The sequence below is a fragment of the Ascidiella aspersa genome, chromosome 6, assembly GCF_963924565.1.
Source record: "Ascidiella aspersa chromosome 6, kaAscAspe10.2, whole genome shotgun sequence".
Lineage (NCBI taxonomy): Eukaryota > Metazoa > Chordata > Ascidiacea > Phlebobranchia > Ascidiidae > Ascidiella > Ascidiella aspersa.
This window is the reverse complement of record NC_139452.1, coordinates 17,775,590-18,063,947: the sequence shown is the minus strand read 5'-3', so window position 1 is coordinate 18,063,947 and position 288,358 is coordinate 17,775,590. Positions and strand designations below refer to the sequence as shown.

The 288,358-nt window shown below is 36.2% G+C and overlaps 13 protein-coding genes, 1 non-coding gene and 1 pseudogene across 15 annotated transcripts; 9 read left to right on the top strand and 6 right to left on the bottom strand.

The window, feature by feature from the left end:
* The first annotated feature begins 1,329 nt into the window (after positions 1 to 1,329).
* Positions 1,330 to 12,624, top strand: LOC146140584 (protein FAM177A-like). The gene is made up of 5 exons (XM_083391931.1): positions 1,330 to 1,481; positions 8,601 to 8,693; positions 10,672 to 10,738; positions 11,555 to 11,717; positions 11,910 to 12,624. Exons 1-5 carry the CDS (start codon positions 1,380 to 1,382, stop codon positions 11,917 to 11,919), a joined length of 435 nt encoding a protein of 144 aa, XP_083248057.1. The 5' UTR covers positions 1,330 to 1,379; the 3' UTR covers positions 11,920 to 12,624.
* A 9,836-nt stretch (positions 12,625 to 22,460) lies between these two features.
* On the top strand, positions 22,461 to 24,837 carry LOC146140583 (uncharacterized; annotated as a pseudogene).
* A 27,055-nt stretch (positions 24,838 to 51,892) lies between these two features.
* On the top strand, positions 51,893 to 87,033 carry LOC146140582 (uncharacterized). Of its 2 annotated transcripts, none has more exons than XM_083391187.1 (23): positions 51,893 to 52,005; positions 52,882 to 52,916; positions 55,227 to 55,296; positions 57,892 to 58,006; positions 58,331 to 58,541; positions 60,740 to 60,918; positions 66,750 to 66,841; positions 67,096 to 67,246; positions 68,017 to 68,193; positions 68,459 to 68,497; positions 68,754 to 68,843; positions 69,340 to 69,494; positions 70,278 to 70,359; positions 76,103 to 76,221; positions 81,137 to 81,221; positions 81,346 to 81,452; positions 81,700 to 81,809; positions 83,042 to 83,200; positions 83,278 to 83,380; positions 83,530 to 83,632; positions 83,755 to 83,868; positions 84,101 to 84,265; positions 86,098 to 87,033. In XM_083391187.1, the coding sequence occupies exons 1-23, from the start codon at positions 51,947 to 51,949 to the stop codon at positions 86,194 to 86,196; spliced, it is 2,619 nt and encodes an 872-aa protein (XP_083247313.1). In that variant the 5' UTR covers positions 51,893 to 51,946; the 3' UTR covers positions 86,197 to 87,033. The 2 variants fall into 2 exon arrangements, with proteins under 2 accessions (XP_083247313.1, XP_083247312.1); XM_083391186.1 differs by having other exon boundaries at positions 60,734 to 60,918.
* A 4,395-nt stretch (positions 87,034 to 91,428) lies between these two features.
* LOC146140581 (uncharacterized) lies at positions 91,429 to 136,841 on the top strand. The gene is made up of 46 exons (XM_083392658.1): positions 91,429 to 91,629; positions 92,576 to 92,743; positions 94,214 to 94,316; positions 96,981 to 97,171; positions 97,468 to 97,590; positions 98,012 to 98,140; positions 98,340 to 98,471; positions 98,780 to 98,902; positions 99,077 to 99,199; positions 99,477 to 99,602; positions 100,080 to 100,202; positions 101,388 to 101,516; positions 103,214 to 103,351; positions 103,642 to 103,751; positions 103,862 to 104,036; positions 104,441 to 104,554; positions 105,095 to 105,223; positions 107,588 to 107,781; positions 110,064 to 110,199; positions 110,303 to 110,490; positions 110,669 to 110,813; positions 111,659 to 111,805; positions 111,876 to 111,978; positions 112,484 to 112,635; positions 119,761 to 119,874; positions 120,022 to 120,125; positions 120,231 to 120,420; positions 120,653 to 120,777; positions 122,373 to 122,529; positions 122,709 to 122,923; positions 122,990 to 123,159; positions 124,565 to 124,728; positions 124,878 to 125,080; positions 125,269 to 125,435; positions 125,589 to 125,764; positions 126,638 to 126,752; positions 126,911 to 127,021; positions 128,154 to 128,239; positions 128,421 to 128,563; positions 129,178 to 129,325; positions 129,517 to 129,702; positions 129,960 to 130,085; positions 132,496 to 132,651; positions 134,103 to 134,247; positions 135,412 to 135,582; positions 135,986 to 136,841. The coding sequence occupies exons 1-45, from the start codon at positions 91,515 to 91,517 to the stop codon at positions 135,575 to 135,577; spliced, it is 6,483 nt and encodes a 2,160-aa protein (XP_083248784.1). The 5' UTR covers positions 91,429 to 91,514; the 3' UTR covers positions 135,578 to 135,582; positions 135,986 to 136,841.
* A 3,276-nt stretch (positions 136,842 to 140,117) lies between these two features.
* Positions 140,118 to 156,130, bottom strand: LOC146140580 (uncharacterized). The gene is made up of 6 exons (XM_083392166.1): positions 156,020 to 156,130; positions 155,795 to 155,876; positions 142,814 to 142,955; positions 142,410 to 142,572; positions 141,044 to 141,177; positions 140,118 to 140,638 (listed from the first exon to the last, which is right to left on the bottom strand). Exons 1-6 carry the CDS (start codon positions 156,082 to 156,084, stop codon positions 140,586 to 140,588), a joined length of 639 nt encoding a protein of 212 aa, XP_083248292.1. The 5' UTR covers positions 156,085 to 156,130; the 3' UTR covers positions 140,118 to 140,585.
* A 3,261-nt stretch (positions 156,131 to 159,391) lies between these two features.
* Positions 159,392 to 167,089, top strand: LOC146140579 (sperm-associated microtubule inner protein 10-like). Its single transcript, XM_083392315.1, has 3 exons — positions 159,392 to 159,529; positions 166,503 to 166,623; positions 166,807 to 167,089. The coding sequence occupies exons 1-3, from the start codon at positions 159,489 to 159,491 to the stop codon at positions 167,014 to 167,016; spliced, it is 372 nt and encodes a 123-aa protein (XP_083248441.1). The 5' UTR covers positions 159,392 to 159,488; the 3' UTR covers positions 167,017 to 167,089.
* Positions 167,090 to 171,797: 4,708 nt separating this feature from the next.
* On the bottom strand, positions 171,798 to 173,228 carry LOC146140578 (uncharacterized). The gene has a single exon (XM_083392657.1). The coding sequence runs from the start codon at positions 173,226 to 173,228 to the stop codon at positions 171,798 to 171,800; it is 1,431 nt and encodes a 476-aa protein (XP_083248783.1).
* Positions 173,229 to 173,352: 124 nt separating this feature from the next.
* On the bottom strand, positions 173,353 to 177,706 carry LOC146140577 (uncharacterized). Its single transcript, XM_083392656.1, has 3 exons — positions 175,040 to 177,706; positions 173,508 to 174,941; positions 173,353 to 173,448 (listed from the first exon to the last, which is right to left on the bottom strand). The coding sequence occupies exons 1-3, from the start codon at positions 177,704 to 177,706 to the stop codon at positions 173,353 to 173,355; spliced, it is 4,197 nt and encodes a 1,398-aa protein (XP_083248782.1).
* Positions 177,707 to 202,032: 24,326 nt separating this feature from the next.
* On the top strand, positions 202,033 to 211,501 carry LOC146140576 (uncharacterized). Its single transcript, XM_083392655.1, has 7 exons — positions 202,033 to 202,442; positions 202,788 to 202,907; positions 203,248 to 203,311; positions 204,051 to 204,183; positions 204,412 to 204,781; positions 205,185 to 205,538; positions 209,995 to 211,501. Exons 1-7 carry the CDS (start codon positions 202,033 to 202,035, stop codon positions 211,499 to 211,501), a joined length of 2,958 nt encoding a protein of 985 aa, XP_083248781.1.
* Positions 211,502 to 212,885: 1,384 nt separating this feature from the next.
* LOC146140571 (AP-1 complex subunit beta-1-like) lies at positions 212,886 to 282,955 on the bottom strand. Its single transcript, XM_083392926.1, has 23 exons — positions 282,813 to 282,955; positions 281,869 to 282,004; positions 281,592 to 281,705; positions 281,356 to 281,487; positions 280,309 to 280,505; positions 278,361 to 278,427; positions 277,714 to 277,868; positions 277,361 to 277,481; positions 274,047 to 274,142; positions 273,476 to 273,591; positions 268,019 to 268,184; positions 266,105 to 266,203; positions 263,159 to 263,236; positions 260,152 to 260,345; positions 256,376 to 256,436; positions 255,943 to 256,074; positions 255,618 to 255,758; positions 250,615 to 250,760; positions 217,061 to 217,187; positions 216,752 to 216,836; positions 215,574 to 215,672; positions 215,174 to 215,334; positions 212,886 to 213,584 (listed from the first exon to the last, which is right to left on the bottom strand). Exons 1-23 carry the CDS (start codon positions 282,953 to 282,955, stop codon positions 213,510 to 213,512), a joined length of 2,841 nt encoding a protein of 946 aa, XP_083249052.1. The 3' UTR covers positions 212,886 to 213,509.
* Positions 218,464 to 225,878, top strand: LOC146140575 (uncharacterized). The gene is made up of 13 exons (XM_083392927.1): positions 218,464 to 218,665; positions 219,102 to 219,241; positions 219,375 to 219,558; positions 219,690 to 219,844; positions 220,655 to 220,805; positions 221,410 to 221,561; positions 221,685 to 221,835; positions 221,918 to 222,066; positions 222,146 to 222,287; positions 222,663 to 222,694; positions 222,767 to 222,874; positions 222,974 to 223,169; positions 225,232 to 225,878. The coding sequence occupies exons 1-13, from the start codon at positions 218,602 to 218,604 to the stop codon at positions 225,315 to 225,317; spliced, it is 1,710 nt and encodes a 569-aa protein (XP_083249053.1). The 5' UTR covers positions 218,464 to 218,601; the 3' UTR covers positions 225,318 to 225,878.
* On the top strand, positions 230,052 to 236,728 carry LOC146140574 (uncharacterized). Its single transcript, XM_083392928.1, has 9 exons — positions 230,052 to 230,296; positions 232,445 to 232,587; positions 232,661 to 232,841; positions 233,201 to 233,358; positions 233,651 to 233,807; positions 234,640 to 234,671; positions 234,824 to 234,928; positions 235,263 to 235,422; positions 235,965 to 236,728. The coding sequence occupies exons 1-9, from the start codon at positions 230,224 to 230,226 to the stop codon at positions 236,048 to 236,050; spliced, it is 1,095 nt and encodes a 364-aa protein (XP_083249054.1). The 5' UTR covers positions 230,052 to 230,223; the 3' UTR covers positions 236,051 to 236,728.
* LOC146140573 (uncharacterized) lies at positions 239,529 to 249,968 on the top strand. The gene is made up of 14 exons (XM_083391533.1): positions 239,529 to 239,623; positions 239,748 to 239,899; positions 241,635 to 241,821; positions 241,973 to 242,148; positions 243,242 to 243,410; positions 243,526 to 243,557; positions 243,633 to 243,737; positions 243,865 to 244,019; positions 244,196 to 244,247; positions 246,744 to 246,915; positions 247,018 to 247,049; positions 247,127 to 247,231; positions 247,831 to 247,999; positions 248,970 to 249,968. Exons 1-14 carry the CDS (start codon positions 239,563 to 239,565, stop codon positions 249,053 to 249,055), a joined length of 1,653 nt encoding a protein of 550 aa, XP_083247659.1. The 5' UTR covers positions 239,529 to 239,562; the 3' UTR covers positions 249,056 to 249,968.
* Trnaa-ggc (transfer RNA alanine (anticodon GGC)) lies at positions 258,106 to 258,180 on the bottom strand. Its single transcript has one exon. It is a non-coding gene; the product is annotated as a tRNA-Ala (tRNA).
* Positions 282,956 to 283,241: 286 nt separating the features above from the next.
* LOC146140570 (U5 small nuclear ribonucleoprotein 40 kDa protein-like) lies at positions 283,242 to 284,573 on the bottom strand. The gene has a single exon (XM_083392929.1). The coding sequence runs from the start codon at positions 284,289 to 284,291 to the stop codon at positions 283,257 to 283,259; it is 1,035 nt and encodes a 344-aa protein (XP_083249055.1). The 5' UTR covers positions 284,292 to 284,573; the 3' UTR covers positions 283,242 to 283,256.
* Between the last annotated feature and the right edge of the window lie 3,785 nt (positions 284,574 to 288,358).

The following is a 288,358-nucleotide window of genomic DNA, read 5'->3' as shown; positions in this document are numbered from 1 at the left end:
CTAGGTTTATAGGGTTAATAGGCTTATACAGAGAATTTGCAGTGAGAAAAATATTGTTACACCTTCTAAATATAGCGGCCCTGAGTATTTCTTCCCCTCCAAAAGTCACAGCCCTGTTGGAGGTTAAGAACCATTGGGTTTGTCAAAAACTCTTTAATGCAAACTGATTGAGCCTAATGAAGTGGAACGCTGCTGTTTTGTTAGTTCATTGTTGAGTCTTCAGTCCTCACCGACAATATACTTTTTACTGTGACTAAAGATGCTTTTTAAAATAAACCACAAGTTTTTACGGATTTTATGTTAGAAGTTTTATTTTGAAAGGTTTAATAATTATTTTTTTAATAATATAAAATATATTCCTGGAAGGATTAAACAGCCTTTTACAGTTTGTTCTTTTTGTAATTTTTTATATCATTTCAAGGCTGCTTGTATTTTTTTCAACTTCAATAGGAATTTAATCTTCCGTTAAAAAAATGTGAAAGTGATAATCTATGATCAAAAATGTTTTGTTCCTATTGCTGAAGTGAAACTTTTATGATTCTTGTTTAAATATAGCCATGAAGTGCAATAAACTGTTTGTTGTAGGTTTCAGGTTTGTTTATGCTAACATGTTTATGCTATTAATCCATACAAATGGTCTAGCCTTAGACCAGTGCTCAGGTGTAGCTTTAGAAACTCTCCCTAATATTTAAAGCTTTTTAAAATCCCATGTTTGTTTAATCATCGGCAGTCTGGCGCTCTTTCACAAATGTACAGAAAAAAAGGTACATTTTGGAGACCGTACCCTTTTACATTTGTGAAAGAGTGCCCAAGAATAGTTTTTAAACTTTATACCTTCACTATTTGTAATTGTATGGATTAATCTTTGGCGGCTGGCAGTAAAAACGCTGTTTTTTACAACTGGACTGCTTTAACAGATTGCATTTTTAAATCAGTCCTACTCAAACTCAAACTGGTTTTATAAAACATTCAGAATTAATCTACTAAATGAGGCAATAGTATATTTTATAGCAACATCTTGTTGTTATTTACGAGTTTTGATTTACGGTGCAAGAGAAATGACTTTAAATTGCATTCTTGTTTTAAAATGTAGTCTTCGAGAATTTTACTTTTTGGTACAAAATATATATCATAGCTCAGCAAATTAATTTGCAATTATATATCTTAACTAGGTTATCTTTGACAGCCCGTTGTTAAGAAATGCAGTCAGGGTCTTTACACTCATAACATTGACAGCAATACTCTTTTTGCAATTGTTGCTCATTATTTTTTCCTTTATTTGGTAAGCGTTGTATATATCTTGCATACTATTCATAATTTTTTAGTTTTTGCAGCCATTAAAATTATTGAAACTATTAAGTATATTAAGGCCTTTTCTTATGAACACTCAAAGTGAAATATTTGCCTCAAATAATCAGGATACCAGTGTGCCATGTCCTCATGGAGATCATTTCAAAATTGACAAGAATGGAAAAGTTAAGGTAAAAACTGTCTGAAATTGTTAATCACTTAGTTTGTTTATCTATATAATAAATAAAATATATATATACTTCATTTAAAATCCATGATAAATTCTGGCATTATTTCCACTGTCTTGATGAAATTGTTAGCCCTGCTCCTAATAACTGTCACAAAGATGGTTCTGAAATCAATCTAGGTTGCTAAATATCTTGTTCATAAAATTAAAAATTTACACACTTTATGAGGAGCACAGTACTTATTCTGATCTCCCAGCTTCATGCCATGTAAACTTGCCTTTTCCAGTAAAAGTTTAGACTAAAATCTCTACCCCTTGCATGTGATTTGAAACTTACTGCAATACTGTCATAAAGATGTTTAGCTAATTCTGTTTGTGTTAGGACTGTGATGTGATTGATAAACTTTGCCCGGGAAAGGCCATTTCCAGGCTGGCAGAATCTTGCTAGCCTTCTGGTGACAAGCATTTTTGGCGAAAATTCTTCGACTTTTGGACGCGTCCTTAAACTTTAATGATGTGTTCGCCTGAGGAATCTATGAACCTTGCCATGTTTTGGCGATAAACAAGGCTCTTATTAAGTAAATTAGACAACAAAACGTAGCGCAGCAGGCGCAAAAATATTTGTGACATCAAGTCATTAACAAGTACACAAGGGACATGTGAAGGTACAACCTGGGGCCTGGGGATGTACGTACATGTTTGCTTTTCTTGCTTTAAAAGTGTTACATAGACAGCTGTTTTCACGTAAACCTGTGTGAAAACGTGCTGCTCAAAACCAGATTGAAAAGCACAAAAAAATATTCTTTCGATAAATTTCCAATTTATATTGCTTGAAATAATGATATTTTTAATAAAATTTAATAGAAATGGTCACAGTCACAGTGCAACATGCCCCATAGTATGCATATTACCTTTGGGATAGATTTGCTGAAAAAAAAAGACACAGAAACCTAGCAAAACCAGGCTAAAGTTTGCGCGAAGCGCGAACATTTTTTGCATTTGCGTAACAGATATGACATCATAAGACAGCGATTTTAATGACGTCATCAATAATAAAAAAATCATCAGAAACATCCAATTAACGTCCAGCAAAAGCAAACTTTTAGACGCAAAACACACCGTCTAACGTGCGTCGCAGACACTCCTGCCAGGTGTCAGCTGCGAAACCGTTTAGTGTGCAATCGTTAACTTCAGGAAAAAAAAAAAAAAAGTCCGTGAAATATATGTGATCGATTTTGGTTGTTTTTGGGGAAAAAGGCATTTTTAAAAATTTCTTGCAAATTTTTATTACATTGCCGAAAATAAAAATAAAAGAAATGTTAAAAAATATATGTCCAATATTTTTGAATACGTTTTCAGTTTGTCCGCGACGCACTTGGCAGCCTTTCATGCGCAACGTTAGAAAAACGCTAATCTAGTTCAATAGACAGCATCAAAACGTAAAAAAAACATTTGCAAAAATTTTTCGCCCTTACGTAGTTAAAATAGTCAAAAAGTATTTAAAAAGGACTTGTGTATAGTTTGTCGAAGAGGCAGCGAGCCCGACAGAGACCGCTTAATTGATTGTTATTAATTGTCAAACACACACTTGTTGATCAGCCAACCCGAACGAATAACGAAAGGCGAAAGAGAAAAAAATATCCTGCGTTCACGGTCGACCAAGCAAGAAACGAAAAAAGCGTTTTGCGTTTGATTTTGGTTTTGCATAAGCAAGACGTGTCACCCAATTACACTGAGAAAAAACACGCAGTTTCGGACGGTGAGGTAAGCCCTGACAAAAACAAACAAAAAACGTTAATGTCACTTCCAAAAAGGGGGGGTGGGTCCGAACCTAAAAATAAATTTTTTGAAAAAAAAAAATAATTTGAATTTTTTTACTTAAATTTTTTTTGCACCAATTTCTTCGGTTTTCTGGCTGATTCTTCGGCCGACATAGTCGCCAAGTCGCCAGCATTCTGCCATACTGGCAATTCCTATTCCATATCAGGTGACCTGCCGACACCCTTTCCATCAGAGATTGTATATCGCTTTGGCTATTGAGCCTAATCCAATTTTCTTGGCAGCACACTAAAATTGCTTAATTTAACCTTTTTTGAATTGTGTCAAAAAGCCTTTTTATCGCTATATCTGAAACACATTTACTAATTATTATCAAATATCTCAAAAACTCTAGGCCTATTTTAAACAACAGAAAGCATTTTCAGGCAAAGGAACCTGTGAAACTAAAAACGATCTAAACCTTGGTGCTAGAACATTGTAACACAATACACAGTTTTTCAGTCACGGGTTTTCGTTACATAAAATATGCGAGACGTGTTTAGCCAAGGTTGTGTGTTTAGTAACTCCATTTAAAAAAACACACAACGTTGCAATCAGGAAGAAGGTTATACAATGCTGGTAACATGTGATTAAATGGTCAGAAAGTGTTCGCTCCTTTCCTTTAGTAACCTATTTCAGACACAAAACTGCTTTTAATACGTTCATTTTTCATTTGTACACTGTTTTACTCAAATGCAAAAATTAATGGGAATTTACGGAGATCAAGAATTAGATCTTTAGATATGTCACATAATAATTAAACACGCCGTTCCATTAATGCCCCTTCCACACAGGCTGTGGGGTGTTACTCTGTTTGTGGATTGTGGGAAAGCATGAGGTTAACCTTTTGTTTTAGACACACGATATGACATTATTTGAAACACATCACATAATTTGAAATTTTTATTTAGTGACACGCAGTGCAAACGTTTAGGCATAAGCAAATTTATGTTTGCTTTATTTATGCCTCTTCTAAGTTCTTACACGCTATCCAAACCATGTCAAATCAACATAAAAAAGTTGCTTTTTTGACATGGCCTTCTCAGATTCTAACAAAAATTAGAATATGTAAAGGACCATTATTTGAAGGCGTGTGCCAAATTTTATTCTATTCTGTTGTGTATTTTCAAGGGGTGCTGTTTCTGTATAAAAACAGCCATCTTTAAATATACAAAAGCTAGATTAACATGTCATGTATCATTAGAAAGGTAATTTTGTGCCTTAAAGCAGTATTTCTTAATCAGGTGAATGGTTCTCCCAAAAGGGGTGGATAAGGGTGAACCGTAATAAATGGATGATAGCTTGCGAGCAGGGCAGATATTCCGGGTGTTCAACCTGCTTCAATGTATATAGACGAGATAGTTTTATCATATCATGAGACAAGGGTAAATTAGATCTGGAGATAGATGCTAGGGGTGAACAAAACCAAAATAGTTTAAGAAGCACTCAGGGGCGTATCCAGAATTCCAACAAGGGGGGGTCCCGAATTTTCAACTTAGGGAATGCCCCGTTTTTCCTGACGTTAATGACGTCATAAATAATGAAAAAAATCATCAGAAGCAGCCAATTAACGTCCATCAAAAGCAAAAACTTAGACGCAAAACGCACACGTGCGTCGACACACTCCTGCAAAAACGTCACTTCAATAGTTTTGAGTGCAGACCTGTCAAGCGAAGCGAGCGCGAATTTTGGGGGGATAACAGCATTTCTTGCAAGTTTTTATTACATTGCCGAAAATAAAAATAAAATGTTGAAAAAATATATGTTCAATATTTTTGAATACGTTTTCCGTTTGTCCGCGACGCACTTGGCAGCCTTCCATGGCGCAACGGTAGAGAAGCGCTGATCTAGTTGAAAAGACAGCATCAAAACGTAAAAAACGGACGTAGAAAGAACAGTCGCGCATAGCGCTAAAATTTTTCGCACTTGCGTAGTTAAAATAGTCAAAAAGTATTTAAAATGGACTCGTCTATAGTTTGTCGAAGAGGCAACGGGCCCAATAAATTACAGAGACCGTTGATTGATTGTTATTAATTGTCGAACACACACTTGCTGATCAGCCAACCCGAACGAATAACGAAAGGCGAAAGACAAAAAAATATCCTGCGTTTACCGTCGAACAAACAAGAAACGAAAAAGGCGTTTTGCGTTTGATTTTGGTTTCGCATTAGTAAGACGCGTGACCCAATTGCAGCTTCGAATGGTGAGTTAAATCCTGACAAAAACGAACAAAAAACGATAATGTCACTTACGAAAAGGGGGTGGGGGGTCCAAACCCCCTTTTTTCGACTTTTTTTAGTGTAAAGAGTTTTATTTGTTTGTTAACTGACAGAAAAGGGGAGGGTGTTCTTTACTTTTTTAAATTATGGATATTTATCTATAACATAAATTGTCACTTTCTGAGCCATTTTTTCAGTGGACCCAACTAAATTGCAAGTACGAAACAAAATTTAACTCCACATTTCTGTAGTCAATTTGTTTTTTGCTTCACATATTCAATACATGTAATGCATTTTGTTGTTCTTTGCTGGTTAATTGATAAATTCTTCCAGTGGCTGTTGCTTGATGAAATTAATTTAAATGTTGTCACGAAGAACCAAAAGTTCATCTTTGTTTGTTGGATATTTGAAAGATATGGAAGTTTCGTCTGGATGTAGAAAAGTAACCATCACATTCTTTAGATTGTTCCAAAATGCAGGAAAGCCACCAATGGTTGTTTTATTTGCAAGTAAAAACTACCCTTAGCTCATTCCAGTGTAATAGTTGTTTGTGGAATGTCACAAACCAGGACCTTTTGATAACCTAAAGATGCAGAAAAGTCAGACACCTTGATGTTAGGCTGACAAAATTCCTCTGGAATAAAGCAGTGGTACTTTTGGGTTCCACAAATTGTAATAGCAGATTTAAATCTCTTCTTAAGCAATGCATATTCTTTTTCGACTTTTTTTCCAATACAATTGAAAAGCTAATACTACTTATATTCTATGTGGCCCAAATATGCAGTTCTCTTGGGGTTTGTATACAATGTTTTTCAACTTTTTGCAGACTTGGCCGAGCAGTCAATCTTTTTACAATTCCACCCAACCCGTCACAAGGTCCTTTGCCTAGGAAGTTGCAAAAATGATATTCATAATATAAATTAAAGTCTTGTTTGTGACACATTAGATTTAGAAAGTTTTTCTGTTTCTATGTTGTCCAATGTCCAGTAGCACTATCTGTAAAGTACAAAAGTACACTACTTTTTTTAACAATGTCAACTTTATTTTTAGAAAGTCTAAGCCAGGGTCGGCGGGGCCATAACCGAACTCAAAAGGGTCTCTGCGGGCCTCACAAAATGTTAACTAAGCATGGTGTTATTAAAATGTTAGAACAACTGTGAATCAGGTGGCCCTTGGATGCGTGTTTAAATACATTTCATGAAGTAAAACATAGGTACTGAAGGTATACCCTTGCAAAATAGTAATCATGTGGGCTACATGAGACATTAATACCATTTATTTATTTTTTTGCTTACACACTTCCATGAAGAAACGTGTGCAAGTACGAAAATTTTGCACACTTGCCCCCCAAAAAAGTAAAAAATGTCTACAACGCTACCAAACTGCATTTTGCAAGCGATTTTAAATATGAAATTATTTTTACAACATTTTGACTTTTTATGCCAAGTTAAAAAAACTTGCCCTAATTATATTCTCCCATAAATAATTTAATTAAATTAATTTATTATAGTTTTGTTGGATTATTGTAGAACGCATTGGAATTTTACTATGAACATCCCTAGGTATAGGATAATAGAAGAGTTCGGACCCCCCCCCCCCCCTTTTTGTAAGTGACATTTCGTTCGTTTTTGTCAGAGTTCACCTCGACTTCCGAAGATGTGTGTTTTTTTAATTTAATTGGCCAATGCGAAACCAAAAATCAAACGCAAACGCCGGTTTTCGTTTCTTGTTTGGTCGACCGTAAACGCAGTATTTTTTTTCTGCGTCGCGGACAAATGGAAAACATATTTAAAAATATTGGACATATATTGTTTAACATATTTAGTATTTTCGGCAATGTAATAAAAACTTGCAAGAAATTTAAACGAAATGCTGTTATACCAAAACAAATCGCGCTCACTGCGCTCTCCAGGTGTGCCCTGACTTCAAAAATATTAACAAACACTCAACTAGTTTATGGTGCAAAATACATCCGAGGCCCACCTGATTCACAGTTGTTCTAACATTTAAATAACACAATTCTTAATTAACACTTTGTGCGGCCCGCAAATACTTTTCTGAGTTTGGTTTTGGCCCTCGACTAGAAAAAGGTTGCCGACGCCTGGTGTAAGACGTGCTTGTATTTTAGCTGACTTGGCACACAGCTCGGCGGAGATGTCATGCTAATCGAATAACACCCGGGAAAAATAGATGGATCTACCAAAATCAATCACTTATATTTTGCGGTCTCGTTTTCGTTTTTCGCCTGAAGTTAACGATTGTATACTAAGCGGTTTCGCTGCTGGCGCCTGGCAGGAGTGTAGATGACGCATGTGTTCGCTTTGCATCAAAAGGTTTGCTTTTGCTGGACGTTAATTAGCTGTTTTCTGATGATTTTTTTTTGACTTATGACTTCAGACGAAAAAACGGGGAATTCCCTAAGTTGAAAATTCGCCCCCCCCCCTTTTTTTTTGGATTTCTGGATACACCCTGACTTCAGCACAACTATACAGGGATGCTACAACATAATTTTTAACATATTTACTGATTGACATGCCAAAGCTTGATGAATAAATTTGGTTTGATCACTCTAATTGTGGTAGAGATTATCATTATTGTACAATCCACACACCAAAACAACGTGGGTGGATAATATTCAACTTTTTACTATTTCACAGTTACGATTCACAGTGTGCAGCCTTATTGGTTGACAAAAATGAGTTCAAAATCCCTGTGTTATACCAGAAAGTTTTCCTAACCTCTACGTCAGGGTTTCCAAACCTTTTTCACACCGTGGCCCCCTTTGACAATTTTGAGAAATCAATGCCCCCCTATTATTTTTAACCTTTTGAATATACAATAACGGACAGTTATAATGATAAAATGATTTAAACACGATAGTACATTAATTAGTTATTAAATATTCAGTTAATGTAATGGTTGAGCTTGTTTTTGCTCTGACATGTCTTAGTTGCTGGTTTAGTGGGGGAAAGAGCCAACCGCATATCATATTGAATATCCAAGACACTGCACTGCCTTGTCTTCAGAAGTAACATTGTTAAAAACGTACTTAAACAGTTTACTGACCTAAATATACATATTTGTAGAAACCACTAAGGTTGATTCACTGCAGTGATGGGATTATTGAGGAATACAGTACAGATGAAGAAGATGAACCACCTCCCCCTCCTGTTGATGTGGTAAGATATTCAAATATTTAAGAATTTATGTGCCAATACATTCTGATTAACCCAATTGCAAATAATTTTATTACTCACAACTATCCAAATAAACTTTTTCTTGAATAGAGATAGACCAATATATTTTAGTTTATCAATATATCGGTGTCAGTAAATTAGGATTAACAGTTTTGCTGATAATAATTTACTGTAAAATATTATATTGCATTTTTTTAACACACTAATTTGTCATTTACTTGATTTTAAAGGCTGAACAATTTAATGTAGTGATTGGTTTGTTGGGTTAAGCATCATTCAAACTTAATATGTCATCATATAAAAAAAAATTGTTATCTGTTTAAAAAGTGATTTTTAATAATTTTGGGGCCTGTTCTACAAGAAAACGGACCTGTTTTACAAGAAAACTGGTGATTGTTTTCGCACGTCGCAATTCAAGTTAAGTAGACAAAATAAAAGTATGGCATTCGCAGGGACAGATACAGGGGGTACCAGTCCATCCTCTTACCTCTATACTACATTTTTGTCTGTATAACTACATAAAAAGCAAAAACTACTTAAACAAAGTTTTACTATTTTTGTATTTCAGTTTTAAGCAAATCTATTCATTCCAAAGGCGTTATACATGCTATGACATGTTGTGACATGTCGTAGGGCCATTTTTATTTTGACCTAAAAAAAAAACTTTCGACTTTATTGCTTATTTGTAGAGGCCACAGTTCTTCCTTGAATTCGTGGACAGATGAGGATATTTTTTTGAAAATTTTTGCCAATTAACCAAGTAAACACATTTTTTGCACTTTGCGCAATTAAACTGGTTTAGAGCTACATGTTTCCACACAAGTTTGCTTAAAAACAGCCTATCTATGTCAGAGTAAGAAAAGCAGATATGTACAACTGAAGATTGTACTTTTGCATCCCCCTTCCGTATTTGTTGATTTCACAAAAAGTTTTGCTTCTTTGGCACAACTTTGAAATTACTATTTTCTTTGACAATTGATATGTTTTTTGCCTAAGTATGACAAGTTTTGTACACTCATTAGGTAGCACTGCATTTAACTGTAGGGACGCGACGAAAAAAAACGAAGAATTAGTGTCAAAAATGCTTATTAACAGAAGGCTGGCAAGATTTTTGCCAGTCTAATTCAAAAAAATTCTAAAAAGTTTAAAGTGGTCTTATATAAAATATGAAGATCTTTTTTAGCAGTAATTTGTTTCATATATGTACGGGAGATGAAATACCCGGCTTTACCCAAGTTAAAAATATAGTATTTTCCAGTTTAGTTTGACTGGTAAGGGACTACTGGTGATGTACTGGCAATGTACTGGCAATTTAAACCAATTAGGCTACAATTGCAATGCAAATTCTGAATATTGTGTGTTTAAACAAATGAGACAATCTATCCTTCTGTGTGTTAATCTTACAAGAACATGGCTTTGAAATTATGAGTGTACAAAACTTGTAAATTATATCTATCAAGAGCAATCATTTGACATATTTAACGCCCATTGTCCCACAGCATTGTAAGACTTATTAAAGCAACTGTGCAGTCGACAATTGACATGGCCTGTATTTTAAAGATCGTAATGATACGAAACAACAGGAATAGTTACGTAAGAATAAGAATGGGCTTTCGGGGAATTTTCTTTTATGTAAACAAAACCAGATAAACAGAATACAAAGCTTATAACCCAAGGTTTTGTGAAAAAAACGGAAGCTACTCGCATACCACCTGAAAATCCTTCGCATACCACAAGTAGTATGCGTACCACACATTGGGAACCCCTATCCCAAACAAATTTTTCTAAACAATTAGGTAACATTTATGTTTATTATCCATCTTTCTTATTTTATGAACAACAAATTTATTTCAAACATGCATTTGCTTTGAAAATAGTCTGGAACATGCCTAAAAAGTACACAGAACCATCGTTTGTATGTTTGAGTTGCATAGTTAAAATCATGTTTACTTTTTTGCAGACTAAGCTCACTTGGCCTGGTTACTTTTGGTACTTGACTGTTCGTGGAGCATTGGGTGGCCTCACAGGTATATTTTTTTGACCAATGTTTACTTAAAGGGCATTGCTGTTTGAAAAGTGATGACTGATGATATATTTGATATTGTCTATATATTTAGCTAAAATCATGCCTGTTAATTTGAGTAGCATAATGTCAAATTAAGTGACTTGGCTTAATTTTAAAAACAGGCCAACTTAAAAGATATTAATATATTGTACAAGGGTCTTCGAGGCCCTACAAAAACACAAATTTAAAAAATTTAAAATTGTTATTTTTAGTACTAATTTAGCTTGATAATGAATCCCAAAACCAATCGACATCATCTTGATTAAGACGAAGATGATGTCGATTTACTTGTCTGCTCTGAAATTCATTATCAAGTTACATTACAGATCTGTATATAGTGTACCCAACTATTTGTGTACAATTAAAAACCATTATATCAAATGACATTTTCCCACATGTTTTAAGTTGATTGTGTTGTTCCAGTTCCAATTATAGTTACATTTAAGTAAAATACTTAACGAAAATGCCAGTCGGGGTGCCGAAATATCTATTTATTATTTTTGAAGGGTGTCGTCAGCCATAAAAGGTTGAGAATCACTGCCTTACAGTTATCTGACCCTTTATGAGAAAAGTTTGGTCACCCCTGGACTACAGGACCACTTAGTGATAAAGAAATACATAATTTGAGGCAATTTAAGGCCTAAATTAGTTTATTAAGTTTTAACACATTGGGTCTGGGTGTATTATTTTTGTTCACAATTTTAGAAAATGTTATAAAAGTCGTTTTTGTTCCATAATCCATTGTATTCTCCAATTGCTTTAACTAAAACTTGTTTAGTATGTGATTACCTTGGTGAAAAACTGGCTTACGTCTTCGGAATAACAACACCAAAGTACCAATATGCTATTGATGAACTTGAACGAATGCAAGCCGAGGAGAAAGAAGATGAGATAATGGAGACCGAGGAAAGAGCGGCAGAAAATGAACTGTTTGAAAATAGGTAGAGTATATTATCACAATATTTCACTCGACAAAACCGAGTATAAACAGAAAATTCGCCAATTTAACAGGGGATTCATCATATAAAGATATTTTGAGACAATTATAAAATTTTTTGTTAGTCTTCCGGCGTTTTCATGCAAAGTAACGTTTACCTTTTTATAAATCGTTTCCTGTGGCTGTTTTTCTGCAGCAATCAATAGCGGCCATGTGGATACCACACAAGTCAACTAGCGCTCCACGAGACTTAATCACCGTTGACATATTTGCCTTTTTTTTGCCTTTTTTTTGTACAAATTTTGAACCATTTTAAATATTTAAATCTTGTTTAAAACCCATGTCACTTTCGTTCGGTCAAAAGTCGTATTTTAAAACGATTTACGAACAACCTCAACTTAAAAGTCATTTAGCATATCCGAAATAAAAATCAATGGTTACCTCAAGCCGTTTTGCTTTGATCCTATGCAATAGCATAAGAAAAGTAAAAGTAAAGCCTTAATTTTATAAATTCCATTTCATTAGAAACCCCTAATGTTTTTTTATCAACCATCGAAAGGGGAACTAAGGTACCTGGACTTTAATGTGTTTAAAAATTGTCATAAGTACCAATATTAATTAACAAAAAATGTCATTTTCTCTTTTTTATGCCTTTTTTATTTACTTCTAAATTATTACTGCAAATGTAAGTGAGAACAAATATCGTAGTTATAAAAGTAGTCTTATACTTAATAACTTCGTATAGGCCTTTTAAATGTATGCTTCACGTAATCAACGTGGTGGCTCTTGGCTGTATTTTTTATTGACAACCCACCCTTTATCTTATCTTTTATTTGTAATTTCATTCTCCTCTCGTATAGGTTGTTTATTGTTGTTGATATTACTGTTGAAAATATATATTTGTCACTGTTCTTGACATGGTATTTACGACTTCTCCTTAAATCGCGAATCAATAGAAATGCTCGCTGTTTTTCAAGATTTTCCTTTTATTTGTATCTCCTTACTGGTACCTGGTAAAGTCGGTGATTTATAAGTGTTAAAAGCGTGCGAATGTTACACATTTTTATTATGAAGCTGTAAACATTGTATCGTATATGCAAATATTATTATTATTATTCAAGAGAGTAGCGATACATCCAAAAATTTGCTTGCTCCACCACCATGTTTTTAGAGGGCTAAAGGAGGTGCACCTTGACCTACAAAAGTATGCAATAATAATGGACCAGTATGGCAATATGAGGCGACTAGGTCGGCCGAAGAATCAGCTAGAAAACCGAAACAATTCCTATAAAAAAGATATACTTTACAGAAAAACTTCGTGGTTGTTTTCACACTTTTTCAACCTCGTATATTTTTAAAGACATGAATACGTAGTAATATTGCGCTCTACAGCTGGCGGCCAATGTTGGTTTTGTGCTATTCGAAAACAATTTAGGGAACGTTTTTGTAGAAAAGGACAGTGCTAGGCATATAAATTGCTTTTTATTTGAAAAAGTACAGATGTTTTCTAGCGTTATTGTGTGCGCAACTGATTTTGATCTTCATGTTTGCACACTAGTTATCTCAAAACAGCTTATTTATGTAAAAAATTGAGAAAACCTGGCATGTGTATTGTGTACCCGCAGGTTGTACTTTCGTACCCCCCTTAAGTATTTGTTAACTCTAGAACAGTTGTGGACAACCTTTTTCTAGTCGCTGACCAAAACTAAATTTAGAAAGGTTCCTTCGGGCCGTTAATTTTTAACTGTGCAGATCAGTGGTCGGCAAACTTTTTTGTCCCGGCCCAAAGCATTCTTTTTCGGAGCTATTAAAGGCCCGCTACGTAAAACCACTACGAAAACAGTGGCGGATATAATATTTGTTTTAAAGGTGAAATATTACAGGGCGCCTTGATGCCCAAAACACTGCCGTACCATACTATAAAACAAACAATATACGCGCAAAGCGCAAAATGTTTTGCGTTTACATATAATTGAAGTTGGCAAAAAATATAGTTCGACGGGACCACATTTGGCAAGTGGGTCTAAACCACGCTGAGACAATATAGAAATTCTTTGCCACTCGACTTTTAAAATAAAGTGCAAGGAATGTACGATTGTACTGCTATCACGCGGTCCAAAACTATATGATAACACTAAGCTATTCAAGAGAAACTCGCGGCCCACTAAAACTCGCGGCTTAGTATAACGACCGCAGCGACTACATTTTGGTTAGCTGGAAATCTTTTACTTGAATTTGGCGTCTTAGAAACGTCTCAAAGACGTTTTTAGAAATACGAGAAAACTTTAAACGTTGTATGGTCGCTTATCCAGATGTTATAAAGTTTTATAACAATCGGATTTGTAGAAAAGGTTGCTTAAACCAGGGGTCGGCAACCTTTTTGGCACTGCGGACCGGTTTAAAACTAAACTTTTGTCGCGGACCGACCTTAAAAAACAACAAATGTTTAGGAAAGGAAATTTAATACAACTTTCAATGCGAACTTTATGCTTGTTTTGCCGCAAAGAGATGCTCCCATCTAGTAATTATTGAACTTACTGAAACCCGCAGGCGGCATCCGGTCAGCCAAACAATTCAATTGAACCCAGCCCACGGCTTATTTTAATAAAACTTTTAGGCCTTTACGTTTTTTCTTAAGTTACACTTGTATACCACTATTACCAATTCCTATATTCTTCCCAGCTTGTCAAAATAAGAATATTTAAAGCATTCTTTCAAAATAAGTCACACTTTTGTATAACATATAATAATGTATGATTCCATTTCTGACCAGGCCCTTCACGCCACTTTCAATAGTTAGCCTAAGTAGGCCTAATATACAAACGAAAAAAATGGCTACGTGAAAAAGTAGAATGACTTTCTTGACAACAAAAATCATTTTTTATCGTTGTTGATGTCAGAAAAATCATTAGGCTTTTTGGCTTTTTCGTCATTTTTATAGAGTCCAAAACTATAGAGGCTAAAACTAATTAATAAACATAGGGGAAAGCGGTGCAAAACGGACCCCTCACCTTTCTCGTTAACGAAAATTGCCAGCGTCAATATTTGTTTTCTGAACAGTGACTATCGTCCAGAAGACGTTTGTCGACAAAAATCAGACTGATTCGATTTCGCACAAACCAGGGAGGGGAGAAAATGTGTTTGGGGGATATTGGTATAAGGATTATATTTTATAAGTGTGGTCCGTTTTGCCCGTTTAAAAATCGACAACAAAAGTTAATTTATTCAGAAGGTATGCTTCTTTCAGTTGTTTTTTTTAGCATAGGAGTAACTTTCAGTTGATACCCTATTCATCGGAAAATATTTTGTGAAACTCGTAATATAGCATTTATCCCTTAAGGCAGTGGTTCCCAAACTGTGGTACGCGAGAGTCTTTCAGGTGGTACGCGACTAACTTCAGCATACGTATAAATTTCGAAAACGTTCAACTTTTTAAACTTTCAGATTGGGTAATTTGCCGTGCTGCGTTTTAGTTACCTTTAACTTGAGGTTTCGCACGTTTATGACGTAACACTTATCTTGTTCAAGATAATAAAACGCTAATTGTTAGCTGGTTTATTATATATGTAGTAATAAACTAATAGTGAGCGATGTAGTTGTAGTATGTATCGACCAGCTGGTGAAGAAAAAACAACTATCGCATTGAACCTTGGGTTTTGTTTAATTTATGGCTTCTTTGTCTTCCTGGTATGGCGTTTGGTAAAGTTTAATTCTGCTTACTTATTTTGTATAATATGCTAAAATAGTTAAAGCAGCGGTTCGCGGTTCTTAACCGGGGGATGGGCGCGCCCCCCTAGGGGTGCGCCCAGGAATTCTAAGGGGGGCGCGAGCTCGACTTTATATATTTTTAATTTTTGCAGTGATTTTAATGGTTTCGTTTGGGTTAGGCATAATTCCTACATACAAACTCTGTTTTTTGCCAACTTTAACATTAAAACTGCAAAAATTTTCGCGCTGCGCGCGAATCTTATAGTTCCCTTTTAGAAAATCCATGGTATCACCGTCCTATTAAATTAACTTATAGATAAACGATAAAAGCTATCGCCCTTTCGGACTATTTTTCATCCATATTTTATATATGATAACAGGCTATAGCAACAGGGGGAGTCGAACTTTTTTTGCGCGAAACTATATTGTTTTTGCAATATTGCCGTTGTATTGTGTGTCGTTACATCTTTTGAAACACGATAACGCAATGTTTAAAGTTGCGCTTGACATTTTTTGCGCTCGACATAATAACTCTTACAACTGTGGAGTAAATGCCCTCGCAACACGTTTGTCAAAATCAGCTCGATAAAATCAATGTGTCGAGCTCGCGCAATTTGTTGCGTGCCCAATGCGAAACGCCTCTTCGGTTGCAGTTTAGCCAATTCGACCAACTAAAACTCAAAATTTTTCGCGCTTCGCGCGACCAACAATCCCTTCCTTCACTATTTTCCTGTTTTCTCAGTGATATTTAATTGCAAAATGTCGAAATATTAGGGGGGCGCAAGGCATGAGAAAATTGCCAAAGGGGGGCGCGGCTGAAAAAAGGTTAAGAACCACTGAGTTAAAGTTTGAGATATTCTGGTAAGGTGTAACTTAGGTGGTACATCAACACTGTACAAAAGCTCAAAATGGTTCGCGAGAAAAAAAGTTTGGGAATCACTGCCTTAAGGGGTCCGTTTTGCCCCGCCTTCCCCTATGGTTTTTAGAAACCTTTCCTGCCTAAATATCAAAATAGTAAATTATTTCATCATGGGACATAGGCTATAGTTTATAAACATGTCTTGCATGAAGTTGCACTTTAAGGTGAGTACGCTTAAAATTAAAACACATGACATTTTAGCCAATTTTTGATATATTGTAATTAAGTACTAGAAGTTAGATTTTGTAACAAAAATATGCATTTTGGATTTAATTATTTTTTTACTTTTTATCAGGTTTTTACGTACAGTTCGTGTTTAAACAAAATTTTAATCTGACAACCCTGCTACGGACCGGTAACTAACTCCTCGCGGACCGGCTTTTGCCAACCACTGGTTTAAACCATTAAAAAACGTATATTTTCAAACAAGTAAAATATAGCTAGGCCTATCCATTTTGGATCGAAAACCGTTTATAATCGTGAGTAAACGACCTCTATGAAACGCAGCGACTACATTTTGGTTAGCTGGAAATCTTTTACTTGAATTTGGCGTCTTAGAAACGTCTCAAAGACGTTTTTAGAAATACGAGAAAACTTTAAACGTTGTATGGTCGCTTATCTAGATGTTATAAAGTTTTATAACAATCGGATTTGGAGAAAAGGTTGCTTAAACCAGGGGTCGGCAACCTTTTTGGCACTGCGGACCGGTTTAAAACTAAACTTTTGTCGCGGACCGACCTTAAAAAACAACAAATGTTTAGGAAAGGAAATTTAATACAACTTTCAATGCGAACTTTATGCTTGTTTTGCCGCAAAGAGATGCTCCCATCTAGGAATTATTGAACTTACTGAAACCCGCAGGCGGCATCCGGTCAGCCAAACAATTCAATTCAACCCAGCCCACGGCTCATTTTAATAAAACTTTTAGGCCTTTACGTTTTTTCTTAAGTAACACTTGTATACCACTATTACCAATTCCTATATTCTTCCCAGCTTGTCAAAATAAGAATATTTAAAGCATTCTTTCAAAATAAGTCACACTTTTGTATAACATATAATAATGTATGATTCCATTTCTGACCAGGCCCTTCACGCCACTTTCAATAGTTAGCCTAAGTAGGCCTAATATACAAACGAAAAAAATGGCTACGTGAAAAAGTGGAATGACTTTCTTGACAACAAAAATCATTTTTTATCGTTGTTGATGTCAGAAAAATCATTAGGCTTTTTGGCTTTTTCGTCATTTTTATAGAGTCCAAAACTATAGAGGCTAAAACTAATTAATAAACATAGGGGAAAGCGGTGCAAAACGGACCCCTCACCTTTCTCGTTAACGAAAATTGCCAGCGTCAATATTTGTTTTCTGAACAGTGACTATCGTCCAGAAGACGTTTGTCGACAAAAATCAGACTGATTCGATTTCACACAAACCAGGGAGGGGAGAAAATGTGTTTGGGGGATATTGGTATAAGGATTATATTTTATAAGTGTGGTCCGTTTTGCCCCGCAAGGGGTCCGTTTTGCCCCGTTTAAAAATCGACAACAAAAGTTAATTTATTCAGAAGGTATGCTTCTTTCAGTTGTTTTTTTTTAGCATAGGAGTAACTTTCAGTAAGACCTTTCAGTTGATATCCTATTCATCGGAAAATATTTTGTGAAACTCGTAATATAGCATTTATCCCTTAAGGGGTCCGTTTTGCCCCGCCTTCCCCTATGGTTTTTAGAAACCTTTCCTGCCTAAATATCAAAATAGTAAATTATTTCATTATGGGACATAGGCTATAGTTTATAAACATGTCTTGCATGAAGTTGCACTTTAAGGTGAGTACGCTTAAAATTAAAACACATGACATTTTAGCCAATTTTTGATATATTGTAATTAAGTACTAGAAGTTAGATTTTGTAACAAAAATATGCATTTTGGATTTAATTATTTTTTTACTTTTTATCAGGTTTTTACGTACAGTTCGTGTTTAAACAAAATTTTAATCTGACAACCCTGCTACGGACCGGTAACTAACTCCTCGCGGACCGGCTTTTGCCAACCACTGGTTTAAACCATTAAAAATCGTATATTTTCAAACAAGTAAAATATAGCTAGGCCTATCCATTTTGGATCGAAAACCGTTTATAATCGTGTAAACGACCTCTATGAAACTTAGCGGAAATAAAGGTTTCTTCTTTTGCGTTTACAAAAACGTTGTTTAAACGTCATGAACACAAACGTTTCATAACGCTTTATGTACAACGACTACAACATTTTAAACCCAAACCGTACTTAAATTTTGTCTTTTTGTGTCGATGTATGCACGATGTTCGATGGGGCTGCAGCCATGCTTGCCTGATAAGAGAGATCGCATCAGAGTGCGCGAGGCCAATTATATTGTTTCATCCACATAGAAATGCTTGCTAGCTAAAACTTATTACTCGTGGTTCATAGTGAATTACATGATATAGTTGAAACGATCAACATCATGAAGGCACATGCAGTTAACTCCCGGCGGTTTGATCAGCTATGTTAGGACATGAAAACAGAGCACCAATGCATTATTTTTCACACATAAGTAAGATGGCTCTCAAGAGGATAATCATGGAACAGAGTACTTGAATTGCGTGAACCACTGCACATTCAGATCGCATTTAGATCTTGCTAACAAATTTAAAAATAATCAGATCTTTCTGATGAAAAATGATTGAGTTGTAAAACTTGCCCACTTGTGTGACATAATTATATAATCTGCTAACGAACTAAATGTTTCACTTAAGGGAAAAAATGACAACTGTTCAGTATTAAAGTTGACAGATAAATTGGCATCATCTAAAGCAGTGGTTCCCAAATTTTTTTGCCTCGCGGCACACTACAAATATCTTAAATAAAAATATCTTTAAAACATATTTTCGAAATTACAAAAAGTTTCGCGGCACACTTGGCAATCTCTCGAGGCACACTAGTGTGCCGCGGCACACAGTTTGGGAATCACTGCTAAAGACTAACTTAAATTATGAGAGAAACGCGTAAACAAAGGGGTATTTGAAATGCTTACTTTAGCAGAGATTTTGAAAGAAAACGAACCTGAGCAAGCATTTTCCGACCTTATGCAGTCACTTGCGTGTTATATTATTAGAGTTAAAGCGCTATTTTACAAGGGCTAAAGACCCTAGGACTGCAAATAATTGACCCGTAGGCTAATCTATTTATTTTCGAAACAAGTGAATCGACCTTACCTGTGCAACAAGATGACCAATGGCTGGACATGGCAAATAATGGTTGCCTAAAATGTACTTTTCATGCAACTACTCTAGCAATTTTTGGGTGAATATCTTGCCATAAAAGCCTTCAAAACTGTAAGCCTACTGTTATTTCCGACATCTTTGTTAGCCTATATTTGTTTCTGGATTTTTGGGGATAGCAGCAATAAAGACGAAATCGCGAAACAGATTGGAAGTAAGAGACACATTTGTTGGGGCGGCACCATACAGAAATTATAAATAGTTCGCGTTACCTTTCTCGTATTTTTGCTGACTGGTTAACTGTAACGCTACAATAAACGAGATTAAAACAGCACATTAATCGTGCAGCAAGGCCAGCAATATGCTGACAGTTTTGAATAACACACAGAGACTGGCGTAACCACCGGCCAGACAGTTCGGACTGAATAGCAGAAGTTTGACCCGATCATATGGTGCAAACTGTTACAAATGCAACAAAGTAAGTAACCAAAAAGCAATGTTGTGTGCTACCAAACTGCATCCAACGTAAAAATAATCCCGTTTGAAAATGAAAATTGCTTTCTGTTAACATTTTGCGTGATTAGGCCTATATAGGTACATAAAAACAATTCATTATGATGTGGGCTCTTTATCATTATTGCATATTACCATTGTAACATAAATTTGTTTGTCTCGTTGTCGTGAATAGACCATGACTTTAAATGTGGCAATTGTTAATTTGCTGTGATCGAAGAACATGTAACTTGCGACCGACCGGTGAAACACATGGCGTCGGTCGACAATCGACCGGAAAACAAACTTTGCCATTTATTAGAGGAGACGAGAAGACGTTGTTTATTTTAATTTTAAAACGTTTAATAAGCGGTCAGAGTTGAGCCTTAAAATCTTATTTTTAAACCATTAAAAAATGTTTAATTGAATATCAATTGGTCGATTATAACAAAACTGTAAGTCCGAAAATGCCAAATATAGTTTTGTTTTGATTTTTGCACTAATTATGTCGTATCTATATAGCTTTTTTAGTTCACGAATTATCAATTTCTTAAAGGTGTAGCAGAATCACTTGTTTTTTCAAATGTTTCTTAAATGTGTTACTGTATGTGTCCATTTACGATAGTTTTAGGACTTTTTTGTTAGTTTTTTTTATAAAGTTACGACCGTTTTATGAAATATTCAAATTAACAACTTAAGACGAGCTTAGCAGCGTTGTTAAAAAATTTATGGCACCTACAATAACCACGATAATGTACGAAGTCTACTGGGATTTTGTCTGGTTAAACAAAATTAAACAATCCAACATAGGCTACTGTGGGCTCTTTATTACAAAAGCACATTACGTTGCAACATGTTAAACCGCTAGCCTCGTGTTATAGTCCATGATTATGGAAGATAAATGTGGTAATCAGCATATACCCCAAAAATAAAGTTACGGATAAAGCAGAATCTTCGTAAGAGGCATAAATAATGCAAACTTTTTTTAAATGGCATAACATTTTACTTATGCCTAAACGTTTGCACTGCGTGTCACTAAATTGAAATTTCAAACCATGTGATGTGTTTCAAATTATGTCATATCGTGTGTCTAAAATCGGTTAACTTAATGCTTTCCCATTATCAGCCTGTGTGAAAGCAACAATAATGAAATGGCGTGTTTAAATAGGTAACTGATCTACGTGGCTCTAAAAATATAATTCTTTGTATCCGTTCTTGGTGGTAAAACAGTATAAAAATGAAAAATTAACTTATAACCTAAAACGAAGTGTGTCTGAAATTTAAATTCGTTGAAAGTTATTTTGCTTGTTGTTGACTGGCGAATGTACTTAAAGGTGTTTAAATAAAAGTAAACCATCAAGATAAGTTTATTTAAGTATCTGTATTTGTATACGGCAGATGTATGTAAATTGTGGCTGTAAATGCAGTGAACTGTTAATGCCTGAAACTGTCGATAACTTGGTACGATATGTTGCCTTTTTACTAATTCTTCGTTACCACATAAGTGACTTAGTTAAACTGAATTCGTGATTTATTTCCAGTTTGGAGTATTGTTGACCAAATCGTTGATACTGTTTCGTTGTTTTCCTTCCACGTTTTTGGTGAGTTGAATTGTGTATTGGGACGTCATAGTGTTGGATTGTGCTAATGACAATTATGTTTTAACAGCTTGCTGCGCTGCCACTGTGGGCTATACCAGTGGTTCTCAACATTTTTTAGCTTACGGACCGGTAAAATTTCAAAACAAATTTTGCGGACCGGTGGACCTTCAAAAATCAAAATCAATCCAAAATGCAAATATGACAAAAGTATGCAACTTGAAAGCAACGAACAAAGCAAAGAATGGAAACTTAAATTCAATAAGCATTTCGCTGCTGTCTCTTTGATATCATACGTGGTATACGTGGTTCTATTAAAGTTTTTCACATACAACTGGTCCTAAAATTTAAGATTTAAATGATCTGTAGCCTACTTTTAAACAGTTGGGCACAACACTTTAAGCATTGTACGTACGATAAAGTTCTAAGTAGACCATTAACTCTATGTTACGCCACAATGTTGCAAATTACGAAGCTGGCGAAGTTCTAAATTTGATGGACAAGCCTTCAGCATCTTGCATTTTGTAGTTGAGATTTAAGATTGTAATATATTTGGCGGACCGGCAGGAAAGTTGACCGGCGGTTAAGAACCACTGGGCTATACGGTCACAGTTTTAAAAATGTTCTTGATTGGTTCACTCAAAATAAAGTAATTCGTTAGAGGTTTTACATTTTCTGTGGATACTTCGATCAAGATCGGTGTTACACCTTGAAATCAGAGGCAGTGTGTGACGTAACTAGGAACCTAGCCACCTCCAAAATAGGCCGCGTTACATCGTTTTAAAACCTTATATTCATCATGTCTATCGACAAGACATCAATCGTTGCCGCAATGAAGGCAGTGCAAACCAGCTACTTGCGTGCCGAAAATTTGATGATTAAACCTGAGGGCGCTATTCCACTCCGTGGGTTTCTTCCAAAACTGAACTCGGAATTTGAAGTTTTCATGATTCTATGCGATGACATGTCAGAAAGAATTTGATCAAAGGGTAAAGAAATGGTTTGTCAGTCTTAAATACGCCCATTCTTTGCCACGTGCTTAAAACTTGTCTGTACCTGAAGATCAGATCTCTGTTCACTCATGCCGAATTTCCACCTCGAGCTCGATAAAAAGTGAGATACGTCGTAGTCGAGTAAAGTTAAAGCTTGCACGGCTGGCTAATGATCAGGAGACAGCAAACTTACGCCAAGCTGAGGACACAGTTGAGAGGCTGCGACGTGATGCAGCTGAAAAGGCTAGACATCTTAGAGCAAAGGCTCGACGTGCTGCAGAGGAAGCAGCTACGAAGGGCTCAACGTGCTGCAGAAGAAGCTCAACGTGCTGCAGAGGAAGCAGCCGCGAAAGCTCAACGTGATGCGGAAGAAGAAGTTACCAGACTGCAGCGCGAAGCAGAAGAAGAAGTGCGACGTCTAAAAGAGGAAGCTTGTCGAAACGCCAATGAAAAGCAACGACAACTCGAGATGGCTGAGGCTGAAGCGGACGCCTGGGACGAGGAGTCTTCATATTGTACCCCACCGCCGCCGGATGCCTTCCATGCTCACCGCGCGCAGATAAAGTTTTGGGAACCACAGGTCAGTAAACCGTTGATAGAACGTCTACCAACTGTCACTAACACCACAGTGACCCCACTTGTAAGTGGTTACGATTCATGGCCTCCCAAACTTTCTCCAACACTTTCTAAACCAGTTGTTCAAAAAAATAGAAACATAATACCACGACCAACAGAATATGACGTCCCGGAAATAGGTGAATGTTTTCTGCCTAGACCTGTTGTAAAGAAATTCGACGGTGATCCGATTAACTACTGGTTGTTTGTTCTCCAGTTTGATTTATATATTGCTAAAAAGGCACAAAGCGGTGACATGCGTTTATTGTTTCTGCTTCATCACTGCGAACCGCATATTTGCGAGAGGTTGGATCGCTTTAATGCTAAGTAACCTGCAGAGGGATACAGGCTTGCATGGCAAACTTTGTATGAACTTTATGGCCAGCCGCATGTAATAGCATAGCGTTGCGAACGACTATTAAGGGATACTCCAGCGATTGAGGCAAAGGAACCTGATGGTTTGATGCAACTATCGGTTCTCTTGGACAAGTGCTGCACCTCTTTTCACGATATAAAGTAGGCCTATGCGTCTTGTGTGGACTCAATGGATGTAATGCTAACCGTGACAAGAAAGCTTCCTGTGTCCCTCCTCGAGAAATTGATAATCAGCTCAACCGAGATAGAAGAGAATTAAGGAAAAAGAGCAAACTTTGCGGCCTTAGCCGAATTTGTTGAAAAAGAAAGCAAACAGGCGAACTCAATATTTGGAAAGGCGGTTTTTCCATCCAAAGAAGATAGCAAGCCTACTACTCGCCGAGTATAGGTGACGACTCACAACACGGTAACTTCTGTTTCTACTTCCGCTAGATGCGCATTATGTTCGGATGCTCATGACCTTGAAAATTGCTCCGACTTCAAGAAAATTACCTACGTAGAGCGTCGTGGTCTTGTGAGAACCAAGGGCTTGTGTTTCAGGTGTCTCAAAAGTGGCCATGTAGCCAACGAGTGCAATGCTGAAGGCAGATGCAGGGTAAAAGACTGCTCAGCAACACTTCACCACTCTCTTTTACACAACCCGAACTACCGTCCAAGAATTACTGCTAATTCTGACAGGAGAATGGCGTGCGCCGAGATACAGAATATAGCGCGAGCATAAACGCCTCTAATGTCCTCCTGAATGTCATCCCTGTCGTTGATGGGGACACAGCAATCAACACCTACGCGTTTTTGGACCAAGGATCCACAACTATGTTTACTGATGAGGAGGTTGAGAATCTTGGAACGGCACTCTCTACTGAAGACAGAAGAACGCGTCGTTTAATGAAAGATTCTGTGGAATTTGTAGATCGGCACTATCAGTTGCCACTACCCTGGCGGCATGATCATCGAATCATGCCCGACAATCTGAAAATGGCAAAGAAGCGACTTGGCTGCCTCGAACGCTGTCTGACTAAAGATAACTCAATGAGAAGAAAATACGCTGAGCAGATGCAGGCTGCCATCGACAAGGGTTATGCTGAAGAGGTGCCAGAAGATAAATCGTCCGCAAAGATTCGCGTCTTGTACATTCCCCACCATGGCGTTCTGAATCCAAACAAGCCAGGAAAATTACGTAACGTTATTGAATGAGCCGCTCAGTATCGCGATGTGTCGCTAAATCAATCGTTGATGCAGGTCCCCGTTCTAGTGAATAGCCTAATCGGCGTGTTGCTCCGCTTTAGTAAGGAACCAATTGCCCTAGTGGCTGATGTTGAAGCTATGTTTTACCAAGTTGGTGTTGCTCCGCGCGATCACAACTGCTTACGCTTTTTATGGTGGCCCGAAGGGGATTTGTCCCTTGAGCCAACGCCCCACAGAATAAAGGTACACCTCTTTGGTGCAACTTCTTCTCCCAAGAAGAAATAAAAATAAATTTTTACGTGGATGATTGCCTTACATCCGTTTCTGATGTTGAAATGTCTCTTATGGCAGGATTGCGGTCCTTGCTAGCTAAAGCCGGATTTCGTTTAACTAAATGGTTATCCAATAACAAGGAAATATTGGACAGTCTGCCAGAGAATGAACTGTCCAAGCCTCTAAGAACACACACTCTTGATGGAATGCAAGAACGGATTTTGGATATAATTGGAACGTACACACTGACGAGTTTAAGTTCACGGTCTCTCTACCGATGAAACCACGCACCCGCCGTGAAATGCTCTTGACTTTGAATTCACTGTTCGACTCACCCGGTTTTGTTATTCCAGTTGTGTTGGACGCACGCCTGATTTACAAAAACCTGTGTCGGCAAGAAATCGAATGGGACGAGGAGATGCCCGCTAAGGATCTACTGAAATGGGGAAGTGGTTAGTTGGTCTGATTAACTTGCATGACGTTTCCATTCCTCGTTCTTTCCACTTGCATGCTTGCGACAACATACAGAGGAGCCAGCATCACATGTTCGCCGACGCATCAAAGGGAGCATACGGTGCTGTGTGTTACTTGCGTTCGGTCAGTGAGGATAACCAAGTAACGTGCAGCCTGATGATGAGCAAATCGAGATTGGTACCGCAGGAAGAGATTATACCCAGATTGGAACTTATGGCTGCCGTAGCAGCGGTAAAATTGGATCAGACTGTAAGAAAAGAACTTGCCTTAGATCTGCGTCCATCAATATTTTGGACCGATTCATCTGTGATGTTTCAAAGTATACAAAACGACAAGCGTCTATTTCTACTATTTGTGTCGCGCCGCCTCGCCTTCGAAAAATGCATGTGTACACGCAATTGGAAGCATGTACCAACCAAACTAAATCCCGCTGACTTGGCGTCGCGAAGCGCAACCGCCGACGTACTCGCTCATTCGGATTTGTGGTTCTCTGCACCGGCATTTCTTAAAGAAGGGCCCGGTAAATGGCCGAAGTTGTTTGAGACCAGCCATTTAAATGTCGACGTAGCCGTATTTGAAAAGAAACCTGCTGGAGTATTTACTGTCGTGGCGGACTCCCCAACAGACCTGCTGTTGGAAAGATTTTCGTCGCTGTATAAGTTAAAGTGCACAGTGTGATGGATGCTACGTTACAAGTCCTATATATTGGCAAGGGCCCGGAAGATTGCTTATAACGCGCCGTGTTCGTCATTGACGGTTGATGAGCTAAAAAGTGCGGAAATTGAGTTGGTTAAGTATGAGCAACGGAGTCATTTTGCCCAATGGATGATTGGTATTTCAAGAAAAACTCACAAGGATACCAAAGTCGTCACCGATGTTCCGACTGGATCCAATTATGGCGGATGGGGTTCTCCGAGTCGGGGGCCGTCTAGAGAAGGCACCAATTGCATATGAAGCACGCCCCGGCCATACTACCTGTACCTCATAATTCGTTACTGCTAAAAATTTCGTTACATACTACCTGTACCTCATAATTCGTTACCTGTACCTCATAAATTCGTGACTGATATGATCATATTTCACTTCCACGAGAGATCAGGTCACTCCGGATTGAATCACACGCTCAACTTGCTAAATCAGCGTTTTCGGATTGTGAAGGGCACTGTTGCGGTTTGTCGCGTCCTAAATGTTTTTGAAGTGTCGGCGCCTTCATGCTAAGCCTGCAGGGCCTTCTGCTCGTCTGAAGGTGAGTTTACACCCTTTCGCCCACGCCCCCCCCCGTCCAATACCTTTCAGACACGTCCAATACCTTTCAGATTTGGAAGCGTTGGGCGCGCGAATATTTGCGCACCATTATTGCCCGTCAAAAATGGCATCGTGAGAACAAGAACATGAGGGCTGACGATATCGTCCTCTTGGTCGACAACGCAACTCCGAGGTCGTCGTGGTCGATTGGCAGTGTCGTCGCCGTCCATCTTGATGAGCATGGAGTCGTACGAAACGTCCTAGTTCGATCGAAGGGGAGCGAATTACGGACGCCAATTCATAAATTGTGCCTCGTCGTTCCCGCTGACACCGGGGCGCCTGATGAACCAGTGGCACCCCAAACGAGCAAACATGACAATTAGTCGCGTCGACCGGCGCATTTGGCGAGCGCGTCAAAATTTGCGTATTGAAAATTGAAAGTGAACCCGTGCGACTTGTCAATTTTTGGGGGAGTGTAATAATTTCTCTACGCTCTCCTACCGTTAAAATAATACATTTGATACGGTTGGCTTGGTTGCGCATCATGATATTCCTCATGATTTTGTTCAGTCACTTTGTTGCAAGCTGTTTCAGTTAAATTCGTTGAAAGGTATTTTGCTTGTTGTTGTCTGGTGAATGTACTTAAAGGTGTTTAAGTTAAAGCAAACTATCAAGATAAGTTTATTAAAGTAACTGTATTTGTATACTGCTGATGTACTATAAGTAAATTGTGGTTGTAAATGCAGTGAACTGTTAATGCCTGAAACTGTCGATAACTCGGTAAGATGTTTTGCATTTTTACTAATTCTTGGTTACCACGTAAGTGACTTAGTTAAACTGATTTCGTTATTTATTTCCAGTTTGGAGCAGTGGCGCAGCTAGCCGAAAATTGGGGGGGGGGGGGGGAGTTTGAACTTGAGGGATAAATCGACTTTATATAAACCATAAACAATTAACTACTTACAATTAACAAATTAGTAATGACACTACGATTAAAGTCCATTTGTCGCTTCCCGCCAGCAAGGCTCGTTCATTGATCCTTTCACGGTGACAATGATGAAGCACACATAAATCTGATAGACGATCGGAAGTCATCGCTGAACGTATACCATGTTTTAACGCGTTTCATACACGAAAAAGACCGCTCAGCCTTAACGGTTGTTGCAGGTAATGTCATGATAATTTGAATTGCGGTGCTAACGCTTGGGTAATCTTGAGCGCTCAAAAGAAGCTCCTGTAGGCATTCTTCTTTGACTTTAGGGCCCAAAGAAGATCTCCATAGGCTTACTTCGTTATCAAGGTTATCCAAAGAGTACAAGCGCTCAATCTCATCTATTTTTATTGGATTATTAGGAGGGAGGATTGACAGCAAAGCGAAAAACTGTGGGTTGTCATTGAATCGTTCCCTGAGAGAGCAGATCAGACCATCGATGTATGGGAGATATACTGAACGATGAAAATACTGTAAAGCCGATTCAGCACAGACGTTATCACGATAAACCTGTACCTCTTATACTCTGGACATTGTCAGCTCTTTTATGCCAGCTACTTCGCAAGCTTAACTATAAATGTTCGACAAATGTTAAAGTCCATGCGTTCTTCTCCGAGAACGCCCTAAAGAGAAAAAATGAGGCTCTTCACAGATGGTACACTGACTCCGACAGTCTAAAGCTTACGCGCTAATGGTTCTATTAGTGCCGAAAATCGACCAATCAAACACACGGCCAAATTAACCCTGGACTTCTCTTAAACAGATTATAAAAGGCCTTTGCCCTTGTTTTACTGCTTGCCTCTCTCATCAAAAAAACAAGTGCATCAAGTATACTGTAGCGTCTACTTCTGCGTCCAGGCCTACGCAGACGCCCAAACGGGTACTTCAGGTTTGACGATTCAAAAACGCGCCCTCCTACACAGTTCTCTCCCCCAAAGACTCCACAAAAGCATCTAACCAAAACTTTATTATTGACACGCTTTAAAGGCTTGAAATGGCAGGACGAGCAATTATGTAGGCGAGTGAGCGGTTTTCTAAAATCAACGAGTAGGCAAATTATATATACATATTTCAACACAAAACAACAAATAGCACAAATCTCACCGAAACGTTTGTGCCTGGGTCTTCAATTAGATATGTGTCGGTACGAAGCCAAACTGTAATAATAACATGGTATTTAGGTTAGTTCTTGTTGGCACAATGAAAACAATTGCCGTAACAATGAACAATAATGACAATTCTTACAATTACTTCACACTGAGTTATGGTTACATGTACACTTACAACAGTCAACACAACACTTACCAAAATATCAGCTTGCGTTCAAATACACAGAAAATGTAACTTCACACAGTTAGGTCAAATTTAGGTTTTAAATTACTTCTGCAAAGGCATTAACAATAAAACATTAGCAGCTTCTCAGCAGACAAAACGGCTACGTTTCCAACAAAAAACGAGGCGACATCGTGACCGCATGAGGCGGTGTTTTTACCATTTAAATTACACGGAAAGGAGAACAGTTTACAAAAATGTAGATTTGCGATGTAACATTCTCCCCCCTAAATGTACGACACAGGACAGTACATTTCAATTGACATCGAAAAAACGGCGCAAATCAACGTAAGGTCGAAAGACCGAAGCCTCTCTGTATGTACATTCGCAGTCGCGATAGTCACGCATGTATTTAAGCAAGCGTGAACCAGCAGAGCGTTCGTTTCCATATCATCCTTCTTTTGTGCACCACACTCCGATCTAGTAATCGACGACTAGTTGTCGGAGCGTGTAGGATGCACGCCGGTGCGCGCCTCTACGATGAGGCATAATTTTGCAATCGGTCGCTCTACGACACTCGATTGCGTTTTTAGATCCACATGTCGGACAACTCCATGTTTGTCCGGATAGGTTTTGATCACACGACCCATGTCCCAGCCACGGCGGGGCATGGATTCGTTTACGATGAGAACGATATCTCCTTCTTCGAGGTTTTTTCTTTTGTCAGGCCACTTCTGTCGGAGAGCGATGGTGGGCAGGTACTCTTTCGTCCACCTCCTCCAAAATTCGTCTGCTAGAAACTGAACTTGTCGCCAGCGACGTCGATTGTAGTTATCCTTTTCATCAAACTGCCCAGGTGACATTATAGGACTGGGCCTTTGCAGTAGAATGTGATTTGGTGTCAGCGGTTCTACGTTGCTGGGGGTAAACGTGACAGGTGTCAGTGGTCGCGAGTTGAGGATATTCTCAACTTCTATCATCAGCGTGTGAAGGGTGTCCTCGCTAATGCTCGGTGCTTTATGCAACATTCCGCTCAAAATCTTTTTAATTGAACGGATCATCCTTTCCCATATTCCGCCCATATGGCTGGCTGCAGGCGGATTGAACGACCACTTGATTCCTTGTTGCTGAAGGTGCGTTTTCAGCCCCTTTTCATCTATTCGTTCCAGTAGTTTGCGCAAAACACGTTCAGCGCCAACGAAATTGGTTCCATTGTCGCTGTATATCTCAATTGGCTTTCCTCGTCTTGCAATGAATCTTCGTAAGGCATTAATAAATGCGTTAGTTGATAAATCCTCAGCGATTTCAATGTGCACTGCGCGCATAGTCATACAAGTGAAAATGCAGCCGTATCTTTTCACATCGCTGCGGCCACGTTTTACAATAAACGGGCCAAAATAATCAATTCCAGTGTGCGCAAACGGTGGTTCGCTGTTCTTCAAACGAGCCACGGGTAGATCTGCCATCAGTTGCTGGCCACGCGGCGCATTGCGCTTGCGACATAGTATGCAATGGGCCAGAGTGCTCCGAACTGCGGCACCGCCTTTAATAATCCAATAATTTTGGGGAATTGACGTCCAGGTGTGCGCAGTTCCGGAATGACCTGCTTCTTTGTGATAATAGGTTATTATCAGCTTCGTAAGGCGATGGTAGCTGGGCAGAATAATCGGATGCTTGGGCTCAAATGGTATAGGTGCATTGTCCAATCTTCCTCCAAGTCTTATGACACCATTCATTAGTAGGGGATTCAGTTTATTTAAACACTTCGTTTGGTCGCACTTCTTAAGACAACGACGAGTCTGCCTATCAGCGTTTGAATTTGACTCTGATAGTGCCTTGAATGCAGCTGGAAAAGCGGAGCGTTGAACAAACTTCACAATTTCCAACTCTGCTTCATTAATCTCTTGAACTGTAAGTCTTCCTTGTGAAACTCCTCCTTTCTTGAAACGTAGGAAACGTTTGTAGCGCAACAGCCACGCTACTGTCCTTTTTAGGCGATTCAGAGATGAATATCTTTGAACAAAGGTTTCCAATGGGCTTATAGAGCTGCAACAAGTCGCCATTGACGTTTTTGCTTCTATGGGCTTGAATTCGTCCGGTATCTTTTCTTCTGAGCTGGAAGTGCATGGCCAAAACTCTTTGCTTTTCCATAAATATGCTGGACCTTTTAGCCATGTACTGGATCCTAGCAACCTCTTCACGCAGAGCCCACGTGATGCTTCATCAGCAGGGTTTAGCTTAGTCCTCACGTGCCTCCACTGAAATGGAGTAGTTTGCTGGTGAATTTTTGACAATCGATTCGACACAAAAGTTGAAAATCGCTTTCGCTCATTGCGAATGTTGAATAAAACAGCGTTTGAGTCTGTCCAGAAAACAGATTCACACTCAGAGACATCCAAATTGTTTCTTAACCACTTGTCAGCCTTGATTGCAAGAACAGCTGCAACAAGTTCCAACCTTGGAATGCTTTCACTCTTTGGTGGCGTGACCTTGGCTTTTCCACACAGAAATGAACAATAAACATCATGAGCATCATTTTCTTGACGAAGATAAGCAACAAAACCATAGCCGTTAACAGATGCGTCGCAGAAGTAATGTATTTGACGGTTTATCACTTTGCCGAAGTTGGGTGGAGTAAAGCACCTTGGCAATGTCAGGTGTTTTAGCTCTGGAAGTTGACAACACCATTCCTTCCACTTTACTAAGAGAGGCGTTGGGATTGCATCATCCCAGCCTAGTTTCATCTGAATGACCTCTTGCTGGATTTTCTTGGCGACAAGAATAACAGGTGCTGCAAAACCAAGTGGGTCATACAGCGAATTGATGACTGATAGCATTTTCCTTCTGGTAAGCGTAGTTTCCTCTTTAGTTTCCTTTGTACGAAATCCAAATGTGTCTCGAAAATCATCCCAGAACACACCAAGCACACGCTCTTGAATTCCCTCCTGTGGAAATATTTCCTTCATTGACTTTGCCCTTTCTGTTTCAGGTATGGCATCCAAAACTGCTTGACTGTTTAAAATCCTCTTTGTTAGATGGAACCCATCTTTTTGTAACAACTGACTCAGTTGGGATATAGTGCTTATGGCTTCCTTTTCTGTGGAAGCAGATGCTAAACAATCATCTACGTAGAAATTGTTTTTCACTATGTCAGACACATGCTTGTCGAACTCGTGTCCGAACATGTCGGCTGTGTGCTTCATGCAAAATGTGGCACAGCATGGAGACGATGTGGCTCCGAAAATATGAACTAACATTTGGTGAACAGTGGGTCTTCTTTCCATGTTGCCTTCTGGCCACCATAAAAACCTAAGCGAATTGGCATCGCTCTCTTTGACTCGAACTTGGTGGAACATCGCTTCCACATCACCGACAATCGCAATCGGATTTTGGCGGAATCGGGTCAAAACACTGATCAAACTATTAACGAGATCAGGGCCTTGCATGAGGGCATCGTTTAAAGACAGGCCCTTGTACTTCGCCGCGCAGTCAAATACAATTCTGACTTTGCCCGGCTTCTGTGGATGGTAAACTGGGTGGTGAGGAAGAGACCACTCCTGTCCTGTGACAGGCTCGTGGGACGGCACTTCGCGGGCATAGCCCTTTTCAATGTACTCTTGGATTTTATCCACATAGTTATTGCGAAGCGCTTCGTCTCTTTGCAGGCGCTTCTTTAAATACTGCAGTCTTCTTTCTGCCATAATAAAATTGCTCTCTAGTTCCTTCATGCCTGGCCTCCATGGTAGAGGAAGGTAGTAGTGTCCATTGACATGCTGGACTTCTTCCTTCATCAACTTTAAAACTTCTCTGTCCTCCTTGGAAGTTGGGATTTCTAGTTCTCCAGGTTCCTTTTAAAAATCTTGATACCACGATCTTTGTATTTGGTGATCAAGCTCCACTGTCTGAATTCGGTTTGCTTTAATGTATCCCTTGTCTGGAGAAGGACCGATCAGAGACCAACCTAGAGGTGTTCGAGCAGCAAATGGCTCCTTCTTTCTTCCAGTTCTAATTTCTAAGGTTCGGTGAGCATATGGCGTATCGGTGCCAATTAACAACATTATTTCCTGGCTATCAACTCTTGGCATATCCAGTCCCTTTAAATGAGGTAAATGCTGTAATTGCTCTTCAGTAGGATAGGTGTATGGACAAACTGGAATATGGTCCACTGACATTGCGTCTTCTATATCAATGACTTCCTTTCCATCCATGGACACAACTTGTAAATCAACTCCAATTCCTTCTAGTATATTTGGTCTTCTGCCAAGTGTAAACATTTGTACTCGTTTTTGTTTTCCAGATAAGCCAAGCGTCTCTATCAGTTTGGTATGGCAAAACGTTGAATCTGAACCAATATCAAGGAAAGCATAGGACTCCACTTCCTTGCCATTGGCGAGAAACCTGACAGGGACAACACTCATATAGGCGCTGTGTCCGTCCTTTACTCTGTTACAACTCACTTTGGATGTCGAAGGCACATCATTTTCAGGTGGGTGCCTTTCTCTTGCTTCAGGACTTCTTGAGACAGGAATGCTTTTCGGAGGCAAATGCAGCAGTGCATGATGCCTTCTTCCACAGCCTTGAACAGTACATGTAACAGCTTCTCTACAGAGTCTTGCAATGTGCCCACTCTGTAAACAATTAAAGCACAGATTCTTTTCACGTAGCCAGCCGGCTCTTTCCGCAACTGTCTTTGCCTTTAAACATGGACAATTCACAAATAAATGTCCTTGACTGCAAAACAAGCATCTTGGTACTGGCCTAACAAAAACGGGCTGGGTTGGCGCTCTGTTCACCTTTGTCACAACGGTGTGAACAGAGCTCTTTTTCGTTTTTCTCGGATTCTTCTTCAACAAATTCCACCAGATGCTGGAAATTTGCTTCTTTACCAGACTCCCTGAGAATGGTAGCCACACGTCGCTTCCACAGATTCTGTGAACTGTAGGGTAGTTTGAGTACTAACTCTACTATCAGTAGTATTTAGGTCACTGAAATTTCCTAAACCTTTCAAAATTAAAAGGCATTTTCGCAATGAAGTAGCAAAATGCTGCAAGCCATCTGAATCATAAGGTTTAAGGTTAGGTCCGCTGGTAAGTTGGCGAACAAACGCCCTCGAAACAATATAAGGTTTACCAAAATTATCATATAATATGGATCGAGCCTCATTGTATCCATCACTTGGGGGTAAAACTGTACAATGCCCTATAAGAGAATATGCTTTTCCTTTACAATGGCCAGATAATTTAATTTCACCTGGTCAGATGGTGCCTTCTTCTCTATCATTGTTTCAAAACTTCTGATGAATGGCCAATATTCCATTGGTTCTCCATTAAACTTTACAGCATCCGTTTTGGGGGTGTACATTGCTTCTCCAACTGCAGTCATAATTCCACGAACTACAGCATTACTCTCCCTTTGTGTCACTTCCTCCTTAGCTGGGGGATCATAACCATGTTTGTGCTCCTGTGTAACGGTAGACTGAGGCAGAACCAGTTTAAATGGAGAACGGACTTCCTCTTCAGAAACGATTTTATTAGGTGGTTCTAAAACAGGAAGATCACAAGTATTAACATGTGTTACAACATGATCTTCTACAGACAGCCTTGACGCTCACAGAAAAACTTGCCATCAGCGCCTAAAATCGAGGCACTCCTTCGCTGCCCAGGCAAAGACGATGCTACAAGTCGTCAGAGATGTCATGTCCAAGGACACCTGGGTAAAGAACCGGTGGACGGAGAGGTGGTCAGCAGCACCACAAACAAGATTGCATCGCTACATAGACAGCCCTTATGAAGTAACAGGCCTGGACCTTCCACGGCGACAGTGGGTTAATCTTAACCGCCTCCGCACTGGAGTCGACTGTTTCGGAGCGTCTATGCTGAAGTGGGGCTTGACAGACAATCCGGCTTGCATATGTGGCGCCCAACACCAAACTGCGGACCACATCGTGGAGGAATGCACCACCTACCGTCCACCCCATGGGGAATAGGGTGGAGTGAAAAATCATTTTTCTTCCAAATCAAAATTGAGGGGGTCTAAAATGCTGACAAAACATCTAAAACCGTCAAAAAATTTGGATTTGGGAAATTACCAATGCCACATTTCTTCATCATTTCAAAAATTTTTTAGATAAAAAATAAAAAATTTTGAAATTTTTGACAAAATTTAGTTTTTTGTAAATTTCATGGATTTCTGCTCCTTTTAGAAGAAAAAATTATATTATATTGAATAGAAACATGTATGTCCTGCATCTTTTGAGCCGCCAACCAACTCTCTAGCACATCAAATAAAATAGTTATGGCTGATTTGGCTATTTTGACCCCTGCGTGACCTTTGGGGGGAGGTAGCCAAGTCGGTTAAGGAGGTAATTTTCCAAATCCAATTTTTTTAACAGTTTTAGATGTTTTGTCAGCATTTTAGACCTCAAATTTGATTTGGAAGAAAAATGATTATTCACTCCACCCTAATGGGGAACGAGGCCTCGGAGACCTCGACAATATGACACTCTGGAATGGCTCTCGTCAACAGAGCTTCGTGTTTGACACACGAAAGAAAAAGAAAGTCTCTTTTTTCACCCTCTCCCATTTGGACCCTCATAAAAATGTAAAAAGGATTCGTTTAACTTTGGAGATAAAGCATATTGGTACACTAACCGGGACAACACTGATTTTAAAGGTTAAAATTGGGATCATGTTAATAACTGTGGTTTTTCCGAGGAGAGAGAGACCCCTTGCAGACCAGATATTTGATACTATTTGAATTTTTTTCAGAAGTGGTTTGAAGTTTTTTTCAATTAGATCGGCGTCGTTACTCGGGCCAGTGGGAATTTCAACGCCTAAGTATTTGATAGTGCCTGATGGCCATAGAAGACCGCTTTGTTCCATGGGTCTGTGACTGTTTTTACGATTAGTCCCGATGAAAAACGCATTTGATTTGGACATATTTACTTTGCAGCCTAACATTTCGCCGAATTCTTCGATTATCCTAAAGACTTCTGTAAAATCCCGATCACTACCCGATAGAAATACTGTGGTGTCGTCAGCAAATAGGGACACTTTAAATTCCTTGCCATTTATCGTGATGCCGTTGTAAAGGCCCTGTCTTAAAGCAGCGGCAATTAAGGCATCCAATGCACAGAACAAATAAAGTTGGAGAGAGAGGATCTCCCTGGCGTACGCCACGTTCAACGTTCAACGAGTGATAGAAAGTTGTTATTGACAATTACGCACGACGGATTTTGATAAAAACATTCGATTAAATTAATATCTCATGACCGAACCCGAAAGCAGCTAAAGCTATGAATATATGAAGGCCCAATTTACCGTGTCAAAGGCCTTGAACATATCTAAGGACATTATCTCGCCAGGTATATTGTAATAGTCGGCGCAGTCGATGATATCGAAAAAAAGACGAATATTAGTGCCCATATATCGTTTCGGAATAAAACCATTTTGCGCAGGCGAGATAATGTCGTTTAGTACACTTCGGACTCGGGTGTTAACTATTTTTGATGCAATTTTGTAGTCTATATTTAATAGCGCTATTGGTCTAAAATTTCCCGGTTCAAGATGGTCTTTATTAGCTTTTGGAGGTAAAGTTACTACTGCTTCTGACTGCGAAGGTGACAGTCTACCCGTATTTACAGTGTGTTGCCAAGCTGCCATAGAGGCATTTGATATTGTCCCAAAATGTTATATAGAGCTGAGCTCTGCTGGAAAACCGTCTAGCCCAGGGGATTTATTTTTACCCATGTTGCAGAAGCAGTGAAGAATTCCGCTTCTGTTGTTTCCGCTTCTAATATTTTTGATTGTTCTGCCTTAATTTTTGGGAGATCTAGTGTTTTTAATTTTGAAGCGATTGAGGTTTTGTTTATTAAATTTCCGTTTTGTTTATAGAGTTGCTTGTAAAATCCGACGAGGTCGTCCAAAATGTGGTTTTGGTCAGTTTAAAGCGGTTGGTGCTTTATTGCGTAGCTGCGACATAATTAAGTTAAGGTAAAGAGGTAGCACACGCACAAACACGCGTTTATAAATGTACAATTGCGAAATAGGAAAAAGGGCGATCTGCACGCTTCGATGAACGTGGATGCACAACGGTAGGTTCGCTACAGAAGCCCCCTCCAAAAGCGGGCATGTGTGAAGTTGCGTAGGTTGTAGTGAAGTTCGTCGGGTTGCTTCGTTAGTCACTTTTGAGAACAGTGGCCATGGTCAAGCGACTACATGCACGTGGGCGAGTTCAATTCGCTCTCAAGTACGCCACGTCGGTGACGGTGAAATATTGCGGGTTGCATCAACGGCAAAAATAGAACGAGAAAACGTCTTTAGTAGAGCGGGCATCGAGAAAACGTCTTTAGTAGAGCGGGCATCTACTCTCGTGAAACAGGTGTTTCTGTTCGCCCGAGAAAACGTGTTTATAAACAAAAAGTCGCGCTTTTTGAGTTCCTACCGGGAACGGGTAGAAATTTGAAGAAATGAACGCTGCCTCTTGACTGTCCAGCAACCTCTTGATTGTCCAGCGCAGATGCCGAAAGCAAGCGCTCTTTGATTGCGTTGTGTTGAGCCGAGTAGCCAAAATCCTAGCTGTGTTGCCCAGAACGTGGGAAAGCATGGTAAAACAGGCGAAATGCATTCAACTACCTTTGCATAGACTCCGGTTGTTCAATTTCTTCTTTTGACCTTCAAAAAACGTTTTGAAGACTCGGGGTACCAATAAAGCGGTTGGTGCTTTATTGCGTAGATGCGACATGGTTAAGTCAAGGTAAAGGGGTAGCACAAGCACAAATACGCGTTTATAAATGTACAATTGCGAAATAGGGAAAAAGGCGATCTGCACGCTTCGATGAACGTGAATGCACATCGGTAGGTTTGCTACAAGTTATCATTTTATTGTCGACCAACAGTCTGTTAATACCCTTCTTTTCGCAATATCTTTTTTCTAAGTTTAGAAAGTATTTTGTATTTTTCTCGCCCTCCTCGGCCCAACGAGCCGTACTTCGCGTTACGGCGCTTTTGGTTTGGCGCAGCATTAGTTGGTCAAGTTCCGTTTTAAGTTTGGACAATTCTTCGTGCAAGGGGCCTAATTCTGTTTTAGATTTTTTTTAAATAGCGTCTTGCGTCTCCCCAATCAATTTTTCCAAATCGTTTTGCTTAATATTTTACCTTCGTTTTAGTTCGGCCTTATAGTTATCTTATAGTTTCTCCCCGAACCACTGCTTTCAAGGCGTCCCATATAACGTAAGGATCGGTTTCGTCTATATGGTTTTCTGCTTTATAATAAGTGATTACCTTTCTTATTCTTTCCTTATAATGCTGATCATTTAATAGTGATGTATTTAATTTCCAGTAGCCTCTGCCGCGTGGTGCTGGATTAATGTCAGTTTCTAGAGTTACCATATTGTGGTCGGCTATTATGCTGGGAACTACGTCTACACTTGTAACATTTTCGACGAGAGTTCTGCCAATTAAAAAAAATCTAAACGCGATGATGCCGCTGGTGGTTTTTGAATTCTTGAGAACTTTTTAACAGTTGGAAATTTGTGGCGAAAAATGTCTGTAAGTTTGTAATATGTCATGTATTGCAACAGACTTTCTCTTGCTTTTCGATTACGATGTTTTTTACTTCCGTTTTGGTCTAGGACATTGTCCAAAACTAGATTAAAGTCACCTCCCATGATTATCGGGGCATCGGAAAAGCACAGCGAATAAATTGGCAAAAAAATCTGGATCGTCCTTATTTGGCGCGTAAACGTTAACAATTACTATTGGGGTTGCATTTATTGTAATATTAACCATTAAGTATCGACCTTCTTGGTCTACCTGTGTGCCAGAGATGGTATAAGACATTTTTTTGTCAATTAGTATGGCCACCCCTCTACTGCTTTAGGTGCCGTGCGCCCAAAAAGCTTCCCCTCCCCATTCCATTCCCCATAACTTTTCGTGCTTAGCACTACTGTGGGTTTCCTGCAAAAAGGCAACGTGACACTTTTTACGACGTAAAAAATTAAAATCGACTTTCTTTTCATCGCAATGTTTAAACCTCGGACGTTGTGTGAAACAATATTTAAAGACATAAAAATAGTATTTAAACGCGTTCAACACCAATATCAATGTCCCACTCGTACTCCGTGCCACAATAACATCTAAACGCTATATTTTGGACCCATAAGACAGGAATGCTTCTTCCCGCAACTACAGTTAACTATCTTATACTTGCAATGGGTATTACTGCACACTTTACACATCGTTACCTTAGGTAGCGGGTTTATAGTAAAACAATTACAGACAACAGAGTACCTCTGGCATTGTATGCACTCATGCACATCTTCCTTCGTCTTGTATTCTGGCTGGAGCTCCTCGCAGCACGGCATCCGTCTCAAGATCCCTTCGCATGAAGGACGTTGACATGTTTCTTTACCCTCTTCTACCAGAAATAACTCGTCCGTGCAGCACTTCATTGCTACGGAATACTTGAGGGCTCAGGTACCTCAGGGGGTGGTGGGGTTAGCAATGTGCTAACCCCGCCCCCCTTTGGTTTGGGCTCATCATTGCCCCGTGTAGTTTGTTTTATTTAGATTTATTGCATAACGGAAAAGAAAAGGCGAGTGAAGATGGTGAAATATAGACCAGTTTGTGTAACAGTATGGAAGTTAGGAGGGACCTGCCCTTCACTCCCCCTACAAGGAGGAGTATGCATGCGGCAGGTCTTTCGTTTTGAGAGGAACGCTATGATACTCCCCTATCCCAGGATGTGCGTATTGGCTTTAGGATGTGAGGATTCGAGGCTTGTTAAAGCCTAACATTTAGGTGGGGGTGGTATAGAAGCCTTAAAACAGGCTCTATGTACATGAATTAAAAAATTTCAAAAACAAAATGGCGGATAAAAAAACAAAATGGCGGTGAAAAAACAAAAGTGGCGTCCTACGGGGCACAAATGGTTCAGGGCTACGTTTCCCATTTCGAAAGATAACTGAGTGTTAAAAGCGAGAGAATTAAAAAAGAAAAAGGCAGACATAAACAATAACAAGCCAAGAGATTTAAAATTTAAGGAGGTAGGAAAGGATACCTAAGGTTTTGGGTTGACATGGGGTTTGGACAATTTAGTTTGGTGGGAGAGGGGGGTCAGTTGGTCATTAAAGGAGGGAGGTTAGCTTTACGAACAGGTCAATGTGGGGAGAGGAGGGTCTGGCCTGTTCAATTTGGCACCGGGATCGAATAAAGTTATTAAAGAATAGTATTAGGCTTTGGGGTGGGGTGGGTTGCGGGTCTGGGGTGATTATTTTTCTAATTCGGGTTTTCCAGATGGTGTGGTGTAGGATTGTATTTAGGAGGGTGATGAGGTCGTTGTTGGGGAGTGGGGAGTGGGGTGGGGTGACAAAATAAATATGGGAATGGTAGTCAAAAAAGGTAGTGGGTTGGGAGGTAAAATTAAAATAAAGGTTTTTGACGTGGGTGAGGAGGGGTTGAATTTGGGTGCAGTTGTGGAAGAGGTGGGCATCGGACTCATATCTTGTGTGGCAAAGGGGGCAGTTGGGGCCGAGGGAAAGTATATTGGGGGTGGTGTGGGATTTTACCGGTATTGCGTTGCGGGCGAGTTTGTAGTTGAAGGTCCGGAGGTAGGTGGGGAGCATGGGGTGGTGAACTTGGGTCCAATTGGGGGGGGGGGTTGTAGTTGGGGTTGGGATTAGAGTATTGCTGGGGGATGGTGAGGCGGAGGTAGAGGGGTTTTATTTTGGGGCACGTGAGTTCGCTCAATATCGGATTATATTTATTTATTAGAGTCCAAATTTGTTGATAATATGGTGAGGGAAACATAGTGTGTGGCAGATTATTATTTTTTTTTCGTATTTCTTTGATAGAGGAATTCCGAGGTTGTATTCTATAATTTGATTTTGGGTATCAGCGGGGGAATCAAGGGTGCGGTGGTTGAGGTAGGGGCCTATTATGCGGGTAAGGAAGAGGTCGAGGTAGAGGGGGATGTTGGCGACCGAGTAGCCCCCGTGGGGGCGACTGGCCGCCAGGGTGTAGAGGGGAATGGGGGGTTGCGGGGGCCGATGAAATACTGTGATAATTTGGAATTAATTTTATTTTTTATAAGGTTTGGGGCTGGGTAAACGGATGCCAGTTGAGTAAAATTGGGGAGAAGGATGGTCTTAGAGAGAATGGATTTGGAGTCAAAGGTTAGAAACGGATGTGTAATTTGTGAGATCTTGTTTTTAAAGTTTGTGTATGAAGATTGCCAAGCTTGAGTAATTTGGGTGGGGTCTCCGATGGGTATATTTAGGGGGGATATGGATAGGGTGTTCCAATCGATTTGAGGTATATATAAATTTGGCCAAGGTGTCGAATAGCGGGGGGAGGGAGTGGGGGTGGGCAAGGGTGAGGGTAACATCGTCCGCGTACGCGACGAGTTTGGGTGGGGTGCGGGTAGGGGCGGGGGAGGGGGAAATGGAGGGGTTGTCCTGGATGTTTTTGAAGAGGGGGTCGAGGGCGTTCAGGAAAAGGGTGAGACTCAGCGGGTCGCCTTGCCTCACACCTCTTCTGATCGCCACGGGGTTAGTGGGGAAGCCATTTATTAAAATGGCGGAGGTAGCTGAAGTTTGGGTGGTTTGGATGTAATTTATGAAGGGTGGGGGCAAGTTGCGGGTGGTGAGGATGTGGGTGAGCCAGGGGTGGGTGATTGAATCGAAGGCTTTTTTAAAATCAAGGGATATAAAATAGGAGGGGGGATGTTCTGGGTGGCATGGTGGTAGAGGTCACGGATGAGGGTTGATGCAGTTGATGTATTTTTCCCGGGTTGTGCGTGTTGTAAGGGTGAGAGAAAGTGTTTTAAATGCGGTTTAATACGTTGGTTTAAAATTTTGTTTAGGATTTTGAGATTTGTGTTTAGAAGAGAAATGGGACGATAGTTGGCAAGGGTGTTGGCAGCGGGGGTTTTGGGGATGAGGGTTATGGCTCCGTGGGTAAAGTCGGCGGGGAGGGTTGGGGCGAGGTAAGCATGGTTGAGGGCGGGGGTGAGATAGGGCCCGATGAGCTCCCAGCATTCAGTGTAAAACTCAATGCTGAGGCCATCGGGCCCGGGGGTTTTACCGGTGGGGAAGGTTTTAATGATGTTTCTAATTTCGTGTCGGGCAAATGGTTGGGTGAGTGATTGGTGGAGTTGGTCGGGAATTGGGGTGTGATTGTGGATGAAGGGGTCGTATTGGGTCTGGGGGATTGGGGGGGAGTCGTACAAGTTTTAGTAAAAGTTTTCCGCTAGGTGGCAGAGTTCTGAGGGGGTGGTATGTGGGAGGTGAAATTCGTCCAGTAATTCTTTAATATGGGTTTGTTTCCTTTGTGGCAATACTCGGGTGTAAAGGGCTTTATTAGATATATTTTTATTTTCTATATTATCATCCTTTGCCTTTAGAAGTTCTTGTTTTGATTTTTCCAGGTAGTATTGGTTGAGTTCACGTTTTAATTTTTGGAAAGTAGCAAAGGTTTGGGGGTAGTTAAGGGGACTCATTTGTTCCCGTAATTTGGCAAGGGTCGAATGTTTCTGGGCTATTTCCCGGGATTTTTCTACGTTAAGTTTTTTAGCTATTTCTTTATGGAGGTGAGCGATTTGGGTTTTGACTAGAATCCAAAAATTAAGCGGGTCATAGTCCTGTTGTATTGATTTAAGCCGGTTTAATTTAATAAAAAGTGGTATTTGGAAGTCGGGGTGGGTAAGGGTGCGGATGTCGTTTTTCCAGAGGCCGTAGCCTCTGGGGGGAGAAATGGGGATGTGAAGGGTGAGGGTAACTAGGTCGTGGTCTGAAAAGGGGGTTGGGGTGAAGGTGTGATTAACGGGGGTAATATTGGGGGTAACATAAAAACGGTCAAGGCGGGATTGGGAGTTATGGGTGCGGAGGGAGAAAGTTTTGGCGTAAGGGTTAAGGGTACGGAAGGTGTCGGTGAGGGTAAGGGTATCTAACAGGGTAATTAAGGGTTTGTTGGGGTGACGGGATGGTTCTTGGGGATATTTATCAAGGTGGGGCTGGAGAACGCAATTAAAGTCTCCAGCCAGGATGGTGGGGTGGGGGGAGGTTACGTAAGGGTAAAGGTTGTCGAAAAATTTGTTGTTGGCTAAGTAGTTGGTTTTACCGGACGGGGCATATATATTGGTTAAATGAATGGTATGGGTTAAGAGTATTAATATTGCAGGAAATAATTTTGCCGGTGAGATCTGAGAAAATGTCTAAAGGGGTAAGTGGGGACGCAGGAAATAAAATGGCGACCCCCCCCCCCCCCCGGAGGAAGACCCTTCGGAGGGACAAGAATTAAAACAACCTACACCCGGAGCCCACTCGGCAGCCCAGGTTGACTCAACCTGGGGTGTCGAGTGGGTCTCCTGCAAAACTAAAATATTAACACTTAAAGTTTTTAAATAATTGAAGACAGCATTACGTTTAGTTGCATTGCTTAAGCCATTTACATTAAAAGTTGCGATTTTTAAATGTGACGCCATTTTGTTTATTGATAAAGGGTTTTAAAGTTTTAACATTTTTTTTAAAGGATGGGTTTACGAAAAATTGGGGGGGCAACTAAGGTTGAGTGTTAGGGAATCGTCCCCACACTCTGAGCATACAAGGTTGCGGTCAATGGAATAGCCATTGCAGGCCGGACACACCAAGTCAGTGTAGGGAATTTTGTGGGATGTGCCGCAAGTGTCGGACGGCGAGACCCCTAAGGGTCTCTTGGTGCGCCAACAGGTTGAGTACCTTTGCCCGGTTCCAAGTCCGGGTCCGGTGTGTTGTGGTGTTGTTTATCCTCCTTCTGCTCCTCTTCATGTTGCTCCTAATGCTGCTCCTCATGCACCTCCTCCTTGTGGCCATGCTCCTCCTCCGGCTACTCTCCATGTACATGCTCCTGCTCTGACTCTTCCGATGCTTTTGTGTGTGAGCTGTCCGTACTGGACACTGCTGATGTAGAGCTGATGCCTGCTGATGGTAGGTCCGCGTGTCGGATGTTCCGTAGGGGTCTCCTTCCACCTGGGGTACTGCAGTCTGCTGGCAGTATATGGGGCAGGTCCTCTGGTCTCCCAAGGGGAGAGGAACCGATCTCTACATGGCTTGCGACATCCTGGTTTATAAAGGTTGCAAGTGTTACATTATTCCTATCTGGTTTGTAAGCGTTGCTTATGGCTTTGCGTAAACTTTCAAGTCTTTCTCGCTCTTCATTATCTTTGTTTTTCTTTTCGAGTTTTCCACAATTTGCAATGAGGTGACCTGATTTTTTACAATATTTACATGTTTCAGGTTGGTTCGGGTAGAAAACTCCAATAATGTGGGGGCCCATCTTAATATCCTTTGGGATTGGCTTTTTTTCCACAGTGGCACGATCTAGGTCTAAGGTTAGTTTGCCGTCTGTTATACGGCGTGAGTCACGTAAGTCTTTGACCGACTTGCAAGGTGGTACGTTGGCCGAAAAAAAATCTTTTACAGTGTTTTGGGCGGTTTGGCACATAACATACCTTGACCCGTATCAGCGATGGCTGATATGGTTCAGCTTCCTTAACAACACGAAGGGTTTTAAGCTTCGTTGCCAAGCTTGTAGCTTGTTCAACGTGGTGGCAACATAGTATTGTCCTACCATTCGGTTTTTGTATGAAACTTTCAAGGATATCCTTGTAGTCGAACTGTATTTGCTCGAAGAGTTCATAAATCTGAGGCCTTGTCTGGGGTGGGGAGAAATGGACCTCCACCTCTCCCGTCCGGTCGACAATAAGCCGGTTAAGATCAAAGTCTTTGCAGACGTTTTTTATCCATTCACGCCCGGCTTCAACCATATTGAGAATGGTGACCCGAGGCGGGTGGAAAAAGAAATAAACAAGTGTACCTTTTTGCAGGGCGGGTCAGAGATGAAATAAATCCATAGGATTGAAGATTCGACGAAAATAATCCAAAGTTTTCTGAGCTCTGAATAAATAAGTCTGTACTCTTGTAGACACGCACAACTGAAAAGACCTCGAACAGCAGCAACAAAAACGTATACTGAAAACTGTCTTTACACTATAAGCGTTCGAGTTCAGCCAGATGCTAAGCCTCGCGGCCTCAACTCCTTTAACACGTTTAAAAATACTACTTGACAGTTGACGGGAGGTTCTACAGTGCTTTCGACGACGAAGAGTGTGCTGCAGCACTTCATTGCTACGGAATACTTGTTGGAACAACTCCAGCAAACGAAAGTTTTCGATTGAGCCGAAACCAAAACTTCAGCTTGGCAGCCAGGGCATGTCAGTGAGATTCTGGTCGCACATAGGCTTATAGATTTGCTGCTAGGAAGCTCGTCCGGGCTTCGTTGCAGTCTTTTCCTTGGCCAGTTGTTGATAAGCTTCGGTGTGCTTGACTTGATGTTGGCGTTGGATTCAGTGTTGAAGTCCGGCGAGTTCTTATCAGCATCGTTTAGAATGCTGCTTACGGCTGAATTTGGATCGTTATCAGCGTTGTTAGCGCCAACGCTAGATTGGGGTGCAACTGCCTTATCGTTTGTCTGTCCGTGTACTTTGTCTTGCTTGGGCTCTTCTTGTCTTTTCACTAGCCGAGGAAAATCTTTTTGACGTTTGGGACAATTTGCTTGTTTGTGACATTTCTCGTCACAATACTTGCAAGTAAACACTTGCCCATGATATGTTACGTAAAATTCACAGTCCGCCATCCTAATATAACTTGGTAAAGGGTTTTCTTCGAAGTCCGTTGAATTCATTGTCAAGATTCTCATTTCGGTTAGCAACCCAACCTTGTCCTTCCTGTGTGTCACCTTTTCAACTTTTCCAATTTTGCCGATATTTCCTCAGCTATATAAGTTCACTGGGGAAAGGAAATGGCACCCAGCCAACTGCAATGTTAATCTTTTCATTTTCGTATAGTTTAACAAATTTCACTGATTCTGCTGTGCAAAGCTTCGTGTAAAGTTCCAAGACATTTTGTCTATTGGTGCAAGTTATGTCGACGTTTTGGCCTCGCATTTCTGCAATCTCAACCAATTTCTTCAGCGGAAAATCCATACGTTTTATAAGATTCAGAATTTCGTCTTTTTTCAATTGATTAACTGTCCTCATAAAGGCAATTCGGCCTCTTAAAGCTGGCCGCATTTTTATTCACTGCCTGAGCGTAAATTGCTCTGCTTGTCATTTTTCGCTCTGCACTCCACGAGCGCCAGACTGGGAATATGTATGCATTACTTATGAAAGTTAAAAATATTATACACTATGAATTGCCTCCAGTGGCGTATACAGGGGGCGGGAGTTCTTACCCCCTTTTTTGTAAGTGATATTATCGTTTTTTGGTCGTTTTTGTCATGGTTTAACAAACTGTTCGAAGCGGCGTGCCTTTTAAGTAATTGGGTCACGCGTCTTAATCTAATGCGAAACCAAAATCGAGCGCAAAACGCTGTTTTTCGTCTTTAGTTTGGTCGACCGTAAACGCTGGATAGTTTTTCTCTTTCGTTATTTGTTTAGGACGTTTAGGTTGACTGTCTAATAATTAAGTGTCAATCAAGCGTTATTGGGCGAGCGACTAACGTGTAACGTCTGGTGTGGAGTTCGCAATTGCCCTAAATGCGTTAAGTTGCAAAAGTAATATTACGTTGTAAAACGTGCTGGCCGTCTACAAAATGCGCTATAGGGTTACTTAAGGTCAACTTTAGGCCAATATTCAGCGAGGTTATGCAGTTATGCACAGTGTAATTGTCAAGAATTCGTTATGTCAATAGTAACTTTGTATTCTTTGCAGTACATTATTTGACTGCATAACAGATCATGTTAGTCAAAAAAGAAGCACTAAAACCCAACAATGCTTTAAAAAACAGGACCGAATTGCTTAAAACTTCTGTGTGCAGTGTTTTATTGTACCCACTATTGGCAAAAATATAAGTTTTGGCAACAACCTGGACGGTTGACATAATACAGTTTACAGAACTGCTTCAAAATGACAGTTGTTAAGAATGTTAAACATATGGGAGATGTTTTTATTATAATGTACACATGTTAGCAAATTGTTTGGGCGATTTATTGCTGTGATTGTAGGCCCTGTGGGGTAGATTAAGATTAATCCCTTCCCCAAACAAAACCAAGGTTATATAATTTAATAAAAATATACTAGGATTCGATATTCTGGATTCGTTATTCTAGATTCGAAACCTATTATTCTAGAATACCTTGGGATTCTACTTTGAACATCCCTAATGACAGCACATTAGCGAAATAATCCTATAATTTATTCAAAAAATAGTCTAAAATAGGGAAATTCCCGTTATCAAAAGTATTATTTTTATTAGGTTTATTTTAAGAGCACTTAATATTTTTTAGTAGCACTGAACTGAACCTTTATCTAACCAGAAAAAAACATTAAAATTTTCCAAATTATTTGTTTTGTTTGGAAATCATACATATTCTTGTGTAACAAAGTCGGGCGCTGGTCTACAATCCTTCACAACGCACATTATTTGGCTTCACAACGCACATTATTTTGGATCAAGTATTATTATTAAATACTGATATATTAATAATGGCGCTCTTTCACTATTGTACGTAAAAATTAATAAAAAATTTTTTTTCTTCAAATGCCGCATACCACAACACATTGTTTGGGTTAGGGTGCGGGTTAGCGTTTGGTTGAGGGTGGGTCAAGTTATTATTAATAATAAACAGAATATTACTTGACCCACCCTCACCCAAACGCTAACCCGCACCCTAACCCAAACAATATGCGTTGTGGTATCCGGTATTATTATTATTATTTTTTTTGCATAACTTTTCAGGTACAGTAGTGAAAGAGCGCCTTAATAATTGACCCACCAACGCCCAAACGCTGACCCTAACCCCAATATTATGCGTTGATTTAATAACTGTTTGACCGCCGTGTTAGAATTCTAGACCAGCGTTCCCAAATACATGTGGTTTTCACCAGAAGCTATTAGACCAGATGATTGGAAAGCCCTGCGGAGAGATTTTAGCTGTCATTAATTAAATTGGTTCATTTCATTACAAAAGGTGTAAGTTACCTCTTTTAGAAACGTAAATATTATTTCTTTAAACCTGTAAGTTTGCGTTTGATTGTTAGTTATCAGTTGGTTGAAGTTTCAGGTTTTATTTGTCTCCCCATCCACGCTTAATACAATGCACATGCAAACAGAAAAGTAAATAATGTTACCGGATTTGGGGAAGGATCAGCCTTGAACCACAAGTGGTTATAAAAAGAGACCGACCCTCTCAATTTTAGCAATATATAAGTTTGAATTGGCGAAGAAAAAAAGTTGTGAGGAAAAAATCATATCAACACGATTACGACTTTTGCAAAAAAACAAGTAAATTAAACACAGCTACGCACATAGCAATAAATAATACATACATGTCATAAACTGAAAATATATTATTTAAAAAACACAAAAAAAAACATCAGTTTAAATGAGGCGTTGTGAAATTACCGAAATAACCATGCGTTGACATACCTTTTGCATTTAAAAATCTCTAAAAAACAGTTTTTCTATTATACTAAATAAATGCCATGTTTTCTTCCTACATTTACATTTATAAATAAGGCCGAGGGAGTTAAATCATAAAGAAAAAGCATTTTTTTAAATTCTATAAACACGCGAAAAATAGTTAAGGTGTAGGGGTGGGCAATTATTTTTGGCCGCGAACTGCATGAGAAACTTACAATTTAGTGGCCGACCGGCTCAAAAATAGGATCTGAAATACACGCAATATGACGTCTTACTAAAACAAATATGCTTACGTAGCCTACTTGTTTTTACGTTTGGAGTTGTGCGAAAATGTGCATTTTAAGTCAAATTTAAAGAAGGCCACAAGTAGGGATGTTCAAAGTAGAATCCCAAGGTATTCTAGAATAATAGGTTTCAAATCTAGAATAACGAATCACGAAAAGGCCAACTTACCACACGCGTTTGTGCAATTAGGCGCAACAATCCGCGGTAAAACATTAAATTATATCGGTTCCAATTACCCGAAATAAATGGCAGAATTGGATTCGAATCCCATCTGGATTCGAATCCAAGGATTCGATATTCTACTTTGAGCATCCCTAGCCACAAGACGTTGCGCAAGGCGCGAAAAAATTGTGATTATGTTTGTTTGAAAATGCAAACTGTAATTTAGATTTAGAGGAGCATGACACATTGGGCACAAACAAAAAAATGTACATTTCTTGATATATTGGCGTTTATCAAGTTGTGGGGCGCGTTGACTCAAAAGCTTTTAAAATACATAAAAATTTGGGTACACTATGCACGATCTGTAATGTAGCTTGATAATAAATTGCAAAGCCAAATGGGTCGAGTAGATCGACAGCATCTTGATTAAGACGTTTCGATATGAGCTTGTATCATCTTCAGTTGATGTGACTGGGAAGCACATTAAAGATCACTTATAAGAGATGGAAGACACACACAAACATATGTGTTTAATAACATCTGTGATCTAGCCCCTCGGAAGTTGCTTTATGACCAACGATTACGGCTTCCGTATCAATAGTACACCGAAAAGCCATCGCAGACTCGCCGAATATGTCGATCTATGATGCAAGCAGAGCAAGCCAGAAAAACAACTGTCCTGCAGTGAGGTTCGAACTCACGACCTCCGGTCAAGCCGGGACCGTCGCTCTACCAACTGAGCTATGCAGGCTCAGAGAGGAGCGAGTCGAGAAACAACCATGCGCCAATACTTGCACATTTTGTTAGTACAAGCAACTTCACACTGGGGGATCATCAGTCCGTATCAATCAATGAAAGACACACACAAACATATGTGTTTAATAACATCTGTGATCTAGCCCCTCGGAAGTTGCTTTATGACCAACGATTACGGCTTCCGTATCAATAGTACACCGAAAAGCCATCGCAGACTCGCCGAATCTGTCGATCTATGATGCAAGCAGAGCAAGCCAGAAAAACAACTGGCCTGCAGTGAGGTTCGAACTCACGACCTCCGGTCAAGCCGGGACCGTCGCTCTACCAACTGAGCTATGCAGGCTCAGAGAGGAGCGAGTCGAGAAACAACCATGCGCCAATACTTGCACATTTTGTTAGTACAAGCAACTTCACACTGGGGGATCATCAGTCCGTATCAATCAATGAAAGACACACACAAACATATGTGTTTAATAACATCTGTGATCTAGCCCCTCGGAAGTTGCTTTATGACCAACGATTACGGCTTCCGTATCAATAGTACACCGAAAAGCCATCGCAGACTCGCCGAATCCTGTTTAACACCTGAAAGGTGCTAAATAATGGCCCAACTTTCGAAACTCAGACTGATAACAATTGCGTCCCTTCTTTTATAAGTGATGCTTAATGTGCTTCTCAGTCATATTAACTGAAGATGATACAAGCTTGTATCAAAACGTCTTAATCAAGATGCTGTCGATCTACTCGACCTATTTGGCTTTGCAATTTATTATCAAGCTACATAAAAATTTTGTACAAAAAACGTACAATGTTTTGTCTTTTTTTCAAAGCTTTAAGTTACCGTGTTACTTGCGGTACAACGGCCATATTGCAAAGAAGATATAAATCAAGAGAAACACACAACATATGGCAATAACTAAGTTAGGTTAACAAAATGTAAATCGGCATATTTCAGAGCTTAGAAAACAGTTCATATTTTAAAGACGGAATACATTCAACGCGCAAAAAATATATAAATATTAGATTAATTTTGTTGAACTTTCGGTGGAGAGAGTGTCACAGTGCAGATGACGCTATTTGTCTGTAAATTTACCAAAGCATTGCGTGGAACATATGGACAAAGACAAAAGAGATTCACATGAAAGCGAAAACAATTTCCGTTTTAGTATTTAAAACAGGCTAAAAACGAATTTAGGGGGGCGGGGGTCTTGACTATAGATCCGTCCCTTCTTGACTAGATCCGTCAACTTGCCCTTGTTTTCGCTTTGCCTATATATTTTAACGTAAATAAGCCGCAGGCAGTATTAAATTGCTTGGCCGGCCGTATTTTGCCCAGGTCTGGTGTAGAAGATCTTGTTTGTAACTAAGTACAACAAAACATCAATGGTGTCATATAAAATATTTGACAACTATCCTGCATGCCACTTGCTATATGCTAAAAATGTTTGTAAGGAAACCATATTTTTATGTTGATATTTATGAACTTGCTACCAGGCATAATATTATTTGAAAATACCACCTCTGGTAATTATAATTGATATCCAAGTTTTCGGTGACCTATTCAAGTAGCCGTCTTCAGGGTGAATGACATGGACTGTTCATAATGCAATGCATGACAAAAACATTTAGGAAAAAAGAAAATAAAAAGCACAGAAGCAACAACACACTAACAAATAACTGTAGCCTCTTATTTTTAAGTTTGTTTCTGTCTGTTTTGATGATCATGGTAATACCCTTCTGATGAATATTTCCTGTTTAACAAAGGTGCAGACTTGAATGCTAAACATTAACTTTACTGAAATCTAGATATGCTTACGCAGAAAATGAGGAAACACATACAAATATTTGCTTCTAAAAACTTGGCATGTTGACAAATGTTGTTAATGGTCTTTCATCCAGGACCTTTTTCCTTTGTTTATGTCATGCATTATTACAAGCAATCAAAGTAATAGACCCTGAAGAAGGCAACCTAAATATGTCCCCGCAACATTGGATAACAATAATAATTGCATCAGGAGATTTTTGGAAGAGAATCGTCGTTATGTTTTAGGGTTCTTGCAAATTGAATGCAAACAGCCATTACTCTAATTTTTACTTTTTGCAATATCTTGTTTTTACAATTATGCATATTTAAAAAAATTGTTTTGCTAGTAATTGAGTTTTTGTTTGGAAAAGGTACCTTTTTATTTGATAATTTGATATAATGGATTTTGGGTCCAGTCATGTGTATGCTGGAGGTTCAGAGAATACCTACTATTCAAGGTATATAAAAATAATTTTTGTTAAACTACTAATAATACAGAATGTCAAATATGCCATTATTTATATATATTTACTTGCAACTTTTTGCTAAAATTGCTTTGAGCACAATTTTTCTACTTATACCAGGATGATGAAATGTCTTGAAGGTAGGTCAAGATTGACTTTATTAACCTATAGTAACAGATTTAGAGCAGGTTGTCATGTGGGATTTGTTGGAATTCCACTGGCAGCCTTTGACTCCTGTGTAACATATTGCAGAGTAACACTGTAAAGACAAAATATATACCCTATAAAGCATTTTTTACAGTTGGTAAACTTCTCGTATTAAATTTGTGTTAGTAAATCATCATTGAACCTTCTAGAGTGCAACTCCTCTATGGATATTTATTTTGTCCACTATCAACATGCTTTAAAACACCATTAACTTGCAACTAGTCATAAAACTATGATGGATCAGTGTAGTGTCATTTAGACCCAGGTTAAATTACCCTTTTCTTAAAAAAATAAAGTTATTATTGTGGCATAAAATAATGTTTACTTGTTTTAACTGCAAACAATTGGTTTGCATGTTAGCTAGTCACCTGTTGTACTGTCTGTATTAAGATGGAACAAATTGAATAGACAGTTTTCAGTTAAGACTTAAGTAACCTAAACCTTCTAACCATATCATGAAATGCGAATTGTGCCGTAAATCGTTATGTGGAATTAGAGATGACAACCATGTTATATATTTTTTAATTTGTACCATGACTTTTTCTGGTTATCTAAATGTGTAATATGAATTGCCCTGGTTTTAGTGCATTTAATAGAAGACAAAGTAAAAGATACTGGATAAATGACATCTTTTCCAATTTACAATGCTGTGTTACTTTACAGTGTACCTAAAAAACAAGATGAAAATCAAGGCAAAGGTAAATACTTTCTGTCCTGTGTATTTATTATTTCCCTCTATTTATAATACAACATTTGCTTTTTATTAAGGATGTATTTTTCTATTTGCTTAGTATTTATAACAACTCTAAATGTGGGACTTATTGTTTGTAGGGATGCTTAGAATAGAATTTTGAATCGTTTAGGTTCAAATCCAGATAATTGAAAATCCAAATATTTGTTAATATCAGGTAGAAACACCAAAATATCTTTAAAATGCATTGCTCCGTTGTGGAAGCTTGCTCATGAGATTGGTATGCTTGGATAATTGTCTATCGCTGAAGTGAAACATTTATAGTGCTTGTTACAAGACCGGTTATTCACTAGTTACTACTCAAGAGGCCAATATTCAGTGTTTTCACCCAGCATAATTGTTTTGAAGATAAATAGATTTATATATAAGGGAATATTAAGTCTTTTCCAAATGGCAATGCTTGATTTTTCAAATCCTAATCGGGCTACTTTAAAGATGGTTAAGAGCTGCGGGTTAGAACTCAATCTTTGACTTTAGAAAATTCTGCAAAATCATGTATCATACTTTTGACTTGCGTTTGCTTTTATCGGTAATCTGCTTTGGTACAATATTTATAAATAGTTTAGTCTTTAAAACAAATTTGAATATTCAATATACAGTTTTCATATGTTTAGCGGATTTTCTTCTTTTAAAACTTTTCAAAAGCTGCTCATTTTTTTCAACTTAGTCTGAGTTTCATTTGGAGACCAAGACAGCGTTGGTATTTACCAGTTACCTGCTTCATTTTTAAACCAAAGCTTTCCTATTACTCTTTAGAATGATTTTCTATTCCTCTTTACAAATTTGTCTACTTCTGGGCAGTGGCGCAGGGCATGGCCCCTCAGGCCCCCTGGCTACGCCTATGCTTCTGTGGCAGCAATATTGCTTGTAAACTGGTCTTTGGTCACACAGAGCAAGCAGGAGCAGATTAACGATTGTCCTTTGTTAGTGGGCATTTAAACTTTTCAAGATAGCTTCATAAGGTTTCTTCATACCATGACATTATAAGTAGGGGGAATATTTTTTGTTTTTTTGGTCAAAAAAGTCAAAATTTACACTTTGGGTCAAAATTATTTCAATTTAAAATCGATTGAAAATGTGCATAAATGGTTTACAAAATTAAACAAAAAACTATAGTTAGCTTTTTGAAATTGCCGTTCAGTTGAACATTGAGGTTTGAATTATATTCAACAACATTTTAACTGTGTTATATCTTCATTATGAGCTATACGATAGACACAAGCCGTCAGAAATAACCACCCAGGACTAGTTTATTGCATTAGCTTCAGCTCGAACTTTGTTTTTGCTTTATATAGTTATGTTTCTCTCATTTGGACAAATGTAATTAACAGTATTTGTTGTATTTTTTCACTTGTTATTTGCAATTATTCCATTTCCTATTTCAATAAAATGCTGGGTTAGTTTTGAGCAATTATTTTTTTTATAGATTATTATGTGTGCTAAACTTTCATGAGAGAATACCCTGGTATGCATGGTAACTTTGCACTAAATAACACACACCTAGCAGTTAAGTAAGACTTCTTTGAATTGTTGCATGAGTGGTTTAAATTAGATATAGATTGATATATCGGTTCACCGATAACTTTGGGGACAATATCATGTTCCTACTGCTATGTAGATATCAGTTTTTCCGTATATTACAGCTTTTCCTTAAAGCAAACAAATTTTATTTTTGGAACTTGCAAACTTGTCCCTTTTTATTCTCATGGCTCACTGATTTACCGCAGAGTTTGGTTTGTAATGTTCAACATCATACAAATTTGATATGCAAAATTGTATCATTAAATATGTATACATGAACAGAATGTTATTTGCATTTTACTTTTAATTATTTTAAATTATGTCCATATTCCAGGTTTATAAAAAATTGGTACTGGTATTGGATATTCGTTTATAAAAAGTTTAGGTATATCCCATCATAGGACTAGTAACATTATTTCCCTGATGTTGCCTTTGGCCATTTGGTACAATAAAAATGACTGTTAAATAAGGTTTGGCAGTGCCGCACATAATCCTTTTTTAGACTTGCATAATAAAACCTTATTTTTAACTTGCTTGAACTACTTTTAACATTGTATAATAAATTGGTTCCGTTGTAAAATATATAAATGATTTTTCATTCGCATTAAGAATTAGCCTAAAGAATTTTAATGTGAAAATTGTCCTACAAACCTTTAAAGTGTGTCTACTTTTTTATTAGACTGAATTGTGATCATCAATATATTTATTAACACTAAATATATACATTTTACCATAGATCAACAAAGTAAGGAAAACATTCTGTATGATCCAATATATGAGTCAGTAGAGCATGCTCTTCAAACAAGGTAATATGGTAGATCTGAATGTTTTTTTTAAGTATATACAGAAGTATTGTTTTGAGTATTACATACATGCTGTAAAGTTAAAATTAGTAAAAACTAATGCAGGCTAATGTTATTGCTACTTAGTACTTGTTTCATACCCCAACAACGTTTTATATTATTTAATTAATGATTATGATTAGGTGAAAAGTACTGCAATAAATTAAACACCTGATATAAGTAAAATGATGGCATATTAATGCCAGCATTATATTTTTTTTAAGGATTGGTATTGAAATTCATAGATGTACGAGTCATAAAGCCACCTTTAAAGACCATAATATTCGACTTTGAACAACCCCACTAATTAATAAACTTTTTGTTGTTGTATAACCTTTGTTTTTCATTTTTAATGGCATGTCTTAAAAATTATTTTTCCTTAGATTTGACTCAATTTTACAAAACAAAGTGCATTGTTGCTTCATGATTGTTAACATGGCATTCACAAAAAATCCACAGATATATTTTCTAAAAAAAGACCCAATGGTTACGATTTGGTTGCGATTGGTTAAACTAACGGTTATATTTATTTCAAATGCTCATAACTAGGGGGGTTTAAAGTAGAATATCGAATCCTTTTCTGTCGTTTATTTCGGGTAATTGGAACAGATATAATTTAATGTTTTACCGCCGATTGTTGCGCCTAATTGTACAAATGCGTGTGGTAAGTCGGCCTGTCGCTGCGGTGACCACTTTATAGTGCTTACTTTAAATGTAATCTGGTAGTGCAGTGTCAGCGTTTTTTCGGGCGACCAATTACTTCGCGTCTGGCGATAGTGTTCGTCTAATACTTAAGTGTCAATCAAGCGTTATTGGGCGAGCGACTAACGTGTAATGTTAGGTGCGGAGTTCGCAATTTCCCTAAATGCGTTGAGTTGCAAAAGTAACATTACATTGTAAAACGTGCGGGCCATCCACAAAATGCGCTATAGGGTTACGTAAGTCAATTTTAGGCCAATATTCAGCAAGGTTATGCAGTTATGCAGAGCATAATTGTCAAGTATTCGTTATGTTAATAGTAACTTTGTATTCTTTGCAGTACTTTATTTGACTGCATAACAGTTCATGTTAGTCAAAAAAGAAGCACTAAGACCCAACAATGCTTTAAAAAACAGGACCGAATTGCTAAACAATTCTGTGTGCAGTGTTGCATTGTACTTACTATTGGCAAAAATATAAGTTTTGGCAACAACCTGGACAGTTGACATATTACAGTTTTACAGAACAGAACAGTTAAAGAATGTTAAACATATGGGAGATGTTTTTGACAAAGAAGGGTATAGAGCAGGGGCATGATCCATCCCAGCCAAACCTGATAAAGTGATGATCCACCAAATAGGAATAGTAAACATATTGGACACGCTTTTTTTTTTGTATGGTGCTTTATTTATGTAAACGCGATAAGTTGAATAGTTAATCTTGTTTAGTGTTTGTTAAATTTTCTTAGTCAGGGCGCATGTGGCGAGCTAAGCGAGCGCGATTTTTTTGGTATACCGGCATTTCTTTTAAATTTCTTGCAAGTTTTCATTAAATTGCCGAAAATACAAAATGTTAAAAAATAATCTCCAATATTTTTGAATAAGTTTCCCATTAACAGTAACGAAACGCTGATCTAGTTCAAAAGACCGCATCAAAACGGAAACAAGCCGGACGTAGAAAGATGATTCTCGCGAAGCGGGAACATTTTTTGCAGTTACGTAGTTAAAATAGTCAAAAAGTATTTGAAATGGACTCGTATCTAGTTTGTCAAAGAAGCGGCGGGCCGAATGAATTACATTGGCGGGCGCATCCGGCCCGCGGTTCGTAGGTTGCCAACCCCTGTTTTAGACTTTAGGTCTTACAATAGCATCGAATTGGGGCTTTCTGTCGCTCACTGATATCCTCAAACGCTCACAACGATTAACATTTGGGAGTCTCGTTCTATGCTTGATTTTTTACAAAATTCATTAACACTGATAATTGGTATTTAAAAACACTGTAGAAAGTTTGCTTTTTAAGGCTACATTAGAAGATCCGCACAAAACGCTGAAAAGATCCGCAACCGGATCGCGATCCGCCATTTGAACATGACCGGTATAGAGTATTTATTTATTGGCATTTTTGTTAAGGGCTGGCAACAATTAAAATATGTATGCAATAATTTTTTTTGTCATTCCTAAGAGATCCTAGCAGAATATTTCCCACCTGGCTAATCACCCAACTAATCTAGAAGTCTTAAGTCAAGGTGGAATATTTGCGACCCACTCCTGTTTTTGCTTGCAGAAAGAAAATTAGGAAAAGAAGAACATGAAATATGTTACCAAAACCAATAAACCTATGGCGGCATATTACACCCTAAGATGAGTCGATGCTAATGAAATCACCCATTTTAAATTGCCCTATGTTTTGCTAAAATATAATTATATTTATAATTTATCTATAAACCAAATCAAGGCATACAGTAGTCCATGTTATAAATGAAATATTTTTTTTGTTACCCCTTTATTTATTAGGTAAAATTTGATAAGTAGGTGCTTGATAAATTTGGTCTATGATAACAATGTTTTTTAACTTCTTTAGCAATGTTCAATCTGCCAATGTTTCCAAGGCCGCAGAAGCACAAAGAAATAAACCAGCTATTCCAGAAAAGCCCCTGAAATATAGATCTTTGTCGTTATCTGATAAATTGAGAAAGGTACAGTTTTATAGTGTTCATGGCATGTTTGGCTGCAAAAGTAACACATTATAAAGCAGTACCTTAACACAATAAACTTGTTAAAATTAATTTTTGTAATGTAGTATGATAACCAGTTGTGTGTTATTTTTACTTGATTAATCACATGTTTTGGTATGTAGCAAAGTAAATTGTTAAATTATTGTGATGATACTTTTACCAGTTGCATGGCCCTTGTTTCTCTGTTTATTTATCTAGAAAGTTGGAATGACCTAATTAACAATACAGTTGACATTAAAAATAATTAATATGTCATTATAATCATTTGTATATTTATTACAACAGGCACTTGACAACAGGGAAAATCACCTACTAAAAAAGCCAAGTATGCCATTACCCCCAACACCACTTCAAAGTTATAATTTAATAAAGACAGAATCTCTAATTACTTCTTCACCTGGTGCACTGCAAACACCAACACTTACATCAAAACGCACTGCCCAAACCTTTGCTGTCCCTGATTATCAAGGAGCAACCCTAAAACCAGAAGTAGCAGGTTTGTGGACTACTTTGACTGCAAACAATATAAAAGTTGAAATGCTAATTTCAGTGAAATATATATTATGGTTAACATACCAAATGTGTATTCCAAGGAGCTAATTAATTCAATGGGCATTCTGGTGCCTATATTTAAAAAAATGATAAATTCACGGTTTGATACCACAGACCTAGGCCCTAAATAAACCCGAACTAGAATTATTCAATGAAACATGCACAGTGCACACACATATGTGTTTTAACGACTGTGATCTAGCCCTTCTGAAGCTGCTTTTGGCTGACGTTTATGGCTTGCGTATTATTAGTATACCCAGTGGCGTATCCAGGGGGAGGTTTGGGGTTTCGGACCCCCCTTTGCGTAAGTGACATTATCGTTTTTTGTTCGTTTTTATCAGCGTTTAAACTCACCGTCCGAAGCTGCATGTTTTTAAATGTAATTAGGTCACGCGTCTTAAACTAATGCGAAACCAAAATCAAACGCAAACACCGTTTATGTCGTTTGTTTGGTCGACCGTAAACGCTAGATAGTTTGTCTCTTTCGCCTTTCGTTATTCGTTCGGGTTGGGTGATCGGCATGTGTGTGTTCGACAATTAAATCAAGCGATGTCCGCTTTATCTCTCTGAAAACGTCGAGTTAGGCGGTGCTGATGTGTCTCGTTGTTTGTTGTCCACGTTTATATAAGATGATGTTGGTGTAAGACTGGGGTCGGCAACCTACGGCCCGCGGGCTGATGTAATTCATCGGGCCCATTGCCTCTTTGACAAACTACTGTACACGAGTCTAATTCAAATACTTTTTGACTGTTTTAACAACATAAATGCAAAAAATGTTCGCGCTTCGCGCGAATGATCTTACAACGTCGGCTTTGTTTACGTTTTGATGCTGTATTTTGAACTAGATCAGCGCTTCTTTACCATTGCGCCATGGAAAGCTACCGAGTGCGTCGCGGAAAAACGGAAAACGTATTAAAAAATATTGGACATATATTTTTTAACATTTTTTATTTTCGGCAATGTAATAAAAACTTGCAAGAAATTTAAAAGAAATGCCGTTATACCAAAAAAAATGGCGCTCGCTTCGTTCGCCAGGTATGCCCTCACTTTAAAAGGTTATCAAACACTGAACTAGATTAAATAACTATTAAAGTTAACGCGTTTCTTCGAAGTAGTTTTATATGTCGCGCTAATCGAACAACACCTGGGAAAAACGGGAAAAACGTTTAGTATTGCAGGTGGCGAGAGACGTGCTTGTAAAGTAGCATAGTCCCGTACATGGATCTACCAAAATCAATCACATATATCTCACGGTCTTGTTTTCGTTTTTCTCCTGAAGTTAACAATTGCACGCTAAGCGGTTTCGCAGCTGGCGCCTGACAGGAGTTTCGATAACGCGCGTGTTCGCTTTGCGTCGTTTCTTTTGCTGGACATTAATTGGCTGTTTCTGATTATTTTTTTCTTGTTTATGGCGTCATTACCATCGATATTTTATGACGTCATATCCGTCACTATTTTATGACATCATTAACGTCAGACGAAAAAACGGGGAATTCCCTAAGTTTAAAATTCGGGACCCTCCCCCCCCCCGTTTTGAATTTCTGGATACGCCCCTGAGTACACCGAAAGCCATCGCGACTGACCGAATCTGTCGATCAATGAAACAAGCAGGACAGGCTAGAAGAACAACTTGCCTACAGTAAGGTTCGAACTCACAACCTCTGGTCATACCAGGGCAGTTGCTCTACCAACTAGGCTACATAGGCTCCAAGAGGAGCGAATTGAGAAACAACCATACACCAATGCTTGCTACATTCTGTTAGTACAAGCAACTTAACATTGAATGGGACCTACAGTATGTAGATCGTAGCAAGCTTTTGCGGTTTTTATGGTTGTTTCTTGACTTGCTTCTCTCTGAGCCTGTGTACCTCAGTGGGTAGAGCGACGGTCCCGATATGACTGGAGGTCGTGAGTTCGAACCTTACTGCAGGCTAGTTTATCTAGTCTGTCCTGCTTGGATCATTGTTTGACAGATTTAATCGGTCTGTGATGGGTTTCGGTGTTTCACTAGAATTTCTAATATGTAAAATATTGTATTTTGGTCCCAAATTTTTTTAAATAAAAATTAAAACTTTATGTCTATATTTATAGAATAGTGGACAAAATTATCATGTTCTGTTACTAACCTTTATTAAGCTTTAGAGGCATGGGATTCAACTTCATTGAACCTGTCTAACAAACCCACTGTGGTGCCAAACCCATATCAAGAATATGCTCAACAGCACCTCTATCCAAAACTGCCTTCCTCTGAGACTTTTAAAGGATGTGATGATTTAAAGAGTAATGAACCAGCAGTCCCTTCTGCACCACAGCTCACCCTGGTAAAAAGCCTAAAATTTTCCAAACCAATTAAACCCAGTTGTTCTAGAAAAAGTTTTTTTAAGAATTAAGCTATTCTGAAACAGTGGTTGTTAACTGCCAGTCCACTAAAAAAATGTTGGCTGTCCATCAAAATGTGCAAATTTAATTGCACTTCTCATATGTTAAATTTGCCTTTGTACAGTCGGTCCAGAGTAGATAGTGGCACTCTACCTATATATTGACAGTTTTTAGAGTGACACAACTTGCAGTGTTGTGTATTTTATGCTGCTTCTCGATTAGGAATACAGTTGGAATGACATTGTAATATCAACCCTGTAATGCAGTGTTTCTTAATCTTTTTTTCATCAGGGCTTATCTATAGACCTCTTAAAACATGGTGATTGGTGGCACACCTTGTGAGCAAAGCAGGCGCAATTATTTTTGGGCACAGGGATTTCTACAGAGATTTTTCCAAAATTTTGTTGCAAGTTTTTATTATTGACCTCGTAGTTAGTTAACCAGTGTAAAATAATGCATGCCTATTGCGCTAAATCGAAAATAAAGGTAAAAAAATTATGTTAAAATTTATGTTTTAATTTTAAATACTTTTTTCTATTTGCCTGCGGTGCAGCAGTGTGCTGCTAAAAAAGAGAGTGCTATAATGACTAGCCATTCAGCAGTCTACAGAATCAGGTCTATATCCTCGGTTCGCAAAAGGATTTTTTTGTTTTTATCCGTCCGGGATTGTTAAAGGATCAAGAACTACTGTTCTGGAACAGAAAGTATTAAATCTTAAATATTGAATCCAACGAATAAAACCATACTTATTTTTAGTAATCTTTTTTCACTATTTTATAGGGAGATACATTAAAATTAGGGCGATTATTAATTGAAATTTTTACATATTTCGACCTATTAGAAATACATTGATTTAAACAGCATATTGATGTTTGAAGTACTACATTAGTGTCTTGGCGTCTTGGCGTCGTCAACCACACGTCTTTATGTTTTACTGAAGATTTGTGGTTCACAAAACAATTATTTTGTTGGGATTATGCAGAACTCTTAAAAGCTTAGGTGATATTTTCGGCTTATCAGAAAGACAAACAACTATAAAAATGCCAAAGAAAAACAAGACGCTGGTTATTTTAGAAAAAATGTAGTCAACATACAACGTAAAAATAATTGCAAAAAATTAAATAAAAATTGTTATCGAATTAGGAAAAAATACAGCAAATACTGTTTAATACATTTATCTAAATTAGAGATATGAAACTATATTAAGCCAAAACGAAGTTCGAGCTCACCCTAATGCGATAAACTAGGCCTGGGTGGTTAATACTATCAGCTGGCTATAACGTATATTGCTCTAATAAAGATATCATACAGTTAAAATGTGAATACAACTCAAAACTATTTTTTTGATAAAATTTAACTGAACGACTATTTCACAAAGCTGCCAAAGTTTTTGTTTTAATTTTGTAAGGATTCATGTTCTTTTTTTATCGATTATTGACTTGAAAAAAATTTGACAAATTTTGACCTAACGTGTAAATTTTTAGAAAAATTTAATTTATTAACAAGTCAAAAAATAATCGCCCTAATTATAATAAACCCTTTAGTGACAAACAGCAATTAATTGCAAAACAATTTGCTAACATGTGTATTTATTTTAAAACAGAAATACATTTTGGTGTACTTGGGTAAAATACAATTTGTAAATCTCAATAGGCCACCACGAAAAATAGAATTACTTCCATAACTGAGTAACTAATGCATAACAATTATGCTGTGTCTCAATCTATTAAACATTAGTGACCGGTAAGAAATTGTAAAAACTCTGTACTACTTGCATTACAAGTAGTCATTTGCCTAATAATAATTAAATCTTAATTGATTCTTCTATTTAAAACATTGTGCTTTGAATAAAAAATGAGATTGTTCTAATTAAGCAATATATCTGCCTAATTTTGATTCTAACTTTTTAAGGTGTTAGGATTCTATAATATACTCCAAACATTCATAAAATTGTTTAAAAAAAATCTAATATTATCAAAATAAAAAAAAATATTTAAATAAATTGGCACTACAAAAATAAATTTATGTCCAGTGTGCAGAATTTATGTTTCTTGAGTTATAAACATTTTTCAGCTAACATAGGTACCAGTGGTTTGGAGGACTCTTTTTACATTCCAGAAAACTGTTCCCAATCTAATTTTACATTTTTGAAAACTTGTGCCAAAAATCCAACTAAAGAAAACAAACTAACTAAAGCAAATGCAACAGTACCCCCTCCCCAATATATTTTAGATAGACTCATAGTTACTTACCGTTTTGGTTTTTCATAATAATTTAGACAATCTTTTACCTATCCCCAAACCCAACCCATAATGTCATCACTAGGGACATTGCCAACATTTACAAGTTAGGTCAGAAGTCAAATCTGATTAAAAATGCAGAAAAATCATTTACAAAATTAAAAATAACTGTAGTCAGATTTTGAAATTGACGTTCAGTTACAATTTTAACCAAATTTAATTACATTCAACATTATGTTATATGTTTATTAGAACAATACATGGTATATGCAAGCCGGCAGAATTAACCATGTAGGCCCAGTTTATAGCATTAGGTTCGGTTTGAAGTTCGTATTTGCTTTAGATAGTTGTGTATCCCTGATTCGGACAAATGTATTGAACAGTATTTTCTCTGTCTTCTTTTGCTTGCTTTGCAATTATTTCATTTCCTATTTGGATAATATGCCAGGTCGTAATTTTATGCAAATATTTTTACCTTGTATTTCAACTGTTTACACGGCATTATTAAATGCAACCAGCGTCTTTGTTTTCTTTTCCATTTTTATAGTTGTTTGTATTTTGACATGACAAAATATCAACTGCAGCATTTTTGAGTTTTGCCTAAACCTGAAAAAATAACTCACTGTGTTTGATCGGTTGTTAAAACATCTAAACCGAGCGACTGACAACGCCAAGAGACTAATATATGTTGTTCAAATGACGGTCAAAGTTTTGTCCAAAAAATTTTTTTTAGGCCTAAACATATCACAAGCCAACAATTTGTTTTTTCAAAAGGCATGATATGTTAGATCGATTTAGTGGTATATCAGGAGTCCGGAAAAATCCGAAAATGCCATTACTTTTGCTGAGTTGGGTCTAGTTTTTGAGTTTTTGCTTCTTTCTACATATACCATGAAAAATGTATGTTAGTGAGTCACATGATTTAATAAAAACTGTAGCCATGTGAAGCAGCTGTTTAGTCGAGTTGTCTGGCACAAATTTCTCACTTGGGTGGTAAATAAGGCCTTAGATTAGTATAGTGTCTCCCATCAAGGAGTAACATAAGCTTTGTAGCGCACTAATAAGAATATTCTATACAACTGAATGATGTGATACAGCTAGACAGAGAATGACCCAGATGTTTTTGCTACATTGGCGAGTACCTGATGAAAATACAGCGATTCAATGCACAACATTTCACCAAAAGAGCTTACAAAGCGTACTTTGGCATCAAGGTGGGAGATCAAGATAAATGCTGGACCCCTCACATGGTCTGCAAGCATTGTACTGAAACTTTGCGCTTATCTAAAAAAACAGTCAAAGTTAAATTAGGTAGCATCAAAATCTATGCGATTTGAAATCCCTAGGGTTTGGCGTGAGCCAAAGTCACTATTGTTATTTTAGAATGAATGGCATGTTAGGTTGAAACCAAAAAGTCCCGGCACTATCCCAACATTGACTCTGCCTTACTGCCAGTTGCACACTGCCCTAAAATTACTGTTACAGATTTATGTCTCTGCCAGATCTGATTTCGGATAAAGCTGAGGTGTTGGATGTAGCGGTTGATAAAGATGGCAATAGCAGTAGCTATGACACCGACTCCTCAACATCTTCACAAAAGGGTAAACCGAACCTTTTACTCAAGATTTTGTATCTGTTAATTGATGCATATACAAGAATTTGCGTACCATCTATTCAACAGATTAGATTGCAAAACGAATATACAGAAGCTACCACTTTTGACCATTTCGCCACACCCTCGTTAAGTGGATTCCGACATGTCAGTCAAATAGATTGTCTTGGGATTGCCACAGTGCATGCTCTAGAGCTCAACAACACATATTCCGACACTACTTGGGAGGGACGAACTTCCATATCAAGATCTGATTCAAGGAGACGATCATCAGAAAGAAGAAGACAACCATCAGAAGAGAGAAGCTTTCACAGAAGAAATAGCCACGAACGTTACCCAGAAAGTCTAGACTCTTATGATCTAGATTATCCGACAGTTCCTAGACTACCTCTGAGAAGGAACATGCCCCTTGGTGTGGGATCTTCTAGAGAGCGATCAGTTTACAAACTGACAACAGAGATTTGTATCCGTTAAATTGATGCATATACGAGAATTTGCGTACTATCTACTCAACAGATTAGATTGCAAAACGGATATACAGAAGGTACCACTTTTGACCATTTCTCCACACCCTCGTTAAGTGAATTCCGACACGTCAGTCAAATAGATAGTCTTGGGATTGCCACAGTGCATGCTCTACAGCTCAAAAGCACTATTGGAGACGTTTTTGTGCGTCAAACAACATATATTCCAACACTACAAGAACTACATTGAGGGCTTATCAAGCGCTGCGTATTTGTCTCAGCGTTCCATTGAGACTTATTAGAAATCTTGTAACTTCAAATTGATCAAATGTGCAATTTCGTAGAGTCCAGAGTCCAGCCCTGACTCTACAGCCTGTATTCTGCCAATTTACGTAACTAAAATAGCGTGGACATTTAGCAATCCACTCATAGGGGTGTCTTATAATTCATTTACTCACAATACATGGTTGGAAAATATTCCACCATATACTATTCCATATTTACAATTTCCAGTTGGCGGCCATATCAGTTTTAAAATTTGGTACTGCACATGTGCGTGTCGGACTCGGGACTCTGGTAGTTTTATGCGGTCTCACTCGAGTTCCGAATCCGACTCCAGCAAAACAAAGAGTCCAGAGTCCCGAGTCTGTCTGCGACTTTGCAGCCCTGATTCTAACCCTACCCATTTTCCTTCGCTAACCACAAACAATGGCAAACAGTCTGATGCACAAATGATGATTTCAGAATGGAAGTGCCCAATCATCCCAAACCCTCTCCCTACAGTTTTAGATGATATTTAGGCCAGCCGTTTTTAACCATTTGACACTTGCGGCCTGTTATAAAAAACAAAAACCTTTCACAGACCATTAGTCAGAATTTCCATGGTGAATAGTTATTAACTTTACAAATAAAGAATGGATTTTGTAGGACCTGCAAAAATTTATTTCTACTTAGGACCGGCCCGTGGACTGGCGGTTAAGACTGATGTAGGCAATAAAGATCTTTTTCCAATAGATTTAGTATTTATTTCAACATATTTTGGGACTTGAACAATTTTAGGTTTGGGTCCTCAAAGGTGTATTTAGTTTTTTTACGTTGTTGGTATTACTACTGTGTTATTATAGTTAGTTCTGCATTAGATATTGTTACCTAATAGGTCATATCGTGTTTTCCTATTGTTTTTTGTGAGTGAGATGTATTTAAGAAAAATGTTGATGCATTTTTTTTTGCTAAATTTATTGGGATTTAAAATGTGAAATGTTCCAGACCCTTGTTTTATTGTAAAAGCAAATGTTAATGACCATAACTATGTGGGTAAGATTTAATAATAAAATTTTTTCGTTTATTTGAAAAACGTTTTCCTGAAACCCCTGGTAGATTATAGTAAAACAATTGAGCCACAGATTTTTTTAGTATGGACCCCAATATGTACCACTTAACATATTATTGATTTACAGACCAAAAGTTCAACTACCACAAGGCCTTCTGCTCCACCAATGTCCCAAAGTATGAAAAGAAGATACTGTGATACATCAAATGGCCTTTTTTGGTTTGTAATTACAGTGGAAAAGTATTTTCATTCTTGAGAGTGTCCAGCCAGTTTTTCAGTTATAATTGATGGAAACTGGCAAATTACAATTAAATAAGAACAACTATTTCTTAATAAACTTATAATTAATGTTTAAAATTGACATTTTATGACTATAAATAAAGCTATTTCATAATGTATGTAGTATAATGTTAGGATTATATGGTTAATTAAGTTAGGTATTACAATACATAGTAACAGTATTTTTTTGTTAGCACAACTGAAGAGTCCGTTAACAATTATGCTGATACCAATGTTGTTTGTATTAAACTTGGAGTTGTTGGCCAGTCCGGATTAAGCCATGTGGTGGATGGCCTACCTAGTCAATGTCTTGTCTGCAATGCATCAAACTTAAACTCTACTGGGGTATGTTGTTTTATCCTGTGGTTTGCCTAATGAAATAAAAATTATATAACATATGTTATTGTTTTTGCCTCTTTTTTAACTATTTAAAATGAGTTTGATGAAGCTTGTAATGTTGTAGTAATGGATTTCTTAGTGTGTCTGGTAGCAATAAAATATTTGTGTTCTATGTAATGATTATTTTGTATAACATGACAACATCAATGTTTTTGAGAAACAAACTGCATTTGCCGATTTGGCTTCTAATTCATTGTTTGTTTCAAAACTGTATCAATATAGCATTAGCTAATTTTTCAATATAGCATTAGCTAATTTTTCAATATAGCATTTGGCTAATTTTCAGAAAGTTAAATCCTACATTGTCAGTTTATATCAGTGATTGTTTGACATTTACATCATGCAATACCAAAAAATATAAAAGAAGGCACAATTATCATTATAATGTAACGATTCATTGCAGTTACAACTTACAATCACCGTAGCTTACACAACAAGATCTAATAAATACCATACTATATTCAGCTATCTAACGGATTGTGTGAATTTTAGTTTATGCCGGTATTCTTGTAATATGAATAGGTTGTTTTCCTAAATCACAAAAAGTTCCAGAATACGCTTAAGAATCTTTAAAGGCAACTAGATGGAAAACTGGATTATGTATTCTTAAGTCATTTTAATTTTTTGTTTCTAATCTTACTGTCATTGTACATGAATTTATTACGCTAATTAAATTATTTAAAGAAGTGACTTTTCCTTTTTTTAAAACATTGAAGGAATGGGTTTGCAAATTTTGTGGCAACAGCAATATTTCTAACTGCCCTCAAGTACCCGAGGTGTCATCAAGTGATGTCACCTACATCCTGCAACATTCGCAACAGCAAGGCCTGACTAACGACTCTTTAATCGTGTTTTGTATTGATACTTCTGGAAGTATGTGTGTGACCTCACAGGTGAGTGAACCGTGTTTTTTTTTTACAGTGACTGTTGTATTGGGTTCTGCTCTCCTGTTATTGAAAAATGTATTTTAATCTTGTTTCTATGTTAATATAAAACAAATCATTATTAAAAAGGGTTTAAATTACTAAAAAACGATTATGTGTAATCTGCTGTAGTTTCATCACAATTATGTTAAAATTAAAATAAAGAAAACCCCATCAGATTGCCAACAAAATGAATGACATTATTACCAATAAATTACTATTAAATTTATTCTAGGTTTCTTCGGAAAACAGTAACTTTATATCCAGACTCGAGGTTTGTTTTAATCTTAATTACTTTTTTTGCCTTTACTTGAAATACGTTTAGGTTTAGATTAATCCCATTTTAATTCTTTTAAATAAAAACGTTCTCAATTTAGTGATACTAGTATGCATGTATTACCACTTTTCTTGCATTCGTTTTTTTTCTTGTAAATATTAACAATATCTTACACCCACTTTCCCCTAATACGTATTGACGTATAGTATTTTCTACTCTTCAACATAACGTTACAGTTTATTTTATTTGACAGAGTGTGAAGAGAGCCATAGAGGAACAATTAAAAACCATTTCGATTGGGCAACCTTGTGCTAGGGTGGCTTTAGTAACTTTTAACGATATGGTCAGTGCATTTGTATGAACATACTTATTACTTAGTAAAATGTATATGTGTAATTTTGACCGTGTTTTCGTCCGTTCGCTGTGGTCATTGTTTATGATGACTTACATATCGCACATAAACTAAGCGCATCGCCAGCATTGCATTTTTTATTCTGCAACTTGGTTCGGTGCAATACACAGGTATTGTAAAATACTTCAGACATATATGGGAACCTCTAATCGTACCACTCTTTATGTAATGCGAGTTAAAACTGAGTGATTAATATAGTAGGCTCTATCAGACTGAAAACGCGGCTTTGCCCAGTCTAAAAAATGTTTTAGTTTTAAGGTAAAATGTATTTAGCCAAACTTTGCATCAATACATTATTCGCCGCTGATTACCAAAGGTTTTGCCTAAATACTAATACTGCGCAGAGTAACAAACTTCAACAGGAGAAGATAAAAGCCTTTATGCAAAAACAGGCTTGCACGGAACACATATCTTTAAACTATTACAGGTGGAACTTTTGGGCGATGGAAGTCCCAACCAGCACATGTCACTTGTTGACGCTCAGCTTTATGATTACGATTTTCTGCGTAGCGTTGGGTCTACAACACCTCTACCTGGTCCAATATCCATCACACGGGAGCAGCTGGATAACACTGTAGCAAAGTGAGATACTAACGTTAAGCTTTACATTATTATATTAAATATTTTATTAAATTAAAAAAACAAACAATCACTTTAACATTTTCTTTCATAAAACCACATTAAAATTGTTTGTTTTTTTAATTAGGCGAAAGTGTGTTTTAGCCACAATTAAAATCTGAAATATTTCTTTAATTATATATTCTAAAACTAATTTTTACTACTTTTTCTTTTGGGCGATTGGTCGTAACATGGGCGTTTTTTAAGGGTTGGAAAAATTCAAATTAACATTTCGAGTAGATTGTAGTATCAGACGTTTGTTTAAAATAAATATATATTTCGATTTAGCGGTATTATCAGGTTCGTTGTTCGAATGAATGAGAAATATGCTGTCAATGGTTTTGGATTTCAAAAAGACAAACCCTTTACTACCCTAATTATTGCATGCGGGTAAAATATGACACGCGAGAATTGAACTAATCATTAAATCACTGTATTATAACAACTCTTATTGCGTAATTGTGAATATTAGGCAGCCGATGTCAGTTTGGCTGAGGACATTTACTGCTGTTTTGACTTGCCGGTTCTCGAAAAGCTTCCTTATCGAACCTCCATCCGAGATGCATAATTATACTGCACAGAAAATTTAAATGTTAGACAATAAGAAAATTGCAGACTTTCTAAGGAAAGCCAATTTGAATGACTACATAGAGTTTTTCACTTAAACTTATTCGAAAAAGATATGCCATAAAGCATACGACATCAAAATTTCGTCATGTTTTTCTGCAATATATTTTTAAATTTCAGTCTCAAGGAACGGGGTGGTACAGCGTTGGGTCCTGCACTTCTGCTTTCAACTTCTCTTGCTTCACAAAGACCTGGATCACAGGTAACTTATTTAACAACACTATTTGGGTACCGGGGTAAAAAACAGCGTGTATATAAGTAAACTAAACTAAAACAATGGCGCGGGCCAAATTATCTGGCATTGTCGTCCATTATCTGCTCACCATCGTGTCATGCTAGCCATTACCCACACAATGCTATATGGAATTTGTTATATTACTTTCCATTTTATTTAATAAAAATTTGTCGATTGTAAGGGTGTTGTAATGCATTCAATTTAGAATTTAGATAAAAGAAAAAAAAAGGGGGTAAAATAGCAAAGAGGGTGAGGGTATATGAAAAGCTTTTTAAAGCTTGTTGATGGTTTAAAATAATAAAAAGTATCTCAAATTACTTTTTACACTTCATTTTTATTTTTTGAAAGTCTTAGAAAACTTAGTAAGAAACATATTCACAAAGATATTAAGCTAATGAAAAACGGTTTTAAGTCGGCTGGGACAGTGCAATGGCAGCGATTACAGGTGTTTTGTCACAAAAGTGATCGTTAAACAGCTCATTTTGGAAGTACAAATCTTAACAGTGTTTATTTTTATTTTTTATGTATGACGAAATAACTTTACTACGAGTTAAAATGTAACTCATGATATATACACACACGTAACATATATATACACACAGTGAAAAAAAAACGCTAAATGTACACTATTCTTAAAACTTACACTGGTCAACAAATTTTCACTTTTTTTTCTAAACGAAATTGTGAGTATTTCATCTTAGATATATTTTTCGCGCTGATTTCGAATATACCTTTAGTTTTTTCTCTTGCACATCACATTTTTAAAATATCGTCAAATTTAATTTTTTTGAAAAAACTCATTGAAATAAAAGCACAGGTGTAATAAATGGCCCTTTAAAACGTCTGACATAAAATTTTTTTATACACATAACTCAAGTCATCACCATAGAACTTCTATGATGGAATTTTCAACTATTTCCCCCTTTTAAAATCCTTGGTGATGGGGTTTTATTGTTTTTTTCTTAAAAGTTGGCACAGTCACCAAATGCCAGCCAAGCGCGTAATTCCACATTTTCCAATGTATATCCTTTGATATCTTACTAATATTTTGTTTCATCAAGATTCCTTTCGTTTTGTTTAGCTTAGTAGTGAAAACTTTTTGTAAAGAAATACTACACATAGAACTTCACTTTTCTATTCCTCGAGCAAGAAATTTTTTTAAGAGGCGTAACGTTTGTGATATCAGCCACTTACGGTACTCTTATAGGCTTATAGTCTCTTAGTACTGCTGTTGGTAGCACGGCTGTTGTAGCAAAAAGGACCACCTACTGTAGGTTATCTGAGTTTTATTTCCATTATGTATTTATACTACATCAATCTCAAGCAAGTGGTTTTATTTTAATCCTTATACAAGCAGTTCTGACTTCTCGTTTGAAAAAAAAACATGCATCTGCAGTAACGCTGTTTGAATCTGTCTGGAAAACAAAATTGGTTTTGAACTTTCGTTTTGTTCTTATTAACTCGATTCAATCTTCAACTTTATCAGGGAGAATTTATGACTTTTATGAGGATAAAGTGAAACACGCATTGCGACATTATGTAGTAACAAGATTGTATAAAATCATATCAAAAATACTGCTATAAAATATTATTTTAATCTACTAAGATCACGTAAATTAATTATTTTGGTTTGTTAAAATTATTTATCAGTTTACGCTAGTAAGTTTTTTAACAAAAAAAAATCGTAAAAACGGGAGCATTCAGTAAGACCTAAAAAGCAACTTATTTAATTTAGAATAATCTATAATAGCATAGTGTTAAGACCAACGACATAATAATGCCAAATATGCAGTATAGAACCAATACAGAATAGAATCTGAAATCGCCTAAATAAGTCCTAAATTCTTAAAAAAATTGCCTTAATAGACAAAATAACGCCTAAAACGATGGGAAAGAGGTATGGGACGATTGGGGGCCATCTGTCTTGCACCGGCCGTTTTGGTGTCGACGTTTGGGCGCTCTAGTTTGAACGGGCCGTTAGGATGCCGCTGTTTTGACACCGGATTGTTTGCCCCTGTTTGGGGTTAGGGGTGGGTAATGGTTAGGGTTAGAAATGGCTTCGGTTTGAAAGTATTAGGGAATTTAGTAATAAAGTTAGGGGTGGGGTTTTGGGATTGGGTAAACTTCCCTAAAGTTCTTGTTCTGGCACCTTATGTCTTATTCCGACGGGTTTAGGTCTTGTTTAGATTTAGATGTTATTACGACTAGGTATTAGTCAGATTTAGATCTTATTCTGTACTGTGTTTTTTACGACGTTGTTGTTGTTCTAATAACGGTCTTATAACTGGAGTCTAAATATATCTTAAACCATAAATTGAGTTACCCGTACATTCTTTTTGAGTTGGTACATGGCGTAAATCTGGCCTTCTTACCCAATTTTAAAACAATCTATTTAGAAATGTAAACATTTTTGCAAAATTGTATATCGAAATCTCGCTTATGTGTAGTACGTCAAAATTGGGAAGTCACGTAGGTTGTAGAGGACATGACGTTTAGCCCAGGGATGCCGAACCCGCGGCCCTCCTGATGTTAACGTGTAGAAGGCGCAGTATTTGATGTAAGCCTAATCTTATTTTTTTTCCTGAGACTCTAATCGAGTCTAATGTCGAATTTCAACAACCTTGTGCACCCATCATTGTTAAGCAAGATGAGTGTTTTCGCGGACCGTTTTAAGGAAATATATCAGCCCATAGGTGTCGTAACATGGCATGATTGGACATGTAAACTCAATTTTTCGCTCTACGTGCGATAAGGCCGAGATTCACTTGCACATTTGCGCACGACTCTCGAAGAGCGGGTGTTTATAAGTTAAGTTATTTTACGACGTCACGATATGACGTAACTTATGACGTCACCCCTTTAATTAAATTTTTTAGGTGGAAATGCGGTCAATTCTGCTAAAAGGTTGGTCATCACTGGTTTAGCCGATTGGGGAACTCATTTTTAATAAGTCGATGCAGGACAAAAAATATATATAATTTTAACATTTACAATATGTTTTTGGTATTTTGCTACCAACCTTAAGTTGTTTGTGTTTGAAAGTAGCATTGGATATAGCAGTTGTACTGATGCATTGGGAATATTATAGTTGGTCTATTTGTTCTGTATTAGATTCGAGTTTCCGAAACATATGTCAATTTACATTAAACGCAAGACCAGTTAGAACACACCGACACTAAGCAAACCAAAACCACTACTTTAAATAAAATCAAAACAGGTGGTAAACATTCAAGAATCAGAAACCTCAGGGGTTGCACAATTCTACATTGCAATAGACTTCCGTCTTACGCCAAACAAATGACCGTAGACTTATCTCGATGCAATAATAAGACCAACATCAGAAAACATCAACAACGGAATAAAATACAAAAATTGGCCAAACAGGACATAAACCAGTCGTAACAAGTCACTATTCAAACAATTAATTTCCCGATAAAATAACGCTTAAGCCAGATACAGCAAGCCAGAAACTTGTCGGAATAACTTTAAAAATGATCGGCAAATCGTCGGCTTTGCAGCCAAAAGGTCCGTCATCGGTCATATTTTTTCATAGCATGTTAGGTCTCATTTTGACAGAATAATAAATATATTTGTATGTATATGTGAGAATTTATTTATTTCGTACTTCGATCTGCGTCATTGCATTGCTTGCAATATAACATAAGGCGATGCAAACAAATTACCTAGCAATACATTAATACTGACGGTTGTGAAATGTTGTGCATTGTCTAGCAATACGTCAAAGTTGCGTCATAGGACTATTAAGCTTGGTAGTTGGGAAACCTTTTTTACATTTTACAACACATTTACCATGCATGGTTTACATGTTATAGGTCTAATAATTTTCCACACAATAAACGGTAATTGTCAACCCATGTTTCGTCCAGTTCACGCCTCTGACGTAACAAAACTATAGCTGAAACACGTGCGGATGATTTTAATAATATTTTAGGTGAAATGAAAACAATTAGTTTTTATCGAACTGAGGTTTGTGAAACACTCGACAAAACACGACTAAAATAAACTTTTTATAAAAGGTGTAACTGATTTATCTGGTATAAATTGTGAAAATAATCATTTAGAAGGAGACGTGGCGCATTTGACATATGATAAAGATTTGTACATTATCTTTATCAACCATATAATGTCGTTTATCGAGATCATTTGTGCATATAACTTGTAGGGGCCATTGACCCGGCACCTCCATGGCGGAACAGAGACCAATTAAAAAGTTTATTGCGAAGCGGTGTGTTTTCTTGTTTCAAAAGTCGATACTCACAAAACAATAGCCTCAGTACAACGACGGTATAGATTCGCAACATAATGTTAAAAAGACAAATATTGTGAAAACTAAATTAACCTGACAAAAACTGCATTTTGGAGAGATGCATCACGGCGCTGGCCTGTGTTCACGACTAAAAAATTCTGGAAGTGCGTTTAATTATATCGTTTATCTACTTTAATATATAAAAAAAGCAGCAAACACTTGGGTGGTGCGCGAAAAATTGGAGTTATACCCAAAATATTCTCCCAAAACAAGCTAAAACATATTGCGAAAATTAACCTGAGACGCGATTTTTTTTCATTTAGGCATAGTAAAATACCCGCCCCTGTTCACACACATTCTTTGTTGAGCTAGATTTAGGACATGCTTAGCCAAGTATTGTGTTCTATAGTCAGTTATTTAATTGCACCATTTCAAAAACATCACACAACATTGCACTTTGGATGCATGTTAAGTTGTCATAATATTTAAAAACTGTTGGCTGTATAACATGCGGCTTAAACCTTCATTCCACGCCAGTCCATTAGATGCCGCTTCAACACAGGTCATATCCTTACGAGTGTTTTTGTGTTACTCATATTGTGGGGAATCATTTAGTTAAGCCTTAAAGCGATCGGCGACCGGTGGGCAAATTTGCCATTTATTATAAGAGATCTTGCACAATAGTACAATATTGAGTAAACTATACGTAAACGCAAGTTGATATTCACACTACAGGACTTACATTAGTGGATGCTGTTGACCTTTCTAAAATCTATTCACTTGGTTTTACATAAACGGCATAGGATGTGAGTCGAAACCGGCAATAATTGTTAACTTAAACAGCAAAAGAAAAAAAATATTGTGATTTTGGTGTTTATTAAATGGTAAATACAAATGTCAATTTGTCGAAAATCGTTTAGTTGCAATTTTGTTCTAAATATTCCTTCGTTTTCACGTATTAATTGGCCCTTTTTTACAAATGAACTTGTCTACAATAAATACGCAGGCTTTATCAAGGTCCTTAAATGACTTACCTAAATGTAGACCAGAATTACTCGTGTTGATCATTGACGCGATTATAAACTGACACCTACTACATGACTTATTGAGTGGTTTACTAAACTATATCTACGCGATATTGTATCGCTAAAAACACATTTTCCCTCTCGTTAAAATTTCTTCACGTGCCCCAGAAAGGGCATAAAAAAGCAGTAAAAAGGCCCGATGACATTGTGACTGAAAAGTGTTTGATTAACAACCAAGGTAGTTTACATCTTTTTATGAGGTTACGTTACTTCAACGTTTCGTCAGTTATCTGTCAGATCCGCACGATTACCGCAATTAAGCAACTAGTGCATCACTCTATTGCTGGAATTTTACAATCACATTGCTAACGGATTGCCGATATATACAAAAAATAAACATTTTACTTTTTTGTTGTAGGTTATTGTGTGCACCGATGGACGAGCAAATATCGGAATAGGAAGTCTGGAAACAGAGAGTGACTACCAACTCTGTCATTACTTCTACAACGAAGCTGCTGAGTTAGCTTCAAAAACCGGGTTAGTGGTTTCTGATTTATTTGATATATTACCATATTGCGTTCTGTTTTAAGATTGAAAAACTGGATGCCACAAAGTTTACCGCGTACATGTTTATGCACACTGTATCTCATATATATTTGCGAAAGTTCAGCCGCGCTCCGTTGAAATGTATGTTCGTTGACACAAAGTAGCGAAAGTGTTTAGTCGGTGCAAACTTTTAACTTTAACTTAGTCCTAACCTATTCACTTGCACTCTCCCCATATACAAATTTAGCGACAGTAACATGCGCAAAATTAAAACTCGTTTTTTTATTAAACAACGTGTAGGGTTTTACTTTACTTATAAAATTATAATAACGTATATGCCACGACAAAAAACGAAATTTGTATAACTTGGCATCATAATATTTGCAAAGTTGCCTTTTGGCTTTGAGAGGTTTTTGTTGTACTTATTTTCTAGTTTGAAAAACGCAATAAAGGCATTTCATTTCATTTCGCATAAGTCGCTTCGCGTACAGATGACTCGACATATTAAAATAACAGGTGTGGCTGCAATGCTTTTGCGTTGATGTGAAATACAAGAGGAGGCACACGATGTATTATATGTTTTATTTGTTTCCCTAACTACTTTTTACCCGTGAGTCACAATCACGCCTAAAATAAAATAATATTCTGCGTAATACAAGCTTGAAAGATCTTTTACATGGATATATTTATAAAGGTTAATTCTTTTTTGCTCTGCAATAGCGAAAAACTTGGTACGATTTTACGGCCGCACACGTATATCGTTTAATGTCGATGTTGGCTTTGATCACCCTTTGTATTTCTTTGCTATTTCTAGCAAAGTCTAACAAAATCCGATTTGCATTGACCGAAGCCTCCTATTGACGCCCAATTTCCAAATATTCTTCCCCGCTGGTTACATTAAGATAAAATTGCTTGGACTTACAGGTTGTGGCTTAAATATTGGTACTTTATACATAAAGTTGAAATCAAGCGCTAATATTTGTGGCAAGACCCACACTCTGTGTCATTGCTTAAACCAGGGTTCCCGGTAACGCCCTTTGTGGGCGTTGAGAACCTACGAGTGGGCATTGTTAGGCTTTTTTCAGTTAGGGGCGCCAATGCAAAGGGGTGTTAATAACGTTTCATAGTATTACCTTTAAATGAATATACTGTTGCTGCCAGACATTGTATCAATTGTAAAATTGTTGCCGGAAGAACAATTTTACAATTGATTACCAATCAAATTTTGCAAAATAGCCTTTGTCTTACCTTAACATATTGTGTTCACCGCCAAGCACCACACGTTGCTCATAAAGACTTAAGGAATGTTGCACTGTAGTTACATTGAACGTAAAGGGCTACAAGCTACATGTTGCGCGAAGCACATTTGCCTAGGCATGTACGATGTGCAACATACCAATTGCACACTAATGTTATTGCGTGACGACGACCAATCGCTTTATTAAGGGAAAAATTGTGGACTGCACCTAAAAGTCGGTTTTTACTTGGTTGTAAAAAGTAGGATATGCTGGGGTGCCAATGTAATTGTGTTGCACGTATGTTTTCGTTCATTAGTATAGAACTATTTTAAATTCCCATCGTTAGGGATATTACACACTGCTACACGAGTGACGTAAAAATTACATTTACATTTAAAACAAGGAAAATAAAAACGCACATCCGGTATCACTCTGTATTAAGTTCGCATAACAGACCAATCACAACGAGTTATATAAGTGTAATGTATAAAGCCTTAAGAATCTGGATTGTCCCGCCTAAAGCGGGGCGTATTATAAGCCTGTGGGCATATATGTATAGTTTCTTTGTACCTTCCCAAAAATTATTTATTATGGCAGCGTTTACCATTTTTTTAATTAACAACTTTGGATGATCAATGGTTAAAGGTTCAATAAATCGCAACAGCCAAATAAATCACAGCAAAAAACAACCTTACGTTTGCCAGTGTTTTTTAAACGGGAGACGCTTGACTTTCTAAGGGAGAAATAATTAATTTCCGGGAGGAAATTTGCCTCCAAGGATTCGGAAATTCGCTATTTTGTTATAGGCATTAAGATAAAAACCTTTGGAAAAAATCTTGTAGTTTGATATATACACAAGAACAGGTTGCCTTTTTCTGGTTGTGACTGACGTTATACAAGCGTCTGTTTGGTTCTTAGTAGTTTATTTTATTTTACAGTAACGGTCATTTAGATATATGTCAATTTTGCGCTTATCAAAGTGATTTCTAATAATCAAGAGCACATAATACGGGAAACGTGTAGCAAGCAGTCATTTTTATCATATTTAAAACAGTAAAACTTGCATTTCAATTAATCTCTGAACAAAATTTTTGAAGATGAATCACATGTCAAGCGACTAGCTTGCCAAGCTTTACCCATGGTTTTCAACCGTTTTGTGAGGCTGGCCACCGGGTACACTTTATCCCAGTTTTATTTTCTGATGACGTTTCAATAGAAGCCCATAACAGGCATAACATTAACTTAGGCAAGCGGCAGGATTTTAAGGGCATTGACAATTTTCAGTAGAACCGCAAATTAGAAAATAAATGGGAACCTGAATAAAAATCGCTAATTTTTTTGCACTTGTTGTGCAATATCTTGAACCGTTTTTTTGTTTCCAACTGCTTTGAATACATTCACTCATGTGTCCATTGTCATTAAGGTATATTTTATAAGGTGTGTCTCTGGAAATTTTAAACCTTGTGGGTATACCGCAAATGTAAAAAGTTTGCGGGTCGCTTGCCCCTATGGCCACATACCTGTTCTACTGTAAATTTGTTGATTTTTGTCAGCAACGTACGTAAAAGTAGAGAGTAAATAAGGGTGAATTACCTTTGCAACATTTTAATAGTAACACTGGGGTAAACTTTCCAAACACCTAGGTGTGAAAATTTAGCTTTTTCGTGATTTTTGTTCGGGTGGGATTGACAGTATTTTTTAAGGTAGAAATAGAAAAAAAATATTAAATTAGGCAAAGCAAATTGCAATCAACAAGTTAATGTTCACCTAAACTACCATTTAGCAGTAAAACGATGCATTACAAATAAAAGTGGTTTGCGATATAAACAAAAACAAAAAAATTAGAATGCCTTTGGATTAAAACGTAGCGATTTACATGGCTAGTCATAGCCTATAATATCCATTCATTTACTGTGGCAATTCAACATACAACCTAAAAAGAAAGTTACGGAAAGCCCTTCATATTCTATCCAACAACATCATGATGCGTTATAGTAGAGAAGCGTTGCTCGAACTTAAGCAATAAACCTGAAATTAAAATAACATCTTCGTTTGATTAAAACGCGGTTCGGATAAAACCAAAATATAGTACTACAATACCTTATGTAATTTAAGGAATAAGGTACAACACGAATAAACAAGAATAAGATCGAAACGGCACCCCATGACCACTCCTAACCTGTTGTATAAGCTCACCCCGAACCCTAACTAAGTGTTAACACTATCCGGTGTCTAAACAGCGGAGCCAAAGTGCGACGTTCAAACCACGGCACCCAAACGTCGGTGTCAGAACGGCTTGTCAGAAGGGCTAATTCCAGAAAGGCGGCATACAATCGTCCCATACCCTCTTCCTGCGGTTTTAAATGTTACTTGGGCTTTTTAGGTCTTATTGCGATCGGTTTATCTCTTATTTTGATGATATGAGGTTTTATTTCGTCATATATATTACTGTTTTATTAGATCGCTGCTGGTATTAATATGGTATTATAGATAAAGCTTTAGATATTGTTGTTTTATAGTTCTTATTGTTCATTCGGCGTTTTCCAATCGCTTAGATTGATATTAATAAATCGGCTATACGCAAAAGAGCGAAATGTTGTTTAAAATGGAACACCGTGTTATATTTTGCCTATAGCATTGAATCTATAGTTCTAACCTTCAGGGGACCACAAGCATATCGTATTTCAACTATTAGCCGGTAAACTAGACCTCTTTTGTGACGTTATATGAAGTTTTTTTTTTTTCAATTCGCGAGCAAGGGTAGCCCCACCCAGCGGTGAACTACATAATAATCCGTAGGCATTATAGAATCGAATAATTATATGAGTTACCCGGCTTGACATGAAAAAAAAATATTCTAACCAGCATGACAATTTTCTACCGTTCGGATCATAAAACCTAATCGTCTGCTAGGAATAAACTTTCTGTTAGCATTAAAATCAAAATGGTAAGTATGCTACGCGCCTGGGCGGCCAAAAGCGAGTCGTTGTTGTGCTGTTAAGAACGATATTTTCGGAAATTGCATAACCTATCGAAACCATTCTCAAACTATTTTAATTTATTTTCGTGAAACGCCAAACAGCTTTATTGAAGTTCCACGGTCCATGCATTGATTGCTGCTAACCACATAAGAATTAACTTTTTCAACATATCTTAATCTATCTTGCAGTACATGTCAAAGTTTCACAAATAAAAGCAAGGAACCAAGCATTGTTAGATTGGTTTTCTAGCTTAATTCGAGGTGGTGATCCAGCTAGATTTATTCTTGTAGCTTGTGATAGAATAAAAAAAAGTTGTTGGGCGACGATACAAAGGAAAAATTAACTATTGTACAGATGATAAGTTTACAATTACAAATATGGATGTTAATTTAGATTATCTGACATCATTTTGAGAGAACTTAGGTGGTTTCCCGAAAATCGCTTCACGGACTCCCAAGGGACCGCGGTAACCAGTTAAAAAAATACTGACCTAGCGAGATTGTCCTGAGCCTCGCAGTGCCTCCTGACTTTTACGTAAACAGCTTGAGACAATAAAAATTTGTTTAATTTATCCTAATTGTGTCAATAACTTTTACATCAGGCGTGCTGTCACAGCAGGACTGATGTCTCATTTATTCCTCTATCATGGAGCGAACAGACTTAATATGTTGTTACTTTTTGTTTCAGTGTGATTGTTTCAATTCTAAGCATTGCTGGTACGGATTGCAGGCTGGTTGAACTGGGGAAGGTAGCAAATAGAACATCCGGTAAGGTAAGAAGTTTGAGATGGACCAGATGTTGGCTGAAGTGGTAATATTTGCAATGCCGCTTAACTTAACACAATATTTATGATCAATAAATGCATTACGAGAAGGTAAAAACGCTATTTGTCTCAGGTTAATATTGTACAACCGAATGAAATTTCAAATCAATTTCAAGACATACTTACCGGGACAGTTCTTGCCACTAACGTCTCAATTGATCTTGTTACGCACAAGCAACTGTAAGTTAAGTGTACTGTTTGACTTTTTACCTATTTTTATTTAGTTGTCTTTGTTTGCGCGAAATGTATTATACTATGGTAATAAATACTATTTCCTTTATTGCTAAGTGGAATTTTTTACTTACGGCTGTTGTTAATATAAATGCACCCTTCCCTTATGTTTCATCCAACAACAAACGTTCTACTTTGTCTTTGTACTGCAAGTGGACTGGTGGTGTATTGCTAACTAGCGTTTAAACTATGACAGATTCTTCTGCAATAGTGAAGGCACAACAGAAAACAAGATATCACAGTTCGTGGGAAACATCACTAATGACTCCGAGGCAACGTTTCGATACGGGATCAAGCGAGACAATGGTAACAGTCAAGGATACGACAAAACGAACCATATTTTATTTTGTTATAGAGTGTACTTGTTTTGGGAACCTGACCCGGTTTAATCAGACATTTCTGTTTTATTTAAACAAAAAACTTTCAAAGTAAAATTACTTGTTTATAATTGATTGAGGTGAAACTTTGTATTGATTTTCCAACAAAGTTTAAGATTTCCCGAAGTTAATCGACGCTAAGCGGACTATAGAACATGTGCAACTAATACATTTCGGTCAGATTTTTTTGTCATTACCCTAGTAAAATGTGTAAATAGATTAGTTTGGAAAAGGGCATGGCTTCGTGACCCTCTGGACCCGCCCTTATTCACACACATGACTTTGTTAAGGTTTATTTTTACAAAAGTTGCCACTAACAGTATTGCTCAGACTACGTTGGCGCATACTGTTATTCACACCACAGGGCTTCTTAGATAAGTATCATCATGTGTCGAAGTTCTAAAAATCCATTCACTGTTTTAAGGAAATGGGGTCCTCGTTAATTTAACAAACGTAATCGTTACTGTAGCTTCGTAAAAAACTTAAATACAAAATAAACGTAAGATTAAAATTGGCTAAAGAGACGCATTACCAATGTTCGTACATATACCACAGTTACGTGGATTATTATTGATGGCAATAAAAGACTCCAAATGATTTTGCGCCATCATACCTGTGCTTCGCAAACTTTTTTTTTGCAACCTGTTTTACCGAAGTATAATAAGAGTTTTAGTTTTTAACTAAGTTTTTTTAACTAAGAAAATTATTTAGCACAGTTCGCTTATACATAAGTACTATTTTGTTCATTGATTTCTACCATCTAATGTTAATATACTGAACACCAATCTTTACGTTTATCTGTTTGTTATCTGAATTCACATAATAGACCCTGTTCTGTATTTACGGTGTTCGCTAGGTTTTACACAACATCAATTGCTAGAACTTGGGCCTCCTTACTAATATCTGCTTAAAAAATCAATGTAAAAATAAGCCAACTTCTTCTGTAAACCGGGATATGTTAAATTTTGTGCTGTTCTAATCTGGGACGTAAACTTTGTTTTTCATTGCAGGGTTACAGTAAAGATTTTGTTATGTAACTGCACTCGATATTTAAAACCTATTTAGTATGCGCGCAACTTCATATCTTCCGTTATTTCTCGGCAACAATTAATTGTTTGCAGGATTTATATTATTTGAAAATATTTCATTACCATAACTTAGAGTTCACCAATGTCCTTCCACCGCGAGTGGCGCCTTTCCAGCTCAAGATATTGTACCGTCCACCAGATGGCAGTGTTTGTATGCGCGTTATCACTGAAGTGCGACCGGTGACCGAAGACAGGGAACTCGCGGAATCAGAAATGAACCTTGCTGTCGTTGGTAAGCGGAATTTAAGTGGAATTTTATTTGCTCTGTCATGTATAAGGACTGGTCTGTTTTTTGCACTTCCGATGTAGGTGCTTATGCAAGTCAGTCCGCAGCAAAACTTGCATTGGAAGGGGATCTTGACCACGCAAAAGAGATCACAGAAGCACACAAAACATTACTTTTTCGTGGAATGTATGTCGATTAAAAACGATAATATTTAGTAAATATTAGTAAAAAATGCCATAGTGATCTACGAAAAAAATGTAGTTTTATCTGAATAATGTGTGTTTCAGCTATGGAGTATATTCTCACATCTCTTAGTAGTGCATAATTTTTTACAGGAGTCTGCGATCGCAAGCGGACTCAGTAGTAAGCTCACGGGATGAAAAAATATATGAGAGTGTTAAGAGCAAAATCGATGACATCGGGAGGGAGCTAGCCAAGGTTTTTTTTTATAAATTTTTAGAAAAATTAACTAAAACGATTAATAAATATTTAGTCACTATTATTTAAAAAAAGTATATAAAATACAACATCTCTAATATGGTTATTGGTTCTCTTTTTAGGTAATGATATCTTCATCATCAGAGGATCAATGTTTACCAGATCCTACCTCATGTGACGTAGACGTTTATCAAGGTGTTCCTGATAGTAACAACATATCGCAACCACGTGTAGAGGTGATATAAATAATATTGACAGAAATAAAGTTTGCAGCTACGTCTGCAAGTCCTGTCCTGTCCTATCATTTTTCAGTTAGGTTTTGTCACCAAGCTAAAGTAGGAACTTATTTGGCTAAAAAAATTGCGAAATTCAACTTATTTATTCCATTTATACATTACGATGACAGCAGGATCTACGTACAGGAGTTACTCTGCAAACCAATTTTCCGTTGATGTTTTGCTTACACAGCCTTTGCCTCCTGCTCTTCCTCCTCGAGGGCACGTCAGTCAACTTCCTGCGACGTCATCATCCACCAGAAAAGCCAAATCCCCGTCAGTGTCATCCATTGAAGAGATAATCTCCAAACTGCCTTCCATCCCCAAAGGTCACATCGGCAAGAAAAAGAATAAAAAAGTAAGTTAACTGTTGTTTTATAGTAAAATTTTATTATCAATAATAATTTTTAATTATCAATGCGAAGCTTTAAACTGTTTGACTTTGTCTGACTTTGGTAACTAAATTGGACGAACCCTATATCTTTTTTGGATAAAAAGTTGGGTCGTAAATATCACTGGAAATTTGTTCAACCTCCTGACGTAACAACCATTGTGAAAAGTTGTTTGAGTTTATTTTTATTCGCCACCATAGAAGCTGACTGCGCGATTAAGATGCTGGAATGTGGACATTGTTAGTTGGCGACATCTGTCGTTTCTTATTTACAAAACTCGGGTTATTCAGATTATCTTGATTCTAACTTCGTTTCCATTGTATCCCTAAAAAAACGTTATTTTAATAAAAGCTATATCGTGCGTAACATCACACCAAAGTGACGTTAGTTTCCGAAACAATGGTCAACCGACGTCGTTAAAAGGCCCGTCCATCCATGAAACGAGCATTCCGGGTTTCGCTTGGTCAACTTGCATTGGTACTAGCGGGGCGTACGATTCTTCGCGGCCTTTGTCAGCGTTGAAATACTTACGTCATTTTATGTCCCGTTTGGGCGAGGTCGAGTATCTGGTGCGTGAAAATACGTAGGGTCTAAAATTGTAGCTACATTTCAACGCTTGTACGTTCGTGATTACATCATGATGATTTTAGAGGTTGCTTTTACCGTGCTTTTCTCAAAGGTGTGTATCACGAAAAAATCCACTGCTTCACCTGCAAAATTTGTACATCGCCAGTAAATCGTAAAATAACTTAGTAATTTTGCTTTGAATCCACGTCATTTTGAGTGATTTGTTGTATAAACATTTTACAGGATGATGCGAAAATATGTTAGTCATCATTTGTACTTTGCAAAAAAAACTCCTGTCCTTTAGTGTTATTGTTATTAGAATGACGCATATTAATTAGTGACAGAATCAAACGCTTACGATCCACTTGATATTTTTGTATCTTAAACGACAAATGTTAACCTGACAACTGACAGTTTTACGCGAAAAACATATCTACGATTTTGAATACATGTGAAATATGTTATGGCGGAATGTATTTTTAGTGAGTACAATTAATATTTTTTCTTTATTATTTATTTTAGATGTAGAGGCAAATTAAAGTAAAACAAAGGTTAAGTTGAACATATTACCCTACAACCAAAGTTTTGTATTGCGCAATATTCTAGCCCCACTTACCCGGATCGCAGACCCCTATACCAAATAAGAATGTTTTACGCCTCGGTTAACGTTGAACGTTTTTGCGCTAACCCAAAAATGACGAATTCTTGGGACAACACAAGCGTGACACTGGAATTTTTGTCCGCTTGGGAAGCCTGAGGAATGTCTTAAGTCATAATGCCAAACGCCCACGTTTGACGGTAACCCTGTTTTTCTGTCAAACAACAGTGTAAGGAATTAATGGAAAATAAAAAAAATATGTGTCATTTTATAGTCTTTGTTGTTCGAGGTAATTTTGTCAAATCTAACACCCATGCTACGATTGATGACTTGCGAAATGTACCGTAATTAAGTTTCAGAATAGGGTAATTATGGCGTTTAATTGCATTATATTAGTAAAATAACATAAAGAACATTGTGAGATAGGTGCCTGTTTCGTTTATAGAACACCCAAGACATGCAGGCACCCTAACAATTTTGGCCCTAATCGGCATGTAGAATGTCCTGTAATGTCTTGTACGTTTTACTTATTTTTACATATATATATTTATAAAGATTTTTGTTTTAAACACAGTGATTCGCCTTCGATATCGTACTGGTACGATTAATACTTTAAATTGCACTTGTTTCAAGAACAAGAAGAAAGTGGTGGAACAATATCGGGACGAAACTGCTCAAAAGATGTTCTCCTTCTCGAAAACAACGAGCAGCGCAATCGCTAACATTCCATGATGGGTCGATCCTTAAAGAAGTCGGTTATAGCCTATTATATCTTATCTTTATTGTTTAATTCCGCTGTAGGTTAAGTTTAGAATAGTTTTGTCCTTATATCGATACCTTGCCTATACGTTTTACAAATGCTCATGTAATTCTTACATATCAAAATATAATTCAACGCAAGCCTTCGTTGTTCAAATCGAATCATGTAATTTTAATTTCAGCGTAATCAAAGCAAGGTTAGCCTTTTGAAAGGTTGCCGAAAGTGGACCTTAGGGCTCACCGCCTTGGTTTTTATGACTATCTAAGCTACTGAAAAACGTGTGTACATCTTGTACTTTACCCTTCTAAGTTCGGACTGACTAATTTTATCGGTACACATCATAACATTCCGTGTGTTGAATTTTATGAATCATTACAAATGTTATAATTGAGAACGAATAACTTTTTATTACAGTTTGCACAACCCAATTGGGATCCATAAAATACATTTTCCACGTTCAAGTTCATTTTTCTAAAATTGTGTTGATTTACGTCTTTTAGTTTGCACTTAGGTTTTATTGTTTGGCAAACCACAAAAAAACGTTTTTTAACCTATGTTAGTTTGAAAAACATATTTTACACTATTACTAGGTACTCTATTTTCAAACTATTTTTATTAGTAGCTGTTTAAACGTAGTATAGTAGTATTTTGTTGACAAGTTTATTGTTAAAGAATGTGTTACTTAGACTACAATTTTCCTGACTTGGCTTTAATGTTCGTACCACAAACTTACTTTTTTGCAATCGAATTCCTGTTAATATTATTCAACAAATAAATGCTGCTTTCTCAAACGTTGTTATTTTTAAATTAGTTGATGCACTAAAAGTTCTTTCAATGTTTAGTTAAATCGCCTTTTTTTAGAACCATCTGCCAAAAAACTCTTGTTGAAATAGTCCATACGTGACGTCGCAATTAGTAACCAGTTCCAAGTACGGCGAGTACATGTAGCAAACTCGTTGCTTGACCTATAGTCAAAATTTCACATCCTTACTAATTTTAAGTTGTTATGTGCCCAGCCTAACTGTGACAATGATCCTTGCCGCCAAGACTAGACCCCACGTAAGGACCAATACAGTCGCCAAGGCACAGCGGGTTACGAATTATCGCTTAAATTCGGAAAATATGCTACATTGTCAAGCTAATGCGATTTATGGCTATTAGAGTAGCAAATGTGCCTTGGGTACCAGTTTAACCCTACATTATTGAGTTGTTAACACTTGCCGGTCAGTTCAGTAAACTTGTTTTAACTTTTGGTCTTAACTGAATGTTGACCTATTGTTTATTTTAGTATAAGTGAAGCTAATCCGGTATTTGTAACATAGTGCAGATGTTGTCTCCATACAATAAGAAACTTAATTGTTTTAGATTTTAAAAGTCGTATTTCTCGATCAATAAGATATACTTGTACATTACAACGAAGCGGACCAGATTTTACATAAAAAATGTATATACATATACCAAACAAAGCCTTAACTTCAGTAGAAAGAGAGTGGCCCAAATAATAGATAAAAGATTCATTCTTTTATTAGCAAACGTTTCGGCAATTTCTTTTGCCATCATCAGTGCAGTAAGTGCAGGCAAAAGAAATTCCCGAACGACCAATTTCAAAAAGCTTACTATAGTTTTTTTTTAATTTTTTAATTTTGTCAAAATTTTGACTTTTTTTACCAAGTCAAAAAATAATCGCCCTAGTTATTATAAAATGTTCTTCTTCATTTCACTTTTTGAAGTTATTTATGATTTCTCACACATTTCAGTTGAATATAAGACTGAAGTTATCCTTTTCACAGTAAATATTTCTCACTTAACCAAGCGCTTTAACTGTATATATAACAAGTATTTGGTATTGCCATGGAACAGTTGAATAATGACCTTTTATTTTTTTCCAACATCGCTAGTTATATATGCATATATTTATATGTGTTCGAACTGAACTGCAATCCAGATTTTAGTTCCACTTAGGTACGGTCGCGCTTACATAAGTTGCACTGGTCAGTGGACATGTTTTGAGTTACTTGTTATATGTTTGTGTGACGTACGTCTTGCATTTTTATTTCCAAAATTATGTTGTGGTGATGTTGATTGTTGTGATTTTAAATGGGAATATAGTAGTCATTTCAATTTAACGCTTTGTCTAAAACTATAAGGAAGTTAACTATATTGTCTTACAATCTTGGTAAGAGCGAGCAAGACGAGGCGAAATTACTGTAAATGTTTTTTAGCTAGCCGCTTATATAGCTCGGCTATCATTGGACACTTTTAGCTTCTTTATGGTTTCTTGCCCAACCAAGACAAAGTCACGCCTGAAAAAAGTTGCCCAGGAGTTTTGCGATGCTTGACTGCTTTGAAGATGATGGAATAAGGTTAAATACTATCGGTAGGGTGGGGGCCCAGAGCTTTTCCAAGCACTATAAAAACACATCTGGTAAAAGCTAATTTCTTAGCTTTTATGCCGACTTTGTGATCCTAATAACTTTATTTGGGACAAATAAATAGAAAATAGATAATTTATGACAATGTGTCCTTACAAAAAGCGCAGTTTTCTCACTTAATTTGAAAAAAAAGTAAGTTGTTTCCAAAAAAAACATATTTTACTTCTTTACAATATATTCGTTTTAAATAGACAAATAAATATTATTTCGTTTAATGGATTTAAGGAAGGATTTCGTTTTCGCTTATGATTAATCCGCAAACCATAGGCGAATATCAAAACAACGCAAAATTAATCCTAATTATTCCAATTGTTTGTTGTTGGTGCAACAAACCGATCCTGCGTAATAATAGGAAAAATCTGTGCAATTAAAATTGCATTAATATCCTGCATGATCCATTACACACAAATGGTTTACTGGTGGGGAAAATCCAGTAATTTGGCGTACTAAATAACATGTTGTTATCATTGGTGTTGTTGCTATATTACAGAACGTTTTTTAACTGTGATCCTGATTGTAAATACGAATATGATTAGTCAATTCTACCGAGTAAAATACACTTACAACGTTATTTATATAGGAATAGAAATACATATGCTAGTTTTACTACGTGAGTGCGATAGGTAGTCCTAAGGCATTTATTCGCAAGTAAGATACAAGGGCTTTTTATGCGTTGAGTGTTTGTTTTTAGACCACACTAAAAAAATGTTAATAACGTATTTTTATAGTCAAAGTACAAGCGCTTTGCTCCCAAGGGAATGTAAAACCAATGTAGTTTAGAGTTTAGACTATTCATATATTCAAAAACCCAAACAATGCAATAAATCGAGTTCGGTAATGTTTTAATTTTAATTTACGGTCCGGAACGGCGTGTCGGTAAACGAATTGCTGCCGAAACGCCGCCCCGCTATAAAAGTTCAGTTTTTACCAGGCCTTCCGGCCGATTCCTTGAATGTATTTAAACAACGATTTCACTTGCAAATTTGTGCACGACATCGAACGGTAACATCAGGTTTCCTGAGGTTAGTTGTTTTTGACGTCCCGTTGTGACGTAACTTTGTGGCGTCATCTCTTAAGTGGTAATGCACACCGGTTATGAAATTATACTAGTTTCCCCATGAATACAATACAATGTGTAAAAACGATACTATACAATAATAGTATCTTGACGACAAGACCCCCTGCATAACGTAGCATAAAAAACAACGTCAACACTTTTTATGGGATGATTTTGCTGTTCTTCAATGTGTAAAAACGTTGTAATAAGTGTGAATACTTGTTATTATAGTAATAGTATAATTAAAATATTTGTTTTTACGTGTGCTTTTACTGTAAAACATTTAAAGAATATAACAGTAAATAGTTAAGGTGCGGTAAAGCGTTTATTTCGTATATGTTTAAAATGCTTGAGGCATGCTTGGCTGGCGGAACGCACCGCGACGTTCAGAAAAAGAAGACCGATCAAATGGGGCTCAGTTTATGGATAACTGGTTGACTGGCGTGTTCACCCAGCATGGCTTTTCTCCATTTTTTTCTTCAACGAACGTAGCACTGAGGCACACCCAGTCGCCCAGATAAGCTTCAAACCCGCCAGACCTTCAACACAGTTATATAGCTTGGCTTTTAAATAACGAAGTAATAAAAAATTGCAGGCTACTAAGATTGTGATTGGTCCCTTTTCAGGATATAGCTAGTCAAGTGGTAGATATAAATTATAATCAGTGGATCGCTAAAAAAGTATTCTGTAAGATTTGACATCGTTATTTTTTTATGTCTTCCCCGTAGTTTTTGTTCTTATCATTTGTAGTCATGCAGTTAATGATTTATGAAAAAAAGAGAAATCGTGCCGTGTTAAAAAAAATAGCGCCGTATTATGGTTAATTCCAAAAAAAAATTACGACGTCGAAAACAGAAAAGCAATTTTTTACGAGTCTAACTCGATTTGCCCAAATAAACTATGCGTCATTAAAACTTTTTAAAATTAGTTATTTAGTACAGTAATTTATATTGATAATGGTTTATGTTTGTAAATCTCACCATTAAACTGGAATGTAGTGTTTTCTTAAAAACACACATAAAAATGTAGTTCTAAAAGATTTCGAATAGGACTATATGTCCTCCTTAATACTTAATATGGCCAAAGAAATGACCTACCCTATTATTTTTTGTATTTTGGGTTAATGATTTGGCACCGAATGTAGGTATACTCGTAGGCGATAACTCACCAAATGATAGTTGTGTCTAAACATTAAATTTTAACCCCTATACCAAATTGCTGAGTCTTAATTTTTCAATATATTTTACAAAATAAACATACAGTAAGTTTTTGCAAATCATTTTGGATCACCGAAAAGCCATTCGCGTCTTATCTGTAAAGTGATGTCGTTGCCTAAGACAGATTAAAAACAAGTGAATCTGCTTGTGCAACGGTTTTTAACTGAAAAAATAGCCTACAGTATCTTCTTAAGAGTAAAAAATGCTGTATCGTTTATAAAAAAACGATTTCGGTCTTTAAACAGTTTTTGTAGTGACGTCAAATTATCTTACCTTATCTATAGTAGTATTTCTAACCTACCAATAGCATGCACTGTGATAGAGAAAGGTAGCTTTTTAGGCTGCACACACATGGCAGAAATAAATTATAGGCTACGGTTATTTTTGTTTTTACTCACTTTAAGACAAAAAAAAAATTTAAATTTTTATTTTATTTCGTTGTTGTATTTACTCAAAATCTTTCTGATCGTTTTTGGAACAAAACATTTCCATATTTGTACAATTTAAGCCAATTAAGTTTTGTTTAAATTTAATTTATGTTTGCTAGTGTTTCCATTATAAAGCTCTAAACCGACTGGAGTTACATGATGCAACTCAGAATACTTGCAAGCTATCTGGCGTACTCTATTTTAATAAATTGTGGTTATGGACAAACGACCACAAATCCACAAGTATTGAACAGTGTATATGCGAATGTGTGTAAGTAATATTGTGTTAAATTTATTGAAGATAAAATAAAGGTTATCAGCTGATAGACTATGCCTTTAAAATTCAAGGCAAATATCAGAAAATGCTAAAATGTAAAAGTTTTTTATTGTCTTTGAAATGCTTTTAAAATGTGAGAAATGCTAGGTCATAATTTCGCTATTTTTTTTTTTTTAATTTTAACGATTGTTTGCGTTACAATTATTATTATAACTTATAGTTTTTGTGTTTTATAGTGATTGTTAAAGCCGGTGTTTCTCAAACTTTTTTCTACGCGACGCCATTGTAAAGTTTCGTCATAAGCTATAAGAACCAATTCTATTTATTTATTTTTATGCATAAAACGAACAAGGTAGGGTATGACGTGGAATTGCGCAAGGATGGTCCTAATTTAAAGCGGGAAGTGTTTGCAGAGCGTTACCTTTTGAACAAAAAACTTTGATTTTGTTCTCGAATTGCAAATGTGATATAATCTTTGACGTACAAGTTTATTAGGCATGCTGTTACTAAGTACCTCGTTACGAATAACGCACTACTACGGTTTCCCCGTCATTTTTGTAAAGTAAACGTCAAGTAAAGTGTAAACCCGGAATCTTTATAAAAGTATTTTTTATATCTAACATTATTTTACGGACGACCCCCTTCAGTAGTATATTTCGTTTTTGCTCTGCAATTGGCATTTACGTTTTATCCATGCATAACTAACCACCCCAGCCCTTGTCGCGTGCGCAATTAAATCAGTATTAAAGGAATGTGTTTGTTAAGTCACAATAAATTGGTACAGTTGATTAGCATAGTAAACTGAAAAACGATTTTCCAAATCACAATGTGACTGTTAAAACAAATGATTGTTAAAGAAATAAAATAAAATTTCAAGTACGGTGCAAAAAAATTAAATTTCTGTTGGCATAACAACCACGGGCGTTTTTTTGCTATTTAGCTGCCGCTGGTCACACTTGCGAAGCCGCAAAAGCTAATCTTCTGGAAGCTGTTTACCTGAAGTCACAATGCGGTACCATGTTATCACCTTGCTACCCAAGCAACTACACCAAAGAGATAACCGAAGGTTTCAAGATATGGTATATTGATTACCCTGAACCTATAGCAGGTAATGACACATAACTAAATGTAAGATAATAAACAATTTATGCATGTGTATTTTAATATGGATGAAATCCAACTTGTCTTATGTTGGTTTAGTTAAAACAATAATGTCGCCTAATTTACAACTGCAAAAAAGGGTATCCTCTCGTCATGTGGACATGCTTTTAAGGAAAAAAATATTTCCAATGTAAAATATAAAATCAGGAATACAAATCCAACGGCTATTTCGAAAGCACTAAAACTAGGTGCAACAGTAAAACTAGTTGATTTGATTGCAATCATTGGAAACAAATTTAGTGTCAATCCCCTATGACTGTCTATTTTTTTGGAAGCAAAAAGTAATTGTAAAATGCATGGTGACATGCAAGTAGATTATGTAGCACATAACCTATTTAATACACACCAAACATGCAACTTACAAATAAACTGCGAAGGATGCCAGTACCACAAGCTGAACACAAATTCTGCGCATTTTGCCATTCACAGATATCTGTCAGCCGGAGCAAAACCGGCGGGGTAATGAGGCCATGCCCTCCAAAGTAGCCTATATGTTTTTACGAGTCAAAAAATTATCTGTTTAACGCAGTGTGACTAATAAACTCAACAAAGTGCAATATCTGCTACATTAGGTTAGATTAAATTATCAATCCTTTGGTTTCTAGAAATTATTTTTTCATGAATGTGCTTAGTGCGTCACGTGTCTTTTTAAATTAAAAGTTTACTCAATTCCAACCAAATAAACGCATTTTTTGCGCTTTGCGCGATTATATCGGAATTTAGCTGCGTTTTTTTTATGACATGACTTTGTGAAAAAGTCATGACCTCCCCAAACAAAAATCGTTGATGCGCCCCTGGCTGTCAGTAGCAATTTAAAGGAACAAACACAACTCATTCATCACTAAGAGCTAAGTGCACGGTCAACACTCAACAATAGGGTTCGCTACAGTAGACTCAATTTACTGACTGTATGGCCGTTTGTGCTATGCTAATACTGTATCCATATGTTCACTATAAGTTATTAATGCAATTTGATGACTGGTAACATAAATTGGGGCATTTTGACCCAAAAATGTTAAACTGTTCTAAACGTGAACACAAGTAACTGGACTCATACAAGTATAGGTTGTGGCGATCTGCTGGAATGAACCGCTTGTCTGACAGGTTCGGTACGGCAAAGGTTACTTTAAAATATTCGGTATACAGTAGGTTCGCCCTGACTTATCAAAAAAAACGCTTTGTGACATAGATAGAATAATATAAATTGCAACGACTTTCACAAAATGATGATTAACCTAATAAATCTACCAGATCGGGTAAAGGCATAAAACTTAAGCAAATTTATTTTGATTATATAAGTTGGAATGAAAAAAAAGTATAGGTAAAGCGGTTATTTTTATTTCGTTCAAAGTTAAAAATAACTTTCGCAGAAATTCAGCAAGTAATGGTTAACCACTATTTCTATTTCCTGGTACAGCTGTTCGTTTGCTTTTAAACGTTTTCGAAACCAATGGTGTGAACGGCGTCCTGTATATTGGTCAATCCCTTACAGTTGTTGGTTCTGCCTATGGCGTTACAAGGTGAGCTTTTTAAAATGTTTTATGGTATATTCCAAACTCTAAACTGTCTAAAGGTTGCTACTAATTTGTATATATGCGGTGACATGTGAATTAGTGCCGATTGCTGTTTTACAACATTTGTAAAGCCTTTTTTAAATGTATTCTTTTTCAGTAAGGAGTTACCTTTTTTCGGGCGATAAATTACGTGACGATTACATACTTTACATACTTTACGCCTAATCATTCTTAAATGGCAATAAAATTACCTACGTTAATGCAATATTGAATCCTAATTGACTTTGTAGTATCTTCATAAATTTTAAGGGAACTTTTAAGAACAACTTCTTTTTCTGGACAGTATTTTGAATATGACCACAACATCAAGAGTTGGCTATAATTAGAAACCCTGTTCGAATAGCAATTTTGGCTATCTTAAACTACAAATGATAAGATCTTTCAAAATAACTCTCAATATTTTTAGAGGAACATAGCCGTGTCCCCAAAGTATATTTTATTACCAAAGTATATATATATACTAGTTGTTTAACATAAATTGCATACCCAAATGCAAAATTGTTTCAATGTTATAGTATGTTTCATCTTTTTCAAACGAATATTTACCTCAAAATGCGACATAAAATGTTTTCCTATTTTCTTAGTGTCCACAGACTATGTACGCATTCACCAAGAAATGCAATCTCTGCCAAATTATAAGCCTCACAATTTTTTTATTAGCTCCTTATCCTAATAATGTTTCTTCTATTATCAATGTTTTAGCAATAAATACTAAACTGTAAATGCTAATTGTTTAGCGGCTTTATTTTAATAAAAAGTGGTCTTGACAATCACCGGGAAGAAGCAAATATTAAAACGCAAGTATTTTATTTGCGACAAGTTGGAACCGTTAAATACTCCCGATGTTTTGTACCACTATTTTTTTGTTTAGTTCGTCCAAATAGGCCCCAAAAAAATTGAGGTGGCGCATATCCGACGTTGCCCTATTTTGCCTCTTTCAATGAACACATACACGGAAAGCAGCTAATATTACCACGCATAGAGTACGTTTGCAATAAATATATTTGCTTTCGCAGAGTTCTGGCGGCTACGGTGGAGTCGTTAAAAGAATGTAGTATCAAATACATTTTGTTATTGCGACTATTTTGTCAAATATTTAGTAAAATTCCGACTAACAAAAATGCTGGATTCAGTATCAATATATAAGTTCCATAAGGGACAAAAGTGCTTGAAACAGTGCTCCTCGTTGGCTAATATAAAATGATCGCGTTTTAATTGAAATGCTATTCAAAACAAATTTGTGGATCCCTGAGATCCGGGAATTATCTAAGCAATTCTAGCGATCCCAATGATCCTTGCGGTTCTTGTGTTCTTGCGATTGATCCTATCAATACCTGCGGTCCATATTGATCCTTGCAATTGATTCTAGCTATTCCCTTGATCCTTACGATTGATACTAGTAATCCTTGCGACCCTAAAGATTTATCTTACGACTTTTCGCGTTCATTGTGCTTGTTCTTAGCTATTCTTTCGGTTCATGCGACAGATTTATGCGGTACCTGCGATTGATTCTAGCGTTTCTTGTCGACAGTTAGTGCTAGCAATCCTTGCGATCCTTGTTTTTTTGCAAATCCTAGCGATCGTTGTTGTTCTTGCAATTATTTCTACTGGTCTCTGCGATCCTTGCGATTGGTACTAACGCTCCTTGTGATCCTAACGGTCCTCGCGGCCCTGTTGCTTAATTCCAGCGTTCCTTGCAAAAGGCGTAACTCATTCTCCGAAAGTCCTTTTTAAAAACATCCTTTTTAAAACGAGTTTGAAAAGAAAGTTTCATCTGTGAAAGATATCAAAAAACATACAGTTGCGATGGTAATTACATTTTTATGTCACTTGTAAACCATAAACATATATCAATCTTATTAGGTCGAATATTTTAATGTATTTTAATTGGGTTTTTTATATAACCTTGTTATCAGCACCCATTCAGGGATCATTCAACCGACACTGCAATAAACGACTTTTATGGTTCATGGAAAGTAAAGAAATAAACAAATAGATACAGCTACGTCAAAAATTTGTAAACATTTTACATGTATGTTCTTTTTCCGACTCTATGGACTGGGAATGGTATTCAAAATAAGTACTGAACATTGTAATTGCATTGTAATTTTTATCTTACGAATAAATTTTATTGACAATGCTATGGGATATCCATCACCTTAAAATTTGTTAAGTACACTAACATTTTGTTTCTGTATATCCTCATTCGTTATAGTATAACGTGCAGCGATCTTCTTGCCAATGAGAATGTATTTTAGACGTCGCTGAATTCCCGCAGAAAATGGCAAAATTTTTTTATGGAAAATAAGTCACGGGTTGAACTAAAATCCTTTTTTGCCCAGATCTGCTGCCACAGGGTGGATTTCCATTTATAAGGAAAGAATTATTTTATGCACTTTCAAACCATTTATTTCGATGTATTTGCGAACCAATAAAATACTTCCGGGAAGTAGTTTTTAGGGCGAATCTAAACATATCCTCGAAAAGCAACAATTTGTGCGTTCACATAGTACACATTGGCCTAAACAAGACTTGAGTACATAGGCTCGTGGCTCTTCTTCATATTGGCCCCTAGACGTTAGGTATATTATTTTTGTGCTGTTTTTTTAGGGAATACGAAATATACGGAAGTGTGACAAACCAAACCGGAAACCCACTAACTGTAATACAATCGCCCTCGTCCAACTTAACAACTGTTTCTCACAACACGTACATCGTGGAGAACGTTCGGACACTCTTCTTCAGTTTTTACACTTCTCTGGAGCCAGTCGACATTGGATTCAATATCTCCTACTGTGTCGGTTAGTCGTTATTGTCTAAAACAGCAGTATGATTGGAAGTCAAGTTTGTTGAAGTCGACATATAACGAAAAGTGTTTGAGTGTTATATTCCATATCAAGGGTTTCCATATATCCCAAAACACTAGTTTTTACACTTTAGGAAATGCCACACGCGGCACACAATCTAATGCGTGAGTAATATATTAAATTTTGGTACCGTATTTGCAAAGCAGAATAACCATAGTAGCATACCCGCCGTTTTCCGTATATCCACTTTTTCTCTGCTATAAGTGAAACCAGATCCATGTTTTGAGCAGATGTTGACAGATGTCAAAGTACTTCACCATACTGTAAGAACGGAGGAACCTGCATGCGGACTGGATTTGAAACTTATAGTTGTTTGTGTCCAGCGTCCTTAACTGGAGCCCAATGCGAAGGAGGTATAGCTAAATATCAAGTTGCCCCATATTTACTTGCTTTTCAACATTTCGTTGATTACGCCAGTTTGTTTAATCACTTACATAACTATTGACTTGCAGATAGTCCATGGAAAAAAGTAAGACATTATGATGGAACAACGTCTGATTTTACGGTTGCAAAAATAGCATAAAGCCTAATCGGTTACCTCTTTTTATGTCTATCATATGTCATAAACACGAAATGTTATCCGGTGGGAAATCCGCCACAATTTTTGGTTTCCGAGACAAATTATTTCACACACACATTGTTTTATATTTATGCACATATGTTATATTTTATCTGCCTTTAACAGCACTTAAGAACACTAAAATCTCGATCGAAACAAATGACGCTTTGGTTATAAGAAAAGGGGTGTGTTGCAATTATGTTTTTACTATTTAGACATTGACGAGTGCCTGGTTACCACAAGTTGCGATACAAACGCGAACTGTAACAATACGGTCGGGTCATTCTCTTGTGATTGTAAAACTGGATGGACTGGTACAGGTGTCGGAGCTGGAAGCTGCACTGGTAGGTTGTCTGACATTTTTTATACGACAGAATTTGTGCTTTAATTCAATTTTATGATTTTTTTAATAAAAAGGCTACACAATAATTTAACGTGCGTAATCTAAAATAATTAATTGAAAATTTACTTACGGCGCTGGCCACTATTTTGTTGAATAAGAGAAACCATTAATGGCACAGTTGTCTGCCTCGTTTGTTTTAGATATTAATGAGTGTGCAGCAACTCCGTTTCCATGTTATCCAACATCGAGTGGAGGTAACTGTACTAACTTGCCGGGAAATTTCTCTTGCTCCTGTAAAGCGGGATATTCTGGAGATGGCATTAATTGTTCAGGTATCTGTCTATAGTCGCTAAAAACCTTACGTTGTTACGTGGATACAATGCATTTTACGATTGGCCTATCGGCTGGGCCAATTAAAATATAAACTTTAACCTATGTTATACAAGGTTCTTATTTGCTGCACTTTGCGACTACTTCGTTGCATGCAGTGTTGACAAGACAGGCTTTGTTCAACCAGTGTTTTTATTATAAATTTAAATATGGTTATCAACGATGTCATTACTTTTTATCTACCTTCTGAAAATTATTCCAAACCAGCATGTGAATAAATTTTAAAGAACCTTGTACTTTGTTTAAACAGAAATTAATGAGTGTGCTACAAACAATGGTGGCTGTGGAAATGTAACTACATCTACTTGTACAAACACTATCGGAAGCTACGCTTGTGGTTGTTCAACTGGATTTTCGGGTTCACCTTGCATGGGTAGGGCACTTAGAAGTTGAATCGGTAGTTTTGATCAACGTTTCATAGAAAGAAACTTCTGATTTTTGATAAAAAAATCATTTTTAAATACTATACAAAATTATATTTCATATTGGTTGTAAAGTAAAGTAATTATAGCTTGTTTAAACAGAAAATTTAATGTTGTATTTTTAGATATCGATGAATGTGTCAGTACTACACCCGAATGTCATTCTAACGCCAATTGTACGAACAGCGTGGGATCATTCAGCTGTCGTTGCAAAACTGGTTATACAGGAGACGGATTGGCATGCACTGGTACGTATAAGTGTATCTACCAAAAGTACATTCTGTTTATTCATGTAGCCCAAAACACACAGAGTTAAAACTTGAATTTTTTCAGAACTGATAGAGACCCTTTCAAAGTTGTTTCTTATATAAAATTGTTGTGCCCCAGAACACCGCGCTATACCCCCTGGTATAATATAATAGAACAGCGCTATATACACCCCTGGAAATATATACAAAAACCGCACACCCTGTCTGATTAGTATCTTTACTTTTGAGATTAAATGTTTTAACGTATTTCTAACAGACATCGATGAATGTGGGACAACTGGGACTTGCGACACCAATGCTACTTGTAATAATACCGCTGGAAGCTTTGCATGTACATGTAAAACTGGATATACGGGAACTGGCTTACCTGGAATGTGCAATGGTAAAGTATCCTATAATAAAAATGAAAAAAGCTGTCTGATGTGGAGTTTATTCTTGTCCACGACACATGACTGTTAGGAAGGGCGATTATTTTTTTACCTAAAGAAGAGAAACTTTGACCTGAAAAGTAAATATTTTGACTAATTGAATACCTAACCACAGTATTTTGACAAAATGTGACATACAAGGAATGCATTGATTAAAGCAACGCGTTGTAGAAAGTATTATTTACTAGAAAAAGGTTGGCGATCCCCGGGATAAACTATGAACTAGTTTGCAATAATAACAAACATACGCGTCAGGGCAACATTTATAATACCTCTAAAGTGCGTTGGACGTCTAAAGTACGATTTTGATTTAAAATAAGTTTTAAATTTAACCTAATGTGTGATTTTGGATAACACTTTTATGCCAAGTTAAAAACAAATCGCCCTACATATAAGCAAACTTATTTAACAAAAGTTTGTTACGTTTAAAGACCTTGATGAATGTTCCACTTCACCTCCACCATGTGACATAAATGCGGTTTGTAATAACAGCATAGCCTCCTTCTCATGTGCCTGCAAAACTGGTTATACCGGGGACGGATTTAACTGCACCGGTAAGCACATTTTAGATGTTTTTTAATAATATTTAAGTTGAACAAGAAGAGTTTAAAATGTATTTACAAACACTTAGATGATAATATGGATTATTATATTATAATATGGATTTAATATGGATTATTATATTAGCAATACCGGTATGAAATTTAGACTAACAACTAAGTCGGAATAGGAAAAACATCTTTGGCCAAAATGTGTCAGAATAATTCTTAAATCGCCAGAATAAAAAATGACTTTCTTAAAGAATTTTAAATCCCACCCCCAACTTCATGACGAACTTCACTAATAATTCCAACCCTAACATAGATTCTAACCCAACCGCAACCTCAAACAAGGGAAAACAGGCGGGTGCGCAAACATTCGTGGGGCGTTAAAATTCCGGCATTCAAACGGCAACGCCAGAACGGCCTAGACCAAAACGGCAGCGCCTTGTCGTCCCACATACCCTGTCCCTACGGTTTTAGGTGTTGTTTTGGCAAATTAGACTTATTTCTATGGGTTTAGCGTTTATTCCAGGGCTGCGGAGTCCGTTAAAAATAACCCCAATACGACTCCGGCTAAATGTGCTATTTTGTCGGGTCCGACTCTACAGTCTGTATTTTATCAATTTACGTCACTTAGTTAAGCTGGATATACAACAATCTACTCATAGGTGTGTCATATAGTTCATCCACCCACAATACACGGTTAAAACTATTCAACGATATATTCTATTCCGACTTTACAATTTACAGATTGCGTCACTATTTGTTTCCAAATTTTGTACTGCGCATGCGCACGTCCGACTCGGGTCACGGGTAGTCTCACATGGTCTTACTCGAGCCTGGAATCCCGAGTCCGACTCCAGCAAAAAAAACGACTTAATCGAGTCCCGAGTCCGACTCCGACTCCGCAGCCCTGGTTATTCCTGAGGGTTTTCGACTTATTGCTACAGTTCTGGTTCAGGTCTTATTCCGACTGGTCTAGGTCTTACAAATGTTGTTGCTCATTATACTTTTTATTATTATTTTTTATTTGTTACAATATTAATATAGACTATTCCGCAGTATATTGTTGCATTATAAATATTTTTGTATGTTCCGGATATTATTTGTTTAAAATGTCTACTTTGCGTACATATAGCGCACGCGTTCGCAAGATAACATCTTAAGCAATATTATCTGTGTATGTTTGCTTTTTAGATAAAAACGAGTGCATTTTGCGAACGGATGACTGCAATAACACGACAGAAACGTGTTCCAACACACCAGGATCTTTTCAATGTCTATGCAATTCACCAGCTTACAGAGGAATAAGTCCAAACTGTAGTGGTATAGAATTCAATTCAATTTTACTGTTTTTTTAGACAAAGAAAGTTTAAAAGTCCAACTCTAATAGATGTTCACGCCAGGGGCGGATCCAGGAGGGGAGCGAGGTCATACCCGTTTTTGCCAAATTAGGCCATATAAACCAGGGCTCGCCAATTTTCGGACCCCCACCTCTTTACAAACTGGGCACTATCGCGCGATTCCTATTTATGTACAGTATCTACGTTTGCTTTTGAAGGGAATCTTTAACGCCCAATACCCGGACATACCCTGGAACTAACTATCAACAATGGAAGGTCACCAACTTTTATCGCGCTTCCCTGTTTTTTATAAGACCTTTTCATGGTCATCATGAATGACGCCATGCGGAATAAATTTTAAACCAAACAAATGCATTTTACAGCATCCTGTTTAAATGTAATTAGTCCCATTTTTAATGGCAAAAAATTTTTGGTGCGCCCCACATTAACACACACGCAGTAGTTATAATGAAAGGTTTAAAAACACGTTTGAAAAACAAAATGGTCAATCATTTTTTTACGTACCACCTAGACCACGGGTGGGCAATTATTTTTTACCGCGGGCCGCATGAGAAACTTAAAATGTTGTGGTGGACCGGGTCAAAAAAAGGATCTCAAATACACGCACTGTAATGTCATAATGTGACACTATAAAATGAAAATATTCCAAAGAACCTGTTATCACTTTAGGAGTTGTGCGCAAATGTTCAGCTTGAATCGGATTTAATGAAAAAATTGCGGCTATATATTTTAAAAGGCAAACCTTAATTTAGATTTGAAGAAGGAATGGACACATTGAGCACAAACACAGATAAAATATATGTATATTGTTAACTTGTTCTATTGGCATTTATCAAGTTGTGGGGGGCGTTGACCATTCTTTGTTAAAATAAGTAAAAATTTCGGTCAAAAAACTTACAATGCTATTTTATGCTTTTCAAGACAGTAAGTTCCCGATGTGCTACTTGCGGTGGCTTACTAAATTAGGTTTACAAAATGTGATTCAGGATGTTTCAAAGATTGGAAAACGGCCAATATACTAATTTTCGTTCATATTTTAAAGATGGAATACATTCGACCGAAGCGAAAAAAATACATTTATAAATATTAAGCTAGATTTGATAAACTTTCGTTTGAGATAGTGCCACAGTACAGAGTACGTCTTTTGTCTATAAAGATGCCAAAAAACGAGTGGAACATAAAAGAACGACTGAAGAGATTCGTGCGAAGTCGGAAAGCAATTTCCATTTTAGTCTATAAAACAGGCAAAAAAACGCTACAAAAACAGGCAAAAATAACTAGTAAAATATTTGTAGCTTTTCCAGAGAATTTAGCTTTTCAAGAGAAATTTACTTTCTTTCTATTTTAGAGTATCGCGATACCTATCGCTTAAGATGGCGCAATGTGCGTGACATGGGTGCGGTGTTGTTCTGTTGCTATAGAACGTATTTCGGTGACCGATAGATAAACCAAGCCATATATGTATTAAGATACGCCACGCCTCCTCGAAAAAAAACCAAATTGTCTATGGAAACCTAAGGTCACTTGTCTGGAATTTCATTCTTAAAGAAATCCCCCCTTCTCCCAAAGAAAATTGCTGGATCCGCCCTTGGTTAACGTTCCACAACCTATTGAAGAGTATATAATAAAGTATACTGAATAGACCGCTGTGTTTGTCAGGATACTATTGCCCTGGCGTGCTGTCCAGTTCGACTCAGTGTATTATTGATGGTTTTATTGAGTGGCCAACATATCAAAACACAACTTACCTTGTCAATCAAGACGTCACGTGGGTTATCAACTTTACTGCGACAACAGGTGTGACAAATTATTGCAAGTTACTTATAAAATATTGCGTGAACGACAAAGGAAGAATGGGGATGCTTGAATGTGCCCTTCTTACTCCAATAAATCGAGAAGAGAATGTGTTGCTGTATCTCACTTTCGTAATAGACTATAATCAAGTCATTGGTACAGTTACATCTATTCATTGTTATAACATAAAAATATCAAAAGCCTACATACATTGTTTTTTACACAACAAATGTGGTCTATTTTTTCTGTTTTGACCGATTTTTTTCATTTTTGTAACCAATTTAATTTTGCAGCGTCCGCCATTACTTTCACCATAAAAAATATTGACGTCGAAACTGAGCAAGATTACATTATCTTTAACGATGTAAACACCTACAGAAATCTTACTCCTGTGCCTATTATTGTAAGTCGAGTTATTTGCTGTGCTATTTAAAAAAATAATAGTATTTGGTACGATAATGGTTATGGTTTTATATTTTATCACATTTATGGCTTTGATTGAATTCTTTAAAGGTAACCGGACAAGGCGGAAGTGTTTTTAATGGGAATGTATCGGCCAGCGACACAAACCTTCCTGGATACAATGTCACCACCAAGACCTTTACAATTAACAGAAATTGGGTTTATGTACACTTCCACAGCGACAGACAGAACACATTTACCGGATTCCAGATTCAGTACTCTCAAGGTAGGTAACCGGTGACGAATTCCCCAGATAGCTTAAAACAAAGAAGGGCGATTTGTATTAACTTTGCTGTTTAACACCAGCCTTGTTCCCGTTTCAAATATACCAAATATTTTTAAAAGCTTCAACCGATAGCAAAAAAGAAGCCTAAAATTGGATAAAATATCTCAATAAATTAGATGCGATTTATTGGATAGATGTGTACCAGTTGCAATGATTATATGCTTTCTACAGCAACATATAAGTTATACTACGTTTTTTGGTTTGTATATTTAATAACATACGAGCAATTGGAATTATCACAATTAAATATGTCAGTCGTTGCCACTTCTAAGATAGTAAAAGTTAAGGCTTTTCACAACCATTTTATACAAATTTTAACAAGACACTTTGCTACACCTTTTTAGGTGTGGATCAGTGCACGGTAAATCCGTGTAAGAATGGTGGAACTTGCAGCACAAACTTTGTTGGATTTACCTGTACTAATTGTCCGGGTTGGTCTGGAAGAGAATGCGAAGTCGGTAGGTCATGGTGACGTGACGGTTTTCTTTAAAAAATATATATTTTTCTTGACGCGAATTTGCCAACTTCTGGACTGCTGGAAATTATTTTAAGCCTAATGGCGGCTTGCAAACCATGGCATGCTTTTCGTCTTTTAAATATAGACATAACGTCGAAAGTAGGATAGCCATATTCAAATTATACTTTTGATCAACGTTATTACATAAACGATGAAACGTATCCCGCTTCTTTTCTTACAGCTTTTCTATTTAAACACAGATCAGTGCAGTGTGAATTTAGGCTTTCCACTAAATGCAATTTCTGTCCAATTAAACTATAGGTAAAGCATTTTTTGCCATTCTCAAGACATAGCGCGGTGATTGTCGAACTGTATTTTATTATGTAGTTGTGGGCCACGTGGTAGCCGTAAATTCATCCTAAGGTATTTTAAAGGCTGGTGTGGCTAACACTTTTTATTTTGGCCCATTGTTGCATCACAGGGGCACCACCAGGCCATCTACCATCTCTCAAATGTAAAAAATAAAGTAGATTATTTTTAGATATCAACGAATGTACTGATAAAACCGACAACTGCGACACAAATGCTCTCTGTGTCAATACCGAGGGATCTTTCACCTGTATCTGCAATAGTGGCTACACTGGGGCTGGCACCACTGGAACTTGCAAACGTAAGTATAAAACCTTCGAGGTTGGTGCAGCGAGCTTTTAGTAGGGCACCCTTCCGGTTGGTCGGGCTTATCATTGTTTAACTTGCGCGTCAGGCCCTTGAACAACCTTTTCCTTGGGAATTGACTCGGCCATTATGCTCCTACAAATGTTCACTCGGGATGTTTGTAGATTAATGTATTTCAGGTGTTAAGGATTGGAACCTAAATTCGTTGTTTATATCGGCGATTAGAACCGCTGTTTATAACAGTGATTAGAATTTAATTTAAAACTCATCGTTTACCAACAAATAAGGCTGCATTACTTATATGTACGGTAGTTTGTATATAGCAAGACGGAAAAAGTAAATGTCGCAGTGACAAAACATTTATAGTGCTTTTAACAAATTGAGTGGTAGTTATGTTTTCTTCAGATGATCAATTAGGCCACTTGCCGATTCCGTTATCGATGTGCCTATAATCATTTTTTGCATGTCCAACTTTAATGGTTGAGTGGCTAATGTGTGATGCTATATATATATGGGTCCAGAATTTTGAACTGTCCTTGCCGACTAATAAAATGCATTTATGTTTCAAAAGTATCAGTTTATCGCAAAGTGTTTAAACTTCAAATTATAAATTAATGGAATTACGCAAGGTAACTTAGAGCAAATTATGTAGCTTTCAGGTAATATTAACACCGTATACCGGCAATTGTAAGGTTGTTTTCAAGCGAAAAACTTTTTTTTAATTTAAGTAAATAGTAAGTGTGTCATCACATCCTTGGGGTGCATCTTGACAAAAATGGTTGAAGGTACTCTAAAGCAGGGGTCGGCAACCTTTTTCTAGTCGCGGGCCAAAACCAAACTCAGAAAGGTCTCTGCGGGCCGCACAAAATGTTAACTAACAATTGTGTTATTAACATGTTAGAAATTTAAATCAGGCAGGCCTCGGATCGTTTTTGCACTTAAAAACGTGTTTAATTACATTTAAAGAGGCAGTAAAGTGTTGACGCAAAGCGCGAAAAAAGCGTTTGTTTGGTTTAAAATTAGAGTTCACACGTCGTCATCCGTGCAACGAATGAAAAGTGTAATAAAACTACTTTGATGGAACGCGATAACACTTCATCTATAGCTCAGTGTTTGTTAACCTTTTGGGTCAAAGTAGACCTGGCGAGCGAAGCGAGCGCGATTTATTTTGTTGTATACAGGCATTTCTTTTAAATTTCTTGCAAGTTTTCATACATTGCCGAAAATGAAAAATAAATAAAAAGTTAAAAAATATATGTCCAATATTTTAGAATAAGTATGTTTTCCGTTTTTCCGCGACGCACTTGGCAACCTTCCACGCGCAACGGTAATAAAGAGCTAATCTAGTTCAAAAGACAGCATCAAAACGTAAACAAAGTGGGCGTAAAATGGTCATTCGCGCAAAGCGCGAAAATTTTTCGCTCTTACGTAGTTAAAATAATCAAAAAGTATGTGAAATAGACTCGTTTCTAATTTATCAAAGAGAAGGCGGGCCGGATCAATTTCATCGGCGGGCCGGATCCGGCCCGCGGGCCGTAGGTTGCCGAACCCTGCTCTAAAGTGTCTAGGTATTTTACGTTGAACATTGGCCTACCAATATGACAGGCGAACTTAGCAGCTCTTGATAATATGTACGGTAACATGTCGTAATATATCCTTTCCGCACTCTTCACAATAATATATAATATTGATTTAGAGGCCACAACTTGATGGCTTCTTATATCTTGTTTAATCACGTAAAATCTAGGTACAGTTCAGGCATTATCTCGGCTACTAAAATGTCAAAAAGTTTACAATTACCTGGACAATGCTATTTTTTAAGTTTGCACTTTTCATTCATCTAGGGCCTCACATTAAAGCACTTAAACAGATAAAGTACCCTATTCAACCTGGGCCCACGCGGGTAATTCGTCCATATACCGTGGTTCATAACCTTTCATGTTTTGCCCCCTTTTGTAGAAACTTATTTGCTCATTTGTGCCCCCTAAAACTTATCACGAAACGTCAAGGGAGGTTTATGAAGTCATAATGAATACCCAAAACTTGAGTTTGACCTGTAAATAATTCAATTAAATTGTATAATGTATATACTTATAGCCCCCGCTGTAAATTTTATCTTATGTATATATTTATATATAAATAAAAATTCGAAAGTAAATTATGTAGTATTTTGCTAAAGTAACTAAAATAAGTATTTAATTGTTATATTTTTCCAATTTCCATCACCTAGAAAGGAAATGGTTAGGCTCATTATTATTGCCGTATTTACTCGTTTTATGTATTTTGTTTCCTGATTCGTTAATAAATTATACTTTTAAAAAAGAAAAGTGTGTAACTTATTTGTTTTTTGGACATGCAGCATACATTGTCGTATCAAACCTGGAATTTACTACGTTCACGGATCCAAGTGGGGTGGTCAGCATGGTGGTTACTTTTGATGTAAGCAGCATGTGGAAGTCCAATCTTAGCTACATACAAAACTACAACATCAACTATACGGCTGGTTCTACCAACATCATTAAGACAGCTTTCGTCAACGAATCTTCATTTAACGTAGGTTACCTAGCGCATGCTAAAACTTTATTATGCAGGGATTCCAAGCGCCGTTTTCGTCATTCAGCTTATAGCTATGTAGTCTAATCTATTATCTCTAAAACTAAACGCACGATATATATATATATATAATTGTGTATATATATACAGAGAGACTCTCTTGTTAAACCGGCGTCGGAATTTTGTTTTTTTGTTTGGTGTCAAACGACGTGTTTGCTAATGCTACATGTTTTTCAAATAATGTAAGCTAAGAAAAATGTTGTGCTGACCAGGGACGGCCCCAGACACGTGAAGGTATCATGAACTTTTTCTTTTTTTTTCAATACATCCTTTTTTTTCAATACAAATCTTTTTCAATACATCCTCTAAAATTTTACTTCTGGTGCGCTTAGTTGACGAGTCATATTTTTGGAATTTTCGTTCAATGTATTGTGACAAGAGAAAACTTACTTGAAGGCAGTTGCAATATTGTTATTCTTGAAAGCTGTTTCGCAATACAGGTTGATAATAACTGCTTCAACGCTTTGCTTAATACATGATCGAGTTTGAATCAGGTCAGCAGGTTTAATTATGTTTATTGCGTTATGTCGCCGCGTTTTAACGTAATTTGTAACAACAAGCATGAAAACTGATGACCACAAACAATAAAATCATATTTTGTGCCACGAGAAACCGTGTTTACTTCATAATTATTATCAGCGTATACCAACAATATACCTCAAAATAAGCAGTTAAAAGTAAGGAAATTTAACCAACATTAAACGCCTATTTGCACAGGTTTACAAGAGGTTAACACTTATGTATCCTTAACCACTATTAATTGCCACAGAAAGTAAACTACGCATATAGGCCTAAAGACGATGGCTGTGCTGGCGAAATATATCTCTTATAATTAATGGTAAAGTTTGACCGTCAAACGGCGGACGGTTATCGCGATATGTTAGCCCGGTCGGTCGCTGGCAGACAGAGCAACGTCACCGTCACCTAACAAATGAGCGGCGACGTCACACTGTGCGACCGAGTTAGGGAGTGAATCGTCGCCTAATAAAAGGAGCGGCGACGTCAGAGTGTGGTCGCTTCTCCACGGGCGCGCGACATATAGTAAAACTCTCAACGTAAACACGCAAAACTTTTTTCAAGCGCAATCACCTGCGTGTACATAAAAATTAAATTAAGTATATTACCTTAATAAAAAAATAAATTTTAATGTTTCCAACTAAATACTTTTATGTTTAAGAACTTCTTGATGTCTGTTACCGTGAAAATTTTAGGTAGAGTTTGCAAAATATCGCATTTAGTGCGGCGCTTTTAATAATAACCAATTTTTAGTTTCAAACGAGATTTATTGTACCGGGATTACGCATTTGCCTGAATATCAAGCAATGTGAACAATGATTGCCACAACTTAAGGTTTTACGTTTGAGAGTGGTTCCCTATCGATATATGACACGGGTTTTCGTTGCGTAAAATATGGGTGTTTCTTCATTCAATTTCAAATAAACGCACAATATTGCAATTTGTTTACTTACTGTTTTAACAAAATGGAAAATTTATGGAAAATTTAGTTTACGAAGACGAACATATATAGATGCTTCACAGTCACGCAGATGGATGCGGTTTTTTAACAAGTCATCCGATTAAATGCCGCTTCCACACAGGCTAAAAGGTGCGACCTCAATTGTGTGTGAAAGCATTTCGTTAACCGATTTCAGGGACACTCAGCGAAAAAGAGTCGGGACGACCAACACATATGCTGTATAACAATTTAAGCTACATGTTTCACATGACCGGCGAAATGCAAAAAATACATTACATGTTTTAAAATGTCTATGTTATTAAGAGGCAACAGCTTGAAGGAATCTTACATTTTGTTTTACATTTACTCGAGAATGATTTGGCTCGGGGAATAGCATTTGTACACAGCGCCTTTACCAAATGCAGTACCTGATATTCTGGCTGCTTTCACAAGGGCCGCACACTACTTTAAATGTGAGAAATCATTATTTAACCTGGGCAACGCCGGGTTTCTTCTAATATGATATATTTATGGGGGGGGGGGGAGTAGCATCTGAAAAGGTTTTCCACATCTTATCTTAAAGATTTTTTTCTTCTTGCGAATAGTACGAAATAGTAATGATCAAGGAGCACACGTTAGATCGCGACATAACTACTTTTAGGTAAAGTTTATTTTCTATACCCGCCCTTCTTAAGGAATAGTCTACTTAAACTAGAATTCTCACCAAAAACTTTTAGTTTTTTTTAATTATACTTCATTTGCTCAGAATGTTACGATTTCTCCTATTGTGGCTTTCACCGCATACACAGTTTCAATATCTGTAGGAGATACGGGAAGCCTTTTCACAAACGCCGTTGTTAACATCACGAATACATCAATTACCTCAGTCAGTGCTGAAACAAGTAAGCTATGTGACTATTCGTTGACATGTATTTATTATTTATTTAATTTTTCATAACTTGAGAGGTCATAGACCATCTTCTACATAACAATATGTTTTTAAAGTTCCTCTCGCCCCAACTGGTTTGAATACTACCACGGTGACTTCACTTCGGACCGCAATAACCTGGGTTGCTCCCGCTGAAGCCGAACGGGGGGCTACAGTTGGATACCAAATTGGTACTCAGCGAACTGCCAGCGATTGTGCCACGTTTAGCTTTATACAAGACACGCTTGACTGCGGCTCAGAAACGGTTTGTTTACTTTGCCTATCGAATAAACAAATATAGAATATATAACACAAACTCATCTCCTAATGTAAAGTTGAGATACTTTGTTTATTTTGTAACCTAAGATCTGGAAATATTATTGCAATATTTATTTTGCAACTAATGTTACACAAGCTTTTATAAAGTCATACATTTCTTTCAGCTTTATGACATCAGCGTTGCTAATTTTAACAAGACCACCTATGTGTTAACAAACCTCATTTCATATCGCCATTACAACATTCGGGTGCGTGCGAAGACTGTGGCTGGTTATGGAAATTGGTCCACTGTATTCGTTGTGTTCACAGGTTTGCAAAGCAATAATATTGCACCAAATTTTTATTCCTTTTATTAAGGTTTTATTGGGAGAACTAATTTCCTATTGTTTTTATATTTACTTTATCCACTCGGAAGAAATTTCTACCTACAAAATAGTCAAAATAAAAAGAAAGTAACACAGTCCTGAATGTAAATTGCTTTACAGATAACCATTGTTTCTGCATAGAAAATCCTAGAAAATGTAGTTTGATTTCAGCGCAATAAAATGTTGAGTTTACCTTGTTCGCCAAATAAATTGTTTCAAAAAAACTATTGTAGGCCTAGGTACCTACGATTCTATGTTTGTATTAAATCCATTTAGATCAGTGATTCCCAAATTGTGTGCCGCGGCACGCTAGTGTGCCACGAGAGATTGTCAAGTGTGCCGCGAAACTTTTTGTAATTTTGGAAAATAAGTTTTTTGAATTACCAATAGACATACACGCAAGTATTTTAGACTTAAATACGCACTATATTTTACAAATTATTCATATTGAGGCATTTACATAGTTATAGTTTGTCGTGTGTTAAGGACGATTGTAAAATTACTCCATTGTTGTTCTGTAAAAAATTACTCCATTGTTGTTCTGCCGCGAAGTATTTAAGATATTTGTAGTGTGCCGCGAGCCAAAAAAGTTTGGGAACCACTGATTTAGATTGTGCCGTAAGCCTCATAGCGCTTGGTCATAAAAAAGTTCTAGTGACTACACATTGTTTGACTCGCAAAAAAGACTTTTATTGAAAAGTTATCAATATATAGTAACGTCTCGCCGTCCCTTATAAAGGTTCGGCTAAAATATGTACAAATTGCACCATTATATACAACTGTGTTTAGGGTTGGAGTGCCCACCATATGACACAGCGGCTGTCGCCAACGTCTCTGCTTGCACTTTCGACTCTGCTGCGTTGAAGAGCGCGAATTTCCCAAATGCTTACCCGGACTTCTCTCAACTGTTTTGGCTAATTGACCACGAAAATGCAGGTATTTTGACGCAATGCGTAACGTCACATAAAACCGAACAATCGAAATTAAAAAAGCTTACTTTTTACAGATATTAGATTCACTCTTGATATTTTTATGACACAAGATGAGCAAGATCATTTGGACTTTGGTTTTGGATACTTTCCTAGCGACAATCCATCTTTTTCCTATGTGTAAGTGTAAATATTACTATAAAACGTCATTTTTAATATTTTAGGCTATAACCTCATCAAAATATGGTGACAATTCTAGCAATAGCAACCTGTAGAAAAAAGATCATCACTTTAAGTATCAATATTCCTCGTAATTTCCTAAGTTACGATAATTGTATTTATTTGCATATCGATACCACATGTTTTAGGTAAAATATACCGCTGTCCGATCCGATACCAACTGTCGTCTTTGATATGGCATACAAAAAGTACCTTTTCTAACAAAAAGTACCTTTCACCATGGCTAAAAAACACGGCTAAAATTCCAAAATTGGTTAGGTATTGAATTGGCACCAATAACACCCTAGTAGCTGGCGACTACCTTTAACATTAGGTATCGGCTTCTATTTGAAATTATCAGATATCGCTGTACAGAAAGGAACGTTTTAAATCAACAGCAAGATTATTTGGCTAACAAGAATACAGAGATAAGTGACCTAAATGGCTAAATATGTCGATATCACAGAAACAAAAGCTTCTCTGGCAACCTCACTAACACCGCACCAGCTTTCAACTTTACATCAGCAGAAACAGGAAATAAAACCTGGGTTCGGTTCAACAGCGATATCTTTACTGATCTTCCTGGGTTTCTCATCCATTACGACACAGGTATGCATTGAGTATCTCGCAATTTTTAAAACATTTATGCCTATTGGAAATATTTATTTAGAACTATGTACAATTGTGCATAACAACTATATTTTGAGACTAAATGACACCCTTCGGTTGTCTTTATATGTTGAACAGCAACCATCGTTTAAAGCAGGGGTGTCCAACAAGCGGCACGCTTGCCAAATGTGACACGCGACCTAATAAAAAATGGCACGCAATCCCCAATACTTCATTTGTCATTCAGCCAATTTTAAAAAAAATATTTAATTTTTTAAGCGGTAAATTGCCATTGTTTATTCACAATATAAAATAATCGCGGCAATTACGACAACTAATAATTACTTCTAATACTATAACAGGGGTGGGCAAACTGCGGCTCTCCGGCATGTTTTTTGTGGCTCTTCTAGTCGAATCGTAAAATTTCAAAGAAATGTCAAGCCTAAAAGAGAACCCGTTAATCAACGTTTCTCTCCTTTTCATTTCTTTATTTAGGCAAGCATTTCGTTTATGACGTAACACTAGACATGTCATGCTACTAAGAGTTAGCTAACAGCAAGTCAACGCAATTTCATTGCTCAGACAGTAAGCTTTAGCTCAGTTTATAGTCAGGTCAATATATGGTTTCACTTCAAAAAAATTCCTACAAAAGGTTTTCCAACGGTTATGTGTAGTATTTAACATCAAGAATAACATATCGAAAATCTAGGAGGATCGGGGTACCGGAAAGTTGTCATTTTTAAGATGGCTGCCAAAACAGTAGAATGACAATAATTCTCATAATTTTCATGCTATAGCTCTAATTTTGACGTCTGTTTCTAGGTTTTAGATGATAAGGAGGAATTCATTAAAATAATTCAAAATAAAATTAACTTGTTAGTTTAATGGAAACACTTATATCAAACAAAAATAATAGTGAAACATTGTTAGTGTAATAATCACACACCACTTATTAAGTTATTTGCATTCAGTTGCTTAATAAATCCTGGTCATCATCTTTATGCAGTAAGGACTGATTGTACGTATTGTCACAGGCATCAAGTTGGCACTGTCCACATGCTGAGCTACAAGGTAGATTATTCTGCCTACAGCTGCACCTGGCAGTGGTACAGGCAGTTGTGCAGTTGCAGTGGATGATTTTCAAGAGGGAATCTGGGGCCGCATTCATGTCCGACTCTGTTGGCACAAACTGACTACCTTCCAGTTTCCAAACCCACCCGCAAGTTTTGTCCTAGCCAGACCATTATTTGGTAGTAAACCCTTAGACAGTGAAATTTTGTTGATGACCCAGTAGGTGGTAGGCATTCTGGTGTCACAAATAATTGGGAAGAGACTACATTTTTTCTTAGTACTCTATAGCGCAACGAGAAGGGAATCCGTCCGCGTGCCCCCAAAAATCACAGCCATTGCTTGACAACCTTTGTTTGCAATGGATGCTGCTGTCTGCTTTGGAAGAAGGAAGTAATTGGCACAATCTTTCAGAGTAGCATCACCCTTCACCAGCTTGTGAAAGACAGATTTCTTACCGACAACAAAGATCCTTGATGTGGTGTCACATCCAGTGTAGGCATGTAGAAAAAGTAACTGGGAACACATTTCTTCACCTAACACCATTTTCAGTTCGTTTCTATGATACACTTTGTCAGCATTTGCATTGTCAGAACGGAAATATAGATCTTTGTTTGCCTGTTGCGCATAATGAAGAAGAAGGACCAACAGATCTGTGTCTTTTCCAATCAACGTTGCCGCGTGTGACACTGCACTAAGAACAGCAGCCTTCACAATCAGAACATCAGCATCCCCCGCGGCATTGATCACCTCGCAGCCTTTACCCCGAAGTGTTTCACCGATCGGGTCGATCATTTTGTGTTTGTTCATGTTTCCTCATCCTTCTTTCCATCAAACACTGTCTCTTTCGTAAAGCTGATGACTGCATGCACATTCTTTCCACGCCTTTGGTGTGTGTTGTCCTTGATTGTCGGTCCTCCTAGGTATCTGTCAAAAACAACCGTTGCCCTTTGATAACGCCGAGTCGTGAATTCAGCATACGATTGTGCAATGGCGCCGTAGGTTTCTCCCCATTTCCATGGTAGCCGCAAACCAGGGGTTCTTTCAGTTGTCGCCTTTACTGATGAGATGTTTCCAAATGTCTTTGCTTTATCCTTCCGCCTAAACGATATTGAGAAAACAGACTGTCCAATCATTTTGTTCATAATACTCCTTCCGACTGATTCAAACTCATGTACATTAACGTCATCCTCGGCCACAACACCATTCACAATGTTCCTCAGGGACATAACCAGCCAGTGATGTCTTCAATTTTGCAAGATCAGAATTGAACACACTTTAACGTGGACAAATTGCACGTTTTATCTCCAGAATACATGTCTATCATTGGCAAAAACACTATCGATGACCGGCCAGGATGATCGTTCCTCTGGTGAAGGATGTGCATCATGCCTTGCCAATTGGGCATGGTTTGCTTAAAATTGAATGAAAGCTCCCATAAAATGTCAATCCTGTAATCACAATCAAGAAATCTAGCGAGATCTTGAAACAAGATGGGACGACGCGCTTTATTGGCAAAGTGGAGTTGTTTGATCTCAGATGTTGAGTTGTGATATGTTGTGCCTTGGAGTCATACGGTTTGCTTTCTGACCCGGTGTCAAGGCTGCAATCATTCCCATCCCGTGGAAAGTCCCCTTCGCATCCAGGGTGATAATATTATGATCAACATTGTCAGCTGCAAATAAAAGTGTACTTTCAAGTGGGTCTATGTTCTCTGGAACAATGGAATTTGACGCTACACAATCAGCTGCATTATTTTCAAATCTCTGGACTTCTGCGTAAAAAGAACAATATCCCATATTGTGTAACGTGTCAACAAGAAATCGCGACCTGTACAAATGATGTCCTTGAACAGCAAGACCAATTTGCAATGGTGCAATCACCGCTCGTGGTCTAACAGCTTGGACAATAGCTTGGCCAATGCATGCAACCTTTTGCTTTGTGTTTTCCTACAAATAAGGAACTCAACAGTGTTCGCAAAGTTTCAGGCAAGTACATTAGAGCAGGACCGAGATTGAGTGCGTCTGCGCTTGGGTAGTGATCATTCACAGATGGTACATCATTTTTGATTTCACTTTTGATGAGCCTTGCGGCAGTTTTAATTATTTATCTCTTTTGTGACTCTTCATCATTCTCATGCCTTGTTTTTAGGTAATTAGATCAGAGGATTTCTGATGTTTTCTCTCTCATAGTAACAATGCCATGAAGGCCCTGACCTTTAGCTATATAAACAGATTCACCGTATTGTTTCTGTAATTGGGTTTTCAGATATTCTGATCCATAAGGAAGGCAATCATCATTTGCTAAAAATTCATTCATTTTATATCTAAGGTCTGATATCGTTAACTGTTCTTTATCATTCTGTTCAAGATAGGAACAAATCTTTAGAAATGCCTGTTCCTGTTCCTCATCCTTCGGTCGCCCAGATTTTCGACGTTTTGCCTCAGGTACTTTGCCGTATTGCAAGGGTACGTTAAATCCATATCTAAATTAACACTACAAGAATGGTGGTATAAACAGTCTGCATCATGCAAATCGCCACCGTAATATTCAATACGACCTTTCACGGCGAATGACCAATCATCAGAACGTCTCTCACAACACTCTAATATAGTCCTTGCAAAAACATCTGTTTTACCAAAACTAAAGCCAGGTCTGTCCGTGAGAACTCGAGCCCCACAAAATAAACAATCAGTCTTACTATTAAAATTGCCATCAAGACTTCGAACACTTCGTTTCCTCGTGACGCAGGACCCACTTTCCTCTCTGTTCTTCTTAAGCTGTATATCGATGGGGTTGGTGTAACGTTTACGACAGTCTACTTTTCGACCAGCTGTCACAACTTGCTAAAACAACTAGCTGCTAATCTAAGATAACACTTGTAATGCGACAGGCCGAACTTAAAAATTTCCATTGTGACATAATAGGCTGTTTAGCAATCTAAAGCCTGGTGCGCACCTGTATCGTACGGCAGCTACGACACTGCGGGCGAGAAATTGAAAATTGTTTTACTTGACCGCGAAGCCGGCAGGGCTGTAATGAATGTAATTAAACTATTTAGGCCATTTTATTATTATTTTTTTAATTATTGCTTCAGATTCCCGCGGGACGCACAGAAAATTGTCGGGGCCGTAAGCGGCCCGCGGGCCGTAGTTTGCCCACCTCTGTCCTAGATTTTTAATATGTTATTGTTGATCATAAATACTACCCAAAACCGTCGAAAAACCTTTTGTAGGAATTTTTTTGATGTTCAGGCTATATATTTCATATTTTGACCCGCCTATTAGTCTGCTTGAATACACTGCAAAACGAAAACGATGACATCTAATTCTAGCAAAAACGAAAATGTAAAGATGAAAACTTGGTATATTACCATTCTCTTATTATTGCTGAACTTGCATTATTCACGGTTTTGCATTGAAATAATTTAGAGGCTCTCTAGTACTTGAATTTCCATTGAATAGATTTGCCCACCCCTGTACTATAACATTATATTGTAGTGGAGGCTAGCATTCACATAACTATAAAGTTTGTTGTGAAAAAACAAGAAGCAAAAGTCAGCTACTACACGTTTTCATTATTAGTAAAAAAACGGTTTTATTATCAGAAAGAATAGTTACTAAACTTTTGCCCGGGAATAGGTTATAGGATAAAAATTGGCACGCAAGTATGTTTGAGTTGGACACCTCTGGTTTGAACATAACTTTGTTTTAAAACCGTTAAACCGGTTACATTAGCCAAATAAGATAATTTAAACATCGAAATTGTTAATATACAATATACATGCCCCTACACTTGGCCACAAAATCACCAACGACCTTCCCTAAAGAAAAAAAACTGGCTGTCACTAAAGTTTAGTGAGTAAACCAAACAGCATTACTGATTTGTAAATTATTACTTTTAGCATGTAATTATTATTTAATACAGAAAATGTAAAGTAATTAAGTTTAACGGCAAGATATTTAAAAAAATTGTTTCCTAACGGTAAATGCAGTTCATCCCAACTATTTCCGCCACAATCAGCACCGGTAGTAAAGCGCAGCAGGGACTATAGAGAATTTGCTTATATAATTATACTTGCTACCAAAAAGTGCATACAATTACAATACTATATTGCATGATTTAAAATTTCTGTTTAAACAGGCTAAATTACAATTCTTATCGCTTAAGAGTATTTTATATTTACAGAAGATGTGGTTCAAAACGTTACTTTAAAGTTACGCGTCACCGAGAAATATCCGGCAGTCTTATAACAAATTAAAATAAATAACGCGTTCAAAACAAAAGATAGTAGCCTATATTTTTTATTACTAACTGAGTAAACGCCCGAACAAAAATTGGCAAATGCTAAAATGTCTAAAAGCAAAAAGATGGACGAACTTTATTAACGCATAAGTGTAACCGTAAAAACGTCGAAACTCCAAATTACTGAAATGGTCAATACTAACATGCCAAACTTTTTTTTCAAGTGTTTGTATTCGTGTAAGTAACATCTTAGCATGTCGAAATAAGAGCTAAGCAAGTTGGAATCGTCAGAATAATACCTTTGACAGCCGGAATGATATCTAACCCGTGAGACTAAAACCTTGAAGCCATCCGCGTCATGCCTTAACCCAATGAAATAAGATCCAGTTGTCGAACGAAGAGCACCCAAAATAAAATCTTATTTCAATGGATCTTGTCTTCTTTCGACGCGTTTTTATTTTGTTCTGCCGGTTTTAAGTCTTATTTCGATTGCCTAATTTCTCATTCCAAAATAGCTGAATTCGATCTTTTTTCGAAATATTAGATTTTTCCGACGTCTTTAGGTCTTAGTCTGACACGTTACGGTATTACTCCGATGGTATTAGGCCTTCTTCTAAAAAATTTCTTATACTGGTAGCGGTAGGTTTCTGTTTTAATATAAAAGTTTTAGAACTTGTTGCCATGGGATTTGGGATTATTTCGATAGCAAGTTGTTAATCTAACATCGTAAGGTTATATACAGACGACTTATCGGTGCTTTTAAAACATATTCTGTTTTAAGAATTCCAACTATGGTCTTGTTTGTATTCCATCGCAGGTACTCGAAGGTTTTAATAATATGCAAAGGTTGGCCTGGTTAGCCTATAGTTAGATTTTAGTCTGGAGTAGAAACTGTTCCGTTGGTCTAAAAAGCCCGTTTGACATTCAATGTAGCTCACGTGAAAATTTTATACAACACCAATAGTTAATGTACAATATTACCCCCCAGTTCACTTACACTGCTAAGGAAAATTTTTAGTATAGCTATTAAATGGATTTTGGCCTCAAATGCTATTGGACCACAAGTATTGCTCTTTCCCTGTTAAAGAGATTTTGCCGAAGGAAACAGAGATGCGGAAATACCACGACGACGTCACAAAGTTACGTAAAAACGTGACGTCATAAACAGTAACTTTAGGAACACCACATAGTTCGTTTATTTTTTTTAAAGTTTTAGTTTGCGTAGGTGTTACTTTTAATACATAATCTGCATTACCATGATGTTAAAGATTCGCGCAAACCGATATAACACAATTAAATCGAAAACGGTTTTATACAAATGAAAACACAACGCAGAGCCTGAACCCGGACGAATTACGGTGGTCCGTTATATGCGAGTTTTAGGGTCATCTGCGGCTCTTTTGCCTGTCGTCAGTGACACTTTTTCTGCATTCCCCTCAGATGTCAGTTTAAGCGAATTCCACTGTAGCATGTATTTTTGCTTTTTAAATTTCTAAAAAATGGGATATGACAAACACAAAATACCCTTGTGTTGTTTGTGTTCATCTTCTGACCGAAAACAACAACAAACAATCAATACTAATAGTAATTATTACACCAGTTCAACACGAACAAAAAAGTAATGTTTAAAACAACCATCAAAATAAAAAACAAATATATAAGGTTTATCGTGTCTTTACTATCAAATAAATGCAAATATATTTGTTTCTGTAAAAATAATGCTACCAAAGTATACCTATTGATCATATGGTCAAGGCAAAAGTTTTTAAAGTTTGCTAGTATAGCTCCTTAAAACTGGATCTATCTAACATTTTGTACCAGATGTCGACCGTTGTTTGCCAAATCCATGTCTTCTTGGAGGAAATTGTTCCCGGTTACCATTCGATTTTAGTTGTTCTTGTCCTTCTTTCTGGGCCGGAAAAGTCTGCAACAAACGTGAGTTTGCCACAAGGCAAATAACATAGTCAATATAGGATTACTTCCTTTTAGGTCATGCCATTTAAAATAGCATAACTGTTAAACTTTACTGTAAGATTTACCTTCATTTATGAGCATTCAGCAAGATAAGTTTTTTTGACACAGCTCAAGTCCAGGTTGTAGTCACTTGCACAACATCTGCTTCCAACAACGCTATTGTGTCGTGGACGGTGCAATCAGAAAAAAATAACCACGACAGCTTGATAAAGGTGACGACATGAACGTTAAAGTTAAATTGATAGTATACTTTGTTTTGCTTTTGTTTAATATACCGGTATATTCAAAAGTTTAATTTTTTTTCCCATTTTATCTAGGAATATAAAGTGACGCATAGTGGAGCAAGCGTTTCTGAAACCACCTCTGTTTATCCCCCTGGTACCAATAGCACCAACCTCACTGGATTTACACCGTACGAGGCATATACAGTCACCGTTGAAATAGTGGCAATCAGTCCTGCCACTGTCGCTACATCTGCAACTTGTTCTGGAAGAAGTGCGGAAGCTGGTAAGCAGAAATTTATATAGGTTAAAAAGTGTACTACGATGCTTCGGGGCAGGGAAAGCACATATGGATCGGTCTTGGCCTCTACTATGTTGTTCTTATCGATTCACTTCCTTCGGATTTGAACAGTCGGGTGGGGGGATTGCAAATATGTACAAGTAAGATTGACCGACTGTATCTGTCCTAACTATACAATATACTGTATCATTTTGTTTATCACCTAATTTTCTTTCAGCACCGACCGCCCCAACTCTTACATCAGTTGCTACTTTCAACGCCACTGCAATTGTTTTGCAATGGACAGCACCAGGCACTCTTAACGGCGTCCTTGCCAACTACACTATTACATACTCCGCTGGGGTAAAAATATTTTTATTTTCTTTAAATGCAAGTATTTTGATTGGAAGTTGCATTTTATTCAGGCATGCGTTTCACTAATTGATAGCAAAGAATAGTTCGACCTTGTAACAAGCATTAGATTTAAGCTGGCCACATGGTATGAACGTTTCTAATAAAAAAAACGTGTAAAAATTGTTACCTATAGCTCCGAGTTTCTCAAACTGGTAAATTGTTCACCTCAGGCTGAATGAAGGAAATTTGTTGCTTGTACGCATTGCATATAGTCCTAAAGACCTAAACAGTTAATTCTACAACAAACAGTTAATTCTTCAACAAACATCATTGGCCGGTATGGTTTCTTAGTTGTGGCAAACTAAACGTTGCAACAACTATAGGCCTAATCATGCATACCAATTGCAGATCGCAATATATCTTCCAATACTATTTAACGGTGTTGTAAACAAGTCATTTTAATATGATTTAAGTCCCAGTCAAGTCATTTGTAAAACAAAAGTTCAAGTCAAGTCTTTTTGAACAAATATTCAGCCAAGTCATAATTAGAGCAAGTCAGCTTCAAGTCAAGTACTTATCATAAAAAGAAAACGTTAAACTATTAGAATTTTGAAACTAGTAAGATTATAAGCAATAACTGAACTAAAAAATAAGAAAAACGCAACATATAGCAAGCGATTTGTTTTATGTGCAAACATTTGGATAAAAATAGTTGAATTTTATAAAAAAAATACTTAAAGAAAACATTTCATTTCAACCCGAATTATTTGTCCAAAAGATTTAAGTCAAGTCAAGTCATTTGTTCGAAAGACTTCATTTGAAAACAGTGACTTAAGTCCTTATAACACTAGCTGTTATTTAAGCACAAAACTAAAGACACGGAAAACATTGAAGTTCGTCGACTCCATTGGAAGGGACAGAGAAAAAAAAATCAATTGCGATTTGAAAAAAAAATGCTTACTTAAGTTTCACAATATCTTTATGCCAGTCGTAAACATCATTTTGTAGTGATGATTGTAACTGCTATTTAGGGATTCGTTGCTTGGTGACATTTTAAGTTTGTGCTCTCAATTTCCAGTGATTCTAAAATCTAAACCTTGTTTAACGTTGTCATTTAGTGTAGATATAAGTAGGTTTTTTATTCGAATCCTATAGTTACAGTAGATCTTAGTAAATACTCAAAAGTCAAAAAACATCTTTATGTATAATTGGAATATGACAGGCATATGTTTTTGCATTTGGATGAATGTACTGCAAAATTCTGTGGTAGATGTTCTTTTATTTTCATAAAAAGAAACTTTTCTGATTTTCGTGTAACGTTGTTTTTTTGGTCCAAGCAGGTGGTAATCGTTGCGATATAGGTAATGTTATTTTAAGGCGTTTCATAAAATTTGCAGTTAGAAGCATGTAGCCATAAAAATAAAAAAGGTAATCGTTAAACAACACACGATTTGTGTATGAGCCTGATATTGTGCTATGCGTTTAAGTAAACGCTATTCCGCATTGCAGGTAAGTCTAATGAACAATCTCACTCACAAGTCTATTCAAACTAAAAATACGTAAAGTGAACCTAATTTTAGCTCGATACCTATATTTTCCTGCAGGGTGTGTCCAACACAGTGACTGTGGGATCAACGGAGGTATCGGCTACCATTTCTGGTCTAACCGCGTACACCAACTATTCTGTTTCAATTATTGCAACCACCGGCGGAGGAAGCGGGGCAGCTAGTGGCACTTTAACAGCAACTACGAATGAAATAGGTTAGCTAAGCTCTAAAACATACGAAATCACACTAGGCAAAAAGCATCACTTCAGAAGAATAATATATAATCTGAACTTAATCGTCACGTTAGAAAATTCAAATATTGTTTCTAATGTGTATAGAATTAACAAACGATTTATAAGATTGTTTTACAGCTGTTTTTTTAAATCGTTGTAGCTCCATCTGGGTCTGTAAGAAACCTGACCATTGTACGAACCGCCACCGTTGTTGCCGTGTCCTACATCCCGCCAGTTGTCGTCACTGGAGTATTCAGCTACGATATTTCCTACTACCGCACAAGCAATGGACCAACATCCGCTATAACCATCACAGAAACCGGGACGTCTTCTAATAGTTCTAGTCTTACTCCCTTTACCAACTACACTATAACGGTTAGAAGAAAATGAAAATATAACATAACACCTATGTTTTCACAACAATGCTTTATGTTTATGTAGGTAACTGTTAAAACAAGTGCAGGATTGGGAATTCCAATAAGCAAAACTTTTATGACACTGACAGCAATTCCAGGAAACGTCGGTATCAGCAGCATTACCCCATCAACAAACAGCTTACGTGTTGTTTGGACTGCGCCGGTTGCACCAAATGGATTGCTGACAGGCTACAGGTAAAAGCAATTTTATCGTTGGTTATTATTGAAACATACTCCTACTGCTTAATTGGTTCATCTGACATTGGACATATCTTAAATACAATCCAGCGGTATTCCTGCTAATATTTTCAAGCTATGTAAAATATTGGTTTTATTTTAGCTACTTGCGATTTAAAACTGTCCAAATTAGTTGTATTGGGGCTACGTGCAAAAATTAGGAAGCCCTGTTTTCGTACACTTTTACGTTTGATAGTGCGCACCTGGCGCAACGTTTTTAAACGCAAAATTTTAAGCGCATACCTATGTGCTGGTCAAAAATTAGAGGGTACACTACAACTAGTACGACTGATCAGTGACTTCCAGAGGTTAAAAAACAAAAAAAATATTTTCAACTAAAGTGGAAAAATAAACCATTCGTTTGTGTTTTTTCAGTCTTAGTAAAAACTTTTAACGATTCCTACGGACATTTTCTTAACTAGATATATTGCCACTTTATTAAAGTACAAATTATTCGGGTGTCGCACGAAAATGGTCATAAAAGCGTTATGACCAGAGGCACAACAAGGATTTTTGTTTGCCATGAGTTTTATTTACGTCACAAAGTTACATCTAAACGCGGTGTCTTAAAGAGGTAATCTTAAAAACACCACAAACTTCGCTTATTTTGTTATGTTTTTTGCTACAGAGGTGCTACCTATACAATGCTATATCCACATTAATAAAGGCAATAATCATTTGCGCGAAGCGGAAAACGTTTTTATATCTTTCAACTTCATAAATTTAAAAAACTTGTTTTAGTAACGCAATGTTATTATAACTCATAACTTAAAATAACAGATGGTACTGCCGCGGCCCAAGTTTGCCGTGAAACATTTTCAGTACTATTTATATTTTAGTTTTATCATGTAGTTGTGGTCTGCTTGCCGTAGTGTACATTCACAAAGTCTAATTTATCTTAGATTAGACTATAAATGACGTTATTTTGAGAAATATGGGATTGCAGTTTATGTGTTTGATGGGTTTAATATCTTTTTGAAGGACGTTTTGCCTTTAGAAACAACTAACAGAGTTCTTTACATGCGATTAGGCTGAGTTTTAGCGTCATATATGCTCTGAAAACAGTTTTTTTAGGATTATTTGTTTTATGACATAACATTTTTTCTAAATTTACATACCCCCTAAACAAAATCCTGAATCCGCCCCTGTTGTCGTAGTGGTTTCACGTAGTGGGCCTTCAATAGCTCTTGAAAGATCCTTTTGAACCTCGATAATTATAGTTTGTCGACCACTGTGGTAGCACATATCATCATATTATTGCGAACTTTTAAACTTTCCGATTCAATATGAATATAAAGTTGCAAAGAGGGAAACAAGAAAGAATTCTTATTGATTGTTTTAAAACAACAATTTTTTTACTAAGGGTTACTTGGGAAGGTGGTGATTCCACCCAACTTCCAGTCACATCGTTGAGCTATGATATAACTTCTTTAACGGCCTACACTACATACAATGTTGTGGTTCGTGCTTCGACCTCCGCCGGGGAAAACTCAGGAGTTACGCAAGTAGCCAGAACAAGCGAAGCAGGTAAAACTTCTTGGACAACAAAATTGGTCTTCTATCTTTTGGAGGAATTAAGTAGCAAACTGTCAACTGCATATATATTAGCAAAACACTACCAACAGTGTATCAACAATATTTTCGATTTTTTTAATAATGATTACATTTTCGAACAGTTCCTAGTGGACCAGTTCGAAGTATTACCTCTGAAACAAATTCCACGTCAGTTACGATCAGCTTTTTACCACCGACTGTAATCACCGGATCGTTCCAGTATGACGTCACCTATACAGAGAGCGGTGTTTTGAAAACGTCTCCAAACAATTCTGGAAGTCCAATTGTCATTAAGCTCTCGCCCGCTACAACTTACAGCATGTCTGTAAGTTATAGATTCTACAATATATGTATTTGTGTTCCATTGTTTTATCATTCAGTTTGCCATAAAAGTATTCATATATGGATGCTGGATAATACTTGTCCTGTACTTGTTGTATCTTTATCTAAATCTAAAGCTCTGACTTATTGTTACAAAATGCTGACATGTCAACGTAAAATGATTCTGTTCAGATCTATGCAAAGACCAGTGCCGGTAACGGTCCCATCAGCACAATTTCTGTGACCACTGCTGATAGCATTTCAAGTGAAGTGACGAATGTGACAACATCCATGAATGCTACTTATGTAAAAATAAATTGGGCTTCCCCAGCTACACCCAACGGGGTCGTTTGGTATAGGTCAGCAAATATAAACATATTGACAAACATATGTATTATTGAAAACGTAAAACTTTAATACAAACATGGTAAAGCAAAGCCTAAAGCGTGTTTTTGGAGATTATAAATTGCTTGTAGGTCATTCTTTGGAGTTTTACTTGTTTTTTTCTTCAGACTAACTTGGTCAATGGTAGGTTCTACCACAAGCTTAATGTCGGGCAACGTGACCAGTCTGTCATACGTGTTAAGCAATCTACAACCCTTCACGAGCTACGTCATCACAGTATTTGCTGTGACTTCGGCTGGTCAAAATACCGGAGTTGCGACCACCGTAACAACTAATGCAACGAGTATGACGTTATATTATTCAAAAATGACACCCAACATTATATAGATTTCGTTATGAAAGTGGTCTTCAAAGATTTTTTTTCTCATCTATTCTTTTAATATGCTAACTATAACTCCTTCCTTTCGAGCAAGTACTAAGCAAACAACTACTCCAGAAGTTTTCGGTAGATTAATGTAATATCCGTATTTTTTTAATTTAGATTGAATTTTTTATATTATAAGGAAAATAGTAAAGCACAAAACTTTTCTAAAAACGAAATTGTTCCGACAAACTCCCTCAGGATTGGTTTATTTTAGGATATATGTGGATAGTTAATTTCCCTTAAAAATCATTTTTGGCATATTGGCATTGGCATTCGATGGCTGTGCCAATAAAACTACCCCCTGTAAGACAAATTGATTTACCGCCACTTGATCAAAATTTGTTAACGCTACATTAATCAGAGTTAGAAAAGCACTACATTCTATATTATCTTCCCAATTTCACGTCACAATAGGTAATTGTCCATACTTTTATTCCAGTGGTTTTCGACCTTTTCCGACCGCAAACTAGTCCTAGTAACTATTACTATTGCTACGTAGACATTTTAAACATTTTGCTAAAAATGAGCCTACTGTTTATTAAATCTACGATTGAAGCCCTAGATTTAAAATTATACAAAATAGATCAATTAATATGGAAAACATGGGATATAAATAACTGAGAGCGCAATAATATTACACTTGCGTTAAATTTCCTAACTCTGCATAAGATCTGAAAGCTTCACTGACAGGCCTTCGTGTAACACTGGAGGTACGTGTATCACAGATTTAAACCACTGATTTAATATAACTCACAAATTCACTTATTTAAACTGCATTAATTTGTTTTGAAGTCACTGATCCTCCTGAACTGCAGCTGTCGTTGAACTCGAACAATACTATTACAGTCACCATTGTTCCAGTGACCCCTCCGAAAGGCAATGTTTTGCAAAACATTGTTTCCATTAAGTAAGAATCCAGCTTTTTATCAAAAGTATATTATGCTCTATGAAATTTAAATTTGATTAATGTTGTCAGACATAGTATAACGCTATTTCCTGACATACACTAATTTACAAGGCTGGTTGGGTCTTTGTTAAGTTTGCCAAATGATTGAATATATTTAGACAAAACAATACCGAGTGCTTGGATGCCAACGATCCAAGTTGCTACACCATTTCAAAATCCCTTAACGCTGGAATCTTATCATTTACCACAGATGTATTACCGGCCTACAGGTAAGCTATTCCTAACAATAAAGTTGTATTTAACATTTTGTGCAAAAATTGCATAATCAAAGCAATAATAAAACAAATATGTTCAACTTAGCCTTTGTTTGAAAAAGGTTTATTTAAAATTTTGTGCCTGTAGGACTGACGAAGGTACAGTTAACGCCATAGGGATATCAACTTAATGAGGGCAAATGTCACAATTTCTCCCGTTTTTTTCTGTTATTTAAAAATAGGAAAAACAGTAGTTTCCCTCTTGATTAAAAACATTTTTTTAACTAGTCGATCGCGATCGTCTCACCTGGTCGATCGCGTTGATATAGGTGTTTAAAATGAGCACCGGTTACTTCACGAATTCTTTATGTGGAGAAATACTGGTCACGTCATTACAGTGTCCTCCAGCCATATACCCTAAATTAGAACAACATCAACGTTGGAATAAAACAATGGTCATATTACGATTAATCGAAAACCTAATAGTCATAATAGCATCTAAACCGGAGTAAGTTCTATACCCGCCGGAACCTAACCTAAATGGCCAAGGCCTAAACTACATTTTACATAACCTCAAACCCCACCCTTAACTTTATTACTAACTCCTTTAATAATTTCCACTCTAACTCAATGTTTACCCCCATCCCTAAACAATCCGGTGCAAAACAGCGGCGCCCCGAAGGCGCCCCTCGAACTTGAGAGTCCAAACGCCGATGCAAGACACTTGGCTTAAAATGTCTAAAGTTTTTTTCTAATAATGTTTCAAATCTTTCCAAACTATTTAGCAACTATGTTAATACTGTACTACTTTGTAAGTGTTATTAATTAACGACTAGCCCTTGAGGAGTCTTAGTACATAATCGTGCCTTCGAAACGCTGTTTTATCGGTCCATAAAAGGATTTTCCATTTTTTACCAGTCCAGGAGTGTTAAAAGCTAAGAACCAGTGTAGTAGATAGTAACACGACCCTAATTCGAATTTCTTTGCAGACCCTTCGTTTGCAGTATTTGTTAAAGTATTTCACTCGCAATTCAAATTCCTATTTAGGTTTTAGTTTTATATTTTTATTGAGCTTGATACGAAAACCGTTTATACTGTTCCCAAGTTTATCGTTTGAGAATATCTTGTAATTTTGATATTTGTTTAGACACATCAATTTTCAGGCAACATCTAGGTCGAGCCTTGGAAGCAGCAGTGAAAGTAGAGTATTTAGTCAGCTGACGAACCCTGGCGGTAAGTGTTATTTAAGATGAAATACGCCCGCCATAATATAGTTTGAAATATAGTTACTGAGGAATTGTTTGTTATGTATAAATATCCGAGAATAGAGGTTTGATTGGACAACTGCCAAATATTTAATAGATTTTGTTGTACAGTTAGTTGTTCTATCTAAATAATAAAATAAACTGTTTAGTCCCTGATGTGGTGACCAACGTCGTAGTTAACGCGGTTAATCAAACTTCTATCCAAGTCAACTGGACATCATCTATCCCGGTTCCTGGACCAAGCAGCTACAATATAACCCTTACTCCAAGCGGAACGGGTGGTTCTTCTAGGGTATGTTTATTATTAACTAAATTTAAACTGTAATTGGAGATTTGTGTATTTTAGAATTTTACAGTTGTATTATTGTCCACTACAAGACTCATATGGCAAGCAACTCGTTTTACATGTGTTTGCAAGGACTCCTACGCAGAGAATAATTTCCTCAACGTAAATCCGTCATTAGCGAATTTCCCAATAATTGTTTCGTTGTGTTGGCATTGATTGTCGTTGCTGTATTATTTTGTTAAGTATGCAACTTATTTTTGAACTTCTTCCATGTTAAGAGAAACACTATTTTTTGATTTACTTTTTCTTTATGCAAAGGTTCCGCACATTTGTTGATTAGGGCATCTGGTCCATGCAAATTTAACTTTAAAGTATATTTAAACAGTAAGAACTAAAGTTTTATATGAAATTCGTATAGGGTGTGAGTGATCTAGCGAATTGTATACTCGTCGTTTCTTGATCAGCCACACACACAACCTGCACAACTTACCTGCATGCTGTAGCTTTGATTTATCTACACGACAACCTCGTATAGGCCTGCTGATTTGTGTAACAGCCTTCGAAGACGCCCGGTGTAGCACATCGCTTGTCTAAAATTTTCTTAATTATTTTGACGCCAGATGATATATTATGTGGTGACAACGTTAACAAGCAACCAAACGTACACAGTTACCGGCCTGCAAGCGGGCTATGGTTACTCGGTGTCAATTATTCAAAGCACTTCAGCAGGCACTGGAATATCCTCACTGGGTGTTTTTCTTCCAAGGGGTAAGTTTGATATGACATATATTTATATAGAAACAAAACTGCTTACAGTTTGTAGAGATACACAAAATATTTAGTTAAACAAAAAGTCATAAGTGCTATTGTTTTGTTGTTTCTTTTAAAACTGTTTAGTATTTGATATTTTACAACACATATTTCTATCATAAGTTTATTATATTTTTTCTTTATTATAGAAGCGAATGTCAAACCTGGAGCGGCTCCAAGTATTTCAACGTCGCAGTCTTTCACAGGCGCAAGTCGAACTTATGCGTTTGCGATCAATAACCCTTGCCTCTCGAACGAGAGTTACTTCTTACTTAACTCTGGCCAACCGCTATCCATTGAAGTTATCGTAAAGGAGGCTAGCAGCGAAGTTAGCGGTAAGCTGACAGTTTAGATAGCAGCCAATAAACATTTTATAAAAGTCTTGTGTACTCAGTCCATGTTTCTTATTTTTAAATGGGAATGCTTTATTGGTATTTTTTTCGAAAGTGATAGCCGGATTTTCTATGCTAGGTACAAATTCGACATCCATCCGTTTCATAAAAATCATTAAGGCTTCACTTAATTTAATAAGTAGTCTATTAAGTATTAAAATGAATAGGTTTACTTAATTTTCGTACGATGCATGCTTTAGATATTGGAACTTGGGCTGCAAATATTGACATGGCTGTGATTGCACCGTTTCAAGCCGCTACTATTATCTGTACAACAAATCGAAATAAGCGTTCTCTGACTACTGACAACTCGTCTTTCATTGTTGGTAAGCAAAAGGATTTCTCCTCTATAGTCAGACCTGCATTAAAATATTATCGCCTCACAATATTACGAGCAAATCTGTCAATTTATGATTTTGTGTTAATCCTACTTAAGGATTCAAACAATTGGTTACTGCTTTGTGTAGTTCTAATACATTGTGTGTCGCGGATTTATGATTACAACTTAAAAAAGTCAACTTATCAAAATAACAGTAAGGTAAACAAAGCGTCGTGTGACTAATAAATAAATTGTAGGCTACTATCAATCGCGTTAATTCGAGCAATATGTGAATCTCATTAATGTACCTAATGTATCACGTGTTCTTAAACTAAAGGTTTAAAAAAAGTAAACCAAACAAACACATTTTTGTTTTGTAGATTATTTTTTTATGACGTCACATTATGGCGTAACTTTGTGGCGTCTTTTCTAAAAAAATCAATCCGTCCTTGAAGTTACACTGTTTAACTCTAAAGCCAATTTGGCCTAGGGTCACCTTAAAAACGTCTTTACATTTGTCAAGACAAGCATGTATTGTAGATAAACGAGTCATTTATGATTACTATAGACGAAATATACGGCGTTTTCTGTGGTAAAAAGGAGGTTAACAATTTTAATACTATATATGTCCCTTAAAGTTGGTACGATAAAATAATGTCTGAAATACTCGCGTCGCCGCAGCAACTAGGGCGATTATTTCTTGACCGAGAAAAAGAAAACAAAATTGACACATAAAGCGGCCGTACGTTTTCGGCTCGCGTGACCCCTTTTTTTCTTTTTCGACCGACAATTATTTTAAAACGCGAACAGACGACCAACCACCTGACAAGTTTGTTCAAACACATATATATGTATACAAACCGAAATATACATTATATTATTTTAGAAAATGTAGCTGAAAAATAAAACGTTCGTTTTTGTATTACAAGAGTCGGAAATAAAATGTCCGTTTGTATTCATGGTATCCGGCCGCTGGTCGATATGCCATGATTTACGAAATAGACGTTTACGATAGTCACCTTCTTCCGCAGTAACAGTACAACCCGAAAAATTAATATTGTGATAAAATTTCCAGCTCCATAGAAAACAGATGCTAAAAAATAACAACTAAGTTGTGCGTCGTCGCCCTTGTCGCTATTTATTTTGTTCGTTTGTTATCGCATTTTATCTGCTTTTTTATGTGTCGATTTACTTTGCGTGGTGTTGTTGCATTCCCTGATGACGGCATCCTGCATAGGTAGCACAAACATCAGATAAAATAACTAAGCATTTTTAGTATATCTACCATATGACTAAGCTTTCAAATCAACTGGACCATTTGGAGTAACTTCAAACCTACATGCATTGATCTGTTTATAAGATGTCTCTCCAATAGGAGTTTGTGTTTTTGATTCCATATTTAGCACTTTCTTCTATGACGCACTTCCATAGCTTACGCGTAATACAACACTCATCTAGATCTAGATCAGGGGTGGGCAATTATTTTTTACCGCGGGTGGCATGAGATACAGAAAATGTTGTGGCGGGCCGGGTCAAAAATAGGATCTCAAATACACGGCATATGACGTCATACCATGACGCTATAAAATAAGTAAGCTAACGAAGACCTGTTATTACTTTGGGAATTGTGCGCAAATGCGCGAAGGGCGAAAAAATCGTGGGTGTTTTGTTTAAAATGCAAACTTTAATTCGATTTGGAGGGTGCTTTTATGACGCATTGAGCACAGATAAAATATATGTGCATTCCTTGATATGTTGGCATTGTCAATTGTTTGTGGGCATTAACCCAACAACTCATGATTAAATACGTGAAAATCTTGCACACAATAACTTACAATGCCTTTTTTGCTTTTAAAGCTTTCAGTGGCCGATGTGTTTCCTACAATGCACATATTGCAAAGACAGTACAAATCGGGAGAATAAAACCTGGCATTAACCCCATTAGGTTGGAAAACGGCCGCTATACTAATGTACGTTCGTATTTTTAAAACGAAATACCTTTGATCGAAGCGCAAAAAATTAATTTGCAAATATAAGGCTAAGTTTGACAACTTTTCGTTTGAAAGAGTGTCGATTACAGTGCAGAGGGCGACTTTTGTCTGTAAAGACGATCAGAAACATGCGAAACTTACGAGAAAGACAAAAGAGGTTCGCTCAAAGCGCGAAAACAATTTCAATTTTAGTCTATAAAACAGGCTGAAAATGGAGTTTGGCAGGTACACAATATAGATTCAACCCTGGAAAAGTGAATCTTTATGCTTCAACAAACATGTAGAAAGTCGCCCTGGTTTGTATTTTAAGAAAGTGAGCCGCGGGCCGGATTGGAATATTTGGCGGGCCGCGGGCCGTACTTTGCCCAGGTCTGATCTAGATGATAGTCATGATTAAAAGTATTTTGAAGGAAATTTTATTTAAAGGATATGACGCAACTTGCAACAAAAGCTTGACCACAGAAGTGTGTAACGGTCAGCTAAAAGCTGACCGATCTTATCAAGTGGCTATCAGGGCCAATACAGGTTCCAACAATGACCCATCAAACATTACCGCATATTCGTCTCCCATCTCCACTACTGGTGAGTACGAATTTTCTCAGCAATCTTTTGAAAGCAATTTTTTGTGTTTATTTCGAAATCTCTTATATTGTAATTTCCTTTAAATTATATATTCAATTTTCGAATGTGTTATATCAACCTTGCTGTTTGTAATTTCTAGTTACACCGGAAACCGTTCAAGGGGCAAACCGAAATCAGATCAATGAAAAATTTTCTTGCAAAAGCAAGCCTATAGTCCAGGGGTGTCCAACAAGCGGCACGCGTGCCAAATGTGGCACGCGACCGAATAAAAAATGGCACGCAAGCCCTCCCCCAAAAATACTAAAATTGTTATTTAGCCAATTGCCAAAAAAGCTCAATTTGTTATTCAGCTAATTGTCAGAAAATATTAGGTTTGTTATACAGCCAATTGCCATTGTTTGTTCACAATATAAAACAATCGCGGCAATCACGACAACCAACAATTACTTTTGATATAGTAACATTATACTGTGTGGAGGCTAGCATTCACATAATATTATGTAGCTTGGTGTGAAGACACAAAAGTCAGCTCACCGAGAGACACTTTGATGTAGTGATGCGCATTTCTACTAGACAGCTTTTTTTGTTTTAATAAACGTTCTTATTTTTGGTAAAAAAAGCGCTTTTATGATTAAAAAGGACTGGTTTGGTTACGAAACTTTGGCACGGGAAGAAGTTATAAGATAAAAATAGGCACGCTGGCATGTTTGAGTTGGAAACCTCTGCTATAGTCGTATCGTGAGGTTCGAACTCACTAGACCATACCGGGACATTCGTTCTTCTAACTGAGCTACACGAGCTAAAAAAATCCCCTTCGTAAAACAGCCATAACACCATTACCTACTGTATTCTGTTCGTACGTACAACTTCACGCTAGGGGATCAACAGCAACATAAAACGAAAATATTTAATTGATCAGCAGATTTCGGTTAGCCAGCACTCTAAGGTGTTTTTTTAATATATATGCCATTATCGTTGTGAGTACGACTTTTAAATACCTATATCGCACTAATGTGTATGAGAACGTTTCAGTGACTTTATGTTAGTGTAGATCCCCTTCAAAATTAAGTTGTGCGTACGGACAAGGTGCAGCAGACAATAGTGCAAGGATTTGTCCACTTTTGAATGTATTAAAAAACTCAATGCTCTCCATTCAATTGGAACAAACTTTATAAATTAGGTAGGCGTCCCGATGGAGCACCTATTAGGTTCACTCAACTTACTAACTGGCTTGTTGTTTAAGTATTTATTTTAAAATCTCACAAAGCTCGAAAATAAAGCCATGTAATGTAGGAAAAAAAACTCATTTCGTTTCAATAAAATAATATCGAATCAAGAATCATCAAATACGAAGGCTGAAATTTACATTCCTATCCGATTGATTTGTTTTTATTTCGCGGACTTACTACTAAAAGGCTGGAGCTTTAACCACGGTTGCCATTGCGTTTTAGCTTTAGCAACAACGACTTCTCCGACGACAACCGCCGCGCCGGTATCTGGACTTAGTGCAGGAGAGATTGCTGCCATTGTGATTTGTTCTATCATCGTTCTTCTTCTCATCATTCTACTTATCTATTTCTGCTATAGAAGAAAAAGGTAATAACAGCGCCTTATACCAATAGCACCTAACCTGAAGTACAATGTATTGAATTCAAGTCTTAAAAATGGAGGGAAACAAGTTTTAAGCTTTATTAAACTTTGCAATTTACCCCTTTTCACAGAGACAAATTATCACTATGCTAAAGTTATATTTGTTCAATTTTAACATTATTCTGATACAGGGGCACCGGCGCTAAAAAAGTTTTAAACACTGATCGCTACCCATGTTACATCACATTCGTTATTTCATTGTGTAAACTGAATGCGTTTTCCTTCTTACTCTTATCTTCATTTTCTATGATGCCTGGCCAATATTCTTTGTCTGAATAATATTGTTTTGTAAATAGTCTGTTGCATAATAATCAGTTGCATTAACATATACCATAATTCGAAAATCATTTGCACGTTTAACTGCATAATATTTGAAGGTAAATTGGTGTTTATAATGTTATCAAACAAATCTAATAAGATTAGGTTTAGTGGGCAACAAATTGTACTATTTATTTAACAAGGAAGATATCGCCTATATTTTGTAATATTTTTATTATTGATTTAAGATTGGCTTTTCAGCACGAACGTCAACAAAAAAGCGATATGCGAAAGACAAATTAGTTAAAATAAAATGAGTATGTTTATTACTAGTGTTTTGTTACCATGATAGTTGTACTTCAGTCATTTTGACGAGAATAAAATCCAAAAAGGCAAGTCATTTGCATTATAAAAAAAGTGATGCGGATTAGGAATGTCTGATAATATCAGATCAGAGCTAAGCGGTAGTAGCGGTACTCGTCAGGATGTAATCGGCGCCAATCTGTTACCAAATTTATTTAGGAATTTCAGCAATGATTTACGATCCAACGCAGCGAATTATTCTTAAATGGGAATTTGTCATAAAACATAGTAGGTTAACAATCGGACATAACAAAACTTTTTAACGCCAACGCAAATTTTGGCCTAATAACCTGGCTAAAAGACCTTGTATCCGTTTAAATTTCATCCATTTAGCTTGTTTGAGCATATAGTGATGACATTATTTAGTGTCGGATCGAATCGCAATGTTATTTTCCAAAAAACGGAAAATAATATTAAGTATCAACCATCCCGTATTGCTGATGCTGGGCGGCAGACTGTAGCATGAATTTGTTTCTTGTTGGCGCGCAGAGGCGGCAAATATTCGGCCTCCAAAGCTTCCCATCAGGGCGGTGTTGACGACGATATGTTTGATGACGCTGACAAGCAGAGGTACCGAGTGGACCCAAGTGTACCAGCTTCAACCTCGTACACTTCGGAGACTGGCGCCGGCCCAGCCGCCCAGCCCGGCGTTTAAGCATGGTACAGCGCTTAAAGCGAACAGTTAAAAAAGTTGCCGCATGCTGCCCGTAGCATGTCTTTTGTATCGCACTGCTATCTTCTTCGTTTTTTGTTCAGTTTGTTGTTTACAATTCTTTGCATCACTATTTAAGCTCTTTTGTGAATGGCATATCGTCAAACTTGCAAATTTTACTTTGTAACAACATATTGGTTAGATTAGTTGAAAGAAAGTCGGGTTTCATCCTTGGCTGTATTTACCCAAGCATTTTACTGAAAGGTGTCGATATAACTAAGCCTAGTTATTATAGTGAATCTTCGATCTCGTGCTTTGAGTAGTTACTTGCACATTCCATTTTTGATAATCAAACTTATTATTTACTAACGTCGAATATGAAATACTTACGCAATTTAATTTATGTTACAGTGAGCATATTATGTAGATGAGCAGACTACCTTACAAGGGTATCAAGGACGCCGGTAAAGTGAACAACTGCATCTTTGTCTTCCAAATATTCACTATACCTAAAATTCAACATTTTACAAAAGTATTTCTCTTCCATACAACTTATGTCTTTTTATGTTCTATTTAGAATAACGTATATAATATTTCATTTTTATCGTAAATCAATTCTATGTAAGTTTAATTTCTTTGCTGAAATGTTATGCCCGGCGTGTAATAGTAAGTTACTATACGCACATAAATTAACCTGGTATTTACATGAAAGATGTTTTGTTTGCACTAACTTTTAATTTTTAAAACTGCTCACCTTTCAATTTTAGTAGAACCATCGACATTATTTTATATTGCCACTCACCCTATGAACCTACAGTGTAATTTCCTTGTCCCTTTAGTAATGAAAGATATACATTGATACTATTAGGCACCAGGTCATGTTGCTGTTTGTGTCCAGAAAAAACAAATATTTTTTATTTTATGATCGCTTGCAATACTCAGTGGTGTTTCTCCAAAGCTGGATGGCTTGCTTGCGATAAACATTTTGTACATACAGCGGCGTATAGGGCATATTAGTGGGTCGACATTGGTAGTGTGTATAAAGAAACAAGTTGTTGTGTACAATGACAAGGTTCAAGGCGCGTTTAAATAGTTTTATTTTAAAATGTTATTGTTTTCACGTTTGACAATCTTCGCGTTTGCCTTCAAGTTAGTGCGCCAAGCTTTTCGAGTAACCACTTCAACCCTTCTCGTGTACATTGTTTTTTGCTTTACTTTGCAACTTTAACGACCAATTTTTAAATGCTAATAAACTATATTCAATATACGTTCAAACTATATTCCGGTTTTCACAATGGTGTCACGAAAGAAAACATTTTTATACAATCCAAAGTATCGGCAGCGCAGTTTTGTTCATTGTGACGTCGTAGTGTTGCGTTGTGCTAATGAGAATCACGTTTTTACAATTGCGCTGCCACCGTGAGCTGTACCTCAATGTTTTAAAACTGATCGCGATCGCTTCATTCAAATAGAATGATTCGTTCGTTCACATTTTCCGTAGAAATTTCGACCACGATCGGTCTTATACATTGGTACGGTTGCCATCGACATGGACCCAAAAATAAGGACAACCAAAAAATTAGATTAGCATTTAAAAAACGTTTTTAAAAATGCATTGTATTTATACGAGCCGTGTCACGCATTCCATACTTTTTGCCAGAAACAATCAGTTCAGCTATTTATTAAAGTTTACGGTTTGGTTTTTGGTCTACCTGTTAATGTTGCTTGAAAAACGCTATTTTAAAAATCCGACACAAAACACGATCGACCAGGTGAAATTTGGCGATCGAACGGTCGACCACGATCGAAGTGTTGGTCAGCCCTGCTTATAGCTTTACTGATTTAATCAGTGTCGACTGCACAGCGCACTGCGCACCCATTTCCCCATTCCAACCACTTCACAACAAAAAATGCTGCCTTCGTCGCACCCTATTCTGCTGTAGCCAAACAGAAGTAACTTTGTACGGCTGTTTATTGCTAACATGTCGTCAGCTGCTGTATTCTGGTACAGCAACCAAAGCTGCTGTACCACTGCCCTACCTCACAAGTAAAATCCTGAGACTTGTACGCCACGGGAGTAGGGAGTACCTTTTCATATATAATGTCATAATATCGGCGCAAAAGCATAATTTTAGAAGATTATTCAACACCGGTTGCCAGAGGAAAACGATCGAAGTTTTGTAGTTGTTAAAAATACGACAAAATAAGGGCGCAAGTCGAAAATAAGGACATTTGTTAGAAATAAGGACATTTAAGTTTTTTTTAAGACCTCTCCCTTCAAAATAAGGACAAATCTTAGAAATAAGGACGATATGGCAACCCTGCCTATAGGGCTACCATATTTTCAAAACCCCAAAAGAGAACATTTTGGGCCGGCAATTAGTAAAACGAAAGTAGAATTGTTACGTTTGAGTTTGATGATGTTTTACATTTCCTTGGTAGTTGCAGGCAAAAGTTACCAAAACAAAGCAAAGCAAAAGTTAAAAAACAGACACAGAAACAACAAGTCAAAATTATTTTTCAGATTCAGCACCTGAATACTATGCGACTCCCTTAACTTTTGCCAATAAGGAATGATCATGTTTAACGAGATTGTGAAATTGTTCACACGAAATATCATTGATATTACATACAACCGTCAAGATGCTCGAAACTGATCCAACTAATAGGCTGTCTATTTCTTTGGACTATTGTTTTGCATCAAAGAAAAAATGCGTTCAACATTTGCATTATGGGCCATAAAATATTGGTGGACATACAATGACACTGATATTAGACTAGGCCTACAAAACTAACACCTTTGCTTTATTAAATAGGCCTTTTATACACGTGACGTTCTATTGCAATTTTTCTGGCGCAATGTTTGCAATAACATCAAGAAGGTAGGGCTGGTAGAGCAATTTGTTGGAAAACCTTTTTTAAACCAGTAATTCAGCATGTTATATGGCTGCAGTATTTTTTTTTGGAAATAAATACAACGTCTCGCCTAAAAGTATTGTTGAAAGTATAAGCAACTAACTCGAAATATGAAAAAAGAGGACATTTGGGCATTTCTGAGCGTCCTCGGAGGAACATTCACTTTTCTTGAGAAAAGAGAACATATGTTAGGCCTAACTTAGCTACTTAACAGGCCGCGTTACAATACTAAATACGGTATTAACAACGTGTTATTTTGTGTTTATTGGTGTGCATTTTTAAGGGGCCGTGAGCAATTAAAAAAATGCTATTTTTTTTTCTTTTTTTTTCAGGGCACGCCAAATGAGTAAACGCGCACCTTGTAACACCTTAGAAAAGTGCAACCGTTACATCACTACCACATCATTAACATTACTTATTAAGTTATTATTATTACATCACTAACACTAGCGCTAACCAAACGGTTGCACACATTTCCAGTTTGTGTCACAAATTAGTGTCTTAACTGTTGTATTTAACATTATTTTCTGTAGGCGTTGAACTTTATTGCGCCACACTGATCAAAAAGAGGCGTAATGTGTGCTGCGTCAAAGCAGGGCATTCTACATTAAAAGTTACGAGGGAAACATATGTTTTTTGTGCGACTTAGAAACCAAGTTCAAAGCGAAACTGATAGCTAACACTTCTGAGCATAGGCTGAAAAGTGTCGAAGTTTTTTTCAGCAGCGTTAGTATATATTTACCGAATTTAACCTATGAAATTAGGTTTAATGGCGTCTCCCGAGATATGAAATTAGACTTCAGATCATTTCAAGAATCCTCGACGACATATTTTGGGTTCGTTTGTCGAGACGACTGAGTTGTTTGTACATCTGTGTTGTCAAAACGTCGTTTACCGAACATCAAGCATAGAACGACATTTTGAAACGAAGCAAATCCCATTTTTTAGTTTGACGAAAATGGGTAATCTACAGGTTGTAGAGTCGGGGAGATTCGACAAAAACGGATACTTGGCTGAATTCGGACTCGAGTTTAATTTTTTAGCCCTGGTTGCCAGTGTAAACCAAATCACAGTAAAATGTTTGACACGAGAGTTGTTGATATATATTAACATTATTCATAAACTGACACACTGCATACAAAAGGTTGCCAGACACATTGAAAGAAAAGAATAGCCTATATTCCACTTCTTGCTCACTCCAACAAAGCGATAGAACGAAGCGCGAAAAATAAGGTGCCTTTATTTAAATGAACACAATTTTGAATTAGGAGACGCGACGCAGGATAAAAAATCAACATTTCTAGAAATAATGGCATTTATCAATATTCTTTGAGCGTAATTTTTTTGTTTCAAAAGTTCTATAAAATTATAAGTGCTACATGAACGTAAGAGTCGCATAAAACTGGCTGAAGAGACGAATGCGGTTCGCTTTTGTAAAACGCTTTTGTAATCGATTTAAATGCAATATTTTTTTAAACGATTAAGATAATCTATGAACGTTTTGTGTTCAATGGGATGTGTGTCCAAAAAAGTATTTGTTGTTTCCCTGCTAATTAAAGTGCCCCTTATTTACGTACAAAACTGACGCCACTAAACACTGAACATCTGAATATATTAAAACAAACAGCGGCTTTCCGATTGGTCAACTAATTTGCGAAATAAGGTGTTCCGATGGGTTAATATTGTAAGATTTCAATCTCTTTACTAACACTGTGTAAATATTCTTCCCGGAAACCAACCATTTAACAGCACTTTATGGCCTATAGTAAAACTTGTATAAACTAAATGCCCTGGGTAGCGCCAAGATTTCGACTAGTGACCAATAAAAGGTTTGGAAACATTAATTTATATTGCCTCTGAAAACACAAAACTATATCAAGTCATAAAAAATAAATACTTGAATGTGAGCTTTTATGCCCATATGACTAATTAACTATCAAACAATTAAAATAGCTGAGTTCGTAAATCGTGCGAACAATCTAAGCCTCGTCGGCGTGACGGTTAACCATTGACTAAAAAGGCAGAATAAAGCATACTATACAACACTTTTGAACATTATAAATACATATATATTCAATAAAACTATACATTATGGCTACTCTGGACTTGACGGACTTCCTCCACTCCACATCCGCCAACGGTTTGTAACTGAAAACAAACATATTTTTTTTACGAAAAACTGCAGGTTTGCTGACTAGCACCGCACCAACTTATGCACTACCGGCCATTAGACACATGGCCCATGACAGGTAGACCTACTTATAAATAAACTGATCAGTTGTATCATGTAAAGAAATAATTTATCAATCTTACAAAAGACAAATTTTATTTTTTAAATGCTGACTTCATGTGCCTCATTAAGTAAAATACGAATAACAGAGCATTATCTTGTTCACTTTTACCTGAAGCACAGCTGAATAATCTTACCAATACACTTTGTTTTTGTTTTTTGTCAGTTCATTGTAATATACTGTACTCTGACAAAGACAGTAATATACCTGCGTTATTTCACTGTGATCTATAATTTATTTTTTGTAAAAGCTTATAGCTCACCCCAATCTTTGCCGGCTATTCCCGGTCTTTCCTGATACCAGTATACTCCATATCGAGAGGTGTTGTGGTATTGTCTCGGCAAAGTAGGGTCTCTTAGCTCTGTACTCTTGATAGCAAACCGGTGCTGGGCATATCTAAAGATATAAGGGAATATCCTTCGGACTGTTACCGAACATCATCGTTTTTTTAGGTTTTGAAAAGTTGAACCGGAACTGAACTGAATATTTTCAACAAACTTAAACTTATACTCGAACCCAAACCGGTCAAAAACCAGTATACCTGTCCTATACCTTATACTTTGATAAGTCAAGGTTTACCATGTTTGAATTTGGTGATAAATCTAAAAAATTGTTTGTCTATCTGTGTATAAAGCGTCCAGGGCAGAGAATGACGCAACTATAGCAAATATAGGATGTTAAATATCTAACATTTTATGTTATACCGACACTTGATATTATATGACATAAAGAATCGCGATCTGATCCGATACCAAATGATATCATTACTATTCTTATGCAAGCAAGGTAGATTAATATCAAACAATCGAAGCTAACTTTTTTAATCGAAGCTAACCTTGCGATTCTTGTACACCATGCGATTGATCCTAGGGATACTTGGTCCTTGAAGATGACCCTTGCGACCCTGTATATTTTAGATGCACCCTCGTTTGATTTGGTTTCTTCGCGGAACTTAGTTTGACACTTACGTTACTATGTAACTTTTTCTTCCTTCGAAAGCGCTTAACAGTTTAAGGCTTAGAATAAGCTACGTGTATTGAATCCCTGATCCCTAACCTAATTGAAGCTGGAAAATTTAAAAGGTTCGACTTTGTGTCCAAAATAAAAATTCTTAACCGAGGAAAATTCTTAACCGAGGAAAATTCTCCCACTAGATTTCTTCTTAATTTCATGCAAGGGTCTTATTTTATGACCTATACAAGACTGAGCGTCAGGCAGGGGTACATCCAAAGAAAGCGACAACATAAAATGTTTTTTTTGTGCACAATGGCGACGAGGGGAGTCAAAAACGGTTTTGTGAATTTAACTAAATAACAACATGTGAATTTTTGACAAATTTGTAGAATATATTTGCACTTTGGCAAACATGGTTAACTGGTTCGATTTTTGGTATACAATATAGTGCAAAGTTACAGCATTTCTACTGCGTGATTTATCAAACCGTTTTGAAACTATTTTTACGCTTTATACAAAATAAAACAATTCGAAAACACATATTAAGTTGGAAGTATATTTGGCACAGTTCTAACAAAATCTTAGTAAAACTTTTATTGGTGGTTTGGTAGTAATACAGTTTTCTACCTTAATAATAAATTTTTTTGAGAAATTTATGAACAGTTTTCTTTTACCTTGAGTACATGTTGTTTAGAGCATCCTCGTACATCGAAAGCGGGTGTTTATATTCTCGTTTCAGGAGTCCAAGAGGCTTGTTTATGTGAAGTGACGGATGTTGGATAGGATCCGTTAGGGTCGGAAGTTTGTTTGACAATTCATCTGCCATACTTTCCTCAACTAACGAAAATTGTACGCTTTAAAAGAGTATAGTTCAACTAATTTATTTGTAATACTTGGGCTTAACAGTATTATGAATTTGGTACATCAGTTCAAACTCTCCAAACACAGTTTCGCCTTATCTATTTTTTTAATTTTGTTCGTTTTTTTTACTTTGTTTAATTTTATTTTAATTAAACGTGAGTAATGCAAGCTGTAACAACTCTTTCTTAACATCTATCTCAAGATAGTAACTAAATACCATCGAGTGTTTCAACAACAGCTTGGTGCTTGACTGAAGTGTAGGGAGTCCATGAAGCTTCCCGGTTCACACTGTTCATGTGACATCTTCGGTTGATGAAGTGACCTGGTACATAAGTCAAGTCCGATATGTAGCTCCGGTTCTGCGTAATTTGTAGGTACAAGTTGGTCAAGCACAAGCTTACGAAGAAACAAAGTGCTTGCATCTTTCGCTCATTGATACACTTTCATTAGTATAAAGCTTTACTGTCAAAAAAGAGTTGAGATGGCCCTAATTGGTTTTGCGATGCAACAATACCAGGTGCATCTAAAATATACAGCATCCTGTGGATCGTATGGTATAAGTTTGCGCCAAGTCTGGGGTTTTCTTTAACAAGTATTTTTAAGATGGGCCCAATAATTCGAGAGAGGTAGTATAACTAACTAACTTAAGTTATTCTCAACAAATAACAAGTCAAGCCCAAGATGTGGGAATTCAGTTTAAAGTCAAGTGGTTGACATCGATATTAAATGTTTAAAACTAAAAAAAAAAAAATTCAATCCTAAACATTATTTCACGTAGCAACCACCAAAACAAACAAATAGCAAGCAAACGTTTTTTTTTAAAGATAAATGTTGTGCAAAAAAACTTATCTCATCATTCTCTATTTTCAAAATTGCCTTTAAAACAGCCTTTTTGCCAATTGAGCAAATTGAACCCGTACGAATTAAGTGCCTTATTCATCGCGTTCCTGATTGTTCAGTGGCTGATGAGAAGACGCAAGTGGATGACGAGTAATATAATTGCCCATTCGCCTTGCTTTGCTTTACTTCTTGCTCTCTTTCGTTTCTTGCCTTACTTACACCTATACGTTTACACTCTTTATCACTCATTGTTTTACGCTTTTGTTTTAGCCCGGAAGAAGCATTCCTGAGTTTAAAGCGCAAACGGTTTTGAACAGACAGAACAGTCTTGTTTTTGTCGTGATGTGAGACGTTCGGTTTTCAGGATCAAGCGTTCCGCTCGTCACATTTACTAACAAAAAAGCTTAGCGTTGTTTTCTCCAATAATAAAGTAAGATGGCATTTGTGTGCATACAAGAGGTCCACGACTAGTCTTTAAGAAGGGACCAAATGGTGGCGTAACACAGGTTCATTAGGTTTCCGTTGCATATTGCCCAAAACATTTCCCGTAGACATTTTTTTTCATAAAAGCCTAACTTCTTGGACGCTGAGATCGGTAACAATTTTTGACGAACTGCTATGAAGCACCAAATTAAATAACAGCTTTCAAATTGTCACATTTTGTTTTTTTCGCCCAGTAATCGTTTTATAGCTCAGACGCATTAAAACTTTGGCACTGTTGACAATGACATACTGTAGCTGTTTGCTGTAAAGCTGCCTTTTTAACCGGAGCCACCATTACATTCATGTGTTTATCGTGACACCTTGATTGTTCATCCTGGCTTTTAATTGTACTATAGCTGCGTAAATACATCGTTTTTGATTGTTTAAAATTATTCACTGGGAGAGTATCCGCTTCCCGTTGGTGTTGGCCTGTAGCCTACTGCACAAGAAACTCCAGCAGGGCTTTTTTGGAGACAGTACTCGCGCAAAATTTTGTACCAGGCGGCTCCATACGTTGTAAGCAGCTCCATACGTTGCAAGATTGTATAGGGCTTCTGCCAGATTACCTATTCCACAAGTCTTTGCATTAGTTCTTCCGAACGAAAAATGCCGATCTTTCTGCTTCGTGAGAATCTGATTTATACATTTAATAGTATGTTTTCGATTTGAGTAAATCTTTTTAGCCTAACGGCGCTGTGCACTACCTGGCAGTGTCAACATCGGAAGCTTCGCCACCTTAGTATATCTAAATGCATTTTATTGCGCTTCGAAATTCATTCCGTCTTTTAAATATGAACATAACGTCAAGAATTTAACGGCGCTATTCAAATTACATCACAAACTAGATTACCGATTAAATATTTCGTGTTTTCCTAAATCATTTTTATTACACCGTTTCATTGTATAACCATGGATGACACCGTATGTACTTGAATTTTTAACGAAACAAACGCAATATTTTTCAACGCTTTCATGTTTTGTTCTTAAATGTAGATAAACCCACGTTCTTTCAATTGCCAAAATCGCTAAGTATCTCAGTTCAATTGTTTTACGGCCTGCGGAGACCTTTTTAAGTTCGCCTTTGTCCCGCGACTTGGAAAATGTTGCAGACCCCTGTACCAAAGCGTGACCTGTGATCATCCCAAAGCTCCACCGAAGCGTCAAATGCTGTGAATTTTGGCCTGGCTGTTGCAACTGTATTGCTTGACGATAACCCTCAGTTGCCTTCTTTAAAAGCGCCATCATAACTATCAATTGTTCGGCATGTCCGCGTTTTCATCTCACTTTTTACTTGTTTGTGCTTCCAGCTTGTTTTGCTTAAGTTTCTGTTGCTGTTGTTGTACCATAACCTTCTTCATAGTGAGCAATCTTGGGAGTTCGACAGCGGTTTCAGTCGCCAATTCGATTGTGGTGTTCTTGAAATGTTTATTACGCATGACCATTTAAGTAAAGTTGTACACAGACATGAAAAACACGTAAAACCAATAATTTCACAGGGAAGCTGGCAAAGGCCAAACGCGTAGCGTAGATAAGGCGTGCATGTTACAAGGCAGTCAGCTCGTGTTGGAATCTATCTCTATTCAAGTTCCTCGAAAGTGGTCGTCATTCATTTTTCAGTAAAGTAAACATATTTTGAGTTCACATGGATCACTTCATATAGGTCCGGATACGGACCGCGGTCCGCAAATTAAGTAGCCCTTCAACAAAGGAATGTTCGTCTCGTGCAAATGCTTTGTCCCCATCACTTTGAATGTATTTAGCCAAGATTTGAGCTGCATCGAGGTCGACCGAGAATAACAGGTTCCCTGAACTTGCCTGTTTTATGTAATGTTACGTTGTGACGTCATCGCTGCAAATTTATGCGTTCTGGGAGAAAACTATTACACTTTCACCCCTGTTGGTATTATTATGGCGTTCGTAATAAATTGAACTTGTGCCGTTCGGACAAGTGTTGGCCAACCATAAAGACTTATCCAAATCCAAAATGATATGTCCATACCGTACCTGAGACACGAGTAATGAGTTTGCTGACTCCCATCATGTGGTATACAGTAAGAGCCACTATCCTTCTACCTGTAATTATATGGGCCGAAAATTTATTTTCGGGACATATCTTGTTTTTGCTCGAATTCTTTTATAGTTTTTTTGGTTTGTTTCAGACCGTTTTTTGTCCAGAGTTTTACAGTAAAACTATAATTTGGAAAGAATTCAAATGTCCATACAAGATGGAGGCGTATATGTAGATGAGCCTTTAAGGGTTTAGAAGTCTATTTACCTAGGGGCCTTCAGCTGGGGGTAGAAATTAAAAACAAAATATGACGTCATCGTAAAATTGGTTTTAGCTCTGTACTCCTACCTTGCGGCGGCAATATTTCCTAAAATAAGGATCTGGTTAAAACGACACCGGTTATACAGACTGTCTCGCGTTAATACGCGATAAAGGAAAACAGATTCTGCTAAGGGAGTACATTCTGCTTTGGAACGCCAGACACAAGTATGGCAATACTTACAGCCGAAACCTAAACATATTTCCTGCCATCGGCTGTTATATGCAATTATGAAAACTATCCATTATGATTTTATAGACCTTTATATTTGTGTATTTTAATTTTAATCAATAATGCATTAGGCAAACCACAATATAATAAATTAATAATATTTTTGAAATTAATCTATCACATCACTTTGAAAAACCCGTACTACGTATGTAGGTATGTAGAGGCTACGGTTTGTATGTATTTACACTAAAAGCTTGTATAACCTTGTAGCCCTAGTACAACGGTGTCCAACCTGCGGCCGTCGATGAAAATTGTGCGGCCGTTAACACGTATTTTAATAAGCATGTGTTGGCGGCCGTGACCGTGCTGGCATGCGTTAATGGTTGATATGCTAAATGCAGATTAGAATTTTTTACGACTTAAGGGAGTGCAGTTAAATCAGTGAGCTAGGCTCTTCGCTACATTCTCAGTGAACAGAATTCTTATGTGCGCTAAAAAACACTTGATTTCATTGATTGATTGATGCACAAAGAAATCAGTGTATGACAGGGGTAGTCAACCTACGGCCCGCGGACCAGATCGGCTTGCTAAGGTAATTCATCCGGCCCGCGGCCTCTTTGGACAAACTAGACACGAGTCCATTGCAAATACTTTGACTATTAACTATAGGTAATTGCGTAAAATTTTTCGCGCTTCGCGCGAATGATATTTCTACGTCCGCTTCGTTTACGTTTGAGGCTGTCTTTTGAACTAGATCAGCACTTTTTTACCGTTGAACAGTGGAATGCTGACAATGGGTTGCGGACAAACGGAAACCGTATTCAAAAATATTGGACATATATTTTTATTCTTATTTTTTTATTTTTAGCAATGTAATAAAAACTTGCACGAAATTTAAAACAAATGCCAGTATAGAAAAAAAAATGCTAAAATTGGAACTTTGAGACAGGTCTAAAATTAGACGGGGTTTTTATAGGCCAGCCAGACATTCGTCTATCATTGCTGTTCATTAGATTGGCTACGAGCATTAGAGCAGTGGTGGATCCAGAGGGGGCACCTGGCCATGCCCCAAAAAATATTACGTTTGACAAATTTCTATGCAAACACACTTTTTTCGCGCTTCGCGCGAGCTTCTTCTATCTGTTTTAATGTATTTTAGTCCCTTTGAAGTAAATCCGTTAATATCAAAAGTGGTATTTATATCATGGCATATTGCGCCGCATTACTGATAAAATCCAATTCTTACATAAATGCTTGTGTTTATGACAATATGCGATCATTTTATGTGCCTAAGCCCATTTCGATTAAATTGAAAGTTTTGCCAAATCCAAACCTAATAAACGCATATTTTTTCGCGCTTCGCGCGATCAAACTGCATTTAGACTCCATATTTTTTCCACCAGTTCGTTAGACAACAAAACATCTTTTTAAGATTAATTATGTTATGCCGTTACGATTTGACAACTTTTTGAGTCACCCCTAAAAAAATTTAACTTGCGGCCGTGAGGAAAATAAGACTGTCAATGCGGCCGCCAAGAGCTAAAAGGTTGGACACCCCTGCCCTAGTATGATTTAGCTCGTTTAAGGGAATCGTTACGCAATTCTATAACATTTACAAAATTCAACATTCTATCTCATGCGGCCCTTTTCAACAAACTTGCCTATTCTGTTTCAAATGTTTATTTAGGGCAATAAGAGGAAAAGGATTTTCAAATGTAATATCATCATGATTTGTCAATTGCACTCTTGGGATTTTAAGAAAATCATTTTTAAAATAATGATACAACTTATGAGCGTCTTTCATCCATTATGTCACAGTTGGTGCACAAACGTTTGACGTGTATATCGCAGCTACAGTGGGGGGAGTAGTTTCTACTGCTTTGTTGCGGAATGAAATAATCTTTGGTTGGCTGTAAAATCTAGAAACTGATGCCTGGCCGCCCTAGACAGACACCGCGTAACGCAATCTGATTTCTGTTTAATGTCGAGTACAAACTGCAGTGATGTGGTTCTAGTGACCTCCACTGCAGACAGGAGAACGAAAATACGTAATGAATAGTAAAACATACTAAACGAAAAGATTTAGGCTACGCCTAATCAAAACCGGAAACTTTTACTCGCTTGCAATTACACAACAACGTTTATTTATTGATTCGTAAGGATTAGGAAGGATTAAAATTTTGAACTTTAACTGGAAAACATAATTACCCCAAAACTGCAAAACTTTTCGCTTGCAATGGTAGAATATATTGGCAATTATAAAACGAATTCAGTCTTTGAATATAATGCCACCATTGTTTGTTGTATTTGAAATTTCGTTAAAGCACCAACAGGTTTAACGACGAAACCTAGTCGATATCAGGCCCTGTAATAAAGAAGTCCTGACAAAACAGAACCTATCTACTGGGTTAAGCCTGTGTTCTTGTTTCTAAAGAACTAAACGAGCTTACCGCAATTTTACAACTGGAACATGCACTAAATGTTTTATAAATGTACAGAGCAAAATATTTACACTTTTAGCCAAAACACGCACTTCAAAGAAACATTACAATCTCCATTACTAGGATTAACATTTAAAACGCAAAGGCCTGGCATAATAAGTTATGTCAAAAGTCGAATATTGGATAAGATCCATTATAGTTGTGGTACAACTTTAATATTTGGTACAGCTGTTCGGACTATAATTTCGATAGCCATAATAGGTTGAAAGGAAAATGTTGTAGAGGCTGTCTCGCGCTAATAAGTCACAAAGGGGCATTTTGATTGCAGCGAAACAGATTACGTCAAAGCGTTGTATTTTGCTTTAAAACGCCAGAAGCCAGTATGCCAAACAAATACAGACAAAACCTAAAAGTCTCCCTGTAAACAAATACGAAATACGGTAAAAATTAGTCTAGTGAATTCCAGACTAAAATCTCACAGTTTAAGGAAATGTTAATATCGAAACTCCGCAAAATATTTTGACTATAATGGTAAAAGCAATCATTTATTTATACAATTAAGATGATAAATGATTTTATATTCACAAGTAAGCAAAACAAAATCTGTCGTGGAATACTATTTACTAGGGTTGCCATATACCATAACCTCTGATAAACAAAAAACGGAAGGCCGGAAAAGTCATAACGTTTTAAATTTTTAAGTTCCTTGCTGTTGTCACGATAACATTGCGCAAACAAGCAGCTTAAGTTAAGTGAAGTGCGACAATGTTTTTTGTTTATATCCTGTTCATTGTTCCTATTTGAAAAACGGATTTTGTTAATTGCGCCTCTGTAACAGGGATGGGCAATTATTTTTAGCCGCGGGCCGCATGAGAAACTTAAAATGTTGTGGCGGGCCGGGTCAAAAATGAATCTGAAATACACGCAAATTGACGTCAAACTCTGACGGTATAAAACAAATAAGCTAACGAACTTATTATTACGTTTGGAGTTGTGCATAAATGTGCAATTTAAGTCGAATTTAGAAATCGCGCGAAGCTCGAAAAAATTCGGACTATGTTTGTTTTAAAATGCAAACTTTAATTTGGGACGTGAAAGCATGGAGCACAGATAAAAAATGTACATTGCTTGATATATTGGCGTTTATCAAGTTGTGGCGCGTTGACCCAAAAGTTAAGATTAAAATACGAAAATCTTCGTATAAAAAAATTGCTTTTTAAAGCTTTAAGTTACCGATTGTATGGTCGACGGAATAGTTTCGACGCGCAAAAATATATAAACATTAGGGTAAGTTTGTTAAACTTTCGCTGGAGAGAGTGCCACTGTGCAAAGGACGCTATTTGTCTGTAAAGTTGCCGCGTGTAAGATACGAGAAAGACAGAAGAGATTCGCGCGAAGCGCGAAACAAAATTCCGTTTTAGTATTTAAAACAGGCTAATAATCGATTTTGGCATGGTCATGACTAGATCCGTCCCTCATAAAAGTGTGATACAACCAAACATGTAGAAACTCACCCCTTGTTTTCGATTAGCCTACAGTATATGTATTTTAAGGGAAATAAGCCGCGGGCCGGATGAAACTGCTTGGCGGGCCGGATCCGGATCCGGCCCGCGGGTCGTATGTTGCCCAGGTCTTGTCTATAACCTGGTTCTCATAAAGTTAAAGTTTGAAAATTAACATATTCGGCTTTCATCTTTAAAATTTATGTTTATTATGTTAATTGGGTTTATAGGTTCAAAATTATGAGCGGTTTCTATTTTTCGCTATAAAAAAGTGTGACGTTAAGTTATTTGAAGCTCTCTACGCCTACCTAGAGACAATAATATCTAGCAATATATCTCCCTTTTGTAGTGTTCGCCAATATGCTATTTATGTAAATCAAATCGCTAGTAAACCATAAAAATACTACTACGAACCCCTTGTCATTTGTTAACAACCCAACAATCGGGTGGTTTTATGGCAAATTAATACAAAATGTTGATTGATAAGAAAAACTGTTGGTTGTTCTTAATTCGAATTTAAAGCTTGTAGATTTTTGTGGTTTGGGCCCAAGGGTTGGGGGTGCATTTTTTTGAAGAAGGTTTGAAAAAAAAAATTAAAAATACTGTTTTTTTTTAATGAAATATTTACTCCCGGATGGAGACTGTTTATTGTTTCAGGGGCATCAAACATATAGTTTTTTAATTGATTGTAAGTTTTTTATTAATAGGGGAAAATAAATTGTTTTTTTTTATTTGGATCGAGGGCAAGAACGAGGGTTAAAACAAAAAGCGTTTTTTTTTGTGGAAAAAATATTTGTATTTACGTCGGAAGGGATGGCAGAGAATTTTCGGCCCAAATTAAGGAAAATAAAAAACAAAATATAAAATATATAATATATAACATCAACACCAGGCCTACACAACTTGAAATTGTGTGTTAATATGTTGGAATGGAGTAACCTACGAAACAGGTGCAAATAGCAAATATTCTCCAAATACGTTTTTTTCAAATATTCTCTAAATCGTATTTCATTATATGGGCCGAAAATTTATTTTCGGGACATACCTTGTTTTTGCCCGAAAATGTTTCAGACCGATTTTTGTCCGGAGCTTTATAGAAAAAGTTTACATCGTAGAACTTTCAAATTTTCAGACATGGCGTAGAGTGGTATGAAGGTGCAATGTCGAGGTTTATGAGGCTGCACCCCCAAGTGCCTTTGACTATTTAGCTCTCTGTAGCTAACGACTGCCATCTAGCAGCAGAAAAACTTCCATACAGAATTCGTTCATATTTGCTTGCTTTGTCCAGCTCGTGAAGTGACGAACCGACCGAACGCCTGCTGCGCTTTTTTGTCCCGCGCGTAAGACTTTCATTGTGCCGCGTCCGAAACTGGGCGCGTGCGACTTGCATTTCAAAAAGAGGCTTCTCTTTAGTAAAAATTAAGAAACAACATATTTTTTCCGCCGCGAATTTAAATGCGAAATCTGGTGGCAATATACACCTCTCTCTCTTTGCACCCGTTTCTCATGTTACCAATCCAACATATCAACACCAGGCCTACACAACTTAAAATTGTGTGTTGATATGTTGGAATGATTGGAATGAAGCAACATACGAAAAAGGTGCAAATAGCAGATATTCTCCGAATACGATTTTTTCAAATATTCTTCAAATCGTATTTCATTTTGTTGTCGCGGTACTACACAAAGAGGTAAAGCCGTGAATAAACTTTCACCCACCGCACAATTAACGCAGGGAAGCATTGCGAGTAGGGATGTTCAAACCAGAATATCGGCGACTCATTTATAATGCTTGCTTTAAATGCGGCGTCAGCGTTTTTTCGGGCGACCAATTACTTCGCGATAAGCTTCGCCTAATAATTAAGTGTCAATAGGTTGTATTTACCGCCGCAAATAAAAGTGTTTTTCATATTGTTTGAAACTACAGATTTAAAGCCTGTTTTAGCAGTGATTGCTCGGACCACGCTATGGTAAAAATTCACCAAGTAAAAGTTTGCAAAAGTAAAGCAAACCATAGGCGTTGAACCATTTTAAGTCTTTAAGAGAATGATAATATTTGCTTTTCAAACACGTAAGCTGGTCAAAATGTAATAAAATGGCCATACGCATTATCTACGTAAATTCTATTTATCAAATATATGTTTCGATCATTCCCCAAAATCTGCGCCATATTTGAACCCCTTTCGCATCAAAGGCATAAGTTAAGTGGGAAAATTTTATATCTGTTTTTGCTTGCAGAAACAAGTTAAAGAAAATAAAAAAAAAAATATAAAAATATAATATAACATACAAAATATTAAAAAAATAAAAAGAATAACATAAAAATGAGTATCAAAAAATAAAAATTGAAAAACAAAAAAAAAATCAATTAAAAAAAAAATTAAATTAAAATAAAATTGAAAATAAACACTGCCCTGAAAATATACCCCCTGACAAAATATACAACAACCGCACCCCCGTCTAGTTCTTTTATGTTTTTTTTGGTTTGTTTCAGACCGTTTTTTGTCCAGAGTTTTACACGAAAACTATAATTTGGTGAGACTTCAAATGTCCATACAAGATGGAAGCGTATATGTAAATGAGCCGTTAAGGGTTTAGAAGTCTATTTACCCAGGGGCCTTCAGCTAGGGGTAGAAATTGGAAACAAAATATGACGTCATCGTAAAATTGGTTTTAGCTCTGTACTCCTACCTAGCGGTCGCAATATTTCCCAAAAAGGATCTGGTTAAAACGAAACCGGCAGACTGTCTCGCGTTACGCGACAAAGGGGCACTGTTAAATCAGCCAAACAGATTCCGCCAAGGGAGTACATAAAACGCCAGAAGCCAGTATGCCAAACAAATACAGACAAAACCTAAAAGTCTCCCTGGCCATCGGATGTCATATGCATTTATGGAAACTGTTTAGTATGTTACCATAAGCCTTTATATTTCGCAGTATAACCAGTTCATCGAAATGTATAACGTCATCTTGAAATTGTGTGCGCATTCTAAATTTTTGTCTTAATAAACAAATACGGAATACGGTAGGAAACAGTCTAATGAATTCTAGACAAAAATCTCACAGTTTTAAGAAGGAAATGCAATTTTTTATTGTCTATATTGGAAAAGCAGTCATCTATTTATACAACGAAGATGATATAATGATTTTATATTTACAAGTAAACAAAACAAAATCTTTTGGGGAATACTATTTACTAGGGTTGCCATATTTTTTACATAATCTCTGCTAAACAACATGATGGTTTAAGGGGCATAAAAAGGCCAGAAACGTCATAACGTTTTAAACTTTAAGAAACTTGCTGTTGTCACGCGAAACAGACCGCAAACAAGCGGTTAAGTTAAGTGTTTTTGCGCAAAGCGCGAAAATGTTTCTTTTAATTGTTTTACCATGTTCATTGTTCTTATTTAAAAACGGATTTTGTTAATTGTGCCTCAAATAGTTTTGAGGGTATATAATCTGGTACTCATAAAGTTAACCTTTAAAAATTGACATATTCGGCTTATCTTTAAAATTTATGTTTATTATCTAACTTTGGTTTATAGGTTTAAAATTATGAGCGAGTCCTATGTTTTCGCAATAAAATAGTGTGACGTTAAGTTATTTGAAGCTCTCTACGCCTACCTAGCGACAGTAATATCTACCAATATATCTCCCTTTTGTAGTGTTTGCCAATATACTATTTATGTAAATCAAACCGCTAGTAAACTATAAAAATGATACTACGAATCACTTGTTTGTTTTTCAGGCCTAAACAACCCAACAATCGGGTGCTTTTGTGGGAAATTAATACAAAAAGTTAATTTGAGTTTAGATAGAAAAGATGATGAAGAAGGTTGTAGATTTTTGTGATTTTGGCCCAAGGGTTGGGGTAGCATTTTTTTGAAGGGCGTTTGAAAAAAAAATTCAAGAATATTGTTTTGTTAATGAAATATTTACTCCCGGGTGGAGAATGTTAGTTTTGTTTATCGTTTATTTTTGGTTTCGGGGGAATCAAAAATATTTTTTTAATGGATTGCAGGTTTTTTATTAATAGGGGAGAAATAAGTTCTATTTGGTTTGGGGGGAGGGGGTAAAATCGATACGCATTTTTGTTTTGTAAAATATTTGCATCTACGTCAGAAGTGAAGGCAGGAAATTTTCGGCCCATATTTGTTTTTGCTTGCAGAAACAAGACAAGAGAAAGTACAACTTAATGTGAAGCGTAAAACGAATAAACTAAAGTATAATACGTAATACTACAAAAAATAACCTGGTAGAACTCTATTTGTAATTTTATTGAATCACCCATAAAAATAAGGCCCTGAAAAATACCCCATGACAAAATATACAACAACCGCAACCCCGTCTAGTTCTAAACTGTTTTGCAGTGCACCGCAACATTTTTCACTTGCGGCACACTAACGGAGCTAAAACAATTCCTAGGCACAACCGACAATAGACCACATCAGCAAAAATATTCAAGGCAGTCCAGAGAAAAGGAGGCCTTTAAGGATTAAATGTGCCAAAGGCGCCCAAAAATTGACATATTACAATACTTTATCTTTTGAATTTGCGGTTTTACGTTCTTTCAAAAATACCCTAAGCTGGTCAATGGTCATAGACTTGAAAATTGTGCTTCTTTTCGACAGCGTAACGGAGAGTCGTCCATTTAGGGCTTTACCTGACAAACGTGCTCGCACTTTTTTTGCTTAATGTATTTTTGGAAGAGCTGTCGAGTTATTTTTAAAATGAGAACCGAGCGATAAATACGAAAAAAACATGAAAATCATTTCACTTTTTTCTTTTTACAATAGGTTTACAGCGTAAGTATAGTCTCCCTTCCGCTTTGGTATAACAGTTGAATACCATTATTGTATATTTTAGAGTGAGACGTACTAATCGTCTGATAGTTGAGTTTGCTAAAAAAACTATTCTGAAATTTGACTTTTGGCGATGAACGTTACATGGGTTTAAAACAATTTTAAATAGTAAGGAAAGTTCATAAAGTTACATCTGGATTATTGCATACGCCCGAAATGTCAGTCTTCGGGTACATTTTTCGTGTTAGTTTTTCGTGCTAACTATTAAAATGTACCTTGCAAAAATGAAAGTAAAAACCTACAGGAACGTCTATCCGGCATGGTTTTACGGCACAGCAGTGTGCCGCCAAACAACGGTTGCGGAGAACGGGTCTGTAAGCAGCAAACTTGCAGACAGTCTTACTGATTGAAATAGTTAGAAAAGATATGCTTTCCGATATGACATAAGTATATCACACAAGAGTGAATGGTTTAATCGGCATTTGTTCTTTAGTACGGCCCATTATTCAAATCAAATGTTTTTTGTGGAGAGCGCCGGTTTCACGACGTTAAATAATTTCGAAAAACTTAAAGGTGTTAAAAAATGTCTACAAAAGAACTCTGTCTAGACATTTTCTAACCAGTATACTTACAATATTTGGAAAGTAAACGTTTGGCCGCTCATTGTTAACGTTCCACGTCACCAACCTTGGCGTTATTGGTACTCGAACTTTCCTTTCATGAAACAACCAATATATTAGGAACAGAATTTTTAGATCATGCAATGTCTATGAAATCAAACAGCTAAAACTATTTGTTAAACATGTAAAATTGCACTGTTTTATTCTTTGCACAAATTTTGCACTAAAAAATCTTACTTTTCTCTTTGCTGCGTTTCCATATCTATTCTCTTCAGTGCGACGATGTCGGACATGGAATTCATTTTAAATTCTAAATTCAAAATATTTCTTTCAACTTCCTAAATTCCTGCACAAATATTTGCTATGGGCATTATAATCAAATACGACTTAACCTTATATTTTCTTTGTATATTGGATTATTTGGGTTTAGTAACATAAAGTCGTATTTTAAAAGCTTGCATTTCCAGCACTATCTATATGAGTTAATTCGATTAAAAAAGGTTTTATTTGGATGCAATATAATGATAAACAAATAAATAAAAAAAATTACGAGATGACTGTGTTTGTTTATTTGTGTTGCCGCTCTAAATAAAAGCTGAACACAACAAATTCCTGTAACTTGACTTTAAAATCAAATAGTCGTAGTATTAACAAATCTTTTGTGCCTTGGACAATTTCCAACCAGGCATAATTTATGTTTTATAACATTAATATGATAACTACTTTTAGTTATTAGGCTATGGTGAACTACTGCTGTGCGAAATTCGCTTTATTCGGCTAAAGACGGTCTACTCTACCCCTAAACATTCGCATCGACAATGGAGCAATTTAAATGTCCTCAAACAATTACTTTACTGTGGACAGACTAAATCCAAACAAGCGATCGGTGATATAGGTTTCTGCAGTGTGTTTTTGGTGGTCGTATCAAAAGTTAGTTACCCCTGATTACATCAGGTTCGGTAATTATCAGTTTTATCCATACTTTATAATTAATGACGTTCGCACTATGCACGGTTATTTTTAATTAAATTCCAGGACGCCTTTGAGTATAATTTGAATATAATTTAGGACAGAGATAAACACATTGACAAAGAATAAATAACAATAATTTTTGACACGCCATGATGGGGCTACTAGTGCTAAACAATGTGCTATAAAGCAACTTTCCCTCCTCAGTCCTGTTCCCTAGCCTTTCGACACGATCGCCTTTATTATTTGTCACCGATTCATGACTGCTTTAACAATCGAAGGGTGTATTGTGACGCGCCCCGAGCTCGAGCGCTGTCGCGCATTGTCTGGTCGAGCGCTGTAGCGCATTGTCTCGTCACGTGGCATGTGTCGCATTGGTCCTAGAGTTCAGGGGTCCTCGAACAAAAATACAGACTGCCTTGCTAATCGGTTTCAGCTGAGGTCGAATTTTTTGAAGGACATTTCAGAGCGGTAGATTTGGTGCGTTTATATCTGCTAAGGTCAAAAAGACAAAATGTCAATTTAGTAAAAATTCAACAATGTTTTCCAGAAAAAGAGCCATTAGCTAAATATCTACAGCTAAGTGTTTTACAAAACAAAAGTGGACTAAAAGTACTCTATGGTCAGATAACTATAGTGTAAAGACATATAAGAATCAACCTTTAGCGTTGACAAGATTAACAATAGCATTCCACTTATAAGTAATTCAACTATATTAAGTTTTATGCCTTCCCTATAGTTGACTATAAGTGCGACACGTCAAGCTCGATTTGCTTTCCTCTTTATGAACTCAATGGGATTAAACCAGTTGTTAGTAGACACAAGAATTAAACAAAGCAAAGTCACAATTGTACGGTACGTTTTAGTAGGGTACTAGACGTTGCCTATAGGATTTTTAGAGTTTTATTTGTAACAGTAAGATGCAGGCTTTTGCAAAAAGCGCGATATATTGCAATAAGCACGGTATATATTAAGCTGTTGATTGTTGATCACCACCGCATATGGTGTACCATTTCCGTGTAAAATAAATGTACAAATTAAATTGTAACAGAAAGTAATGTTCCGTATTGTGTATAAAATGGGTCGGGTAAATACTTTCTACAATTAAAGTAGGATGCGGCCCTCATAAAAGCAGCAACATTATTAGGCCCTACATATTTGCAAAGGCGCTGTGTCCATAACAAATTGGTATTACCCGGACCAAATTATTTTCGAGAATTGGGTAAACAAAATGTAAGATTCCATCAAGCTGTTGCCTCTTAATAACTATTAGATTTTACGTTTTACTCTGCGTCATTTGCTTGAGGCTCGTGTTGTTGCCGTTGATTTAAAAAGGCAATTTACCATGTTACTACAAAGTAATGTTTCGGATATCGTAATATCCTGGCTTGAGTGCTAAATAGTGTGTAAAGTGGTAAACATTTGAATTTTTCATAAATAAAACATTTTAATTTCCCTAATTGTTAATTGTTATACACATAAGTGTTGGTCGCCTGAAATGGGTTAACTAAATGCTTACCCGTAATTGGAGTGACACCTTTTATCCTGAGTGGCAGCGGCATTTAATCAGATGACGTGTTGTTTATTAAACTATATTCCTAACGGCTAAGCACGTCAAACATATTTTACGTAACGAAAACCCGTAATCCTGGCACCATACAGCCACCAACGAAAGCAAAGTCTCGCTTGAAACTGAAAATTGGTTATTCTATTAAAACCGCCGCAATAAATGCAATATTTTGCAAACTATACTTAAATTTTGCACGGAAACATACTCAAGAAAGTTCTTAAACATAAAAGGCTAAGTTGTAAACATTAAAATTTATTTCAATTAAGGTAATATACTTAATTTGATTTTGATTTCAACGCAAGTAATTGCGCTTGTAGTTTTTTTATAAAATGCACTAAGGTATGTAACCAAAAAGCAATTGTTAAAGAAACAAATTCAATTCTTCGTCTTGTGAGACTAAATTACCATTTTTACATAGTTTTTTTCGTTGAGAAGACAGTTTAGTTGAAATACACGGTAAAATACCCAGCATATGAACAAAAAAATAGTATCGATCACTAAATGAAATAAATGTCAATCACCACTGAAAAAAACACAGCAAATACTCTTCAATACATTTGTCAGAGATACAACTATGAAGTAAATCGAAGTTCGGTATAACGCGATAACTATAAGCCTGCGTAGGTAATTCTGCAGGTTTTAAAAAATATATGTTATACAGTTAAAATGTTGTTGGTTAGCAATTCAATCTGGAAACGATTTTATCTTGAAGTCGAAATATTAAATTTCCCGCCGAACATCGGTTGAAAATCAGTGCTTTGAAACAACCCCTTAACTAACCCTAAAGGTCACACTGGACTTCATCACTAACTCTGCCAATGATTTCGTCCTTTTTAACCCAAATTATAAGCCCACCGATTCAAACTACGCAGCCCTAACGTTGACGAAGAAAGACGGAGCCCAATCGCACTGTTTTAGTAGTTAGGCCATTTAGGACTCTTTTCGACAAGTTTTGTTCTTATTTCGACAAGTTTAGGACCTATTCCGTCGTAATCCTTACTATACTGTGTATTTGGGTTTATTTTGTCGCTATTCTTTATAGTATGGCTTAAATGGATAGTTTTGCTTTAGATATTTTGTTGCTTTTATTATGTGTTTCTACAAAACCTCACAGTTAGGCAACTGCTAATTTCTGTTTATGTCTTCTGAAGCTTTCGTGTTATTTATATGATGTCTTCAACTTACGAAAGATGTGCTCAAACCGAAATGTGAGTAACGACATTTATTGATTTAAGATATTTTTTTTAAATCATTTTTTACACTTTACTTGGATGTAGTAGGCATTCCCGCATAAAAGTATGACACAATATGTTTGGTTACCCAATTTGTATAACACAAAATGTAAACTTACGGCAATGATCAATGTTTTATTCGACAATACTTGGTTAATAGGCCAGTAAATGAAAAAAATCAAACAAATTACAACAGAAGTTTTTTTGCATTAATTGTAAAGAAGGTATCAATAACTACATGTACCACAAAAAGTCTGGGTGTTTTTTCACCTAGAATTGCTGACCTCTAAGGTTAGGTACTGTTTAGTTAGTTATGTTTATTTAGTAAAAAATCAACTCAATACGACCTATGGTTTCGCTTGTCTTTAAACAAGGGAAATAAACATGTTTGCAATGTCTATTTATATGTCCCAATGTTTCTAAATTATACAGTATAATAACAGTTTTATCAATCTAACTTTTTTAAAAGGTTTTATAATTAGAAGAATTGATTGTTAGCAAGGTAAAAAAACATTAGCAATATACTTTTGGCCAACAAGGTTACATTTAAGTATGACTTTTTATTACTGTTTCATCATTCTAATTTTTAAAGAAGTGTACAGAATTCGACTGTAAAAAGTTATTTGGATTTACCCTTCGCCTTAGGTGAATACATTTATCACAAGTTGCGTAATAAAATATAGAGCTTAAACGAATATACAGATATCAACGAAGCAGTTTAAAGGCTGTGCGTTATTCTAAAATGTCCATTTCTTAATACTTTAAAAAGCCCTCTTATAAAACAATATCTTACCCTTGTTCTTTCCAAGTCTTGCGTTGTTAGCACAGCAACAAAAACGCATCTAAACCGCAACACTAGTTGCTGACATTTGTAATTGCCTTTATGACAAAACAAGCTGCTCATTGGTAAGAGATTAACCCCAAAAGTGTTTCTTTATTTGTCTATAAGTTGTTTAAACTGTGCCCGGCATATTTAGCTGCGATAAATTATGGCTGATACCAAAGAAAGCACCGAAAAGTAAGTTGAAGCACAAAGCTTTTCTTCTTTTGTTTTAAAATGTGAATATTTTTCGGCTATCGCCCATACAAAGCGCCTAGTTATTTTATGTTTTTTTCGCTTGGTTGTTTGAGGAAATTATAATTAAGGTTTGATGCCGCTTCAGTTTATTTGGTTAAATTGGCTAAAGAAAGTTTGTTTTCCGTGTTTCTAACCTGTTATCATGTATATAATAGTTGAAAAGGGGGATATATTTTATCGTTTATCTATTAGTTAGCCAAACTATAATTTGAATAGGGCTTCTATGAACGACATATATTCGAAAAAAACATTCAATAGTACTCACAGAGACTTAGTGCTAAAAAAAGATTTCGCGCGTAGCGTTTCAATGTTAAAGTTGATCAGTCTTAGTAGCCCGAATGCACAACTTTGATTGCATGTTCACAACATACCCAAGCCAAGTGTCCAACCCTTGTTCCGACTAAACATATGCCTAATCGGTCGTAAAAAGTAGCAATTATAGTCCAGCGACCAAAAAATTGTTAAAAATGTGTAGCGAAGCTCGCAAATCGCAAATCCATGAACCATTTCTTGAGTCACGTAACTAAACACGTGCAATTTTAATGTAAAGTATAGGCAGGGCCGGATTAAGGGTACTGTAGGCCTAAGGCTATTTACCAGGAAAGGGCCTAATTTTGCAAACTAACTACAAAAAGTAGTAAAAATACATACATGAAAATAACACAAAATAATATAAAAACATGTAAGAAATGTTATTAAGTGTCATAGACTCATAGTGTAGGGGAGATGTGGGACCAGTGGGTTACTTTTGACGATTTTGCATCTGTAGGTTTTATTTGCGTCGTAAAATAGGATTTAAAGGTCGTAACATGAAGTTTTATCTACCCTTCACCACAGCATTTAACTCAAAATGTAAGAAGAGAAAAGTTGAATAAATGCAACACACTACATAGCTACATATATAAACCAGCACAGTAATTGTTTCGCCACAGCGAAAGGATTTTATCCAATCTTGCCACTCGCAAACGTACGATTAGGCGTAAAACTTCGCAATAAAAGGATACAATATTCTACTTTGAACATCCCTACTTGCGATTAAATCAAACAAGGTGTCAGAAAAATGAGTTACAATACGTTACACGAAGTGTCATAATTAAAATCACAAATTTAATTTAACAGACAAATTTTATAAATAAAGACACGAATTGGGTTTTGCAAACTACGACCTAGCTAGAGAATAATGCCCGTGGCCCCCCAAGTAGGCCAAGGGCCGCGGTTGAGAAACCCTGTTCTAGATTCTTAAACAAAATACAAATTTTATTTGATGACATTGTTGAGGTGGGTGATAATGAGTCTCAATTAATTGTCTTTGTGCCTCGGCGTATCAACCTCACGACTACAAGGTAGATACTGCATTCAAATTGAATTGTTCATTGTCGACAGCTTCTAACATACGAGCACTCCAATTGGTTCCTTGAGTAACAGACTTAAGACTTTATTCGATACTGATCTTCATAATAATGAATTGAAAAATCATAATCATAATTCATAATGATAAAGAATCTTATAACGCAAGCTTATAAAGGGGTTTAGAAGAGATCTGTATAAAGAAGGCAAGACGTACATACGCAATAAAATAGTTATTTGTTTCAATATAATACGCAGGGATCACGTGCCAAAGGGCGGTTCCAGCTAAGCTTTTTCTCTCGACTCTCTTATACACGGAAATAATATTTTTGTACCAATATGGCTTAAACAAAAGCCCTTCGAATGACACAGCCACGTGTAACTGGCCAAACCCGAATTGTTGACAATAAGGCGAATTTCAATACATGCGTTTACATTAAACGGATGTACGTCAGAAACCGCACAGCCTGACTCAGTGGAAAATTGTGTCAGGAGGCTTACTTTGCAAATCTTGCTAGAAATTTCGGCAATGGATTTTTACCGAAAACTTTCCATGACGAAACATTAAACGGTGATACAGCGATATAAGAAATTCTCTGTGATAAATAACAATGTGACGTCATGTTGTCGCTACAACATAATTCTATTTTTGCCTCAAAAATCGTTTTATTGTCTCAAATCTTTAAATATCTATTTTAAATGGAAAGAGGAAAAAAGCTCCCGAGTCACTGGTCCCTATGATCCACTGGTACCACATCTCCCGTATTACAATATAGCCTATATTTAAAATTACATTTTCATTGCCTTACAGCGAGCATACGTATAGGTTGATTCACACTAAACGCGTTTTGCTTCTTCGAAAAACACTAGCGTCGTCCAGTTAACACTTAAAGGGTTGCCTGCGTTAACGGCAAATTCCCTTGCCCCTAACCGAAAGCGTCAGAGTTGATCTGTTTTAACTTCCGCAATCAAAATTTTAAAAACATTTTACGTTAACGCCAGACGCGTCTAGTGTGAACCAACCTTACGAATGATGTCATCCTCATTCAAAACAACATCACTATCTATGCTTAAAAGAGACTCCAGCCATAAGACTGAAATAAGAACAACATCAACGTCGCAATAAAACACACTTCTGAATAAGACCAAAATAGAAGACCAGTACCTAATAGTCGTAGTACCGTCTAAATCAGGAGTCGGCAGCCAACGTCCCGCGGGCTGGTCCGGCCCGCTGCCTCTTTGACAAACTAGACACGAGTCCATTTCAAATACTATTTTAACTAGGTAAGTTCGAAAAATATTTGCGCTTAGTGCGTATGTCTTTATATGTCCGGTTTGCTTACGTTTTGATGCTGTCTTTTGAACTAGATCAGAGCTTCCTTATCGTTGCGCCGTGGAAGGCTGCCAAATGCGTCGCGGACAAACGGAAAACGTATTTAAAAATTTTGGAAATATATTTTTTCATCTTTTTTATTTTCGGCAATGTAACACATACTCACCAAAAAAAATAAATACCCAAAAAATCGCGCTTGCTTCGCTCGCCAGGTGTGCCCGGACTTCAAAGGTTAACAAACACTGAGCTAGATTAACTATTAAATTTATCGCGTTTTCTTAAAGTAGTTTTATTACGCTTATAGATGATGACGTGTGGACTCAAGTTTTAAACCAAACAAACGCTTATTTTTCGCGCTTTGCGCCAACACTTAATTGCCTCTTTAAATGTAATAAAACAAGTTTTTAAGTGCAATAAAATATCCGAGGCCCGCCTGAATCACAGTGGTTCTAACATTTTAATAACACAATTCTTAGTTAACATTTTGTGCGGTCCGCTGGGACCTTTCTCAGTTTGGTTTTGGCCCACGACTAGAAAAAGGTTGCCGACCCCTGGTCTAAATTGAAATAAGTCCAACACCCGTCATAATAAACCTAAATGGCCAGAATCAGGCCTAAACAACACTTTACCTAACCTCAAACCTCACCCCTAAGTACATCACTAACTCCACTAATAATTTTAACCCCTACCCATTTTCTAACCCATCAATAACCCCAAACAGGGCCAAAAATCCAATGCAAAAACTGCGGTCAAACTATAGGGCGTCCAAACGTCGGCACCAAAACGGCCCATGCCAGGCCTAACATAGCTCCCGATCGACCCTTACCCTCTCGCTATACAGTTTCAGGCGTTATTTTGGCTATTTGGGCAATATTACCATGAATTTATGACGCTTTATTGTGTCATTGGTCTTAATACTATGGGTTTATAGATTTTTCTGCTTTAGGTATTGTTGCTTTTTAGGTTTTATTGTGTTTCCCTTAAAAGAGATACCACAGAACGCAGATAGTTTTAACTCGTTTGCAGCATAAATGAAATAATTTATTTATCAACTCACACACAAGGAACATATTGACTCGATTCGGTCATTCGTTTTTAAGCAAAATCTGTACTGTACCGGTACTGGATTCGTATACCTATCAGCCTTACAAAAATTTAACCTTAAAAATTGAGGGCCGAATTTTTCCAGGGCCCAAGGCTATAGCCTCATAGTCATTACCTATTGGCTAATCCGGCCCTTAGTATAAGACATCGTAAACACAGAATGAACACAAACGAAAACATTATTTAATCACTACATAAAGTTAAATATTGAATTAGAGCTCGCGACCCCTAAGAATTGCTTGGCGCCTCACCGGTTGAGAACCGCTGTTATAGACTAATTTAATTTAACTCAAGTTTCTCAAGTTGTTTTTATATTCCTACCTTACAAACCCAAACACTGTCAAACAAAAATACAGATCGAAAAGTCGACGAAAGCAATAATGCTTGTATTTTTACAAAGTTTTGCGGAGTCGGGACTCAACGGAGTCGGTATGTTTTGCTGGAGTTGGACACAGGAGAAAAAGTAGACTACTCGAGTCCGACGTGCGCATGTACAGTACCAAAATTCGAAACTCATATAAGGCCACAAAACATAAATTGTAAAGGTTGGATTACAATTTAATCGCTTCCTATTTTCCACAAAACTTCATTTCGGGAAAGTTTAACGACGCTTTCTTAGCTTTTTTAAAAGAAAGCATTTATGGGCCACCCGATTCGATTTGTTTTCAATGCTTGAAGCGCTTGTATTAGGATAATTCGGGGCTTTGGAGCGTCTCTATGAGCAGTATCAACATCAAGCGATCACAACAATAATACGTTTGCTAGACATTAATGTAGTTTTACTACGGTACTCTTAGACAGATTTTGCTCTTTGAATGGTTTTTAAGTATTGTGTTAACACTCCGTCAGTTGTTCCTCGAAACGGTTTGCTAGCATTGTATTTGTGTTCATTACTGCAGTTAATACAATGACGAAAACGTTTTGCCCCCCCCCCCCCAACAATTTTCGGCTGGCTACGCCACTGCACGTTTGGTGACCTTAACTTATACGTGCAGCTATTTTTACCTATTTCTGAGAGCATTTAAACTAAAGTTGCCGTGCGTAGCACGCCCGACTCTTTAATGCAGACCCGGTTTTGCTCCCAGACGCTTGTTAAGACTCTCACAAGCTTGTAAAAAGAATGCTATATATAAGGACGTTTTTTAAAAAACATTCAACTCACGTTGCGGCCCACCACAACGATTTATGTTTTTCATGCCTCCGCTGTGAAACCTAATTGCCCACCTCTGGCCCAGAGGTTGAACCCACGTAAACAACTGTACGGTTTGTCATAAAATAGCCCTATTCTGGCCTGGCGTCGTCAATAAAACTTGTGTTAAAAATATTTAAGTTGTTAAAAAAAGTATCCTTATTTAATGAAAACTGACTTTTTTGCATTTGCTGAAAATATTTTTGGTTTTATTTTTCGTAGCATGTTTTCAAAAATGTTTCTAATATTTTTTTAGGGTTTGGCTCTGGTGACCACTTAGACATTTTGTGAAACCGAAACTCTTTAATATATAATATAGTAAAAATAACTAATATTTGCTAAGCTACAGAAGTATAGCCTAAATTTTAAAATACCGTTGGATACATTTAAGGGACCGTTTCGGTTTCTCATAACACCTATAAAATACCTGTATAGGATTATCACCAAAAAGATAACCCATCACTATCGCTGTAGTTTTTAAGCGGGACAAACGAGACCGGTAATTAAAGGCCCCCAAATCACCAATATTAGGTTACTATAACACAAAGCTTAGTGAACCTTGCATAAAACGGTGAGTAAAAAGACACGTATTATATATAAATTTGCAACTGCTTAAAGGTATTGATATGCTTCTGACGATAAAACTGTGTGTTTTCTTTTTTACCAACAAATATATAAAACAGACATGTTGGCAAGTGCTAAAATACAATATAGACTACAGCATTTTTTTGTGGTTGTATAATTTCGCTTAAATATTTTTTTTAATTTTTAAATCCAAGCTTAGTTCAACGGTAATAAAAAAAAAACGAAAAAATATTTTATGGTTGAGCTAACAATTTTCATAAGATTTGCCGAAAAACTGTTACCGACCTGAACAAACCAAGCTTTATCTTTTCAGTGCCCAAAACAAAGCAATTATTCAACACATTCCAAACTTTTCCCGGTTGCACTCAGTCATTCCGAAACTCTACGTACCAGAATGGAAGACTGATATGAAAAATCGTAACAGACTTATTCAGGTGACCATTCGCCAGTAGACAATTTTTAACCTAGTGTATATTGTTATTGCTGCAATAATGACATTAATCATAAAAAGATTTATTTTATATTGTCGTCAGATAATCATGTAGAAAACGAAAAGGAAGAAACGAATTTTGTGGGTATATAAACAACCAAAGTTAAAATAAGTATATATGTAACAGAATGCCAAGCTTGCCGGGATCTACCCTGGGCCCCACGATGAAAGCCTCTTTCTAGAGAAGAGAGAGAGACTCACCCATGGTGAAAAGAGAGACTTTGTGGAGACAAAGACACTGTCTCCGGATCGAAAAACGCTTCTCCGTCCGCCGTTTTCGTCACATATGTCTCGATACCAAAGCGAGTTGATGTACCGCCGCGATCCATGGGAATAATAAAAATAAAGCAAATAGCTGTAAATATTGCCTATATGATTAAATTCAATATTACATAACGAAAAATGCGTTGTAGTATTTGTATTCTATAGGTAATTAAATAATATATATGTGTAATTAAATAATATATAATACCGTAGTATTAAGACCAATGACATAATACAGTGAAATCTTCAGTAGGCTTAATATCCACGACAGAGTAAGAACGTCCGAGTAAGACCCAAACATTTCGCCTAGGTATAGTCCTATTTTGGTCTTATTCAGAACTGTGTGTTTTTCCGACTTTTATGTAGTTGGAATTTCGATTTTATGGCTGGAGCCCCTTTCAGTCATCTGGAATTTTAATATTCTACTTTTTAAATTGGCGTTGACCATTCATGTTTCATACCTCTTGCCGATTCCATTGTGGTATTCGGATGGTAAAGGCCTAATGAAAAAATACGCCGAGCCTTACAAAGAAAATGTTATAAAGGTCGGGGTCAGCTATTGTCCGCCTCGGATGTAGCTTATAACCGTCGAACGCTTTTCGACCATAAAGTAGTCCCATGCTCCGACAATAGGAACCAATTAGATCCACGCCACATACGCCACGCTAAATTGGTCCCAGACTTAAGACGGTGGAGCAAATATCCCATCGCAAAAGAAATAATGATGGGCCCATAGATAGAGGTCTTCTACGACGAGCAGACTGAGTGCTGTCGCTATTGCCAGGTCATGTGATTGAGGAATGCGACAAGCTGCAAAACAAGAACAAGGTTAAGGAAGAGAGAGAGTAGCGTTGGAGAAGGAGCGTAAGAGAGCAGGGGGCGGAGGAGAAAACAAATAATGAAGAACGCAGAAAACCTCCAATTTCTTGGGGATTATTCTTTTGGTTGTTGAAAAGCAGTTAACGTAGACCAGGAGTCGGAAACCTTTTTAGATCAGGGAGCCATAAAAGCAAAATATTGTTGGTTGTTTTTCCATGAGAGACATATAGTACTTTTTAACATCTAGTTATAGGTTGGCAAAAAATAGTAAATTGAGCAGGGCCGTTTATTTTGTTCTCATTTAAAGGACAGAACATGCTATGGGTACACTATGCACTGATCTTATTAAGAACATGCTATGCTCCAAAAATGAATTAGCTATGTTTGCATAAATTTGATTATGGAGTTCCATTAAAAGAATAGGGCCTTTCGGATATTAGGAGATAGATGGGCAGCCCTCATTTAAACTGTATATTTAAACGGTATAATAGTGCTATCTAGCAAAGAATTGATTTTTACATTCGTCTTTCCTGAAAATTTCTGTATTTGTAGAGACAAGTGGTTCATTAAAAATCTGTGGTGGGACACTTTGTGAGTGCGTCATCCCTGCTCTAGTCTAAAGACTGGCGGTTTAGATAATTGTAAAGATTGATCACCTGCACGGGACATTATTTGTGATATATTTTTAGAAAGCTGTAAATGGCTTCTTTTGACGAGGTTTATTTTTATTTGCAGATGGAATTATGGTTTGTCAAAAATGGAATTTTTATAGTCCATATACATGTAACTTCGGGAGACATGCTATTCCAGTTAGGAACAATATAGTTGGAAAGGGCATTGCCCGACTCAGCCTTCCCCCAAAAAAATTAAAATGCACTTACCGTGTTAAATTGAGTTGAAGATGTATTCCTTACAAAACGAGGGCTATCCTGCAAAGACTCTATATCACAAGATCTGCATTTCGGTCTCCTGTCTGTAGTTTCAACCTTTATTGTTTTTTCTAGATTTTATCTTGTCTGCTTTCGGCAACTTTACACCAGTCCCAATCTTGGGCTAAAGCCATGTCGTTGTATTACTCGTAAATGAAATATTGAAAAGTAAAAAGCGAACAATATAAAATTAAGTTTAGAAACAAAAATAGCAAAATCACCTATTAACAGTTGTGTTTATTGCGGTAGATAACCGTCCATAGTAGGATACCAAATCCAAGCGTTTTCAGAACGCTTCCTATTGGATGAAATTTTATAACGTCACAGATGAAATTTTAGGACGTAACAGACGATCCGCTGAACGGCCGTACTAGATAATTTAGTTTTCTTAAAGAAGAAAAATACCAAACGGGTTTTTGAACATATTTTTAACTCTGTTAATAGGACACGTCGAGCTGCTGCAATGCTGTCGTACCATATTTTCGTCCGGGGCTTATATTGCTAACATTATTCGTGTTAGCGTTTGGGCTTACGTGGGTCAAGTATTATTATATTTAATAATAATGTTTAACCAACCCAACCTAAACCAGTCCCTAACCCAAATAATATGCATTGTGGTGGGATTTTTAATGAGGCTCTTTTAATTTATGCCTACATGTTGAAGCACATTTTTTGATACTATTTAAATAACTCTTTGGAAGATATTAGACAATAAATAAATCTAATGTACTGTCAACATAATTATATTTTGCCAATATTATACGTATGAATCTAATTTACCGTTAACATAATTTATTTTTACAAATGTTACTTATAAGTATGAATCATGATATCTCATTTTAGACAACATTCTTACAGTACCCTTGGATATATAATTATATATATATTCTAGAAACAACTGTTTTCACAAAAAATGTATTTGTTGCTTTAAATGTGCACATACCTAACATATGCATTGACCATGCTTTCTTTAATAAACCAAAAATTGACAACACTAGATAAGGAGATTTACGTATTAAAAAAACAGAAAAAAACACAAAAAACACTTCACAGATTAAATAAAAATGACTTTAAACTTTGCATACACATTATCCGGCTTATGTGAATTTGCAATTAATATGATTAAAATTAAACTGTAATATTTGAAATAATTCATTTAAAATCAGTTTCAGTAATTCAGGCTGTGATGCAATCAACATCTAGCCATGACATGAGGCTTGCATCCAAGATCTTGGCTCAACAAGGACAGTCACTTTTTCAACTGAGCTACATAGGGCTCCATGGGAACGGGTTAAGAAACAACCATACCACACTGCCTGCTGCCTTCTGTTACATTTACAACTCCATTGAAGATGATCTTGTGGGTTTTAAGCACAATGAAAGGATATTTATTGCAAATATACAAACAAACGACAAACAGTACTTACGATACATACAATAAATTACCTCCGTATAACGTACGCGATCTGGACTCCACAATGAACTGTATGCAAGACTGTTATTTTTGGTATAAAATGAAATCCCTTTTATACAGCATTCCAGCTGGCGGTAATTAAATATCGTGACAATGCGGTTCGGCGACGCATCGAAAAAGAGGAAACTCGGACAATCGACGAAAACACGATCAGGCAACAAACTGTCAATTTGATGAATTCACAGAGGCTGGTGTGACGACGTCACAACCGGCCAGCCTGCTTCATTTGGTTGGACGGGGTTTCAAGCCGGTAACAATATGGAGCGCAAACGCTACAATCTAAAATACATTTCATAGAATGTATTATATTCATAGAATGTATTAAACCTAGTTAGTTATAAATAGAAATGCCTATCAAATTAAGAAAGTTGAAATAAAATGCATTAGAACACAAAAGAAATATTTCATATACAAGAACATCATAGTTTACCCTTTTAGGTCGTAACCAAACGGTAAAGTAAATGCATTCTTACAATTTGAATCCTAATTGCTTTAATGTCATTCACGTTATGGACCAACAAATCAATATTTGCCATTAAAAAACTTATAACATTCTGGATTTGAAACTACCATTTAATAATACCTCTGGTATTATACTTTGAACATCCCATTCCTATCAATCAGGCATTTTTTTTAAATGAGATTTACTGTTTAGGACTTTAGGATCTTAAATATACAATTTAGATTTTAGATGTTTCTTCAGATTATTATAAAAAAATGCTGTGTATCTAAAATTGTTGCAGATTTAATGTCAAGTATAACGTTCGTTATATGCGCCCCGGTCTATGCGCAGAACGCTATATGAGGCTAAATTCTTGTAGGGAAACGCGTCTCCTATTTCAGCCTCTTAAACAACCACACACAGTTTGAATTTGAAACTTGTTGTTGAACTGAAGAAAGAATCAACGAAGCTGGCACAATACGGGAAGGAGACGGTTTCTACACAAAGGCAACGTGTCAAAACCAATTAACTCATAGTACAATTTCAAATATTATGCTCACCAACTATTTGGGCAACCGGGAGAATTCGAAGCAATCAGCGTCACTAACTTATCAAACGCCTAAATAAAACAAGCAATTTAGCAAACAAGGCCTCATTATGACGTCACACACACATAAACATAAACTTACCAAGACTTAAAGCAAATTTATGTAGCCAAAAAGAGTGAGATTTCACTCTGATAAAGTTCACAAGAAAAGGCACTGCAAAACAAGAGCAGTGTAAATACTACATTAATGACGTTATCATATACACGAAGCCATATTTCTAGGCGAACTGACTACTTGTGGTATAGTAAATTAGCAAATGTTACTTTACATATTGACATATTACCAGGGTTGCAAAACCACATTATACACAACGCAACTCACCAAGAATAATCTTTCGAGTAACAAATACTTCATTTTACACAAAACAGCAGCAAAACAACTTTCACCACGACAGTCAGGCGAAAAAGAAAAACCGCATGTATCGGAAAGTAAGCTCACAACGGTACAGCACCAATGTCTCATAGAAATCGGTAATTACTGGCAAATACGATGTAACATACCCCCCAACAATGTACGAATCCGAGGAGTACATTCATAACAAACACAAACATCGGACAGTAATTGCGAATACAGCATATACGATTAATCACGCTTCGTGTCATCACGAAGTAACGAACACAATTTCGCGATCGGGCGTCTCAATTCAACAGCACGAGTCTTGACGATCACTTGACGCACGATTCCCTTTCGATCAGGAAGTACATCGATCACGCGACCCAGAAGCCATTTGCTCCTAGGCTGGTTGTCATCTGCCACCAGCACGACGTCGCCGGCTTCGAAATTAGTATGTCCTTTCGTCCATTTGGATCTGGTCATGAGCGTCGGCAGGTACTCCCGAGACCATCGCCTCCAAAACTGGTCAGCTAGGTATTGCACCTGCCGCCAGCGGTTGCGATGGCAACAGTCCTTTTCCGTAAACAGCCCGGGGGGCATGTTCGGCGCTGCACGTTGCAGCAGTAGGTGGTTAGGTGTTAGGGGCCCTTCATCCCTGGGATCGAACGTCACAGGGACCAAGGGACGAGAGTTCAGGATCGCCTCGACCTCCACCATCAGAGTGTTCAGCCTTTCATCTGTTAAGATCTGCTCCGCAAGAATTGCATTGAGAATTTTGCGCACGGAGCGTATCATGCGCTCCCAAACGCCACCCATGTGGCTGGCAGTGGGGGGGTTGAAGTTCCACGCAATTTCACGTTGCTGTAAATATGTGTAAATCTGATGTTGATTCCACTTCTTTAGCTCTTCGCGCAGTATGCGTTCACCACCAACGAAGTTGGTGCCGTTGTCACTGAAGATTTCGTCCGGACGTCCACGACGACCGATGAAACGTCGTAGAGCTCCAATGAACGGGTCCGTCGATAAGGAATGTGATATCTCGATGTGAACATCCCTGGTGGAAAAACAAGTAAAGATACACCCGTACCTCTTTACCTCGCTGCGCCCTTGTTTTACAAGAAAGGGTCCGAAGTAGTCGACACCAACCGCTGAGAACGGTGGTCCCTTGGCCTGTAGCCTTGCAGCAGGGAGGTCCGCCATCATCTGCTTTCCCAAGGAACCGTTTCGTCGTCGACAGGAGACACACTTGCCCAGAACACGTCGTACCGCTACACCACCTTTAATGATCCAATAGCGTTGCCTGAGGGACGACCACGTGTGCCCCATCCCAGCATGTCCGACTTCATCATGCTGTTGCATGATCACCAGGTCCGTAACTCGGTGGTTATATGGAAGGATGATTGGATGCTTTACATCAAAGTCGATCATCGCTCGTTCGAGTCTTCCTCCAACTCTCAAAATTCCGTCCACCAAAATTGGACTTAGCTTTCTCAGGGGCCCAGTCTTCCTTTGTAGGCAAACAGCTTTGTTCTTTGTCTTAGACACCGCAGCGATTTCTTCGCTGAAACTGGTTTGCTGCACGTATTTCACTATTTCGCGCTCAGCAGCTCTGAGTTCGACAACAGTCAGGCGGCCCGTCGCAGCTTGATATTTTGACGGGAACAGCTTTGACAGCAACATCAACTTGTATCGAAGTAACCAGCCAGCAGCCCTCTTCAGGCGATTCCAGGAGAAGTATTTAGCGATTAAGCGATCAGTGGAAGACTCATTGGCAATCAAACAGACCGTTTGATCCTCCTTCCTTTCATTCAAAAACTGGAATGGCAACGGGGACAAGTCCGGTGGGGAGGCCCAGGTATCCTCGCTTTCCCAAAGAAATTTTGGGCCAGTGAGCCATCGACTTGATTTCAGGTATTTTTTGACGTTTAATCCACGTGATGCCTCGTCGGCTGGATTTACGTTCGTGTTTACGTGCCTCCATTGACTTGGACTAGAAACATCTTCAATTTTGGCCAGGCGATTGGCCACGAACACAGGAAATCGCTTCTTGCAGTTGCGAATGCTTTGCAAAACCGCCGTCGAATCCGTCCAGAATACCGATCGGCACTTGCCCAAATCCAATTCCCTCCTCACAAGTTGGTCCAATTTGACCGCGAGAACGGCTGCAGTTAACTCCAAGCGCGGAATCGAACATGTCTTTAGGGGAGCAACACGTGCTTTACCCATCACAAACGAACAGTGAATTAGTCCTCGGTCGTCTTCCAGCCTCAGATATGTCACCGCACCGTAGGCCGCAGATGATGCATCTGCAAAGTGGTGCAATTCTGTGTTTCGCACCTTGCCGAAAACGCGTGGCAGCACACATCTAGGAAGAGTGACACCTTCCAGGCGCGGCAATTGATCCAGCCACCTCTTCCACATTTCGGTGTCTTCTTTGGAAAGCACGTCGTCCCATCCAAGCTGTTTCCTGCATAGATCCCTCTGCATGATTTTTGCCACCACAAGCACGGGAGCTGCAAAGCCAAGAGGGTCATACAACGAACTTACCACAGAAAGGATTGCTCTTCGAGTGAACGACTTCGGTTGCTTCACATCGACATTGAAACCGAACTCGTCGGAGCTAACGTTCCAACGGACTCCGAGGACTCTTTCGCACGAACCATCCAGGTTTAGCTCCTTTGCGGATTTTGCTCGTTCACTTTCATCGATGGACGCGAGTACTTGCCGGCTGTTACTTAGCCATTTCGTCAATCGAAAACCCTTCTTCTCGAGAAGTGTGCGGATGCTTTGGACCAGCAGAACAGCCTCCGCTTCTGTTGGCACGGACTTTAGACAGTCGTCGACATAGAAATTCTTCTTTACTGTTTCGACAGTTTCTTTCGGAAATTCATTTTGCAGGTCCTCGGCGGCTTGCTTCAAGCAAAAGCTCGCGCACGAGGGTGAGGAAGCAGCCCCAAACAAGTGTACTACCATCCTGTGAGCAGTAGGCTTCTTCGAAACGTCACCCCCCGGCCACCATAAAAACCGAAGTGCGTCGCAATCTGTCGGTTTCACGCGTATCTGATGGAACATAGCCTCAACGTCCGCCACAAGAGCAATCCGTTCCATCCGGAATCTAGAAAGAACACCAACTAACGAGTTAGTTAGGTCAGGTCCTTGGAGTAAAGTTTCGTTCAGCGACTGTCCACGATACTTGGCGGCACAGTCGAATACCACACGTATTTTACCAGGCTTGTGCGGATTTGTAACAGGGTGATGCGGTAAGTACCACACCACGTCTTCATCGGGTTCCTCTTCAGGGATCGCCTCGGCATAGCCTTTAGCTATGTAGCCCTCAACGGTATCGGTGTAAGCGCGGCGCAGCACGTCATCACGAACAAAGCGGCGTTCCAACTCAAACGATTAAGAGCCATGACACGGTTGTTACGCAACGGCTGTTCATTTGGGCGCCACGGCAACGGCAGCATGTAATGTCCTTGTTCGAACTTTACTTCTCTCTTCATTTGATCCAAAACATAGCGATCCTCCCGTGACATCGGCATCTCGGTGCAATTGGTGTCATGGAAGTCGGTCTTCCAGAGTCGTTCCAACTTCTCCTGCAGCGAGTCGTCAGCCACTCGAGTGAAGTTAACAGAGAACGAATCATTAGATCGTGTTCCGATCGGTCCTGCCAATGCCCATCCCAGCGGAACCTTGAACGCAATGGGTTGCTTTGGTTTGCCCTTCCGTACGTCTTCCACGATAAAGGCCTCTGGAACATCCAGTCCAATAAGCAGTAGATCTTCACTGCAGTCAACACGTGGGAATGACAAATCCTTGATGTGTGGCAGTCTGTCCAACTCTGCTTTTCTTGGAAATCTGTTAGCCGTGATTGGCAGACAGTCAACAGCAATCACTTCGGGAAGTTCCACCGTCGCAGCACCGTCAAGCGAGGCTACGGAAAAACTCACCATTTTGCCGTCTCTCCGGCGGCTGTCTCCATTTACCGTCTTAATCGTCACACTGCTAGGTTCTCCTTGTAATCCGAGCTTATCCGTCAGCTTCTTGTCACACAAAGTGACACCAGAGCCAGTATCCAAAAGGGCATATGTGTTCACAGCTTTGCCATTGACACTGACCCGCACCGCAACCATCATCAAATTTACGGCCTGGCGACCAGATGAAGCATGACAATCTTCCTCTCTCGCCGACACGACCGAGCATACTGTACGTTCCGGAGCTGGACCTTTGGTAGGGGAGAGGTCCTCTTCTTTCTTCTCCGGAGGGTGCATCAGGTCGTGATGAGCTCCATTACAGTCCTTCACGGAACATGCCTTTGGGCTATAACACCTTACAGCGAAATGTCCGTATCGAAAGCAGTTGTCACACAACCTGCTGCGTCGGACAACGCGCACGCGATCACTGTACGACCGGGCTTTGAATTCTTTGCACTCTGTGAGACTATGATTTTCTGAGCAGCAGGGGCACAGTCGGTTCGTGGGAAGCTTGGAGGATCCAGGGCGAGCCTGGGCTTCGGGCTCTCCCTCCGTCCAAATTGCGTGACTTGAGGCCCTTACATTATTACCTTTAGCTTTGACCTTTTTGGCTTCACTCCGATGCTCGTCCAGCATCCGACTAAAGAGTGAGTTCGCGATTCGGTCTTCAGTTTCCACAAAGTCAACGAGATGCTGGAACAGAGGCTCACGACCAGTTTTTTTGACAATCTCATCAACCCGACGCTTCCAAGCTTCCTGCATCTTAAACGGGAGGCGGCTTGCAACAGCAATCAGTGTTGGATAGTTGTTCATTTCTGAGTGCTCATCAATGTCTGAAAGAGTGAGTAAACAGTCGCGCAGCGATTGCGCTAATTCGCTTAGTCCAGCGACATCATTCGGACATAACTCCCGACCATCAACTACGCACCTTACGCATGCATGCGCAATAATATGCGACTTGCCGTATTGGTCATATAGCAGTTGTCTTGCTTGTCGATAACCATTGTCCCTCAGTCTGTAGCAATATTCGATCAACCTTCGGGTCTTGCCCTCACAGTGCTGGACCAAATACGATAATTTGGCTCCTTCGTCATCGACCTTGTCGTCGATACGAGAATCGAAATTGCGAATAAATCTCCAATAGTCCATTGGATTACCATCGAATATTATTACCTCGGGCTTGGGTCTGTTTATATGCTTCACGAGCGAGGCGAGTTCACTTTCATGCGTGGTTTGTTGCTTGACCGTTCTATTTTCACAAACGGGTAAAACTTTTGGGGTTTCTGATGTTAGGTAACCTCGATCGTCGAAGGAGGACGTTGCGTTAGGGAAATATCGCGACGGGGGATCAGATAAAGCTACACTGTCAACCACATACCGTTGATCCGAGGGGCTTCTCCTGGACGTGACAGGTGGTGACGTGAACATGACGCGACGCTGCTCCTCGAGCGGCTGCTTTCGTAATGACGTAGGCGTTCCTTTAGAACCTTCCTTCACCGTCATGTACTCTGTATTTCCTGACACCTCGTCCCAGACTTTCTCCTCCACCTCAGCTGCCTGTAGTTGATGTTGTAGTTCCAACATCTCCATCGCGTCCCTTTGTCGCTTCTGCTCGTCTTCAGCCCGACGCTTTTCTTCTTCAACGCGCCTCTCTACCCTTTTGTGCTGCTGCTCCAGTTCTTGTCGTTGTGCAGTTTGCTGAATTGCAAGACGCGCAAGTCGTGTTGTCGCTTTAACCCGGACTCTACTGCTAGTAGTAGAACTAGAGCGCACACTACGACAATGCGACGAGCTAGAGCGCACGCTAAGACCACAAACTGATCTGTTTTCCTTTGGAACCCCGCTTTGGGTTTCATCGGGGGCTTCAGGGCTGGTTGTCTGCCAAGGTAACGCAACATTCGGCTGCAAGCTAATGCGACGAACCCAGGTAGAAACTCGGTCGTCAAATTCATTTTTATTTTCCTTTATGCTTGCTAAATCGTCTGAAAGTTGAGGATAGGGTTCGTAGGCCTTTACCGTGTCCGCAAAGAGCTGCTCTAAAGTAACCAACGCAACCTCAAGAGCATCCTTGTTGCGGCTATCCTTCATTAAGCACTCTGCGACTAGGTATTGACTACTTAGTCGTTGTCGACAGTCGGCGACCACATCAGGAATGTTTAGTTTGGACAATTTTGAATTATCCATAGTAAAGTGTTGGACTTCTTTCAACCAGGAATATTTATTGGGATTTAGCCAGAGCTAAACCTTTTCGACCAATAGTTGAAACTTTATATAACGTTCGTTATATGCGCCCCGGTCTATGTGCAGAACGCTACATGAGGCTAAATTCTTGTAGGGAAACGCGTCTCCTATTTCAGCCTCTTAAACAACCACACACAGTTTGAATTTAAAACTTGTTGTTGAACTGAAGAAAGAATCAACGAAGCTGGCACAATACGGGAAGGAGACGGTTTCTACACAAAGGCAACGTGTCAAAACCAATTAACTCATAGTACAATTTCAAATATTATGCTCACCAACTATTTGGGCAACCGGGAGAATTCGAAGCAATCAGCGTCACTAACTTATCAAACGCCTAAATAAAACAAGCAATTTAGCAAACAAGGCCTCATTATAACGTCACACACACATAAACATAAACTTACCAAGACTTAAAGCAAATTTATGTAGTCAAGAAAGAGTGAGATTTCACTCTGATAAAGTTCACAAGAAAAGGCACTGCAAAACAAGAGCAGTGTAAATACTACATTAATGACGTTATCATATACACGAAGCCATATTTCTAGGCGAACTGACTACTTGTGGTATAGTAAATTAGCAAATGTTACTTTACATATTGACATATTACCAGGGTTGCAAAACCACATTATACACAACGCAACTCACCAAGAATAATCTTTCGAGTAACAAATACTTCATTTTACACAAAACAGCAGCAAAACAACTTTCACCACGACAGTCAGGCGAAAAAGAAAAACCGCATGTATCGGAAAGTAAGCTCACAACGGTACAGCACCAATGTCTCATAGAAATCGGTAATTACTGGCAAATACGATGTAACATCAAGGATAATTATTTTAGTAATTTATTAAGTTTAAAATTTTTGCTAATTGAAAAACAATTAATTAGTGAGTTAATAAATCAAGATTTCCATAACTGGTCCATATTCAGTAAAATGTTTTTTAAAACAGCAAATCTAAAGCTTAAGGCAAAACCCGTTATGTCCAAGTGTATTAAATATTTTCAAAAATATTTTTTAGATTTCTTTATAATAAATCTAGATGTTTTTAATTTAATTTATTATCTTTAGAAAAAGTAGCAACTATGATTGAAACAGCACACACCAACTGTACACAAGCAGAAAATCCTTCTTAGTTTGTTGCACTTTAATCATACTGAAAAATTTCTTATTAAGATCTTAATAAAATCAGAAAATGAAACAAAAATTGTAAGTGTTATAGATATTGCACCAAAATGCCAACTTAAAATACAATCAAGTCAATCAGTCTTATATAGCTAACCCTAAGTTGTGTTGAACAATCACTGATGGTGGGTAAAATTGACTTTTTGCACTAATATAGTTCCAACTCATTTAAAATTGTGTGCTTCATTTAGCCTCCTTAGACCACCACAATAGATTAGAGTTCATAATTAACTGAGTCTAGCCTAAAGAAAAGTGGCACGCCGCCTGGTAAATAATACGAAGTTTGTCACACAATTGTAGATTAGATCATCATTACTTTTACAGTAAAGGCTGCAGTTTTCAATCCTATTTATTCAAGTTGAATGATATTTGCAATCAGGAAACTGCAGGCTTTTTTTACTAAAATGGCAGCTAGAAATGAGTAAAAGGCAGACAAAAAAAATTGCCAATTAAGTTGGTTGTTCAAACACACGTGACAAAAAATATTTATATTTTAATAAATAATAAGTCAGTTAAGCAGACTGTACACAATTTTTTTGTAATGGCCTGTTTTGGCTAGGGATATTGTTAATCAAGTTTAAACACACTTGAACTAATTTTTGAGACATATACTGCTAACGCTTGTTTTTCAACAGAACAGTGGTATGGTTATTTTGCGCTTCTTTTACGGCGTAAGATTCAAAACGGTGTCAAAGTATTTACCCATAAGCCAATTAATTTTCTCCTATTTACCGACACGACAATAAACGATGTTTTAAGTAACGTCTTATGGTTTTGCGTGTTTAACGACTTTTTATGTTTCGTCAAGTACTACAGTACATTTGCGCTTAATAGGAATCTATTACGTCATAAAATTTCAGCCAATAGGAAGCGTTCTGAAAACGCTTGGATTTGGAATCCTACTATGGACGTTTAAGTATCTACCGTTTATTGCAGATGCTTTAACCTACCAATAGTCTTTGTGACATGAAAACACATTTCCACTACGGTACACTAAAATAAAAAAAAATCTTTACAAAATTCTACTTTTCAGGCATAATTGTAAAGATGTGGCGCCCTAACCTCACACTATTAATTATTAAATCACTTAAAAGTTTTAACCTTTCAATGAGCTGTAACCCCTTCCATTGGCTCTCAACATATTTTGGCCCCCCGTGTTAATGTTTTAAAAATAACGTCACAAGAGAAGAAACCTAACCTAAAGTTTAAATTAAATAATTAATTTTACAAATAACTATAGGAAAAATACCTGATATATGAAGTAAACTAAGAAAATATGACAAAATATATGTGTATACCCTAATGCAGGGGTCCGCAAATACGGGGTCGCGACCCTAATTTGGGTCGCGGGACCATTCAGTTTGGGTCGCGAAAGCCTTAGCCTATTAATAAAGGCCTATATTTTAAGTTTTCTAATTGTTTCCATTAGTACACTGAATTGTATACAAGATAGCCGTCTTACTTGGAGCGCGACTAAAATTGTCACGCAAAATATATACACTAAGCCCCGTAAAAAGTCGTGAGTGTTCGTTCGATCGAGGTGATGGCAAAGAGCGCTTGCAATCCACCACTATTTTGGCCATTACCACACCAAACTGATCTGCTTACCGCAATCTGGGTTTACTTCTTAGTATATGTTTTTAAAAAAACTCTCTTTCATTTTTTATTCCGTTTCTGTAACCAAAGCGTCGTAAGCACGCTGTTCTCTTTGTTACATCGCGTCTTAAAACAGGGGTCGGCAACCTACGGCCCGCAGGCCGGATCCGGCCCTCCAATGAAAATCATCTTGCCCGCAAACTCTTTCACAAACAGTACACAAGGCCAGCATATGCTTAATATTTTTAACTGTTTTAACTATACGAAATTGCACAAACTTTTCCCCGCGCGTATCAAATTTGACTTTGAATTACATTGGCGTTTTGATGTAGTCTTCTCAGACCAAAGGTGACGTGCGCATGACAACTATAAGTAGGAAATTTTTCGTAGCATGAAACTCTCTAAAATCATTTTTTTCCAAATTAATTCGCTGATGGATTATTTAATGATAAACATTAACAAAAAGAGCATAAGAAATATGTTCGTATTTTATTTCGTGTGTGGAAAATGCGTCACGTCTCCTTGCAAATTTAAAGGTATGCCATTTTAAACTTAAATTTAAACATTTTTTTCGCGATACGCCCGTTGCTTCCTTGTTGTAGTGTAACTAGACTCTTTTTCACTGCGTCAAACATTTGGGTTTGTCCCTGATTAAGAGTTATTATATTAAAGTGCTTAGAGGCCACACGTTTTTATAAAAAAATTGTTAGCGGAAATTTAATACGGCCCGCCAAAAACTTGCTGAGTTTGGTCTGGTCCGCGACTTGGTAAAGGTTGTCGACCTCTGTCTTAAAATTTATATTGCCCTCTGAAAAATCCTTAAATGTGAGCCTTATAATATTGAGTTTCCTAAAACAATTGCGATGAGACGTCGGACATTTTTTAGTGATTCGCGCCAAAAAAACATTACACACTTTGCCAGTAATTATTGCACTAAGAAAGCGCAATAGCGGACGCTTGTTGAAGGTGTTATGGCGGGGAATTGGTGGGGCTGCAAGCCTGCAACCCATATTGGTTGCTAAATCATATTTGTCATCCGAATGAGACATCAAAAGTAATAAAACTCAAGGCTTCTTTTCAGTTGTGTTACAGAACCCTTTGTCTTTAAAAACGCATAACATGTAGATCTGTCTTAATGAATGGAAACGCAATAAAGTATTCGGGTCGCGAGACCTCGGTACTAGCAATTTTGGGTCGCACCAAAAAGTATTTGCGGACCCCTGCCCTAATGAACAACAAAGGGGGTATTCTTGTATTTCCTGTCTACTATTTCATTGCTCATAGAATTTGTGGAGAATGGTGAAGTAATTAAATGAAAACAAATTCAAACTGATTTAATTTTCCTAGTGCTACTTAAGTAATTTGTTGGATTTAAGACATAAAATGAAAAAATAATAGAAACTTCTATAGGTGGTTGCAGTTCGAATTTTTCCTAACATAACCAAAAAAAAGTTTTGAGGACCACTGAATATTTTGTGCTTTGTGTAGCAATGCTGCTAATGGTTAAATATTAAATTACTAGGAATGTTCAAAGTAGAATCCCAAGGTTTTCAAGATTTAAAGAATATCAATTCCTAGTATGTTTTTATATAGGCTATCTTCCTAATGTTGGGGTGGATTAATCATAACACCCAAAAAACAAAAACAAAAACATGGTTTTGCCAATATAGTGAGTTCAAATAGTGAGTTCAATGGCACACTTAACAACTTTTCACAAATTCAGTTGAAAGACCTTACTGTACTTAATTTTTACATTACTGCAAACATGGTGTTAATTAGGCAGCCAAAATAGGTTGCAAATAAAACAAAGTTACCACTAGCGATCAAACAATATCTTATCTTTTTGTTGACCAATACACAAATGCAAATTTTGTATTGATAACCAGTTTTTTACCATCTTTTAAAGTAAACTCTATTGTGCGATCACTTTTTATTTAATTATGTAGTGAATTAAAAAAGGCAAATTGTAAAACATTCACAATTTTTCAGGGTGTCACAAAATGCTGGTCGTAAAATGAATGGAAATACTTGCAAAAGCCGAGTTCTGAAATATTATTTATTTTTTTAAATAACTATTTTGTATCTTGCTTCTACAACATTTAAAATAGTAAGCTTCAGGATGTCAGTTACAACCGGCTCGATTATTTATAATATGAACTGTGCTTAAATCGGGTTTATCGGTCCAACCAATAATAGCGAACTGAGCGTTCGATCAAATGTTGTTTTGCATGAGCGAATTGCACTTGTATTGGGAAGTGTACAAGTGTAAGAATAATAATCGTGTCAATATAATTCCAATAAAAGATGAGTTTAAAGGCGCAGGTTTGGATTATAATACAATCAAAACAATATTTCAATTTTACTAGGATGGTGGATTTTTTGTTTTAGTTCACCAGACCCCACTCTTTTTTTACCTTTACACTACAAAATCGTATTTGTACTTAGCTTTGGATTTTCCATGCTTTGGATTTTCTCTTTCCATTAAGCCTTTTAAGAAGGAATATTCTGCATAAACAAAATACTTGAATATTAAATATTTGTTAAATTATTGACAACCTTTTTAAAGCTATTGGGTAGGCCATCCTTATTTAACAAACTAGCAATAACTGTATAACTGTTTTTAAATACGAGTTAATTTTTCCGGGCGAGATCCGAAAAGGTATCTAAAGGGGCAAGTGGGGACGATGAAAACAAAATGGCAACACCCCTGGAGGAAGATCCTCCAGAGGGAGCAGAATTAAAATAAGTGACACCAGGAGCCCACTCAGCAGCCCAGGTTGACTCAACAAGGGGTGAGTCTCCTGTAACAAAAATATATCGCTAGCAAAACTTTTTAAACAAGAAAAAACGGCGTGATGTTTGTTAGATTGTTGTAGGCCGTAGTTTCGACCAGGGATGTCCAACCTGCGGCCCGCGGGCCACATTGCGGCCCGTCTGAAATTTTTGTGCGGCCCGCTAGTCATTTGCACTCCCAAGTAGTATTTTAAACCTTCAATATTAGCCCAATTAAAATGTACCAGTCAGATTTTAGGGGCGCACTAATAGCATAGTATGGGTAAAAAAAAATATATAGCTCTAAAAGCCCCTTATAATTCTAAAGAACAATACTTAATCTTGAAACTTAATAGGTTCTGCCGCCCATTAAATTATTTCAAGTGTCAATGCGGCCCACTATAATAAAATGTTGGACATCCCTGGTTTAGACATTATTTATCCTGATTTTATAAATCGGAAAATTTAAAGAAGGTGGGGGAATTAATTTACAGGGCTGCTGGGACCCTCAAAGAAGGAGTCTTCACAATCGAGGTTATGACTTTTTATGCCCTTGCAAGACAGGCAGCCAACTTGTTGCTTTGGAGCCTTTCGAACGAACCCAAGATCAGACAGAGAGGTCTTTTGGGACCTATTTTGACCCCCCATAGCAGAAGTACCTTTATGGGGTGGTGTTGGTACTTCAGTTTTCATCTGGTCTTCTTCCTCCTCGTTCCCGGAGCTGATTGACACATTGTCGGGGTCGTTCTCCGTTAAACTTGAGGTTGTGGAGCCATATGTCTCCGAGGTCTGGTCAAGCGGCCCCAGATCGCGGTGTGGGTCTTGGGGGTTTACGACCCCCAGGGCTAGTGATCTCTGTTCTCCCAATGTGTTGGAGCTGTGCTGGGTGTTTCAGAGGGGTGGAGATCACCTCGACCGTTTCCCCGAAGTAATGATCAAGAGGAAAATAATCCCAAGTGATGGGAGATTTTCTGCATTCTTTCTTCCTCTTCCGCTCCTTTTCCAAAGCTGCTCTCTCCTCTTTATCCCTGTTCTTTTTTTGCAGCTTGTCGCATTGTTCAAGCACATGACCTGGTTTCTTGCAATAGCGACAGCACTCAGGCTGCTCGTCGTAAAAGACCCCTATCTTGTGGGGGCCCATCATTATTTCTTTGCGATGTGATTTTTCTCCACCGTCTTTCTATCTAAGTCTAGGACTAATTTACCGGAGCGTATGTTGCGTGAATCTAATTGTTCCCTATTGCCGGAGCATAGGGCTACTTTATGGTCAAAATAGCGTTCGACGGTTATAGGCTTCATCCGAGGAGGCAAATAGCTGACCCGGGCCTTAATAACATTTTCTTGTTAAGGCTCAGCGTATTTTACAACGCTGAGCTTGTTCAGCTTTGAGGCTAGAATGTGTGCCTGCTCGTCAGAGCGGCAACACAGCATTGTGCGTCCATTTGTTTTTTGGACGAAACATTACATTCAGTTATATAATTGAATTTGATCATTTCAAAAATCGTGTAGATTTGAGGGCGCCAACAAATCGTTGAAAAAACAATTGTTACCTTAGGGTTTGCTGTTAACGTAGATCGTCCAGCTAAAATTTTCAACAAAAACAAAAATGGCGGAATAGTCCGGTGTGATGCAACACACGTCTTTGGTTATATCAAGAGTACCAAAGTTTTTTTTGTTTTGTTTTTTATATGTGGACGTGCGTTGTGTCGTAACTCCGTCTTGCGCGTGTGTAGATTCACCTATTGAAGTAGATCCGCCAATCAGCGATCGAATACCGGACAGAATGGACCATCTCACATCCATGTCTTTCAAAGTTTGATGTCGTGTATATTGTCCTCGTATTGATGCTGGTGCCGACTGCACCACGCACCAAAAAACAAGAGCTTTATATAGCAACAAAATGCGCCCAAAGGCTAGAAGCTAAGTACTTTCTTTACGTGGAAGGCGCGTATGGAAAGCCAAAGCCGCAAAAATTCCATTTTATGGATTTTAATGATAAGGTTTCATTAGGTAACGCGCATTCTAATGGTATAACGTTAATTCACATATTATTTTTTTAAATGAAATAGCAACATTGCATTTCATTTAGCAACTTATGATTCAAACACTTGGCGATTTACATCTCTACTTTCAATTTTGCAAAGCTACTTGGTGATTGTAATGACTACTATGCAATCCATTTGTCCACTTTGTAATTCACATATCTTATTTGTGATTACCTAAACAAATTTTGTTTACAACTTTCAGACATGTAAAAGTAAAATAGCTTTTGAAACCACAACTAATAAGACAGCAACTCAATTTTACAACGTTCAACACGTGATTTTAACGTGACAATGACACAATTGTTTTAAATTTGCGGATACGGCGCGTACAAATCAAACAGCATAACGTCGAATGACATCTTTGCGTTTTTTTATAACATGTTGAATTGAAGAGCAACTTGGCGAATGGCATGAGAAAAAGGCAAATAACTTAACAACTTGGCGCATTGCTTAGCATTTTTAGGATTTTAACATATCAAATGAAACGCCTAGTTGACGCATGGAGTGGCTACTTTGCGAATCAAACAGCAACATGACAAATGGCATAGCATGTTTAAGATTTTAACAGCATGTCAAATTCAACTCCTAGTTGGCGAATTTAATGGCAACTTTTCAAATGGAATGGCTATTTTGCGAATCAAACAGCATCTTATGGATTTTAACAACATTTTGAATGTAACGTCCAACTAACAATTTAAATTGTCATATTTATAATGGAATGGCTTCTTTTCGAATCAAACAGCCATATGGCGAATATGATAATATCACGATTGTAATGGCAACATTTGAAAAAAAATTAGTTCAAATATTTCACAAACAGTACACAAGGCCAGCATATGCTTAATATTTTTAACTGTTTTAACTATACGAAATTGCACAAACTTTTCCCCGCGCGTATCAAATTTGACTTTGAATTACATTGGCGTTTTGATGTAGTCTTCTCAGACCAAAGGTGACGTGCGCATGACAACTATAAGTAGGAAATTTTTCGTAGCATGAAACTCTCTAAAATCATTTTTTTCCAAATTAATTCGCTGATGGATTATTTAATGATAAACATTAACAAAAAGAGCATAAGAAATATGTTCGTATTTTATTTCGTGTGTGGAAAATGCGTCACGTCTCCTTGCAAATTTAAAGGTATGCCATTTTAAACTTAAATTTAAACATTTTTTTCGCGATACGCCCGTTGCTTCCTTGTTGTAGTGTAACTAGACTCTTTTTCACTGCGTCAAACATTTGGGTTTGTCCCTGATTAAGAGTTATTATATTAAAGTGCTTAGAGGCCACACGTTTTTATAAAAAAATTGTTAGCGGAAATTTAATACGGCCCGCCAAAAACTTGCTGAGTTTGGTCTGGTCCGCGACTTGGTAAAGGTTGTCGACCTCTGTCTTAAAATTTATATTGCCCTCTGAAAAATCCTTAAATGTGAGCCTTATAATATTGAGTTTCCTAAAACAATTGCGATGAGACGTCGGACATTTTTTAGTGATTCGCGCCAAAAAAACATTACACACTTTGCCAGTAATTATTGCACTAAGAAAGCGCAATAGCGGACGCTTGTTGAAGGTGTTATGGCGGGGAATTGGTGGGGCTGCAAGCCTGCAACCCATATTGGTTGCTAAATCATATTTGTCATCCGAATGAGACATCAAAAGTAATAAAACTCAAGGCTTCTTTTCAGTTGTGTTACAGAACCCTTTGTCTTTAAAAACGCATAACATGTAGATCTGTCTTAATGAATGGAAACGCAATAAAGTATTCGGGTCGCGAGACCTCGGTACTAGCAATTTTGGGTCGCACCAAAAAGTATTTGCGGACCCCTGCCCTAATGAACAACAAAGGGGGTATTCTTGTATTTCCTGTCTACTATTTCATTGCTCATAGAATTTGTGGAGAATGGTGAAGTAATTAAATGAAAACAAATTCAAACTGATTTAATTTTCCTAGTGCTACTTAAGTAATTTGTTGGATTTAAGACATAAAATGAAAAAATAATAGAAACTTCTATAGGTGGTTGCAGTTCGAATTTTTCCTAACATAACCAAAAAAAAGTTTTGAGGACCACTGAATATTTTGTGCTTTGTGTGGCAATGCTGCTAATGGTTAAATATTAAATTACTAGGAATGTTCAAAGTAGAATCCCAAGGTTTTCAAGATTTAAAGAATATCAATTCCTAGTATGTTTTTATATAGGCTATCTTCCTAATGTTGGGGTGGATTAATCATAACACCCAAAAAACAAAAACAAAAACATGGTTTTGCCAATATAGTGAGTTCAAATAGTGAGTTCAATGGCACACTTAACAACTTTTCACAAATTCAGTTGAAAGACCTTACTGTACTTAATTTTTACATTACTGCAAACATGGTGTTAATTAGGCAGCCAAAATAGGTTGCAAATAAAACAAAGTTACCACTAGCGATCAAACAATATCTTATCTTTTTGTTGACCAATACACAAATGCAAATTTTGTATTGATAACCAGTTTTTTACCATCTTTTAAAGTAAACTCTATTGTGCGATCACTTTTTATTTAATTATGTAGTGAATTAAAAAAGGCAAATTGTAAAACATTCACAATTTTTCAGGGTGTCACAAAATGCTGGTCGTAAAATGAATGGAAATACTTGCAAAAGCCGAGTTCTGAAATATTATTTATTTTTTTAAATAACTATTTTGTATCTTGCTTCTACAACATTTAAAATAGTAAGCTTCAGGATGTCAGTTACAACCGGCTCGATTATTTATAATATGAACTGTGCTTAAATCGGGTTTATCGGTCCAACCAATAATAGCGAACTGAGCGTTCGATCAAATGTTGTTTTGCATGAGCGAATTGCACTTGTATTGGGAAGTGTACAAGTGTAAGAATAATAATCGTGTCAATATAATTCCAATAAAAGATGAGTTTAAAGGCGCAGGTTTGGATTATAATACAATCAAAACAATATTTCAATTTTACTAGGATGGTGGATTTTTTGTTTTAGTTCACCAGACCCCACTCTTTTTTTACCTTTACACTACAAAATCGTATTTGTACTTAGCTTTGGATTTTCCATGCTTTGGATTTTCTCTTTCCATTAAGCCTTTTAAGAAGGAATATTCTGCATAAACAAAATACTTGAATATTAAATATTTGTTAAATTATTGACAACCTTTTTAAAGCTATTGGGTAGGCCATCCTTATTTAACAAACTAGCAATAACTGTATAACTGTTTTTAAATACGAGTTAATTTTTCCGGGCGAGATCCGAAAAGGTATCTAAAGGGGCAAGTGGGGACGATGAAAACAAAATGGCAACACCCCTGGAGGAAGATCCTCCAGAGGGAGCAGAATTAAAATAAGTGACACCAGGAGCCCACTCAGCAGCCCAGGTTGACTCAACAAGGGGTGAGTCTCCTGTAACAAAAATATATCGCTAGCAAAACTTTTTAAACAAGAAAAAACGGCGTGATGTTTGTTAGATTGTTGTAGGCCGTAGTTTCGACCAGGGATGTCCAACCTGCGGCCCGCGGGCCACATTGCGGCCCGTCTGAAATTTTTGTGCGGCCCGCTAGTCATTTGCACTCCCAAGTAGTATTTTAAACCTTCAATATTAGCCCAATTAAAATGTACCAGTCAGATTTTAGGGGCGCACTAATAGCATAGTATGGGTAAAAAAAAATATATAGCTCTAAAAGCCCCTTATAATTCTAAAGAACAATACTTAATCTTGAAACTTAATAGGTTCTGCCGCCCATTAAATTATTTCAAGTGTCAATGCGGCCCACTATAATAAAATGTTGGACATCCCTGATTTAGACATTATTTATCCTGATTTTATAAATCGGAAAATTTAAAGAAGGTGGGGGAATTAATTTACAGGGCTGCTGGGACCCTCAAAGAAGGAGTCTTCACAATCGAGGTTATGACTTTTTATGCCCTTGCAAGACAGGCAGCCAACTTGTTGCTTTGGAGCCTTTCGAACGAACCCAAGATCAGACAGAGAGGTCTTTTGGGACCTATTTTGACCCCCCATAGCAGAAGTACCTTTATGGGGTGGTGTTGGTACTTCAGTTTTCATCTGGTCTTCTTCCTCCTCGTTCCCGGAGCTGATTGACACATTGTCGGGGTCGTTCTCCGTTAAACTTGAGGTTGTGGAGCCATATGTCTCCGAGGTCTGGTCAAGCGGCCCCAGATCGCGGTGTGGGTCTTGGGGGTTTACGACCCCCAGGGCTAGTGATCTCTGTTCTCCCAATGTGTTGGAGCTGTGCTGGGTGTTTCAGAGGGGTGGAGATCACCTCGACCGTTTCCCCGAAGTAATGATCAAGAGGAAAATAATCCCAAGTGATGGGAGATTTTCTGCATTCTTTCTTCCTCTTCCGCTCCTTTTCCAAAGCTGCTCTCTCCTCTTTATCCCTGTTCTTTTTTTGCAGCTTGTCGCATTGTTCAAGCACATGACCTGGTTTCTTGCAATAGCGACAGCACTCAGGCTGCTCGTCGTAAAAGACCCCTATCTTGTGGGGGCCCATCATTATTTCTTTGCGATGTGATTTTTCTCCACCGTCTTTCTATCTAAGTCTAGGACTAATTTACCGGAGCGTATGTTGCGTGAATCTAATTGTTCCCTATTGCCGGAGCATAGGGCTACTTTATGGTCAAAATAGCGTTCGACGGTTATAGGCTTCATCCGAGGAGGCAAATAGCTGACCCGGGCCTTAATAACATTTTCTTGTTAAGGCTCAGCGTATTTTACAACGCTGAGCTTGTTCAGCTTTGAGGCTAGAATGTGTGCCTGCTCGTCAGAGCGGCAACACAGCAGTGTGCGTCCATTTGTTTTTTGGACGAAACATTACATTCAGTTATATAATTGAATTTGATCATTTCAAAAATCGTGTAGATTTGAGGGCGCCAACAAATCGTTGAAAAAACAATTGTTACCTTAGGGTTTGCTGTTAACGTAGATCGTCCAGCTAAAATTTTCAACAAAAACAAAAATGGCGGAATAGTCCGGTGTGATGCAACACACGTCTTTGGTTATATCAAGAGTACCAAAGTTTTTTTTGTTTTGTTTTTTATATGTGGACGTGCGTTGTGTCGTAACTCCGTCTTGCGCGTGTGTAGATTCACCTATTGAAGTAGATCCGCCAATCAGCGATCGAATACCGGACAGAATGGACCATCTCACATCCATGTCTTTCAAAGTTTGATGTCGTGTATATTGTCCTCGTATTGATGCTGGTGCCGACTGCACCACGCACCAAAAAACAAGAGCTTTATATAGCAACAAAATGCGCCCAAAGGCTAGAAGCTAAGTACTTTCTTTACGTGGAAGGCGCGTATGGAAAGCCAAAGCCGCAAAAATTCCATTTTATGGATTTTAATGATAAGGTTTCATTAGGTAACGCGCATTCTAATGGTATAACGTTAATTCACATATTATTTTTTTAAATGAAATAGCAACATTGCATTTCATTTAGCAACTTATGATTCAAACACTTGGCGATTTACATCTCTACTTTCAATTTTGCAAAGCTACTTGGTGATTGTAATGACTACTATGCAATCCATTTGTCCACTTTGTAATTCACATATCTTATTTGTGATTACCTAAACAAATTTTGTTTACAACTTTCAGACATGTAAAAGTAAAATAGCTTTTGAAACCACAACTAATAAGACAGCAACTCAATTTTACAACGTTCAACACGTGATTTTAACGTGACAATGACACAATTGTTTTAAATTTGCGGATACGGCGCGTACAAATCAAACAGCATAACGTCGAATGACATCTTTGCGTTTTTTTATAACATGTTGAATTGAAGAGCAACTTGGCGAATGGCATGAGAAAAAGGCAAATAACTTAACAACTTGGCGCATTGCTTAGCATTTTTAGGATTTTAACATATCAAATGAAACGCCTAGTTGACGCATGGAGTGGCTACTTTGCGAATCAAACAGCAACATGACAAATGGCATAGCATGTTTAAGATTTTAACAGCATGTCAAATTCAACTCCTAGTTGGCGAATTTAATGGCAACTTTTCAAATGGAATGGCTATTTTGCGAATCAAACAGCATCTTATGGATTTTAACAACATTTTGAATGTAACGTCCAACTAACAATTTAAATTGTCATATTTATAATGGAATGGCTTCTTTTCGAATCAAACAGCCATATGGCGAATATGATAATATCACGATTGTAATGGCAACATTTGAAAAAAAATTAGTTCAAATATATCAGCCGAAGCCCAAAAGGTGTCGTACCATTGCATGTCACGGCATGTTAACTCAAGTTTTTCGCGCTTCTCGCGTTGAGGCCGAAATGAACTACAGCAAGAAGACCGAGATAAGAACAACATCAACGTCAGAATAAAACACAGTTCGGAACAAGACCAAAATATGACTAATATCGAATAGTCGTAGTACCGTCTAAATCGCAATAAGTCCTAAATTCGTCAAAATAAGACCTAAATCGCAAGAATCAGGCCTAAACAACACTTTACCTAATCCTTAACCCCACCCCTAAATACATCACTAACTCCCCTAATAATTTCAACATTTATCCATTTTCTAACCCCTCCCATTACCGACCAATATTCCCAAAAAGGACCACAAAATCCGGTGTCAAAACACTAAACTGGGACGTCCAAACGTCGTCCTTAAAACGGCCGATACCACCGACGGCCCTGATCGACCCATACCCGCCTCCTATAGTTTTAGACGTTATTTTGGCCATTTAGGCCTTATTCGGATGAATTCAGAGGGTATTCCGACCGGTCTTGTAAGACGGTTTAGATTTTAGATCTTATTCTGCCGTGGATATTACTGCGTATTTGGCTTTATTATGAAACTGGATGGACCGACTAACATTTTTGTAGAATAGGCGTCATTGCAACTTTTCGATGCGCCGCAAAACCTATTAAATTAAAGGTGTGACATCATAAGTATTTAGGTCTTCTTCTCACGGATTTAAGACATATTCCGAGTTAGAAGGTACTACTCTATTTGATATGAGTCCTATTTTGATCTTATTCCGAACTGTGTTTTATTCTGACGTTGATGTTGATCTCATCTCAGTCTTATGGCTGTAATGCATCTTGGCCTTATCACGACAAGCGCGAAAAATTAAGTTAACATGCCGTATCATGCCATGGTACGACACCTTTGGGCTGATATATTTCCTTAAAACGGTCCGCAAAAACACACAAAAACACATACACATCTTGCTGAACATGATCGGTGCACAAGCGTGCGTTCGATGGATGTTGAATGCGACATTAGACGCGATTACAATCTAAGAAAACAATACAAGATTAGGCCTGCATCAAATACTGCGCGTTCTACACGTTTTGATGATAGTCGAAACATTTATTTAATTTTAAAATAAAGGCTACTGAAAGTGAGACTATACAAGTAGTGGGCCGCAATGCCACCCGCCGCAGGTCGCGGGCTGGACATCCCTGAACTAATTTTTTTTCAAATGTTTCCATTACAAATACGACAATTAAAATTGTAAGTTGGACGTTACATTCAAAATGTTACTAAAATCCATAAGATGCTGTTTGATTCGCAAAATAGCCATTCCATTTGAAAAGTTGCCATTAAATTCGCCAACTAGGAGTTGAATTTGACATGTTGTTAAAATCTTAAACATGCTATGCCATTTGTCATGTTGCTGTTAGATTCGCAAATGAGCCATTCTATTTGAAAAGTTGCCATTAAATTCGTTAACTATAGGCGTTTCATTTGACATGCTGTTTAAATCCTAAACATGCTGTGCCATTTGTCATGTTGCTGTTTGATTAGCAAAGTATCCACTCCATTCGTCAACTAGGCGTTTCATTTGATATGTTAAATCCTAAAAATGCTAAGCAATGCGCCAAGTTGTTAAGTTATTTGCCTTTTTCTCATGCCATTCGCCAAGTTGCTCTTCAATTCAACATGTTATAACAGGGGTCGGCAACCTTTTTATAGTCGCGGGCCAAAACAAAACTCAGAAATGTCTCTTTAGGCCGTACAACCTGTATACTAAGAGTTGTGTTAGTAAAATGTTAGAACAACAGTAAATCAGGCGGGCCTTGGGTCTATTTGCACTTAAAAACGTGTTTAATTATATTTAAGGAGGTACTAAAGTGTTGACGCAAAGCGCATAAAAAAGCTTTGTTTGGTTTGGAATTCGAGTTCACACGTCGTCATCCATACTACTAATGAAAAGTGTACTAAAACTACTTTGAGAGAACGCGATAACATTTAAACTTAGTCTAGCTCAGTGTTTGTTAACCTTTTTAAGCGAGGGCACACTTGGCGAGCGAAGCGAGCGCGATTTTTATTTTTGTTTATTTGTCCGCGTCGCACTTAGCAGCCTTCCACGGCACAACGGTAAAGAAGCGCAGAATTTAGTTCAAAAGACAGCATCAAAACGTAAACAAACCGGATGTGGAATGATCATTCGCGCGAAGCGGGAAAATTTTTTGAACTTAAGTAGTTAAAATGTATGTGAAATTGATTTGTGTCTAATTTGTCAAAGAGGCGGCGGGCCGGATGAATTACATCGGTGGGCCGGATCCGGCCCGCGGGCCGTAGGTTGCCGACCCCTGTGTTATAAAAAACGCAAAGATGTCATTCGACGTTATGTCGTTTGATTTGTACGCGCCGTATCCGCAAATTTAAAACAATTTTGTCATTGTCACGTTAAAATCACGTGTTGAACGTTGTAAAGTTAAGTTGCTGTCTTATTAGTTGTGGTTTCAAAAGCTATTTTACTTTTACATGTCTGAAAGTTGTAAATAAAATTTGTTTAGGTAATCACAAATAAGATATGTGAATTACAAAGTGGACAAATGGATTGCATAGTAGTCATTACAATCACCAAGTAGCTTTGCAAAATTGAAAGTAGAGATGTAAATCGCCAAGTGTTTGAATCATAAGTTGCTAAATGAAATGCAATGTTGCTATTTCATTTAAAAAATTAATATGTGAATTAACGTAATACCGTTAGAATGCGCGTTTACCTAATGAAACCTTATCATCAAAATCCATAAAATGGTATTTTTGCGGCTTTGGCTTTCCATAGGCGCGCACTACCGCACCTAATTAAATGATTGTGCCTATGCGATGCGTCGCGCCATTATGCGCAGACGGAATGGGGAGAAGAAATTGTTTGGTCTCACAAGACAAATCGTAGCAAGGGGGTAGCCATTTTATTCTCAGAAAATTTAGCATATTCTATTAATCAAACGACAGCCGACACATGCGGGAGGTGTTTGATATCAACCATCAAACTTGGGAATACAGATTAAAACTAACTAATATTTACGTGCCAAACAATGATCACTGCCTTTTTTAACGACTTTTTTACAAACCTTATCATAGCTACTGACGGCGATATGGTAGTAGGAGCTGATGTTAATATCATCCTAAATGCGAGCTTGGATAAAAGTCATGGACCCCCGCATGCAAACAAAAGATCACGGGCCACTGTGCAGGCTCACATGTATTTACTTGAGTTGCATGATGCTTTCCGCCATGTGCACAGGGCAAAAAGAAAGTACTCGAGAACTCAAACAAAGCCATTGACAGCGACTCGTGTAGACTTCTTTCTAACTTCAAAAACATTATTGACTAACGTTATAGACGCCAAAATTGTCACAGGTATTATGTCCGACCATAAATCGTAACGTTGTCTTTAAATCTAACTCCTAATGAACACGGTAAGGGATAAGGAATATAAGTTCAACACTCGCTTGTTGAATAAGGAACAATATACTGACCTAATAAAAAAATATCAACGATTACATAATAACCAACTCGGCAAATCACGTCAATCCCCATGTTAGGTGGGATGCTCTTTAAGCTGTCCTTCGCGGCGTTTCGATTGAATTTAGTGCTAGATTGAAAAAAGAAAACACTGCTCGCCAGATTGAACTGGTGAGAAATATAGAAACGCTCAAACACGAAATAAGTCGAACCAACAGTCCTGCTGACCCGAGGCTTGCGGTTAAATTATCACAACATAAATGCACATTGGATCAACTAGTAGAAAACCAAACGAAAGGTGCGCAGGGCGCGTTGGGCCGAAAAGGGTGAAAAATACACAAAATTTTTCTTCAGAAAAACGTCATGCGGTTAAAAAATCGATCAACCGTCTTAAAAATGATGACCACGTCTATACAGATCAAAAAATAATTTTAACAGAGTTATCACGCTTGTTTGGAGACCTATACAAAAGACACAATACGAAACGCATGCAATCACAAATCGACCTTAACCTGGCAATCCTGAACCTTTCTAAATTAAACGCTTCCCAGCTATAGAAACGACCGAAGAGCCTATTTTAACGGCCGAAATTAAGAATGCGGTTAACACAATGCCTATAAATAAGTCACCGGGTCTCGACGGATTACCGGTTGAGTTTTACCAAAAGTTTTGGCCAGATATAAAATCTTTGTTTTACGAAGCTTGGGACTGAGAATATCAGTCAATTTAGGCAGAGTCAGTCGCAAGGGGTCGTGACCTTAATACCGAAACCACCGAAATACCCCTTACTTACAACCAATTGCCGCCCTGTTTCGTTACAAAACGCTGATTAAAAAGTCATCTTCAAAGTTATTAACAACAGAATTGAAACATATATTGAACTGTTGATTAATCAAGATCAAAATGGTTTTATGAAGAGGAGGTAGGCTACATAGGCGATAATCTCCGTATCCTCTTTGACATTATGGACTCCTGCAACTTTTATGAAATTCCAGGATCGGTACTTAGCTTGGACATTTACAAAGCGTTCGATACAATAAGTTGGGATTTTATTTATTCTGCTCTAAACGCGTTTGGGTTTGGGGATAAATTAATAACTGGATAAAATGTTGCTACTCTCGACCAACTTGCAGAATAACAAATAACAATTTTTTTGTCGGAAGAGATTATGATAGAACGATGCGTCAGACAAGGTGATCCCCTATCACCAACACTGTTTTTACTATGTCTGGCGAAGGCACTGCGCGAAGATGCTTTTCAAGAAATAAAAATAAAACACACCGAATTTAAAGTGTCCCTCCTCGCTGATGACACGTTAATATTTCTTTTCCGAAACACGGATACTTCTGGCGTACGGTAGCTCATCAGAAAACAAAGTTTTCCTTTTCAGCATTATAATGTATAGCTTAGATTTTGCTTTATTGTTGTCTAAATTTCAAGAAAGCGTCTGCTGAGAACCACCTGATGCCATAGACAAGTGTTTTTTAATCTTTTTCAGCCGTGTCCCCCTTGGTAATTTTCCCATGCCTTGCGCCCCCCTTTCTACGAAAAGCACTTCGGCATTTTTAATTGAATAACACTTAGACAACTTGAAAATAGTTTGTCGTCGGTCGCGAAAAAAATTGGGTTTAATTGGCGCTAAACTGTAAATTCAGGAGGATTTTTTTTCCACACAGGCTAAAGAATGTGACTCCATTTGTGGGGAATCATTTAGTCAACCCATTTTAGGCACAATAAGCAAAACAAAATAGTCAAGGGACGACCAACATATATGCTGTATAACAACTAACGTTTAAAGAAGTTAAAATGTTTTATTTAGAAAAAAATAAAATGTTTACCACTTTACACACAAGCCAGGATATTACGCTATCCGTAACATTACTTTTTAGTAACATGGTAAATTAACTTTTTAAATCATCGGCAATAACACGCGGCTCAAGCAAATGACGCAGAGTACAACAAAATAATATGTTATAGTGAGGCCAGCTTGATGGAATCTTACATTTTGTTTAACTTATGCTTGAGAATGATTTGGTCCGTGGAATACGAATTTGTTATGGACACAGCGCCTTTGCAAATGTACGGCCTAATATTGTTGCTGCTTTCACGAGGGCCGCATCCTACTTTAATTGTAGAAAGTATTTACCCGACTCATTTCATTCACAACTAGACGAAATACCCGGCGTTGCCCTGGTAAATAGAATATATACCAGTTATTTTTACTGGGTAAAAGTTAATTACACCACAACAATCACCATAATGTACGAAGTCTACCTGAATTTTGTCTGGAAAAACTGCTGGCCCCATGTTATATACCATGAAGATGGAAGATAAATGTGGTAATCAGAATATTCCCAAAAAGTAATGTTACGGATAGTGTAAGAACTTCCTATAAGAGGCATAACTAATGCAAACATATGTTTGTAATGTCATAACAAATTTGCTTATTCCTAAACGTTTGCACTGCGTGTCACTAAATAGAAATTTTAAATAATGTGAAGTGTTTCAAATCATGTCATATCGTGTGTCTAAAAAAGGTTAACCTAATGTTTCCCCACATTCAGAGTAACACCCCACAGCCTGTGTGAAAGCGGCATTAATAAAATGTCGTGTTTAATATGTGACTTTTTTGCGTGGCTCTAAAGATCTAATTCTTGGTTTCCGTAAATTGCCATTAATTTATGCATTTTGTTAAAACAGTGTAAAATAACGTATAAAAAGTGGTTTTGTGTCTAAAATAGGTCACTAAAGGTAAGGCGCGAACGCGCTCTGACCATTCAATTACGAATCACGTGTTACCAGCATTGTATAATCTTCTTCCTGGAGCCACAGGTTATAGCCGATAATTAAAAAAATACATTTAACATCAACCCACTTTGCAACGTGCCATTAGGCTTAGGCCTCAATCACTGTCACAATATTGTTGGGAAGGTTTCTTGTACGATACCGTGCATGTTTCCTGATGTTTATTCAAAGTATGTTTATGAAAGTGAAAATTGCTAAACCTTTGCACTAAACGACAAATTAAGCTGCGTCCAACGTCAGACAAACCCGTAACCCGTTGAAAAATATAAATTGCTTACTCTGAAAACTGCGACAACAAACGCGTTTATTTTCGAACTCTGCCATTGTTAAACTTAAGTCTTTACTTCAAACGTTGCACACGTTCGTTAACATGAATTTTAACATGTGATGTGCTTTCTACTTAATCCCGGTACCATACTTCTTCGAACGTAAGTAAAATCTCGCTTGAAACTGAAAATTGGCTACTATTTAAACCTGTGCAAGGATTAAATAGCCAACGGCTAAGCACGTCAAACATATTTTAAGTTGAAAACATTAAAACTTATTTTGCATAAGGGCAATATACCTAATTTGATTTTGTATGTCCACGCGGGTAATTGCGCTTGAAAAAAGGTTTTGCACGGTTACGTTAAGAGGTTTACGATTTGTCGAGCGCGCGCCTGGGGAAAGGCGAACACACGACGGGGAGTCGCCGCTCCTTTTGTTAGTCAACGACGACGTTGCTCTGCCAGCGACCGATCGGGCGAACATTTTACAGACAGACATCTCACAAATCTTCTGTTTTATATATATTAAGATACAGAACATTACTTTCGGTTACAATTTAAATTGCTTAGACAAACCACCATTAAAAATAGGCCCCTGAAATATACGCCCTGACAAAATATAAAACAACCGCAACCCCGTTAACTTAATTATTTGCATTAAATTGTTTTGTATTAAGTCTACATTAAGTTTATTTGCAGTTTTCAATATGCGTCCCGGATTTACGTTTCTAAAAAATGACAAGCCTATGTATGTGACTTTTTAATTTCTTGACATATCACCACAGACCACCTGTGCAGTTGTCGCAGACCACCAATGGTCCGCGGACCACAGTTTGGAAAGCCATGGCGTAGTGGGCTGGTAAAAAACGGTACGTTATACCTGCAAAACCTATTTAACCGATACGCAGTTCCGGCAGTTGATGTAACGAACTCATGCAAGATGCACCCTGTTTACTTAAAAGGTAAACTAAGGAAAAAAGCGATATGAAAAATCATTATGCATGCTTGCGAGTACTATTGCATCCCATAAAACAGCATTTAAACTTTACACAGCAAACAGGAATACAACTTGCACCACGACAGTCAGGCAAAAAAGAAAGACTGCATTTCTCAGAAAGTTGGTTCACAGCGATTACAGCACCATTATCTCATAGAAATCGGTAATTACTGGCAAATGCGATGTAACATTGGTGGTTCAACAAAAGCTTGTGATGCACCCTTGTATGCCTTTTCGTACTGGTGCACCCCATACATGCATATCATGGAGAGTTCGTTCACAGTCACTAAAATCGCTCGAAACAGGGTTGGTTGGTGTCACAAATTTAATTATTGTAACCTTTTGAAGCATAACTTATGTGTTTGGCCGCGGGAACTGCCGTTCGGGTCGGCTACCCACCGACTTGTTTTTTTGCGACAATTGTCGCAGACTAAATGGGGACACAATCCCCAAAGTAGCTGCTAAGGATAGGAATGACATTACTTTCTCGCGCAAGGCGTTTATTGGACAGAACGACAATCAGTATACGGCAAATAACCATGCACACCAAGTGCTCGCATAAGGCTACAGCTTGTCTCTTACCAACGAGATTGCAAACTGTGCTCAAAATGCGTCCGATTCTCTCGGTATCCACCCGACGAATAACAATGCAACACAACGCAATCCAAACCAAAATCGCACACAAAGATATCACGCAGCGCTGGAAAAACTGAGACTGCGAAATTCGGATAAAGTCCTATCCCTAAGAGAAAGCCAAGTCGGTGGGTAGCCAACCCGAACGGCAGTTCCCGCGGCCCAACGCATTAGTTATGGGTATTTTTGTACATTTCGCCAGGGGCCAACACGTAGTACAGCTTCCTGTCATAGCACTTAAAACCTACTAGCCGTCCCACCTATATACGCTAAATTATAGTATGGCCGCTTCCTCCTCGATACCGAACAGTTAATTAACACCTAAACGAGCGACATTATAATGATAAATAATATTGCCCACGGCTATTCCAATGTCTTCTTCATGCCTTTGTACTGGTAAAATAGTCCTTTCTAGATTGTAGCCATCACTTTTCAGTCGTTTTCAACCTGTGGCATAAGCGTACCACATTCGTTTATGGCCATTTTAAACATCAGTAAATTTGAATAAATAGTTTCGTTTATAACCAAGATAGACAGCAACAGTAAACAGCCACTAGGTGGTTGGCGACAATAAAAGGCAGTGCTGTAATAACTTAGGTCAATGACTCCACTGTCACTATAAATAAATGACTTGACTTAGACTTAAGTCATTGTGTCAAATAACTTGAGTTTAAATTAAGTGTTTTAACTAGAAAATTTTCAATGAAGTTGGCTTATTTATCTCAATTATTCCACATAAAACACATTTTATGCTGTATATTGCGTTTTCGTTATTTTTAGTGGAGTTTTTGCTCTTAATCCAACAAGTTGCCAATTTTAATAGTAAAACGTTTAATTTATTTTGTTCATGACGCTTTAAAAATGACTTGACTGGGACTTGACTTCGGCATTTGATGACTTGGACTGGTACTTTACTTTTAGCAAATTTTAGCAAAATACTTGACTTGAACTTAAGTTATTTCACGTTTATTTTTATTTTTTGAACGTTATAGTCAATTGATAGACCGCGTGTGATAAAGCGTTTTTTAATATAAAACCGAATAGGAAGTATGTTTTTGAAGAAAAAGTAACTATATAATTGCGCACAGTGCTTTAAAAGGTAATTTTTACTGTAAAAAAAAAACAACACTATATTTCGGAGAGCATTGTATTCAAATTAAAAAATAACGTTTATGAAAAACGTTAATGTGCCAGTGATAATAAAAGAGCGTTTTTTAGAACTGAAATGCTTGCACTATGGAATGCAAGGACTATGGTCATAATTTTTTTTAACGTAAAATACGATGTTTTGCCATTTGCGCTATTACTTAATGATGGTACGATTAGGTAAACCCAATTAAAATAATCCATACTAATTATATAAAATATCAATAAATTGTGGCGCTTCTAAATTCGAATTACAAAAATAGTGCATGGAAAACGAAAGGTTAGCCATCCCGGCACTACAGTAACGTAAAAACCATATACCTAAATAATAATAATTCAAAAATAAAGTAAATTTAAAGAAAAAAACAAACTAAAAACAACATTCCTATCATGCAATATGGAACCTGACTTTTTACCAACTTTCATTGTCCAAACTGGATAGTCAAACAAAAGTTAAAGGAGACTGTGCTAACATTAGATATAATCGGTGGTATAGTTTAACGATGTATTCTGCTAGCTCGTATAATACATTATTTCGGAGCCAAACAACATATGAATGAAATGTTGAAAAAATAAACTGCCTACTTAATATTTAAAAAAAAAACCTGGTCGACAGATCAACAAATATTATAGGGAACCTAAACAAACGTTTGTTCGTCGAATAACCTGCATTTTTGTAGTTCTTCAGGTTTTTAGTTTCGATAAACAATCATGAAAAGCACACTAGGGCTACAGGTCTTCTATATGCTTACCGTTTTTTTCTATTTCACGTCGTCTTACGAAGGTATGGGCAACACCTAACAATTTCGCTATCCTGACGAAGATATATAAGACTGTTAGACAAATAATCATCTAGAGATACTTTTACCTATATTTTTAAAAGTATGTAGCTCGGTTTTAATAATTTATAAAGTATTCCGATGTATTCGTTGAATTGTGGTTTAACGCGTTATATATGTCTGTATCATCTTTAATTAGTTCTGGTTGTATTCAACTAGTTTTCTTTGACAGCAGACAACCCGATAAGCAATCCCGGAACACCATCATTTTACCGTTGTGGGTTGTATGACTGCAACATGACGGACAACAGTTGCAATGCCACCACCGGACGATGTCATGAAGGATATCGCACTTGCTGTGACCTATCTTGTCGACCCAAGATGGCTCCATGTCCGGCAACAGGGGAAAACGTCGTAAGAAATTTTACAACTAACCTGCAGAAGCTCAACTCCAGCGCTTTCGAGCAGAAACTTGAAATCGCCAAGCAGAAGATTCTAGCGTTTGCAGCAGCCACACCATGTTGGCCAGCAGTGCGTTGCAATAACGACACGTGTTTGCCAGAGTACTTAAACTGTTCAACCGGCCAGTGTGTAGAGCGAATGTCACAGTGTGTGATGTTTTGGGACAAAACTACCTACGCTCGTGACCGACCGAACACAACTTGCTACCCTCCAGAGCTCTGCTTCAGAAACAACTGTGTCTTCAAGTAAGGCGTGGGTTTAACGCTACAAACCCGTGAGAGTATTTACAATATTATGACGATTATTGTTTGAGACAACAAGTACAATATATCTTTAAAAAAGTAGTTTCTTTAACATGACTTAACCTAGATCTTTAAATAAAAATTCTAACAATATAAACCTGTGAGACTTTTACGTTTGGTATTGACAATCTATCTTGGTAAAAAATCACAGGTTTTTCTATTTTTTTAATTTCGCAGAGAAAATAACAAAAAATAACACTTTTTAAATAATTTAGGGCAACAGTATTTGCTCATGTAGAGCACCAAACAAGTTAAATTATCTGATACAATATATGTTAACATTCGCAGCTTCTGGATGTGCGATGATGGAGAATGTGTCCACGAGAACGTCGTTTGTAGGGGTGGAAAAGATTGCAGTGATGAAAGCGACGAAAAATATTGCTCCGGGAGCTGTTTTCCTCCGCCAAGGTCGTTTTATTAAATGTTTTATTATTTTTTTTACCAATTTTTATTAGTCACAAAGTTCATATATGTGTGCGAAAAAACAATACATAAAAATGTTTGCTTTGGAAGCTGTTTCCTCCGCCAAACGTGATTTTATTGTATGTCTTATTATTCACCAAGTTGCCATTTGGGTCGCAAGAGCAATACATAAAAATGTTTCCCTATGTAATTAAAATAACATGTAATTGCTCTAGAACTTTTTTGTTTGGTGGGGAGGGCAGTGTTCGAGGGGTAGTAAGCATATAATAACTTAATTATCAGTATTTTTGGAGTTTGCAATTATTGGTAGGCCTATATTTTTTAGATGTACAAACGACTCTTGCAGTTACGGTTATTTTCAATGTGGAGACGGAAAGTGTATCCTACAGGTAAAGTATTTTTTGCAATTCAGTTTATGCTCCATATGTGAGCCCATTCAGTTGCAAAGAAAGTAATCTATAATCATGTCTATGAAATCCTAAAAACCCAAACCTCGTGTAATTAGAGTGCTTGGCAAGGCCATCGATAAGGTTTGTAAACCTCAAAAAAATATAAGCCTACGGGTACATCTGTTGTTTCGCATAAATTATTTTTCACTGAACGATATTGGGTCTTGTTTTTAGTAAAATTTTAACGAATTTGTGGGATTCTGACATATTTCTAACTATGACGTCAAAGTCATAAGACACAATATTAAATTTTACACTTTTCGTGGTACATGCTTTGGCAAACATAAATTTCTAATGTTTTTAACCCTGAATACACCAAAAAATACTTAAACCTTTAAAACAGCCTTTTGTTATGTTACGACCTCTTCAAATCGTAAGTTTATTTTTTTTCCTCAGAGGCTGTTGTCGTTTTATCGCCGAAAATAATAAAAAAAATCTGTATTTAAGTTTACAACATTTGTTATGTAGTTCTGTATGACTTTGTTATTTGACGTCTTACTAAATACTTCAACTATAATGATTCAACCTTTATCTACCATTCGTCTAAACAACGTATAGAACTAACATACAGAAACTGAATATCATTTGTACGAAACCAAAGTTTTACGGTACAGTAATGGGCACCCCCTTTGGTGTCGTTAAGATTAAGGTATTTTTTTTAACTTTTGAGCGTGTTTAGGAAGAGGTGTGTAACGCTATAACAAATTGTGCGGACGGATCAGACGAAAGAAATTGCTCCGGAGCATGCTGGCCCCCTAATGCATGCAACGAAAATGGATCTTGTCGACCTGGATTCTTTGGATGTGATAAAGGCAATTAATATAAATAAATAACATTAAAACAATACAGTTTTTTTATATAGATATTTTCCGATAGAAGGTATTGTGCAACTCACACGATTAGCGTACAAATTTAATGAACTACCGTACATCAATCTCACCATAAAACTTTTTGTTCATCCTGCCATAGGACATACCATTATTTGTAACACATGAAAAAAATAATTTTGATTTTTTAAATTCTGTAATTATCTTAACAAGGTAAATGTATTGCTTCGTCACACGTCTGCAACATGAAAAACGACTGCTTGGATGGAAGCGATGAAGTAAGGGTCGGACATGGATTCAAATGCGTTATTGGTGCGAATTACGACACTTGCGTATTGCCACAGAAGCATTTACAAGACAGAACCATGCAGTGCAAAGATCATAGCGATCGTTGTCAAGTTAACGGTATTGAGCTATGCTTTCAATGCTTGGACGGACTTTTGACTATAGCGGAGAGACAAAGATGTGATGGAGTGATCGACTGCTACGACATGTCGGATGAGTGCTTTTGTGAGGATCATATGAGTGCCAAAGTGTGCCGCTCGCTCTGCCTTAACATTAACTCAGTTTTCCACAAAAATGGGTAGGCTGTTATTTTTGGCAAAAAATTGTATAGGGTGTCTAACTCGAAAATGTTAAATTTGTTGATCCCACATCGTTGCGCCTGAATTGTAATTGTTATAACTCGAACTTTCATTAGGGGTCCAAAAAATTATCTCGTAACAGTTGGTCCAATTACAACCACAACCCTGGGAAGGCGTGGACATGAGTATTTTATTGTTTTACCATTTAAGTTGTAGCCTATTATGCGAACAGGAACTTTTTCCTGGCCTGAATCAAATAAAATTTTTATGGTAATTGTTGACATACGGGTTGATGGCAATTCAATGGTGTATACAATCTTATTATTTTAAATTTAGGAAATCCTAACGTCGTTATAAAGTTAACTGAATATTCCTTTTCAGAAAACGAACCTTTCAAGAAAGCCTAAGTAACACAATACCACCATCTTGTGATTGTCAAGTGGGTAAAATTTCGTGCGGAGTTAACGGAAGCTGCATTAATCCCACTCAAGTATGCGATGGTATCGTCAATTGTCCAAGTGGCTTGGATGAAAGTAACTGTACTCAAAAGGCTGAAGCCAACTATAAAACAATTTTTTGTCCCGGTGATGTCATCGGAAATATTCTCAAAAAAGCGGTGCTTTGTGATGGAAGACCTGAGTGTTTCGATTTCTCAGACGAATGTCACGGATCGTGTGCAGAACCGGCACCTTACTGTATCTTGAAGGCCCGCTTTAATTCGATGTTCGGACCGTACGAGTTTCTTTGCGACAATGGGTGAGTTTTTACTGATCTACTCGGCATTGGTTTTAAGTGTGGTTCCTGTGTTGGATATAAAGGAATTCTATCAAATTGGTTAAAAGCGCTAAAGCAATATAGGCATATATACTGCTACTTGTAGCAAACTGAAACGCACGATTCTCGAAGGGTTCATTTTGCATGAAAACAGGTTCGTTCAACATGAAAAAACTTAATACAGTGACAAAATGATCATCATTATGCTTCAAGTTTAGGCTGTCCTACGCTTTATCCTAAAATTATACATGTGGCACTGTGCAATTAAGTACTGAAAAATGTGTTTTTTGTTTATCGAGTTCCGACTTTCAATGTTTTTTTGGTGTTTGGACCAATAAAAAAGAGCTACTACGTAGGCCTACTTAACACTGTTTTGTGGGCATTTTTAGCTCTTAGTCTCTGAACATATAGGCTACCATTGTATGTTTTTTGTTTATTAAACTACATATATTAGCAGACATTTAGTATAACAGCCATTTGGTATCACACATTTAAGTATAATGAAACTATTTTAAACCATTTTTGCCAATTTAAACAAGCGTTTTATTATCCCGCACCTAGAAGCTCTGTGTTTTTAAGGTGTTTTGGGGGAATGAAACGGTCCCCCAAATTTCTCCAGCGGTTTCCCAAATTTTGGACTTGCAACTTTTTGGTATTTAAATGAAACACTTGCGGTCTCTTAAAACTACTTAGCGGTCACCCAAACCAAACCTTAAAAAAAACCTGGCCTAGAAGTATTCCTATTACATTCAGGCTAGCGCGGGGTGACTCGGACTTTTTGTCATTTGCGTGATCCATAATGTTAGAAAATATGACCACTGCGTTGTGCGCAACATAAACACATTGTATATTTTTTGCGCTTCGCTCGAACTTTCTACTCAGTGTTTATGAAGCCGTACTGCTGTGGGGTCACATGGCCCTCACAACATGTCTGTCAAAATCAGGTTAATAAAAGCCAATATTTTAAAGGACGAGCAAAGTGCTATACCATGGCGTCATATCCCCTAAATTAAGACAATTCTACGCAAATATACGAATTCGCTCGTTAAACAATTGCGCTTCGCTCATTAAAGAATTGTCTTCGTCTATTCATGTTGTCTCAATGATTTAAGATTTATTTTTCTGCAGGTGCTAGGCGCTAGGTTTTTTATTTCGGGTAAATTTTATTTAGGGATTATAGCGTAGAGTGGTATGTAAATGTAGTTTTAGGGTTTTAGTCGTCTTCCATCCTGGTCAATTTCAATTCAGTTGGCAAAAACGCTTAAAATCTATATTATCATTATTTTAAGTTAATCGTATTATAATATTAGGTGTATAATTAAACAAATAATACAAGTTAACGCTATAAACGTTTTGTTTGTTTTTCACGGATAAGCAGTAACAACTAACATTTGTGGGGTAGGGAAAATTTATACAAAAAAATGTTTCTTGGTAAAATTGTTGATTGTATTTCAAATTTACATGAAAATGTTGTTAAAGTTGGTTGTATATTTTAACGGCTTGGCGTTGGGATGTATTTCTTTGTGGGGGCATACAAAAATAAAACAATTATAACAATATATAAAACATAAACAAAGATAAAAGGCCTATTTTAAAGGTTTGATAAATTGCCTATTTTGAAGGTTTTAATATTGGAAACTAAAGTTCACTATTATTCGGGGGGTATAGGGGTTATCTATAATATTGTTTTATTAGTGTCAAAAATTAGGAAAAAGGATTTGTTTGAAATCTTACTTTTGCGACTGAGCATTTTGGGGTTAGGAAAAACATGGTTCGGGGCGTTTAGGCTAAGCTTTTAAGGGGGTAAAAGAAAAAAAATCACAAAATAATTTTGGCGGGAAATGTTGTTTTGTCAATATTCATTTTTGCTTTGCTTTGCTTGGGTATAGTGTGACGTCATCGTATAAGTATGTTTAGCTCTATACCTTCACCTAGCGGTAGCTAAACTTTTCATACAGAATTCGTTACGTATTTGATATATCTCTAGCTCGCTGTGATTTTTAATAGACTGTTTATGTGTATAAATAGCTTTTAAATCGTTAAACATTGGTGAGGAAGATTTATAGAGAGACTATGCACCTCGTTAACATTATTAATATACAACATCTAACGCTTTGTTTTATTGTTTTTTGCAACGCTGACGTTGGTTGAAATTTAGTTTTATGAATTACGACCCAGTGAATATATAAAATGTACAGTAATGTATGGAAAATGTTTGCCGACTGAACACGGGTCATTTTGGGTTACTAATCGAAAATCGAGACTGTTCCGCCTAAAACTGGACGGATGGTCCATAAATTAAAAATAATTGCTGTCTTAACCAGCAAATATCATATACCAACAAATAAAGTTTAGCCGGCCAGTGATTCTTTGTAGGGCCACATGAAACCTCCAAGTCGTTTCATCTGCAAGTCGAGGGTTGGACACCTATGATCTAAACAAAGTCTAATTTATCCATTTCATTTTTCAAACATATTACGCAGGTAAATATACAAGCATTGACAAAACATTGTTTATAAGGCGTTTGAGAACGTGTGTCGCCAAATTGGACCATAAGCTGAAAGACATCTCACTAGTTTCCTTAAAAGTAAGCCTTCCAATGTCAATTAGTCTCTTTCTTTTAGAGTTGGGTGTTTGTTTAGTGACGGCAAAAATAAAAATAAAAAAAATAAAGAGAATATTTAGAATGCAAAAACATCAATAAAAATGTATTGTAAGGAATTTTGGCTGCTCACCAAAAGCAGGTAGGCTACACCTCCATTTAGATTCTCTTTGGTCTGGCGCACTAGGGGCATGCTAATTTATTATTTGGCCTAAAAAATGTCTAAATATTACACCAACAAAGTCCTAATACTAAACCAAGCATCTGGCAACCTTGCCTTTAAGAATTTATTATCCCAGTTAAGTTTAAATACAAAACGAAATTATTGATCGACGCCCTTGGAAAATTAAAACGACGCACCCATGGTCGGCGCGACGCACAGTTTGAGAACCTCCGGTCTAAACCACAAGGAACAAACCAATGTGAAATTTCTATTTGAAAGTGTAACCCAAAAATTTTAGTAAAACAACTCAAACATGCTTGATGTTGGTTGGTCATTTATATATTTCTTTGATCAAACCCCTAACGCTACGCATTTACAATAACCCAACAATTCTCTCGCTGAACAGAAACATATATCGCGGACCTGGGTTTGCTCCCCCCTACATGTTGGTGCGGTTCTTTGTTTATCCTAATCGGGTTTATGACTGGTTTTAAACTTTAGTTTATTGTTGGTAACAATTGGAGGGCTTATATATAGGCTATGTATATGTAATTAAAAATATGTTAAACCTTTAAAAAGATGGGCCCCTACAATTTTCTGGTACAATTTTCGACTGAACCAGTTGCGCTTGTTGTTCTTATTTACCTTTCGTAAGTTGACACTAAATAAAGTGGTGGTAAAGTAACCAACAGCTAATCTCAATATATCCGAAGTCAATTATTCAGCCTACGTCGTCATTAGCATCATACCGAATCCAATTGGAGCTTTTCCACACATCGATTGCTTGGCATCGAGCACTGTGGGAGGGGGACTATGGTTTGGTCATCCCCACATATACAGCAGTGTCGGGATTACCTATGTAACTACACTTTAACATATTAGCATTAGAGCGACAAACGTCAGTTCATAGCCTATTTAAGGCTTTACACACACTCCATTCCTCATCATGGTCCAGAGGAAGTCTTTCGCAGGGTACCTATATATGTTGTATTAATAATATTAAAACTAGTAACATATAAAACTCAATTGCCATAAAAGCACACCCTGGAAATCTTCCCTGGAACCTTGGGGTTTCGTCAGTTCCATAAACGAGTGACATATAAATAATTATAGATAAGTAGCCCTTATCGCAAAATTTAAATCTAGATTACAAATAAATAGTTTCTCAGGTGTGCGCCCAATGTCCAATGTTCTGCAACCTTTATCGCTATATAAAAAAATTTAAGCTAGATGTTTGGGGGTAGAAGAAAATTAAAAAAAATAAATAACTTGTATAATTAAGCCCGGCGAATTATCCATAAAATAAAAATTGTACAACTTTAGTTATTTCTAATTTCCTTAGAAATAAAACAAAATAAAACTAAAAAAACACCTAATTTATTTAGATTGGGATATCGTGAAAAAAGCCTGCCAAAATGTTGTTGTGACAAAAATGATGGCTCCAATTATGTGCTTCAAATAATAAGCATTGTTTGGCGCTTCCTAATGGCACGTTAATATAGTGACATAATATAATTAGTGCAACCTTCCTTGAGGTTATTTTGTTACCGATACAATGCACAGAGTTTTGGTGCATACACAGAAACATTTAAAATGTATTTTAGGAATTACAAGTAAACTAAGCTTCCTTCACGTTTGACTTTTAGATAATTTTGACGCGTATTTTTAAACAGTACACAATTCCTGGACGCTTTGGAAGTGTGCGATGGCCAATGGAGTACTTGTTCTCCGCGAATACCAGAAGAGGAGGTCGGGTGTCCATCGCGACATTACTGCCTAAGTGGTGGGAAAATCAGCATTGACAAAAATCTGCTGTGTGATGGCACACCACAATGTGACGACAAATCGGACGAATTGAACTGCACGGACCGGTTCTACTGCGAGAGCGGCACGCCTTATTCGGTTTCGAAAAGCAAGAAAATGGACGGTAAGCCTGATTGCGTAGATGGAAGCGATGAATGTCCGCGAGAGATGGATAATGACGCCCTTTCATCACGGAAGGAGCTCTTGGGTGCTCTCGGTTTTCGAGTCACAACGTGGATCATAGGAACCATTGCACTTGTAGGAAACGCCGTTAACTTCTTTGGTGCGGCTAAAGCACTTATTTCCAAAAAGAACATGAAAGGAATATCAAAAGTCAATTATATCCTCCTTTTGAACCTAGCTGCGGCTGATGGATTGATGGGATTTTATTTGATAACACTTTGCGCCAAGGGACTGGGTTTTTCGGGAGAATACTGTCGATACGACAAAGAGTGGCGAACTAGCACTATATGTTCAAACCTCGGAAGCCTGGCTTTGACCTCTAGTGAAATGTCAGTACTTATCTTGGTCAGTCTGACAACACTGCGTCTGTACTCCATTAAACGCCCAATAAAAGCACAGCGGGCCACCGTTAAGTATCCTGTAGTGATAATTATTTTAATGTGGTTCGTCACTGTCGTTCTTGCAACATTGCCTAGATATGAAACACTTTCTGACTACTTTATTTCTGATGTTTGGATGCCTGTCCCCTTTAAGCAGTTTGATTCAATGGATAAAAACGCCATGATTACATTCGCACAACGACTTTCTGTGATTAAACCAACTAACCAATCACCACCATTCAGTTCGTCATGGTACGATCTTACAGCTTACTTAGATGAACAATACTCGATCAAAACAAAGGGTTTTCTGGGCTACTTTAGTCATAGCAGCGTTTGTTTGCCTCGCTTCTTCGTTTCTGCTGGAGAGCCTGGGTGGGCATATTCGTTATTCATTATCCTCTTTAATTTTCTTGCAGTTTGCTACGTTTGTTGCGCTTACATCTGGATCTCGCGCACCACCAGGCCTAATTCGAGCAATAGACACAGAGCAAAGCAATTACAGAAGATGAATGGGCGTATCACCCGCATTGTTCTCACTGACTTTGCCTGCTGGGTTCCAATTTGTTTCATGTCGTTTCTGCAACTTGGCGCCGTCCAGATTCCAAATCAGGCATACGCCTTCAGTGCCGTAATTCTGCTTCCTATCAATAGCGCCCTAAACCCATTCCTCTACTCCGACGTAAGCGTCAGTTCACTCACTCCACTCAAATTTGTGAACAAAGTAAGTGTTAAAAAAGAACAAGACAAACCAGCGACTCTGTCGCTTTCGAATCTTTCCAAGCAGCGAAAATCAGTGGTGACAGTTTCTGCATAAATTGTTTTATGTCAAATGACGAAATACATATAGTATATTATTTTCTTTACAGGAAATGTGTTACATTTGTATTATATTATTTATGTAAACTGTATTATATCTACCAAGGCGATGATTACCAATAAGTTTCAGCACGAAATGGAATTAGGTATTACAGATATATATTTTAGGGGCGGATGCCTCATTGCACCTTCGAAAATGATACCTTTGGCAACGTAAACGATATAAACGCGCTTGTTTCTCTTTGCGCGAATAGGTAACATGTTTGTGAGGTAGTTTTTGTACTGAAAGTAACACCTATCCAACCTAAAACAAAATTAACGTATAGCCTATTGTGTGGTGACTGGTGTTCTTAAGGTTACTTTTTTTATAACCTGGCGTTTAAATGTACTTTGTGCCATCGCAATAAGACAGGGGCGGGCAACATACGCCCGCAGACAGTTGCTGGTCTTACATCATAATGTGGCCCGCGGCCACTGTCTGCCGCAATCCATACTACTTGCTTACTACGTCAAATAATAGTGACTGTTACAGTTATTCTTTGGTTATTTATTTTCTATTTGTTTTTAGATTCTTTGTTTTGGGTTAAAATTAGGATTTAGAAGTAACAATTGGCCTAACTATTTTGCCAAAAAACGTAAAGTTAACAAGGAGTGTCACAAATTTTTAAAGGATTAAATGCCCAGATACTTTTTCACTCAATTCGGCAAAAAAACAGTATTTTTGCTGTGCAATAAAAGTGTTGCTGTGTTTAAACAGTACAACAAATACGATTTATTTCTTGTATAGGTGGATAAATACGCGATTAATATATTGAATCAAGAATACGGCCCCAAGTGCTTAATTTTACCATATCCGGGCCGCCGACTGGAGAAGTTGCCCGCCCTGCAATAAGATATAATTTTGGGACGCCACGTTTTAAAGTAACATTGCTTCGTCATGTTATGGGACTTCAGCCATAAGACTGAGATAAGAACAACATTAACGTCGGAATAAAACACAGTTTGGAATAAGACCAAACTAAGACTAATACCCAATTGTCGTAGTACCGCTACCGTCTAGATCGTATTGAGTTCTAAACAAGTCGGAATAAGACGTAAATCGTCAAAATCAGGCATAAACAACACTTTACTTAACTCCGAACTGCACCCTTAAGAGCATCACTAATTCCCCTAATAATTCTAACCCCAACCACTACCTACTAATAACCCCAAACAGTGACAAAAATCCGGTGCTAAAACAGCGGCGCCCTAACCCTAACGGCGCCGGTCAAACTAGGGCGAACAAATGTCGACACCAAAACGGCCGATGCCTGACGCATGGCACCCAATCGTCCCATAGCCTGTACCTACAGTTTCAGACGTTGTTGAGACGATTTCGATCTTATTCTGTACTGAATATTACTGAATATTTGGCTTTATTATGTCGTTGGTCTTAATACTACGGTTTTATAGATTTTCCTGATATAGGCATTGTTGCTTTTTAGGGCTTATTGTGTGTTCCCCATGTTATGATGTAACTTTGCGACGTCATCTGTAAAAATTCACCCCTCAAACAAATATCCTGGATCAGCGCCTGTTTTCAGTTGAATGCATTTTATAAATTTGTCGTTTATATGTTGTACATAATAATAATCATTTACAATCTGTGAAAAAGCTTAAACAAGAAATACATACAAAACCTTTGCGATCGGGCTACATTTATTATAAGTAATACGTGACAATACGCTAACCATCAATCGACTCTTAATGAGTTGCCGCTCGGCTATACAAGTACATCAGCTAATTTTCAAGATAACAATAGGTTATATGTAATGGAAGCATATAAAAGATGATTTCATGATTGGTAGACAGCCAATAACGCAGGCAAATGTGGATAAATTCGACAAATTGCAACTGGAAAATGTATATATGTTAAACAGACAATCAATGTGGCGAGTATACGATCTTTCACATATATTTATGCAGTCAGTGTGTGTTGAGATGAATTATGATATAAATCTTGCTTCTTAACTACGGATTATCGCATCGACACTGACATGAACCATAGGTAGTACGACCACTTGGCGGCATTTGTACGCAATCTGTTAAAATAAATTTTCTTTGATATAAGACTGTATTCAAGGAATAAAACTTAACCACACCGAATTTAAAGTGTCCCTCCTCGCTGATGACGTTAATATTTCCCAGAGGCGAGCAAATTGATTTTGATGGGGTATTTCGTGTTATTAATCTGTTTACTGATATGTCAGGTTGCGCAGTCAATATGGGAAAAGCCCTTGCGTTCTTTGTAGTTCCAAAACGGTTAAGTGAACAAAAACCCTATGCAGACAAAGGTCTGGCATGGCCTAACACGTCATTCCGCTATCTCGGTGTTGAAATTCCAATTAGAGATAGAAAACAGTTGTTTTCACTAAACTTCCTAAATTTTATTGGAAAGGTAAATACAATTTCAAACATATGGTCGTCCCGCGGTCTCTTGGGTCGTATATGTATTTTAAAAAGCCTTGTAATACCAACTAAAAAAAAATTGTTTGAATTTATCTGGGGCTCCAGTTGGGAAAGAGTTAAAAGAAACAAACTGACTGCGAACATTGAAAAGGAGGTGCAAATATGTTAGATGTCGATTCCTATATTTTAGCTTTAAACCTTAAATGGGTAGCAAAATTTTTGGATGTTAACTACACAGCCCCTTGAAAACTTTTAGAAAAAATTAGTTATCTATAATGCAGCTAGAGTGCTGGGTTCGAGGCAACCTGGGAATAAACTCAAAACAAAGCAAAAAAATCGTCCCCCTGCAAACAATACGAAAAATAATATCAGTCCTCAGAGCCATAATCCAAATTGTGCATCTACGTAAAACGCACAGCAGGTCAATGTGGGTCTCAAATAGCGTCAAATTTAAAAACCAAACATTTTACTTGAAGCCTCTCATCGATGCGGTAATACTCGAACACTCAGACTTACTCGATTCTGAGGGAGAATACCTTAAGTATGACCAATTGGCAATACATACGACTTTAAACCGAATAGCGAAGACTTTAAATTCTTCATTAAAATGATTTCTGCCTTACCACCCGAATGGGACCATACTGACGACGTTTCGAAAACTAAAGTATGTTTAGTTAACAAATGTACGGAACTATTTCAAATATGTCACACTCCAAAGGCTTTTTACAATAAAATTAAGCAGTATGCATCGGTTACCCCGAAAAAGCAACAACAAAAATTGGGAGCGCGCTTCGTTATATACCGTTATAAGTATGCAAAGACATTACCGACGATTTCTATGTTTGTTTTTATGATCAAGCCTGTAAAACACTCTGAGTATATCTGTGCTTAAAATTCTACAAAATCTCGAAATTTATAAAGTTAACTGGGCTGGCCTTTAGCCCAACCTGTCGCTTCTTGATAGGTGCTATTTTTTATTCTCGTCCGCCTTTCTATTTTGTTGTTTCAGCGTAATAAAAAAAAGGCTGTATCGAATCCGAAATGGTTTGACCATTTGAAACGCGATATATAAATACAAAAAAATAAATTTCGCAGCGGGACAACACTTATCAAATAAAATCATTTGTAAACACTTAACAAATTTTAGTTTTACTAGTTTTAACTTAAAATTGCTTTCTTTAACAAAGTTTTAGAATGAATATTACTTGTAAACATTACTTACATTGTAGATGTTAAAGGGTGCACTAGGGGCGACCTTGAGCTCCATGAGAACCCACATATCACGGGGTAGGAGTAGAGACAAGTAAACCATATCCTTGCCCTCAACAGTTCTTTTGGCGATAGTGAATATGTTATTCTGGCGAAGCTTTGCTATTATCGCGTCTGAAGTAACAAAACAATTCTTCTTTGTACATAATTTTTTTACTGTTTATTCTTACGCACAAGTAGACTAGGCAGAATTAAAAGTAAACAAACCTACAAACACTTCACAATCATTTTAGGTTGAATATAATTATTTTATATTAAAAGGTAAACAACTAAACATAGATTTACCGATAAAGAAACCTAAACAGTCCATTGTTCCAACCTCATGTTTTTTTTGGATGTTAATAATGACTTACCAGTTGTAATGTTTGGTAGGCTTCCAAGGTTTTCAAGCGCAAACGACTTCTCATTGGATGACGGTATATCCTTCCATGTTGAAAGAAATATCTTTCGATCTATTAAATATATGAAGGAAGCCATCTTTAGTTTTAAAGAGTTTTGTGCAGTATGGCAAAATGCTGGCGATGTCGGCCGAAGCATTAGCCAGAAAACCCGTAAAAATTGGCGCACCAAAAATTATTTTTTTTCTGCAAAAAAAGTGCGAAAAAGTATGCTTCGCAGGGAAAAGGCAGTTCTAGGCATATAAATTGTTTATTATTTCAAAAAGTACCTAATTTCGATCATCGAATTGTTGCGTGTTTGCAGTTTTACTTTAATTGAGAAAGTACTCCTATATTGACAAAAGCAATCACGATAGTAGCCATTCCAGTTAAATGGACAATCATAAAATTTACATGGGAATGTCCAGGAGGTGCCAGGCCATGCTCCTCCACCTAAGGCCTAAACTATGTTTTTCCCAGTTTAACCCAATAAATGCTATTTTTGTTCACGCTTCGCAAAATTAAACTGGTTTTGAGCTGCATGTTTGCACACTAGTTTTCCCAAAACCACCTTATCTATGTAACAAGAATAGCAGACGAATGCACCAGCGGGTTGTTTTTTCGCATCATCCCTATGTATTTGTTAATGTCACAAAAAAAAATTATTGGCGGGCTATTTTCCTTGTTTTATGCCCCCAAATGCGTATACTTTCGTTAGGTGAACACAGCATTTAACATAAGGGACGAGCCCAAAACCCGAAGAACTTAGGCAAAAATGCTTGTCATCAGAAGGCAGGCAAGATTCTCCCAACAAAACCAATGATTTATATGACATCTCTAAGAGTGGATTGTTGTATATCCACCCTATTTTAGTTGCGGTTAAAGTCAGAAAGAGTTGGACTTGGGTTGTTTTTGATCGACCCTGTATCCCTGCAAATACCGGTTATTTATATAGATCGGTTAACAGTTGATATAATCAAGCGAAATGTGGCTGAAAATATATGTAGAACTTTAACGGGCCGTCGACATTAAATGTATTGCTTAAAACGCTGAACAGAATATCGTCTAGTGACGTTAGTACCTGTAACTATTTGCGAATTAACAATGGTGAACTTGCGAATTAATTTATTTATATTCAAGAAAACAAAACTTACCCATTTCGCCTTGCTCCAGGAATAGAATGTGGACTGGTATGAGGGTCGAGAAGTAAAATACGTCGATGTTATTCTTAATTGCCACCTGTCAGATGTAAAAACAAAATATATTCGTCGGGTAAAATTCAACGCAAATTTAAAAAACTTATGGTTACGAATAAAAATTATGCCAGGTGTATTCTTACATTTTGAAGATAGGCTAAGTGGGCTATTTTGGTTTGGCTCAAGGAAATAGTTTCCTCCAAACACAGATATGAATATGTCATTCACGCTTTCGCAAAACTTAACACTCCGGACGCCAGGGATTACCTGCAAAGTGTTGGGCGGCTCCATCCTTTGTACAGCCCCGTTAGTGTTCAGCGGTAAGGAAACATCGAAACTCTGGTTGGGGTGAACTGTTGGCACATTTAGAGGAATGTTCGGAGTCAATCCAAAACTGAAAAGCAAAACGATAGATGCAAACAAATAAACACAGGTAAGTGTAAATATCGTTAGACGTTAAGCAATAATTTTAAAGTAAAAATTGGCAGACATTAAAAAATTCTGCAGTAATAGCCAAGTTCTGTTATTTGATGTATCAAATATTTCCCTTTTAAATAAATGGCAAAACATATCTATAAGTGTTTCCGCAGCAAAAGTATCAAGAGAGGTCATTGCCACGTAAAAGACAATAATTCAAGCAAGAAAATATATCGCAGAGGTATGTTGTTGCGTCACGACAGTTTTTTGTGCCATGCACAGACAACACAGAGTGCTAACAGCCGCAGGCTGGCCTTTAATTATTTTAAGATATCAAATACTGTAAAGAAAATGACTTTTTGCTGAGGCGAGGCAATCGCAGTCGAAATCTCGTATAAACAAATTACTTGTTGAAGTTAGGTTTTCAACAGCACGGCACACCTTAAAATGTTTCACAAATCGATGACAGATTCTCAACAAAATTATTAGACTTCAAAATATTGACATCACACGTCTTTTTAGAAATACAGAACAAACAAGTTTAGAGTAACGGAAATAAAAACTGAGAAAACAAAAAAATAAGTACGTCTTAGGAAACTTTTTTTTGAATGTATTGTGGCAATTTTTGCAAATGTTGTGTTCGTGATTGCAATGTACAAATATAGTAGAACCGGAAAACTTGATATGGCATTTATGAAGACACCAGGTAAACAGCACATAATCCAATCATCAATCCTGTTCCACAAAACAATTTATTTCTATTGAATGCAGTCGATACTTTTAAACACATTGGTTGGTAGTAGTTTAGGTGCTTCAGGAATGCACAAAAATACCAACAAATGAAACCCTAAAATGGAAATGCAATTATGGTTACTTTTGTACTCTTCCGCGGCCTTGCCAAAACATGAAATATATTTTGCATAAGAATCCATTGCTAAAGTTTTCTAATGGATGTCAATTTTCTAAGAAGTTGCAATTGCACAATACATTTTGTCAATATAAAGTTGTTTTAAATAATTACAAAATAAAACTATAGATAGCTAATATATTCAGTCTGCATCTAAGACAACAAACCTCAGGGAATTTTATTGTCTGACACTAGTAAAATAACCTGTTACCAGATTTTTTATGACAGAGGCACATGCCAAAAAAATATCTATCTTGATGCAAGGCCTGAGGCAATACCTAATTTTTTCTGTAAATGACAGCAAATAATTTTATTCAAGTTTTGCTCAGCAAGGAAAGTTTTACCTCACAAAATATAAATCATTCACAACTGCATGAATTGTACAACATTTAATACTTTTAGCTAATGTAATGTTATAAACTTGTGAAGTTTTAGGTTCAGAACAGATAAATACAGTATCTGCTAAGGACAGAATTTACAAAAAATGTCTAAAATATGTGCAATCATTAGCTTTTTGATGTGTGTGTTCTTTGGATTAAATACAGCATGTAAGTTTTTTTTAATTTGATTAAGCAAAAAATAGTGCTTTTAATTAATTATAAAAATATTTCAACCACAAATCATGCTTTATCAGGTCAGAGAAAGACTGAACTAAAAAAAATAGAACTATTATCTAAGATTGTAAAATATAGCTAAATATAAAATGTAATACACAATCTAAGAACAAAATTTCTCAATCATATTAATTGTGTAGAATTTGTACTATTTAAAATCATGAAAATTTGATAGTGTGGTAGATTATATAAGTAGCATACTTTTTTAAAAGACAAAAGTTTTATAATATTTGATGTTGTAGCAGACAAACCACAAATAAGTTACCTTTATCACAACAAAATAATAAAAATAAATTAAAACTTTAACATAGCCAGCATAAAACGTTTTGGAATGTGTTTCTAGTTAATGCAAATAAATCTGTACTTGCAGTATGTCCAGCAAATTATTACTGCACACTTCCCCGCGATGAGATTATACAACTGCCACAAAGTGTAACTTTGTTGAATCATCATAAGTCAAGACTGTGGTATATTGATCCATACAAAAACAATGTCCTTCTATGTTTTAAGGTATTTATACTAGATAGTCTTATAGATGTTCAATCTACATTCCTATAAAAAATGAATATTTCAACAGACTTATTGACCTTAATTGAGTTTTAGGGAAATAATTAAGACACATAACATTCTGGTATTTGCTTAGAATTTTCTATCAGTTGCCTCAACTGTACTAGTTACATCATACCGACGATTTTTGCCGCCTTGGCACTACCATTTATCTGGAGATCTGGGTGATTTTGATTTACTAGTTGAAAATACTGTTGGTGTATTGATAACAGTTCCTATGCACACAACTCAAGTTGCTCAATTCAAACTGAACTACACATGTAGGACAATTTCTGCAGATTTGTTTTTACAGAAAACATACCATTTTAATTTTAAGTGTTAGAGCTTTTATTTTTTACAAGTTGAACTTAAGAATATTTATCACTATAATAACTTTATTGTGTTTCCAAAGCAAACTGTGAAGTTCTACAATCACAATCTCAAGGCAAGTCCTACAGTTTGAGGTCACAGTTAGCAAATTTTTGCTGGATTACAAAACCCTTAAAAATGGAAAATACCGTTTTATATTTTTCTGGATTGAATTTGGAAGAAAATCAGCAACTGGTGGTAATGATATAGAATAATGGCAAAACATAATCATTTGATTACACTTAAGTGCTTAACAACAACAATTATTGCTTAAGATTTTTGAATCTCCAATAAAAAATCTAATATAAGGTGCAACTTGCGAGTGTACTGTAGGTACAAAATATAGATTAAACCAAATGTTCTTCACATTTATTAAATTAAACTTTTGCAAAAAAGACTGCCATACATCAAACTACTGCAAAATAGGCATTGTTAGGTGAAATGATGCATAAACCTTTGGGTTAAAACAGTGGTAATTGAACTTTATTCTCTCATATACACTTTTATAATTGTCAATTGCCTGACACTCCCATTTAGATATTTAATGATATATATCATCCTAAAAACAGTCCTGTTTTTGTCAATTACATGTCGGTAAGATAAATGAAAATGCCTAAATAAAAAAAATAGATGTAGAAAGTTAACTACAGTAAAACAATTTTTTTCAGTTTCTCCACTACCCATGCATATATTTTATGTAAAGCATGAAACAGCAGAAAAGGAGACTAAACAGCAAGTGGTTAGCATAGTACAATTAAAATATACCCCAAAAAAATGTAGAATTTGCCCTGGATCATTCAAAATCACTGAATTACAGAAAGAAAAAGTAGTCAACAGAGGTACCAACTGAGAAGGTTAATTACAACAGTTTTTCAGAAAGATTTTCACAAATCATGCTACAGCTGCAGATTATATCCAACAAACAAAAAAATATATATAATTCCTTTTATAAATTGTAGCAACTTGTGATATTATTTTATTTTAATGATATGTAATTATTTCACAAAGGTCTGGAACAAGAAAGGGATTGTTACTAACATCAAAGGATCTACAGAATCGAAAGCAATTTTAACCAAATCAAAAGGATTGTCATGTGTCATTGAAATTATGCCACAATCTATATATTCTTTTTCAACAAACTTTTCATTTAAATATTATGGTAGGCGGTAGCATATTTTAACATCTCTCTATATTTTTAATGCGTAACAGTGTAATAATACTCAAAACAGAAAACATTCACATGGGTTCTTCAATCACTAATCGTTTAGGTTAGGGGCTGGTGGACTGAGAGGAAGAGCAAAACATGTCTAAATTTCAATAATTTCGATATCAAAATTGTCATTATGATTTTAAGAACAAGGGAAAAACAGTTTGACATACGTTCTTTTTTTAACTACGAGTCTTGGGGCAACCATCTTGCGAAGTAAACCCAGTTTTTAAGGACAATTATTTGTTGAATTAGATATGCCTATTAGAGCCATGTCTTGTGTGGCAAAAATGTTATAAAAACAGGAACTTTTTTATTGTGCTCCTCAAATTCTGGAAAATTTGGAAACTTTATGCAAACTAGTATTAATAAAAATGTCTTAAAAAAAATGATAGTTTTAATTGTATGCCTAGGTAAAAGAGCTGAAAACTTAGGGGTAACATTTTTATTAGAGAGTGTATCCAGCTAAAATAGATTATAAAACATTTTTAATAACAGCGCACATAATGACATTTAGTCTAAATTACACACCTGTAAATATATTTTGCATTCAAAGATAACTGCCAAGTTCTGTCATCGATGAATGGAAGCTCCTATCAGTTAAGTGTTACTTCAACAGAACAATGTTGGATTACACCAACCTTGAGCAGCAATAACATACTTTTTCGCTTTTCAAATGTGACTTTCCAGAAAAAACAAGCTTTAACAGTTAGTATACTGTATGTAAACTTGCAATAAGTAAACAAGTAGAACAATAAAACATACAATAACAACAAAATTAGAATAACAATTTCTTTTTTTTTATCTAATGTCTGCTAAACTGTAATTCAGATTGTCAATAAAAATGGATTGATAGCAAGTTTTGTTGGGCCTACAAAACTACATACTGTCGCTGGAAAAGCTTTTACATCATTTTATTTTATCTCTGTTCAGTCACCAAATGTGACAAAAGAAGTGACAAGTTTTTTTATGAGTTATTACAGTAAGTCATAAATACTATTACTGGATTAAGGGACTAGCATTGTTCTTTGTGGAAACCAAAAATAAATAGTATATTTACTTAGCTAACTGCCAATTGATCACGGGAAGTCATGGCACAATTCAGCAAAGCACCAATGAAGCCAACTGTTGGATTATGCAACCAAGTACAATAATGGAGCGTGTGTATCTGACTATTAAGTTTGCTCCGCCATTATCTGGTCATACTTTTTTGGTAAAGACAACAAAATAAAAATAAACAAAATGCTAGAATTAACTTATGTCAATAAGTAATCTAAATGATTGATTTGCAGATTACTGACTGGATGAATTCAAAAATCATTTGGCAGTCACCAGGCATAGTAAAATCAAGTTATACCATAGAATTGTACACAGATGAAAGAAGTAAATTTGTGATTGAAGCACAGAACAGCAAGTTTGTTCTCAAGTTTCACAGTAAGAAATAAATGTTTTGCATAGAACATTGTATTAGTAAATAATTTTAAAAAATCGACTTGGCTTTAAAAACAATACCTATAAAGGCGAAAAAAATCTCATTTGAATTGATAACACTTATGGCTCTAATAAACTCTTTTCTATATATACCTATATTGGCATTACATTGCCATGTGATAACATTGCTGTAGTTGTATGGTTCTCATGTGTATAGTTTTCTATAGACTTTATCCACACGGCATCTTATCACACCATAAAAAAATATTTGATTTAACTTTGGTTAGTAGCTTGCATATTAAGTGTGTATTAAGGTATAATTCAAATGAAAATGTTACCCTTAAAAACCTGATCTATCATACCAACTTCATTTTTCAGCAATGACACTGGAAGATATTACTTGTGGAAAGGTAAGAAATCTAAAAACTGGCAAGCTCCCAAAACTGCTGTCTGTATTTACCAAATATTCAACTATTCTACAGAATAAATTGCAATGTGAAGATGGTGTTTCTGGAAATATATCATCAAACAATTGCAACTCAACATGCAAAGCAGTTGAAAGCATGATGGACAATGTATTTTCTTCATTGGTATGAAACTGTATAAATTGATCCATTTTCAGGGATACTTAATTTCACTACATTTATTGTTTAAGATGAACTATTTATCAATACACAACTGTTTTACAGAATTTAGAATCAATGACAGGTGTTTTGAGATCAACTTGTAATGGTCTAGTTTGCCAAAGAGGTTTAGGAGTTAGTTTTCAACCAATTTACTACAGTGAAACCATAAAATGTTTAAAAAACAAGGAAGATTGCTATTGCCCTAAGGAAGAAAATTCCCCACATGATTTCTGTATAAAGGAAAGGGAATGCAAGTTAGGTATGTACAAATCGATATGTATAAAGTAGTAAATTAAATTCCACGACAAATTTTAACATTCATAGTCTTAAATGCACATATATCAGTGGTTCTCAACTAGTTCAAAGATCACTCTGTAAAACATTTAAAGTGAGAAACTATGGAGAAGTGAATAGTTTACTAAACTCAACATAACATTGTTGTATGTCAAAATTTTCAAAAAAAACATAATAATAAATATTTGAACTGTTTAATAAAAAACATGAATAGCTAGACGTTTTTTGTAAACTTCGTCAGTGGGTATTTTTAAGGCTAAATTGTCATGGGTGGTTTGTCAATGTAATTGGATCATTATTAATAGGATTATTTAGCAGGTTAATTGTTTTAATACTATATATTTCACTTTGGGTTGTTGGCCTTAGGCTATGTATTAAGTTGTCTTCCCTGACTTGTTTCTGCAAACAAAAAAGATATGGAATGAAAATTTTCCGCCCTTCCCTATGACTTACTGAAGAAGTGGGTAGTTTGCCAATGGATACATTTTCAGTAATGATTTTTTCAGTGATCTTTTGGTAAAGACTATGCAAAATGATATGTTTTTTAATTTATCAATAGACATAATTATTTTATGGAACTATTTCATAATTTTTTAATTTTAACTGATTCTTGTCCAAAACCTCCTCTACAATAAAAGAATTTTATTTCCTAAAATTTAAACCTCCCATATTAAAAGAGACATTTTATATTTATTTTATAGGTTTGCACCCTTGATTTTTATTTTATAAGTTTCCACCTTCTTTTGTTTGATAGCGGCTTAATTGGTTAGTTTTTATAACAGACGATGGCTGGAGAGATGTTAGGTTTTGGCAGTATGGATTAGCACAGTGGTTCTCAACCTTTTTAGCTTACGGACCGGTAAAATTTCAAAACAAGTTTTGCGGACCGTGGACCTTCAAAAATCAACCCAAAATGTAATTACGACAATGCAACTTAAAAGCAAAGAATGGAAACTTTAATATAATGAGCAATTTGCTGCTGTCTTTTGATATCATACGTGGTTTATTAAAGTTTTTCACCTACAACTGGTTTTAAAGCCTAAGACTTTACTGAGTTTTTTTATCTTATGGACCGGTAAAATCAAAATCAGCCCAAAATGCAAATATTTCAAAAGTATGCAACTTAAAAGCAAAGAATGGAAACTTCAATTCAATGAGCAATTTGCTGCTGTCTCTTTGATATCATACCTGTAAAAGTTTTTCACATACAACTGGTCCTAAAATTTAAGACTTAAACGATCTGTTTTAAACAGTTGGGCACAACACTTGCATTGTGTCCTACAATAAAGTCCAAAGTAGACCATTAACTCTATGTTGCATCACAACGCAGCAAATTATGAAACTGGCGAAGTTCTACATTTGATGGACAAGCTTTTAACATCTTGCATTTTGCAACTAAGATAGAAAATTGTAATATATTTGGCGGACCGGCAGGAAAGTTAATGTGGACCGGCGGTTGAGAACCACTGGATTAGCATACTGGCATCTGGCATTAAGAGCAGAATAGACTCCTTCGGGGTAATATTTTTCGCAGTTTGACGGTGCGTTTTTTTCACGTAATAACCTTTTTAGTTTTTCTCAAAAAACAAACATGTACCAAAGCCAAAATTGTTTAAGTTAAAATTGTTAAATCGTAACTGCTTTCACAAAGCAAACAACTGAAAAAGAAGGGGCTATAAAGAAAACTACCAAGTGACTAAACTGTGAAAAGCAAAAAAGGTTGGTTTTCAAGGAAGATTTTTGTTATTTTTGCTGTCTGCGGTGGATCCCTTACAAAATTGTCTAAAATTCTGCTTAGGTCTAAGATTATCGTTTTGTTATGTTGCTCTCACTATTTATTTAAACGTGTTGTGGGTCACTTTGTTTTTATTGACTACAAAATAAACCACATTAAACTTTACTGATGAATAATGCATTAAAACAAATTTTTGATCAATCACTGATGATATATTTAAAACAACCAAAAAAAAATATATCCATTTATTAAATATAAAATATTACATGACCTATTTTATTTTGTATTTCAGAAAAGGGATGTGCAAGAGTTTGTTTTTTTGCAAAAATATTTTTTTGCATTAAAAAAAAACGGAACAGAGCCATCGAACTACTCTAGCCCTGTAAAGGAACAATGTAAAATAGAATTCTGCAAGACACATAAAAAATTTTTTCAATATACTTGTAAATGCAAAAAATGTCAACACATTATAGTAATGGCAAATGACATTGATCTACTTGCATGACATACCCATTGTCTCAATTGTAAAATAGTTCTTTCAGCAAATCTTTTTATTAATTTAATAAAAACAAATTACTGAAAGAATTTTTTTACAATTGATACAATACCTTGTTGGAACAGTATATTCAAACCCTTGTGACTACATAATGCGTACAATCTCGTTGTCAGCAAGAATAATAACAATGCTTTCTGAACCAAGAAGTGGTCAATTATAGCCTATCTATTGTATAACAAATGGCTAGGGTGCCAAATGTCATGTGTATATCTACTGTGAAATAAAATAAAAGACAAAAATTATATTTTAATGGAAAGAAGATTTGATGTTATTAAGCGAACAAGAAAAATGTCAGCAATGTTTGAAAGTACACTAGTTAAACAGGCATTATAGACTTTTCATTAAAAAAGACTTAGATAAAGCTAGATTCTATTTGAATAAGGAACTGACGATGCCAGCATAAGCGAAATATATATTCTTTTTAAAAAAATGTCTGATCCTGATTTTACTCTGGTTTTTGAACTTTGAGTTTTATTGTTTAGATACAGCTATGAATCATACACAAAAATTTATCATGGGGCTATTAATTACAATAAATTTTAAGAGGCAGAAACACTAAAATTAAATGAAACTAGGAAATAAAAAAGCAAATTATTACAACAAACATAACAATGTTTATCAGCAAATATCAAACACAGATTTGGTTATTTCTTGAAGTTTTTTTTGGTCCTCTTGTTTAAACAAGTATCTCATATAGAAAAATCAAAACAAATCGCCTTGATATCATTATATACTTCAGATATCAAAAAGTTGCACAGCTTAAACTTTGCCTTTCATTGAGACCCCAAGATAAAGTTGTCAGTTTAAAACTAGTTAGCACATTTGACTAAACAAACAAACACCATTAAATCCTTTTGCTTTTCCCTATTATTGGTAGAGAATAAAAGGTACAAACAACCTTGTTAGATGCTTGTCTTTTTTCAAAGAAAAGCCATAAAGCTTGTAATCAATTAAAAGAAAACAACTTGCGTACGAAGTGGGTAATGTTTGTTTTTCCGTTTGCGCTGAAGTTAAAATACACGAAGTATGTTGAGATAAAAACTCCTGCGTTTTAATTTTTTTGCGATTTAAATTTGAACATTGGTTACTTAAATTAGGAGTTAAAAATGAGGTATTTCGTTTTAGAATAATTTACTGATAACTTGTTGGCCAGCAACCACATTTAAATGTTAATGACTTCTTTATTAACCTGCCATTCTAGCAATTGAAGTGATTTATAGGACATCCAGAGGCAAGTATCATCAGCAAAGAGTCACATGTTTAAGTTGGATGTATTGGGTAAATCATTTACATATAATAAAAAGAAAAGGCCAAAGAACGGAACCTTGTGGAACGCAGCATGACAAGGTTTCTAGATGATCCGTTTTGGTTGACAATTTGACAAGTAACTTATTTATACGATAACAAGTCCATAAAAATGTAGCTTGTTCAGCAATATGTTGTGATTCACAGAATCAAAAGCTTTAGTAAGGTAATGGAAGATCGCACAAGTGTTTAACTTTGCAATATTGATCACCAGAATTGATCACAAACCTAAGCTAATGCCAAATTGGAAGAATGTTTAGCTCAAAATCAATATTGAAATTTATAGATAGTTTAAAATTTCTCAAGATATACCTGCATTTTTCCATGCAAAAGCCGTTCAAAAACTTTGGCTATGATGGGTAAAAGAAATTGGGCGATAATTTTTTAGACAATCAGGAAAAACACCAAGTTTAATGCATTCATTGAACAAGTTATATAAAAAATAGGAGATAAGGTGAATGCGGCTATCTTCATCATTCGAATTGGCGTATCATAAGGCCCTTTTGCTTATTTTTTAGACAGCATGGTAATACTATTTAGTACCGCCGTTTCATCAAATGGCATGATAAATGAGTTTGATAATGAATTCCTTGAAAAACAGCTGCAAGAGATGGTGGTTTTTAATTTTTTGCGCCATCTTGTGGCCACTCTGGGAAAAATGACAGTTTATCACCCGGTTGTCACATGTCACACACAAGGTTGGGATTTTTTTGGTGTTGTTAATTCTTTAAGTATTTTCCAAGTAGCTAGTGGCTTTGATGATGATGATTTAAATGCCCGATGATAATAATTTTGTTTTGCAATTTTTATTACTTTTTTACGTAAGTGTGTGTATTTTTAGTACTTTGAACCGCCGATAAATTTTACATCCTACAGCTTTGCTTTATAGCTTGTTGTTTATTTTTATTGCCTTTAGTATGCCTTTTGTGATCAAAGGATTATTGTGTTGTTTATTTTGTGCTTGTAAAAGTTTTAAGGAACGGTGCATGTTCGTCTATTGTATTTTGTAAACTGGTAATAAACTTTCCAAACTGTTTTTCTATGTTAAGATTTTCAATGTTTTCTACAAATACCTTAACACCCAGCAATTGCTTAAACTTGCTTGATAGCGTCATGTTTAAGCAAATACGTAATCCCGGTGCTAAACTGCGTCAAACGTGAGAAAAATCCTCATTGAAAACACAAATGCTTATTGTTAACTACTGCTATAAACGCAATATTTCGCGAACTCTGCTAAGTATTGCGTGGGTAAACATTTGTAAGAAGATTAGGCTTTGGCCTCAATCACTATCGCTAACAAACTGATTAAAAATAAAAATTCAATTCTTCGTAAATTTGCGAACTCTACCTAAATTTTACGCGTAAACAGGCATCAATAAGTTCCTAAACATAATAGTCTTAGTTGGAAACATTAAAATTTTACTTTATGAAGGAAATGTACTTAGTTTTATTTTTTTATTTCCCGGCAGTTAAATTAAACTTGGGACTATATTTTACTTACTGCGACGACAAACGCGATATTTTGCAAACTCTGCCTAATTTTTTTATTTCCCGGCAGGTAAATTAAACTTAGACTATCTTTTACTTACTGCGACAACAAACGCGATATTTTGCAAACTCTGCCTAAATTTGGCACTGTTAAACTTAAGTCTTTACTTGGAACGTTGCACACGTTTGTTAGCATAGTTTATAACAGTGTTTCTCAACCGGGGGTCCACAAAAACTTCTAAATATACCTATATTAAATTAACTAACGCTGGGGCTTGGGATACATGCTTAAACACAGTCTTGGTAACATTGTACCATGTTGTAAATCGCATTGAGTGTGATGTAACATTTCCAATGTGATGTAACACAAATATTTTGTAAAATGACTGGGCGAACATGTTGCCACACACACACACACACACATCTCACAAACTTTCTCTTTTATTATTAATTCTGTTTAGCTTGAGGACAGACTTTTCAAAATCTTTAAAAATAGGCCTTAATATTATAAATTATGAAAGTAAACAGTATGTTACTTAGAGCTGGATGAAAACACGAGAAGACCCAGAAGGCAACAACGAGATTAACCATGCGCTCGAAACCTATGAAACATCATTGTAAATACATTATTGGCAGTATGTGACTGTAAAATTAATAATTAGTCTTGGCTTAAGCAAAAAAATACAAAGCATCAAGGTTAGGTTTTATTTTTCGAATGCTATTAAAAGCCCTCCGCTCTAATCAGGTATTGCAAGGGGGTACAATTTTCAGAACTTTGACTGGGTTAGAAATTTAGGAAGTCTGCAAAACCGCAAAATAAGAAATTAAAAGAATGTAATGCATAAAATTTTCTGCGCCTTCGGCACATTTCATTATAGGTCAAGTCGTGCCTTTTTAGATTGGCTGCCTATATAACATTTCGTGATATTGTCATTTGTCGATCGACATACAGTTTGTAGGTGTGCCGCCAAATTGTTTAACTCTGTTGGTGTGCCGCAAGTGAAAAAAGGTTGCGGAGCACTGGTCTAGAACACTGTTTACCAACCTTTTTTATACTAGTGCCCCCTTGGGCAACAAAGTATTTCACATCGCTAATTTATTTTCAGATAGGAGTTAATGGTCTGCTTGGGTTTAAAGATGCATTTAAGGGCTACTTTTTTTGGAAATAACAATTACATTCTTTTTAGGTAGGAACTAAGGATCTGCTTGGGTTGACAGATGGGTTTCTGCAATGTTACTTTAACATTGTTTTAAAACATCTGTACAGTTAGGGGCAAACAAAGTGGTCAACTTAGAACATTTAAGCTATGGAAATGTGTCACAAATCTTTTTTAATGTTATATATCGACATTGTGATGACCTAAGGCATGTATACAAAAGAAAGTCCTATGCTAATCATCCTAAGGGCCATGCACCATGTTTTTTCAAATGTTTTTTCTGGCAAAACAAATTAAACATTTTGTAAAAATTTTATTTGCTGGAAAAAAACTAAATTTTTATCACGGATCAGTGCAAAAAATAGATCTAAAATAAAGTACACACTTTATTGTTTTTTCAAACAGTGTAATTATTGCATCCTAACGGGAAAATAATATGTCAAATATTTACAAAAAAACATCATTGCCTGGAGAAGCCTCAAGAATTACTGCGTCATTTTTTTCAATTGTGCCTTAAGGCATATGCCAGACAGATTTGGCAGCAATTCTGTGAATTTAAAGTAAACTCAGACAGACATAGAACAGTGGGTCATTTCTCTATAAAGTCTTTGTATGATTTTCGGATTTGGGATGTTTTACTATCATAAGCCAAACTGTGTGAGCAGATCACATATTATTAAGTAGGTGATAGTAGAAAAATAGTTATTTAAAAGCGAACATCAAAAATAATACAGGGTATTTTTACTATTAAAGCAAGTTAATTATATTAATTCATTTTATGTCTGTGCACGGAATGAAAGTCTTCATCTACATCTGCTTTTTCTTTCAGTTAGTTTGTTCCTGTTATGCTGGTGAGTGTAGAGTAACCTTAAACACTGGACAGGGTATGGTTGTACTATGCACTGTAATGTGGGTACGGGTGGGGATAAATATTACAATTTACAGGTTATTTTTTAAATTACTGGCATTTTACCTATTCCTGGAACAGAATAAAATGCTAAATGTGGTGGTAATTTTATAATAAGCCTTTGGTGATACTTAACCGTTTTAAGCTTTATCAAGGAAATAATTAACCTCATTCACATGAAATATTTGGTATGACCTAAATCAGGGGCGTGCAACCTGCGGCCCGCGGAACCAAAATATGTGGCCCGCGGTGTGCTTTGGTTTTTGACCCGCACCACTGAACATTTAGGTGTTACTGTTAAAATATTGAAACTTCCTGACTGTTCCTTAGTCTAGGTCGCCTTATATAGCATGTCAATTTTTAGTTTATTAGAATTAGAATAGAATATGACCTGCTAACATATTAGAACAGAATGTGACCTGCTAACAAAATAAAACAACAAAATGTGTTTTGGATGCTGTTGCGGAAAGTGTACAACTTTGTGTGAAAGTGAATTGCGCTTCCATTTTTTTTGTTCTTAAAAGGCTAATTGCGTCGCAATTTTTTTTGTTCTTGACATGAATAGCTTCTTATGGCCATGTAAAGAAAGCATATTAAAAATGTCCGTTTGATGTTTTTCGCTCATTTGAAATGTAACTGTTTTATATTCAATTTCAATGTTCATGTGAGTTGTAAAAAAAAGAAACAAATTTCTCTCTGCACAGCTTAAATGTAGTTTTTTGCCGCGACCATCTCGATCTAAATAAGTTTCCACAGCTGAGAAAATTTGTCGCTTTTAAGGTGGCATTGTTCGGTTCAACGTATGTGTTTGAGCAATTTTTTTGGTGGTAGTCACTAACACAGTGGTAGGCCAACTGTGGACCGCAAGTTATTTTTGAATAGCTTGGTGTTATCAGGTACCCTAGTTGTTGGCCGCATGATAACCGTACAATACATTCATTGCACTTTATTTTAACAATTGGTGTTGCATATAATGTTTTAAATTGGCTCAGCTTGGAAAGACCCATGTGGCAAATGTGGTCTTGTGAGCCTGTAAAACTATATTTTTTGCCAACTTTAACTCAATGTAAACGCAATTTTTTCGCGCTTCGCGCGTAGATTTTTTTTTATATAATGTTTCATAATATAGCAGGACAGTGTTTTGCCCATTAAGTGCCGTAGAATTTTCACCTTAAAACCAAATATCCCCCTGAATCCACCATTGTTTTCATAGTGGGCCTACTTTGGGCCACAACAAAAAGTTTGCCGACCACTGTACTAACAGGTAGACAACAATATATGCAAGTGGCCCGTGGTCTAATCCGAATACACATATTTGGCCCGGCATAATGAAAGGTTGCACGCCCCTAACCTAAATGATTAATCATAAGAAAGACATTTTTTGGGGGTAGCAAGATAGCATATTTGCCCAGTTTATTTTTTTAGGGTTGCCCTTTCAGCGATTTTCTCTTAGGCACAAATTTCACAAAATAGACATAATTTTTGAAACAGTTTAACTTGTGGCGATAAACTTTGAAAAATCTTTCGAAGGTTAAGGTGTAGAATAAAAACATATTAAAATGGCAATAGACACTTGTAATTTTTAAACACCATTTTTGCATGGAGTAACCATAAAATGTTTACATTGTCACACACCAAGAGCAGTCAAAAGCAAATAAATACCACAAAAATTGAAAGTATTATTTATTTTTTATTTCATTTTTATTCATGAATGGTGCTTTGGGTAAGCTTGGACTCTGATGGATCAGACATTAGTAACTTAAAAAAGTTGGCATTCAAAAAGTATAAAACATCTGCAAAATAACAACAAAAATATGAGTGAATTTTTTTTAAATGTTTTAGTTTGTTAGACCACATTCTAGGCAACTCTGGGTCTTGTTTGGCTGCCTTAGCTAACATTTATGTAAACAGTTTATTGGTTTGAAAAAAAAATGTTCAGAAATCACTGCAGTAAAAAGCTTAACTGTACCCCATTTAGTTTTAAAGTTAATTTGCATAAATTTTTTTTAAATAATTAAAATATTACAAAAACGTCATTACTTTGGCTGTATCATAATGAGTTGCTTCATATTTGTTTTTTGTTTTGTCTTAGAATGTTTGCCATATAAAACTTGTACTAAACCATGGGGAATTATTAGACAAGATGATGTTGGAATCACAGAATTAATTTGGAACTATGCAAGAACATGGTTTATAACACAAAACAAAAAAGTGGACATGGTATTGTCCTTTAAGGTATTGCTGTTCAACCTAATTGTGAGTTTTGATCATTAATTTAAATGGCATAACAAAAGTGTGTTGTTTACAGAACTTCACCGCAACACCTTACCCTGTTATGGTAGAGCAATACAAACAAACGGAATCAACAAGGCAGTTCTTATATGGAAACAATTTGAACTTTGAACTTTTCTTAAAAGATATAACTGGAGTTTTAATATATGTTCCAATTCAGTTAATTAATACACCACAATTTGTGCTTCAGTACTATAGTAAGTTCAGAAGTGTGTAAAAAATTTCCAGAACAACACTGAGTTTGAAGATATCTTATAACAAAAAAATGTTTTAAACAGTGCCTCAAGCTTTATTCTGTGATAATAGTATAGTACCAGAGACTCACAAAAATATTTACTCCAATTTACGATACTAATAGTAATTAAAACATTTGCTCACAATGGTAGTCACATACTTTTTAGGTGGATTTAATATAGCAAAGTGCAAATATAACTTTAAAGTGCTCTCCTACCAACCTAGTGCTATGTGTACCACAGGATGAGAGTCACAGGTTTAGACCAATGATGAAAGAATGTTTATCTTATTTTTATTATTTTTAACATCTGTACTTTTCTAGGCAATTGTAAACTCGTGAACAACAGACAAAACATTTTGTCATTTGATTCATCTGAGAAAAATGCAGAAACATGTTGGATTGTGGAACCTACTCACGACCTGAATGAAATGTACTTTGTTTTGAGAGATGTAAAAACAAGTGGTGACAATAAAGTTCAGGTATGCAATTATCCTTTAGAATTGTTTAGCCTAACATCGTGCAATTGCTGGATAAGATAAATTAAACTGCATCATGCAATCATAGCTACACTGAATAATTTTAACCACAGCAATAGCAGGTAGTATTCTAAGCTAACAATTGTAGTAAAACTTTAATATTTTCATGGTGTGTAAAGATGGAATAGAAATATAGCAACAACAACGAAAAATACAATACTGGTATTTTTATTTAATATAAGCAAAACGATTTACAACAAATTAGTAGTTTTATAAAAGTCTTTTATACTTTTAGATTACGGATATCCATTCAAATACAGTCATTTTGGAGCAAAATTCAACTGATTATCAATCAGTTTCGTATAAGTCAAACACTTCGAGTGTGGTTATGATAAACTTGAAGAATGCAACACAAAACAAAAACATAACAAAGTTTATGCTTTCCTATTATTGTGAGTAGTTAGAGCAGGGGTGGCCTACCAGTTGAGACCAAGTGTCATTTACTTGTTTAACCGCATTTGTTATGAGGTTAACCGCAGAGCCACACCTTACTTACATGGAAACAGTGACTTCATGAAACATTTTCCATAAGAACCTAAGTGCATTTATTAGTTTAAATAGATAAAATTTAAATGTAAAAAAATAATGCATTACACCCTTCAAAAACTCACATTTTCGATATACCACCACTTAACAAATCAACTGGGGACAGAACATTTAAAGGTCATTCTCCCCACAGCTCAACGGCTACACAGAAACCACATACAAGGTTTTTGCTAAGTGCAAAAAGTGTTCAAGGCAAACAATATTCATAAAAGCAATATATTTTTTGCATTTACTATACCAACGGGTTAGCCACCCCTAAACTAGAGTAACAATGAAATAAATATATGATAACTACAACAAGTAAGAACTATTAGGTAAAAAATAAAATAAAGTTAAAGCTAATATTTATTGACCACAAAATAAGTTAAAAAAAGTAAATACAATCCACAAAAAATGTATCCTGTAAGGCCAATAGAACTAATTATTTTTATTAATTAAACAAATCTTTTGGCAAAAGTCAATTTATGAACCATTTTTTCATAAAAATTGCACAAAATGACTTTTAGATATTTTCCTTGTTTTAATGTTTCACTTCAATGACTATAAACATATAATATTCAAGCTGTACTTGAATAACTATACCAAATTGTTTTATTGTTTAAAGGCATAAAAATAAAAAAATGTGTACATTATTTCAGTCACTTTAAGATAAAAAGGCTAATAAGAAATGTTTTTTAGCAATGACATCAAGTGACAGCAGTTGTTTAAAGGTAAGTATTTGCTACCAAATTTAGCTAAAAAATTTCTGAAGAAAATGTTTTATTAGAGTTTTTATGTTTATTTGAAAAAAAATATATAAATAATATACCTTAATCAAAAAAGCATATCATTTCAGTTAATACTAATAGGGCATTTTCCTTAGAAACAAAGTGAATGTGAGAAGCAAGGTGGTCCACCACTTCTAGTTCAAGCGAAATGCAACTGCAGAGCCTATGATGATATGGTTCAAAGAGAGATTGAGATTGGGGTACATTTATTGCAAATTTCTTCACAAACCTATTTATTAATAAATATATGTTACATACATATATAATTATATATGTTTACATATATATATAATTATATATATATACATATATGTTTATCAAAAATAAAATGATACAGTTTATTTTATAGTGCAGTTTTGCACAGATCTGCCATATGAGATCTACCGTAAGACAGAAAAGGTTAAAATTCATTTTAAATTTATATAAAGAAGCAGCTGCTTAAATAATAACATCTTCAAAGACAATATTGACAATATATGCACAAAGTGTAGATTCAACTTTTATTTTAATTTCAGTTTATTATTTGTATTACAGCAACTTATTCAACAAAGGGAGGCGATTAGTGATGATATAGGTTCTGGCGAAGCAAGAAACTATAACTTATGTTTATGGGATCCTTCAAGGTGTATATGCCGCAGAACTGGGAATGCATTTAAAAAGTATTGTTCTAAACCATACAAAGACTGCATGTCAAGTAAGCATTAAGGGCTTTGAACTTTTTTTTAATTTAAGGTGGTTTTGCAAGAATGTGGAGATCACTTGTCCAGCAAAATTAACTTCACAGTTGTGTTTTATTTTGATACAAAAGCAATTCTCTTTTCCATTATTAGATTGAGCCTGTTTACAGTTTGGTTTTGGGCTTTATTAAGTATAAATTAAAATATGTTTAGATAAATTTCATACCTTTTGTGCACATACATTTCATAAAATACACTTTAAATAAACCAAACCCTATTATCAAAGGCAAATTACTCATACCTAGTTCTGTATGGGCTTTGATATTCTTACTACACTGAACTACAACCATTATGCTCCAAATTATTCAGTTTTTATTAATCCATATTGACCATATTCCATTACCACATATGCATGTTATATCAATTTTCTAAATAAAGAAAAGAGTTTATAAAAGTTGTTGTATAACTGAAAAAAACTCAGTTTTTATCAAACAACTTTCAGAATGCTCTTTACTATGTCTAATTCCAGTTTATAATTTTCTATTTAATGCATTTGCAGTGCAAGGATGCATGAGGGTTTGCTTCATTGCAAGAATCCGAATTTGCTCAAAAAAAGTTCATTCAAGAACAGTATCTTTGCTATAAACTGCCAATGGTGCTAAATTGATTCAAAATAGCAACATTTGTATGTAATAAACATTTCAGAACACCTATTGCACTGTCCATATAAATATTTAGAAGTGTACTTCATTTGTTTGTTAGTCATGTTGTGCAACTACAATTTATGGCATATATACTATAAAACTACCACAAAAATATTTTAGCATTGTGTTACATCAGGTTTAACTTGTTTAGGAAAGTTTCAAGATTTTATGAATATTATAAGTGTGTTTAAAGTTTATTTTGGTAAATTATATGTGTTTCAATTACTTCTGTAAAAAATATTAGGATTTTTTAACAACTTAAGTGAGACAGAAACCTTTATCAACTTCTGTTCACCATTTGTTTAAATGTACTCAGATGAAAATGTTATCATTTATCAAGTGTTTTTTTAAAGAATAGTTGCAACTTCTAATATAAAAGTAATCAAAGCCAAATCGTTAACTTGCATATAGTAATTCAAACTAAAATTATTTTATTTAGAACATATTTCAATGGAGGAGGTATCTTTTTGACTTAAATTAGATATAGTATGCTAGTAGCAAGTTTTGTTGTCATAAAAATTTAAATGTGTTACTATTACATAAGACATGGTTTTGACTTAGTTTTTTTGTAGAATTATCTGCTACTTATTGCAAAGTGTTTCTATATTATAGAGTCTTTGCCAGGCCATTATATAGGGTGGTTTTTGTAGAATTATCTGCTACTTATTGCAAAGTGTTTCTATATTATAGAGTCTTTGCCAGGCCATTATATAGGGTGGTTGCACATGAGACTGATAGGCAATAGTTATATACAAGACCCACAAAACAAATTTTTCATTGTAATAGTCTTACTATGCGTTTGTTTGTCTATTGCCGTATGTAAAAAGTGATTTTTTTTTAGAACATTGCACGAAAAGACTGCATTCCATATGTATATTTTCCAGGAGTTGCCTGGAGAACAATGTGCTTTTAAGATTCATAGTTTTATTACTTAATATTATGACCTGTGATGTGATGCCTAAAAAATTTTTGCCTTCCAATTTATCTCTGATTCGCTCCGTATGTTACTTAATTATGGCCTGCGAAAAATATATTTTTACTGCCTTTACTGCAATGCGCAAAATGTAAGCTTTAAGGCTGCATGTTATTTATTATTATTTTAGTTTTGTCATGTAGTTGTGGGTCATGTCATAGGCGTATAGTCTTTGTACTGTATTTTAAAAGTTAGTGTGGCTAAGAGTTTTTATTTTGGATCATAGTTCCATCTCAGGGCCACCAAACCATGTTCCCAAAACTATTCTTTCAGCCAAGTTCGCCCCTGTTAGCTCTTAAAAGAGTATTTTGAGACATGGCAAAAAATTTGACCAATACTTACACAAAATGGTTGGACGTCTATGTAATAGAGCATAGGTTCAAGCAAGTATAACCACAACACAACCATGTTTTGCAATATTTAGTGATTTGAATTGCACAATTATTAGGTGGCCTGACAGAAATATATCAGTGGCAACTCACGCCTATTAATATTTTTTCAGTTTTTATTCAGTTTGTACGTAGTTATGCATTGAAATTCCCAATAAAAGATTCAAATAACCATTGTTTTGTATTTCAATTAATTTTATTTTTATTGGCATATGTAATTCGTATCGTTTGTTGTATTTCATGTATAAGTTATATTAAACAACACCCTCTACTGAATCCTAGTAACAGTTTTGTAGAACATTCTTAACTAGCTTAAGGAATTTCAAGTAATTAAAAATTCAAAAACGTTCATGTTCAAACAGCACTAATGGAGACAACAGTGCAGTTTATCTTGCCTTGAGGCTAATTCTTACTCATGCACACATGGATAGTTACATTTTTTTAAAGTGCCTTTTTCTTAAGACAGTTCCCTTCATAATAATAATAAGATAGCAGAAAAATTAGCTAAGGAATAAACTGCGAATATCAATTCAGATTATTGCAATAATTTGACCACAAGGTTAAAGGGTAAACAGGAAAACACTAACAAGGCCAGAAAGGATACATTATTTGCCTAGTTTGTTACTACTATATTAAAATTGAAATTAACTATTAGCTATTAGTTAGTTCAGCATTTAAAAGTAGGAAAACTATTGTATTAGAAAATATAAGCTATCTTAGTCACTACATTACTGTCATGTGCAAAACGTCCTACTATGCATGACCAATCAAACCAACCATCAATTATTTTTGCAAAACAAGATTGCAATTAAAACAAGGTAAAACAGGATTTCCAGAATACGAGGACTAAAGATTGGTAATGAATTAGGTTATAATTATGCAACCTTTCCAGTGTTATAAATCTGTTTTATCATTTAAAAGAGAGCTGTTGGTCTATTCAATAAACCATTTAAAACCGCTACGTACAATGATCTTGAATATACAATGACACAATAAATTATTATGAGCTTGTAGAAATAGGAAAATAATACTTAATAGACGTAGATTGCATTTAAATATTTAGAGAAGGATTTTGTAAAACTTTAGTTTGTCATTATTCTGTTTAGAATGAACTACAAAGCAGATACAGTTATTCATACACTTAGAAAGTGTTAGTTGACTTACAAAAATAACGATGCAAAAGAAAAGCTTTAATACAATTTGATTCCATTTAATTGCCCAATGAGACTGTCAAAACTGAAACTACAATTGCCAACCAGTCACTTTAAGTACTCGCACACAGGCCTAACTTATTAAAACAACAAAAACTCTTCAATATCATAAAAACATTCACACTGATGGAGATGGGCTGATCAAGCCCTCATAAAAAGCATGAAATTGTTCTTGAAAAACAGAGTGAAAAGAAAATAGCTGAACTACAGAACAATACAGCCCAAAGAAAATATAACATGATGATCACAGATAAGTTATTTTTTTAATTGAAGTAAATATTCTTTAGACTTTCCTGTCTTAAAAGTAATTGGTCTATTCGCGAATCATTTGGATAAATTAATGAATTTTGAATCTTGCTCTCAGTTATATATAGCTTTTGTCATTAATAACTAGACATACCCATATTAAAAATATTTGTTTTTGGGGTTAACAGTCTTTACACATGAAAAAATTGTATTAATATATGGCCAGATTTTGTAACACAATGTAGCCTATTTTCTGAAATATAACTTAAATTCTAGTCTTTTGCAAGCTAGGCAAGAACAGCAAGGAGTTTATTTTTGCTATTTTTCTTGACCTAAAGACTTTTCCGTGGACTGTAGGTTGAGAGGAGAACGCTTGGTTTGGGCAGGATTTTTGTTATTTTTTGTTTTACACTACATGCTACCTAATAAAACAGAAGTGAATAAAGATGGACAGCAAACCACAACTTTCATGAAATAAATATAAAAAGATTTATTCAATCTCAAACCCTTATTCGAAACTGTTTGTTCGACGTTAAATGCTTAACAATATTGTAGCTTATAAATCATTAAAATTTTTAGGAGTTTTATATTTTTTTAGGAGTTTAATTCTAACATTCTTAACTAAAAAAACATAATGCATTTCCTTTTATACATTGGTTTTGTACTCATCAGCACACTTGCCGTATTGGAGGCAGGTATGAAGTTTACTTTAGAGAGAACATTTGATATTCTGAATTGTTAATTAGACACAAATGGACAATATATTAAAAGCTAAATTTACTACTGTTTACAAAAAACATTTTTGCTCCTACATTGTAGTTTGCCAGCCAAATACAGTATGCAGAATTCCGCGAGGTGTAATGGTTCAGTCAGGCAACAGTGTTTCATTGCAAGAAAAAATAAATAACAAAGGAAGAGTTTGGTACATCAAACCTTACAATTTGCCTACAAATGCTTTGATGGCTTTTAAGGTAAATTTATAATTTTAGCTTAAAATTAAGCATAGCAAATAACAAATCTGAATATATTTTTAAATAACTTATGTCAATTTAAAAAACAAGTCACCTTATTTGCAAAATAAATAAGGGAAATATAATATGGATTGGCTCACAACACCAACCAATGAAAAAAATAGTGTATAACAGTTTTTAGTGGTGGGCCAATTTATTTATGCTAAGATGATCCAGAGACATATACCAAGCAAATTTAGTGGTAAATCTCACACAGAAATTTTTGTTTATCAAACAAGGCAAGGTATACCAGCAATGCCACATGAGAATATTCTTTGACAACTGCTTTTTATTTAATCATCCATTAAACAATTAAACTCAAACAAATTCAAATGATCAAATCTTACTAATGAAACTACATATCTATATTTTGTACAATCAGTTAACATGGCCTAATGCATTACTAGAGAAATACCCAACATTGCCCAGGTTAAATATTGTTTTACCCAGTTTTAATACTTTGTTGCCAAAAAATGGCTATGAAAAAAGTAGCTTGACCGACTGTTGTTATTACAGTGATATAAAGTTATGATCATTGCAACAAAAACAATATTTTGCAAGGTTAAACAAAATGCAAGAATCTACCAAGCTGTATCGTACAAATCAGTGATTCTTAGCCTTGAAGCTCATGGGTTTGAGGGGTGATGTGTATTGTTGGTTGAAGGAAAAAAGAAAAGAAAAACCAAACTATACGAACTAAAAAAATAGCAGTAAAAGGTGCAAAAGCCTCTGCCAGACTAATGATTGTGTTTAACGCATTTGCTTTAGTAAGCCAATCGGGTTTGTGACATCACAACTATTTGGTTTCTCAACCAACGGCTAAAGCACATCCCAAGTCAAATAGCCTTGTCTAGTAAATGGCCATTTAACCCACGAGGGGCCACTTTTTTGACATTAGATAAAACTTTGTAACAACTTTCATACACAATTGACTTCTCTATAACATCATGTTTCCTCACTTAAACAAGTTGGAGAAAGTCAAGAAAATATAAACTTATTAATAAAAAAATTCTGTCATAAAATATCTTGTTAATTTACATTATAAATAATTTAGTTTTAGACTTAGAATTGCAAACCTGAAGTAAATTAATCCATTAAGTTCAGTTCAAGTTATTTCCCAGTTAACAATATGTGAATTTTTCATTGTTATGGCATGAGCGCACAAACATATTACACAATTGGGATACAATGTTAAGTCATAATAACGCGACTAAATCTTTAAACCATGTAAACTTTCCAAAATGTTAGCGGCTTGTTTCTGGAATACACAATTAAGTTGTTCAGGTCGCTTCACCAACAAAATTGCTTTTTGCTAGCATGCCTGTTTTTACTTGGTATGGTGAAATGTGAACTAAGGAAGTGCAGATAATGACCTGGGATAGCGATAAGGACCGGCGAGTTTGTGGAAGCTTTGTGTTACAGCAGATTATTTGAAAATAATGATTGTGGCAAATAGCATTTAACCAAAAAGCAATGTGTCTGAAATAGATAAACTAAATACTTGGCTGTCATATAATACAGTTAGCTAGCACAGCAAACATACTATGAAGGGAGTTCCCCGTTAATTAGTTGTGTAAAGGGGGCAACTGCCACACGCTTTCAAGTGAACATCCCAACTGAACGACAGAAAAATCTTCCCAAATATATAAATAGATTAACATACCGCATGTGGAACTATAACTCTATGTATTTGTAGAATTTTTCATCGCCAAGGTATGCAGCTGTTGTGGTGATAACATACCACATATCGAAATCCAAGACAACAAAATATTATTATGGAGATCTCAAGGACTTTGAGATATTTTTCAAGGATACTATTGGCATTATAATCTATGTGCCAGTGCTTGGAACAAAAACAGCAAACTTCTCACTTCAATACTACAGTAAGTTTATAGTCTTAAGGTTTAGTTAAAGGGCAAGTTAACAAAAAAGTATGGTAACACCTTCTTATTGTACAAACTAAAAACGGTAAAAGAATAAAAATAAATCATATCTAAAAACAATTTTTTAAGTTTAAAAGATACTTCATATTAGCTGGATGTCACATCCTTACGACAAAGGGAAGTCAAGTGCTCTACAGCAATACGATAACAACAGGAAATGCTGGAATGTTGCAATGCTGGATTATTGAACCAGATAAGACTGAAAAGCGCAAACAAATCTATTTTAGCTTGAGAGACATTGTTTTACAGGAGGGAGAGGAACTAACTGTAAGCAAAAAAACAATAATGCCATAACATTTTTAGGCTATTTTATCTTTTTAAATTTAGGGTTTATTACTGTAAATAAATCTTTTCTAAATGATACCCTTCTAAATGAAAAGGTCAAGTCGACATTATCTTAATAAAGACATTTGAATATTTATGTGTATCATAATAAGTTACACTGATTCAACATTTTTGGCTTGGACTTTCATTCTCAAGCTACATTACAGATCCATGCCTAGGGTACTGAAGATACCCATTCTTTATATTTTTGCAAAAAGATAGTTTAGCTATGTAGCATTATTGATCAAATATTTAAGGGCATATTTAAAATTGAGATGTTCCTATGTATACGTTTACTAGAAATGTTTTTAACCATTGACACCCCTGGGGCCAGTTACAAAAAATCTTGTTGTAAATAGAGAAAATATGGGCTAATGGCAGCAACATTTTTTATTGGTTTACAGTAATAGGTTGTTATAATAGGGATTTCTACTTAACTATGGATTGGCAACTGTATTACATAAATCTTTAACAAACTCCCACTGGCAAGACCAGGTTTCATTGTTAGTGTTTTTTAATGAACAAGGGTATTTAAACTAATTACAACGTCATAAATGTTCCTATGTAACATTTAAGCAGGTGGCTTTATTGGAACACATATAGATGAAATATGCAACTTTTTAGGAGTATAAAAAATATCCATATACATTTGTTCAATGAAGATCCTCTAGGGTATGTGTGATTAGAGGTATAAGTATTTATTTTATAAATAGTCATTTCAAACCAAAATTCAGTAAATTTCATCAACAGAGTTACCATAAAATTGGTATCCACCTTACTATACTCAAATAAAATATAAAACCAAGAAAAAAAACAATATTTTATTGAGCTTTATGCAATAGGCGTTTAGTTTAAAATTTCAACAAAATTTATCTTAGTTTTGCATCGCGCTAACATTATGCTTAATATTGTATTAATAACCATGTTTTAGTTCGGTAAATATGCTAAGGCCTGGAAAAATTAAACTGGCAGACCAGATCTGGCATACAAGCCATAGTTTAGTGACCCCTGGTTTACAGTATTTACCTGTCTTCAGATATGGGATGTACACTCTTCTCTGATTATTGGCAAATTGAAAACATCTAAGAAATTTACAAACTTTGCAGCAGAAAGCAACACCAAAATGATAATTCTAATTGATATTAAAATAAACCAGCACCAAAAAATGCCACTAATGGAAACAAAAGTTCAGCTCACATATCATAGTAAGTAAAGAAGTAGTAATAAAAATGTTAAAAACTTTAACATTCATAATTTAAATGGGTATAATCCACACAATTCTAAGAAAGACACAACTTTTGTTAAATACAATCTTTTCAGCTTTTTTCAATTCGGACATTGATTGCATAAAGGTTGGTGCTAAAATTTACTCTTTTGTACAACATAAACTCAAAAATTAATTTACTATTTTAAAAAATACATTTCAGAGAAAACAATCTTGTGAATCTAACAGCAACGAGTACGATATGTTTTTGTGTGACGAAAAATGCAGTGCGTTTACCAGAATGTTGATAGAAGAATTTAAAGTGCATGTAAGATATTTTAATATTTACGTACATCAATTCATACCTATATTAGATGAAAAAAATTATACCTAATTAAATAAAAGTACATAAGCACAACATAAAAGATAGACAACTCAATAAAATACTATTTCAGGATACTTCACATTTATTGAAATCCGGTGATTCCAACACTAAACTATCCAATATTAGAAATAAATGTCCATGGATTGCTTCTCAATGTAAATGCAATAGAAAAAATGTGGTGCATACAGAATTCTGTGACTCTGACATAAACTGCTTTAATGGTATGTATCTAATGACAAAAGATTAACTTGACAAACATAACTGCTGCTGAGCAACTCTGCAATTTCGTCACTAATTAGCTAAAAATAGTTTGAAAAATATGAATTAAGTTTTACTTATTAGTACTACTGCTTTAATTGGAAATACTACTGACTAAATTTAACCTATTACTCTTTTAACAGGTGGAGGTTGTGCGAGAGTGTGCTTTTTTGCACAGCTTGTGACATGCCCAAGGTTAACCATAAAACAGACAATTTCCCTTCTTTAGGGTATCAACATTGAAGAAAACAGCACAATGTATGACACTCAAATGTACGAAAGTTACTACATAACCAATTTTCTATACTGTCTAGTAGTCCATTCAGTTTGTAACCAATAAACTGACAGTCAATTGATGAAAATTTAATACAAAGAAAAACTGTGCAACCTTTGTATGAAGCAACACAACTACTTCAAGAATAAGAAATAGTTATATCACATATTATAACAAATAACAAATACAAGAAGATCATGATCAGTAAACATTTTGAGATTCATTACAAATGCATTCAACATTTTCTTTAAACTTGCTAAAGTACTTCTAGTATATTATGTTTTTAGTTTTGAATGTTTGTCATTATAGATTTATGTTGTGGGTGGTTATATAAATAATTGAAAATAAAGAAAAACAAAACGCATTTACTTATTTATAATATCTAAAAGAAAGACAGTAAAATGTTGCCTTTTAAAAGATAAAAAATAATAAAGGGTATTTTTGTCAAATTAAAACTTAACATATAAGTAGCTTATCAACAATAGTTGGTTACAAAAAATGTAGCTTGATAATAAATTGCAAAGCCAAAAAGGTTGAGTAAATTGTATAATAATCTTCAGTTAATGTGACTGAGAAGCATTTCAAGCATCACTTATAAGAGATGGGACGCAATTGGGACGTAACTATCAACAATAGTTATGCTAAATGTTAAATCCAATGTAAAAAGGCCTGCTAACAATATGTCATGCCCCAGGCTACATTTACACAAGCACCTAAATTGAGCGATCAACAATATTTTAAAGTTAAAATAGGGTGCTCAATGAAAGCCGGCGAGCATTTAAACAAAATATAAAATAAGGGTTTATCTGTTAAGAGCTACTTTGAAAAAAAAATACAGGAAATTCTGCAGATGTGCAAGTGTTTTTACGGATTACTTAACAGTGGGTTAGATTCAAATGCAACAATTTTTATGATTTCACAATATGTTTTTTACAGTTGCATTTTGCTAAAAAGTCAAGAAAATGATAAGCTGCATTAGTACCATTCTTATTTCAGTTTCAGTGTCACTCGTTCAAGGAGGTATGTTTTTATTATATAACAATGTTATTGGGCTTTTAATAATAACCAATATCAGAGGTTTGTTACAATAGGTTAGTGCAAGAAATATTATATATTTCTCCAAAATTGTACAAAGGCAGCTACAATATTTGTTATATGGGTAAAGCAACATGGATTACTTCAGATAAAAAAACATTTAAAAAATGTGTTCAACAGTGTGTTTACCCAATACAATTTGTACAAATCAGAGGGATCACATCATTCAGTCTAACATCAATGTCAGCTGGTTGGAAAGGTTTTCAGAGACAAAGCATGTATGGAAAATACAGCCTAATATGCAACAGACAACCATGTTGATTGTTTTCAAGGTACAAAGTGATCATAATTTCCCTAATAATAAATAATTGGCAATGTGTGCTATGAACAGGAAACAGTTGATGTAATAGTGTAATGCCAATGCAAAATGGCAAAGAATTGTGATGACCAGCAAAACCTTCTAATTATCTGTGAGCCACCTCACAGTGTGTTTTGAGGACGTTTTGTACCTTTTAAAAATAACCTATTCATAACAGGCAAGCATAGGACTATTAGAAAACTGATTATAACATTAAAATTATGTTTTGTTTGGTTAGAAAATATTTTTTTAATTATTTACTGAGTAACCACAATGTGAATACACAACAAAGCTTGAAAACCACAAGAAGAATAGAATATATAATTTTAATCGTGGATGATAACCGAAACAAACACCACTATAGATAAATTGTGTTATAAATTTGAGAAGCTTTTAACACAACCATGCAATATACATTATTGTTATATAAATAACACTTGAAAGTTGTATTGTTAAAAAACCACAATGTCCTTTAAAGATAACCAGTCAATATATGCAGAATTTTTGTTCCTTACCTACTACATGGGTTAACATAGTTATCCTCCTGACAAATGGCGAAGTTTTAAAACATCAATACTCCGGCAAATTGGGTAACTTTGAAATATTACAAGAGCATATAAATAACGTCATTGTTGATGTGGCTGTTGGTGATGGTAATTCATCCAACTTTACTATCAACTATTATGGTAAGTAGAACTTTTTTTTTTAAGTCGAAATTCAAAATGTGTTTAAATTAGAAAAAAAAAATTATTTAAATGACTTTTGTTATATGCAGCGGGATGTCAATATATACAAACAAAACACTTTCAGTATCCAGACAAATCAATAATCCCAAAACACCTAACAAATTGTTGGATTGTAAAACCACAAGTTAAAGGGGATAGAAAGAGGTTCTTTTTTACATTTAGGGAAGTTCTAGTTGCATCAAAATCAACCTTAAGGGTAATTTTATTATTGATTATTTACCAATGTATTTTTTGAAAGGAACAAAAAAAAAACTAATTATCAAATTCTGACATTTCAGTTGTGGGACATAATCACTGAAAAGGCCATTGGGGAAATAAGCGACAAAAGCTATTTTGAAACGTTCTCAGCTGAAGCAAACCTGTACAACTCTTCTCAACTTTTTATGTTGGATTTAAATATCGAATCAGAAAGCAACAGAAATAAAAATTCGTTTCATGTTTCTGTTTATGGTAGTGCATATAACAGTAAATTAATTTCACAATAATTACACTAGCCTTTTTATGCCACTTCTTTTCATGGTACTAATATCTACAATTCATTTGTATTTACAGCAATGGCTGACAGTGAAGTGGAATGTATGGAAGTAAGAATCATAGTTGTTTTTTCTAAAATATATTACAGGGTGACTACAGTTCAATTAATAAATATTAACATTTGCAGATTCAGAAACAATGCAGTTGGTTCGCACATGAACTACCAGTTGAACTCTGTGATGTACCATGCCCAGCCTTAGAGCGGATGCTACAGTTAGAATATCAAATGGAGGTAAAAATAAGCAGTTATTGAAATTTGTATACTAAACAACAAAATCACTTACAAGAAATTAAAAATGTTATGTTGGTATTTTTCCAAAAATATCCTACATTTACGGTCTATACTTGTACAAACAAGAGACGAAAACGTTGTTTTGTGTTTGATTCATGAGCTAAAGTGACCCAATTTTGTTTACTGACCCTTTCTTTACAAGAAAGTTCTTGGTAAAAGTTTGCTTTTGTTTCGACTTTAAAAAGGTAGTCTGTATACTTCAATTGATGTTAAACCTGCTACTTAACTATACGGTTTTAATGTATCACAACTTTATTTTAAATAGACTTTATGGGGGTTCTATCGTCATCTTACTCGACAAACTAGTTACAAATTTAACTCAGATATTGCACTAATACACTGTTAGTGTTAATAACTAAATATTATTTATATAAAGCTTTTAAAAACAATCATCATAATCAATCAGCATTTGTGCGAAAAATGTCCTAGTCACAGAATTACACAAAACATTGTTGGTTTGAAATAAAGAACCTTAGTTATATTGGTCTTGTTATCCTTAGTTTTGTTGAATTATACATGTGATTATTTTTGTGTACCAGATGAAAGTACCAGTTGTTAAAACTGGAGAGTTATTCACAACTGCTAAGATACCACATGAATCATCAAGGAACACAGCTTGCTCTATTTCAAGGTTTCGAGATTTGTGCATTTGCCCAAGAAGCACTGATCTCTTGGCTTTTTGCTTCTCTAATAACTATTGTTTTGATTGTAAGTATTTTTCCAAAAAAAAGTTAATTAGTTATTTAAAGGATTTTTTAACTTTTAAACATGCAGTCTTCTGCTCAGTATGTAGCTAATTTTGTTTCCCTTAGTTCACAACATCCATCAAACAAATAGTGCAAAAAAATCGAGCCTGCCACAATATAAAGTTATAATTCATGGTACTTTTTACGGTTCAATAAGTGTGTTAATTTTTTTTTATAACTGAATTGAATACAAAGCAAACGAAAATGATTAACTGGTTACTAGGGCGTTCAAAAAAAATTAAAAATGCACATAAATCATTTAAAAATTTAAAAACAATAGTCATCTTTTCAAAATTGTTGTTTTGGGTTATACTGTTATACAGTTATACCCAGCAATATTATAACTGTATTTTTTCTTCATTAGAGCAACTTACGGTATATGCATCAGTCCGAATTAACCATGCAAGGCTAGTATATCGCAATAGGTTTAGTTAAAAAAATTCGTTTTTGCTTTATATACAGTTGTGTATCTCTGATTTGGACAAATGCATTAAACAGGATTTGCTGTATTTTTTGGCTTATAATGTGCAATTATTACATTTACTATTTGGATAAGGTCTTTAATTTTCTGCAAATATTTTTATGTTCTACTTCTATTGTTTTCACAACTTTTTTTCTAAAATAACCAGTGTCTTGTTTTTCTACAGCCTTTTTATAGTTGTTTGTCTTTTTGAAATGACAAAAACATCAACTAGGCATTTTCATGAGTTTTGCATAAACCGAAAAAACAACAACACTGATTTGTCTTTGACCGGTAGTCAGTAAAACATCTAAAACGTGTGTCTGGCAATGCCAAGACCCTGAAGCAGTACTTCAAACAACAATAAGTTGTTTAAATCAACGTTTATATTTCTAAAAGGTCAACATTTGATAAAATTCACCTTTTTAGGTTCAAATAGCCTACTGAATAAATATAAAAAACATTTTTGTAGATGGTGATTGTACATGGGCTTGCCTATTCATGAAGCTAATGCATTGCAAGAGGATCAAGGTTCTTCACACAATTGAACTCTTGTAGCATTTTTTGTACCATAATAAATTCAAGAAAAAGGTGTCTACAGAAACAATGCAAATTTCAAAAAACAATGCTTTTTAATGTAACATAAATAAACAGATTTTTGCTTACTTTGTTTTATATATGCTAACATGAAAATGTAAGTAACACTTTTTATGCAATCCTAAAACAAATTTAAAAAACATAGTTCATATAAATAAGCCTTTAAAACAGTAATAAATCTTCCTTGATGACAGTTTGTACCTAATTTAAGACCTGGTGAAGCAAATTTATGCAAACGCTTGTCAATATTATGATACAATTTGTTGTAATTACCTATTTTTGCAGTTTTGAAAATTTGTTTAAAACAATTTAAATTGTATTTTTACTGTATCAAATAGATTTGTTCTGTGTGTGATTATTATAGAAAATTACATTGTGACTACATTCAAAATTAATTCATGTTTTGCTCCAGTGGTGTTTAATGAGGTGGTCATTGAAAAATAATAAAACCCTATTCTGTTACTCTACTTGACACAATTAAATTCACCGACTTCAGGCTGCTTTTCAGTCTAATGTTTTTGTTCTGTAGGTATGTCACCTGACCTTAATCAAGGGGAATGCCATTAATAGCAAAAACAGCTTCACTTTTTCTGATAACCATGAAACTTCTTATACAAGCAATGCATGACATCCTTTTTCAAGTAGCTTTCACAATTGAATACTTTAACCAATCAAAAAAACTCAATTTACATGCACATTTGAAGAACTAACAACAAAAACAGACTATTATATCGACAGACTATATATAGATTGCCATGTCAATAATTTACAGTTTACTAAACACATTATGGTTTACTATATACCTTTGCTTATTACACTTTTCAGTCTTAAACCTTATCAAATAATGCTGTAATATATTTACTCAATTGTACTATCCTACTTAAACGAAACACTGTAACTATATTTGTTTTGCCTAATACAAAATACTATAAGTATTGTTGCAATGAAATGTAACTGATGATGCATATCTGAGAAAAGGTAGACATAAGCACCAGTTTGATGTAAGGCCTTATAGGCATAAGGAGGGAACCTTGCTGTGTTTCAGGTCACTTTCTCAGAATGATAATATTTGTAGTCAACTTTACAATAGCTTACTTTTGCCAACAAACGGTTTACCTTAGACTTAGAGTGAGCAATTCATCAGTTATGAAACACAACTGTAAACGTTTGTTGCACACCTTACATAGAAATCTGATTATCAAACCTGAAAGTGGTTCCTTAAAGGCAACAAAATGTTTACTATACTAGTTACAAACATATAAATAGTAGTAAATTCTCCAGTATCACCAGACAATGCCAGATAGCTCAACTAATATTTTTTTAAATGGTGTATGTATGCTCTATAATAAAATGCATCAGATTTACTAAATAATAATAATTGAAACCTTTTTTATAACTTTTGGATTTAAATTTCTATGAAATTAAAAAGCGAACCATTGCAGATAAATAAATATTGTGTGAGATGGATATGCTGCCAACTAAAGCATCAATGTTACAAAAAAGAAAGTTTTATCACCAACCTATTCTTGTTGAATTGGATTGCAAACTCAGTCATTGGTTGCATTGCCTTATTGATGAACGTGATGACCATGAAAGCTTCTTTTTGTCGTCTCTGAAAAGTTCCATGTACCTCTAATCCTTTTGCTGCACCTGCATTGAGCCACGGCTACACCAAACAAAGAATACAAATATTTAGCACTGTAAATTAAAAAAGGAAAACCTAGCTTTGATAATAAATTATTTTATTAACAAAACTCTTTAATTGTTGGCAGCTAAAATGGCTGGTATAAAAATCAACACAATAGTAAAGAAATTTGGTATTTACAACTTGTGCATCTCAAATATCCTGAATATAAAACTTTGTTTAAAATATAGTTTAGGTAATAAGGAATGGTATGTATAAGGAATTAAGTTTTTGAAATAACACAACAGATAACAAACTATAAAAACTTAGCAACAAAAAGAAAAAAATCCAATTTATGTCAAGTAAAATGCTACCACTATGTTTAAATTTTGTTATGTCAAAATTGATAAGGAGAATTTGCTATATAACAACTTATTTATAAAAAATACAAAAAATGTGCTCTAAAAACTGGAAAAATTCGCTATTCTTGCACGATTAGGTTCCATCTGAGGTTCTCAACCGTAAGAATTTTAAAGCCTCAAGAGGGGAATTTGGAATCTGTAAAATAAATTCTACTTCATTTTTTTATTGTTAGTGTTTATACTAATGGTGCAATTTTTTTTCCTTTTTTAAATGTTTTTTTAGGGCAAGCACCATTATGCATTTCTTTAAGCATGCAGTTTTGCTTGACCTAAGACTTACAGCTAAACTAAAATTTCACATATCTGTGGACCTTTGGGCCAAGGGTCTAACAACTTGGTTGAAATCATCAACTTTGCACAGGGCATTAAAAACTCAGTGTTGTTTATCGTTGCCAATCACCGCTCAGTATCATTCTTTCTACATGTATTTCTGCCACCGAGCCTAATAATATCAAACAGGCATAATACATAAAATGAACAATAACTGGTGAAATGACCTGCCAACAACATAGAAACCAGCCAGTATCATTCCACCAAAAAAAAAAAACGATCCTTGCAAGAAGCAAACATACATTACCATACACCAGTATTCCTGCACGATTTATAAATGACAGGCCACTCTTCGATTTAACAACATTTTTCCAGTTGGTAAAAATGCGAGCAATTTATGGTAATTTGGTGTCTTCCAGAAACAAGGCACTAACAATTTGGCAAGAACTACCCTCTGTGCAACTAAGTCGATAGATTTTGGGGAATAAGTAAGTTTTGTCTCACATCCACAGATTTAATGAAAAATTGCTTAAATGTCCTCTTGTAAACATCAGCACTAACAAAGTTTCCATTTGAAAAGCCTCTTTACATAAACACATCAAAAACACAATTCATAGATGGATATACATAACCTACTTATAGTGCATCACATGGCCAAAACTCAGTAAAAAAACCCTTAACTCTTCATCACAATTTGTTTGTGTTTCTTGAGATACAGGATATTTTTTCTCTGTCGCCTTTCCCTAGTCAGTATGTGAAGTTAATGTTCCTTGCTGTTTGCTGTCTTTGGTAATAGCGGTGCAGATGTTGAAAAATAACAACTGGGAAAAATATCTTTGTTTTGTATTGAAGGTGGCCAAATATGTGTTTGTAATTTAGCATAGACCCGCAAATTGAGATTAGAAAACTGCGCTGTTGATATTTCCCTTAGATAAAAGTTTGACCCTTACCTTTTTGGGTTTCTGGAACCGCCCTGAATAGGTGTAACTTATTGAACAAATTTAAACCAACACATTTTAACAACAATGAATATTTGTGCCTTTTTTGGTATGCAAATAAATCAGGTTAAGGTTAAACATAAATATATATAGGTATAATATCATTACGCCAGTGGTTGGGAGTCTATGGAAGAGAGCCACCATTCAAAAAGGTTTGGCAACCACTAGATTAGGATTTTTGTTATAAAAACAAACTATCACTTCCATGTGAACCATTTGGGCTGCAGGTTAGTCAACCTCGACAGAATGCAACTGCTATCTTTACCTAACACAAAGGTCCACCTTACATGACGTTTAAGGCAAGAGAAAATGTGATGACTAGGATCATTTTTATTTTAACATTAAAAAAAAATTTTTAACTTTATTTTAACCTAACGAAATTGCTTATTTGTAGAGGCTACAGTTCTTCCTTGAATTGATGCCAGTTACCCAAACATAATATTTTGTCGAAAAGTAAAGTTTTTTTATGGATTTAAAAAGTGTGGTGTCATGTTTTCTGGCATTAGATTTAGCTTGCTTAGGCATTTTTGTATTACAGAATGTCAGTAGGCTATTCCTAAGATCCAAACTGTTGATCTTCCAAAAGTCCACGTTTATGAAGAGGAAGTGTTTTATAAGAATTATTTAATTGCGTAACTACAAATAAAAAAATGGACAATTTGCGATGAAAGTTACTGCTGATCGAAGTGGGCATTGTGACATATTTCCTGCTTTTATGGGTTCATATGGTTTAATTGTGTCCAGTTCCTGATTTAAAATGCTTCCACGACGATTTTTACAATAACTACTCTCAAGAAACACAAAAACTTTGTCAAAAGCCATAAGTTGACAAATTTTGACTTTATTGAAAATTTTGACTTTATTGTAAATTTTAACTTTATTTTAACCTATAAACTTCTTAGAAACAGTCCCCTAAGTGCTGAAAACAACTTTATTTTTTAATTCGTGGACAGACGAGGTCCTTAAAAAATTTTAACTTTATTGACTTTTGCGGGCCCTAGTGATGACCTTTAAAATAATATATACACATTGCGTATATGAATGTTCCAGTTGCTGAATGTGGAATGTAAATCCCCTTAAAATTAAGTTTTATATATGACTTTATGCAGCAGGCAGCAACGGTGGTATGGTTGTTTCATCACCAGCTCCCACCGAGCCTGAGAAGCTCAGTCGGTAGAGCAACGGGTACGGTTTGGCGTGAGGTAGTGGATTTAAACCTCACATAGGCTAGTGGTTTTGTAGCCTGGCAATGCTTGCAGACAATAATACCAAAAAACTCATTTTATTTTGAAGAGCAGAGGTTCCCAACGTGGGGGCGGTACCGCCCCCTGATGGGCGTTGGTGAGTAACAAGGGGGCTTTTTGGGTATTTTTCTCATTTGGGGAGCGCGTAACGCACATAAGGGGGCGTTACATGAAAGTACTTACGGCAAAGATTTTATAAAAAGTTCAACTAAAAATAGTAACAAATAGCACTGTGAACAACTTTTATCCTTAAATGGCAACTTCAAAACTGCGAACTTGTAGTAGTTTCCCCGACCATTGTTACATAATAATTGGCTTTCGCTAACCTACGGCCCGCGGGCCAAATTTGGCCTGCCGCCTCTTCAACAACTATACACGAGTCCTTTACCAATACTTTTTGAATATTTTACTTTAGTGCGCGCAAAAAATGTTTGCGCTTCACGTGAATGATTTCTATTTATTTATGTTATGATGCTGTTTTAGGACTAGATCAGCGCTTCTTTACCGTTGTGCCATGAAAGGTTGCCATGTGCGTCGCGGACAAACGGAAAATCTATGAATAAATATTAGATATATATTTTTTATAAATTTTTTATTTTTTTTCAGCAATGTAATAAAAACTGGCAAGAAATTTAAAAGAAATGCCAGTATACCGAAATATATCGCACTCGCTTCGCTTGCCAGGTGCGCTTGAACTTAAAAAGAATAGCAAACACTGAACTACGAGATTATCGCGTTTCCTGAAAGTAGCTTTATTACACTTTTTATTTGTAGTATGAATGACGTCGAATTTTAAACCAAGTGCAAAAAAAAGAGGGCCGCCTAATTCACAGTTGTTCTAACATTTTAATAACACAATTATTAGTTAACATTTTGTGCGGCTCGCAGAGACCTTTTTGGGTTTGGTTGGTGCCCGCGACTAGAAAAGGTTGCCGGCCCCTGATTAGGTTTGGTGCAGAAAGTTGAATTTTTTTTCCTGGTAATGACACAACCGTGTGAAATAATGTATGTATGTTAGGAAAGTAATCTTTTATGTTGAGCTAACGCCCAAACTGGATTGCATTATGAAACAATATGTTCAATCACCAGATATTTTAATTGCGGTAGCGCAAAGTAATTGGAAAAGTGTTTAAACCTCAACACAATTATTGTTGTATGTAAATTGTATGTTATGTTACCTACATGCCTTAGTTTTTTAATTCAATTTATACACATGCTCATGTAAATTCCTAAAGTGAATGTATGTTAGACAACCAAAAATATGACTGACAGTTTATTTAAACGAAATTGCAGACAATATGATGTTAGACTACGATTAACATAATACTTTACTGTAAAGCAAGATGAGGGGGGTGATATGAAATAATATTGAGCCCAAGGGGACACTAGTGTAAAAAAGGTTGGGAAACACTGTTGTAGAGTGTGCCTGGTTTTTATTCCAGCTATAATTATTTTGTTAATGACATGGCACTTAACCTATGAGTAGTTGCTAATGAGGTGAAAACAAGTTTCAAAATCTAAAACTGGAATCAATCTGAAAATACCAAGTGCACTTGGGGCTCTAATATATCCTATAATGGCATATATATATATACATTTACATATGTATATATAAGCACCTTAATTATTGTTTTTGCCCTTTTGCCCAAGGTCAAAAGTTCATAAACATTTAAGGGACTTTCTTGTCCATACATAGCTGGAGAATAATTATTTTGAATTTGGAAATTTTTTGTTGGTACTAATCTCGGAAAAACTCTTATTAGGCACTTTTATATTTGTACAACTTTTGTAACAGCAAAACAATAAATTGCAAACAATCTCGATGCTCAGATATCAATTGCTTTAAAACTGATTAAATTTGCAATACCTTGGATTCAGATAAAAAAACAACAAACCAAACAACCAATAGCTTATTACCTTAACAGAGTATTTTATAGTTAGTTTTTCCCTTGGTTTGTACATTACCTCCTTTGTTGCCATGTAGGATCCAGGTGAGGGGTTAAAATCGAGTCCCAGTAGAGAATCTGCTGGTGCCTGGGAAAATCCCATCGCACCTACTTGGGCTTGTTGCGCTGCCGCCGCAGGAGGGACATTAGATGCACCCAACTAAAATGAATAACAAGTTCATGAGAATTACGATCCCATGATAGAGCAAGAGCTGCATTTACAAACGAAATATTTTAGTACAGTAAGTCAATGATATTTTTTTTTTGTGTGAATGAAATGTTTAATTATTTAGAAAAAAATCTACCATAAAAGATTTATTACTGCAGGAAAACAAAACACTTACAAGAAAGTCAAGTCCTCCCATAGGGTCAATAATGTTGGGATTGGCCGGCATTGAAGGGGGTTGTTGCACCATAGTGGGGGCAATATCCAACCCCAAAAGATCGCTTACCAATGCATCCTGGGCTGGTATAACCTAATTAATGAGAAAACAGTGGTGCTTCATATGTGGTTTAATTAGTGAACCAATAAAGCCTCCCAGACAAAGCAAAACATCTGCCTTAAGAACAACCGACAACAAAATTGTACAAAATGAGCAGAATGAGGTGATTTACTATAAATGCATTAACATTATGTTAATAGATTTATATGTCCCGGATGCTGGTAACAACCCAAATAAAAGACATTTGTTTGTATGTTAACCTTCAACGTACCAAACTCTAAATTATAAGACTTAACGGTAATTATTTTTCTATCCGAATTAAATGGTAACAAACCTGTGGCGCTGGAACTTGGGAGGAGTCAGCCGAGGTTACATCGCCGGCACTGTCAGGTGATCTGGAATATAAAAAAACTCTGGTACAAAAATACACCGTGACTAAATTGCAGTCCCAGAAGCGTGACAAATCAACATTTCACTGGGAAGAACATTACAGAATATCCATGTCAAAACTACAGTGAATCGCTACAATTGCCACAACACTCTACTTTTACCTTAATGGGCAATCGCATTTCCTCAACAGAAAATATGTGCAAAATACATTAAAAGGTGTTTTTAAAGTATATCTTAATTAAAAGTGCCAATGGAGTTAACAATACCGATTTATTGATGGTTGCTAAAAATAGCTATATTTAAATATTGAAACATGCTTTAATAAATAGCAGTGTCAAACAGTACTAACTAGATGAAATACCCGGCGTGGCCCAGGTTATAATTATAGTGTATTTACCAGTAGAATAGTAACTGGTAAAGGACTAACATAGTTGGAGCAACGATGCAAATTAACTACATCTTAAATTAGACCCCAGCCATAAGACCGAGAAAAGAACAACATAAATGTCCAAATAAAACACAGTTCAAAATAAGAGGAAAATAGGACTAAGACCTAATTGGTCAAAATCAGGCCTTAACAACACTTATACCTAACCCCAAACCCCACCCCTGAGTACATCACAAACTCCTATAATAATTTCAACCCTTACCCATTTTCCAACCACACCCGTTGCACTACAATAACCCCAAACAGGACCAAAAAATCTGGTGCCAAAACAGTTGTGTGCCAGTCAAACGGTGTCTAAACATCGTCACTGACGGCCCCCCGATCGTCCCATACCGTCTACCTGCAGTTTCAAAAGATATTTTGGTCATTTAGGCCTAAATCTAATGAATTTTGGACATATTCAGTCAGATTTAGGTCTTATTCAGACGATTTCAATCTTATTCTGTACTGGATATTACTGCATATTTGGCTATATTATGTTGTTGGTTTTAATACTATGGTTTTATTGACTCTGCTTTTTGTATTGTAGCTTTTTAGATCTTATTGTGTGTTCCCCTTAAATAAGCACGATAATGTACAAAGTCTTGTAGAGTAATTGTACCAGACAGTCAAATTGCATATACACTTGCTATGATGTCTGTGTTATTTTGCAATGTTGCGTTGTGTGGCAGATATAATTGTCTTTTCGTATTTTGTTGTCAATGTACTGCACATTTTGCATTGGCTTCATAAGTGATCAATAGGGCGATTATTATTTGTCAAAAAAATAAGAAATTTTGACCTACAAATATTTTTTGTACACCGAAAAGCCATTGCAGACTCACTGAATCTGTTGATCAATGATGCAAGCAGAGCAGACTAGAAAAACAACTAGCCTGCAGTGAGGTTCAAACTCACGACCTCCGGTCAAGCCGGGACCGTCGCTCTACCAACTGAGCTATGCAGGCTCAGAAGGGAACGATTCGAGAAACAACCATACGCCAATGCTTGCTCAATCTGTTAGTACAAGCAACTTCATAATGAAGGGGATCGCCAGTATCATATCATAATACAATGAAACATAGGTACACACATATATGTGTGCTTACAACTGAGATTTAGCCTTTCTGAAGCTGCTTTTTGACCAACGATAACGGCTTACGTATTATTAGTACACCGAAAAGCCATTGCAGACTCACCAAATCTGTCGATCAATGATGCAATCAGAACAGACTAGAAAAACAACTAGCCTGCAGTGAGGTTCGAACTCACGACCTCCGGTCAAGCCGGGACCGTCGCTCTACCAACTGAGCTATGCAGGCATTGTACTAACAGATTGAGCAAGCATTGGCGTATGGTTGTTTCTCGACTCGTTCCCTTCTGAGCCTGCATAACTCAGTTGGTAGAGCGATGGTCCCGGCTTGACCGGAGGTTGTGAGTTCGAACCTCACTGCAGGCTAGTTGTTTTTCCAGTCTGCTCTGCTTGCATCATTGATCGACAGATTCGGTGAGTCTGCAATGGCTTTTCGGTGTACTAATAATACGTAAGCCGTTATCGTTGGTCAAAAAGCAGCTTCAGAAGGGCTAGATCTCAGTTGTAACACACATATATGTGTGTACATATGTTTCATTGTATTATGATATGATACTGGCGATCCCCTTCATTATGAAGTTGCTTGTACTAACAGATTGAGCAAGCATTGGCGTATGGTTGTTTCTCGACTCGTTCCCTTCTGAGCCTGCATAGCTCAGTTGGTAGAGACGGTCCCGACTTGACCGGAGGTTGTGAGTTCGAACCTCACTGCAGGCTAGTTGTTTTTCTAGTCTGCTCTGCTTGCATCATTGATTGACAGATTCGGTGAGTCTGCAATGGCTTTTCGGTGTACAAATAATACGTAAGCTGTTATCGTTGGTCAAAAAGCAGCTTCAGAAGGGCTAGATCTCAGTTGTAAGCACACATATATGTGTGTACATATGTTTCACAAATATATTTTTGACAAAGTTTTACCTTATACATTGATTCAATCAATGCTTTGGAATACATTGATTTAATCAATGCTTTTTCATATAAAGCACTGCATTAGTGTTTTGGTGTCGTTAGTCACTCGTTTTTGATGTTATGACCGGCAGAAGGCAAATTATTTATTTTTCGGGTTTAAAATGCAAATTTCTTAAAACTGCATATAGTTGATATTTTTGGCATATCAAAAAGATAAAAACTTTAAAAATGCTAACGAAAAACAATGAAAATTGTTGAGTTATCAGTTCAGTTAAAATACAAGGTAAAAATACCTTTCAAAAATTAATAAAGGACAAATGTATCCAATTCTAGGTAATTTGAACCGATATAATTTAATGTTTTACCGCCAATGTTTGCTTAATTGTACATAAGCGAGTGGGAAGTTTAGATAAAGTCCTGTCGCTGCGGCGACACATATATAGTGCTTGGTTTAAATGTAACATTGTAGTGCAGTGCCAGGGTTTTTTCGGGCGACCAATTACTTCGAGTCTCATGACAGCCTTCTCCTAATAATGAAGTGTCAATCAAGCGTTATTGGGAAAGCGACTACTGTGTTATGCCAGGTGCGGAGTTCGCAATTTCCTTAACTGTGTTAAATTGCAAAAGTAACATTACCTCATAAAACGTAGAACTGACACACAAAAATGTAATAAAAAACAGGTACAAATTGCTGAAAACCTGAAAAGAGTTTATTTGTGTAGTGTTGCATAGTACTCACTTTATTGGCAAAAAAAAGTCTTGTTAACAACCAGGACACGGTGTACAGTTTACACAACTGCTTCAGCTGACAGTTGTTAAGAATGCTAAACATTTGGGAGATATTTCATTACAATATACACATGTTAGCAAGTTGTTTTGGGATTTATTTCTGTGACTGTGGCATTGCAGGGTATATTAAAAGTAATCCCACGCCCAAACAAAATCGAGGTTAAATAATTAAAAAAGTATATTCTAGGATTCAACATTCTGGATTCGTAATTCTAGATGCGAAACCTAAAGTTCTAAAATCCCCTGGGATTCTACTTGGAATGTCTCTACCGGTTTGCTAACATGATATGCAAGCTCATTTATTCGACTTGCTCTCAAAAAAAAGAGACCAATTTTTTTTGTCTGTGAGCACATGACTTTCTTTTTATTTTATCTCGCTTAAAAGGAGCAAAGAAAAGGTTCAACAACGTTGCTCTGTCTGTCTCTTTAAGATCATATGGCGACTGCCGACCAAATACTTTGCATTGTCCGGGAAAAAAGTTTACTACTTTTAGGATAAACTTACTGTGCATCAGCCGATTTGGAATGTAGGGACTTTCTCATAGCAGCAGCCGCCCTGTCACCCTCTATGAATGAGCTCGGAGGTTTGTGATAGACAGATGCAAGAGAAGCAATGTGACAGATTAACTCGTCAAGAAGCGTAGGTTCAATCAGATCTGTTTCTTCTGAGATAAGCGGCTTTTCTGCGAGTACCACATCCTAGAACAAAATATAAAGGTATTTTCCGATGAATTTACCGTAAGAATGTTAGTGAAATGGCAATGACTTTAATTTGATTCATTTCGGTACCCTAACATTGTCCATTGTAATAAAACTCCTGTTTCAAACTGTATCATTTGTTGGATGGAATATAAGACTCTTGTACTGTAGTACAATTGTTTTGCTTGTGCTAACATTCTATATGCAACAACAATAAAACAAACTTTATTTGTGTCAAGTCAAAAACTTTATTTGTCAATTAAAAACATCTTAATGCAAGCCCACTACAAGGTGGTTCCCAACATTGGAAACTCAAGGAATTGCATAAGGGGCCACAGTGTAGTGCAGGGGTGTTCAAATGATATCTGCCATGATCCACCACAGCCAAACCTGACAACATGATGATCCACCAAATACGAATAGTAAACATATTGAACACGGTTTAATTTTTATGGTGCTTTATTTATGTAAATCTACCCTACACCGGTGTAGTGTTTGCTAACCATAAAAGAAAGATAGAAAATAAAACTTTGTATAACTAGTGGCACTACTATTTTTATGAAATTCACACCAGTAAATTATTCATCAAACATTTATGCTAACAGGTAATTAATCCTCAAACATTTATGCTAACAGGTAATTAGTCCGTGGGCTAACAAGGTTGATAATCACTGGTCTATTTCTACACTAAATATTTATTTTAAAGTTTTAACACGTTCGCTGCGATGCAAATTTTCGTTGTTTTCTTGTGTTGCGATTACCTTAACTTTCTGTACTGCTAGCTGCCGCCAGAGCTTTCCTGCCAAATTTTGTCGAACTTGTTTTCTTTGCTTTAAGGAGTTCTTTCAGACAGTTTAATCGTTTGGACACCGGTGGGTCGAATCACATTTAACACACATTGTACTGTAGCCAGTCCAATTTGACCCATCGGTGGGTCGCATAATTTTAAGCAACCTAAAGAGTAAAGCTTACTATTTGAGTAATTTCTGTTTTAATTGTTACAAAATAAATCCTCCATCGATTTATGGGGTTGCGGTTGTCGTATATTTTGTCAGGGAGTATTTTTCAGGGCTTATTTTCATTTTTTGTCTAAATTCTAAGGAGTACAACCAACAGTTATCTAATAAATTAACTATTTGTATTAATTCGCCATAAAACCACCCGATTGTAGGGTTGTTCACCCCTGAAAAACAAACAAGGGATTTGTAGTATCGTTTTTATGGTTTACTAGCGATTTGATTTACATAATTAGCATATTGGCGAACACTATACAAATAAAAGATATTTGGCTAAATATTGCTGTCTCTAGGTAGGTGTAGAGACCTTCAAATAACTTAACGTCACACTACTTTATAGCAAAAAAATAGGACATTTTAAGTTGACAATTAAACCCGGCTATCTTAACTGTAACTAGAATAGCTACTACAGATCGCTTTTAACCTAACCCAATGAAAACGTTCAACCAGATGAAACGTTCAAGCAATTAGACATATAGTTTTGCTCGCATCAAAAACGATTTAGTGTGTCAGTGCTTCTTAAAGTTTTTTTAATATTCCTCCCCTAAAGACTCAAACACTGTTAATTCCTCCCCAAAAAATGACAAAAAAGAATATTTCCAAAATTTCACAGCAAACGGATATGATTTGCAACTAGTGCAAGGTGCGTTTTATGATTTATCCCACAGTTAACAGTGAACATCACAAAAGTAAGGGAAAATTTAAAACACGAAACAAAAATGCAAAGAACAATTTTAACGAACAAAATTTAAATAACGTATTTACAAAGTGTTATGCATTGTTGATGTAAAGCATGAGCTTCATGTTAAAAAAAAATGAAAATTGAGTAGAAAAGCATGTCAGTTTTGCCTGAAGATCTCCGCGTTAGCAAATGTCAAGAAATGTGTTCTTCTTTTTTGGTCAAAATATCTGTAATGGCACTAAAACCACATTCAACTAAATATGTCATCGGAAATGGGAAATGGGAGAAGTGTTTTCTCTACAACCGGTAATTCGACATACTTAGCACAAACTTGTGGATCCAACCACATTAGCTGTTAAAAGAGTGAATTGGTAAAAGTCGCTCTCGAGCATTTTGCTTTGGCTTTTTTGCATTTAAAACAAATACTGGACCTACACTGAAATATTCCTTTGGCACTACTAAGACTAAGTCTACCAAATAGTTTCAAATCTGTGATAAGTATTAGTCGATTAGAAGGATTAGCCTATCAAAATAAAACATTGTCCAGGGTCCAGGTAACCAGCAGGATATCATTATTGGCATAAATGTGAATCGGTACTGTCCAGTTAGTATTTTTTTCTCAAATTATACAAGTAGCTGAAGCTAAAGAAGTTGAAGCTGGGCAACCTTATGTTTCACCCTTTCTTTACTTTACTTTTGCATACTTATAACCATGCTTAAAAAAACAAACAGTATAAAACAGACACCTACTGGTGCTAGTGAACTTTACTTACTGTGACGAAACAATAGATATTGTAAACCAAACAGAGTCTATTACGACGTAGGTTATAACACAGTTAAAGCACCATATTGTCTTCACATATATAGGCTACTTTAAGTCTTATAGTTTAAGTAGACGTTCCCATTTAATTTTTTGGCAGTTAGTTATGTGGTAAATATCAAATAATAAAAGTGAGCCATTTTTATCCACCTTTTCTCCCCAATTCTTCCCTGTAACAAATTTTCTCCCCAAAATTTGAAATTCCCCTCAAAGAGAGCCAAGTGGCTCCCTTTGAGAACCACTGGTGTAAAGGTAACCAACATATTTGACAAGCTTTTATAAACAAAATTGCTACCTTAGCTGCCGCAGGATCAGTAGAAAGCAATCTCCAGTAAATGTAACCTCGATCACGCAAATCAGGGTTGTCGCTATCCTGTTAACATGAGAAGTTTACAGAAAATTTTAACAAAAAAGAATTAATAAACTATCTGTGTACTGGAAATAATTAGGAAAGTTCAGTTCATTAACTAGCTATTTTAGCAACAGTAGGTTATGAAAATAGAATAAGGATGACAAACTATCAAATCTAAATATATTATATTTTTGTTTGGTATGACAAATTATTTTTCAAAGATGAATTCATAAACTTTAATCGTAATGTGGTGTTGTAAAAATTAATAATAATATAAACTGCTGTTGAGAAACCTTGTGCACAATTTTAACCGCGCAAGGTACAAACAAATCGCAATAATTTAGTTCAATTTAATAATTTTTCTGACACAGGATTCATTGATACCGAACCTGTAAGGCTGCCTAAAAAACAAAAATCCACACAAAGCACAAAAAATGATACATGATGTTTATCTTGTTTAAATTACATTACTCACAATACAATGGCTATATTGTAAATACATTATAGAATACATAACATAGATAGCTCATAACAGAATCTTTTTGAATTTAAAAATTTTCCTAGACCTTTAAACCAGCAGCTTTTAACCTGTGGGTAATTACCCACATGTGGGGTATTTCAGGATAGAAGGTGAGTAATCAGCTGAACCAGAATATTTAGAATTATGGATGTAACAAACAATGTCACAGCTGTAAGTGGTAAAGTTGCTTTATTACTTACACTTTTTTAATGTTTTGAAAAGTCATTTCAAAACAACCAAACAAGCATAGTGATATTTTATTATTTATAGAATTGTTTCGTTATAGTGATCATGTACGTATTTTACGCTTATGCTACCTAATAGTAAGATTTTTTTTGTATCAGCTGGTCTAGCCATTTTTTCATAATAATCAGTTCAGTTACAGTTGTTTCATGAGCAAGCTTGATCGCTACGTTGCTGTTAGTGTTTATGTTTTATTGTATTCTTAGTGGAGTTATATGGAGTAGTATAGCCAGGGTTGTTCCTAAGAAAAAAATTACACTCGCCAGCCTGGCGAGCGGCTATCAATCAGCACTCGCCCAGACGAAATAACACTCGCCAAATTTGTTGGCACGTAGTCTGCAAATTACCGTCCTAGCGCGGTCATTTCTTGGGTTATCGTTAACCTGACTTATGGTTTCTATACATAAACATTAGTGTTTATAAAAGTCTGGTCGTTTATTTCCATGCATGGATAAACAAATTAATTCCCCATAAAGTAGTTTACGCTTAAAACTATGTTTTTCAGCCAAAATATTTTTTACAGTCTTTAGTGAAAAAATAACACTGACAATTTAGTAGCCATGGCATGCCTATTTTCCAATTTTTTTAAATGTTTGCGCTCTTTTTTTATGGTATTCTGTTTTTTCTGTGCTTGAAGGACGTTTCACCGCAGGTTGCTTCGCGCTAGAAACAAAACGCCACATTTCGCCCAACACTATAGTTACTGGTTGAACAGCAACACAAAATAATTGTAAATTTACAACTAAACCATTCTTTCACAGTTAACAACCATATGCCAGAGATTCTGTGCTGTGCGACGCCCTATAGTGGGTCGTTTCAATTTTCCAAGGGCGTCCGCAATGGTTCCGATTCGTATCTTAAAATAATTGCGATATAAAATATTCACAGACAGTTATTTTTTCAGCTTTGGCTTGGCTGACCGCTATGAGCTTAAAAGATTGCAACAACATACTTACGTAGACTCATTGTTAATTCTCAGCTACAGTTACACAAGTAGGCGATATTTTAAAATACTGTAGTGTTCTGTGGGCCATTTCGGTCCCTCAAAACCTTCTTAAAAAAGACTGCTTACAAATAATATACAACATTTTCATTCAAACTTATTGTTGCGCAAAACTGCAGCAATTGCTTATAATTTTCTTATACAAACAATTCAATCAATACAGAAAAGTAAACTTCTTATCGCTGGGTACATCGCAAGTTTAGTAAACTTTTCCAAAGGCGTCAATGACCCGGTTAAACATTTAAAAATTAACAACGTTTAAGGTAAACAATAAACCTCATAAATATTTACCACTGCAGCAATGACGTATTTGATTGTTTGCCGGTAAACGATTTTTAAAATGGGACAAAGAGTGTTTATTACGATCATACAACGGGACAAAGATTCTTTATTAGGAGCTTCGAACGTGACTTCGATTAAGCTTATTATTTGTGTAGTGTGGAATGTGTTTAGCGAAATAACTGGCGCTAAGTAATATTTCGCTTAGTAGTGTTGCTGCTTAACGCAAGTTAAAAATTTCTCGCCGAAGCCACTCGCCAGTCGGGCGAGTGGGTGTCAATCAGCACTCGCCAGGAGCGATTTGCACTTGCATTGGCGAGCGGGCGAGTGCTTAAGCCCAACCCTGAGTATAGCTCTAAGTGTACATTAAGAGTTAGTGTTGAGACAAGCGAGCTATATTTTGTAGAATAACGGTGTTTTATATTTTAGTACGGTAAAATTAGATTTTGGGTAATTGGGAATTTGATCTGGACAGAAATGGGTAATAAGGGAAAAAAAGGTTAAGAACCCCTGCTTCAAACCCTTACTATAAAATGAAAGATTAACCTTTTTTAGCATATACATTATTAAGGTTGACCATTAGGAAATATTCCTGTGCACAACTTCAATCTCAATAAACTGTACCCGATTGTTCTAATAAAATATAGACAAAATTGGTGGAACAAAGGTAGCCCAAACAAAAAAGTGTATAAAATTGGATGCTCAAAAACTTGCAAATTGCAAAACCATGACCAATTTCTGTTACTGAACTACACAAGTTAAGTTCAGTATAAATGCCTTGTAATGGTTAGCGCACCTTGTCCCTTGGAAAGTGGTAAACTAGGTATGCAAAAAAGGAAGTAACCTGAGTGGCCAGGCTTAGCACAGTTTGAACAAGTTCTTGGGTTTCTGTTGGTTTCTTCAGAAAAAGTTTTACGATGGCAGTAAGCAACTGAAGTTGAACCTGAAATGTAGAGTTCGATATTAAATATAAATAATTGCCAAAACATTAAACAAATAATTAAGAGCAACTGTTTATAAATGCAAAATAAATAGATTTGTATTGGCTTTAACTGTTACAAAGAACGAAAAGACTGATGAATAAAGTATTATCAAACTCTAGAAAGAGAGTGATTTTCTCCCAGTCAAAAAACATCTTGTTATTTGCGGCACTGCCCTTGAGAGTTTACGCGCTGTTGCCGCTAAATGGTTAAAGCAATTTTGACTTCAAAAAGGGTTTTATTACTTTGGAGTGAAGGCTGTTATAAGAGGCGGCTCAAGCAAACTTTTATTTTTTTAAACAATAGTTTCGCATTGCGTAACATTACTTTTTGGTTACATTAATTGCCAAATTTATTTTCAATACAAGATAATATGCAATAGTGATAATTATAACTTGAGGAATTTTCACATTTTGTTAAACCATGCCAAATTCAGGTATATATTTACAGCGCCAGAACAAAGCCAGTTGCCAGTAGTCCTTTAACAGGATTAAACTGGTAATACTCCATTTAACCTGGGCAACATCAGGTATTTCGTCTAGTTTAACATTGATTTCATTTATATATATAATACTGCTGGAAGAGCAACACTCTGTTATATATTATGCCTGGCAGCAATAGCTTATTTCATTGATTTTATCGTTTTATTTTGCGTTTTTTGTTAATGAATAATGACATAATAAAGTAGTGACGAGCATGACGTCATACAATGGTGGTTGCAATGACGTCATAAACTAGTGCTTGTAATGACATCAATAAAAATAATCAGACACAGCCAATTGACCTCCAGCAAAAGCAAATATATAAGACGCAAAGCGAACATGATGCATTTTGCCAAATGCATAACTAAACGAAGATTGTTTTTTCTGGGTGTTATTATGCCATGATTAGCGCAACATCTGGTCCGAGCAGTGTGCCATTGTGCCAAGTCAACTATATTACAAGAAGCAGTTAAGACAGTGGTTCTCAAACTTTTTCGAGCGCGACCCTAAGCGGAGTTTTATGAACATCTCACGACCCAAGCCTCAAACATAAAAAAGTGTATTTTTCTGACATGCATGAAATACAAAAAGACACAGACAACCTAATGTACACAGTTCTATGAAACAATGATTTATTATTACAAACAAAGGATTGATTTTAACTTTTAACAATACTACCTGCAACTTATAATGACCTAGTTGAAAGGAACAAACCTATAGCACGCATCAAAAGAAACAAAACTATAGCTTGCATCAAAAGAAACGAAACTATACCTCGCATTAAAAGAAACGAAACTATATAGCTCGCATTAAAAGAAACGAAACTATAGCTCGCAACTATCATTGTATAAAAAAGGCGACATTAAACAGTCACAGTTAGACTATTGTTTAAGAATCCATCAGAAATCACAAAAAAAAGGAATAAGGCTTGACTTAGCGTTGTCACTTGTAGAATACACATTTGCTAATCAGCTAACCTGAACGAATAACGAAAGGTTAAAGAGAAAAAACATCTTGCGTTTACTGTTGACCAAACAAGAGACAAAAAATGGTGTATTGCGTTTGATTTTGGCTTGCATTAGCTTAAGATGCGTGACCCAAATACCGCATAAACATTGCCGCTTCGGACAGTGAGCTAAACCCTGACAAAAACAAACAAAAACAGAATATCACTAACGAAAGGGGTGGTACTGAATGAAATGTATCATCTAATGTAAATAAACTAACTTGTCTTGTTTTGCTCATTATTTGAATGAAGAATTTTCCAATAAGGAAATTAAAGATTAAATAAAATACCTGAGTGTTTTCGTCATGGAATCCTTCTAAAAAAGATTCCAGTAGCTCATCAGCATTGTCAATCCTCTCGGCATATTCACCAATGATCCAAATCATAGAAGCCCTTGCTTCTGGCTCATCCAAAGTATCAAGATTTTCACACAAGTTGGCAATAATGCTTTCATACCTGAAAAGCATTGCAAATATTTAAACTTCATCTTAAAGGTTGAAAAATTGAAGCAATAAACACAAGGAATATGCAACAGTTGCAAGTCAACAAATGCAATCTTAAATGACCATTGAAAAACATGTGAATATGAATGTACTGAAAGCGCATATCATTGTTACGCTTAGGTAATCAGGTGGCACTACATATAAAGACGCATTGTATTGAAATCTGGAAGCTTTACACAACCGTATTTTTGAGGGTAAAGAAGAAAGCTTGAAACAAGGAAATAAATAAAGTTCATACAAGACGTCTACATGCCCTCTTATTACCACGGAGGGCCACTACCAGGGTTACGGAGTAGGTTAAAAACAACCGGAGCCCGACTCTGGCCAAAAAATGAACCCAAGTCCAGTATTCCCACTAAACGATTTTTTTACGCAAATGCACAATCCAACAAAATGAGTGTTTTATTTACAAAATTCAATTTCCAGTCGTCTCCTGGAGCCCATGTGATTACTACCTTACAAGGATTAGTAAATATAATACTTCATGTAGCCTATGTTTACTTCATCTAACTTCAAAAAACGTGCCCATATGAGTTTTTGAAGGGCTACGTACGAATAAAAAAGTGTTAAATTTGTTTTATTTGAGATATGTTTAAATTAGTTTTATTGGAGCTACATATGCCTAAAAAAGTGCTTAAATTTGTTTTATTCATTCTACGTTCAACTAAAAAAGTGCCCAAATTTGTTTTATTTGAGCAACATGTGTATAAAAAATGTCCAAATGAGTTTTGGCCATGATACATACTTTCAAATAAGGGCCCAGATTTGTTTAATTTGAGCTAGACTAAAAAAGTGCCCGAATTTGTTTTATTTTATCTTTCCCCGAAAAAAAAACCGTAAACCAAATTACTATTATATGAGCATTGTTCTATTTGTGTATATGTGTTTTTATTCTTTATTTTTTTAGGTTAATGTTCGAACTGGTAACTGACTATTCGGGTTGTCCCGGTGATGTAGATTAATTACTGCTGCAATAAGCGCGATAATTTGTGAATTCTATACCTAAATTTGCGTAGTTAAACAAAAGTAAGTATCCATCGTACTGTGGGCTCTTTATCACAACCACATATTACGTTGAAGCATGTCCAGGTGAATTATTACTGTTGTGTATTATAAAAATCATTATAAAATGACGAGTCTGGCAATTACAGTGGTGTATCCGGGGAGGGTTGCTGTTTTTTTGTTTCCTGTTTGATCGACCGTAAACGCAGGTTATTTTTATATTTTTTTAATACATGCTTGTATTTTAGCTGACTTAGCACACAGCACAGCTCGGCGCAGATGTTGCGTTAATCGCATAACACTTGGGAAATACGATCTTTGTTTAATATTGCAGGGGCGAGAGACGTGCTTGTAATTTAGCTAAGCAACGGTGTTCAACCTGCGGCCGTCGATGAATAGTTATGCGGCCGTTACCACATATTTTAATAAGCATTTGTTGGCAGCCGTGCCGGCATGCGTTAATGGTTGATATGCTAAATCAGCGGTAACCAAACTTGGGTCCGTACAGCAGTTTCAGAGGGTTCGCAATGATAATAATTAGTCTTTAAGTTATTAAACATTAGACTATGTTTCAAACATTATTAGTCTTTAGTTATGCTTTAATATTCGATAATACAGCGTGTTTTATAATGTCTATTGTGACATCATAAAGCATATAATATGCTGTACCTGCTATCAGCGAATCAGTCGCATTAGTTAGATTGTAAAAAACCTGTTACATTAGAAAAAAATCGTGACTGCACTAGTGTACTGCAAGAAACAAAGGTTGACTGACCATTGAATTTTTTAGGGCCGCGAAATATCAAAGCAATTGCAAAAGGTCCATCAGGCAAAAATTTTATATAAGTTTGGGAACTGCTATGCTAAATGAAGATTAGAAATTTTTACGACCGAAGCAAAAAAATCAGTGCATAAGATGTGTAGCAATCTGAATGATGTCACATAAGGATAAAATAAAAATTGATGATACATAATTAACGGCAGAGCAGGCATGTGTTATGCAAGTTGCGAGTGGAATTAGGGTAAAACTGTGGGACACTCGGACAGGTTAAGCGGTAGTTATAGAAAGTTTGTTTAAACAAAAAAGATTGTGTAAGTGTTTCTTAAAATGTTATTGAGCGGGGGGGGGGGAGAAAAAATACATTGAGGATTAACTGTCAAGACAAAATAAAAATCTGTATTTCGTTAATAGGCCAAAAACCAAAAAAATATTTAATCATAAATCATAGACAGTAGGCCCAGGATGACTTGACTTAAGTGCACTAAAGCCAACAGCGGGCTACAGGGGTGTATCCAGAAATCCAAAAAGGAAGGGGTCCCGAATTTTAACTTAAGGAATTCCCCGTTTTTTCGTCTGACGTTAATGACGTCATAAAATAATTACAATCGTTATTTTATGACGTCATAAGCAATATCAGAAACAGCTAATTAATGTTCAGCAAAAGCAAACTTTTAGACGGAAAGCGAACTCGTGCGTCGTTGACACTCCTGCAAGGTGCCAGCTACGAAACCGCTTATGTGCAATCGTTAACATCAGCAGAAAAACGAAAGCAAGACCGTGAAATATATGTGATGGATTTTAGTAGCTCAATGTACGGGACTACGCTAAATTACAAGCACGTCTTTCGCCACCTGCAATACTAAACGAAGATCGTTTTTCCCCGGTGTTATTTGATTAGCGCAACACGTTTTCCGTTTGTCCGCGACGAACTTGGCAGCCTTCCACGGCGCAACCGTAAAGAAGCGCTGATCTAGTTCAAAAGACCACATCAAAGCGTAAATAAGCCGGATGTAGAAAGATGATTCACGCGACGGGGAAATTTTTTCGCACTTATGTAGTTAAAATAGTAAAAAAGTATTTAAAATGGACTCGTGTATAGTTTGTCGAAGAGGCAGCGGGCCCGATGAATTACAGAGACCGCTTGATTTATTGTTATTAATTGTCGAACACACACTTGCTGATCAGCCAACCCGAACAAATAACGAAAGGCGAAAGAGAAAAAATATCCTGCGTTTACGGTCGACCAAACAAGAAACAAAAAAGGCGTTTTGCATTTGATTTTGGTTTCGCATTAGCAAGACGCGTGACCCAATTACACTGAAAAAACACGCAGCTTCGGACGGTGAGTTAAACCCTGACAAAAACGAACAAAAAATGATAATGTCACTTATGAAAAAGGGGTGGTCCAAACCTGTCGTCCTTGTGCAGTCTGACTGTCGCAGACTAGATCGGGACACGATCCCTAATGTAGCTGCTAAGGATAGGAATGACTTTACTTTCTCGAGCAAGACGTTTATTGGTCAGAACGATAATAATCAGTATATAACCATGCACAACAAGTGCTCGCATAAGGCTACAGCTTGTCTCTAACCCACGAGATTGCAAACTGTGCTCAAAATGCGTCCGATTCTCTCGGTATCCACCCGACGAATGATATCAAAACGACACCACGCAATAGCAAACGAAATCGACACAAAGATATCATGCAGCGCCGAGAAAACCGAGGCTGCGAAATTCACACAATGTCCTACTCCTGAGGGAAAACCGTAGCGACGGGTAGCCGACCCGCACAGCAGTTCCCGCGGCTTAACGCATTAGGTCCGCACAAAGGCGATACAATAATTAAATTTGTGACACTGACCCTTGTAACGAAAAGAGCTATGAAAACTGATATACAAAAAATAATCATGCAAATTCCAAAGAAGGAATAATAGTTTATGAAAAATATTTATTTTGAAATTCACTTCAAATAGGTTTGCGCATCTTTAATGTAACTGGTAGCCATGGTGCCAGACTTGATATGAAAAAAAAAAGCCGAAGAAAGTTAAATAGTATTGTAAGAAAATTACAACACCTCTTTAAAAACCAAGAATTTGTATCCCTACAGATCAGCTCATGGGTATTGGCCTAGGCGCCAAACTTTAAATATTCAGGGAGTTTCATTTTAAATCAAGACAAAATAAATGCTTACTTGTCAGTAATCACCACCAAAACGTAACAGTATATACTTGGGAAACCAATTTAGCACTTCTGTGTTTTATGTGTGCTCTAAAACGATGAAGGGCAACATATAGTGGCGAACTACTCATTTCAAATCAAAGAAATGATCTCTGAGCGCTGATCTCTGTCAGTCAACAACATAAAACGTTTGTGGTTATTTATTTGCGATACTGAATGGTAAAGCGTTGAAGTAATACTGGCCAGCAAAGTCATAACATACCTAAAAATGTGGCGAGCAAAGCGAGCGCAAAATTTTTGGAGTCTATCCGTATTATTTTTTAATTGACTGCAAGTTTTTGTGCATAGGCTTCATTGTTGCAGTATCTTTAAAGTGCTGAGCGACAAATTTGTTTCATGTTGATTGTGATTGGATACTTATGCACTGGTATTGAGCTACCAAGAGTCCCAACATGTTTTTAGATTTAGGAATTGTTAAGTCACACGAAGCAGTGTGTAAAGTAGAGTTTCACAACATTTTTCTAGAATCGGGTCAATGCTAAATCTAAAATGTTGGGCCCGAATTAAATTTTAACTGACATTTGAAAATGGGTCTAATAAAAAAAGGAAAAAGCCAATTCATTAAGATTTTCGAAGTTGTCCAAACTTTGATGGTTGTAGTTTCAGGGTAGGCAGGTACATTAATAAAGGTGGCACAAAGCGCGAAAAATGCATTCACCTATTTAAAATAACTAAAAAAATGTACGGGGAACGGCCGTGGCCAGTTTGTAAAAAGGTTTCAGGCTGGATATTTTACATTGGCCGGTCGTATAATTTTGCAAGGTAAAGTACTTTTTATACTGTCCCAGGCCGTATCTTCATTATACATTTTTTCAAAGTGAAAATTGCACACTATTTACAAGTGCGGCTTGGTCAAATTCCAGGGAGTTTAAACGCTCCGCCAGAAATCCAGGGCATCTAAAAACGCTCTGCACACCCACGTTCCGTACTTATCGGTATTGGGTATACTATACATACTATAAAAATAAACAAGTAGGTAGATTGTCTGCAATATTCCTGATTAATATTGAAAAAATCCTGAACATTTCCATAGGTATAGAAGCAGTTCAAAAATCAATAATTTGTATCCCCACAGATCAGCACATGGGTATTGGGTATACTATACACACTATAAAACTAAACACTTAGGTAGAGTGTCTGCAATTTTTTGATTAATTATAAAAAAAGCCTGAACATTTTCATAGGCCTAGAAGCAGTTATAATTTATTTAACAGTAAACATACTTGTTTGGATATTTTCTGAAGATATCTTTGATAACCACAACAGCTTCTTGTACAACGTAGTTAACTTTGGTTTGAATGAGATCGAGTAAAGTGCTAACACACCTTTCTGCAGATTGCTGCCATTTGTGAATAAAAAAAAATATTAATAAAAAAAACAGTTTGCATTTTTAAATCAAGAAGGCATACATGATAAATATAAGGTCAATGTCCTGTTTTAAAAATGTGTATGCTTAACACTAGTAGTTGTCAACCTGGGGTCCCCTTGAGATGGTTAAAAGGGATTCACACAGCATCTTATATTTTGCAGGCCGATTGTTTATATTAGAATTATGTTTTGACATCTTGTCTACAGTAAGTATAGTTAGTATAACTACCAAATGAATGTTAAGAGTAATTATTGTTCAGTGAAATTTCCTTTTTTTGGCTGTTTTACACTTTTAAGGGGTCAGCAATAATTCCAAGAAGGCTTAAAGGGGTGTCTGAAGTGAAAAAATTGAGAACCACTGCTTTACAAAGATGTATGTGTAATTAATAATGTATTTAACTAATGAGATGTGTTGCTTTACCATACCTCAACTTTAATAGCACAACGTCCAATTGCTCGAACAGACTTTCGCACAAAGTCAACATCAACTTCTTGAGCATACTCTTTTAGTTCTGCAAGGACCTAAAAAAACAGAAATATAGCTATAGAGCAGGGGCGTATCCAGAAATCTAAAAAGGGGGGTTCCAAATTTTCAACTTCGGGAATTCCCCGTTTTTCCGTCTGACGTTAATGACGTCATAAAATAGTGACAGATATGACGTCATGAAACAGCGATTGTAATGACGTCATAAATAATAAAAAAAATCATCAGAAACAGCCAATTAACGTCCAGCAAAAGCAAACTTTTAGACGCAAAACACACACATGCGTCGCCGACAATCCTGCCAGGCGCCAGCTGCGAAACCGCTTAGTGTGAAATCGTTAACTTCAGGAGAAATATATGCGATCGATTTTGGTAAATCCATTTATGGGACTACGCTAAATTAAAAGCACGTCTTTCGCCACCTGCAATACTAAACGAAGATCGCTTTTCCCCAGTGTTGTTTGATTAGCGCTACATCTGCAAAAACGCCACTTCAATAGTTAATCTAGTTCAGTTTTTTAACCTTTTTAACTACACCTGGCGAGCGAAAAGAGTGCGATTTTTTTAAGGGGAAAACGGCATTTTTAAAAATTTCTTTTTTTTATTACATTGCCGAAAATGAAAATAAAAGAAATGTTAAAAAATATGTGTCCAATATTTTTTAATATGTTTTCCGTTTGTCCGCGACGCACGTGGCAGCCTTCCACGGCGCAACGATAGAGAAGCACTAATCTAGTTCAATAGACAGCATCAAAACGTAAAAATAAAATTCGCGACAATTTTTCTCACTTACGTAGTTAAAATGCTCAAAAAGTATTTAAAATGGACTCGTGTATAGTTTGTCGAAGAGGCAGCGGGCCCGATGAATTACAGAGACCGCTTGATTGACTGTTATTAATTGTCGAACACATACTTAAAGCGAAAGAGAAAAATTATCATGCGTTTACAGTCGACAAAACAAGAAACGAAAAAGGCGTTTTGCGTTTGATTTTGGTTTCGCATTAGCAAGACGTGTGACCCAATTACACTAAATTACACTGAAAAAAAAACACGCAGCTTCGGACGGTGAGGTAAACCCTGACAAAAACGAACAAAAAACGTTAATGTCACTTCCGAAAAGGGGGGGGGGGGACCAAACCCAGGCGGCCCGGACATCATTTTTTGTGGCCCGCGAAGCGCTGTTGAATTATTGTAATACGTAAACTTGAGGGTGTAATCAGAGAAAAATAACTGACCAACGATCATCGGCAAGCATATTGCAATTGTTTGATTATAGGCCTAGTTACATTATTAAATAAATTGACCGGTGTTTTAATCCAGGGGTGGCAAGAAAGCTTTTTTTTTTATGTGTTAGACCGGTTTGAAAGTCGCAGTACGTCCTATATGTAACTTTCCAAAATGGCTCTTTTTGCGAACTTGTAGGTTACATTTGCGTTTTGTTTTACGTCTTTTTAATGGATCAGTAAACAAAACATGAAAAGTACGACCCTATATAAATTATTATTTTTGCCACTTAAGGTAAATGAATGATGAAATATATAGCGCTTCGGGAAAGTATTGTTTTACAGGATTTTACTGTGAATAAAGGTTAACGCATAGGACCTTTCCATCGTGCAATTCTAGCCAAATATATCTAGTTAAAAACATTCTACGCTTATAAATGCAGTATTCTGTTTTGTCAAATACGCGCGCACCATTTTACCAGCAGTCTCATTATCACATTACTTTTTGACGATGCTTTCTGTCGTCATCTTTAAACTTTTCATGCCCCGACCTTACGAAAATCGTTGTTCGCTCCTAGCGCGCATGTCGCTTATATAGCCTACTCTATGTGGCCCGCCAACTATACCAAAGAAATATTGTGGCCTGCGATGCTGTCAACCTTGGATCACCCTGGTTTAGTTCATGAAACAAACGCCTTTTAAGAAAAACCACAATACAAAAAAGCGGGAGCGATGTCGTTTTTAAAAAAACTTGAAAACAGGCAGGCTACTAAATTGTCAGTGCTATTTTTTTCACTAAAGATTGTAAAAAATATTTCGGATAAAAAACATTCTTTTAAGCGTAACCTGCTTTGTGGGTCCTTAATTTGTTCATCCATGCATGGAAACAAACGATCAGACTTTTATAAAAACTAATGTTTACGTATAGAAACCATAAGAAAGGTTAACGATAACCCAAGAAATGACCGCGCTAGGACGTAAATGGGCAGGCGGCGTGCCAACAAATTTGGCGAGTGTATTTCGTTCGGGCGAGTGCTGATTGATAGCCACTCGCCCGCCTGGCGAGTGTAAATTTTAGCTTAGGAACAACCCTGCAGTTAGTTATTGATATGTACAGATTTTAGTACCCTACCCCAACTGAGTTTCACTTTAATTTAACAAATGTGTGGCAAAGCTTCCATAAACAGAATGTGTATATTCTGTAATAAAGCCTTAAAATTGTTACTGGCGTAAGGATGCTTTGGGAAAGGCTTACTGAAATCACTGACTTTAAAGTTCAACCTTACAGCAGGTTGGTTTTCTAGCCTGGTCTTGTGTGCATCCTGATTATTTTAGACCAGGGGTATCCAACATAAGGCATGTGTGCCAAATGTGACACGCAACCGAATAAAAAAATGGCACGCAAGCCCCCCAAAAATACAGCCAATTGTCAAAAAAGCTAAATTTGTTATACAGCCAACTGTCATTGTTTGTTCACAATACAAAAAAATCCCAGCAATTACGACAACAAACAATTACTTCTTACATTATAACACTATACTGTTTTTATTTTTGTATAAAAGCAATATTAGAAAAAAAAATAGTTGCTAAACTTTGGCACGGGAAGAAGTTATAAGATAAAAATTGGCACATGCATATTTGAGTTGGACACCCCTGTTTTAGACTGACTGCTTGTGGTAAGCCTTTCTGAAAGCATTTGGTGTATTATATTTATGTGCTTCTAACGTTGGTCAGTATGACTCCAGAAGGGCTTGATCACAGAATAAACACATTTCTTATATGAAGGTTTCAGTTGTTGCCAGTCCAAAATATATTCTATTTCAACAGACAACTAGTATTGAAAGGTTTAGAACCACTGTTTTTAATATGTTAGGTTTTTTTTAACATGCTAGCTTATCCTTTAATATGTTAGTTAATTGCTGATGAAGTACATCTTTAATTCAATTTGAAATTAAAACAAGCTTAAAAAAAATAAACAAGACATTCATAATCCTTTTTAACAAGAGCTTAATACTATTTACTACAATTCGTACCTGGGCAATGTTGGATTGAGAAGCAAGTCGAATCATAATGTCAAGTTTTTCCAACTTTACATAAATAGGGTCATTGTATTTTACAAAAAACACCTTCATTTCATGCTTCAGCACACTTGATCTACAAAAAAGTAAGACAAATAATGCATTTGCATTGCTTTCTAAAGATTTATTGTTTGTTTTGTTTGTTTCTAAAAGCAGCACTATTAGACAAAGATTAAAAAAAATACTTTAAGATTAAAATAATGCATTTAATTATTTATAAAAAAACAGATCTTATGTTTTAATAGTCACAGGCCCTACAAAAAAGAACTGCAGGATTTGTTTATCTCAAGTTAAACAACATTTGGTACCTTTTTTGTACAATAAGATTGATGTTTCGGAGTGCAACATACTGAATCTCAGGTTCAGCACTGAGCAAGGTAACAAGAGGTGGAGCAAGTTTTTTTAACAAATTGCTTTGATATTCCTTCTCATTGTCCATCAATTCCAGTAACTTCATACACACCTTTGTAAATTACACATAGTAATCAAAATAACATTTTCTATAACAACCAACACAGATTACAGAAACGACTTGAAAGGGTGTCTTATGTATCATTAAATATTGCATTTGCATAATTATGAACATATCTAAACACGATTTTTTAGCCCTGTGGCATCGTAGCATGAATAATAGTATCAGCAAAGGGCTAACGCTCATGTGGTATCAGAACCGAGCAGAGAACAAATTATTGTGTAGCCTAGGTTTGCTATTAAATAAAGATTTTTGAAATTTAAAAGATAAATTTCATAGAAATTAAAACATTATAAATGAGCTTTTTAGGAAAGAAACCTTTGGCCTAACAACTCGTAAAAGAAGTTTAAATTTGGAGTCAGTTCTTAAAGCTAAGCAACAAACATATGCTAAAATGTTAGGAATAGTAGTACACATCGCTTTGTTAAAATAGATAACTAAATACAAAATAAATTAGGATAATTTTCTTTTTTTTTAATTTACCTTAACTGCTGAGAGAACAACAGATGCATTTGCATGCTGTAGCCTTGGAGTCACTCGCTCAGCAATGCTGTATTGTAAAACATACAGATGACGTTTACAAATATATACTAAAATAGTATAAAGCATAAAAATTATTGAATAGACAACATGAGACACTTGTTTTCAATTATTAATATTAATTCTTCCAAATATACCCTCCAACTCAGTGGTTCTCAAAGGGAGAAACTTGGCTCTCTTTGGGGGAATTTCAAATTTTGGGGAGTAAATTTGTTCCAGGGAGGAATTGGGTAGGAAAAGTCGATGAAAATGGCTCACTTTTACTTCTTGTAGCTGCAGCTACTTTATAATTTGAGAAAAAATCCTGCCAGCTAATCTTTTAAAGTTAAAACCTGGTTACCTGGACAATGTTTTTTTTTTTGGTAGGCTAATCCTAATCACCTCAGAGTACTTATTGCAGATAAGTTTGACTTAAGTATTTGGCAGACTTAGTCTTAGTAGTGCTAAAGGAATAGTTCAGTGTAGGTCCAGTATATATTTTAAATTCTGCAAAACGCCAAGGCAAATGCACAAAAGTAACTTTTACCAATTCACTCATTTAAAAATGTGGTTGGATCCACAAGTTTGTGCTAAGTATGCCAAATAATGGTTGCAGAGCAAACACTTCAATTTCCGACTACATATTTAGTTGAATGTGGTTTTAGTGGCATTACAGATATTTTGACTAAAAAAGAGGAACACTTAACATATGCAAACGCGAAGATCTTCGGGCAAAACTAACATGCTTTTCACCTCAATTTTCATTGTTTTTTGTTTCTTGTCTGGTCAACCATAAACGCAGGATTTTTTTCTCTATCGTCATTCGTTCGGGTTGGCTGATCAGCAAGTGTGTTTGACAATTAAAAACAATAAATCAAGCGAGAGACGTGCTTACAATTCAGCGTACTCCCGTACATGGATCTACCAAAATCTATCACACATATTTCACGGTCTTGGTCTAGTTTCTCGCCTAGAGTTAACGTTTGCATGCGAAGCGGTTTTGCAGCTGGCACCTTGCAGGATTGTCGACGACGCACCTGTTTGCTTTGCGTCTAAAGTTTCACTTTTGCTAGACGTTAAACAACGGTTTCTGATTAGTTTTTTATTTATTTATGGCGTCATTACAATCACTACTTTATGCCGTCATACTTGTCACTATTTTATGATGTCATTAATGTCAAGCGTAAAAACGGGTAATTTCCTAAGAGTTTCGGAACTCTTCCCTTTTTTGAATTTCTGGATACGCCCCTGCCATCACGTCAAGAAGTTGGAGATTGACACAATGAAGAGGTATATCCTTCAGGCCAGTGGAAGACCAAGGGCAGAATGTGTTTGTTGTGCACAAGTTATTACATAAGCACTCATCATGTAAGCCCCACTAAAAATGCATTTTGTTTCTAATGCGGAAGGAGCAATACTACAAGCGAGCATGTTTAAGTGAAACATACACACACACATACAGGTTCAACAACTGTGATCTAAAATTTTAACTGACTGACAATTTTAAAAAGCTCATTACAATTATTAAATAATTATTAAGAAACATTTTATGTCTGGCCGGGTTATTCAATCCTACAGTAAGCAGGTCGCGATTGTCAGTCCTTAGTACAGTTATTCGGCCTTTTATAAAAAAGTATGATGACCCATAAGATAAATTATGAACTAGTTTTTTAGTAACAAAGACAACACATACACAGCAAGACAAACTCTACAAAACCACTAAGGTGTATTTTGTTAGGAATTTAAACTTGAATTGATGTTGACAAATTTTCACCTGCTGTATGAATTTCAAAAAACATTCGCCCTAGTAAAAACATAATCACCGTAATTATGACCTATTTAATCTATGAAATGTGTCAAATTAGAATTTAGGCCCAAATGTAAAACATTCGTCAAGAAAACTATGACAAACCTTTGTGCTTCCCTAGAATCCTCAGGGTTGTAATTAGACAAAGCATCAAGAATAAAGATTTGCCCCCATTCGGTACATTCATTAAGAGCAGTAAGCAATTTATTGATTGTCTGTGGAGTCATAAAATTCACTTGTTCTGCTACTCTTGTGGAAGTTTCTCCGATTTCAGACAGAGCGGCAACTGCATTAGCAACAACCTATGAAAAAAGGTTAGGTGTTACATTGTTAGACTAAAAGAAATGCATAGCTGTTTTCACTGCAAAAGACAATCTGCTTCAATACAACATACCACGCAGCTATAACAAATACCAAGTTTATACTTGCAAATGTGTGCTTGCTCATAAATTATCTGCATAAACAGCTATTAAAAAAATACTTAAGCAAGCAACACAGAAAAATAAACAGAACCCTTTGTTTTCTGACAGTACATTGTCGAGTTTAGGGCTTTATTTGTTAGCATAAAAATTGATATCATAGTTGCTACGCTTTTTATGAAAAAAATTGAAGACATTCAAATACTTTTTTTAGCTTTTGAAAGACCTAAAATTAGATTGCTTAACTCTTTTACATAAAAAATGATTTCATGGTCAACACAATAACAAATAGGTAAAAAATTATTGGTTTTCTGGTAAACCTAAATATATACAAAGAGGAATGTTCAAAGTAGAATAACAAGACATTCCATAATAGTAGGTTTTGTATCTAGAATAACAAATCCAGAATATTGTATCCAACTATATTTTATTGTATTGTTTAACCTCTATATAACCTTGATAAAATAAAAATGACTAAAAAAAACAATTTGTGAAAATGTGTATACCCTTGACAAAACAGAAATTAACTATCAAATTACAAGTTTAGAAGGTTGTCAGGTAATCGGCTAAATGACTACATTTAAAACAACCAGTATAAATTTTTGCTATGAGGTAGGTAGTTCAACTAGTGTGTATACAATTAGGTGCAATCTGCAGGGTAAAACAATGTAATATGAAATATTTTTTTGTGAATCCCATAACCAGATATAAACAAAGAATTAGATTTTAATACCATTGGATTAGAGTCAGAGAGCAAATCTTTAAGTGCATCTAGAAACCCTTGATCCTCAACCATGCTATTGTTGATATCGTACAACTTGGCCACACAAACTGCAGCAGTCTTTCTTACATAAGGATCTTCATCCTAAACAAACAAAATGTTTGCTTTTGGAACAACTATTTCTAATTTTCTATAATTTACTTCAGTATCAAAAATACACTGGTAAGATTTAAAAGATGAAAATATACCTTCAAACATTTTCTAAGTGGTTCACAGAGATATTCAGTAATTTTGTCAACTCTGATGCATCCCATTGTTCTAACAGCCAGCGCTCGAATAAGTGGGTTTGGATCATCACAGTCCTAGTCAAACAAACAAATGAATTAACTAAATCTGTTATCTGTTATAAAACAATCAATGGATTTAAAAAAATGGATAAAAAAATGTAAAAAATCAATCTCTTTAAAATCAGAGTTTATGTGATAGTAAAAAAAAGAATCCAATTTTGCCAAAGAATTTAGGTACCTTTACAAATGTGTTGACAGCCATAATAGCCATGTCAGGTTGTGACTTGGCATAGTTCATCAAGTAAAGGTACACCAACTTCTTTAACTCAAGGTTGTCTGTTTGCATGCAGTTGATGACATCAGGGAATAAGGCACTGTAAAAAATTGTTCATGCAGGGTTGAGATTTTGCACTCGCCCACTCGCCAATACGAGTGCAATTCACTGACTGGTGAGAGCTCTTAAAAAAACTTCACTCATTTTAGCTTGCAAAGGCCAAAATAACATAAATCGCTAATGACATAATGCTTGCGACAACTAAAAAAGCGTATCACACATGGTAGAAAGTTTTATTTATTAGTTTCTAAACAGTTTGGCTGACTATGCAAACGTAATATAATAAAAAAACAGATAATTTAAGCATAGGTTAAATTTGCCGAGGCGAATGCTGATTAGTAGACACCTACCAAACAAGCAAATGAAAATGTTAGGTCAATATCAACCCGGCCATGATGCAACAACAAGGTTCTTCTTTTCAAGTTTTTTAATGATCTATACAAGAGTTTAGCTAGAGCTCATATGATACCGTTATGCAACTAGCACACCTCTCAGACTCAGATTTGAGTATAAATAAGTGAACAAGCAGTGAAATACACTTTTGCCCTTTAGAGTTACCCAAAAAAGCCTAAAAATATTTCACTTGGAATTATTAAGATAGGACTAAACCCATAATTTACACCAAACTAAAGATTTGATCCAACTTAGAAACATGAAAAGCAATTATGATGTCTTGACGAATCATATATTATATATCAAAGATAACTTTATAATTCACAAGATGACATTTAATGAAGGGATGTTTAAAGTGACACGCTATCTATTATAGAAAACTAGGTTATGAAGAGAAGTTAGGACGCAGCATCTTTGAACATAAACTTTAAAACTGGATCATTACCACAATTTACCTGACATCCTTTCCAACAGTCATACTAGCAATAACTTTTTTTACAGCTTCTTTCTTCTTTTCTTTCTTGTCACTGTTAAGATCTGCTTTCAATTCAAATATTTCACCTTTTTTTGTAGTAGTAAAATATCTTGAGTCGCTCATTTTGTGTTTATTCGTTGTCACAAGAAAAATAAAACCCTTAGATTCTGAAAATTAGGGCAAAATTCATCAAATCAGACAATATAAATTTGGCCAAATATCAAACATATTTATAAAAATAAAAGGTAATGTTTTTCCAAAACTGTCTAACAAATGTTTCACCAATGTTAAATCATGGAAACATATAGCGGATTATTGTGAGACATAGCATGCAAAGTAAAAGTATGACATATTGAAAATACTTTTATTTTCTTAAAATAAACCTCATTGAATAATCCACTAAAATACTGATGAAAATAACATATTAACTAGATAGTTCACCAAGATAAATTTGTTTGTCACTGCCACATGACATCACAATTGGCTGTGAAGGATGAAATTGAACATCGTTTACTGAACCATTATGCCCAGGCAGTTTGTATAATATCTGCTGACTTGCAACATCCCATATAATAACATTGCGGTCCGACGAACCACAAGCAACTCGTGAATCATTTGGAGACCAACTGCACTTCAATAAATTCTTTTCAAAATTGTGTTGGTGTCCGCCAAACACTTTTACACATCGTTCTTGTGGAGCATAAGGGCGAATATCCCACATTCTTAGTGAGCAGTCCATGGAATTAGTTAGAACATAGGAGCCATCATTAGTTAGTGCCATCCCTGTAACTGTGTCAGCATGGCCACATAACTGGTATATCATTTTACCTGTTCTTAAGTCAATCACTTTGATATCGTTGTCAATGCCACCAGTCACAATGTTTGTTGAATTGTCATCAAAGCAAACAGTAGTAACTTGGTACTTCATTTGAATAGTCTTTATAGCACCACGATATCTTGTATCCCAGATTTTCACAGTGGAGTCATCACTTGCAGATGCAACAAGAAGATCACCACGCCTAGTGGAACTACAAGAGTTTACTATTCCATTGTGGCCTTTCATTCTTTTAACTCGTTCACCTGTTTCACTGTCAAACATTCCAATTGTCTTATCAGTGCTTGCGGTAAAAAGGTAACTGCCATCAGAGCTGAATTGTAAATCCAAAATTGATCCATTGTGACCCCCTTTGATTAAATGATAGTTTTCACAATCACCAAACACCATCCAGAAATAAATCATTCTCTCATGACCAGCTGATGCCAGCATGTTTCCCTCAGGATGAAACTTAGCACTGTAAATTTCTCCTTCATGTCCAGAGAGGAGCATTATAGGAGCTAACAAGCTGGAAGACCGTGGCCTTTCTATATTTGCATCGTAGTGACTAACAGAAAACTGAGTTTGCCTGTTCATAGGAACAACTGCTCCATAACCAGTCCCATGGTTTGAAACTACAGCCATATTTGGTTTATATTGTGGTTATGATTTTTATGTAGTATTCCAAAAAAAACTAACTATAGTTGTAAACATTAATCTATATTAAAAAAAACACATTAAAGTAGATTTACACCAAAACACAACATTACATCATTAATTATATGATTAGCTTTAACAAACATATAACATAAAATAAAGTGGATTTTTGCCTGGCATGTCAATATCTTAAGGCTTAAGCAATCAAAATGTTTTGCAATTTTGCTAACTGTTTTCCAAAATTTAAGTTTAATAAATCTTCTAGCGTTGCCATATCGTTATGACATGTTATCAAATCTAGCGCTTTTAACCGGTTCATCTTTCAGCGGATTTGAAACAATCTGGAAACAAAACGATAATTAATATCACTGACGAAAGGGGGGGGGGGGGGTCCGGACACTGATCATATTTTTATAGTCCAACCCCATGGAAAAAACCCTAACACCCACCCAGTGCGCCACCATATTTTCTACAAGTGCGCCGTGAGGTAAAAACTAAAAAGAAACACTGGTATAATTCATAAAGGTGTGACCTAACATTTCTATTCTGACAGGACAACAAAAACACATTTATAGAGATTACTAAAAGTTTGTTTGGGTTACGAAATGGTTCCGTAATTTTTTTACTAATTTGCCATGTTGCAACAGTTCTACACGTGGAAGAGCGCTTGGGTTAGTATTGGCAATGGGAAGTGGTGAATCTACAATGTCCTGTTTGTTTACCATAAATTTATTTAACAATAATATTTGCTGAAACATAAAGACTATTTTCTTGCTTGGACTTTTGCACACTAATGTATGGCAATAAATATATTTTCCCTAATGCTTTAAAAACAAGTTTCACATTTTATTTATTTTGCTGCAATCACCTAAAAGCGGGCCAATTAACATACACAGTGCACAGTGTCATATTGGTCCGTTTCAATTGAACAGCTAATTACTTCCTTGTGTTTTTTTCAAATTCGGCCAGAACTACAATAGGCATAATAATAGCAATTGCATTTTTATGATGGCCCTCTTTAACAATTTGGAGGATTTTTATAAGGCCCATAAAATAAAAACTGTTGGGATTAAAATAAAAAACTCACTTTGAGGTAGCAGAGTTACAATTAAGATAGACATATATACTGGATTGTAATCAATTCTATAGGTGGTGCTATTTTGCTCATGGTATTGACTTTAATGGCGATACACTGGGCTAATCCTGAATTTAAAAACCAAGTGTGAAATTCCTGACAGATTTAGAAATATTTTTCTGGTTAAATCCTTTTATCAACATCCATAAGAATTGCAATCAGTATAAATGTGCTACTTAAATAGGACAGATAAATGTAATAATTACTAGACGACCCTGTTGAAACGTTGCTATCTTGAACATAGTCATTTTGATCAATTTGATATTTGTATTCAGCTGTTTATAATTATGAATGCCAGGCTAAAGAATATTACTGTCAACCAATCAGTATTATGGTGAAAATATTTTTCTATGTTGGAAATATCTTGATTAGGACCAATCTCAATTAAATCCAACCAAATATAATGGGCTGGCGACTCGGTGACCTGTGGGTTGAAAAACACTGCAGCCTAAAGTCTAACAGAATTGAATCATGAACAAAATGTAATGTAATGTGTAATAATATTATATTTTGGTGTTCAGACAGAAAAAAATAACCTTCAGATCCTGAAAGAAAAGCTTAAAAAAATCCATATGTAGTCATTTTAATTAGAAAAGCCAAACAAAATTTCCGATGCCAACCATATTAAAAGAGTCAGATGTCTAGAATTTGGAGTCATAAAAGCCAATGTGGCAAGCCTGTGCTATTTTAGTAGTGTGCTGATCCACTTCTTCTTAGACTTACGAATTTATGAGCGATACTCATCCTTTCGATACACCAGGTTTTCCAGCAAAAATTTATAAAAAAAACTTAATACAAAACTTAATAAAAACAAGATTTTACAGAACAAACCTACACAATATATATTTTATTTCCTCTTTGTCATCTTCTCAATGTAAACTAAGTATCCAATTTAGATGTTTATTTCAGGTAATTGGAACCGACACAATTTCATCATTTTAACGCGGATGGTGCCTAATTGTACATACACAAGTGCGAAGTTTGGATAAGGGTGTGAAGAGATAGCGAAACAATTCTAGTGCTTTCTTTAAATGTAGCCATGTAATGCGGCGTCACTGTTTTCGGGCGACCAATTATTTCGCGTCTTACAATAATTTCCGCTGAGTAATTGGGGTCAATAAAGTGTTATTGGGCAAGTGACTAACATGTAATGCCAGGTGGTAAGTTCATAATTTCCCTAAATGCATTATGTTGCAAAAGTACTATTTTCTCGCAAAACACAAAATATGATACAGGAGTAATTAAGGCCAATATCAGCAAGGTTACACACAATGCAATTGTCAAGTATTGGATTAGTGGTTCTCAAACTTTTTTGGCTCGCGGCACACTAAGAAAATCTAACTATTTCGCGGCACAACTTTAACAGAACAACAAAAGAGTAATATTACAAACCCCCTTAAAACACAAAAAACTATATGTAAATCTCTGAACATTTTTAATTTGTAATGGATTGTGCGCTTTTAATTCTAAAATGCTTGCGTATATGGCTATTGGTAATACAAAACATTTTCCAAAATTACAAAAAGTTTCGAGGCACACTACTGTGCCGCAGCACACATTTTAGGAATCACTGTATTGGATAGTAGGGATGTTCAAAGTAGAAATCCAATGTATTCCTAAATAATAGTTTTTGAATAGAATTTGAAGGTATGTATAAAAGTATAAAATATACCAAATGAATAAAATTCTAAACAACTGTCATTTAAAGCAGTTGTTTAAAGATTTGTGCACAACTGCAAAAAACACATAAAACATGACATAAAAACCATGTTGTTGCACCAACTTAATTTTTTTGCCCATATAGGAACCGATATAAATTTAGTTTTTACCGCCGATTGTTGCGCCTAATTGTACGAACGCAAGTGGCAAGTTTGCATTAAGGCCTGTCTTTGCGGCAACAATTTATAGTGCTTGCTTTACATGTAGCGATATAGTGCAGTGTCAGCGTTTTTTCAGGCGACCTAATTACTTTGTCTTGCGATAACATTCACCTAATAATTAAGAGTCAAACAAGCGTTATTGAGCGAGCGACTAACGTGTGTGCATAGTTTGCAATTTCCCTAAATGTGTTAAGTTGCAAAAGTAACCTAACATTGTAAAACGTGCCGGCCATGGACAAAATGCGCTATAGGGTTACTTAAGGCTAATATTCAGTGAGGTTATGCAGTTATGCACAGCTTAATTGTCAAGTATTTGCTATGTCAATAGTAACCTTGTATTCTTTGCAGTACATTATTTGACTGTATAACAGATCACGTTAGTCAAAAAAGCAGCAGTTAAGACCCAATAATGTTTTAAAAAACACACCCAATTGCTTAAGAGTTCATTGTGTAGTGTTGGATTGTACTTACTTTATTGACATAATATAAAGTTTTGGCAACAACCTGCACATGTATTACAGTTTACACAACCACTTCAAATGAGTTGGAAGAATGTTAAACATTAGGGAGATTATTGTTTTATTATAATATACACAATTACACATGTTAGCAAATTGTTTGGGCGATTTATTGGTGGGATTGTGGGCCCTGTAGGGTATATTCGGATTAATCCCTCACCTAAACAAAACCGCGGTTAAATAATTTAATAAAAATATACTAGGATTCGCTATTCTGGATTCGTTATTCTAGATTCGAAACGTATTAGTCTAGAATACCTTGGGATTCCACTTTGAACATCCCTAGTTACTACTGCCGTAATGCGTTACTATTACTTAGCAATTAGCTGATGTGCTTAGAACTCCGTTTTTCGGTGCAACTTTACGTTGGCTGGTGCCGAGCTACATTGATGTTTATTACGAGCTATTTGCGGTCGGAAATACAAGTTTAACTTGAAAAATATTAAAGTTGTTGTCACTTATTTTTACATTTCCTTTATTATGTAATATTCTAGTTAACATTCTATTGTAAATCTTTTAATT

Excerpts from the sequence above, each read along its gene's own strand:
- LOC146140578 (XM_083392657.1), bottom strand. The coding sequence starts at position 173,228 with ATGTTGCTGTCAAAGCTGTTCCCGTCAAAATATCAAGCTGCGACGGGC.
- LOC146140573 (XM_083391533.1), top strand. The coding sequence starts at position 239,563 with ATGCATTTCCTTTTATACATTGGTTTTGTACTCATCAGCACACTTGCC. Across the intron at positions 242,149-243,241 it reads AGGAGGGAGAGGAACTAACT|ATATGGGATGTACACTCTTC; the intron begins GTAAGCAAAAAA and ends ACCTGTCTTCAG. Across the intron at positions 247,050-247,126 it reads GTGAAGTGGAATGTATGGAA|ATTCAGAAACAATGCAGTTG; the intron begins GTAAGAATCATA and ends TAACATTTGCAG.
- LOC146140581 (XM_083392658.1), top strand. The coding sequence starts at position 91,515 with ATGATGCAACTCAGAATACTTGCAAGCTATCTGGCGTACTCTATTTTA. Across the intron at positions 98,141-98,339 it reads CGGAGCTGGAAGCTGCACTG|ATATTAATGAGTGTGCAGCA; the intron begins GTAGGTTGTCTG and ends CGTTTGTTTTAG. Across the intron at positions 130,086-132,495 it reads CAACTCGTCTTTCATTGTTG|GATATGACGCAACTTGCAAC; the intron begins GTAAGCAAAAGG and ends TTTTATTTAAAG.
- LOC146140580 (XM_083392166.1), bottom strand. The coding sequence starts at position 156,084 with ATGAATTCCATGTCCGACATCGTCGCACTGAAGAGAATAGATATGGAA. Across the intron at positions 155,877-156,019 it reads GAAACGCAGCAAAGAGAAAA|GAAAGTTCGAGTACCAATAA; the intron begins GTAAGATTTTTT and ends GTTTCATGAAAG. Across the intron at positions 140,639-141,043 it reads AATAGCCGGCAAAGATTGGG|TTACAAACCGTTGGCGGATG; the intron begins GTGAGCTATAAG and ends GTTTGTTTTCAG.
- LOC146140579 (XM_083392315.1), top strand. The coding sequence starts at position 159,489 with ATGATGTCTTCAACTTACGAAAGATGTGCTCAAACCGAAAT. Across the intron at positions 159,530-166,502 it reads AGATGTGCTCAAACCGAAAT|TGCCCAAAACAAAGCAATTA; the intron begins GTGAGTAACGAC and ends TTATCTTTTCAG. Across the intron at positions 166,624-166,806 it reads ATCGTAACAGACTTATTCAG|AATGCCAAGCTTGCCGGGAT; the intron begins GTGACCATTCGC and ends TATATGTAACAG.
- LOC146140576 (XM_083392655.1), top strand. The coding sequence starts at position 202,033 with ATGACGGACAACAGTTGCAATGCCACCACCGGACGATGTCATGAAGGA. Across the intron at positions 204,782-205,184 it reads TCAGTTTTCCACAAAAATGG|CCTAAGTAACACAATACCAC; the intron begins GTAGGCTGTTAT and ends CTTTCAAGAAAG. Across the intron at positions 205,539-209,994 it reads GAGTTTCTTTGCGACAATGG|TACACAATTCCTGGACGCTT; the intron begins GTGAGTTTTTAC and ends ATTTTTAAACAG.
- LOC146140575 (XM_083392927.1), top strand. The coding sequence starts at position 218,602 with ATGTCTAAAATATGTGCAATCATTAGCTTTTTGATGTGTGTGTTCTTT. Across the intron at positions 220,806-221,409 it reads CTTTTCATTTAAATATTATG|ATAACTGCCAAGTTCTGTCA; the intron begins GTAGGCGGTAGC and ends TTGCATTCAAAG. Across the intron at positions 223,170-225,231 it reads GGAAAGGGAATGCAAGTTAG|AAAAGGGATGTGCAAGAGTT; the intron begins GTATGTACAAAT and ends TTTGTATTTCAG.
- LOC146140574 (XM_083392928.1), top strand. The coding sequence starts at position 230,224 with ATGTCTGTGCACGGAATGAAAGTCTTCATCTACATCTGCTTTTTCTTT. Across the intron at positions 233,359-233,650 it reads GTGGTGACAATAAAGTTCAG|ATTACGGATATCCATTCAAA; the intron begins GTATGCAATTAT and ends TTATACTTTTAG. Across the intron at positions 235,423-235,964 it reads ATACAAAGACTGCATGTCAA|TGCAAGGATGCATGAGGGTT; the intron begins GTAAGCATTAAG and ends ATGCATTTGCAG.
- LOC146140584 (XM_083391931.1), top strand. The coding sequence starts at position 1,380 with ATGAACACTCAAAGTGAAATATTTGCCTCAAATAATCAGGATACCAGT. Across the intron at positions 1,482-8,600 it reads ACAAGAATGGAAAAGTTAAG|AAACCACTAAGGTTGATTCA; the intron begins GTAAAAACTGTC and ends ACATATTTGTAG. Across the intron at positions 8,694-10,671 it reads CTCCCCCTCCTGTTGATGTG|ACTAAGCTCACTTGGCCTGG; the intron begins GTAAGATATTCA and ends ACTTTTTTGCAG.
- LOC146140570 (XM_083392929.1), bottom strand. The coding sequence starts at position 284,291 with ATGGCTGTAGTTTCAAACCATGGGACTGGTTATGGAGCAGTTGTTCCT.
- LOC146140571 (XM_083392926.1), bottom strand. The coding sequence starts at position 282,955 with ATGAGCGACTCAAGATATTTTACTACTACAAAAAAAGGTGAAATATTT. Across the intron at positions 278,428-280,308 it reads GATTCTAGGGAAGCACAAAG|CATTGCTGAGCGAGTGACTC; the intron begins GTTTGTCATAGT and ends TTTACAATACAG. Across the intron at positions 215,335-215,573 it reads CCTACCAAACATTACAACTG|ACGCGATAATAGCAAAGCTT; the intron begins GTAAGTCATTAT and ends TTGTTACTTCAG.
- LOC146140582 (XM_083391186.1), top strand. The coding sequence starts at position 51,947 with ATGGATTTTGGGTCCAGTCATGTGTATGCTGGAGGTTCAGAGAATACC. Across the intron at positions 68,844-69,339 it reads TAGTAACTTTTAACGATATG|GTGGAACTTTTGGGCGATGG; the intron begins GTCAGTGCATTT and ends AAACTATTACAG. Across the intron at positions 83,633-83,754 it reads TCGGGAGGGAGCTAGCCAAG|GTAATGATATCTTCATCATC; the intron begins GTTTTTTTTTAT and ends TTCTCTTTTTAG.
- LOC146140577 (XM_083392656.1), bottom strand. The coding sequence starts at position 177,706 with ATGGATAATTCAAAATTGTCCAAACTAAACATTCCTGATGTGGTCGCC. Across the intron at positions 174,942-175,039 it reads TGGATCAAATGAAGAGAGAA|TTGGAACGCCGCTTTGTTCG; the intron begins GTAAAGTTCGAA and ends TAATCGTTTGAG. Across the intron at positions 173,449-173,507 it reads GGAGGCACGTAAACACGAAC|TCGATGGCTCACTGGCCCAA; the intron begins GTAAATCCAGCC and ends CCTGAAATCAAG.